The sequence below is a fragment of the Tenebrio molitor genome, chromosome 2, assembly GCF_963966145.1.
Source record: "Tenebrio molitor chromosome 2, icTenMoli1.1, whole genome shotgun sequence".
Taxonomy (NCBI): domain Eukaryota; kingdom Metazoa; phylum Arthropoda; class Insecta; order Coleoptera; family Tenebrionidae; genus Tenebrio; species Tenebrio molitor.
In genome coordinates, this window is record NC_091047.1 from 17,391,268 (window position 1) to 17,677,879 (window position 286,612).

The 286,612-nt window shown below is 34.7% G+C and overlaps 13 protein-coding genes and 2 long non-coding RNA genes across 34 annotated transcripts; 6 read left to right on the plus strand and 9 right to left on the minus strand.

Annotated features, from left to right (window-relative positions):
* Positions 1 to 333: 333 nt before the first annotated feature.
* Positions 334 to 33,519, minus strand: LOC138123978 (photoreceptor-specific nuclear receptor-like). 2 transcript variants are annotated; one of them, XM_069038863.1, is made up of 8 exons: positions 33,021 to 33,519; positions 24,070 to 24,334; positions 14,917 to 15,020; positions 8,527 to 8,647; positions 8,084 to 8,211; positions 1,810 to 2,042; positions 1,529 to 1,760; positions 334 to 1,475 (listed from the first exon to the last, which is right to left on the minus strand). In XM_069038863.1, the coding sequence occupies exons 1-8, from the start codon at positions 33,106 to 33,108 to the stop codon at positions 1,237 to 1,239; spliced, it is 1,410 nt and encodes a 469-aa protein (XP_068894964.1). In that variant the 5' UTR covers positions 33,109 to 33,519; the 3' UTR covers positions 334 to 1,236. The 2 variants fall into 2 exon arrangements, with proteins under 2 accessions (XP_068894964.1, XP_068894963.1); XM_069038862.1 differs by having other exon boundaries at positions 8,527 to 8,659.
* Positions 30,461 to 31,275, minus strand: LOC138124680 (uncharacterized). Its single transcript, XR_011157240.1, has 2 exons — positions 30,954 to 31,275; positions 30,461 to 30,902 (listed from the first exon to the last, which is right to left on the minus strand). It is a non-coding gene; the product is annotated as an uncharacterized lncRNA (long non-coding RNA).
* A 29,274-nt stretch (positions 33,520 to 62,793) lies between the features above and the next one.
* cert (ceramide transfer protein) lies at positions 62,794 to 72,129 on the plus strand. Of its 5 annotated transcripts, XM_069037856.1 has the most exons (9): positions 62,795 to 63,193; positions 63,298 to 63,414; positions 69,163 to 69,406; positions 69,467 to 69,699; positions 70,980 to 71,150; positions 71,199 to 71,430; positions 71,481 to 71,683; positions 71,739 to 71,871; positions 71,926 to 72,129. In XM_069037856.1, the coding sequence occupies exons 1-9, from the start codon at positions 62,987 to 62,989 to the stop codon at positions 72,051 to 72,053; spliced, it is 1,668 nt and encodes a 555-aa protein (XP_068893957.1). In that variant the 5' UTR covers positions 62,795 to 62,986; the 3' UTR covers positions 72,054 to 72,129. The 5 variants fall into 5 exon arrangements, with proteins under 5 accessions (XP_068893956.1, XP_068893957.1, XP_068893958.1 ...); XM_069037855.1 differs by having other exon boundaries at positions 62,794 to 63,193; positions 69,163 to 69,699; XM_069037857.1 differs by lacking the exons at positions 62,795 to 63,193; positions 63,298 to 63,414; positions 69,163 to 69,406; positions 69,467 to 69,699 and adding an exon at positions 69,763 to 69,847.
* Positions 72,130 to 88,036: 15,907 nt separating this feature from the next.
* LOC138123773 (uncharacterized) lies at positions 88,037 to 88,749 on the plus strand. Its single transcript, XM_069038568.1, has 3 exons — positions 88,037 to 88,197; positions 88,258 to 88,334; positions 88,385 to 88,749. The coding sequence occupies exons 1-3, from the start codon at positions 88,174 to 88,176 to the stop codon at positions 88,500 to 88,502; spliced, it is 219 nt and encodes a 72-aa protein (XP_068894669.1). The 5' UTR covers positions 88,037 to 88,173; the 3' UTR covers positions 88,503 to 88,749.
* Positions 88,750 to 93,824: 5,075 nt separating this feature from the next.
* Positions 93,825 to 103,139, minus strand: Rich (Guanine nucleotide exchange factor subunit Rich). The gene is made up of 18 exons (XM_069039121.1): positions 102,845 to 103,139; positions 102,686 to 102,793; positions 102,483 to 102,635; positions 102,246 to 102,429; positions 102,060 to 102,193; positions 101,919 to 102,010; positions 101,440 to 101,866; positions 101,177 to 101,386; positions 100,010 to 100,370; positions 99,681 to 99,958; positions 99,482 to 99,629; positions 98,767 to 98,876; positions 98,582 to 98,713; positions 98,175 to 98,529; positions 97,569 to 98,120; positions 97,034 to 97,517; positions 96,798 to 96,986; positions 93,825 to 95,252 (listed from the first exon to the last, which is right to left on the minus strand). Exons 1-18 carry the CDS (start codon positions 102,983 to 102,985, stop codon positions 94,892 to 94,894), a joined length of 4,419 nt encoding a protein of 1,472 aa, XP_068895222.1. The 5' UTR covers positions 102,986 to 103,139; the 3' UTR covers positions 93,825 to 94,891.
* A 5,520-nt stretch (positions 103,140 to 108,659) lies between these two features.
* On the plus strand, positions 108,660 to 114,567 carry LOC138124171 (putative ribosome-binding factor A, mitochondrial). Its single transcript, XM_069039122.1, has 7 exons — positions 108,660 to 108,820; positions 109,212 to 109,407; positions 109,463 to 109,631; positions 109,803 to 109,942; positions 113,817 to 113,930; positions 113,982 to 114,128; positions 114,247 to 114,567. Exons 1-7 carry the CDS (start codon positions 108,714 to 108,716, stop codon positions 114,406 to 114,408), a joined length of 1,035 nt encoding a protein of 344 aa, XP_068895223.1. The 5' UTR covers positions 108,660 to 108,713; the 3' UTR covers positions 114,409 to 114,567.
* Positions 114,568 to 115,041: 474 nt separating this feature from the next.
* Positions 115,042 to 136,598, minus strand: Mcr (macroglobulin complement-related). The gene is made up of 17 exons (XM_069039120.1): positions 136,336 to 136,598; positions 122,599 to 123,052; positions 122,197 to 122,546; positions 121,548 to 122,146; positions 121,429 to 121,497; positions 121,150 to 121,374; positions 120,869 to 121,094; positions 120,684 to 120,814; positions 120,385 to 120,636; positions 119,873 to 120,326; positions 119,598 to 119,821; positions 119,306 to 119,542; positions 118,763 to 118,885; positions 118,288 to 118,709; positions 116,453 to 117,520; positions 116,175 to 116,349; positions 115,042 to 116,120 (listed from the first exon to the last, which is right to left on the minus strand). The coding sequence occupies exons 2-17, from the start codon at positions 123,036 to 123,038 to the stop codon at positions 115,818 to 115,820; spliced, it is 5,298 nt and encodes a 1,765-aa protein (XP_068895221.1). The 5' UTR covers positions 123,039 to 123,052; positions 136,336 to 136,598; the 3' UTR covers positions 115,042 to 115,817.
* A 1,200-nt stretch (positions 136,599 to 137,798) lies between these two features.
* Positions 137,799 to 138,670, plus strand: EMC7 (ER membrane protein complex subunit 7). Its single transcript, XM_069039123.1, has one exon. It carries the CDS (start codon positions 137,893 to 137,895, stop codon positions 138,577 to 138,579), a length of 687 nt encoding a protein of 228 aa, XP_068895224.1. The 5' UTR covers positions 137,799 to 137,892; the 3' UTR covers positions 138,580 to 138,670.
* Positions 138,580 to 139,888, minus strand: Ak3 (Adenylate kinase 3). The gene has a single exon (XM_069039124.1). The coding sequence runs from the start codon at positions 139,460 to 139,462 to the stop codon at positions 138,782 to 138,784; it is 681 nt and encodes a 226-aa protein (XP_068895225.1). The 5' UTR covers positions 139,463 to 139,888; the 3' UTR covers positions 138,580 to 138,781.
* A 2,619-nt stretch (positions 139,889 to 142,507) lies between these two features.
* On the plus strand, positions 142,508 to 143,664 carry LOC138123770 (m-AAA protease-interacting protein 1, mitochondrial). 2 transcript variants are annotated; one of them, XM_069038565.1, is made up of 4 exons: positions 142,508 to 142,618; positions 142,674 to 143,034; positions 143,120 to 143,284; positions 143,338 to 143,664. In XM_069038565.1, the coding sequence occupies exons 2-4, from the start codon at positions 142,681 to 142,683 to the stop codon at positions 143,599 to 143,601; spliced, it is 783 nt and encodes a 260-aa protein (XP_068894666.1). In that variant the 5' UTR covers positions 142,508 to 142,618; positions 142,674 to 142,680; the 3' UTR covers positions 143,602 to 143,664. The 2 variants fall into 2 exon arrangements, with proteins under 2 accessions (XP_068894666.1, XP_068894665.1); XM_069038564.1 differs by having other exon boundaries at positions 142,542 to 143,034.
* Positions 143,665 to 149,760: 6,096 nt separating this feature from the next.
* Positions 149,761 to 204,663, plus strand: Crtc (CREB-regulated transcription coactivator). Of its 6 annotated transcripts, none has more exons than XM_069036877.1 (13): positions 149,763 to 150,383; positions 167,535 to 167,678; positions 179,720 to 179,917; positions 179,977 to 180,101; positions 180,161 to 180,317; positions 180,387 to 180,509; positions 180,605 to 180,646; positions 183,082 to 183,198; positions 183,258 to 183,437; positions 196,220 to 196,282; positions 202,026 to 202,254; positions 202,323 to 202,521; positions 202,577 to 204,663. In XM_069036877.1, the coding sequence occupies exons 1-12, from the start codon at positions 150,270 to 150,272 to the stop codon at positions 202,514 to 202,516; spliced, it is 1,686 nt and encodes a 561-aa protein (XP_068892978.1). In that variant the 5' UTR covers positions 149,763 to 150,269; the 3' UTR covers positions 202,517 to 202,521; positions 202,577 to 204,663. The 6 variants fall into 6 exon arrangements, with proteins under 6 accessions (XP_068892980.1, XP_068892978.1, XP_068892982.1 ...); XM_069036878.1 differs by having other exon boundaries at positions 149,765 to 150,383; positions 180,408 to 180,509; XM_069036879.1 differs by lacking the exon at positions 180,605 to 180,646 and having other exon boundaries at positions 149,761 to 150,383.
* On the minus strand, positions 169,721 to 170,496 carry LOC138122626 (uncharacterized). The gene is made up of 3 exons (XR_011156558.1): positions 170,399 to 170,496; positions 170,293 to 170,339; positions 169,721 to 170,244 (listed from the first exon to the last, which is right to left on the minus strand). It is a non-coding gene; the product is annotated as an uncharacterized lncRNA (long non-coding RNA).
* Positions 204,664 to 204,696: 33 nt separating the features above from the next.
* On the minus strand, positions 204,697 to 208,054 carry LOC138122624 (uncharacterized protein DDB_G0283697-like). Of its 3 annotated transcripts, none has more exons than XM_069036874.1 (4): positions 206,821 to 208,054; positions 206,521 to 206,761; positions 206,251 to 206,470; positions 204,697 to 206,199 (listed from the first exon to the last, which is right to left on the minus strand). In XM_069036874.1, exons 1-4 carry the CDS (start codon positions 206,925 to 206,927, stop codon positions 204,758 to 204,760), a joined length of 2,010 nt encoding a protein of 669 aa, XP_068892975.1. In that variant the 5' UTR covers positions 206,928 to 208,054; the 3' UTR covers positions 204,697 to 204,757. The 3 variants fall into 3 exon arrangements, with proteins under 3 accessions (XP_068892975.1, XP_068892976.1, XP_068892977.1); XM_069036875.1 differs by having other exon boundaries at positions 206,254 to 206,470; positions 206,821 to 208,052; XM_069036876.1 differs by lacking the exon at positions 206,821 to 208,054 and having other exon boundaries at positions 206,532 to 206,644.
* Positions 208,055 to 215,785: 7,731 nt separating this feature from the next.
* Positions 215,786 to 241,393, minus strand: LOC138124495 (uncharacterized). Of its 3 annotated transcripts, none has more exons than XM_069039540.1 (5): positions 237,622 to 241,393; positions 237,418 to 237,563; positions 224,268 to 225,223; positions 220,127 to 224,209; positions 215,786 to 220,039 (listed from the first exon to the last, which is right to left on the minus strand). In XM_069039540.1, exons 1-5 carry the CDS (start codon positions 241,249 to 241,251, stop codon positions 216,078 to 216,080), a joined length of 12,777 nt encoding a protein of 4,258 aa, XP_068895641.1. In that variant the 5' UTR covers positions 241,252 to 241,393; the 3' UTR covers positions 215,786 to 216,077. The 3 variants fall into 3 exon arrangements, with proteins under 3 accessions (XP_068895641.1, XP_068895640.1, XP_068895639.1); XM_069039539.1 differs by having other exon boundaries at positions 215,786 to 219,691; positions 219,779 to 224,209; XM_069039538.1 differs by having other exon boundaries at positions 215,786 to 224,209.
* Positions 241,394 to 249,937: 8,544 nt separating this feature from the next.
* Positions 249,938 to 272,472, minus strand: LOC138125116 (phospholipid-transporting ATPase ABCA3-like). 5 transcript variants are annotated; one of them, XM_069040396.1, is made up of 24 exons: positions 272,284 to 272,472; positions 271,787 to 271,870; positions 261,911 to 262,227; positions 261,666 to 261,857; positions 261,342 to 261,610; positions 261,047 to 261,287; positions 260,695 to 260,868; positions 260,448 to 260,644; positions 260,127 to 260,361; positions 259,918 to 260,072; positions 259,713 to 259,862; positions 259,341 to 259,551; positions 259,039 to 259,288; positions 258,928 to 258,983; positions 258,621 to 258,739; positions 258,007 to 258,244; positions 257,655 to 257,954; positions 257,374 to 257,601; positions 256,872 to 257,222; positions 256,086 to 256,570; positions 255,887 to 256,034; positions 251,972 to 252,215; positions 251,736 to 251,913; positions 249,938 to 251,678 (listed from the first exon to the last, which is right to left on the minus strand). In XM_069040396.1, the coding sequence occupies exons 3-24, from the start codon at positions 262,218 to 262,220 to the stop codon at positions 251,514 to 251,516; spliced, it is 4,896 nt and encodes a 1,631-aa protein (XP_068896497.1). In that variant the 5' UTR covers positions 262,221 to 262,227; positions 271,787 to 271,870; positions 272,284 to 272,472; the 3' UTR covers positions 249,938 to 251,513. The 5 variants fall into 5 exon arrangements, with proteins under 5 accessions (XP_068896497.1, XP_068896498.1, XP_068896496.1 ...); XM_069040397.1 differs by lacking the exons at positions 271,787 to 271,870; positions 272,284 to 272,472 and adding an exon at positions 264,031 to 264,050; XM_069040395.1 differs by lacking the exons at positions 271,787 to 271,870; positions 272,284 to 272,472 and adding an exon at positions 263,703 to 264,024.
* Between the last annotated feature and the right edge of the window lie 14,140 nt (positions 272,473 to 286,612).

Here is a 286,612-nt window from a genome sequence, read left to right on the forward strand (position 1 = left end):
GAATTTGATGTAAGTTGAATAGTAAATAACAATTCAGCAAGTAAAATAAATATTCCAGCACTAATTTTACCATTTTAATTATTGGTTTATGTATAAGTAATTTCATTTTTTAAAATGCCAAAGTCTTTGCTGTTTATAAATTTTGAAGCTATTACAAGTTTTTTGAAAAATTTTTTGTTTGGTATTCAATGTAGATTCGCATGACATAAATATTATGCGTAATTTTTAATACACTTTGTAAGTATAACGAATGTTGAGAAAAATAGTGAAAAAAGTTGAAGAATTTTTCTTGTAAAGGATTTTAGTATCCACGCATTAAAAACAAGCTTGGATCAAGATAGTACTTTATTTATATTACATAAATTATAATAATTACGACATCAAAAGATTTCGATGATGAATCAATTTAACATATATAGGTATTTTTTATACGAATACAGGGTCTCCTAGAACTGGCGGACCAAAATAACACGGTGAAATCATTAACTTCTGGCAATAATAGGAAAAATATTTAAAAAAATCCATCCTCATCGGATTTTAAAATAAGAACGTTTTTAATTGACCAATCGCGTGTAGATATAAAATTACCTTAAAAAATTATATTGGTAACTATCGAAACAAATTTGATTGTTGACAAGTCATTAAAAACGCGCAATGTTTACCGCTTTAGAATATTTTGATATGCTTGTCTTATATGGGCAGTGTGATGAGAGTGCCACAGTTGCTCCTCAGGAGCACGCAGTTCGTTTTCCCAATAGGAAACATCCTAGCAGAAATACTATAACCTGAAAAATACTATAACCTAAAAACGTCCGTCATTGCACAAACAATGCGGATAGCCAACAATGCATATGCATCATTTGAAATGCATCCATAGTTACAAATAAAGCAGGAAAACTAATTTATAGGTAACTTAACATCAACAACAGCATTGGTCAGTTTAAATTGCTTCTTTCCTAATCACTATTTAAGATAGATTTTTTTTGAACATTTTTCCTATTATTCCCAGAAGATGATGAATTCACCGTATTATTTTGGTCCGCCAGTTCTGGGAGATCCTGTATATGTAACTTTAAACACACATTATATTCAAGTCATAATTAAATTTTATCAACTGGACCATACGTTTTAGTGCCAAATATCAATAAAAGCTAAAAAATATTTACATTTTACACTATGGTGCACATTTTTCGTTAATATTTTATTACAAAACATTCGTTGCAGAAAAAATTTAACCTAGTTTTTGTACATGTCACATAGAACTTTTTCCATTGGTGTGTTCCCAATAGTCTTCTGGAAAAACACAGCTTCCACTCTGGAGGCTGGAACGATCCGTAGTAGCGGCAACATCAACAGCAATCTTCCAAATCTGGCCACTTGACCGGGAAGTTGAGTCCTGCAGTGTTGCCACAACATCACTTGCGCTTGATCCTGTAAATTTTCAATCTGGCTGGGATCCTTCAAGCCTCTCGTTTCTGCAAAATCTCCATTGCAAAGAACACTTTTTGCAAAAATAAACAACGGTAACCTGATCTAAAGAGAACTATGGCTTTCAGACAAGCAAATTCGGCAGGGTCGACGTGAATGGCCTTAAAACGCATAAGTGTGTCGGCTAGAATCCGAACATCTGTAGCAGAGTGTCCATTTTTTACGTGTTCGTTAATATTGAAGAGTGGACTAGCAGACACGTCTAGAGGCATGCACCACTGAATAGCGTTGAGGAGGAACAGCTCGCTCCAAGCTTCTTCCAACAAAATCACCTTAAACAATTTGTTCTTAATGTTAGTCTCGTTATTTTAGAGTATTTACTTGGTCGCGAAACGGTAGACTAGCGAAACTGGGTAGATTCTTGGCCCATTTGACTGCCATAAACAGTAATCTGGCAGAGGTCTCGTATATGGTTTCGTGCGAAGAGGGGTAAAGTCCTCCTGTCAGTCCAGTGGCTGGTTGAGGCTCTGGTCGTAAAGGACCGCTACTGGATGAAACTCCACATCCTGAATTTGGAGTGTCTTCTTCTTCATTAGTTACGTCTATGCTTTCTTCTGAAAATGTTATGTTATTAGTAGCACACTGAATAATACAGGTTATTATAAAAGATTGTAGTCGAAGCAGGCCATGCCCATGTTATGAAAATTTTGCCGCTTTCATGTGAACTGTCAATTTTTGTCTCTGTCACTGTCATTTTTAGGTGAAAAGTGCGGTGATGAGACTTTTATTATTATTATTTTTTTAACTTAACGATTAAATCCAAAAATGTTGAGTTGTTTTGCAACCAATTCTAAAAATATTGCGTTGTTTTGCACCCAATTCAACTCCTGTGTGTGAACGATGTCTAGGTACTCACTTATTCACATCATTTTGATGTTTTTTATATGGAGCGGCAACTATACATTTTAGATTCAGTTTTTGCGCCTACTTGGACTACAATCATTTATAATAACCCTGTATAAAGAATAGGTACATGTACGTAATAGTTGAGTAGTTTTTGGAAGATAGTATGTACGAGTATAAAGAAGTTTTTGTTCAACCACCTTCAGTGGCTTCTCAAGTTCAGTATTTATAACAAAAAATCTAAAACCATAAATTTATAAACTAATATGTTGCTTTTATACAGTGTGGAACAAAATTATTATCATCTAGTTAGTTTTGGAATTTTTGCACATGTAAATTTTCCTGCACCGCTCTGCTCTTTTTGTACTTCTGTCAATAAATGTCATCAATCAAATTGACAATTACCTATTAGTTATTACAATTTATGGAATTGAATTAATAAACGACTAAAATGCATACCATGCAAGAAAACACTTTCATTATTAAGGCATATTTCCGATCTCATCTCTTCACAATAAATCACATTTGGAATTTTGATATATATTTTGAGGTTGGGATACTGCCTTCCTGTTTTTCGTAGAACAGCACATCGTGTTTTTACAACGGTAATGCAAAGGTAACTAGATGAAGATCATTTTGTTCCACACTGTAGTTTTTGAGTACAAAATAAATTAATTTGAAAATGTGACAGAATAAATTCTATCAATAAGAAATAGACATAAAAGGTGTTTCTGAAATACACATTCAAAAGAATTCTAAGCTGTTAGGGGTTCCAAACGATTCAGCAAATCGTTTTTTAACTACTTTTTAACTAACATTTCCACTATTATTCACGCCTTTGATACATTGTTTCGTTATTTTAACGTAAGTACAATAATTAATTATTTCATTATTGTTGCTAAGCAACCAGGGCTACATCATTAATTACCTTTTTCGTTGACCGTTTGTTAATTTCAATATTAATGAATTATTTTATCTAAAAAAGGCTGTAAACATGTATTAATAGACGTCATTAATACATTCTTTTTCATTAAGTATGTAACTGTTTTTGTGATTTTGACGTTTTGATGATATTTTGATATAAATAGGCAAATTTATTATACGTTTTTTTCGTAAAGATCTCGAGTTTAAAGGCCGATTTATAATACGTATCAAAATTGAATCCTATTGAATCAAATGTATTCATTTATATCGCGCGTTCAAATGAAATCCTGGGCTGAGTAGGCGTTGGAAAAATTAAACCGCTTAGAACAGTGTAAACTTTGAATTTCCCGTCGTTTGACACGAATGACATTTTTTTATGCTTAATCGGAACATAATTTGTTTTCAGCAAAAGGTGCCCTTATACGGGGACATTTTTTTAACTCTGAACATAGTTCATACTTATTCCCTATGTTCAATTTTAAAAAGGTTTAAAGGTTTAGCATTTGAAACCTTAGGCCCTTGGTGCAAAGAAGCCATCGATTTCATTAATGTCATCGGAAACCGACTTATCGCGGAATCAGGCGATTCAAAATCAAAGAAATTCCTTTTCGAGAGGATTTCCCTTGCCATTCAACGTGGAAACGCTGCAAGCATTCGGGGCACTTTTCCAGATTCCGCAATATTATCGGAAATTTTTGTATTATAAAACAAAAATGTTTATGTAATTATGTTATTCAATTTTTTCATTATTAAATTTTAAAAAACATAGATCAATGCATTGTGAGTTGCTATGCAACCAACTTTACCGAACACCAGATATTTTGAAATAATGTTAAAAATTGTTCCGATTGATGGAATTGGTCTATCATGTGTTGCATTGGAAATGTCACGCACATTTCTAATGCTCTGATTGGCATAAAATAACTGCATTATGTGTATTATTATAGAAAAAAAGAACGATTTTTTGGCTCTGAATTTTAGGTTAGCTGTCAACATGCTCGAATTAATCTACGCTTTAAAAACGCACAACAATTGACGGTTTCCAACACTTTCCCAGCCCAGGATTTGATTTGAACGCGCGATAGATCCGTTAACGTAACATAAATCCGTATCCGTTTACATATGAATCGGCCAATTTCAATTATTATGTTATCTACGATGAAAGGTACGGAATTTTAATATTTTTCCATAGAAACGGTTACGTGTAGGTATGCTGTCAATAAATTCAATAGGTCAGTTCCATATCCCCACCCCTATCAGCTATTAGGATAAACAAACCGGCAAGGTTATGTTGTAAACCTGTGTCTGAACAATACCGGCCTGATAACAGACGAGATTTCTGGACTTACAGTTATAAAATGATCAGAACACAGCAACACAGCACAGCCAACAACTCCACAAAACGAAGGCACTACACATGAGAACAAATTTTTAGTTGACAAGTGCACAACTCCATATCTCTGGTGTACTATGGCGGACAAAAAATTTTGAACGACTTGTTATTCCTTTGACATATAAATGTAAAACTGGCTTTATGGTCAACTAACCTCATTTTTTATTTTTGCCTTTCTTGTCATGTCACCAGTGACAGATTAGTCAATCATAGATTAACACAAAAATTTTGGTGTGCCTATGTCGGCTTACGAATGGTAAACGTGGATGAATCTTAATGGTTTCGTCTTTGCCGTCGAAATTGCGAAAGTCGCTGCAGCCCCTAAGCTATCGAGTGGTGTAGAACGTAGATACGTATCTTGTTCTTAGAGGTTTAGCATCAACACAAAATCAGGAATGTCTTCATCATAGATGAAATTCAAAGTAGAGATCAATCCACAATACTAACAAATTATAATATTTATTTATTAAACTTAAAATTAAAAGTTTAAAATAAAAAAACTTTACAAATAAAACTGAAGAAGTCAATATTTGATTATTGGTCCATTTTGTTGTACAACCAAGAGCAATCTATTCCTCATGGACAGGCACAGATTTCGGTGATAGTTCGGGGGTGCCTCGTTCTGTTCCACGGAAGACACCCGCCTTCTTCCAGAACCTGGACGCCGAACCACCGTCCCAGTGTGTTGCCACTTCCGCATAATGGCATGGATAGTGCCCTTCGATAACCCTAAATTCGTCGAAATTTGCCCATACGACATACCCCTCTGGTGAAGGGTTACTATTTTGGCTTTAGTAAATTCAGATACGGCTGGCATTGTATCACTAAATTATTATTATAAACTTGATAGACGTTTACTTCAAACCGTCAATTTTTAGATTTAATTTATAAACGTCATAATAACAGTAAAGGGCAGCTTACAATGACATTTTTTGATATGCCAAAATTTGATCGTTCAAAATTTTTTGTCTGCCATAGTACACACACTAATTACATTTTTTGACATTACAATTTTTTCGAATATACTTTTTATTCAGCGAAGCCCCATAGAAACTTTAAAACTTTGGCACTTCCCTATTAGAACTCACAACAAAACTGGTTTGTTTATCCTAATAGCTGAGAACTGTGGTGGGGATATGGAAGTCAGCTATTTAAAAAAATTATTGAAAAGATGGAAAATATGAAGGAAATTCTAATCGTACAGTGTGTTGAAAGGTTCAAAGCACTGTACGATAGGTAAGTCTTTCAAAGACTTTGAGGACGGTGTAAAAAAGGAAATGATTTAGAGTAGCTGATTTATCCGTGTTTTTGTAACTCGTTTTTTTCGTGGTTTCTTCCTTTTTCCTTTATTATGACCTATCTCGTGTAAGACCACAGCACAAGCAGCAGCTTCTAAAACCTCGTCTTCACAAAACATATTTGACAATTGTTTGACACTTAAAAAGTAAACAATCATAATCACGTTTTGTTATGAACTATAAATTGAATTTTAAAAGTTATGTTGTGCTTATGATTTTTGCTATGTTATGCAATAATGTACTATGGTGGAAAATAAATTTAGGCCGGCAAATTTCTGACATTTCAAAAAAGTCAATGCAAGCGACCATTTATTGTCATTATGACTGATGTGTCAGTTTGTCAAACTGAAGGTTTTCAAGCTGTTTGGGGTTTCCTTCGCCCTTTTCGTAACTTACAGATCATGACCCACTAGCATAACTGATTTGTAGTAGCACTTCTCTCTGGTGCATGCTTCTTTTCCCAATTTTAATTTTGATTATTGCTGTCACGATGACAAGAATGACAAAAATCGAAAATGGGGTTAGTTGAAAATAATGCCAGCTTCACATTTTGATGTCAAGCCAATGACAGGCCGGCCTAAATTTATTGTCCGCCATAGTAACTACTATGTTGGCCGTCATTGTCTGTCAATTAAAAAAAAAAATTGTAATCCGTACTTTATTGTCATTGCAAATTTGATCACAATCCTTCAGTATTGTTATAGCATTGGCTAGTAAAAAACAAATAGTCAACAGTTATTTGTATCACAAGGCTAGAAAATGCTATTTTGCAAGTGCAAGCACGGTTTGTGGAGCAGAGGCACCAGCCGAGGCGGCACTAGTGCGAGCACTTGCAAAACATTTTCTAGCCTTGTAATACACAAAATTTTTCGGCCGACAATTTATTTAAAACAAAATATAATAATTTTTGTTAAAAAATTACCGAATGGGGAATTTATTTTTCTTTCATAGGCAACATAAAGGATTCAAGAAGCGACAGTCACGACCAAAGTCAATCAATTCCTTAAATATTCAAAATCGTCGTCGTCCTCTCTGTTATTACTAAGACGTCGCTTGATACTATCGCGGCCAAAATACTTTGGTCGTCAATGTGACATAAATGACATTCAACTGTAAAGCAAACTTTAGGATGTTTAACCTTATTTTTTACTACTGTCAAATAATTTTAATCCATCAGTGTCATACGGGTGGGGTAAATCCCAGCTGCGGAGGCAGGGTTCAAAAGCAAAAGATCAACATGGTCGCGGTTTAGACAACCTTCAGAAGCAAGTAAGACGATTCTCTTTTATCAAAAACTGAAGGTGCCATATTTATGACAAGAATAATTTGAAATTGTCATGTTTCATGTATATTGACATTAATACTTGATTTACATTTAAAGTGTCAAAAAATGACAACCAAAGTATTTTGGCCGCGATAGTACCCCCTCGGCCTCTACTGCTATACACAATGTATAGCTTGCGATAAAGGATACAAACTGGCCCGACATCAATATTTTACACTTAAAAAATTGTAATTTTGTGCTGCCAACCTAATATCTGTCATTAAAAATTCCTGTTTCGATTTTCTTGCCTAGGCAGGGAAATGCTAGTTTCCAGACGATTTAGACGAATGAAACATCAGTGTTTCTAGACGGAGGCCGAAAAAAATCTTTTTTAATATTTAAAATAAACGAGATCAAAGCTACACCTTTTAAGCCCCCATATCTTCAAATCTAAAAGATATAGAATTATTTTTCTCATCATTTTCTAACATGAATTGACATTGCCCCACTAAGTTGTTCAACGAATTTTGGGGCACCCAGTATATGCGCACCGCAATTCGTTCCCCTACGCTGTGACATAATTTAAAATAGCCGACTTTGAATTTATTTAAATTCAATTTATTAATTTAGGGTTTCCTCTTAGTTAAATGGGTTTTCACCCTTGCTATTCTCAACGCATGTTTGAAGTAGGATCGTTTTAAAACTCGCTCTCTCTCTTATAGATTGCCGAATGTCCCTAAAGAATAATTAGTAATGTGACGTCAGCAACGTTAATCCTGTACAGATTTCGCTTTTCAGTTTTAACTATACCTGACAAATTTATTCGCGCAAATGCTTCAAAAATACGTACGTAAATAAATATGTTTTTCTTACCGTCGTTGTCACTATTTTCTTTCGTGGGGGTGGGTTCTCTGTTGGGTAAACTCGGTGGCGGAACTGAAGGTAGCAGATTGTGCGAATATCGTGCGGACGTTAGAGCCATGGTTAGGGGTACAGGTGGCCTGAAATACATTTTTTATTAGTAGGTATTCTTTTGATACTATTAATAGGGGTAAGCTAAAAATGAATATAATACGGTATTTCGCATTTAGTGTGTCACAATACACCGATCAAAAGATTATATATTTTAAAGGACAAATCGAGCTGAAACTTGTTAGCTTTTGTAGCTTTAACGTATGATAGAAGATTGCGCACTCACAACAACATACCGTCACATCAAAAGCTTTGAACGATTAGTGCTCACAACGGTGTATCATTTTGTAGTTCACTGATCGCACTTCGTCTAATTTATGTAAAACACCACTCAAAAAACTCACCCGAAAACTCCAACCGCAACTGCAGCTTCTCTCAAAGCGCGTTCTTGTTCGGCGCTCATGTCTCGCAATGTCTCCGGTCTGATCGTTGCCGTGTTCCTTGGTTGCCTTTCATTTTGAACGGCTAAAATTATAACTTTTTAAGAGGAGTTATCAAATCTTGGCTTGACAAACTGTGAAAATTGTATTGGCGGCTTGCGGTTACGATAAAAACCCACCACCAGAAGTCTTTCGTAATTGTCGCTGGGGGGTGCCTATTTGCGTGCCAAATTACCCCTTTCTGGGGCGCCTTGCTCGAACACGTGCCCTAATCCAAGCATGCTAAATGTGTGTGACGTAATTGAGCGTTATATTTAAATGAAGAGAACTTTAATGCCTGTAATGTCCTCGCAAAATTAAAACTAAATAAAAGTATAAGTGCTCGATATTCGGTATTCGTACATGAAATATAGCTTCTCTAAGTTATGTGATATTTTATTATACGTCAAATTAATTGTGTTATAAGTTATAACAATCCTCTTGTAATAATTTGACAAACCATAAAATTAGTAATGTAGGTACCTAAATTTAAATAATTGCAGAGTGTAGCTACAGGGTTTTTATAAATGCTCAAACAATAAGAACAAAAATGTGCTACTAGTGAAGAGAAAATATAAACCAGATTGAGAAGACTATCATAGTCTCGTACTCAGATTTCCCTCAATGGACAAATACGCATCTCCGGGAATAATACAGCTCTGCCATAAAAATGTCTTCCCAACCTTGGTATATAATTACTATTAAGTATTTTGTTACATTATAGCATGAGTCATTATTGAATTTTTAAATACAAGGTGATAATGAGCCAAACGAAATTTGTGATGCAGCCAACATTACATTTGCACCGATTATGTGGATTAAAAAAAAATGTATTTTCATTTTATAGAACATAGTCAACATACCCGATATTACATTTGTCAATTTTAATCAAAATCATTATGTGGAATAGTCAATAAAAACGCAAACTAAAAAACTATGGGGACATGTATTGTTAGTTGCATCACAAATTTTGTTAGACTCAATATTACTTGTGAATCACTTGTGACAAATGTAATGTCGGGTATGTTGACTATGTTTTATAAAATGAAAATACATTTTTTTAAATCTACATAGTCGGTGCAAATGTAATGTTGGCTGCATCACAAATTTCGTTAGGCTCATTATTATCTACTGGTGAATCACCTTGTACCTATCTATTTAGGGAAGTTATTGAAAATTAAAAATGATTTTATTAGGTTGACATTTACATGAAGTAAATATGGCGATTGCACGACCGCGAACTGTCAGCTATTGATAACGTCAAATACTAAAAAATTAAAAGAAATAAATTAGAAGAAATATTTTATATTTTACAAAATCATTAATAAAAGAAATACTTAGATCTAAACAATTAACAATAGAAGATTTGCAAAACAAATACCAGTAAAGTGAAAAAAAACAAGTGAATTCAACAAGAGAAAAAAGAAAAGAAATGATTTTGCGGATACTAGTCGATGTCAAACTTCCATGTTGTTAACTGCTCCTTGAGTTTCAAATAAGTATGTCAAGAATGATTCTAACAATCTATATACATAAATAAAAATGAAATGCCGTTCGTTGGTGAGCGCATCACTTGAGAACGGCTGGACCGATTTGGATATTTTTTTATGTTCGTAATAGTCTGAGTAAAGTTTTTAGGTAAAGAAAAATTGGTAAAGTTGCCCGGAAAATTGGAAAATTCGGGAACACCTGAAAGTGCCTTTTTCTATGGGATTTTTGTGATGGATATGTGTACTTATTTTTTTTTTGTTCGTTATGATATTGTAAAAGTTTTCAGGAAAAAAAAATTGAAGACAAAGTAAAGTCGGAAAATTCGAACAAACTGCAAAATTATAATTTTTGCATGCACTCTCGATCATAACTGACGATAGGAACGACACATGGATTCTTTGTTTTTGGTCGATGTGCTCTCTGGATGGAAATAACTCAATTGAATGTTTTCAATTGGAAAAAAATCTGGAAGTTTTAGAGTAAAATCTGGAAAAACGCATTTCAGCCTAAATTAAAATAAATGGCTTGTAAACGCAAACGTAGCAAATATAGTTCAATTATTTCGTCAAATTGTAATTTGATGTTAAATATGTATATTTAAAGGTTTAGCCTTTGAAACTTTAGGCCCTTGGTACAAAGAAGCCATCGATTTCATTAATGTCATCGGAAACCGACTTATTGCGGAATCAGCAGACTCAAAATCAAAGAATTTCCTTTTCGAGAAGATTTCTCTTGCTATTCAACGTCGAAACGCTGCAAGCATTTGGGGCACTTTTCCAGATTTCGCATTATTATCGGAAATGTTTGCATTGTAAATCAAAAATGTTAAGTAATTATGTTATCAAATAAAATTAAATTTGTTTTTACTTTTGTGTTGTTTCGCGATCTGTCCAACAAATGTAGTTGTTTTATTTCTATTCCAATTTATTTCGCTAGGTGCACAATAGTTACTATTGTACAACTAGTTATGAAAGTCATACTTTTTTTTCACAAATTTGCAGATTGATTAACGAGGGCGTAGCCCGAGTTAATCAAGCAAATAAGTGAAAAAAAGAGACTTTCATAACGTGTTGTACACACCATTTTTTTGCATATCGATGTAAGTTGAGAAATTTGGTCTAAAAGGATTTTTGAAAAATTACAAAAAAAAAAAAAATAGGTATGCTTTGACAATCATCTCCTACACCAGAATGGATTACATGTGTGTAATAATGGATGTTATACACTTGACGTGTAACGGATAAAATGTGCAGGTGAATAACGACATCGTTTTGGATTTAGCACAGCACTCACAGCAGACGGCATTAAGAGAGAATGTATGCTTTATCACGTTGTAATTTCCGAATAAACGAAGCCAATAACAGAATATAAAGCAGGCCGTGGGCAAGCACACGTCTCATCCGACGCTAAGCGACGCCCAGTGCCTCAAACAGTGTCTAGATTTGCATTTCGTCCTTTGTCGCTGTAACTCTACCAATTATGCTTTGGCTATGAAGGGCTAAAACATCCCAACTTTGAAATTCTTTCTTTCTAACTTGACGCGAAGGAAAGAGACGCCAGAAGCGAACGTTGTGTAGGAAATCTTCTCACTAAGAACGACCTGCTGTTAACTGTTTTATTTTGCGTCTTTGTGTCGACCACACGGTGTGGAAATTATTTTTAAGGGTTTTACTCCGCTACAAAGCTTTGTCAAATTTGAATGAGTAATAACCGGAGGAGTTTGCAAGTTGTTTGCTAAGGTCTTTGTAGTTTAAATGATGGTAACTTTTTCGATGTTCCTTTTGCTGCAAAATAATATTACGCTGATATCCTTTCCAGTTAACTTAAGATAAAAGACATTCAGAAGTTAATTGTCTGGTCACCAGAGGGACAAAATTTTCCAAAAAATATGTTCATGTAACTTTTGTTTCATATTTTTAAATTCACTAGATTTAAATATGTGCAGCGGATATTTGAGGTTAAGGTTGGTAATGAAAAACAAACTAAACACTTTAAATTTTGAAATAGTTATTTACATAAGAGCATTATTTGAGGCAGGAGTGACGAAGAAGCGAGTGCTTCATTTGCGCGAATATGCCGAATACGTCTTCGGGCATCGAAATTTGTACAACATTTTTGAAACGAACATTATGTCTGATTTGTCGTGTAAATAACTATTTCAGAATGTTCAAAAGCGAATGCTTTTTGGATGATTTTATAACACTAGTGCGCGAAATTTGCGTTCACGGTTAACTGTTGCGGTCACGAAATGTCACTTTGAAGCTAGTGAGTTCAAAATAGTAATTTTCCTATTTTGCGTTCATAACAGAGCTGTTACGATACCAAACACAGTATCGTAACAGCTGAAAGTGGTTCTATAATAGCGATAATACAATTACTGTTATCATATTGGTACTGCCAAACTCCTCTGCCAGAATCCTCTAAAGTCTAAAGGATTCTGGCAGCGTCAACCAATACGCGCGAATATCCCGTCGACAAATGTTTCATTTGTTTTTTGCCAACCATCATAAAATTCCTCAGAATTTAAAAATTCTTACTTTTAATTTAAAAATTTTAAATGTGCGTGCGACAAAGTGGTGTCTTATAAAACTTGTATAATAATAGTAAATAAAAAACTCGTTTCGTAAGGCGTTTATTCCATTCGTCCTTTATAAAACTCGCACTTCGCGACTCGTTTTATAAAATTGGACTCATGAAATAAACACTTCCTTATGAAACTCGTTTTTTAATATACTATTATACCGGTTTAATAGGCTGTTTGTTAGAGCACGACGAGCGCAGCGAGGAGTGCTATAAAGCAAAAAGTGCGACAAAATGGCTTATAAAAGGAGTGTAATATAACATTTTTTTATTTCGCCCCTATTTTAAATTCTAAATTAAAAAAAAGTTCAAAACATAATGCTAGGAAAATTATATTTGGCAAATATAAAGAGTTGGTACTGGTAACTAGACGAACAAGTCAAGTTTTGAATTTAAAATGTCAAATAAGCATTATCAGTCACTGCCTACATTAAAAATTGAAGTAAATGTTCCTGAAACCGGTAGGTATCGAAAAGAACTCCTTTTCGAAACCCGTTTGAGTATTATAATGACTGTGTTAAAGGTGCAAAATAGAAAAAATTCATTACAATGAATTTTTTATATTAATTTATTATAAATTATTGTATTTCACGTAAATGTTGAGTACTGCGAGTATGATTTTGATGAAATTTTATATTATCTATATCCATCTATGTATATCATATCTATATTATCTGTATATCAATCAACTAAATGTACCACAATAAGAAAATAAAAGTACAAGAGCATCAATATTAAAAATGATCAGACTATAATTATCAGAAAGATTTTCCTACGTCTAATTTTTGAACGCGACGTTGCCAACAACTGATTAAATTTAGAATATGTATTGGGTGATTCTAAATGATTGTGGAGAAGTATGGCAAGTATGTACGAAAATTTATGTGGCAACTGTGTGGGTGGGGTAGAGTTGACATTTGTATGACATTTCATAAGCGTGCATTTGATTTTTTTTATACCATTGCACCTTGATTATTTCTCAAGACTATTGAGAACTAGTTACTTTGAAAATATCTGTTAATCTTGTTACCAGATCATCATAGCTCAAATCATTCCTATCTTGCTTCATGTGTTTATAGCATTTCAAGATGCTGCACTTTCTTGAAACACAACTTTCGGCATCGTGTTGAAGAAAAATTTTACTTGATACCTGACAGTTGATGACATTTTATATTGTCAATTTTACTATACTGTGTGAAATGTGTCAAAGAATCATGGCCAACCCTCATGCGTTTAGAAAATTAATACATAGATGTTTCAATCGGTTTTAAAAAATGAAGGCTTATTATTAGTTGTATTTAGAACGTATCGATATTCAATATGTGGCAAATGCAGTTCAGTATCAACAATATCTGTCGTAATCAGGCGCTGTCTGTCAATGTCATTATGTAAACAGGCTTGTCGTAAAAGCAGTTAGCTCAGTTGCGACCCGCGCTATTACCGAGGGTGGAAGAGCAAAGCAGGCGTTGGCTGTAACAAACAGCTATAGCCGGGATTTAGAAGACGCTGATTAATGGGATTCAAAGCTGGTTAATTCCCACCAAACGCTCTGCCAAAACTCCCGGGAAGCAACATTAGACGGTGACGGCAAACTGCCCCCGTCTGCCGACTCTACCACCGTCTCGACGCAGGAGGGCAAAATCGCATGCGTATTACACTGCTGTAATTTACAATCTTGAATAGATGGCTATGAAACGGTCATGGAGTCCTGCGATTTGCTGGAAAGGAATTGTTTTTGATGCTCTTCTCAGTGCCTGCTGGATTAGTCGCGACCATCAATCTCGAGTTTAAGCACGCTTTCTAACTAAAAGCGTAAAACTTTTACGTCTCGCTTTTTTATTTATCAAAAGGAAAATGAATTTGTCTTGAAGTTGCTGGATTAAAACGTTTTGGGGACACACGTTTATGATCATAATCCGAGTACAAATCTTAAAGAATTGCTTTGACCGACCATCTCATTTGTCTATTCGGTGGTGCATGTCAAACTTTTGCGATAAATTCCCTTGCCTTTTCAGTATTCAGGAAGCACAAGTGTTGAAGAACTTCGCAGTTTCGGTAATGTTCATCGAGAGCTTTCTCACTTCTCCCAGGACTCGCCTTCCTAACTTTCATCCTTTACCCCACACCATCAAGACCCTCCCACTCTCTCGCTCTCGCACTCTTGATAATTTAATAATACTTTGGAAATTTAGATCGTTCGTATCCAACACAACCTATTTGCGACGCTGAATATTTTCAACTTACCATCTTTGTTCATTCCCATGGCCAAGCATTTTTTTAGACGACAAGCCTGACACTGATTTCTGTGTGCTTTGTCCACTATGCACCTTCCGGTTCCCGCCTGACACCTAAAAAACATCTTTTGTATTTACAGACAGTTACAGAAAAAAAGATGACGGATCATTTCATTAAAAAAATAATAAATTTCACCTCTCGACAATTGCTCTCAACGACAAATAATGGGGAGTTATTGCCCTGTCTACGCTAAAATAAAGATAACGCTAAACCTAGGTAAAACCCGCTAAATTATATTATCGCAGCACTAAAATCATAACGAGACACGATATTTCAAACAAAATAACGTATGAATTTTAGGTACCTAATTTCTAATCCAGCGAACTTATTAAATATGTATCGCGTGTTTTCTTTTAATTTCACCTCGTATTAGGCGTTGAAGAGTCGATTGTGAACGCATCACTCGTGTAAAACGTAAGATTTAAACGATCCGTAACCTGTATAGTGCGTTCACAATCGACTCTTCAACGCCTACTATGAGGTGAAATTAAAAAAAAACACCCGATACCTACGAAGAAGCCGTTGATCATTTGCAATTACGTGCTGTGTCATTTTTTGACGTTTAAAATAATTTTGTGGTAAAGTTGTGTCAATTTGCGTTATGTCAATTTTCTTATGTCACCAAAGTAGCGTCAATTACCAATAAAGGATAAACTAAACTGTGATAACTTCCAAATTGACTCAACGCTAAATTTCAAATATCGTATTAGGTCACATGACTTTTATCGTTTACGTTATTTTAGCGTAGAAAGTGTCCTAATACCTTATAGCGGTACCTTATTTTCTATAATTGCCATTAATAAAAAATACAATTTAAATCAAGGTACATAATTTAAAAAAAATGAAATTTATAATTATTATCAAAAAGACATCAAAAATAGAAAGAAAGAAAGAGAAATGATATTAATTCTGAATTCTACAAAAGACAAAAATGCAAGCGTCATATCGTATTGAAATGTAAAATTATCAAATGACTATGCTAAAAGTACTAAATGTTGACTCGCGTTTAAACACTTATACAATAAATAGCTATTTTTCAGTCCTCGATGCTTAATCCAGTAATGGAAGCACGAGTACACAAGGGATATTTCGTTTGATTAAATTTACCTTATGAGGCGAAATGTGTTCCAAAATTCGCTGAACAACTCAATGCCACGTTATTAAATACTAGAGGACTAAGAGAAAAATATTTGTAAAAAGCTATCTCCCTTAGTTTCGAAACTATAAAGCCCAAAAGTTACACTTTCAACTTCATTTTTTGTGATTACTGGAAAATATTTTGACAATTTGTTTTTCGTAGACTAGTGAAATAACAATTTTGATGGATTATAATCCTGTTTACAACATTTATTGTATCATTTGCAGCATTTCCAAGAAATGACTGGGTCGATTTTACTTTAAAAGCCATGTGGCAACATTGCCTTTGAATTCACCAATAAATTATTTCAAACTTACAAACGAATCCAAATTAAAATTGCTTACTATGTACATACAACTAGACCAAAAGAGACAAAATCTCTTGTACCAAGAGACTTGATCTAGGAGCCAGTGAGATCCCCCGATCTCAATCCTTTAGATTTTTTTTTTCCGTGCAATCATATCAAATTTGTAATCATCAACACAATCACCGTTTTCTTCATTAGTCATTACTCATTACCAATTCAAAAATTGGTTTCTCTCATAAATATTCTGCTCTCGAATGAAAATTATTGTTTAAATAAATTTCACGTAAACGTCAAAATTGACAGGTGACAGTTTATAAGTTAAGCCGTACTTTCGCAGAACTTTCTTTTTCATAGGCGCCCCTTATCTATTTTTTGTTGATCATATTTAAATATTTATATTGTTAGAAGAGTTCAGCTTAGACAAAATATTTTGAACATTAACACTAATGTTTGTGTTTTATTTATTTAAAAGTGCTTACACTTCTGTATCATTAGTTATCCTTACTGACTTCGCTATTGAAATAATTTTGCTTAATGGTTCTTTAGTTTAGTTATAAAAAAAAAGGTGGAATTATTTGGTTGATGTTCTTTTATCTCAGCTTAACAATGTAAACCGTTGTGTTGTTTTGGCACATTCTGTATAAATAAGAACTGGCATAATAAAGCAACTAGGACAGTGGAGAACAATAAATTTTGGCCATCAATGTCATTCTTCAGCACAATGGAAAGTGTTCCAGTGTGAAACGGGCATAACCTATAACATATGCCACGACATTAATTGTCATTATGTTCTCTTAATCAAATTTTATTGATGAAATGAAACGTAAGGTATATTGGAACAAAATCAATCAATTAATAAAATAATAATTATTACTTGATTAAAATATGATAAATAAGTAAAATATTGAGCCATGATATATTGTGTTTATATGTATTATTGATATTTCGTTGACAATGGACATAATCAAACAGGGAAATTCAAATTTATTTGTGACGACACCACGAAATTTTCAAACGACATTGACGACCAAAATTTATTGCTGGTGACTGCACCTCTTTAAAAAAAAATAATTCTAAATAAATTAACTCGAGGTATCCAGCGTTTTCATTTGAAATATCAAATGTTACTTGTCAATGATGCGGCTTTCAGTGTCAAGCCATCAACAACCGGAAGTTACTCCAGTTGTAGATACCATTTAACAATAAAATTTAGTATTACCAACTCAAACAGTCCTTTTTGAGTTTTTGATCACCTTGTAAAATAAATCAGTTATAGTCAGGTGATTCCACTTATTGGTTGAAATCTTATTTTGTTGTCATTCGAATAAAATTTCTTTGAGAAATAAAAGAGACAAACTAAGAAAGTAATTATTATTTATGTCAGGTGCATCTGCGAATCGCCGGAAATAATCGTAGGAGTTAAAAGAAAATGAAGGAACACACGTCAAAATGTTCGTCGTAACAATCGAAGTGCGTAAAGTGGCTTTTCTGTATCGCCTATCGATCGGAGGAGCAAGCGAACACGATTTCTGTAACCAGATTAGAGCACAAAGGCCGCAGCACGAGACCGATCCAGTGGACGGATTACAGGTTCCCTAATTGATTGCGGTTCACACTCGTCCACTCCATCGGGAGTCCCCTACATCCTGCTCAACTTCAATCATAATGAAATACGCGTTATGTTGTCGTGTCATGTATTGAAACTCATTTACTCAATGCGGTATGCCATAACGGGATTTTTAAAGGATTTATTATTGAAGTGAGATAAACGCCTGAGTGTTTCACATTTTCAGCGAACAGAATTTGAAAAAATTCCAAACAATATTAAAAAACAATGTACCGATATCGTCGATTAATACCTTGGAATTATAATTTGCGCGCTTTCGTTCCTCGGACTGGCAAGATTATGATGTAATTTTTTCTGAAAAATATAAAACGTGCGGCTGAACGGTGCGGAAGGAACGATTTCAATTATTCCGAGACAAACCCGGGTTTCCGCAAGCACATTCCAATTAAAACTTTCAAGAACTGTCGAGTCAAATGCACACCAGTAGCCATAAAAATGTTGTAAAATTGCAGGAGAGCGCAAGTGTAGGACGGTGTCGGATCTCATTAAGGCCGATGGAAAACAGTAAAATCCAAATCCCGCGCATGAAACTAGTAACGAGCGAAGTTCGAAATGTTCCATCGTCCGTGTGTAATGCCTCCAAACATCCAGAAGCGGCCTCCATCCTATATAAAACGACGGGACATGTGTTTTAGTGGAATCATTTTATATACAGCACAGCTCATCCCGTGCCGTTGCACCGTCCCCGGGGACAGCGCGTTCGGAATCATCTGGCGAACCGGGATTCGCCGTCAACTAAACTATTGGAAAGCTATTGGGAACAGGGACGGATTTAGTCTACTTAAGCATGCTCCGCTTAGTATCAAACTGATACTCCGCCCGACAGACAAAACGAGGTTATGGCAAAATACCTGCAAACAGAATAATTAATATTGGCTTACTACCGATCGGCGTTGGATTTTATCGTTGATCGTGAGGTTTTCTAAATCAGCTCCTTCTTTGCCTATACGATTTTGTTGACTTTAGCGTAGCGCGAATTTACAATGAAAATGAAATAACGGGTATCTAGATAAACATTTTATTTCATACTGTCCGGTAGATGCTCGATTGCATCATCAATTTGAGTCCGGTAGGTGAGTTATAACAGTATCAGAGCCGGAAAGTGTCACTTAGCAACACCTACCGGACTGTTTTCTTTTTATACATCAAATCTGACATTGAAAAGTAAAAAAGTCAAAAAATATTCGATCTAAAAAAACAATAGCAACGGCCGTTGACACAGGAAAAAAGGTGATGCTATTTTCACAATATAATGTGATTTTTTAATTTTTGAAATAAAATAATGATGCACAAGAGACTTCCAATATGAAATAAAATACGTTACGATATACATCCGGTAGTACTTGTAACAGGTACTCGTTTAGACATTCTTGACTCGGCTCCTAACGTCGCCTCGTCCATAATGTCTAACTCGTACTGTTACAAGTAACCTACCGGACTTATAACGTAAATTACTATTACAAACGCATGTTCAGCTGAATATATCATATTTAGCTAAGAAACAAACCAATACAACGGCAGAAGGTAAAATAGCTTTCTGTTGTAATTGCCTTTCGATTATGTAGTTGAATAAACCATTTTGTAATATTAAATATCAATTAATTCAAAAAATAGTTATTTTTTGTTCGAGACTGTCAGAATTTGAGAATTTTCTCCTGTGTGAACGGATTTTCATAAATTTGACAACTTGTCAAAACGAAACGTCAAGCTAATTTTAAAGATTTTTAGCGATTTGGAGCCTTTAAGGGGCTCGTCGAACAAAAAAATGTTGTATTCAACTCGTTCTTGTACAATTTGGGCTTTTTTTGGCACTCGTGTACTTTTAAAACTCTCGTTTCACTCGAGTTTTAAACTGGTCCACTCATACCAAAAAAACCCAAAATTACACACGAACTCGTTAAATAAATAACTATTATGTTATAAGGACGAAAAAGAAAATATTTCGGACGATTTGCTGGAAATTGCTGGACGAGGCAAAGCCGAAATATTGTTTTCGTCAATGTATCATACATTATCTTTTAGTCGATTGCAATAAAAATACTCGTACAAATTTTCATTTCGTTGTCAGAGGGATAATAATAATTTTGAAAAAATGCGGGCTGTTAAAAACTTCCTTAACAACCCTGAGTGTTGCCAGGATGTTATTGACAACTTAACTACTGTTGCCGATTGTTGAACATTATTTATTGCTTAACAACATAGCGGACGAAAAAAAATGCTTTGACGAAAAGATGACATTTTCGTCCAGATATTCAAACCAAAAAATACTGCTTTATGGTACAATCGACTAAAAAAACTGTTTTTTGATAAGAATGGAGTCCGGTTTCTGAACCGGCCCAATAACTAACTGTCCGGTTAAATCAAGCGTTGCTACAGAAACGCTAAAAAGTAACCAATCGCATTACATCATTTTTGTATTTATCGGTGAGTTAACTAACTGGCCCAATAAAATTGTTTCCAGAAACCGGGCCTTAATCACAATCAGTTAAACCTGAAAATATTGACAGCTACAAGATTTCGTAAACTATACCTACTCCATTTCTTAGTGTAACCGTACTGTTGGTCTTTAGTATACTATTCCGGACACGGAATCTTGGCCACCACTGACATTTGACTGACAAATATGTGTGAACTGTCACAAGAAAAATTTCAAAGTGATTTTTAATAATTGTCATTTATTAATGACACTAATGATTGGTTTACATCTTTTTTTTTTTTTAAATGTCTAAAAAATGTTGGCCAAGATTCCGTGTCCAGAATAGTACCATATTGTTTAAATAACAATTTAATGTGTTAAATGAGCTATTGGAAGAAATTACAAGTGCTACAATAATACCGATTAAACATCATGTATTGATTCACATTATACATTTGAAACTAAGAAATCAAATTTCAGTTATGTGCTACGTGTATACTTTTGTCATTTATCAATAAAATTTCAATCAGTTGAACAGATGAAATTTGTTTGGAGTGATTTGCTTTTAATTATTTGTGACATTTTTTAATTCTAAATTACATTATCTAAAAGCCCCTCGTTTTTAGGCAACCAAGTAATCTCATCAATTTACTTTTAATAGTATAGGTACATCAGAATTACAGGTAGCAAATTTTCACAGCACAGTGCGATATCAGAAACCTTGTACTTATACAGACTGATCACAAAAAAAAAACGCCCCAGCTTATATCTTTCCTATTTGATATCCGATTTCAACGAGCGGTACATCAAATTATAGGGTTCAAAAAGTACTATAAACTGGATATAAAATGTTGCCCTTAGCAACCCGATTTTGCAAGGGTGAAGGGTCAACTTTATTTTTTTAAATAGCAACATATACTTTTTTTGGTAGTGTTAGATTTATTATGTTTTTCTTAGTTCAAAAAATAACACACCTGTATATTTAAATCATCTTCTAACATAAGAATTAATTAAAAATCAACTACAAATTAGTAGGAATAAGTAGAACTTTATTCGTAATAGGCCATGAATTACTTAAGACATTCTTGTAGACATGGAAACACAAACAAATAACAGTTTATTTTGGAAATAAACTTTATTTGTCGTGAGTTTTGTTTAATTTTTTTCACCAATTTTATGTTGTGAAATAAAATGAATAATAACGAAATTATGGATATGTTCGAGCATATTTCGAATATAATAGAAATTACTGCATGCAGAGAAACGCCACCTGAAATCCTTCTGAATGCCACCCGAAGTGTGATACGGAGATGTCAACAATGTCTCGAACAAAATGCTGCTCAATTTGAACAGTTCCGTAGAAACATTTTTATTGTATTTTTATTGTTTGCATTAATGAATAAATATTGTTTCCATGGCTACTAGAATGTCTTCATAAGTAATTCATGGTCTGTTATGAATAAAATTCTACTTATTTCTAATGAATTATAAATATACAGGATGTGCTATATTTTTGAACTCAGAAAAACATAGTGAATATAACTGTACCAAAAAAATTATATGTTGCCATTTAAAAAAATAAAGTTGACCCTTCACCTTTCCAAAATAGGCTCGCTAAGGGCAACATTTTATATCCAGTTTATACGAGTAGTACTTTTTGAACCCTTTAATTTGATGTACGCTCGTTGAAATCGAATATCAAATAGCAAAGATATAAGCTGAGGCGTTTTTTGTGAGCAGTCTGTGTAATATCCAAGAACAATTTATTAATTTTTTAATACCGTGAAACGTGGTAACGGGTGTTTTTTTAAATTTGGCGTCGAAGTTCGCGTTGAAGAGGCGATTCTGAATGCACTACACGGGTTACGGATCACGGATCAGCTGTTTAAATCTTACGTTTTTACACAGGTGGTGCGTTCTCAATCGACTCTCCAACGCCAACTTCGATGTCAGATTTAAAAAAAAACAACCTTTACATTGTATGTACATACTGGGTGCCCCAAAATTCGCGGAACAGCTTAAAATATCAGGTAAAAATGTTTTAAAAATCAATCTTCTTTTTGTAGAAGATATGGACCTATTCGTTATACTAAATGTGGCAACATTTAAAAACATTCCATGTATCCCAATAGTCTGCAAATATTTCATTTTTGTCGTATCCATGGAAATGAGAGAGAAAAATCAAAGCCTTGTTGCCATACGTTATTTGAGGTAAAGCGGCCATAAAATTACTACCTACATACTTAGAAATGCTGGAAATAATGAAGAAAATAATTGCAAACCTGATCACAATAGTTCACAATTATTATGCCCCTGGCTAGTAAAAGACAAATAGTCAAAATCTTTTTTAATATTTAAAATAAACGAGATCAAAGCTGCACATTTTGAGCCCCCATATCTTCAAATCTAAAAGATATAGATTTTTTTTATTATTTTGCTCATAATTTCCTAACATGAGTTGACGTTGCCGCATTGAGTTGTTCCGCGAATTTTGGGGCACCCAGTATATCATTTTTTATGAGTTTTTAATACCTCTAAATAATAAACAACAGTGGACCGTATCACGATACCCTTATTAAATTTAATCATGACTCTAATTACCTTGGTGACGAATTCATCTGCTTCTCGCAGGTTATAAATCATAATTGAATAAATCTACATCGTTTTATGTTTACTTTAATCATGATTTTAGTTAACGGCAACTTTAATAACGGCGTCGTGATACGGCCCAATAAGAATTTTAACATTACGTTTTACGCCAAATATCAAATAAGAGATGTGATGTTGACCATAACTCAAACGACAGAAAATGTTTATTGTCATCACTCATCAGCATCACATTTATAAATTTTTCTCTAGGCTTGTTAGATTTTATCAAGTCCACCCCTGTGTTTTATAGAATCTCATGAACTATAGCTCAGAGCGGCCTGACGAGTGAATGCTGCGGAAGCAGATGGGAAAAATGGCAAAGCTTGTACTTTCTCTTGAAGGGATTTAGAAAAATATTTCCCATTTGCTAGCTGGCGCTGCTGTCACAGGTTCCACTTTCTATCCTTGTTCGTTTTCGATTGCATTCACTTAAATCAAAGAAACCGACGAACGAAATAAAAGGAATGAGGGCTATTAAACTGGAGATATACTGTTACGGAGACGTTTCACAAAAAGATTAATGTGAAGTAAAGTGCAATAAAAAAACCACCGTAAAAATTTCTCCCATTTCATTCTTTACTTGCAATCGAAATGAAATAGATTATGAAAGAGCAAATAGAAGGAGAGCCTTTCGACACAAACTTCGCCAGTGAGAGCACTTGAAAAAATTTAACGAATAATGTAATTTTGTGGCTTTTCTTTCAATTTATTTCGGAATCTCTGAGAAATTTCGTATCATGAACACAAACGAAAGAAATGAAACGTTTGCACTTTACACAGGACAACAACGTTCACCCTCTTCCCCTGAAATTGATATGAAAGCGGCCGGAGAAGTAACTTTAATTGAATTTTGAGAGGAGATTTATATTTACGATTCTTTAGTAATACTTCATGACTGCTGGTTTGGAAAATTTGCAATCGCGACAACTCTACTTTTAAATCAAACGTAAGGAAATTACTCTGACCTGTATATCAGTTTCCTTCTGACGGATCGCTTGAAGAAGCCCGAGCACCCGTTGCAGGCCAGTATGCCGTAATGCTTTCCTGAACTGGTGTCTCCGCAGACGACACAGATCAGACCAGGTGTTCCTTTTTTTGTGGGGACACTCCATGGGGGCGGCGGGGTCCTCGACGCTTGCACTAGAGTTTGCGAGTTCGGCAAGCAGAGGGCCAAGGGGTGGTCTCCTTCGGAGCTGTAGCAATCTACGCTTCCAGGAGATGTCCTCAGGTCTGTCGATCAAAAACAATTTTCAGCCAAGTTGCTTTCGCTCTTCAAGTGTAAGTGGTCCCCGCTGTATTGTGCGTTGAGAGGATCGCCTTTATGAAATCAGTTACACTCAAATTGATATTATGGCATTAATCAAGTGTACTTGATTATCATTTGAATGGGACAAGTTGGAACCCATATGTCAAAGTTTGAACACCCCAATATTTACGCACGCGCCCCTCAGCTGTATCATTATAATTACTCTACAATTACCCATCTATTTATTAACAAGTATTGAAGCCTTACAAAGATTTTTCAACTTTAAAAATATTATTAAAAATTAGAATCAAGTGACGAGCTGATGTTGACATTTACTGAACACAAAACCTCACTTTGACCACCATTCTAGTTGAATTATTAATTTAATGTAGTGCTGAGAAAAACCTGCCACCCATCCCACTTCACTTATTATTTCTGCAAGAAATATTGACAAACAGAAAAGGGTCTAAATCTCCGCAGTGCGTAATAGATTTTTAATTTGCTTGACCACATGGTATGATGTTAACGATTGGAGGTCCCTTGGCTTTACAGTAGCTTCGTGAATTTCACCCTACCCTAGCCCAACTTTCTATCATAATGCCACCACTTTATCCCCGTATAATACAAATTAATACTCTGGCATTAAATAGAAACACTCTGTAATCCCACGGCAGTTTCACGTCCTTGTCTTTTTCATGATAGTCAATATCTGATTCGCTTTTTCTTTGTGAGCTATCAATTTTATAATAGAAGGGCTTGATATGTAAGGCAAAAATATTTTGTAGCACTTTACATATGGCACGAATCTTACTGTGTTGCGCAGGGGATGGTTGCGTTGTTATGTAAATAAGGGTTTATTCGTGAATTCTATGAAAAGACTTGTATTAGGTGTACTTACATTTAACTTTTTATGTACAATTTGAAAAGGATATACCGTTTTATCCAATATTCAATAGTAATATCGTCTTTTACTACTTAGTTTTAGTTAAGTAAACTGGGCTATAACTAACCTGTTTGTTATAACCCACGTTGCCATTAGCACCGTGGGTTATTAACATCCATATCCCATGATGAAATAAAATTTCATAAAACAGTTGTCATGCTTATGTTAAAATACACACTAGATTCATCAATCATCATCATAACCGAACACGGGAGCAGATTTTCATTAATAATGTTATTATCTAAAAATTTAGGAGAATTGGATAAAACGCTGTATGGCATACGTGGGTTATTAGGTATTACCTACTCGAGGTAATAACCTACTCGGGTAAGTCCTCGTAGGTTACAAATACGAAATACCTCTCGTGGGTAATATCTAAAATAACCCACTTATGCCATAAATAACTATTACATTAATAAACAACTATTCTAGCAAATTTGAAATTGTAAATTGTAGGTACCTAACATATATTTTATTTTTTTCCGTTTTGAAATACATAGGACTGAAGGAGCAAAATTATAATAAAGACATGAAAATACTGGAAAATACTTTTGTATTGATATACAGGGACAGAAAAATGCTGCCCGAAATTCTGTTTCCGCAACTTTAAAAAAACGGGAACTGTCGGAAAAAAGACACATTTTTACACTTTTTTTATAGTGTGAAAACTCTTTACGACAGATAGGTTAGAATTATAGTCAAAATTTGTAAAAATTATTTAATAGGTTTTGTCAAGTAGACAGATAATTGACAAATGGACGAAACCAAATTTATTTATTTATTTATTTATTTCATTTCCCGTTTTTTTTATAACCAACTGCAAGGAAATAAGTAAATAAAGTACCTACCTATACATACCGGGTGATCAAAAAGGACTGTTTGAGTTGGCGATACAATTAAGAGCATTTTGTTATTCGGCTGTTTGCAATACTGTAACCGGATACGTCTTTTGACAGATATTTGCCGTGAAATCAACAACGACAAAATTGCAGATTATGTATACAGGGTCTATCAGAACTGGCGGACCAAAATAATACGGTGAAATCATCATCTTCTGGGAATAATAGAAAAAATATTATAAAAAAATCCATCCTCATTGGATTTTAAAATAACAACGTTTTTAATTGACCAATCGCGTGTAGATATAAAATTATCTTAAAATAATATATTAAAAGACAAGTTTCATAAGACCAGTCTTGAAGCACGAATTCAAGATTAAAAAACGAGTGCGTAGCCATGAGTTATTTTAAAGAATGAGTGCTTCAAGGTCTTATGAAACGCGTTTTTATACTATTTTTTGTAATTTGCCCTTTTTAAGCCGTTTTTAAACAAAAATGTTTACTTTCCTCGATTTAAGGATTTTTGTGGCGGTTGCTAATGCCTTAATTTTAAAAGTGAAAATTTGATCAAGTCTTCAAAGTCGCCTTTTGTTTTATCCAAATTCTTCTGTCACAAAACACGAATATGGAAGATGATCTTTCATGTACGCCCGCTGAAATACGTGAAATTGCCAAAAATACGGTCGCGAATTTGTTGCCTGATAAATCCTGATAAATAATTCTTTGCACATTTTGTAATTTAAACTGACACGCATGACGGATCAAGCTTTGCCAACCTAAAAATTTTCGTAAAATGTTCCGTGAAATAATGGTTATAAAGACATCCCAGATGATGACGTCGCGTTCGTTAATATGTCTATTAGAGAATCAAAATGGAGGCAAATTACAAAAAATTATTATATTATTATATTAGTAACTATCGAAACAAATTTGATTGTTGCAAAGACATAATAATTGAATATTATGTCATAATAAATTATTTCTGACAATTACTAAAGTCATTAAAAACGCTTAATGTTTATTTCTTCAGAATATTTTGATATGCTTGTCTTATATGGACAGTGTGATGAGAGTGCCACAGTTGCTGCTCAGGAGTAGGTACGCAGTTCGTTTTCCCAATAGGGAACATCCTGGCAGAAATACTATAACCTAAAAACGTCCGTCATTGCACAAACAATGCGGATACCCAACAATGCATATGCATCATTTGAAATGCATCCATAGTTACAAATAAAGCAGGAAAACTAATTTATAGGTAACTTAACATCAACAACAGGATTGGTCAGTTTAAATTGATTCTTTCCTAATTACCATTGAAGATAGATTTTTTTGAACATTTTTCCTATTATTCCCAGAAGATGATGAATTCACCGTATTACGAGTTCTGATAGACCCTGTATATAGAAATCAACGGTATAAAGAAACAACTTGAACTGTCAACTGTCAGAGTGAAGTTGTCAACAACTGGAAGTTACTCCTGTTATACCATTTAAGAGTAAAAATCAGTACTGCCAACTCAAACAGTCTTTATAATATTTTATAAGAGGATCTTCAATAACAAATCAAAATTCCTATATAAAGTAGATTTTATTAATATGCATCCACTTGATAACATGTACTCTCGTGTCAAAAATGGATTACTCCCTAGAATTCGAACTTTTAGGGAAATAACGTTTTTCATGTTGTGTGTAACTAGAATTTTCAAAAGTTATTTTGAATGCCTAAGGTTGGTTACTTTGAATTGAGAGTTTAAATCCAAATAAATATGCCGCTAGTAACCAAAATTGATTGTGAAACGAAAAATCATCTATCACTAGCGAGAAATTACTCATTTGCAACTGTTACAATTAATTTGCTGCCTTACATTTTTGGGATATCTTTTGTTTGTCACCAGAAACCACATAGCCTCCAACCTAACCAAATTTATGGCAACCTAGTAACGAATATCCCTAAATCCTAGGGAGTAATCCATTTTTGACACGAGAGAAAGGCTAAACTCTGTCCACTCATAGATTGCTTGACATAAATGTTACTAAAAATGTTCGCTCTACGCTACAACAAATAGATTCCGCGCGAAATTTAAAAAATGGAAAGAGCAGGTTTACACGTGATGTTTTATTATTATTCTGCATGTTTGCATTTAGGAAAGACGAAAGAAAACTTCAGTATAGTAGGAGTAATATATTGGGTTTTATTAATACAGGGTATTTCACGAGTGATAATGTGCCCGACGGAATTAAAAATGTAAGGCACAATTCATTTTCTAATTTCCGAAAAAAGCTGGCTACTGAAATTAAAATATCCAGCTTTTTTCGGAAATGGCTAAACACAAACAAAAGATTTATTTAATGCATGAACAAAAATTACCTCTGAATCATTTTCGATGTTTGTAATGTCACTTAAAGTGTTCATTATGCTAGATTCTTGAGGCACGCACTCACTTCACAAATTCAAAAAAATCAACAAAAATCGCAACGGAACAGATCAAAACAGCAGCACGATCAAAACTAATAACTTTTAAAACCAGAGGAACGCAAAACATAGCTCTAAAGATGAAAAATCGCAAATCTAAATGCTTAAACCACTTGACAGCACTGACAGTTTCAAATTTGGAATGTCATATAATTTATTTTTCGCGTGGGTTTTATAAGAACCAATGAGAATCAGTGGCGCGAATATTTCAAGGTATTACCAACACAATCTACGATACTTTGATAATATTTTAATGTTATGGTTTGGGAATTTTGTTATCTAAGGATATTTAAAAAAGTGCAATCTATCAGTGGACGGAGTCTAGCAACATTATTTCTACTATCTAGGTACTTTGTTTTATATGGTTGGTAGTTTTGATCGAAATTTGTTTGAGAATAATTGTAATCACACTGATGTGCTTTAATTAAGTATAATTGCGTTTAATGTAAAAATGATCATATGATCTAAATTTAACATTTTTGATATCTTACACATTTTGACAGCGTTTTAACCCATTCCACTATGGCAACGTTGTTTTGGAATTTCTAGTAGTGACAGCGGATTTATATTGTCGGTTTCAAATCAATCAAAATTCAAATCAAACGTAAATACGCCTAAATGTGTCCCTCTTTTTGATTTGTTTTTGCGTTTTTTAAAAAGATAAATCTTTCAGAAGTTATGTAAGGTGACTCGTTTTTGTTGGGACTACGAGTATATCGTGAATTATTTACAAAAAAATCAAAGGATATGGACAGGCTAATAAAACATATTTTTAATTTTAATTTAAATACGCGCCAAATATGCTGCAGCCCAACGACATTCGTTTTCACTGTCATGGCCCACTTGATAGAAAGACTTTTGGATCGCTTTTGAATTTGCAATGTCTTATCGAGCCTTACCGAGTTTCGTGAATGACCCCCTAAGATGCTATATCCCATGTTCTACAATACAAAAATCTATGATCAAGGCTGTAAAAAATAAAAACATCGAAAACGTGTCTCAGGGACAATGGCACGGTCAAATGTTAGTGACTCATTCATAAACGAAAATCATTTTTGATCTTACTAAAACTGTTGAAACACATGCATATCTCTGTTAGCTACTTCATGACAGTTTATGTTGGATTACTCAAATTGACTCATAAGTTTTCAATTTTTTTGTTTTTCAGTCTTCACAGTCGTTTTTGACCATACATTTTTTGACACCTAGACACCTGTATTTTTTTAACATCCTGTTTAAATTTAACAACCTGTTAAAATATTTATAGCCGTTTGCACCAGTTTCGGTTAAATGTCTAGGTTAGATAACCACCGTTAAATTTAACCATCGTGTTAACCAGAACTTGCATTGCACCGTTCAACTTATAACAAACTGTTAGGTAATCGGGAGATACGTTTGGCAACGTCTCAAAAATAAACAAAATCATGATTTTTGAATTTGTCATTTTATTATGTCACATGAATAGTGCTTGTGTTGTGCAAATAAATTGTGCGAAATAGATTCAAAATAAGCCAACAAAAAGATGAAAAGAAGAGGGCACGGGCTTCTAACTTTTCACCGGATGAAAAAGTCGCACTGCTGAACCTGATAAAAAAATATTCTCACATTATTGAGAACAAGAAAACAGACGCGGTGACGTGACGTGACGTGAAAGAAATTGGAACAATTCAATTAGCAATTTTACAAAGATCCGAGCGGTTACAAATAAAAATGATTGAAGAAACTGAACGAAAATTGACAATTCAAAGCAGAAGAGAAGAAGAACTACATCAATTTGAAATTAGAAAACAAGAGTTAGATTTGGCGATAATGGAAGCCCAATTGGAATTATTATTAGAAAAAACTAAAAACAAATAAAAACATTCATTAATTTTAATATACGTTAGTTCAAAATATAAAATTAAAAAATCACTATTTTGTTTACAAATTTGCAAAATTAAACATTTCTCTGGTTCGATAATGAACTGGAGCTTCTACTCCTTCAACAGCTGCTTTGTTTATTTGAACCTCCAGATCTTGGTCATTTATTTCTTCAGGTGCTGGAGGTGCATCGATGTCATTTGCTTCTAGACAAATATTGTACAAAACGCTTGTTACAACTATAATTATTAGCTCCTTATTAATTTGTAGTCTACAGCCATATGCTAATATCGGAAATCTTCGTTTTAACACTCCAAAACATCTTTCCACTACATTACGAGTTCGAATATGGCTTTCGTTATATAGCTGTTCTGCAGGAGTTCTTGAGCGTAGCAGTGGTGTTAATAAAAAATTAGTGTTAGCGTATCGTTGTAGCACCTACAACGAGACAAATTACATCAAAGAAATAACATGAATCGACGTCACAACGCCACATCATCTAACTATCGAAATAATTATTTCTTTCGTAAATTTGTCGAGGAATTCCATTTTCCAAAAACTCTAGTACGTCGAGATCATCGTCTTCTTCATGAATATCAAGATTTATCATTTCTGAGAGATCCATAATTCCAATCGATGACACAAGGATCACGCAATCATGTAACCGACACTTTAACCGCTACTCAGAGCACTGGTTAATTTTCGCTGGTTAGGATGGGCACTAACCACTGGTTAGTAAGTGGTGCAATGACAGTGGTGTTTAAAGTAGTCGTTATCTGTCGTTTAAAATTTAACCGCTACTGGTGCAAGCGGCCATAAATAAAGTCTATTCAAAAAACATCTGGACTGTCAAAATCAAAATTGGAGTTGTTAGGTTGGTTAAATCACTAGTTATTTTCATGTTGTCCGGTCGGTATCTATGAATTTTTGATTTTTCAAACTAATCATTTGTTTAAATTGACGACATTGTTAAATAAATTGCAAAATTATTTAAGTATATTTTGTAAAAAGGTCAAAATGGAAAATTCAAAATGAACTATGGTGGCGCGAGAGAAAAGGGCCATAACAAATTATTATATTATAAAGCCATACCTTCAACATAAAAAGGTTCCTGATTTGAACCCAACTATGGAGAAACAGCATTTTGCATTGTGAAAATGAAAACCTAATTAAAGCTGATTGGTTAACTATGTGGGTATTAGAGATGTTCCACCCAATATATCCCTAGCGGAATCTGACTCAGACAGGTATGGGAAGCGATTTTCAATTTTGGTTATTGTTTAGTTTTCACCTGTTTTCAGTTTGTCTGTTTGTCTTTGAGTTATGTATTTATAAACTTGATTAAATTGCTCCAGTTCTTTTAGTTGCTGCATTTCGTTTCAAGTGTTCAAAACATTTTTAGTTCAATGATTGAAAAGGAAAACATAACCTAAATATATTTTGTAACTAGATTTTCACGTGGGTACACTCTAGTGAAAAATTTTTACACCCAAGTACAATCAAAACAAGCATTTTATTTAAAATTTAATTTTGACAGTCCAGGAGTTTTTTGAATTTACCTACTATTCGTTTCTCTGATTGATCATTGCCATGGTTACGAATTTTTAGTGTGTGTTAAAATTAACATGTAAATTAATAAAATATTTTTTGATGTGTGACAGCAACAGACGAAGTCATATTTCGTAGGTGTTATTTGTACTTGTTTATCGGCATAACGTAAACAAAAATTGGCATTGCAATTAATACAGTGAATAATTAAAAAGTTGAAATAAAATACATATTTCAAAATTTAACAACCACGGAGCGTCGAGTATAAATTGGTTGCCTAGCAGATACTCTCAATGAATTGATCTGTGCTTTCTAAAACTGAACATAGGGAATAACTAGGTATGTATGTTCAGAGTTTAAAAAATGTCCCGGTATTAATGTAACAAAAACATTTTTTGGAAATACATACATGTATGTAGTCGTAATTAGACTAAATATTATTACAGAAATAAATCAAATGTAGTATTTTTAAATTTGAACATGAAAAGCATTTTTAAACGTCATATTATTACCTAATATTTTTACTTAAATTAAGAATAGCACCAAATGTTTTATAAAATATAGATTATCAATTTTTGTATTTATTTATGAATTCTGTGGAATCGGTACATAACATAAACTTGAGAAAAATATACAATTATGAAGAGATTTATTTTATTAAATTGTAATCACACGTATTGCATGACTACCAGAAATCATAACCGCGAGAAGAAAGTTATTTGTTGACGTTTAATGTGAACATGTGCAGCGTGATGCAAATTACAACGAAATGTCTGCCAAGAACAAAAATTAAAATGAACGTCAACTGAAATGAATTGTATAGAAGTCTTGAAACTTTAGATACCACACTTAAAGATATCAATCGAAGACTGACTCGATTAGAAATTTTCTTGTTCGCACGGTGCTCTTGTGATTTCCCTCCCGTATCGGCGCCTCCGCCATACGTTCCAAGACAACACATCAACATTTAAATTAGATATGTGCATGCAAAGTTATTCGATACGTTACCATTCGGATGATGCGAGTGATGTTCCGGTGAACAAGACTGATGCAAAGACGGCAGAATCGAAGCAGCCTGTGATACGGAACAATCCATGGCTGCCGTCGACTAGTGTGAAGTAGTAGTTTTCACAGTTCTTAGTCAATTTTCAGTTATTTACTCTCGAACGCACAATATGAAAGATATACTAAAACGTCTCTACATACTTTCAAAGCGCACCACGTAAGTTTATTAAGGATTTAATATACCAAGCTTCGCGCAATTTAACATTTTAGAGATCGAGGGTCAAGATCAGTAAACTTTGATCAAATCTCCATAACAAACAGAGTACGTGAATAGTGTTTTAGTGAAATCGACTGTTGTCACAGTAACTTTCTCGTAATTGTCACAATTTAATTAACATTTTTTAACTTGTTACACTTTTTTGGATGAACCCCCAAGTGCAATTTCATTGCTCACTTGATGTTTGTTTGTGTCGATGGTGGATGGAAGTGAGCGATGTTACGATGTTAAGGGGTAACATGTATTAGGTGTTGTATCATCCATGGGCGGGATCAGAGCTCGCTACCCTGTGTTTAACTTCTGTCGCAGCACGCGGCTGCGCCCTATTCCCCCCTCGACATCAATTCCTTTAACCACCAAAGCGAATCTCGGTGATCTGTTTTTTGTCACTGTAAGGTCAATACTAACAACAAACAAGATTTAAATGTTGTTTTAGATCGTCTTGAGCAACGTTGAAACCGATCTTAATAAAGACCAATCTTTTTGGCGACAGTAATATCGAAATAATTTAATTAATTGTCTGACATCATCACAAAAAATGTTATGTCTGGAAATGTCATAATTATCTGATTGGAGCCTAAGATATTTGACGAGCTGGTAAGGTCTAGGAGGGGTTGATTTGTGAACCGTGGTGGTTGGCAGAGCGACACAGCTATTGGTTGAACCGCGTTAATCCCATTGGTCTGACGTGCTCTTTACTCGCATTGGCGCCCCTCCATGCTATGCCAAATGACCTCTGCCCTGAACTCCAGGGACTCAAACTTTTCTGCCTACTCCTTTTCGGTCGCTCTTGGTAAGCGTTGTTCACCTTGTGCTTATTTTATTTAAATTGAGAGCTTTGTCTGGAGTCTGGACCGATGGAGGTAAATTAGTATTTTTACGGGTGCTCCAGGTTGAGATTAAAAACTATATAAAACATACCATAACTAAATCTGATAATAATATAGAACAAAATACTAACTGTCTCTCGGTTGATACATAATTAAGAACGCTCTACCGACATCGACGAGTTAGATAGTTTCAAGTTTACAGGCTTAATGGCACTTGTCAGAGCAAGTAAATTTATCTTCACTTTTAAAATGGCAAAGAGGTAGGTATGCTACGATTTGTATTTAAAAACGTATGTAATGCAATGAAATTTGAAGGATATCTATGAAGTTTATTACGATCTGTTCTCCAGATAAAAAATAATATTGGCTGCTATTTTCTAATACTGTCTGCTTTATGTAGGTACGGTCGATGGACAAATAAAACTGGGACACATAAAATTTAGTCTATGTAAATCAGACTATTAAATTGTCAATAAATTTGTCAGGGTCTATACAGGGTCTTTCAGAACTGGCGGACCAAAATAATACGGTGAAATCATCATCTTCGGGGAATAATAGGAAATAGTAGTTTATTTGACGAGTTTGTGTCTAAATTGGGCCTTTTTTGGCACGCGTGGGCCATTTTACAACGCGAGTGAAACGAACGTTTTTAATTGACCAATCGCGTGTAGATATAAAATTACCTTAAAAAATTATATTACTAACTATCGAAACAAATTTGATTGTTGCAAAGACATAATAATTGAATATTATGTCATGATAAATTATTTCTGACAATTACAAAAGTCTTTAAAAACGCTTAATGTTTACTTCTTCAGAATATTTTGATATGCTTGTCTTATATGGACAGTGTGATGAGAGTGCCACAGTTGCTGCTCAGGAGTACGCAGTTCGTTTTTCCAATTGGGAACATCCTAGCAGAAATATGTACTACAACCTGAAAAATACTAGGTATAACCTAAAAACGTCCGTCATTGCACAAACAATGCAGATACCCAACAATGCATATGCATCATTTGAAATGCATCCATAGTTACAAATAAAGCAGGAAAACTAATTTACAGGTAACTTAACATCAACAATAGGATTGGTCAGTTTAAATTGCTTCTTTCCTAATTATTATTTAAGATAGATTTTTTTGAACATTTTTCCTATTATTCCCAGAAGATGTATTATTTTGGTCCGTCAATTCTGATAGACCCTGTAAAGGGTGTTTTTTTTAAATTTGGCGTCGCAGTTGGCGTTGGAGAGTCGATTGAGAACGCACCACTCGTGTAAAAGCGTGAAATTTAAACAGCTGATCCGTGATCTGTTATCCGTATAGTGCATTCACAATCGACTCTTCAACGCCTACTTCGACGCCAAATTTAAAAAAACACCCGTTATAATATGTCATGCCAAAGTTAACCTATTTGTGATAAAGCAGTAATTAAACGATGCAAATTTGAAAATTTTGACTTATGTTATTGTCATTTTTGTCCCAGTTTTATTTGTCCATCGACTGTACATATGTATTACGATCATTAAATTTTAGGACGTCATTTTTCTGTCACAAAAAAAATACTCTAAATTATGCTTTATTGAAATTGTCGCATGAATCATGTAATTGTTGTCAAATTTGTCTACAATTTCTCAATATGCCATCCGTTTAAAATATTAAGTTTTTAATTTTTATTTATTTATTCAACACCTGTTTATTATGAAGTCATAATAATGTCGATTTTGAATATATTACACACTAGTGGATTTATGAACCCATAATTAAACTGTTTTTATAAAATTAAACAGTTCAGAGAGAATTGAACATCAAAAAATGTAATACTTACTTAAAATTAGAACAACTCTTTTTTTGGTGTTAAAGAAGTAACCCAACAGCACGTCTTCGCTTACCCGAGAAATGTCATTTTCTTGTTTCCAGTTATGGGTTAGGCAGACTCAAGTCTCGCTTACATGAGTTTAGCGGTCCAAAATTGTCTCTGTACTGTCTGACAGCTGCTGTTTTTCGTTTGTTTCAATTATATGGGTAGGTACTAATGTTCAAATTTGAATGTAGGTAAGCATTAAATAGGACTTGTCTATCGCAAGATGAATTTTTTTTTATGACTTTGTTGACGAAGTAGGAGAAGAAGAAATTCCAAATGTATTGTAATTTCAATTTGGTTGTAGGTCGTAAAATTTTATTGGATATTATGAGCGATTAACGGGCACAATGGTTGGGTTTGAAAAGGTTGGAAAGCGGCGCGTGCCGTTTGCCGTACAATGCAAATATACCAAATGTATAGTCCTACAGAAACTCTAGTGGAATTCGGCTTTAGTTGTAAATATAACAACAACAACCGAAGAATAAGATTTTATTATCAAGTAATAAATGTTGTCATAAATACAACTACCACTACCTGTAACATCCCTGCCTGAAGCTAACATTGCAAACCCCAAACTGACAACCCTCATTAGCATTTATCAGTAGGATTATTGCTGCAGCATAAAATTCTATTTTTCAAGTGACAAGCATAAATTTACAACCAAAGCCGAATTCCACTAGAGTTTCTGTAGGACTATACAATACAACCCTGCTTAAAATATTACCTGCTAGTGATAAACTAGGATTTATAAGCCCCGCAAGATCTTTAACTTAAAGTACCATAAAATTTTACGACCTACAACCAAATTGAAACTAGTATACGTCAACAACGTATTTTCTACTTTCCCTCCACCACCCGGCGGCACGGCAAGTAATATATTGTATATTGGAATTATTGGCCCACAATTTTGTCAATTGCTGGGCCGTGCATACTGTGGTACTCTCTGGTTGGCAATTGCACTGGGTGGTAATCCTTTCCCAATCACTATTTTTTCGTTCCACCGGAACTGCATCTGTTTTCTTATTTTCTATTGTCTCTCCCATATCGCGTATGAGAAGCCACCAGAATGTTCTCCTTTAAACCATACGCGGTTTCTATTTTGCAAGAGAATTCAAAACAAGCTGTCACAAGGTGTATGGTATAACCATGGCAACCCGACTCAAATAAAACTGAAGTAAGACTCAAGTCTAACTTTTACGAGTTTCGCTGAAGTATTCACTATAGTACGGCTCTAGACTTGAGCAAAACTCAGGACTCGAGTACAACTTATCCAAGTTCGACTTAAGTTGCCGACTATAAATACCGGCCTTAAATCCTCTCGGAAGTTGCTATGAGGATGACTCGGCTAACGCCTCGTCACCTCGCAACGTCCTCGCTATTATAATAGATATTCTCGTTACATGTACAGTTGCGGTATTAAAATTTCGGGCACTATTGTCAATGTCATGATATAAACTCTAAAAGAACCTTTACGTTAATAACCTTATTTTTTACTCTTGTCATGTTTTTGTCTTTTTGGCATTCAAAAATTGTCATTTGTGGCATAATAACGGGTAGGCAACATATCAAAGCGATTATTTAATGTCAGTCATGATGACAGTAGAAGGTGCTTTACAGAGATTTTGTTGAAGTGACAGAAAAATAGTGCCCGAAATTTTAATTCTGCAACTGTACATATTATATTAATAGCTATTATTTTCCAGAAAATTAAACAAATAATTCGCTGTTCTAGTTCTACAGGGTTATTCTAAATGATTGTAGTCGAAGTAAGCGTGAAAACTGAATGTAAAATTTATGGTTGCCGCTCCACATAAAAAAAAAACATCAAAATGCAAAACAACTCAATCTTTCTGGATTCACCGCACTTTTCACCTAAAAAATGATAGTGACAGCGACAAAATTGACAGTTCACATGAAAGCGGCAAAAATGTAATACCATGGGCATAGCCTACTTCGACTACAATCATTTAGAAGAACCCTGTAGTACTTTTTTGAAACTCTTTGAACCCGTTTCAGATACGAATAAACTTTTTATATGTATGTATCATTTAATTTAGTAGTTATAGTCTTAAATGTATTAAAAACATTGTAAACAAGAACTTCGTCTGAAATGTACAAATCTGTTCATCCTCATCAAATAACGTAACGCATAAACAATAACTATCCAGTTCGGATAATATTATCAACCCAATGGGCAAATGTAATTGGAGATGTAAGCGATAGGAGTAATAATAATTAATGCGACATCGTTACCTACCCTAACTACATTTCAAGTATATGCATCCGAATTTCCCTTAATGTGACAAAGCAAACGTATTATGTGGTGTAATATTTTTATATTCTCTGCTTTATGCGAATGTGTTCAAATGCATCAGACCGAGTGATCATATTTATTCGGTTGTTGAATTTTATTTTGTTTTATGCGGTTGTGGTTTCATTAAATTGTTTTTGAAATTTTTTATTAATAAATATAACAAAATTATAGTGAAATTAATTCAATTTACCTTATTTTGTAACAAACATAAAATATCTCAAAATATTTTGTGCAAAATCATTTTTTCAGAGCATCAAAATTTTAAAATAATGTAACATTTTAAAATCAAATTTACAAATGTCGATAAAAATTCTTGGTAGTTGTCCATTTTTGATCTAAGAAAACAGTCCACAAATTTAAGGCTACTGCGTTATTGGCTATTTTTTCGTTAATTATTAAATATTTATTTTGACTACATTCTGCTTGATAAATGCAGGTTGATATCAAAAGAAAAATGTTCTGCACGTGACTGATAATAGTCAAATCAAAGTAAGTTATAAAGAACAATGGTCCGTCATCTGCAAACTTCACCACCTGGTGTGAAGATGGAAGAATTTAATAACAACGTCAGGCAGTCTGTCTCTTCGTTGATTTAATTCCGCACAATGCAAACAACAGAGATGACTTACTGGCAGCAGTATTTTACGGATGTGCAACGTGGTGTGTTTTATTATCGTGTAAGGGGCGGTGCTGTCTGTTGACATAGTCTGTGAACACGAGTCTCATACATATTGTTTGATTATTTTGTTTTGACGTATGTCATAAACATGTATGTGAAGACGTAATCGACCGTAACGATTTCTCTGCAGTAATCACGACTGTCTTAACCGCTGTGTCCTTTATTAAATGTAATTTAATATACAGATAATCCTTAAAAGTGAGCAACTTTAAACTCACCAGCTCGAACAGTGTGCCCCCTTCCTTGTCAATTATTGACTAGTGCCAGAACAAGCCTAGAATGTAAATTAGGGGAACTTCACATCGAATCAAAGCAACAAGCCGAGAATCTGCCACTTCGTTCGCCTTTGTTCAAACACCTTCACACTTCCGCCAACGAAGCTGTTCATTTTGATTTCAATTGACTTATTATTATGGGATAATTGGGTGGGATTTTATGCTCACAAGTTAATTTCCATTAGATAAATTTCATTCTGAAGTAATTTTTGAGCAAAGATTAGTCAAGGTTCAGTCAATCTTCCATTCTTCCCAGTTAACATTGGATAACCCAAAATTTAGAAGGCATCAAATAAAACGTTCAAGGTTATAGAGAGAAATTGTATTTTATAACGGTGTCCAATTTTCTTTTTTGCATCGAAGAGTAGCACTAATGGCTTTAGATGTTTTAATTAATTCGGTCTGCAATACAAAAACTATATCGGCTTGTTTTCTTTATTTCCACTCTGAAAGAAAATTCTATCGAATGTATAAATTGGCAAATGAGTTACTGGTAGAATCGCAGAATTGAATGTGATAGTAATGGGTGACAATCTCTTTACGCCTGATCCAATTTGTGCCTGATTTTATTTGACCCGGTAATTCAATCACGAACTCAGCAAGCATTCACTCCTGCACTTCTTTCGACCGAACCGACGTACCAACCACCTACTACAACCCCACAGACTTAAAATTCCAGAGGTGTTTCTTTCTCTACTCTATAAACTGATAAATAAAACCGTCTTAGATAATAATTCGTATTTAATTCAGATTACCATATATTCGCGTGCATTTCATTCGCGTATAAAATCAATAGAGACTCAATTTGTTTCCACTAAATTTAAGTTGAGTTATAGCATGTAAAATTATTATTATAATAAACATTAAATCAATTGTACTAAATTGAAAGTTTTCTATAGAGTGTGGGTATAGCTTGTCTAATATTTGACGTTTCAATTTTACTCGTAGGGTGCTAACTTAAAAACAAAGCACCAATGGATGTTGTAATTGGAAACGTATTGTGGATTGCATTTTCAATTCCGCCGGGCTCATTATCACTCGTGAAATACCCTGTATATTGTGAAAAATAATAAACAATGAAAACTGTGAAGTGACAAGTACGAGTTGTCAAATATCAAATTTATAAATCGAGAAGAGGCGGGAAATCTATACGTACAGTCGGGAGCAATAAATTTTGGTCGTCAAGGTCATTCTTTGACGCAATCCAAAATGCTCCATTGTAAAACAGTCGTAAATATCATAACCTATCATCATGTTGTTTGACATTAATTGTCATTTTTTTGACACTGTTGACAAAATTATTTTGGCAATTTTTACTTTTCCTTCGACGGAAATTAAAATTATTTTTACACATTTACTATAATCCATTTTTTAATTATAGTCCGATGGATCAATTAATAAGCAGAGCAATTGTTATATTGCTATCTCTTTTCAAAATAATGTACAACAAGCTATTGGATTCTTGTACTACGTATTTGATTAAGTCCGTCCCACTATGCATCTCGCTTTGGCATGTGCGATTAGAGCAAGACGCGAGTTGTACATTTATTTCATTAGCGACGTCAAATTTTTAGGTTGTGATCATTTCGTTTAATTTTGCTTGAAATTTCCGCCATATGATGCCAAGGAAAAGCTACGCAACTCTTTCTTGAACAGCAGCCACTGGCAGAAGTGGACCATTATTGTTTCGTTCCCGTCTAAAATACATTAACAAATTTCTTATTAGCGTGTAAGGGCATTGACCTTACGTGGCATTGCCGAAACAAAATCTAGGAAGCAAGAAAGACAGTCCAAATCTGGTTGTTTAGTGTTGTTTTCAACAACTTTTAATATATTTTACCTATTATCGAATAAATAGTTATCAAAAGAGTTCTGAAAAGAACTGTTTTTTGAAAAACAAACTGAAAACGGAGGAATGAATTTGCAGAAAAATCATGAAAGCACGAAAGAACACAACTCAAACTCTCAAAAATTGAAATTTGTAATGATATTTGTCCCAAGATGCCAATATAAATTTTCAAATATTGGTAGCACCATGCACTGCTGTCAAATGTCGAAAGCAGACGCAGGTCATGTCGACTTCTTGATTCGGACTATAATAAAAAAATGCACTACAAATAATTTTACTTTCTTACGAATATTAAAATAATATATCTGGCAATGCGGTGGCAACAAAATGTCGAACAGGCACTGACAAAAGAAAAATATTCAGGGTGCAATAGCTTCTTAGTTATGAATTTTTCAAATTCACCAATAGTGTTCGAGCAGTTTTCACCTTTACGAAAAAACTAAGTTCTTTCCCTCAGTTACTAAGTAACGTCTAATATGTACATATGAATCGTATGAATAATAAAAATTACTATCTACTAGAATTATGTTGCTAAGTAATTTAAAGTGTTCGTTGAATTTATCTGAAATTCAAATTAACAGCGATCTTCTGATTGGTCAGCTTTAATTGTTAATTACAAAAGATCTACTACACTCTGACCATTTTTTTAACGCTATTGCTTTCATTTATCACCAACGAATGCGCACTCTAAATCTGATTCGCGAGTTCTGGGACAGCCTGTATATTTTTTAAACCGACTATGAAAAAGAATCTTACTACCTACTTAACAAAACAGTACAAAATTGAACACCACTTTTATGCAAATCGGCGTAGTAATCCTGGAGATATTCACACGAGAAACTTACAAATTTCTCTTTTTATTGGTTTCGGTATCTATTAGTTCTTGTACCGACTACCCGACTTGCTGATACTAAAATATCATGTTATACCGGGAGGGGCATCGGTTACACACAGGCGAGAAATAGCCACTTCTAATTAAATAAAATTGTCGAAATTTTTCACACTTACCTGGATATTGGTAAGGCACATTTCATTCCATTCCATCAAAACCGGTTTGGTATTTAGGACTACAGGGGTACACAAACATACAAAGAAACATACATTACACCCAAACACATTAGAAACCACTCCTGTTTCGGTAATCGGTTAATAAAAAATTAGTCAATATTTTTTTATAGATTGTATGTAGTAGCATTATCTTGACAAACTAACAATCCGATGGGTGAGAAGGCATAAGGCCTACGTGCTGAGTAAGACATAAGCAGCAAGTTTGTCGAACATTCTAATTTAAAAACCCATCGGAAGCTCTCGTTGTTATATTTTTAATAAAGTAAATTTGTATTTTTATATCGTATGTTCAATAGCGGAAATAAACCCATATTAGAATTCATCTTCACGAGCGGCGTGTGCAATTTGATAGAGTCGTATTTGGACACCTCCGGATGAGATGAATGGGGTGGCCTATCAAAATGCACATAGAAATGAGCCGGGGCAGGCGTCGATGGCGCAATGCATCACTGTGGTGTAACCGTAATGTTAATCAAAGATAGTGCGGATCTGTGTCCGCTGACCCTATCGGTCGACGACGCCTCACTATGCCGATTGTCGACTTCATTATACAAAAACGGTTCTATAGCCGTCGCAACTTTCCCGATAAATTTACATAATGCACGTTAGCAGCTAACAAGTTTAAGTGACGAATGAAATTTGCTTCGTTCACCTAGGGGTGAAGTTTTAATTGCAAAAAAAATACACTCATAAATAGACACAAACATTATTGTAGCTATATTCCGAAAAAATATTGTTTTTGGAAGTAAACAACAAAGCAAAATCACCACAAAACCAATATACGTCTTCGTTCTCTCGTTTATCCTAAATCAATCATCACGTTTTCCCCCGTCGTCCATATAACCGTCTTCCAAATCTGGGCAATCACAAAATGGTTCTACACGATAAATACAATACAACCTCGTAACTCAAATTATACCATTTGCTGCTAAGCAATCACTTGTCCTAAATCGTTTCTGATGGCTTCCGAAGGGGGAGAAGGTTAAGCCCTGATTGCTAACGACCCCCTGCATCACTTTACGATCTGATTACGTCGAAAACCGACATATATTGCGATGTATTCCTTAAATTTGGTATGGTGTCGATAAGTGGCATTACACACCTGAGACTCAAATCTCATCAAAACTGTATCATTGTTATGATCATAATCAGACGGTTGAGAAGAAAATACAAATTCTTGATAAATTCGAATTAATTCTATGTATAAAGAGATAATAATAATAATAATAATAATATACTTTATTAGCATGTGCTATTCAAATACAAAAATAAAATCAAATTCTACAATACAGAAGGAAAAAATATATAATAAATAGGTAAATAGATATCCCGAAAATAAAAAAAAGTATTATATAATCACTTAATAAAATCGTGTAGCACAATTACGGATTTCCTATCAGATTCTGAATCAGTTCTTTTTTAAAACTATTTACATTTGTGTACACTCTTTGATGGGCCAAGGTATAGTATTTTTACGCCGAATAGAAATATTGTCTAAAATTATAAATCACACCAACAAAGAAACAGATCTTAACACCCAACGGGCAAAAATGACGGTTTCTTACTTGTAGGTGTAAGTACCTGTAAGTAGATTGTAAACTGTTTCTTTGTTAGTGTGATTTATGATTTTAGTCAATATTTCTATCAGGGGTAAAAATACTATAACATGTTAAATGTTGATAATCCCCTATAAAACAAAGTATTGAACTTCCTATTTGTTTTGCAGATGTCAATTTTAAACATACTGTTATCTCGTCCACTATACCTGTGCAAGTTACTGTTATATGTTATAATAATGATTTTTAGTTCAGGAAAGTCAAACCAAAATGACATTTGCTCACATTTTTTAACAAACAAAATGTGCGATATTGAAATAGAGTGTACCCTCCCCAGAATTGCGGGAATCCGCACACAAATTAACACTCAATCTCTTACCTAAGAAAAGCAAATTACGATATCAGAAAAACGTACAGAAATTTTCGCGATTGGTGCGATAGTAGCGCCACCACAGGTCAGTTATGGATTTCATTACTAACCGCTTACGACTCATTACTGACTCCTCTTTTCATCATTACTGACCGGTTGATGTGTACACGAGTAATCTCTCACTTTCTAGCCTTTAAGAGGTTAAAAAAGCTGTACGTTACTAACCGATTGTGAATAAAAGTATTATTCTAAACATTCAAAATTATGGCCCCAATATCGTATTTTAACAGAGTAAAAATTATTTTGCTGATAGAGACGGATGTGTCAGACTCAAAAGCTAGGGTGGCAACCCAGTTGGGATTTCCAAAAAGTTGATAAGACCTTGACAAGTCAAGACAAATAGAATTTATTAGAGATTATGCCCGTATTTTTAGTGTGCCTGCATGTGTCAGAAAAAGTTGGGGTTATGAAAAAAAACTGTTGACAGTGGTTTTGGTCGTAGTTCATCTTGTTTTTTATTCTCATTTTATTATTTTACTCAAATGGTATGATATGGTAGCTACCACCTTTTTGCATATAATAATTATTTTGTGTTAGGTAAATAAACTCAACAGTTCAATGTCCAATTTTGGCGGGAGGTTGGGCCAACCCAAAAAAATGAAACTTATTCTAGGGATTTCTTTTTTCTGTTTTTTCTAATTCAACAGGTGGTGGATTTTTGATTTTGAAACAGATAATACCTACTAATCACTAATCAGTAAAAATTCTTCATGTACTCGTATATCTGGTCTATTAAAACAATTATTTTAAATTCTAAACGCTGTTGAAAAATCAAAAAAACATTCTGGTGCAAATGACTTATCTGTCACTGTGATAACTGATGATAAGTAATAGGAAATGTCATGAAAAATGTGTGTTATTTGCACTACAATGGTTTTTGATTTTTTTAACAGCGTTTAGTTTGATAATCCTTCTGGTGCAAGGGATTTGACTAAGAAAAGCACAATGATTTTGTTAGGTAGGTACTAACAATATAAACAAATCAAGAATTATAATATTCTGTGTGAAATAGATTTATTTGAAACAAAAAAGTGACCATATTAGCAAAGTACACGTTTCAAAACTGCACCAATAATGAGAGATAAAAAATTGAGGAGAAAAACGAACGGCAAAGCACGAATGTCTGCAACAGATATGTGGGCAACCGACGTCAGAGGCGTCCGCGTCCCTAGCAATCACAGTAATGTCGAAACCATGTCGCATCGCCCGCCAACTGTTTTAATCCCCTACCGAGAACCACCGCCGCCCTGCCGCCACACCACCTCTGTTGCCACAAAAACAGATTTCTCTGATTAAACTTTACAAAATGGATGCCCCCTAGACGGTCCTAAAAAATCTCTGAAATACTTAAATTTACTAACGTGATAAACTGATAAACGCGATGAGAGTTTTTGTCCTTGTCCGAACATTTGCGGCAATATGTTTCACTTTTCACTTTTTATCTGATGTAAACAAACTTAAGTAAATTATAAAAATTTAAATAACATTATTACATTAGAATTACCTACAATATCCAACAAAATAAACAAAACCTAAAAGCAACAACAATAAGGCGAACTTTACTATAAGGTATTACATTAATTTATGTCTACACAGACAGTTATGGCCGTTTGCACCGACCGACGTTCCTTATTTTTAAATTAAGCTTAAAAACAATTGTTGCTACGATTTTAATAATTGTAACCAAGGTTTTAAGCTCTTCTTAATTTTAAACTACGACGGTGAAAACGGCTATTAGTGAGTCAGTCGCTCCTGCGATATTTTTGATTAGTAGGTACAGTTGGTTGCGAAAAAAATGGGAAAAGAAAATTTTCCTAATGTAAATTTGGTTTTGTCCATTTCAATCAATTGTCTGCTTGAGAATACCTATCAAATAATTCTTAAAAATGTCATTGAATTTTCACCATAATTCTAACCTAACAATCATTTTGCGCACTTAATACAAAAATAACTATTTCTGTACTAGTGATCCAAATAACTATAGCTGTCATTTTGTGGCATTTCAAAAAAAAAATGTAATCCATACTTTATTGTCATATAAGGATATATTCACGAGTTAAGAAAATACCTACCGCGTAAAAATACGATATCGTAAAATTTTGTAAAGGTACGATAATTAAACGAATCTAATTGGCTGGGCACGATACGAAGCGTTCGTATTTTTACGCACTACTTTTTGGTGCGTATAATCACCTCGTATTTGAGTATTCACATTTGAGATTAAATCCGAACGTCCAACGTGCGTCCTGCGTCGAACTAACCTCTATAACTAAAATTTTTGTTTAGTGTTTATGTCTTTGATTTGCCCCAAAATTCGGGGAACAACATAGCAGTACGTTTTTAAGTAGTCATTAAAATATTAGGTAAAAATGTAAAAAAAAATCTATCTTCTTTTTTTGTGGAAGATATGGACCTATACGTTACAGTAAAATGTGGCAACATTTAGTTCGCCTTTGAAACCTTAGGCCCTTGGTGCAAAGAAGCCATCGATTTCATTAATGTCATCGGGACCCGACTTATTGCGGAATCAGACGATTCAAAATCAAAGAAATTCCTTTTTGAGAGGATTTCCCTTGCCATTCAATGTGGAAACGCTGCAAGCACTTTTCCAGATTCCGCATTATTATCGGAAATTTTTGTATTGTAAAACAAAAATGTTATATATGTACAGTCGTTGACCAAAATAAAATAGGACAAAGTGTTACCTTAGACAGTTTCACAATTCAAAGATTTGTGTAGTGTAACTGAGACGTATGTGTCTCAGATTACAAATTGATTTGACTTGACAATTGATTTACAAAAAGTTAGGTTGTGTTTTTTCACTTGTCACTGTCACTATGTTCAATTGAATGATTGTGAGTTTTTGAAATATTGTCGAATGATGACACTTATCAAAATTGTTTTTTTATTTTTGACACTTTTGTTTCCTAAGAGATGGATTTCGCAAAAATATCGAATTACACAATCGAAATTTACTTTGTCCTATTTTATTTTGGTCAACGACTGTACTTAAGTTGATTCATAATATTATTTTTTCAGATTTAAAAACATCCTATGTACAGTTAATTTCAAAATTATAGAGTACACCTCAAAAATCAAGAAGTCGATTTATTACAGTTTTTTCCACATGTAAAGGTGCCTTTTTGAAATTTGAACGTCATATTTTTTATACAGGTTAGATAAGTTTGACAACATAAAACGTCGCTGACGTTTTAGACCACCATAATAATAATATTGTCTGTTTTATCCTTTACACGGTGTTCCTCGCGATGTTATAATACTGGGCTACCCTTCGGATCGACCACCCTTGTTCTAATTTGGAAAGAATGAGCACTTTCGCGTTTTCAGTTAGATTAGGCATTTTGTTTATCAAAATTGACATTGATCATTGACAAAAAATGTAAGTGCATTTTACACTGTAGAAAATTAGGTGTACTCTATAATTTTCAAATTAACTGTACTCATATGTGTCTCAATCATCTCAATAGTCCGCAAATATTTCATTTTTGTTGTATCCATGGAAATACGAAATAAAAATCAAAGCCATATTGCCATACGTTATTTGAGGTAAAACAGACAAAATTACAATTTGGAAATGCTGGAAATAATGAAAAAAATAATTGTAAACCTAATCGCAATCATTCAGAATGATTATGCCACTGGCTAGTAAAAGACAAATAGTCAAAATCTTTGTTAATATTTAAAATAAACGAGATCAAAGCTGCACCTTTTGAGCCCCCATATCTTCAAATCTAAGAGATATAGAATTTTTAAATTATTTTTCTCATTATTTTCTAACATGAGTTGACATTGCCCCATTTAGTTGTTCTGCGAATTTTGGGGCACCCAGCATAAGCTTTCAACTTCTAGGACAGCATTTTTTAATTATCAAAGATATTAATATATCTTTTACACTGCTCTTCTTGCTCATATTTAAAATTTTTAAAATAGCCTCAGGACAGTCAACAGCAACACACAAAAACACACCACAAATCCCTCATAGTAGCGTAGGTTTCAGGTAAAGACAGCGTTCACAAGTTTCGAAATTTGTATAATGTAATTTTTTTGTGTAATTTTTCGCACTTACGAAAGCAATTCGTGAATACCCTTATGATTACCGTCTTGATTATTATTATTGGTATTTTTTGGGTGGTAAATTTCAAAATGATAATTCATTTTCTACTACACAGAACGTTTACCTCAGGTTACCTATGTACGACTGCTCTAATGTTGTTCATTCATGTAGGATTTTTGGAATATCTGAGCTTTAATAGTATCTTGTATAACAAGTGTTGAACCTACTATACAAATTATTCAGTTCTACCAACCTTGCAAATACAGCAAATGACTTTAGCAAATATAATTCGGCAGAGCACTCTACCTGCGGACAAAATAATTATGCCGTTGCGCGAAAAGGTAGACATCGTTAATCATCGGCTTGTGTGCAAAATAAAAACACACAGCGACACAGCTGTCAGCCAGTCAGATTTCTCAAATTTTGTATTTCTTAATGGTAAGCCGTTCGTTCGTCTTTGTGTTGAAATTGTTTGCAATTTTAAATGTTCACTAAGGGAAAACTGTGTGATAAAAGCGATACTGTCAAGTTCAAAAATGTATTACATAGATATGGGTTTCAACAAACAATTTACAAACCAACAAGGAGTTCTCAAAGCTTAATTGATAATATCCTTATAAATTTTGAAATGCAAGAAAGCGAAGCGGTTAGCTTTTTTGTAGAATTTTCAGATCATGATGCAATTTTATTAAACATACCTCATAATAACTATGAGAATAAAAAGCAATCTAATAAACAAAAACTCAGGAGATCATTCACACACGAGGAACAACTTAAGTTTTGTTCTCTTCTTGAAAACCACGACTGGGTATCAGTATACAACTCGAGCGGAGTTGAACAGAAGTACTCAAAATTTATAGAAACAACTACATCATTTCTACAGACAGCCTTTCCACTCAAACCATACAAAAAGAACAACACGAAAAACTGGGTTACCCCTGAAATTATTAATATGTCAGGGGAGTTAAAAAATATACACTGGTTATATAAAAACACCGGGGACGATAATGTTAGATTATATTACAACAATTTGGCCAAAGCTTATCGACATACTTTAAAAAAAGCTAAGCATGAATACACCGAAAATCGGTTGGCACATACCGATAACTTCGTTAAAACATCTTGGGATATTATAAACAATAACACTAGCTCGGGTAGACAAAGAAAAACTAATTTAACAGCAATAACCACCAATGGCAGGGTCATTGAAGACACAAAAGTAATAGCAAATATGTTGAATGAAACCTTCACTAAAGTCACATACACATCAGAGAGGGCAGGAATAAATATAAATTCAAATAACATGACTAAAAAAACCTTAAAAACAATATTTCTGAATCCGGTAGATGACCAAGAAGTAGTGAATCTAATATTGTCAGTCGCAACTAAAAAATCACACGGTACTGATGGAATACCATGTTTCATAATTTATAATAGCGCACATTTAATAGTCAAACCACTAGCCCACATAATAAACTGTTCCTTTGAAGAAGGGATTTATCCATCTCAGTTAAAGGTTGCAAGGGTCGTACCTATTTATAAAAACGGAGACCAGTCAGACTTAAATAACTACCGACCAATTTCACTTTTATCTGTATTTGCGAAGGTACTTGACAAAGCTATGTACGAAAGACTGATACAGTTTATAAATAAACATAATTTACTATCAGATAGTCACCATGGTTTTGTGAAAGGTAAAAATACCACTAGCGCTCTGGTCGAGTCAATGAGCTTCATCGCGGAAGCATTGGATAAGGGAATCAAACCGGTGGGGATCTTCTTTGACTTGTCTAAGGCGTTCGACACTGTAAATAAGGCATTACTTTTAAGAAAGCTTGACATACATGGTATATCAGGACTAGCATTAAAATGGTTTGAGTCGTTTTTGTCGGATAGGAGACAATATGTAGACCTGGAGACGGAGAGTGGAAGCGTACAATCCCAAACTCTGACTCTACAAAACGGAGTACCGCAAGGGGGAATTTTATCGCCTTAATATTTAGTAATGATTTACATTCAAATATAACATCAGTTATCCCAAACGAACAAAGTTTCAGACTATGTCAATATGCAGATGACACAACCATCTTAATAAAAAACAACAAACAAAGATTACACTCAACGTGTCATACTGCAGCAGACGCCATGTCGAATTGGTGTGACAGGAATGGTCTGAAACTGAATGCATCGAAATCGACAGTACTGCAATTTTCTAATATTCATTCAAAATTTGATGAGTGCTCCCTACTAGTTAAATGTTCAAAAAAGTCAATACCCGTGAAGAATGTCATTAAGTTTTTAGGAATACAAGTAGACGATAAATTAATATGGGATAAACACGTGCAATTTATAATAAAAAAACTTAACTCAGCACATTTCGCACTATTGAATTTAAGAAAGAGTGTGGGATTAAAACTATTAATACAATATTATCACGCATGCATTAAAACACATTTAGAATATGGGATTATACTATGGGGTCGCGGTAGAGATGTGACCAGTGTGTTAATCTTACAAAAAAAGATTATACGTCTGATAAAGAATGCACCTTATGACGCGCATTGCCGGCCTCTCTTCAAAGAGTTACATCTGATGACAGTCGTCTCTATGTATATCTTCGGAGTGTGCCTCTTCACTTACGATAACAAAGAACATTTTTTAACAAATGGAGGTAATAGTTCTGGCCCACACACGCGGAATCAAAATGAACTATGCATACCGAAACACTCATCTACTCTGTTTGAGAGAAATCTTTATTATTCATCGATCAAAATATATAATAAATTACCAAATGAAATAAAATTAATAAATAACCGGAATATATTTAAAAAAAAGTTAAAAGCCATTCTCGTTGAGTACCCATATTACAGTGTTGATGAGTACCTCCATAGCGGTGCCTTTATTGTAAATACGTGTTAGTGATAATAAATGTTTGTGATGTCATTTACGCATATATGTATGTACTTGTACTCACATTGTGCCAATATTGTTATATATACATCTATTTAATTTATGACGATGCTATTACATCATGAATGTACTGAAAGCATGAATAAAGTTATTATTATTATTATTAATGTGCCATATTGCATAGTGGTCGTTGGAAAACAGTTTAAATTGATTGGCAGAATAAAAATATGCATGTCAAAATGACAAGAATCTAAAGTGGGGTTACGGTTCCAAAAGGTTTATTTATATTGAGCGATCAAATTAATTTGTAATCGAGTCATCCATGGATTTGAATCGATAAGTCTTTTGCGATTGATATGTTGAGATCTAACATGTGTTTCAAGTTGTGTTTATTGGAGCGTGGAGTTCAAGTAACGACATACGATTGCGGATTCATGGATAACTCGATTACAAATTAATTTGATCGTTCTTTATTTTTTTGTTCGACACTGTCAGAATTTGAGAATTTTCTCCTGTGTGAACGGATTTTGATTAATGTCACAACTTGTCAAAACGAAACGTCAAAGCAAATTTTAAAGATTTTAAGAGATTTGAAGCCTTTAAGGGGCTCGTCGAACAAAAAAACGTTGTATTCAACTCATTCGTGTGTAAATTGGGCCTTTTTTGGCATGAGTAGGCCAGTTTAAAACGCGAGTAAAACGTTAAATAAACTATCGCGCCTTCAAATAAATATATACAGTGAGCGGCAAAAGTATGGAATAAATTCCTTAAAAATTAAACAAAATTTTTTTCAAAAAAATCTTTGGACAGGTCAATTTTAGTTTATAAAAATACATGTTTTAGTACTAAAGAAAATTCCAAGCAGTCATTTGTTTTCGAGTTATGACGTCATCGATAGTTTTTTTAAATAGAAACCCCCTATTTTTTTTCTTGATTCTGATAGCCCTTTTAATTGTCTAAATGACAGTATACAAATTTTGTTATCTTACTAAGGAAATTTTTGAGAAAAAAATAATAAAGTTGGAAAAAATAAATTTTATAACAAACAAAAACAAGTCAAAAAATCAAGTAGGTAAATCAAACAGTTAAATGTTACTGTCAATTTCATTCGTATGTTATTTGTTTTACAAAACGTTTTCGAAAATGACTCATTTAACAGAAACACAACGTATAGAAATTTTAATTTTGATTGGGTGCTGGGACAAAACTAGATAAAACTAAAACAGGGGGAATTTCTTCATAAACTTGCTTATTGTCAACAAGCTGAGGGATGGCAATTCGAACATTTAATTCCATCATTTTAAGTACCGAGCGATCATTTAAAAAATAAATCGAGTTTGCTTTGGAGCCTATGCTATAGCATGGGTTGCCATAGGTAACACGCCGACTCGATTTATTTTTTAATTGATCGCACCGTACTTACTAACACAGTTTTTGACTTGTTTTTGTTCGTTATAAAATTTATTTTTTCCAACTTTATTATTTTTTTTCTCAAAAATTTCCTTATGTAAGGTAACAAAATTTTTATACTGGCGTTTAGACAATTAAAAGGGCTATCAGAATCAAGAAAAAAAAATAGGGGGTTTCCATTAAAAAAAATATCAATGACGTCATAACTTGAAAACAAATGACTGCTTGGAATTTTATTTTGTATTAAAATATGTATTTTTATAAACTAAAATTGACCTGTCGAAAGATGTTTTTGAAAAAAATTTTGTTTAATTTTTAATGAATTTATTCCATACTTTTGCCGCTCACTGTATATAGAGTAGGCGTAGGAGACATTCTAATTCTTTTAACAGTGTAAAGTAATTTTTGTAGGTAACCAATTATTCTCCGGAGTTGCATAGTATGCATAGTAAGCTTTTTCTCAATTTCATATTGTCATATTCCGTGGAGGGAGAATAGGGAGAATGCACTACAAAAATTAAAAATATTTTCTAACCTAATTTTATTTCGTTAAAATGTCAAGCGTTTCTTGTGTCATTTTCTACGATGGAAAAATGTTGCAAACAATTGAATTTCCATAGGTTGCTCTAAATACATATAAATTTATTCGAAGGCCCGTTACTATTAGGTGAATATCAAGATATAGTCACATATTATATCCCAAGTGCAAAATTTTTTATCGGAAATTTTTTTGCTAATGAACGAAAACATCCATAAATGAGGTCAGAAGACCAATTATTATCAAATAAGAGCACCAGACGAAGTCGAGGGCTTTTATTTGATAATAATTGGTCTTCTGACCGAATAATTTATGGATGTTTGAGTTCATTAGCAAAAAATTTTCCGATATTAAAATTTTGCACGAGGGGTATACGGCTGATTATTTCCTGAATAGAATGAAAACAAACGCATTATTTCCAATCCTTTTTAGTCAAAATAATTTATTAAAAAAAAAAAAATCAGGTATATTATACCGACATTTTTTTATCCGATTATTGCACAGTGTGCATTTTAGAGAAATTTTATCGGGTTATTTTTTGTTTTCTCGTTTTGATTGGTCAATATTTGTCACGTAGTTGGTTGCTAGACCCATGAAGCAAATAATCACCGCTATAATTTTTTGACCGCCATAGTACCAAACCCCACTTACGGAACAATTATTGCTTCACTTATGCGACACTTTGCGATATGACGCTTTTTTATATTTTACATATATTATGACGATCGCGATACAATGCATGCATCTATGAGCGAAAAAACACAATTATTCAGTTTAGTGCTGCTACGACAAACGTCTGAAACTTTAAACTTTTATATTTATCATACCGTAGTAACGAGGTCCACCTTTATACCTAATTGTTCATAAAAATTTGACAAAGCTTAATTTTCAGTACATACAGTAGGTACAGTCGATGGACAAATAAAACTGGGACAAAAATGACAATCACATAAGTCAAAATTTACAAATTTGCATCGTTTAATTACGGCTTTATCACAAATAGGTTAACTTTGGTGTGACATATTATATAGCCACTGACAAATATATTGACAATTCAATGGTCTGATTTACATAGATTCAATTTTAAGTGTCCCAGTTTTATTTGTCCACCGACCGTACATATGAGTCAATTGTGGCTTATTTCTGAAATGGTCTTTGATGCAACCAAAAATATTAATTCTAGCATTCACTAGATCGCTAATTTAAAAAAATTAAAACATTAATCATTAATCCACAATTTTGCTAAAATTTGGTTATGAACTACAGGCTTATTATACAGAGTAGCTACAAAAATTAGAGTCACTTTTCTTCATATTGCCAAGAGATGTCGCTGTTTTTACAAAAAATCATGGCCTACTAAATCTGCACTGCGCTGCGCAATTCAGATTTAGTAGGCCATAAAAAAATTTGAGGATCGAAAATAGTTATTTAATAAACTAGTTTGTTAATGAAGGCGATTAATAATCGAAACTGTTTAAAGCACGAACGAGTGTAGCGAGTGAGTGGCTTTAATAGTTGAGATTATTAATCGTCCATTAACAAAAGAGTTGATTACAAAATTTTTTCGTTGACCGCAAACTTTTTTTTTTTGGTGACAAATTTTGAAATTAAAGCCAAATCAAAACCAATTTCATCTTTTTCCATAAAGATGAGACCTTATAAATACCTTCATTCTTTTTTTGTCCTCAGGGTAGGCCATTTTTAAATTTTTCAACACTTTCTATTCACTTTTCCACAAAGAGTGTCAGAAGACGTCAACTCCATTCACATTCAATTTCACGTAAAAATCACGGTTGCTACGGAAACCTAGTTACCTTTGAAAAATATGACATGCGAATTATAACCAAAAATGTCGGTTTTTGAAAAAGGGAATTCGTAATTGTCCAGTTATGGAGCTATAAAATATAGAAAACCCTGCTGCACTACCTGCTGCAGTGTTAGTAAGTGAAAACAATGCATGTTCGAGATTGTTTATACATCAAAATTTAATCAAAACGTCAAAATCGCAAACATCGTTGATTAATGAAAAATAGTGTATTAATGAGGTCCATTAATACACTATAATTTAGACAAAAGAATTCATTAATATTGAAATTAACAAGCGGTCAACGGAAAAATATATTATTAAATGGCAACATCGAATTCAATATTTCGGACAATTATCACTATTTTTAACAATTGTCAATATCACTGTCAATTTAAAATTATGAATTTCAATATTGAGCAGCGAATAAGTATCATAAACTGGTATTATCCTATTAGAGAAGGTCGCTCTGGTAGAACAGCAGCTGCAAGAGTGCAGATTAGCCTACAACATATGCTAATCGGCTACAACCAACAATTAGCTACATTTTTTGAAAGCATGGTTACGTAAAAAAAAAACAATGTTGTCAGCTATTCCATTTCATTTTTTTTTGTAGTTCCATCAATTGAAAAGTGAATCCAATTTTCGTAGCCAGTCTGTAATATTAGAATAATTTTTAAAATGTGTTTTGAAAATGCCTTCATTGTCAATGGTTGTCAATTGATTCAAAGCATTCTGTATTATAAATTAAAATGTTTTTTAAATAACGTCTAACGTTGTGAAAAAGAAACTTAAGCAGGATTTATAGTTCCGTATACATACAGCATAACATAGTCACAAATCATAAACATAACATAACTTTTAAAATTCAATTTATAGTTCACGACAAAACGTGATACGATTGTTGACTTTAAATGTCAAACTAATTATCAAATATGTTTTGTGAAGACGAGGTTTTAGAAGCTGCTGCCTGTGCTGTAGTCTTACACGAGATAGGTCGTAATAAAGAAAAAAGGAAGAAACCACGAAAGAAACGCGTTACAAAAACACAGATAAACAAGCTACTCCAAATCATTTCCTTCTTCACACTGTCCTCAAAGTCTTTGGAAGACTTATCCTACAGTGGCTTGAACCTTTTAACACACTGTACGATTAGAATTTCCTTCATATTTTCCACCTTCTCAATAATGTTTTTAAATTCAATTAATTGACAGCGTACCTACACCTAACCGTTTCTATGGAAAAAAATTTAAAATTCCGTAACTTTTATGATACATAACATAATAATTGAAATTGGCCAATTCATATGTAAACGGATACGGACTTATGTTATGTTAACGGATCTATAAATGAGTACATTTGATTCAATAGGATTCAATTTTCATATGTTATGCTATACGTACAAGTTACGGAACTATAAATCGGCCTTTAATTTTTGTTCATAACATAACATTAAAAGTTAACGTTACCTTTAACATTACGTTAAAGCTGTGACGTGATTGTGGAAGAGGCTTCAGTCTGTATACGCCTTGTGGAGGTTTTGTTTCTACCGTGCGATCAACAATTATTTAGATCAAAGAATGCGTTGGAAATATAAACGTATGTCCGAATCTAGATAACCAGATGCTCTGGATGCACGGAAGCATTTTAGGTTGTTTCAATTTACATAAGTAAATTTTTACCGAAACTCGGCCAAATAGGCAGGCAACAGCATCCAAATAAAAACAGCAATGTGTCCATTCTCCGTTATTGAAATAGTTATTTGTGTATCAAGGCCAAAAAATGCATCTTTTTCGTCCGAGTCTCGGTTTTCTAGTCGAAGTAATAGTGACAGTTGTTTGTTGTTTGACGTTTATTAGCTGAGTTAGCAAAGATACGAAAAATCTGACACTGTCAAAGTCATAGCCGCCCTTATCTAAGTAATTATTGATCGCACGGTATTTTGTCACTAAACTTTAAATAATTAATAACCAAATAATTTTTCTGTTTTAGTTATTCAAATTATCACGAAACTAAGAAGTGTTGAACAAAGTTAAGTAGGTATCGTGCGTAATGTCTCTGACCTGACCTGACCTGACCTGACATTTCGATGAAAATGGGGTGGGGCCCCATCTTGCTAGAACCACATACGTTGTTGTCTTGTTCGTGTATTCAAACTCTTCCAACAATAAGGATCTCATTTTGTAAAAAATGTAAATAAAAAAAAAGTTTGCGATTTGGATATCTTTGTAGATACAGATCCGCAGCGACCATGGCATTTTTACAGTTGTTTGCGAAAAAAACGGGAAAAGAAAATTTTCCTAATGTAAATTTGGTTCTGTTCCTTTGTCAATTAACTGGGCACTTGACAATACCTATCGAATAAATTTTAGAAATGTCGACAATAGCAACGTATCTTATAGAGTCATAAAATACGCTCACACATATTATTCAAGTAATATTTTATTCATCATTTTTACAGTAATCATCACAAAAGTGAAAAGTACAATTATTGAATTGGAACTGCCACATTAGCTTCGTGCTCTTGTTCCTAACATCTTCTTCTTTAACTTCTGCTGTTTCATCCAATGCAAGTGCCCGGTCATCGAAACTAGCAATCTTTACATTTTCTTCAAATGATTCTTGCCGTAGTGTGAATTAACTTTTAATGAAGTTCTACACACTTACCCCATATCAAGAAAAGCCAAAATGACATTTTCCGTTACCTCCGTTCCGGCCTTGAAACGAAACATACACCTTTTCGTATGCACTTTTAGACTTCATTGGTAACAAATTGCCCCTTTTTTCTTATTTCTTCTGGAACATTTTGGCACATTTCAACGATGAAAATTGTTTTTTTCCAAATTTGTTGATAGGTATTATTACCATAGTACCCACGGCAACCTCCGCATTTTGTGTATTGTGACGCGCCTCGAATAATTTCTGAATTTATTAAAATTTCTGATAAGATGTTAGTGTTAGAAAAAATCTGGAAGACAACGCGTGTTATATAGTTTAAAAATCTCGATCTATTAAATCCTTGCTCCCTGCGGTCGCTCTGATTTAAACTACGATCTCGATTTTTAAATCGTCTATAAAACACTTGTTGTCTTAATAGCTAATATGTTGCCTATAGTTCATTTTTTAATGCCGTTGAAAAAGTCATGCAGTCCAATATACAGTTACCAATTTTGCCTAGATACCTTAGATTCATTTATAATTGATATGGATCCACGATGCCGCTAAAAATTCTGCTTGTCAAAATCTCCGTCAGTATGACAAGGTTTCGACCAGTGCAACAATAAATGCGGGGTGCCATTTGAAAAAAATGAGTTTTTGACACTTTAAATTTGTTATTGAGTTACTTAGCAGATGCGGCAAACATTCAGAAATCAAACAGCGTCAATTATTTTAATTTATGTGGAACGATTAAGGAAGGTACGAATTTTCGAAGGGACCCCTGCAATTCGGAATTCTGGTAAAAAAAAAGCGCCACTGATAAAAACGATGGCAGATAAGTAAAAACGACCTGTGTAGATTTGATTCACAATTTAGCATAGAATCCAAAAATGAAATCAAACTGGGTAGGTTCCATTTAAAAAACATAACTTTAGTGTTTTTATAATATTGGGACATCCTATATATATATATACAGGTCTCCCAGAACTGGCGGACCAAAATAATACGGTGAATTCATCATCTTCTGGGAATAATAGGAAAAATGTTAAAAAAAATCTATCTTAAATAGTGATTAGGAAAGGAGCAATTTAAACTGACCAATCCTGTTGTTGTTGTTAAGTTACCTATTAATTAGTTTTCCTGCTTTATTTGTGACTATGGATACATTTCAAATGATGCATATGCATTGTTGGGTATCCGCATTGTTTGTGCAATGACGGACGTTTTTAGGTTATAGTATTTTTCAGGTTATAGTATTTCTGCTAGGATGTTCCCTAATGGGAAAACGAACTGCGTACTCCTGAGGAGCAACTGTGGCACTCTCATCACACTGTCCATATAAGACAAGCATATCAAAATATTCTGAAGCGGTAAACATTACGCGTTTTTAATGACTTGTCAGAATTGTCAGAAATAATTTATTATGACATAATATTCAATTGTAATGTCTTTGCAACAATCAAATTTGTTTCGATAGTTACCAATATAATTTTTTAAGGTAATTTTATATCTACACGCGATTGGTTAATTAAAAACGTTCTTATTTTAAAATCCAATGAGGATGGATTTTTTAAATATTTTTCCTATTATTTCCAGAAGATAATGATTTCACCGTGTTTTTGGTCCGCCAGTTCTGGGAGACCCTGTATATATATATATCGCAATATTTTCCGAATATGCAGTAGAAAAAAAGAAAAAGTTGATATCTTTAATAACAAACAAGTTATGGAGCTTTTTCGCAACTCTGGGACACCTGTATGATGAGTCAGTTTCTTAAATAAAAAAAAATTGTCGATTACTGCCATTTTTAAATTTTTATAATGGAGACTTTTGTGAGGGATGTCCGAACCATACAAAAGTTTAAAATTATTGTTCATGTTTTTGAATCAAGTTATGAAGGGAAAACGTATATGGCTGCATTTAAAATTTGTTAGGGTCGGAAAGTTATGTGAATCAGTCTGTATAATTGTATTAATATACAGGTTGCGATTATGTATGAACCCGGCTCCGTCTTGTTAAAACGGTTGAAGCTAGAACCCTGAAATTTTAAGCAGACTTAGGACTCATTGAACGCTACTTTTCAAATGTTTTAGGGTATTTTTTTATCCATAAGTTTTCAAAATATAAATCCGACATGATTTTTTTTAAATGGGAACATGGGCTAAATGGGCATCCTTAAAAAGCTTATTTTTTTTAGAATTAAATAATATAATTTGATTGATTTCGTCGATAGAATCTTAGAAAAAAAATTTTTTAATAAATTTGAAACATACCTATTGTTCAAATATTAATTGAAACATTTCATTAAATATTCGTTGTTTCGTTTAGTTTTGTCATCTTAGTTCACTGAAAGCATTTATTGCAAGGTGTGAGAAACGATATCAAATTTTAAGAGCACAAAACTTAGAAAACAATTAGGTACTGTATACCTAATTGAATGCTAAAATTTCAAGTATCAAACTTATGTACACAACTAGGTATGTACAATCGCGGGCAAAGAATACTAGTACAGGTAGTTACAGTATGTTACTATAGACACTTCCAAAACTCAATCAAAATTTGAGTTTTGGAAGTGTCTACACGAACATGCCGTACAGTTCGAGACACGGAATTTCGGGCATCACTGTCAATATACTGTCAAAAAATGTAAAATAGGCTTCACATTCAATTTTACCGTTTGCGACGATTTTGATTGACATGCAATTGACGTGAACAGAAAATAAATTTCATAATTTGACTTTTGAATGTCACGTTGACAATAAAGAGTTATTTACATCGCAATTTTTTGAAGTGCTCCCAATAGTACTCACTTATTTACAAAATTTTAATATTTTAATCAGATATTTCAATGAGAAATGAAATAATCGAATTGCGACATTCTCTCGTGCCATAGGTTTGGTTTTCTCTAATTTTTGACAGATTTTAAATGCTGCTCATTTACGTGTTTTCATTTTGTTTTAATTAAGTTTTAATTTTTTTCTAAGATTCTGTCGAACAAATCACTGAACCTATTATATCATTTAATTCTAAAAAAAAATATCTTTTTAATGATGCCCCATTTAACCCATGTTCCTATTAAAAAAAAAAATCAAGTTGACTTTGTATTTTGAAAACTTATGGATATTTTTCTTTGTTTTTAATTTGATAAGTAGCTTTTAATGAGTCCTAAGTGCATTTAAAATTTCAGGGTTCTATCTTAAACCATTTTAGCAGGACGGAGCCGTTTACATACATAATCGCTCGCAACCCTATACAGGGCAAGTCACATAAGGCTTATTTCTGAATTTATTGTGTACGCAACCAAAAATACTAATGATGCTGACCACTTGATACCGTTTATAATGTGATTTAATTTAGTAATCAACGTAGGTAAGTAATTTGGCTAAAAATGTCAAAATGAAAGTTGATGAATTTAATTTTTGATTTCATTAATCAGAACATGATAACGTCATTTTGACATTTTTAGCCAAATTACATACCTACGTTGATTCCTAAATTAAATCTCATTATAAATGGTATCAAGTGGTCAGCGTCAATAGTATTTTTGGTTGCGTACAAAATAAATTCAAAAATAAGTCTTATGTGACTTGGCCTGTATAAATAACACTACCCGACATTTTTGAATTTTTTTTTTATAACTGCAGTGTAAACACCTAATCTGGGGTAATTAGGGTCTGTCGATTCTATAAACGTCAACAGATTTATTCTAGCACGTCTAGATTCCGAGTTAGGAATAACATGTAACAACCCATATCAAGGCGGTCTCTATTTTAACAGGCCAGGACACTGGCTGTGTTGCCAAATTTCTTAGTGGGCCATTCCATAGCATCCTGAGTTCCAAAAATATTGGCACTTCCATAGAAAGGTGGTTCATTCAAAAATAATTTTGACAAGACAATTAATTGTGCAACTAATTTCAGTAATTGAAAAATAAACATGCCACACAAATGTTGCGTTCTCGTAGATACTAATTGCAAGTCAAATTATGCTTCAAGTAAGTCTTCCTACGTTAGCGTTTTCAAATTCCCATCGAAGATTAGAATGGATGCGGATTTTGGAACTAGAAAACTGGCGCGTGAGGTCTTTGTTGCTCGTTCCATTAGGTCTAAAATCCATTTTAAATTATAAACCTGTATTGATGGTAGGATCCATACACCCGAGTGGGTAGCTTTTGCAGTTCTTATTTATTTTCAACAATTCATACTGCCCCTTTATTGGTCTTTAATGGTCTCTGTGTACGACTTTAGAAAAAAAATCTTGTCCCGAGCTGTACAGTATACAGGTGGCATGTGTTAGAATTTGCACTCGAGCTCATGTAATCAAGGTGAACTAAAAGGACTTCTATCTTCATTTTGGATAGGATACTTGTTCCGAATACAGGACTATGAAATTTTACTAACAATAGCTATCTTATAAAACAGGATACACATAATTACCTAGACTTGGTCACCTGATATACTTTGACTGAAGTAAAGTTGCAATACGAGAATTAGAAAAATCTTTCAGTGATGATTAACTGACAGCTAACAATGACAAAATAGTGAGTGACAGTGAGTGATCACAAAACTTCAAAACTAGTAACTTTTTTTAAAGGTTGGCGAAGCAACGTTGTCAGACGTTAGTGGGCCATTCCACAGACCACTTTCTGAAGTCAGTGTCACGGCCTGTTAAAATAGAGACCGCCTTGCCCATATGCATTAATGTTATTTTTATTAAAACAGTAAAAAAACTTAAAAACCAATGATAATTGTATTGCAAATTGTTAACAGACTAAGAACGATTAAGTACCCGTACAATCCAATACAAAACAAAATTTGTTTTTTCTTTTATGCGGGCTATCATCTTCCTTTTGAAGAACCTAACAAAAATCACCCATCATAGCGGGATAGCATAACCCCTGGTACATATGCCAAACACAACTTAAGCCTACTTAATTTTGCACCTTCTAGTACTCTTCATGCTTGTAAGAGAAATTAATTTACAATGAATATATTATTATACACGAGTACATAGTTCATAGGTGTCTAGTTCGCAAACGTGACGTGATGGAATATGGAAATCGGGTGTCATATAGTTCTAATAAATGAAAGGTATAAGAAATTCTCATAGTTGGGTCAGTTAGAAAAATCATGTCGGGTAGTGTAATTAATCAATCTGAAACCTTTACGTGATACGCAACCAGTAATACATCTTCATCTTTGTTTCCATTCAAATTTCCCGCCTTATCACGACAGTAATTTTGTCATTGCGCGCTCGTCACTTTGCCGTTGACGCATTATGGTGTGATAAAAACAAATTGATAAACTCGCGGTATAAGTTTCATATGCGTGTGTTGTGTTTGACGATATATTGTTAGGGATTCACTCAGCCCCACACGAAATGACCTGAACTCACGTCGTCGTTTAAATTTCAATCGACGTTCATCGAATTTAGCATGGCCGACGGTCACAGCAGTGAAGATTCAGACAACGAGAATCAAGAGGAATTGGCAGGTGTGTTGAGTAAATGGACTAATTATATACACGGATGGCAAGATCGCTATATTGTTTTGAAAAGTGGAACGTTGTCTTATTATAAGAGCGAACAGGAAAGCGGGTATGGATGTAGAGGAGCTTTATCGCTTGCCAAAGCTGTTATCAAAGTATGTTTTCTTTTTTATTTTCATTATAATACAATTGTTGTGATAGTCACACTCGATTAACACCGTCCGCACCCATTTCGTATCAAATGCGCCGTTTGTTTCAGCCACATGAGTTTGACGAGTGTAGGTTTGACGTATCTGTCAATGATTGTGTCTGGTACCTGCGAGCTGATTCCGTCGAGAGCAAGCAAATCTGGGTTGATGCGCTAGAATCTTACAAGGTACTGATAACAATTCATGAGTATTACATGTTTAAGCCTGACAGAATAATCCATTGTTGAAAAGAAGAACCCAACTATTTGACAATGTTGCCTTGAGTATAGGTGACTAATATATTTTTTTTTAATTATTGACTTCAAACATGATGAATTACAACTGTTTACTGTTTACAACTTCAGATGAGTCCAGTGTTTTGTCCAAAGTATAAAGTTGTTCACAGAAGTTGCAATTTTATTAAAAAAAAAATGGAGGTGTCAATATCTTAACAATAGCAATTGAGGTTCTTTTTAAATTGGTACTATGAAATTTACCACTTCTACTACATTACTAATACATGTCCTTGCTTAGTTATTACTTGGTGGCAAGTGTAAGATCAATAAAGTTGACTGTTTTAAAGATTTACTATGAATAACATGTGGTGGAAATTTTACCACTAAAAGTAACTGACCGATAATAATTCTAATAGTATTTATTTTGCACTCCATGTGATTTTTCTTTACATTTAGCACATTGCGCTAGTACTATTTTTTAGATATCCGTGAATCAAGTTCAATTGAATTCTTTAATTGTTCTTCAACAATATCCTGCCCTTAACCATGGGCCTTTCACCACTACAAAAAATTTCAAATGGATTTTGTACGACACACTCGTTAACACTTCTTCTCTTCAAAATTGATTACCATTTCCAGACGTTTACGCGATGTTGTGGCCGACTTTAAACTCGTAAAAATAGATTTGTTGCATACGTTCATTTCTACTTAAAATGTTCAATATCCAGGCGTGTAAATCATTTGTGTCAAAACGAAAAAAGGGGCGTATGCAGCGTCAAGTAGTGCAAATACACGTGTACTAATTCTAAGCTTGCATATGATAAAAATAAACACTATTTGCCAGACAGCGCAACAATAATTGAGCCGATCAAATGGCATACTGGCTCTTCAAAATAGAAAGTGAAGAAAATTGTTGATTTTTTAAGTAGGTACATATTTTTTTGTACGTATGAGTATACTATGTATTTCCACTGGTAGAATCGAATTTTTAAAATTAAGTTACGTAACAAGACGCAACAAAAAGTACCAAAACAAATAAATTACATCTGAAACAAGAATACATTATTATATTGGTACTCGTAAAATGTGTTGGCGGGCATGTATTCCTACACTGGACATACGTCGTTGACAACTGCATGCGTCAAGTTCAATTTTTACTTGACAAGTCTTTGATTGTATTTATGAAATGGTGTTTTGTGTTCAATAAAAAACTCTAATGAACGTTTCAATCAATGGCGTACGTCGTACATCATGATGCTCAGGTATTAAATACAGTTAAGTAAAATGTTTATAAAAAAATGTTTTTGTAAGCAAGCTCTAGCTTCAGCGTTTTTGGACAGATTTTTTAGAAAGAAGTTATACTACGGTATAGTAATATGTACATACATAATAGCGGTGATAAATATTATCTAATAAATAACGAAAATATACTTTTTGTTGGATTGTCGTAAGTTACTGCATTCAATTAATATTAATAAAATTTAAAGTAATACCTATCGTTTTGTTTTTGATTACATAGTCATAGTTTATTGTCTTAATATACCAGAGACTTACCTAGAGATTTAGCTAATGGAAATACACACTGTAGACATTTCTTCCTTATTTTAGAAACGAAAGTATGGTATTCTCTCAGTAGGGAATAAAAAGAAAAACGTCAAATTTAACTTAACTTGGAATATGATTTTTGTGTCGACTGGCTTAAAAAATAATCAAAATTTTATTTGCCGTTTTTTTTGCGTTTCGTTCCGTTATTCACTTTTTGAATAAATCATATTCCGCCTCATACTATCGCGGCCAAAATACTTTGGTCGTCACTTTTTGACACTTCAAATGTAAATAAAGTATTAATGTCAATATACATGACAATTTCAAATTATTCTTGTCAAAAATATGGCATCTTCAGTTTTTGATAAATATAGAATCGTCTTACTTGCTTCTGAAGGTTGTCTAAACAGCGACCATGTTGATCTTTTGCTTTTGAACCCTGCCTCCGCAGTTGGGATTTACCCCACCCGTATGACACTGATGGATTAAAATAATTTTGACAACAGTAAAAAATAAGGTTAAACATCCTAAAGCTTGCTTTACAATTGAATATCATTTATGTCACATTGACGACCAAAGTATTTTGGCCGCGATAGTACTTCCACCTAGATTTTTTTTTGGTAATAAGCCAGTATTGGGAAACGATTTTTTCTAATAGCTGCCGAAATCCATTTTTAAAGAATTCGTGAAAACGAAACTCAACCAGCGAAGATAAACTGTTCATAAAACGCAACCTTGGTAATGACAAGTGTGCTTACTCGGAGACTTTTAACATGGGAAAGTTTAAATTGAATTTTAGTTTTTTTTTTAAATAAACAAAAAAGGTAGAAAACATACGGGGTGATGAAGGACTGTTTGAATTGATAATAGTGAATTTTATTTTTAAATAGTACAACTAGAGTAACTTGTGGTTGTTGACGGCTGCATCATTGACAACTAATACTTGATATTTCAAATTAAATTAAACATTCATAGTAAGGTTTTATCACTCCCTGTTTTTAAAGCGTTTCTGGGGCTATTCATGTTTCGATTTATTAGAGCTTCCAGAAGCGTCTAGTTCGGGATGGTATTATGTACACATGCTTTCAAAACTTTCGCCTACACATTCAAAATCAAGTAACGACGATTTTGCAAAATTTAAGCAGTGTGAACGGGTAATTTTGAACTTAGGTTAAAGCTGACATTGACAGCAATTTAAAAAATTATGATCTATCTTCTACTCACGATCCCTTCTTGTTCCCACCCACCTCTTCTTTATTTATTAGTTGTAGAACAGTGCTTTTATTTAGCCCATTATGAGTAGCAACACTTCTTATGGACCACTCCTCTTCTAATTTGGGAAGCATCAAAACTTTGCCTTGCTCTGTCAGTTGAGCCATTTTGACTTTTCAAAAGTTTAAATGTCAGAGTTGATTAATTACAACCCTGATTTAATACAGCGAAAAATAGGTGAAGTTTTGAAAGCAAGTGTACTTAAATTGAAATTGAAGAATGATGAAAATGTTTAACCACATTTTCGGTTTATTTACTTATAATGGGCCGTATCACGACAACCGTATTAAATTTAATCATCACTCTAATTACCTTGGTGACGAGTTCATCTCTTTCTGGCAGGTTTCTGCATAAATCTATATCGTTTTTGTTTACTTTAATCACGAATTTAGTTAACGGCAACTCTGATAACGGTGTCGTGATACGGCCCATTATGGTTTACATATTGTGATCCATTTCAATTTCACCTAGTATATTTAAAAAAAATCTCATCAAAGTTAGTTTTGCCACATTTTGTAGTCGTAAAAGTACGTCGTGACTTCCATCTTATGAATTTTGAGATTAGAAACATCTGAGAAGGTAACAAGTGAACAATTAAAGGAACTGTTGAAAATGTTATCCTTCCTATCACAGGCACAAAACCACTTCTTTCGTTATCGAAAACATTTTCTAAAAAAAAAACTCACTACTAACAGAGACATTTGTTATTAATCCAAAGGCGACTTTGATAAGAAATTTTTTAGTCATACACTACATACCGGGTGTAGAATTGGTTTACGAGACATAGGATTTTACATCTAAAAATAAAGAGTTTCAATTATTGGCTCCCCTAATAATGTTATCCCAAAATAGTTAGAGAGAAAGTTAGAGTGAATTAAAAATACTATCTAATTCCACTCTTTGTTTTTTTCTAACATCTTGTGGTACTGAAAGAAAAGCAAAAAAGGAGTTAACACAAAAATACTAAAAAGTAGCACTAGCCATGAAATTTGACTTTTAAAATACTATGTATTTGTCGGATGGTTTCTCTATTATTTAATTGTCTTTTAATTTGCCCTTCAAATGAAGTACAGGACTACAGGATGAATGAAAAGGTATCTTCCATTAAATGCTCAAACTTCTCTACAATTCTTCCAATTGTTTCTGTGGCAGGAATTGATCGGTCTGAGAAACCTGAAGCAAATGTTGCTTGGAAGTGGCTTAAAAACGATCCTCCATAATAACATTTAAAGAAATAAATACAATTTCATGCTCAGTAGTACTTTTTACTGTTTTGTGTCAACTTTTTTCTTGCCTTTCTTTCAGTACCACAAGATGTTATAAAAAAAGTAAGACTAAAATTAGACAGCAATTTTAATTCTCTCCAACTTTCATTTTAACTATTTTACCGTAAAATTATTAGGGGAGCCAATAATTGAAACTCTTTATTTTTACATGTAAAATCCTATGTCTCGTAAACCAATTTTACACCCGGTATGTACTTCGAATACTGTGAGCAAGAAAATGAAAAATAATAGTTATTTATTTAACGAGTTCGTGTGTAATTTTGGCTTTTTTTGGCATGAGTGGATCAGTTTAAAACTCGAGTGAAACGAGAGTTTTAAAGGTCCACGAGTGCCAAAAAAAAGCCCAAATTACACAAGAACGAGTTGAATACAACGTTTTTTTGGTCGACGAGCCCCTTAAAGGCTCCAAATCGCTAAAAATCTTTCAAATTAGCTTGACGTGTCGTTTTGACAAGTTGTCAAATTTATCAAAATCCGTTCACACAGGAGAAAATTCTCAAATTCTGACAGTGTCGAACAAAAAAGAATATTTTGTACCAAGTTGTGAAATGAATTGACCTAGCAACAGAATATACGAATTATGAAAAAAACATGACCAAAATTGGAACAAAAATCAAATAATTATTATAATCATCAAATTAATATTCATACACTTTATTTTTAATTAACATTTTCAGAATAAATTATATTGTCAGTGTTGGATCCGCTGTTAGTCTTAAAATGTTTGTAGTGCAGTGAAATGTATTTTAAAAGTACCTTTTTTTTCGGTAGCAGATCTACTGAAGGGATAAAGTAAAGGGTTAATCTACGTTTACCAACACCGATACTCTGCCTTTCATATTCTTTTAAACTAAATGCACACACAAGTATACGAATTTTAAAATATGCAAAAAGCAAAGTCAATCAGTGTGGTATCTGAGCGGTGCAATCATCAGTTACCATCGGGTTGAACGAAAAAGGAGAATAGCTATTGTAAAGTGATTTTTGAAGTTGCGTCATAGATATTTCATTAGCATGAATTTGAATTTCACGTAGATAATTGTTTAAAACTCTTTCAACAACTTTTAAATTTAGCAGAAGCTATTGCAAGATTGTGTAACTCGACCATTAATAATAGCCCGCCAATTTGTAAAGAATTTGTGAACACATTTTACCTTGCGCAGAACGCTTTCGTACATACAGGGTATTTCACGAGTGATAATAATGAGCCCGACGGAATTAAAAATGCAACCCACAATACATTTTCAAAAAAAGCCAGATAATTTAATTTCAGTAGCCAGCTTTTTTCGGAAATGTAGTGTGGGTTGCCTTTTCAATTCCGTCGGGCTCATTATCACTCGTGAAATACCCTGTATATATTTCGTGATATGTTTAGCATGTTTGCAATAAAAATTAAGGATCAAGGTTCTTTTGATTGTCAAGTAATTTTTTCCTACGCATGTATTGTTTTTACCTTGCTTCTCCTAATGACCGTTATTAAAAGCAAAGTATGCAACAAATGGGTATTCAATTGGGTTTTAAAACACTGGCGCTATAAGCAAAAACCGTCGATAACATCTTCGTTTCATCTTCACTCGCTTTGTTTTCTTCGAAACAGTTGGAGTCTGGCTATGGTACAGGCTCTGAGAACAGCTTAAAACGGCATGGGTCCACCGTCAGCCTTCAATCGAACACGTACAGCACAGCTTCCGGGAGCAGCTTCAAACGGTCATCTCGCAACTTGCGCGAAAAACTCGCCGAATTGGAGACGTTTAAGGACATACTGTGCCGCCAAATTGAAACTCTCCAAGAATATTTCGACTACTGTGTGGACAATGAAGCACAAACTGCACCAAATAAAGGTAGTACACCTTCCGATAATAAACGCGTGCTGCATCGTAATAATCGTTTGAAATTTTCAGAAAAGCTACCTGTCATCGATTTTAAAGGCGAAGCGATAACATTTAAAACAACAACGGCCGCCGTTTTGGACACGTTGGAGCACTGCGCCGACTTGGTGGCACAAAGAGAAGAGTCATGGCGTAATCGACTGGACAGGGAAATCGACCGAAGAAAACGAGGGGAAAATCTTGCGAAAAGCTACTTCGCGCAAATACAGAAGACGAGAGCTGTGCATCCAGGTCCAGATCTAGAGGTAAAATCTAGACAGCTCGCGTGAGTTTTTCCGGTAACGATGTCGACAGTGTAGTCTGACGTTAGTTGAGTAGACGTAGAATCGATTAAAAATTATGATGATTCGTGGATACATAAAACATTTCTTCAAGAAAATTCACATGCAAAATGTAAAGGGTTCGTTTTTACGCGTCTGTGGTTGTCGTTGTGAAATTTGTTGTTTACGCTCGACTAGTCATTTGACTAATCAAAATCGAACACGTCTACGTTTGCAATTCGTGTTAGCGAAACATGCCGGTCGCACCAGGTTCCACCGTCGTCTCGCTCATCTTGTCCGAGCCGCAGAAAGCGTAGCAAACACTTCAAAACGGGTAACAACGCCACGCGCACCGCAACGTAAAAATTGAAAAGTGCGATACACTTTCCAAGTTTAAAGGGAATCGATGATGAAACTATCACACCATTTGATGAATAATAATGATTAGTCATACAAAAATAGACGTGCTTTGTATGTAGTATAATGTAGGAGGGAATACAGTTCTAATTCGACTCTTGCGAAAAGTGTAGTTTTATGTGTGGCGTCTGATTCGAAAGAAAAATGAAGGACGTTATTTTCAAATTGTGTAAACACAAAGGCGTGAGTGTTTTTTTTTTTAAGCATCAATATCCCACGAGTGATGAAGTTGTACCACATGCGTTAGTCCACTCAAATTATCATAATAAAATTTGGAAACAATAGCGTAATTGTTCCAAAATTTTATCGATCTTTTCCAAATAAAGTTTAAACTGTTTTAATTAAGAAAGTCGCATGTAAATGTAAACTCACCGGTCGAAATCGTAAATAATTTATTCCTGCTAAAATGATAAATACGGTGGGTATTTAATGTCGAACTACAACTAACATTCTTGAGAGTTCTGCGCTTGCACTTGCGTTAATGAAACATAATTTATAGTCAATTTGTGTATTGGCTAATAATATTTTGATAGGGCTTATCATCCGCTTGTAAATTTCAGGGTAATTATGCAATAATGAAGTAAAAATTGTTGTAGCAGTTTTAGAAATTTTAGAGATTAGTCGTCGGTTTTTTGTGCTGCATACGGGTTCAGATTAAATCGTAGTGATATTCCCATATTGTTGGGCGGTTATCTGTCTTGACCCAAGAATTTAATCGAAGGTTCAGTTTGATAGAGACGTTTTCGAGTTGTTTTATCGCCTCCGCAATGTCGCAAAAAAGTTTAAAAAACGACGTCGAGGTGTTGTAGTTTTTCCGTGAGAATTTAACATGACAACTGGCGTTGCAGGAAGGCCCCCACAGCGTTCTGGCCGATGATGAGTTCTACGACGCCGTGGAGTCCGGTCTAGACAAGATGGAAGAGGAACAGGAGCTGAGAGAGCGTCTGAAGTGCGGTCAGGCGATTCCGATCACGCCGCCTCCGACGTCGCCCGCCAACTCGCATCGCTTATGGCCAGAAGTAGAAGACATCGAGCGAGTCGGCGAGTTTTAATTGGGGATTTTTCAGATCGACCGAGTGGTGAAGCAGGAGGTGTCCATGGCCAGCCTGGGTGTGGGCGAGTGCGGCTCCGGGTGGCAGCTGTTCGCCGAAGACGGCGAGATGAGGATGTTCAGAAGGGAGGAGGAAATGGACGGCATGGTCGTCGACCCGCTGAAGGCGGTGCACGTTGTCAAGGGCATCACGGGGCACGAGGTCTGCCATTACTTCTTCAATCCACAGTATCGCTACGACTGGGAAAGTAAGTCGGAGGAGGTGCGGTCGCGAGTTGTGAACGAGACGATTTTGCAGCCACTTTGGAGCACATGATCGTGCTGGAGACAGTCTCCGAAGACACCTTGATATTCCACCAGACGCACAAGAGGATATGGCCCGCGAGCCAGAGGGACGTAGTGTTCTGGTCTCACACACGGAGACTACCGAACGACCAGGACAGAGACGGGCCCGACATCTGGACCGTGGTGAACAATTCCACAGAGCACCCTGACCATCCCGTGAGTAGCGTCGGTGAGGTACAGTTACCACTATTAACGTTGATGGATCACGCAGGCCAACGCCGGTAAGTGCGTACGGATATTCTTGACGGTGTGTCTCTTGTGTCAAACTCGAGTGGACCCGCCGAAAGACGGAGCGCCGGTCTCCAGAGACGACATCACCTGTAAGATAACATACTGTTCCGTGGGTGAGTACAAAATGGTGGTTTCTGATGGGCCTGCGTGATGCGTACATGTTTCAGTGAATCCCGGCGGGTGGGCGCCGGCGTCAGTTCTTCGAGCCGTCTACAAAAGAGAATATCCAAAATTTCTGAAAAGATTTACTGCTTACGTTAAAAACCAAACAAAGGATAAGCCTATCATGTACTAATCATAAGAATCTTTTTTTATGGTTTACATTGTTAATTTTATTTATATTTCTTATATATTAAATGTTATATTCTGTTTTTGCTTTTGTTTTTATCTCTTGCTACACGAAGTTAATGTATTTACTCCTAAAACCGTCCCAGATAATCACCACGAATAGTTGCTTGTTAAATGATTTTTGTTTTTATGTGAGTTGTAATATTTCGTGCATGTCGATGACGTTTTCAATATAACACTGTAATTTTAAGTATTAAAGACTGCTTAAAATGTTAAGACAAGTTGCCTTGATAGTGTGAAAAATAAGTCTGTATATTTTGAATTTTCTGCTATTACTGTAAATAAAATTGTACTGATTGTTTATTTAGCCCTTCATATGTCATATAAATGTTCTTCTATTTTTAAGAAGGTATAAGAATATTCAGATTTATAAATGTTACTTTACAGAATGTGTTTTAATTGCGCGACGAAATTTTCCAGGCTGAAACGCTTGTTTATTAAACTTTAACAACGCGTTTGTCAAATTGAGTTATTTTAACCCAATATTAGTACCTACAAAGCCATAAACGACAACATACAAATATTTGTTCTGACATTACTATGTTTATTAAATGTTAATGTTTGTTACCCAACTAATAAACGAAGGCCGTAAAAATCACATTGCTTAGACAAAATGTGTCTTTTTTTTGTCTACAGTGTTCGCAAGTTGTACCTGCCCACAACTTTCAAAATAAACTCACAATCTTGGTGATCGCACTTGTGTTATAACACAGGGTGCTTAAAAATCGCGAAACGTCAGTCTGCACGATTCAGGGACACCTCTGACCATGGGGAAAATGTTTTAAAAATTCTATTGTGATTCTTTAAAAAGCGTCGACCGCGCCGATATTACGATCAGCGCAGACGACGCTTTAAAATTTTTTGTTCGACACTGTCAGAATTTTCTCCTGCGTGAACGGATTTTGATAAATGTCACAACTTGTCAAAACGAAACGTCAAGCTAATTTTAAAGATTTTAAGCGATTTGGAGCCTTTAAGGGGCTCGTCGAACAAAAAAACGTATTCAACTCGTTCGTGTGTAAATTGGGCCTTTTTTGGCATGAGTGGGCCAGTTTAAAACGCGAGTGAAACGAGCGCCCGATTTTGTGAAAAAAAAATGTCTCAATGTTTGTCAGATTTGTTCAACGCTTAAGTCGCAATCAAAATATTCTCGATGTCCGGAAGTGAGGTCATCGTTATTGCCTGCAAAATCGCGCTTGTGTTAGTGTTAAAATTGTGAAGCGTAATCTTCGATCTTGTCTACATTTGCTGCTGTTTGTCAGATTTGTTCAACACTTAACTTTCCGTTGAAAATAAATTAGTGAAATCAATAAAAAATCGCGAACAAGATATTCCCGATGTCCGGATGGCCGCAGAGGTCATCGTTATTCCCTGCAAAGTCGCGCTTGTGTTGGTGTTCAAATTCTGAAGCATCATCTTCGATCTCGTCTACTGTCGCGAGCAAAAAATTCTGGTCGTCAATGTCATTTCAAAATTTTGTTAGATTGTCATAAATTAATAGTTATTTATGTGACGAGCTTAGTAAATTAATCTTTGCGGGCGCGCTGGCACGAGTGACCTAAGGAACGAGTCTCCATAAACAAACAAATTTAACTGTCAATTGTTGCAATTACATACGTTAATAATGCATTTTGATCCGTTTAGAAAGTTATTTTCATATCGCTCCTAGGATGGAATCAGTAGAGAACCGCACTTGCAGCGTTAGTAATTCCGTGGTTATATTTTCTTGCATTTCAAGAAAATCGCCTTCAAAGTTTTCATCGGACATTAAAGCCATTCTTTCTTTTCTTTTTTTTTGCAACCAATTTCACAAAACTTCTGACGGTATTTTTGTTGTTTATCTCAACACCATGACGACGTAGGTATAATTGCCCCACCGCCTTTCATTACAAAATTTTTATAAACATAAATAACAATTAAAAAACGAAATTTAAAGGCGGAAGGTGGAAATAAAAGTTTGTATGCAACTCGCTTAGCAATTAATCTTTACTGGGCTAACTGACTTATGGAGACTCGTTCCTTACGTCACTCGTCCCACAAGTGCTAGCGTGCCCGTAAAGATTACACTAGTTTACAAAATTTCACTTTTTGTCTGTTGCCGCAAAATTAATGGCTGAATATGAAAGCTCTTTAGACTCTTTTTTTTATATCTGCCGTCAGAATCTTATCAACAAGGGCGTAGCAAAGGGGGGGGCCAGGTGGGCCCGGCCCACCCCAGAATCCTTCTGGCCCACCCCAGAATAAAAGTAAAACACATTAAAAACAAGTTACATCTGCAATATCTATCTATCATCTGTCTGTGGTTTAAAATCTGGCCCACCCCAGCAAAAAATCATTGCTACGCCCTTGCTTATCAACAGCTCTAGTTTATGTGATTTGTTCGAATATTACTTCACATAATGTTTCGGTATATTTTGATCACTGATCACTGTGTACGCCTATTAACGGAAGTGCAGTTGGAATGAGTTCTTCAAGAAGGTTTTGCTTCAACGATCCGCAACATTTCTGCTACATACAGCATGTCCCAAAAATGGCGTACTAACGATTTACTACCGTATCCAGGATGTTTAAATGTACACGAAAAAAATATGAAAAAATTTTTTCAGACAAAAAAATTAATTATTATTATTTTTATTATTAACGGTAATACAATGTAAACCAAGATGTTATCGTACATCATTACCTTGCAATGTTACCGTAGTGGATTTAAAATATTTTTTTCGATTTCCAAAGCTTCTAAATTCACTATTGTGCAGAATTAGATATTGGTAGTGAGTAATCTTGTACTTTGTGATAATATGTACGATTAGCTGTCATGACAATTTAATACATATATATTTCAAAATAATTTTCCTGTTAAGTGCCACTTTCAAGGACCGCCAAATCAGCAATTAAGTCCAATAGAATTTTTTAAACATTTTTCTGACGTTTACGGTAGTCTCTTCTACACCGTAGTGCACCGTTAGTACGCCATTTTTGGGACACCTGTATGTGACTAGTATACTTTGGAAAATCTAGGAAAATAATTTCTAATTTTGTCATAAGTGCCCACTTTTTGTACTTTGCCATGCCTTTGGATAAAAATAACAAGTCGTGGGCTCCTAATCGTGTATGTAAATCGTGTGTCGAATACTTAAGACTGTGGAACAGAGGTAAAAGAAGTACCTTTAAATTTGGAATTCCAGCAATATGGCGAGAACCCAAAAATCATATAGATGACTGTCGCCATATCGCCATAAATGGGAATATCCAAGTGCTCCTACGTCTGTAAAGCTTCCCACACAACATTCAGATGATGTTTCAGTTCCGTCGATTCCTTTCACTGCTGAGCAAATTTTACAAACTTCAGTAGATGACGATTTTTCAGAAACAAGATCAGAAAACGATTCTAAATTTGACTACTCACCTCAACGATTTTCACAAAACGAGCTCGATGATTGTTAGGACTGTAACTCCTCTGTTTTGTGTTGGGTTGTTGCGACAGAATTGGACTGTTAGGACTATAACCCCTTTCTTTTGTGTTGGGTTTGTTGCGACAGAATTGAACGTTTTGTGCTAGACGTCTTTATTCTTGTCTTGTTGCGAGAGAAAAAAATACTATACTTTTGTTGAACGCTTTATTTGTCTCTTACTGGTTTCTAATCTAAATCTTCTATCTAAGTCTAAGTCTTTACTATTTACAAATTTTACATCTTATATACTACCTAGTTCTACGAAAAATGAGGGTGGGGGTGTAAGCACCCGTCCAGACCTTCGTGGGAACAGTTGGATGTAACAGAAATGCAACAAGAGATTTGAACCTCTCAAAACAAGTCTGAATCGTTAGCTTCACGATTGAAAGAGAAAAATCTGCTTGCATTAACAAAAGTATGGGTTATTTGTAACTCAAAAATTAGAGCTGATAGAAAAAAACTAGACGCATTTTCGGCAACAGCAGACAAAAATTACTCGGAAACGGCAAAAAATCTGAGGCAACAGATACTGTGTAAACTAGTGTTAATTTACTAAGCGCGTCACATAATAGTATATTAAGTACAGTAGGCGTGAAAACTGAATGTAAAATTGAAGCATTGGGTGGAAAAACAGCGTTAAGCTATTAACGCTGTTTTTTGTATTATTGGTAGAAACGATTGTTAAGGTATCTAGGATACCGTAGTGAAAATCTCAATTTTATCTAACGCAAGGTTAAGAAATTGTAACTGAAAAAATAACAATGGGCCGTATCAGCGGTGAACATGCTTATGAATGCATCTCTTTCCCACTGGTTATATCTGCATAAAGTTATATCGTTTTATACCTTAATCGCAACTTTAATGAAAGACAACTTCAAAAACGTTCTCGTAATACGGCCGCCCACCTGTATAACGCTGTTTTTCCTTGAAAACACTGAAATTGTCAAATTGTTCTGAATATATTTTTCTAGAGTATTTTCCCAATAATTCGTAGAATAACCTAAAAATAATTTTTTTGTTGACATCCATGGTTCGGTTATGTAAAATCACCTACTTTATCGCATTTTCTTGCATGATTTTAAATTTGGTGGAAAAACAGCGTTCTCATTATTTTTTTAAATGGGCTGTAGAAAAATCTGTTTTATAGTATTACTTTTTTTCTTGAAGGAAAACAATAGAGACTCAGTGAAATAATAATCCTCACAAGCCACAGCACCATAACTCATATAATTTTGTCATTTGCAGCATTCAAATTATTTCAAATTGATTTATCTCGGAATGATGTTTTCTGGATAACGCTGTTTTCCCACCCAATGCTTCAATTTATGGTTGCCGCTCCTAAAAAAAATCATCAAAATGATGTGTTAAATTGGGTGCAAAAAAACTCAATATTTTTAAAATTGATTGTAAAACAACTCAATATTTGTGGATTCAATCGTTAATTTAACAAAAATAAATAAAATCCTCATCAGCGCACTTTTCACCTAACAAATGACAGTGACAGCGACACAACTGACAGTTCACATGAAAGCGGCAAAAACGTAATAACATGGGCATGGCCTACTTCGACTACAATCATTTAGAATAACCCTGTATAAAGAACGGTAATGACAATGTACGGATCGAAAACAATTGTTTGCAGGAGGAGCGCAGCGACTCCAAATATTGTCTGAGATCGGTAGGTAGGTACATTGTCATTAACGTTCGTGATGCTTATGAGATTTTTTGCGCGATTGAATATTTATTACAAAACATTCCTAACTACATATAATACAATGCGATACGACGCCTTTCACATCGTGTTGCCATAATGTCGATTTTTGTATCGCGTTTCTAAGGCAAGGTTTTTGTGTGCAAATATCGCCAGTCGTGTTGAAAAAGAAGCAGTAAAATGAGTGATCTTAGTGATTCCGAAAACTGTAGAAGAAACTTGGAATGTGGGATGCGTTCATCAGGGTTCAGCCCTGATTTCTGGGAAATCCAGAGAACGCTAGGACTAGAAGTCACTCGTTTCCTCGAAGTTCAGCTACCTTGAAGATTGTGTCGAAAACAAAATTCAATTTACAAGAAAAATTCCTCATGGCGTCACAACTAGGGAATTTTCGAAACCAACGACCTCAATGTGTAATCAAGAAGACAAGGAAAATCCGGGATATGAAAATTTTGACAATGCCAATGTCGCGGCAAGTTTGCTAATGCTATTTCATTGCAGCGCCAAGGAAAACCGACTACAAGAGCTTTATGAGTTTCCAGAAAGTGCCCCCACAACTTGTTTTCAACTTCTGTCTACATAAAAATTATTATAATAATCGATTAATTTTGAATAAACTTTACTTACCGTTCTAGAACACCAAAAATTACTTACCGTCCAGTTTATCGTTAGCAACGAGTAAACAGAGCTTACCGTCTTGGAAACAGACGTGGTAAACAAGCAAATAGGGTACAATCGTGCAACAATAACTATTACAACCTATCCTAAACCCATTACAAATTAATGAAGAAGCTAAAGTTCCAATTTTTCGTTCCCAAAGATAGTATTTATTCTCTCTTCTACTTGCTAACGGTGCAAACGTCAAGTTAAAACTTCAAATATTAAATAAATATCATTCGGCAGAGCACTCTAGCTGCGGACAAAATAATTATGCCGTTGCGCGGAAAGGTAGACATCGTTAATCATCGGCCTGTGTGCAAAATAAAAACACACAGCGACACAGCTGTCGGCCAATCAGATTTCTCAAATTTTTCATTTCACACGGGTAGGCCGTTCGTTCGTCTTCGTGTTGAAATTGTGCCATATTGCATAGTGGTCATCGGAAATAGTATATTTGTGTTCTGTGTAGTATATTATACACCAAGGTGAAGAAGTTCATGATTATAGCCAGAGCGCCAAGATTAGAACCCGAGGCGTGCCGAGGGTTCTAAGGCGCGAAGGCTATAAGGGACTTCTTCACCGTGGTTTATATACTATTTTTTTCACTACTAGATACGTGAAAACCCTTTCTGATAATAATTATTAATCAAATTATTTTGTCTGATGCGACGATCCGAGTTCTCATTTTTCAATGGTTGCTATGAAAATCGCCTACGTTAACCAATGAAATCAACGAAAATCTTTCGTTGCTAAGTGACGGCTGTTATTATTAACCTAGGCCCTAGGGAAGGAAATTCTACTTCTGGGGTCGGTTCGAGAGTCAATAATGACGCCTTCTGAGACTAGTAGTGAAAAAAAATCTTTAATCTACTTTGCTTAAACCACGCGCCTACGGCTTGTGGCTCAATTCTGCAAACTCGTGTGAAATCTTTCATTTTCAACACTTGTTATACAGGTTATTCTAAATGATTGTAGTCGAAGTAGGCCATGCCCATGTTATTACATTTTTGCCGCTTTCATGTGAACTGTCAGTTTTGTCGCTGTCACTGTCATTTTTTAGGTGAAAAGTGCTCTGATGAGATTTTTATTTATTTTTGTTAAATTAACGATTGAATCCAGAAAAATTGAGATGTTTTGCACCCAATTTAACTCCCGTGCGTACTCACTTATTCACATCATTTTGATGTTTTTTTGATGTGGAGCGGCAACCATAAATTTTACATTGAGTTTTCACGCCTACTTCGACTACAATCATTTAGAATAACCCTGTACATACAATACACATATACAATATACATACAAGGTTATTCTAAATTATTGTAGTCGAAGTAGGCGTGAAAACTGAATGTAAAATTTATGGTTGCCGTTCCACATAAAAAAAACATCAAAATGATGTGAATAAGTGAGTACACACCGTTCACACACGGGAGTTAAATTGGGTGCAAAACAACTCAATATTGCTGGATTAAATCGTTAATTTAACAAAAATAAATAAAAAATCTCATTACCGCACTTTTCACCTAAAAAATGACAGCGACAGCGACAACACTGACAGTTCACATGAAAGCGGCAAAAACGTAATAACATGGGCATGGCCTACTTCGACTACAATTATTTAGAATAACCCTGTACTATTATATATTTATACAGGTGTCCCAGAACTCGCGGATCAAATTGAAACTGTATATTCCTTGATGGTAATGAGGGTAAAAAACGTTTAGAAAAATATTTTTACCTTCCCTCAATTGCCAAGCAACGTATAATTCGATGAATAATAAAATTATTTTCAATATTTATCTGGTCGACTTGTCGGAACAGACGTCAAAAGTGACAGCTACTTCAAAAAAAATTGAAATTTGGAAAGCATAATCTTCAATTTCTGATATACCGGGTGTAGAATTGGTTTACGAGACATAGGATTTTGCATGTAAAAATAAAGAGTTTCAATTATTGGCTCCCCTAATAATGTTACGGCAAAATAGTTAAAATGAAAGTTGGAGATAATTAAAATTACTGTCTAATTTTAGTTTTACTTTTTTTCTAACATCTTGTGGTACTGAAAGAAAGGCAAGAAAAAAGTTGACACAAAACAGTAAAATGTACTACTAAGCATGAAATTGTATCTCTTTCTTTAAATGTTATTATGGAGGATCTTTTTTAAGTAACTTCCAAGCAGCATTTGCTTCAGGTTTCCCAGACCAATCAATTCCTGCCACAGAAACAATTGGAAGAATTGTAGAGAATTTTGAGCATTTAATGGAAGATACCTTTTCATGCATCCTGTAGTCCTGTACGACTTCGTTTGAAGGGCAAATTAAAAGACAATTAAATAATAGAGAAACCATCCGACAAATACATAGTATTTTAAAAGTCAAATTTCATGGCTAGTGCTACTTCTTAGTATTTTTGTGTTAACTCCTTTCTTGCTTTTCTTTCAGTACCACAAGATGTTAGAAAAAAACAGAGAGTGGAATTAGACAGTATTTTTAATTCTCTCTAAGTTTCATTTTATCTATTTTGGCATAAAATTATTAGGGGAGCCAATAATTGAAACTCTTTATTTTTACATGTAAAATCCTATGTCTCGTAAACGAATTCTACACCCGGTAGGTACTATGGCGGACAATAAATTTAGGCCGGCAAATTTCTGACATTTCAAAAAAGTCAATGCAAGCGACCATTTATTGTCATTATGACTGATGTGTCAGTTTGTCAAACTGAAGGTTTTCAAGCTGTTTGGTGTTTCCTTCACCCTTACAGATCCTGCCGCACTAGCATAACTGATTTGTAGTAGCACTTCTCCCTGGTGCACGCTTCTTTTCCCAATTTTAATTTTGATTATCGCTGTCACGATGACAAGAATGACAAAAATCGAAAATGGGGTTAGTTGAACATAATGCCGGCTTCACATTTTGATGTCAAGGCAATGACAGGCCGGCCTAAATTTATTGTCCGCCATAGTACGAAATGGCCGAATCATTTTTTATAAAATATAATAAATGTGAAATTTGACTTTGATAGCGTTTTACAATCAAAGTAATAAACCAATCCGGACTTTTTTCTTACGATCTCACCCACAGGACAATGTTGATTTTGACTATACAAAAGTTGGTACTATTGGGGACAAAATACTTTGGTCGTCATTCTTCTGTCACTTCAAAACAAATTAATGTAAACCAAGCATTAACGTCAAGTCAATAGTGATGACAATTTCAAATTATTGACATTTCTCTTGTCAAAAATATGGCACCTTCCACCATTCAAAAATTTAGAATCATCTCCCTTGTTTCTGGGGGATTGTCCATGGGCCAAATTGCCTTGTGAAAACCTTTTCAATTTTTCCTCCTAGGAATATCTCCTTCAGTTGTCCATTTTTCGGTATTTAACATTTTGCAATGATGAGTTTGACAGTGACAGTGGTTGACAGCAAGGAGTATAGAATAATAGGGAGGGGACATAAGCTAGCTTATGGGCGCAGTAAATTGAAGCGGTGAGGGACAAGGAAACGGGCGCAATTTTATGCAACCCGTGAGGTACGCCCCAGTTAACACTACTTGAGATGTTGGGAATTAACAATAAAACTGCAGGAAAATAAAACACTGTAATTTTTTTTGCATCACAAATGTATTCAGAGTATGAGAAACTAGAAAACCACATTAAATATCACAACGCAACTGATTTGATTTACTTTCTTGGGGCGTACTAATAGCAGACATGCGCATTAAGGCGGCTTCACTCGGCCGGCCGTATGTCCCCTCCCTATATTATGGAGGTGGGATAAGTAGATACGTAAATCAGGATAATAACTGAAAAAATCGACATTTAACATCTACGAACAAAGTGGTAGCTTATGGGAGTATTTTAAAATGACGGAAATTATTAAACGGTGGTAAAGTTTGATTTACAAGGGTCTTCAATACCATACAAATCCAGGACCGTACCGCCAGTTATGATTTACAGCTGGTTGTTTACGGTAAGCGACCATTGTCAATCAGGAATTATGTCTCATCGATGGTCGTCGTCATAAATTACTCACATTTTGGTACCAAATTTCGTATCCCACCTCCACCCGGCGGCACGGCAATTTTGCCGGTGTACATACACTATTACGGATATTACTATCAAGTAATAGTGCAGTGCTTATCAACATAATTACCGGCGTCTCGCCTCCGCATTTTGACTTTGTTGTGTATTATGTTCTGTGTCAATGTTAAGGAATTTCCTCACGATATGACATGAGTATAATAATATACCATTTTGAATTTCAACCACCAATGTGTTCTCTAATTCCAAAATTTTTAAATTTTTAAAAAGAGATTGCGGTACTATTCCTGTTGCTGAAATTATAAATGGTAAAATCGAATTTTTTTCTAAACACCAAAGATTTCTCATAGCAACGGAGAGCTCTAAATATTTATTAATTTTTGTATTATATGTCTGTGTTATATTGTGTGAATTTGGAACAGCTATATCTAAAAGATATGCTTGCTTTTGTTGTTTATTTAAAATAATAATGTCTGGTCTGTTATGCTGAATATGAATGTCAGTTAAAACTGTACGATTAAAATATAATTTGTAATTGTCATTTTCCAAACAACTTTCTGGTTTATAAATGTAATGTGGTTTTGTATCCTTTAATAAGTTGAATTTAACTGCTAAATTATATGTCAGCATTTACTGTGAATAAGGTAGGTAGGCTAAAAGTAAAAGCGCTTTGTACTCGTACGTTTTTCCGAGACAACTCAGTGTCAATGTCAAGTTTCTTTCGTGGTAACTGGTAAAGTGCGTCTATCGATATTTTAAAACAACCTTTTGCTTCCTTCAGTGGTTTATTGCCCGCTAACAAAGATTGTCGTAAAAGTGGTGAGTAACCGATCCTCAATAATCCGCAGGTAAAGTGCGTCTATCGATATTTTGAAACGACTTTTCAAACACTAGTTAACATTTTGGGTCGTTTATGATGGTCTCATTACTAGGGGATTATTTACCTACCCTGTAACAAAAACTCTCGATGGTACCTGCGGATTATTGAGAATGGGTTACTCACCACTTTTACGACAATCTTTGTTAGCCGGCAATAAACCACTAAAGGAAGCAAAAGGTCGTTTTAAAATATCCATATAGTGTATTCATTTTAAATGTTGGGTTTTGTAATAAAACTTGCCTGCTTTGACACTTGTCCGAAACTCAGTGAATCTAAAACTGTGTTCAATATATTCGGGTCCAAAATTAAAGAATGGTGGGATCGAGATCAACTCTTAGAAGACCAAGTGAAACCATTAACATTTGTTGCCAATACTGGTGAATCATCTAGTGAATTTGATTCAGATGACGATTAATTTTTTATTTGTTTGCGTATTTTATTATTTATTTTTTACTTACTTTAAAAGATACATGTAATGGATACTTTACTAATTACTCTTATTTCTTTATTAAGTAATCTTATTTGTCAAATACATTATTTAAAATCAACAATCTCTTTACTGATCACAAAACGTGTTTTAATTTTTTTTTTACTTGTGGATATTTTAACGTCTCTTTCTTTTGCTCGCCGATAAGATGGTGAAAGTACGACGTGGTACCAGTTTTATATGAACAGAGCGATTCCTACTTTACGGTACCGATACAATGAAAATTTGCCGCTTTCGTAATTTATGGTGTTTTGTGTTTACAACTTTATCCAACGTTTAAAATGAATGCCCTATAGACGCACTTTACGATCGAGAGTTTTTGTTACAGGGTAGGTAAATAATCCCCTAGTAATGAGACCATCATAAACGACCCAAAATGTTAACTAGTGTTGAAAAAGTCGTTTCAAAATATCGATAGACGCAGTTTAATCGTCTTCGTTGTAGCTTTTTTACCATTTCACTTTCGTTTGCTCTACATTAGCGTCGACCATGGGCCGGAATGGGATGAAAATGTAGGTATTTGTGATTAAATAAAAATAACCTAAAAAATGTATATTAATTTAGATGTCACCTTCGTGTCAAATTTAAAAAAAAAAACTGAAACCAACTGGGCCGTATGATTTCCATTTCATTAAAGTTAAAGAACGTCGTTAAATTGTTTTGTCTCTGTCTAACATAGTGCTTGGCATATACTCTCACTTTGTCTAATCAATTATTTAGCTAATGAAAGGCTTAACAAATGGGAAATCATACGGCCCACTAAGTTTAAATTTTTTTTAAATATGTAAATACAGGCTGTCCCAGAACTGGCGTACATCCCGATAACCACGTGCTTCGCTCTTTCTGCTGAGAAAGATTTCACTAGAATTTTTTTGTTTAACCTTATAGTTTTCAAACTACAGCAACTTTAAGTTAGCCAATCACAACAGAAAGATTACAGATAAATCTACCGTAAGCTGTTGTTTCCTAGGAAACGCTGGATTGAATTAATATTTGTCTACGATGATTGGTTAAATTAAAATCGTTGTAACTTAAAAACAAAAGGATGTAAACATTTTTTTTTTTGCAGAATCCATTTCGGAATAAATATTTACATTTGCAGTTACCGCTATGTACGTCAGTTCTGGGACACTCTGTATAAATGATCCACGAAGGCGATGAAAATGTATAACTGGTTGCGTTTCAATGTTTGAAAGGCTCATTATTACTCATGAATAACCGCTACGCGTCGTGCTCTTAAACTCGTCGCGCGTGCTTTAAAGGCTTCCTTATAAACTTGTAACATAATATACTATTTTCATGATACCATACTGTTAACCTGCTATAACAGTACTCTCTCCTCAATTGATATGTGTGTCAGATCAGCCACGGTCGTTATTCCATATTCCAAATACAGGGTGACTGACGAAAAACCTTTGAGGCTGTATCTTATACTCCTACTTATTCTTTGCCCGATTTGAATAAATGTCACATCAAACTAAATAGTTCGAAAAACACTTCATTATTATCCTATTCGATATTTTTTTCGACATCTATTTTTTGACAGACGATAGCCAACTTTTTTTTTTCAAATTACACTATATATTTTTTTTTTTGTTCGATAATGTCAGAATTTGAGAAATTTCTTTTGTGTGAGCGGATTTTGATAAATGTCACAACTTGTCAAAACGAAACGTCAAGCTAATTTTAAAGATTTTAGGCGATTTGGAGCCTTTAAGGGGGTAGGTAGTCGAGCAAAAAAAACGTTGTATTCAACTCGTTCTTGTGTAAATTGGGCCTTTTTTGGCACTCGTTAAATAAACTACATACTATCGTGTGTTCCACAAAAAACTCACTCGCAGCAAGCCATGACAAAAGTGAAGTATGTCTTAGTACCAGATGTGAAATGAACTACTAAAGTAAATTTATAGGTTATCTGTCACTCACAATATGATGAAAATTTGTAAGTAACAAATGAACTACTTCCAGTGATCCTAAAATCGACATGACCAGTCTATCTATCTCTATAGTCATGGCTTACTGCGAGTGAGTTTTTATTGGAACACACGATATTATTCGTTCTTGTAAAGAATCTTCTTCTGAATTAAAAGAAAAAACAAAAAATGTATTTCAATTGAAAAAAATTGAAAATCAAAAATCAAGTAATCAAATTTGTAAACAACACAAAATCTATACTAATTGCTCAAAATTTCCTCAATGCTGTTGCAGACACTGTCGATACATCTATAGTTGACTCAAGTTGCAAAAAACCACTTGTCATTTGCAACAGCATTTTTTCAATATTTGTGAACCAATTAAAGGCACAAAGAGACCAGAAAATCATAGTTTGGATTGAATATTTTCCATATAAATACAGTTTTAAAGTAATTTCAAATGACTAATGCCATAAAAGTGCTGTTGCAGAGGCAAAGTGGTTTTTTGCAACTTGAGTGAACTTTAGAAATGCCCACCTTTGCATTCTGTAAAAAATTTCGGGGTTTTTCCTGACATACTCGCACTATCCTCTTTCTTAACTCTTTTTGGGTACTTGGTTAGGTCAAATAAACATTGTCTCGAAAGTTTCGAATGAATATAAAGAAATCCAATCGATTCAAATCTGGGGATCTAGCGGGCCATCGAATAGCTCCATGAGCACCCATTCATCGTTCACCAAAATAATTTAAATGATTTAAAAATACAAAATTCATGCGTGCATTATGTGGTATGGCGCCGTCCTGATGAAACACGACTCTATTCAACACTGCTAATGGTATCTCACCCAGAAAGTTGCTTATTTCGTTTGATAATAAATAATATGATATTAGTCCATTCTATCTCCAAAAATGCCACACCACACGTTAACACTAAATCGTCTTTGGAAATTTTCTTCCACAGCAACAAATGTTTCGACAAATGAATATTCAGAGCTTACTTAAAATCATTTCGAGCATTTAGAACAAACTTCTCTCTTGTTTATTTTGGTCACTTGATTTTTAAATTTTGTACATTTACTCCTTAATTTCTTGACTCTTGTTTAACGAGTGGGTATAGTTCTTTACATTTTTATATTCAGAAGACAAATCTCTACAATACTGAATAAAAAAAAAATGTACAGTACTATTTGAAAAAAACAAGCTGATGTTCATCTGTCAAAAACTGGACGCATGATTTTTTTTTATTTAGTTGGTATTGAAGTGTTTTCAAAATAATTTCATTTGATGTGTCATTTATTCAAATCGGATAAAAAATAAGCAAGATACAGCATCAAAGGTTTTTCGTCAGTCACCTGTATATTCCGTTGGCATGATATTACGCAATTAAGCCACAGATCACTCGTAAATTGTATTAGTGATGAAAGACAAACAAAATTTACAAATCCTCAAATATTAAATGTTCATGGTATTATGAAAAGTACTGAACGCCACACGGCCGATACGCAAATAACAGACTGGGCTGATTATAAAATCTCGGCTGTCGCCTCGATTTTACAATATACAACCGCGTCTGTTATTTTTGCTTCATGTCGGCCTTATGACGTTATAGTATATAACGGTATTAGGCCGATAGGCCGATATGGGTTATATAACAGACGAGGTTGAGATTTTATAATCAACGGAGTCTGTTATATCCATATCGGCCGTATGTTGTTTTATAGTTTTCTTTATACCAATAATACTTAACATTTAACGATGATTTATTTGTAAGACTGACATTTCTCTTTACTTCAAAAATTAAATTTAGTTGTCATTTGTGCCGTAACCGTAGCAACGGCAGCAAAAATAACGGCCTCGGTCTGATAATTTTGAATAACGGCCTAGACTGTGTCATATCAATCAAGCATTGAGTACTGATAAATCCTAATAACAGTATGGTATAAAGAAAATAACTATATCGGGCCAGTTAGTTAACTCTCCGATAAATACAAAAATCATATAACGTGATTGGTTACTTTCTAGCGTTTCTATAGCAACGCTTGATTTAACCGGCCAGAAACCGGGCATAAGTCACATAAGGCTTATTTCTGAATTTATTTTGTACGCAACCAAAAATACTAATGACGCTGACCACCTGATATGGTTTATAATGTGATTTAATTTAGTAATCAACGTAGGTATGTAATTTGGCTAAAAATGTCAAAATGACGTTATCTTGTTCTGATTAATGAAATCAAAAATTAAATTCATCAACTGCCCTCTTCCGACCTGTGGACGGTGCACAGCCAATAGCTACGCAAACCGAGGACACAATTAATGTACCGACTTTGCATCTATAATATGTATTTTATTTTATCTATGATTGCCGAGTTCACAAAGCTCACCGAGTCCGTGAAATAACATTGAAATAATCGACGAGGGCGGCTTTGTAGAGATGGAAGGAACATTCACCCTACAGCCCAGAGTTGGCACGGAGTGATTATTATCTCTTTCCTAAATTAACAAAACACTTGAGGGGACGCCGTTTTTCTTCGGATGAATACCTGAAAGCTGAAAGAAGCAGTAGAGACTTTTTTGAGGACTTTTTTTATGCATAACCTTATTGGAAAAACGGAATAAATGTGTAACCGTTAATGGATCATATGTTGAAAAATAAAATTCTTCTTTTCTTCCAATTCTTTTCCTTCATAGCTAGCTAGATAATATAAAAATCTCCCCTCGTACCTTCAAAGTGATAGTAACATGCTCAGTCGTGTTAAAGTTGAACATTATGTTAGGAAAGTCTTTTGCTTTATTCAAGGTGGGGCGACATAAGTCTACGGATATACTTTCACCTTCATTTCGTTAGCCAAGTTTCACTCTTTAGTATCAGTTATTTGTACATCCTTAATAGAATAAAAGTTTTCAAAATAAATTTACCATGAATAAATATATTTGTGTGTTGGTGAGTTCTCCTGTAATGTAAGCGAATCTAGTATAATTAAGTAATATAAATGATTTTAAGATCATCCTTATCGGAGTGTTTGCAACCGTTTCTTTGGCAATTCAACCACGAGCTCCAAACTTTCAATACTTCGAAAGGTAAAAGTGAATTTAAAAATTAAAACTGTATTTGACAAGACGTTCTTTAGGCCGAAGTATCGATATCCATACTACGATGAAAATGGAGTTGGGCGCTTGTTGTATGGTTATGGAGATGATAAACTTTATCAGTATAAAACATTTACACCCCTAGAAGGAATTCATTGACAGAAATGTGAATGCAATATGTAATGATTAGTTGTTACTCTAACATTTTCAGCAAAATATTTAATTATATAAAATATATACCTAAGTAAGTATTTTATACAACTAGATTTTACAATCTTTTCTCAAAATTGTATGCATAATTAAAATGTTAAAATAACAACAATAGGTTTACGACACTAGTCAAATAATTTTCATTTTCTTGTTTTTTTTTAGTTTTTATTATTAAAAAATAAAGCATAATTTTCCATTTTTTTCATTTATTAATCCATGTATAGTTGTAAAAAGTGTGAATTATTGATCGTAATTGTCAGTACACTGTTTTTCTTTTGGTTTTCCTCTTTTGTCAATTGTATTTCACTATTTCTCAAAACTATTTCATATTTACGTCACTTTCACATTTAATAGAGATAGAAAATAGTTTTGAGAAATAATGAAATACAATTGAATACAAAAGAGGAAAACCAAAAGGAAAACACTGTATTTACCTATTTTGTTGTTCTACCGGGAACAATAGGTACTTCCTATTTACAAAGATCAAAATGTCATTTGTACTCCCAAGGGATTAATAATTACTGAAATTCCAAAGGAGCAAAATAAAAATAAACAAACCAAACAAACTCTCTAATCAACACAGTAAATATCAAATAGCACCACTTAGCAGTAATATTTTTCTTAACTTTATGAATACCTATAGTACCTACCTAATACTTCCGTGGCCTTTTCAGGGGCCTCATCTGTATCAAAAGTTTATACCTAATTTACTGATTTTCTCTGAGTAGGTACTTTGGTATTATTACATTTAAAATGGCGAACATTCTATGAGCCTTGTTGACGGTTCGTGGCAAAATCACAACGTTTTATTTCTTTCTAAATATTTATTTTGATTTCAAATTCGGAAGTGCAAAAGTAGCGTAGAAATTAAGGGATTAAAGTAAAGTGCACCATTTGAATTCTTGGCTGAGCGTATGTAAGTGTAAACTGCCATTTACGACAACCTCAGCAAACAGATAAGTAGGTATAAAATTGTCTTTGTGAAAGCACTAAAGTGAAAGTTACATATTGTTATATTATGTTAATATCTTAAACGGGTATGTCATTCATAATTATGCTATTAAACATGCAAACCAAGTAGTAAACCTATCTAATATGCGGATGAACAAAAAAAAAAAAAACAATTTGATAAAGATGATATTCGAAAATACATCTTACAAATTGTTTGTTACCTGTTCAAAAAAGTACCGTTTCTGTGACAGTCTTCAATGAAGTAATTTATCGTTGACATTTTTTATTTTAGACTGCATGCAATAATAATTATTGTATATCTAGATGTTTATAATGAAATAAGAAAATTAGTTTCTCTTAAATTATCATAATTACAACATTAAGGTCGCCACAAAGTATTGCCATTCATGACCACGCTTGCAATCAACATAACAATTGTACATAAGTGTACATAAAATAGAATTCGGAACATGGAGTGAACAAAGACAATCATTACCAGATGTAATTGTGTATTACGCGACACGACTTACAAAACAAGCGCGCGAAAATAAATTTGACCACAGAAACTCATAAGCACAGTTTAATAATAATTGCAATCTATTAATGAATGTAGGTAGGTACCTACTAATAATTCTTATATTAATTACTTGACATATTTCTTTGTAGAATATTTCAACACAAAAGTTTTTATATTCTGACGTTCTTGCTCTTGAGCAAATGCCAACTTCCTCATCGCTGAAAATTCAATTAAAAAATCATTGACTTGACTGCTTGCTAATTTATTAAATCAAAATAGTGACGCTTGAAAATAAAACCGTTTTGTGATTAGTGCTCTCCTAGTGGATACCGCCTCACGCCTTACCACAAACCGATTCATAGTTTGTGTAATACATAACAGACTTATTTATCCTAGGCAAAATAGGTGACTACTTAACATTAGGACTTTTTCATTGAGTACAGTTTACTCAGAATATTCCTGATTGGCTGACAATAATGTATACCTATTTAATTTTTAATAATTAGATATGTTATAAACTGAGGTTTCTGATTGACCACGTAATGGTGCTTCATCAATTCAGGGATCAATCAAAATCTTTAGGTTACAAATAAAAACTGTAACAGTTGATTTTATGAGTTTTGTAGTTTTGTTGTTTTAATTAATTAAAGTAAGTTACAAAGGTCAGGAAATTTTGCATACATTTCCAAATAAAAAGAAAATTTAATGTTGTTTGCAGTTTAGTTTTCAATGGATGTTGACCAATTTTTGTTCGATTTAATAGACGATCATGAAGAAGCTCGTAGCCACCAATTTTAAACAGATATTAGAATTACATATGTCAGACTGTTGAATAAGCTGGAAACTAACTGTGAGATTATAAAAATTAAATTCTAGATTCAACAAATCAAGACACATTAGTTTCATAGTGTAATTTTATCATCAATTGATAATTACGAATTATCATCAACTGATTATTATTATCAATTACAAATAATTACAAATAGTTTATTTATAGTTCCTTTTCATTTGTCACGATTATTTTTAGTTATACAGGATGTTCCAAAACTATCGGCAAAAAATGTTACCGAGCAATTTCCCATATCAGTATTAAAGCTAAATCATAATCAAACATTTTTTATGCGTCTGTATGTTTTTATAAAGGTTTGAATTACTAAAAAAGTGGCAACATTGTACAGAAGATGTTCTGAATATGATAATAATAAGCAGTAAAACAGCAGTAAATCAGTAATCACAGCCACCACTTTAGTATAGTTATAGTCTACAGCCTCTACGGTCTACAGTTATTGCAATGATCTGCAAATTGTAAGGTAAATCGAAGTTGCCAAATGTAAATTTAAAAAAATAAATAAATGAAATGAGCGTTTAGAACCAACTGAGCCGTATGATTTCCCATTCGTTAAGCCTTTCATTAGCTAAATAATTGATTAGACAAAGTGAGAGTATATGCCAAGTACTATGTTAGACAAAGACAAAACAATTTAACGACGTTCTTTAACTTTAATGAAAGGAAAATCATACGGCCCAGTGTGTTTAATTTTTTTTTAAATAAATATAGATGATCCACGAAGGCGATGAAAATGTATAACTGGTTGCGTTTCAATGTTTGTAAGGCCCATTATTACTCGCGAATAACCCTGTATAAACATTCACCAAACGCCTGACATACGACATACCTACCATCAAACTATTGTGAAACAAAAGAACGTCGGTTTGGTCCACCATATGGTTCTCCACGATAGACTAGCCACAGTGAAATTCATTACAGAGTTGTGGCAACGCAGAAAAAAAATTGCACAATCAATAATTAGGTACTTAAGAAAGGTGACCAAAAATATTAACACCAGATCAGATATTGATACCTATATTATTTTTATACCTAATTAGGATCCGGATGGATTTCAAAAAAGATTTGTTGCGGTGGATCACCACTTCCCTCACCTTTTCAAAAATTTTGTGTACCTAACGATTTCAGCGAGAAAAGTTACGTTTTTTGGGATTTGGTAGGTGCTCTTGATTGAGCATTTAGCGCATGAATAGAGTGAACCAAAGCAAAAAGAAGGGGAAAATTGAGGTCACAACGCCGGTTTCAAAATATTGCCAGATCTAACCATTGCCACATCAGTGATCAATGTTTGCTCACGAAAAAGAACACTTTCCTGATTTCCGGAGCATGAACGGAACCAAAGCACTTCAGCGTCATCATGTACAATACTCTACTGTCTTAAAACAGCGTTGAGAAATAACATTGTTTAACTGTTCCAAGTCTTTTGCTTCTACATCGATAAACACGTAGAATAAAGGTGACATTTACTTAATTTATGAATTGCAGTGGCATGGCGGGTCTTTGCGTAAATTTGTCCTTGTAGATTTCTAAGTCGTAAGTAAAGGTGCAACACCCGTATTTCGAAACGTCGCCGTTAATAAACCAATTTTGAATCATTTTGCTGTGGCTGTAAATTCTTAAAAATGATCTTGTCCATGTGATTTATAGGTATGTGCGTCAATTAATTTTTTGTTTCGCACGAAATTATTAAAGTAAGTAATTATACAGATACATACGAGTACCTACCTACCTATTTTAAACAAACGACAGAGAATTGTCTGGTTAAAAAAATATACATAATATCATTAATATTGTTACTTGCAGATATAGATACGGCAAGTTATTTTTAATAAATCTCTGAATTGGATCATGCTGCATAAGCAATTATTTCGCAAATGCTGTATATCATTTTTTTTTGTTTTTTGTGCAATACCACTTTAGTATGACGTGAAAGTTCGCACAACCTACTAGAATAATATAAAAAATACTTGTACGTACCTACCTGATTGACATAAATTCTCTGCATATTTCTCAGTTTCAAAAAATTGATAATCGAATTAGGTTTTTCAAAACTTAGGCTACATTTGTAACATGGGAAGGAATAATAAATGTTTATTTTATTATTATAGGTAAGTACTCTTATTATTATATTTATTTAATCTGGCAATCCTAAAATCACTGATATATTTTTTTAAACATAATTTTTGATATTTATGTTCCTAGTCATGTCTAAGTCTTACATCACTTCGAGAATAACAATTGGTTAATATCTTTAAACAACTTCCATTTTTACGAACTGAAGCTTAACGGGGTGTGCTAATCAAGTGTTCACAATATTCATATTGTGGTGAATAAGAGACAGAAAGAGAGCCAGAACGGCCAGAACTATGCATTGATCTTTCACAGAAATTCCAGTACGTTTTCAGGTCAGCACATTAATTTGTTATTAAGTTATATTGGCAAATAAAGGTACCTATTTGTGCAATAATTACTGCACATTACTCAAGTTTCCACTTCTTCTGTTGATACAAAATACACACCACATGCACTTTCTCTCTCCGTTTTGTGCGGAACGTTGTCACAGTGCAACTGAATAGCTGAGTGTTTGAAAATGTGTACTTTATCCTTCAAGGTAACTTTTTTCTGTCAATTAAAAATGGGACATTTTTCTATTACATTTTAGATAGTGCTGTTGCTCGGCTTGATTTCTTCAAGTGTGTGTACAGTAAAAGTAGTTAAAGACTTGATACAATTCAACTTAGCCGGTCATCCAGTGCTGCACAAAGAGTCTACATGGGACTTCGATCCAGAAGTGGGCGCCAGACGGTCTCGACAGTACCAGGAAATTAACGGTAGATTAGGAGAGAAGGCTATCGAACGTTTAGGATTGGGAATTGACGGTTACGATAAAGAACGATTGATACAACAGCGGATAAGGGATGAAGGTCACTTAAACGGTGTAGATGAATACAGTAGATGAATAAAATTGTCATTAATTTATTAGTTATCTTTAGTATGTTACAAAACAAAATTATTACTTGAAAAATAATATTTTATATAAATAAATATACAACAGTAGTGGAGTATTATAATTAGATGACAGTCTAAACATTTCTTAATACTAACCACTGTATCAAAATTGACCAACATTATTAGAATTACGAACAGATTAAAACCTACAACATTTATTTTTAACACCGTATCACCCATACTGATCGTTCAAAATAACTATAGTGTAAAGTCACTTATTGCTGAAAAAAATTATACGTTGTTTTATACAGTGTGGAAACTTTAACTGGAATAGGCGGTTTTTGTAAAAAAAATCCCGAAACAGATGGATTTTTGTTTTTTTTTTGCCCACATTTTGGCGCATATGGTTTGTGCACACCTCCTCCCGGAAGTGCACAACCACCCCTATTTTTTTTTTTTCAAATGTAAGGGTGTTTGCAAACTTCCGGGAGCAGATATGCAAAAACCATATGCGCCAAAATGCGGGCAAGGAAAAATAAAAATCGACCTGTTTCAGGATTTTTTACAAAAATTACCTATGTCCAAGTTATGAATTTTATTCCAGTTAAAGTTTTCACACTGTATGTGGATGAGTTAATATCATACATAATTTAATTAGCGTTGTAAATAGTACATTTAAACGGCAGATTACGCGTCTCATTTTTCGAATATAAAATTTAACATGGAATGCGACGTACCGTTACCTTTCTAGAAATGCGAGGCACAACACAATTGAACATTTCTTACTTACGCTCTAACCGTGTCCGGCAACATTACGATAAAGATCAATAAACAAAGAACATATTGTCACTGCAAAATGCATATAAAATTTTAAAAAATCCAAAGTACCTATCACTTCACTAAGTGTAAGACGGATTAGTCCTGTCGCTTGGGTAGTTCCGTGTCCTGGTCGACACCGTTCGGAATTTGAATTCCCCAATGATCCTACATTTTATTTGGTAGCAGTAAGTACAGCCAAAAATTTACGTCGATATATTGCACTTTCAACGATAAATTTCTACGCAAACCGTTTTATTAAGAGATGACGCAGCCGTTACTTTCTTGTACTGCAGCATCAATTATGACTTCATTATCTTTTCCTTCTTTCACGTTACTCGTCTTCGTCTTAATTTCGTTGAGCCTGTCGTTTGCGTTGTGATTACTGGGTACGTTCATATTTTTTTTCTCTTTGATGGATCCACACTGACTGGAATTGTCGTAATTCGAGCTGGTTTTACGAGATCGGGTCGGAATCGGTGATGAAATTTTATTGAGCGATGCTGACACTGCCTGTTGGTGCTCTATGATCTTTTGATGCTGAATTTTTGTTTCGAGTATTTTTGATAGGACGGATATCTGATTTTGTATTGCCAACATGAACGCCTTATAGCCCAAACTAAAAAAAATATGAAAATATTACGTCTTATGTAAAAGTTTTTTTTTTAAATACAGGCTCATTATAAATGTGTTTAACATGGTAGTGGGCTATGACTTATGCAGTGCGTTCTTAAGGTTCGGAATAAATTCGATAAAACTGTAAGTATTAATTTCGAGAAAAGTCCTCGAAGAGGTCAACTTTGTTTTTAAAAAGTGCATATTCTTCAGTACCTACTGTACTTATATTGACAGCTTTTAATCTCCTAATAATGACGTCATCAATTTTTTCTTCTCTTTTGATAGACCTTCGTACTAGCTAAACGATGAATGAAAAAAATTGATACCTTATACAGAGTGTCCCCAAAAAAGAAGACGAGTCCATAACTCCGTTATTTATCGGAAGATTTTAACTATCTGTACACCAAATTAAATGGTTGTTAATAGGCTATAAAATGGCCTAATAAATTCAAGTATAGCTTGAAGGGCTTCAAGGGTAAACTGTCAAAAAAACATTTTTTTCAAATGGGATTACATATTTTTTTTAGTAATTCTAATAGAGATTTTTATTCTGAAAACAACAATGTATCACAAGTATACATTTAAATACCAAAAATTCACAAAAAAAATATGTAAAAAACACTACTATCGTCTATGTTCCATTTTGCGCTAAACATTGGCGGCATATCAGCGCAATCCCACATGTTATTATTTGTTATTTGTTTTTCCAGCTACCTTAATTTAGTTATTACACTGTAACGCAATGCATTTTGATAGCTTTTCGCTTGGTGCTCGTTATTTGTTTCAAAAGTTAGTGTTATTTTTTTTATGTGAAGTTATACTTGTGATACATTGTTGTCTTCAGAATTAAAATATCAATCAGAATTACTAAAAAAAAGTATGTAATCCCATTTGAAAAAAAATATTTTGGCAGTTTAGTGTTGAAGTCCTTGGAGCTATACGTCAATTTATTAAGCCGTTTTGTAGCCTATTAGCAACCATTTAATTTGGTGTATAGATAATTAAAATCCTCCGATAAATAAGGGAGCTACCGACTCGTCTTTTTTTTTTGGGACACCTGTATAACAATTTTTTTGAGAAAATGACGTATTTTACTTCAAAAATTCGATTTAATTTTTTATGTAAATTTTTTCTATGGGTTTAGTTACAATCGAAGATTTATTTTAATAGACGCGCCAATTTAGAAGATTTGCGGCAGAGAATAAGCCCTGACATTATTGAGCGCAGTGTACAAAGTGTCGGTGAGTGCCAAATCGTTGCCGGGGGGCAATTGCAATATTTACGTTAAATTTTATTGTCAACCTTAGATGTTTGTTTTTGTTTAATGTCAATTAAAATTTTTACAATTACATTTTCGTGTAACTTTCTACTAAAAAGTAAAAACGACTCATTAAGTGATAAATAAAAAAAGAAATGTTGCAATCAATTAATAAATGTACTTTTGTACAGAAGAACCGTGGTGGGTCCTCTGCTCCCTCTATTTCTGGGAATTATTTGGAAATAACAATGTTTCGACGAACGTACGAAATAACAATTATTATTTTACCATTCTGTAGTTGTCCAATATTGCAAAAGTAGTAGACCCTGCCGAAGTCTAGATATGGCTTCAATCGATTGATCTGGAGATTTTGCTGCGTTGACTGTCCTCAAAACAGCCATTGCGTCCCTCAGCAATACAGAAATTATTAAAGACCATTCCAGGCAACTTGCTTCCATGAATAATTGCAATAAATATCTGTAACTTGTCATTAACAAGTGAAAGAACAAAGAGTAAATTCAAACCTGAGCTGAATTTCCGATCGATGAGAACCTTTGTTATCTGTATTCGACAACTGTTCTAATATCTGAGATGACGGTACTTCCCAATTATCATTGGTCGCATTTCCCATTACGTCATCGCCCCACACAGAACTGACCGTACTCATCATACTCTCGTCAATTCCTCGCTCGGCTTCCACCGTCTTATCCCCCAAGTTGTACACATCATTTTTGCAGTACATAAAAGTAGACTCTGTGGGAAGGTCACATTTGTCATCTATTTTGTTACCGGGACTCTCTACGTCGCTTTGTGACAATTCACCGAGTTCAGTTTCAGCTATCTGGCTCGACGTATCCAATGTATTTATCGGTGTAATTAGACCAGTACAAGGCAAGCCTTGGAAACTCATGTAGCCACTGTCCCCCACCCTGCTCGAAGTAGTCTGGTAATTGATATCAATTTTCAACAACTTTAATCTATCTTCGAAATTCGGCTGGCAACTGTCGACTAAAATAACAATATAAATACGAACAAGTTCGTAAAACCAAATCAGTTTACCTGAAACGATATTCTGGAGGGGAAACGTGGCGGGAGAGGGATACGGCCATAAAAATTCGTCGTGTAGTTGTTTTAAAGCCTGAACGAAATTATCTATTCTAGCGGCTCGATCTCGCTCTTTTCCCAACCAGGCCACCAAATGAAAATCCAAATGCGCCGCGAAATAGCCCAAGTCAGTTAAGCGACGCATGGAAAGTAACCTCCTTGCATGCTTTTGTAAAATGACGTCGATGAAAAATTCTTCGGCGGTATTACTAGATGATCCTCGATTTTCGTGTTTGTTCAAACCGACCGTGCTCGGTACGGATTTTTTTCGATTAGTTTTTGGCGATTCCGCGTGACTGTTACTGAGAGTGTTGGTGGCGCTGCCTCTGCTGTCGACCATTTTCGGTGATATCGTTGTACTGTAACTTCGAACTCTCGGTCCTTGAACGTTTCCGAGTATTAAAGAAAGGTCTTCGGCGTTAGGACTGACAGGTGGAGTTTGTTGAGACAATCCCAGTTTAGGGGGTAAAATAAATGAAGTACGCGGAGATTCAACATCATTTGGATCTGTAAGAACTGGGTGTTATAGTGAAACAGTTGTCAACTGGCGGGTTAAATTACCAATTGCTCTGAGGAATCGGACTAGGTCTTTGGCTAGTTCCCATTTTGACTGTTCTAGAGCGGTGTTTAGCAACAACGTCGCGTACTGTCTGCTGACAGAGGAAGTTTCTAAATTTTGTAAAATAATGAGGTAGGAAGCGGCTGTGTCCAGTTGTCGTTTAGTCATACACTCCTGGAAGAGATCTTTTGGTTTGCCGGCTGCTGAAAACAAATACGGCCACAAGGCAATTTCAGTCTTTCTAGCACATTGCACTACTGTTTGTAAGTATACAGGAAATTCCATAATAAACTCTATTACACTCGGCAGCTGCGCATCTGGAATTGGTTCTTTACTAGTAGCCTCTTCCTCCAAAACCTACGACAAATTGGTTACGACTAAACCATCTAAAAAAATAATTGTAACGTACCTCGTGCAACAACAACTCCAACGAATGTGGAAAATATGGCAAACTCATACAACTTCGGGCTATTTCCCAAGCGTGATAACCAAGATTTCTTCTAATTAATTGACGTAATATTTGATGAAGGTACACTTGACTCTGTACAATTTTATTTCTTATATAAAAATTGTGAAACTTATTGCAAAACTTACAGTACGTTGCAATACACTAAATGGTAGCGAAAACGGTGAATTGGAATCAGACGTATAGAGGACAGTGTCATTTTCGGCTCCCAAAATGATTGCATCTTCGAAAAGTATTGCTAAAATAAAACACTATCACTCACTGTCAAGTGTCAATACTAAAATATTTTTTTCTGGTGAAAATCATCATTATATGCGGCGGACTAACATCAATAAAGCATGCACAATGAAAACACAGGGTGTCAGCAACAATTTCTCAACATTATAGTTTTAGTTTTGACGCCATTTTTAAATTGTGGATCGTTTTCTCATTGCGCGCCTGTTCACAATTTTATCGAATTATTGGAGTGATAGAAGAAACGAATACTTTTTACAGAATAATAAAGCTAAAAAATTCTCATCAAAGTCGCCTTTGAACTTAAAATGCATGACTTAGCGATAGCAGAATGTGTCCTTAGAAAATGTTTACAACACATGAAGAAACAAATGGTTTTATGCTTATGTCAGAAAGGACATTCTACTTTAGGTTTGTAGATTTAAAATAAACGTTAATTTTCTTTGTCAATGTTTCCAACTTCAAAATTAACGGACGCAAACCTCGCAATCATGTTACGGCGTACTTTTCGACTACAAAGCGTGGCAAAGCTATCTTGCATAAAACTTTTTTTAGACGTATGTCAGTACACTACAACTTCTTATAATTCAAGCTGATAAGTTTATTTACCTAACGGATATATTTTAAGATGAAACGGTAACATGATTCTCTTTGACATGAAAGTGTGTGTCTTATCACCATCTTTTGGGTACAAAGGTAACCAAACTCTCATACCATGCGCCCCACAAAATAGCCACAGCGCTTCAGTTAGATGTGCCTGTAAATATCATCTTTAAATTTGATAATGTTTAATGAAAGGTAGACTCACTTTTTCAGTTTTTCTTGTACTCGGCACCCAAACATTTTCAACACAACTAGCAAGAACAGTGGGCATAGAGCACGTGTACCGTTCTCCACTCTGAACCTCCCTTTGAACCATAAGTAGCCTTCCGCTGACGTTTAAAACTATATTTTCAGAATTGTTGTGTTGTCCACGTCCAGTTTCTGTTCGCAGTGACGTTAAAGTCACAGAAACAATACAAGCGGGGTGGACGGCTAACGCAGAAATGTCTATGACTTGTACTTTATACACCTCTATACTTCCCGCTGCAAGTACAACACTGATAGAACAAAACAATCAAAGGTTAAGACATTTACCTGTGTGATTCTGTTTCAGCACCCAAATCGACACTTGCCCGTCAGAACCGAAAAGAATGAGTTGATCTTGGAGTATGTTCATCAGGAGCACGGGGGATGAAACTGTGACTATTTTTGCAAACTTATTATCTAATTTAGAATCTCTGGGGTAAAAACGAAGTTCATCAGAATTTTCAATGATGCTGTAGCATCCCATAACGATATAATCTCGCCACCACAACAGGCCTCCAGCCACGATAAAATCTTTTTCTTGAGTTTCGTTTCCAAACAACTTCCATCTTCTAGTCTGCATCGAATAATGGGCAAGGCCCGTTCGTCCAGCGATTGCCATATTTTGCCCCTCCGAGTCTATGGCTGAATACTAAAAAGGTGATCTACTCTTAAGTTTTTCTTTAAATGTATTATTTCTGTAAGTTTGATTTGTTTTGTTACCAATCACGCTACTAAATACATCGTGTGACTCAAGTAGTGCTAGAGGTAAAGTCAAAACGAAACATGACATCACGTGGTTTGCGCAGAAGACAAATGTAGATCAGTTGAATCCAGTTTACGTATGACAGTGGCGGAGTCAAAAATTAAAAAAAAAACATTTTTCTTTTTGTTTACGCTATTCAGGGTGTTAAGGGAATGTTCTGAAGATGAAGGTAGTTTTCATTATTCTATTAGCGGTTCTACAACAAAAGTAGATGACCTCGGTGTAGGATTTCTATCATCAGATGAAGAAAATTAAGTTTTGGTTAAGTTTTTGTCCCTAAGCTGATGATTGTATGATACGCCCCTGCCAGCGGTAAATTGGAGGGCGCCCTATCATGTTTCGTTGACTTTACCTCTACCGTCTATCAAGACTCCTTTATAACATCAAAGAGTGCTTTGAAAATTTAGCCGAGTGATAAACCATTAACTTTCTGTCATTAAGGTTCTCAGTTCAGTTCTTTGTAAATTTTGTTTTCGGTTAGTTTTGAAAAAACTCTCTTTTGTAATACCTCACAAAATGAAAAACAAACATCTTTAATCACAAATTGGAAGTTAAACTTGACAACTACATAATACCTGGCTACAACATACGGGAAATAAATCAAATTTGTGACAAAGCACTCTTGATCAGATTTTCATTTAGACACCCTATTGATTTTGTACAATTTGCACAGCAGTATTTTATTAACTCACCCTGATGGGCCAATTTGTGGCAGAATACGTTGACGGAAGTGGTATTACAAGCCACTGCCTTCCTTCAGCTAAAGTCGAACTTACTGAGATGGACTCTCCAAAAACACTTTCATCTTTAACAGATCGTTCAGTGAACATTTTAATCAAAGTATCTGCAGAATTTATGTACAACTTGTCTTCTCCTTGTAAATATAGATGGCTCTGGTGACTCTAGATAAGAATACTTCTCAGCACAAACGTGAGGACATTATTTCAATACTAACCATACAAGGGTTTATTGTTAACGCACTTTTCATGAAATCCAGCTGAATTAGACTAGTACTGTGGGCAACATTTTCATTCAACTCGTCATTTTTAAGTGAACTTAATGTTTCATTGTGGACCATCCACAGTTGGTATCCTTCAGTGGCAAACTGCATTGACGTAATTTGTAATGGATTACATCTTTGCAGGTCCATGTTTAAACCATAGTCCCAACCAAGAGAACACATCAGAAGTGATCCAAACGTGGACCACATTGCGATACCACCTTTTGACCAAGCAGCAACCAATGCACAACCATCTGGGGTCCACAATATTTGTCCAACTGCACCTGGATCACCAGGATAGTCTTTGCTACTCAAGATACAGTTGTGGGAAATTTCAAGTCCACCCGTACTTTCATCTACGTAGTAAACGACACACTCAGAACTAAAATTTTGTATAATTATGTTTCACATAAAATACTAGTTTATCAATTTACTTTGCTCTTCCAAATGTTATTAACCTGTACTTATGATTCATTACTGTACATACAGCATCTTCAATACCTTGAGCCCAGATTCCTTGGACTTGCTAAAATGTAAGAAAGTTATAACCATTTATTTAGTAGATACATACGTACATTTGGATCAAATTTTAATGATGATGCTGTTAAAAATGCTGCTCGGCCATCATTTAACACTATTGAAAAACCACCAACTAGTGGAGAATATTCAATGTCAACTATGTACGTATTTTCTTCAACAATTGGAATAGCTAAATTTAAAAGTTGACAAAATTTCTTCTACTGATATTTATTAAAATTTACCTTTTGACACTTGCTGATTGATACAAAATGGTATCCTCTTCAAATCTAAATTATAATCTCGATGTTGAGTTCCATCCCAACGGTACCTTAAAACGTGACCTTGACTTGTAGATATCATAAACTCTGACATTGTTATACACACAATTCCTGTTATTTGTCCATCCCATACAAAAACTTCCTCACTCTAAAATGACAAAGATAAAATTTATTTTATGTTTATCTAATTACTGTTATCACCAGAGTTATAGAAAGTGGTGGTATGACTTCTTTAATAAACAACTCAGCACTATCCCTTCGCAAATTAACATGAGGACTATCCGTATGTATGTACAGTCCCTTATTGTCGGATCTTACTCCAAGTTTAAATAACAGCAAATGTCCCTCTGATGTCTACAACATTTTGATAAAGTGGCATTAAAAAAATAAATGTAAAGACATACTGCCACAACAATCATGCTAGAGTCAGGTTTCCATTCGGCTAAAATATTTATTCCAAATTTTTCCAAGGACTGTGCGGTTCGACGATGAAAGACTATGGGTAAGCATGGCTAGAAAAGAACTTTTGTAGCACTTGCTTCTGGCGTATATTGCATCTTTACTTTACAGAACCATATTGCTAGAGAATCATCTGTTAATATTGCAAAAAGAATCCTGTCCCTGTTACAAGTTATTTGCTTGATACTACGTTGTCCCAGTTCCGAGATTTTGATAACCTTTGGCCAACCGATTGGGAAATACATTTTCAACAATTTTTTATTTCAACAATTCACTAACATATTACAAAATAATTATATCCATTTTATAAATAAAACACAATATTTGACATTTAACGTAACGTCCATGTTGTTATAGAAAGTTTTTGTCATTCTGTCAATTGTTTACACGACCCAAAAAAATATATAGGTGGCGCTGCAGTCCCTCTTGTGTCACAGTAGATTTACTCATTCAGTAGGGACACGGAGCTGTTTCGGTTATCGCCAAATTCGAGTACGCATGTCTTCGCAGCGGCGGTCCTTTACAAGATGCTCGTAGCGTGGCGCTGCTGTTTTTGGCGCCTTCACGCCCTGATTTCTACATTACAACGGGTGTTTTTTAAAATTTGGCGTCGAAGTTAGTCGATTGTGAATGCGCTATACGGATCACGGATCAGCTGTTTAAATCTTACGCCTTTACATGAGTGGTGCGGACTCAACCGCCTCTCCAACAACTTCGACGCCAAATTAAAAAAAAAAAACACCATCAGTACTGGAACCATGTATCTTGATAGAAAGAAAATTTCTTTCCGTTTCTTAAGTTCCTTTCTATTTGCCGCAAACCAACCATGTAGAACCGATGGTGAAAACGGACGCATAGAAATAGAAAAATCTCCGTAGCGCACTTTTGCATCTTTCCAATTGTCCATCTTTGTCGTTCACCAACTCAATGCATATGGCGTTTTCTCTCAGAACTCAAGTCTGGCTGAGTGCAATGAATGAAATTGCCGCGAACGATGGTGTTGCCATCTATGGCATTTTCTAGCAAGGACCGCCAAAACCGCCATGTTATTAAAAAATCTGGCTGACGAAACTTCAAAGGTGCCGACCCTAGCTGTCCCTACTGAATGAGTAAATCTACTGTGCTTGTGTCTTGTCTTTTCTTTCTTGTCTTGCTCTTGTCGTTTGAAGGCTAAAGCTACGGTTTCTTACTAGAGAAGTACGCGGCGCACAACTCACGGTAAGTCGAGCGTTGCGCACAACCGCGTAAATCCAATCAGTTGATACTGATGGAAGCTTTTTTTTAGAAAAAGTTCAGCTGAACGCATTGTTGGCGTATGACGTATGAGTTGGGTGGTGTACGTCGTAATCAGTTTCGACTTGATAAAATCAGAGTCAGCGTCGAAAGAGTTAACAGTTTATTTTGAACAACAACAAAGGTAGAGTTACGAGTATAATCGGTACATGTTACCACTTTGATGGTCGAAACGGCAAGAGAGAATCTTGTCTTACATTAGTTACATTTTAAGAGGAAAGTGAAAGCGGCGCTTTCTCCTTGTGCGCACTTAGAAGTTAAAAGTCCCTAACTCCAGTGTTTACAAGTTCAAATTGTGGCGCCAACGTCCACTTCTTAACACCCCCCCTCAATTTGAATTTCCCTAGGATGTTTACATGTTAAGGTTGTCAAATTCCTAACCTAACAATTTTTACTATTTACAGATTTACAAATTATTCAGACCTAACACCTATTTCAGCACGAAGTTTATCAAATTGGTTCATTCCCAAAGGTTTAGTGAGGATGTCGGCTTTCTGATCTTCAGATTGTATGTAGCGTACATCAATCTTCTTTTCTTGATACAAATCCCTCAGGAAGTTGTACTTAACGTCCACGTGTTTCAGCCGTTGGTGTTCCCACTTTCGTAGTGTATGGATGCAGGACTGATTGTCTTCATAAATCACAACTGGCTCTTGTATATCGATGCTCAAATCCTTTGCAAGATTTATTAGCCACAAAAGTTCTGTGGTGGCCGTTGCAAGTGCCACATACTCCGCCTCGGTAGAGGACAAGGCGACGGTAGTCTGTTTTTTTGTTGCCCAACAGACTGTAGCCCCAAAAACTTCAATGAGAAAGCCCGAGGTGGATCTTCGATCAGTCCCTCCAGCCCAGTCTGAGTCAGCATACAAGACCAAGTAAATTTCGTTTCCATTCGTCTTTTGGACATAAAGACACTTATCATTTTTCGATCTTTCGAACATTAATTTCTCCATGAAAGTATCAAAACGTGAATTCCATGCTCGAGGCGCTTGCTTCAATCCATAGAGTGACTTCTTCAGTTTACATACCAGGTTTGAGGCAGCATTTAACCCTGGAGGGGGTTTCATATAGATTTCTTCGCCTATGTGTCCATGTAGAAATGCATTCTTCACGTCTAGCTGCTCGGCAACTAGACCTTTATGGTTTATGACCGACAGCAACGTTTTGACGGTGGTTAGACGAGCAACTGGCGCGTATGTCTCGCCGTAGTCAATGCCTGGTCGTTGGGAGCAGCCTTTTACGACCAGCCTTGCCTTGTATTTATCAAGATTTCCAGTCTCATCTCTCTTGATTTTGAACACCCATTTGCAGTCGATGGCTTTCTTGCCCTTCGGTAATTCTTCAAGTGTCCACGTTTCATTTTCTCTTAGCGCCGTCATTTCTTCATTCATTGCTCGCTGCCAATCCTCTTCATCAGGTCTTCCCTCTAACTCTTGATACGTCACCGGTACATTTTCGACACATGCACCTAGAGCAATCATAGAGATGTCGTAGTCTTCTAACTGCTTAGGAGGCCTTCTCTCACGATTGCTGCGTCGACACTCGTTGGCTTTTTCTTCGGTTTCAGTGTTGCTTTCAACCCTGTCCTTTTCATCTGTCTCTTCTTCTGCTTGCTCTTCTTCGACTTGCTCACTTCTATAGAACGAAGGTTCCTTGATTGCAAATTTGGTTTCATCAAAAACGATGTCTCTTCCACAGATAATCCTTTTTTCCTGTGGACACCAGAGCCGGTAGCCATTTGGACAGTACCCAACCATGTAACAGGTCTTCGTTCTTGAATCTAACTTGCTTTTCAAAATTTCATTTGGCAGTCGAAGATAAGCCACACAGCCAAAAATCTTCAGTTTGTTTAGATTTGGTTTCTCACCATACCATAGTTCTGCAGGAACTTGGTCTTTTAGGGATGAAGTGGGTGAGCGATTCACTAAATATGCAGCTGTCAGAATAGCTTCGGTCCACAAACACTTCTCCAATTTCGAACCGAGTAGCATACATCTCGCTCTTTCCATCAGCGTGCGGTTCATTCTCTCTGCAACCCCATTCTGTTGTGGGGTGTACCTGATGGTCAGTTCGTGCTGTATTCCCCTACTTTTTAGGTATTTTGTCATGTCATTTGAAAGATATTCTCGCCCATTATCACATCTGAGCCTACTTATTCTCCTCTCAAAGTGGCTGTTTACCATTGCTTCATATTGTTTAAAGTACTTGAAGACTTCTGACTTTGTTTCAAGTAAGTAAACTACAACAAAATGAGTGTAATCGTCAATGAAGGTTAGAATATACTGTTTCTCATTATATGCTTCATTCTGAATGGGCCCCATTAAATCGCTATGGACAAGTTGTAGTGGTCTCTGAGCTCTGGTTCTTAATTGGACATGTGGTAACTTCGTTTGTTTCCCTTCTACACACACCGGACAAATGCATGAATTTTTCGGTAGGTTTACTTCCATTCCATCAACCAGATCTTTCACCTTTTCGAGGCCAGTTCTCCCAATGTGTCCTAATCTTTTGTGCCACAGTTCTGCTGTGTCTGTTGTGCTCGATGCCACAGCAGCACACTCAACATCGGGCAGCTTGAAGGCTAGCTCATACAGTTTCTCTTTACGATGGGCTACTGCAACCAGTTCATCATTCTTGAAAATGTTTCCGTTCCCATTTTCAAATATAATCTTCAGCCCGTTCATCTCAAGTCTCCGCACTGAGAGTAAATTGAACTCCAGGTTTGGAACTACAAGCACATTTTTGATTGTGATACGCTTTGTTTGCTCACCTATAACAGTTTCGACGGGAATGTCTCCCATTTCTTTGGCAGTCAGAAATGTGCCTGATTTCGCGCTTCTGATTTGGATGGGTTTCTCGAGTGGCCTTACGTTCTTCAGGGAATTGCTGCTCTTCGCCAGATGCTCCGTACAGCCGGAGTCTAGGTACCACGAACTGTCTGCTTCTCCTTGTGCGAACCCGGCGAAGCACAGTTCTGTGTTGACTTCACAGATCTTTGCCTCTGTCTTTGATTTTGGCTTTCTGCACTCTGATTTTTTGTGTCCAATGATCCCACAGTTAAAGCATTTTAATTTGGACCTTCCATCAAACTTCTTGTTTCGGGTAGGTGCCACAAATGCTGATGAAGTAGAGGCTTCCTTCCCCTTTTCTTGGCGTGACCCTAACCTTTTCGACTCTTCGTCCAGTAGTCTATTCTTGACAAAGCTGATTGTCAGTTCTTCTGAGGCCAACGTCTCTATTGCAGTCACTACTGTATCATATTCCGGTGGCATTGTCAGTAGCAAGTGACACACAACGTCGCTCTGTTCAAGGCTTGCCCCAGCCGATTTAAGTTCGCGAATTGTTCCGTCAAACTTGAGAAAGTGTGTGTTCATTGAGTCTGTTCCTACGTTGAACTTCATTGTCAGCAGCTTCTTCCGCAGAAGCACCTGCGAAGCCATGCTCTTCCTCTCAAATGTGGTTTGTAGTGTGGACCACATTTCATACGCCGTCTCCGCATCTTTCACATATTCCAGATGACTGTCTGCAATTCTCTGTATTATCTGGGACTTGCACTTTTTGTCGTTTTTCCGAAGCTCTACCAAACGATCTCTCTTTTCCTTTTTCACTTGTTCCGTATCTCCTTCTTGAATTACAACCTTGGCGGAATACAGCTCCGTCACTAGTTCAAGAAGATCTTTTTCGTCCAGCAGCGCTTCCATCCGAAACTTCCAGTTGCTGAAGTTTGTTCCGTCGAACAAAGGGACCCGGTTTTTGTCGTCTGCCATTTTGTCCTCGTTACAAGGGCCAAAACCAAAACGTAGAATTTTTCGTTCTTCAGCGGAGGAAGGCTTCTTCAAATAAATTGTTTCTTTTTGTTACGCTGGGCCCATAACCTGATAAAATCAGAGTCAGCGTCGAAAGAGTTAACAGTTTATTTTGAACAACAACAAAGGTAGAGTTACGAGTATAATCGGTACATGTTACCACTTTGATGGTCGAAACGGCAAGAGAGAATCTTGTCTTACATTAGTTACATTTTAAGAGGAAAGTGAAAGCGGCGCTTTCTCCTTGTGCGCACTTAGAAGTTAAAAGTCCCTAACTCCAGTGTTTACAAGTTCAAATTGTGGCGCCAACGTCCACTTCTTAACACGACTTGATTTGGACGCAGTCGTTGACTTGAGCGCACTGTGAGTTGTGCGTCGCATACTTTTCTAAGAAACCGTAGCTTAAATCCAATTAGTTGATACTGATGGAAGCGTTTTCTTAGAAAAAGTTCAGCTGAACGCATTCAACGCATTGTTGGCGTATGAGTTGAGTGGTGTACGTCGTAAGTCGTAATCAGTTTCGATTTGATTTGGACGCAGTCGTTGACTTGAGCGCACTGTGAGTTGTGCGCGGCGTACTTCTCTAAGGCCCGGTTGCATAAAGCGATGTCAAGTCGTTGTTAAAGTTAACATAATGTCAAGCGATCTGATTGGAGGATATTTAACATTTTATTTGAATCAGCCAATCAAATGGGTGGATTTCCGACTTGACGCGTTGTTAGCTGACACGATGTTAACTAAGCTTTATACAACCGGGCCTAAGAAACCGTAGCTTAAGGCGAAGCGAGCTTAAAATGACATAACCTCAATGTAAGTTTATGTTTTTAGACGGTTTTTAGTTTAAATAAAAACAAACAAAGAATTTATAATAAGAATGTGGAAAATCACCTTGATCAGTGTTTATAATTTTCACACTGCGTCGTCTTTTAATGCGAATGCTGGAAAAGTAATGAAGAAACTAATGGGACAAACATGGAAAAAGTACTTAGCAGATGCTTAATCGATGAAGTAGTAATTTTGGGCAGAGTTTATCGCACAGTTTTGTGGCTTCATGTAAATTTAAAAACTAAAGCATTAAAAGTAGATTACATTTATTTAAGTTATGTAAATTGTAGAATTATTTTTTTATTGTTCTCTTAACAGCAATCAATAAGAGAAAAAGAAAGTGATAGGTTAAAAACAAATTTGCAAAAAAATATTACATCAACAAGTTAATGTAGGTACAATTTGGAAGAGATGGTATTTACTTTTTGCATATCTTGAAAGCATTTACATAAACACATATCCTCAGTATTGAAACACATATTTGATTACAACTGTGAAATAAATTCTGGTCAATCTTTATTTATTTTTAAGTAATAATAATTCGTAGAAAGAAGATTTTTTCTGAGTATAACGCATTTCCAAATCCAGAAATGTTCAGTAAAGGAAGCCAAGAAGGCAGATATTCAGGCAGTGCGCGACGAGTATCTGTATTGAATAAATTATTCATGAAACATATCACAGACTTGCTGAGCACAGGGGAATATTCCTCAGAATTTTCTGGCTATGGAATCGAAATCAACCGAGTAAAAAATGTAAATGACCTTGCTTTCACCCATAATAATTTTATTTTTCAATTAGGTACAAATTTCACCTGACTACATGGCCCTGAATGTTTTTTGGGTAGCAAGAAATGCACAAAATGATGAAATAGTGGAAAAACTGTTAAAGAAAAATGCAGGTTTTTTAAGACATGAACTTTCAAGTTTAAGGGTAATGGGAGTTGTCCCAATAATCCAATTTGTTAAAGGTTAAAACATATACACATTCTTTTTTACACTAAAAAGGAAAAATGATATCAGTTTTGTAAAGCTATTTATTTTTATTATTGTATATTCTCCATAATTTGCCTTCAATAGTCTGAATTTTATTAATACACACTTAGTGAGCATTTCAATGAATGGTTAATACATGTTTGCAGATAAACATTTTTCAAAAATTGTAGAAGTTGAGTCTAGATTGGCCAAAGCTGATTTTGGAGAAGATCATATTCCCACTGAAATGGCAACTAAACTGAAAAGCCAAATGGAATTGTTTGCACCATTGCCTTCTGCTGTTAAGGTATTTAATAGATATTTTAAATAATTAATGTTGCCGTCTTGCCGTGTGAACAAAAATGTATTGTATTTAGATCAAATAAGCCACGACCTTCTAAATAGTCGAGACGCAAACGCTCTCTCCGGCCTGTTCATTTGAGCAAAATACCATTATGCACTTGTAAGCCGTTTGGCGCTAGAGAACGGGGGATTTGAGTTCGGAACAACGCGATTTGAAACTTGGCTTTCTGTCATTGTGTTGTCACTTTGTCGGATAAAGGCATTTTAATCGAAATTTTCGGTTAGTTAAGCATATTAATTGCATAGATAATCGTTCCTAATATACATATTCTTAAATACAACGAAATTTATGGAGATGTGAGTATGAATTTAATTATTTCACGGAATTCAGTAAGTACTTGCTATAATACCCACAACATTGGAAGTAGATGAAGGAAAAGAATATGAAGATTTAAGCAGGCAAAGGAGTGTTTGCGGTGACTGAGAATGTTTCAGTCGGGATCGGTACATTAGCAGCACTATTGGAAAGGCTTGCCTACAACATTATGTTAGTAAAGAATATTTTTCAAATACATTTTAAATTATTGCAAGTCCATTACTGATTAAAAGATTTTTGAAATCCCTACCTGGGCAAATATTTAAACTTTCTGAAGCCAATTCATTAAATGTTTTTGTCTTTTTATAATCCTTACACGCAGTGGCGTAGATAGCTTTTTGCTTTGGGGGGGGTCCACCTACTTTTGTATTAGGTAGGTACTGTCGCGAGCAATAAATTTTGGTCGTCAATGTCATTTCAAAACTTGGTTAGATTGTCACAAATTTAAAAAATTCCCCTGTCTATTATGTCCATGTCAACAAAGTTTTACAATGGAGCATTTTCGATTGCGTCGAAGAATGACCTTGACAACCAAAATTTATTACTCGCGACTGTACCTATAAAAATTTGGTTTTCAATGTAGTTTGCTACTTATAACACTAGAATATGAAATTATCACAATACGACTTGAAGGATACTCGTCATGTTAAAAAATACCAAAAAAAACTCAAAGAACAATTTTAGATACTGGTAGCATTGCTGCAATTTAAATTTAATGATGCTGTGCCTAACCTCAAATAAATAATTAATTACAAAAAAGTTACTAAAAAAGGTCGCTATAAAATGCACACTAACGAAACTCTTGTTGCACACTGCAACTAGTCACCTTACATTATGTAAATTTTCGAAGGTCAGTTGCAAAAAACCACTTGTCATTTGCAACAGCATTTTTTTCATATTTCTGAACCAAATAAAGGCACAAAGAGATCAGAAAATCATAGTTTCGGTTGAATATTTTAAATATAAGTACAGTTTTAAAGTTATTTCCAATGACTAATGCCATAAAAGTGCTGTTGCAAATGCAAAGTGTTTTTTTGCAACTTGTGTCAACTTTACATATAATTCATTTTTTCTTTAAAACCATTGTCAAAGTGTTGACATGTTGGTATGAACCACTAGTTTTCCTCCACCAAAGTGCCTGACATGTGGACCTATCAAAATGAATTTCCTGCGATGGCTGAGTATTCTTCTATTGCCAACTAGTAAAACTGACAACAATGCACTAGACATTGACGCTATTTATAACCCCAAACTTAGAAAAATATAACCTAATTCAACAGACAGCTTTACTACCAAATTAAATGCAAAATTTCCATGGGCTCCCATTATGCCAAAACAACATGAATGCATTTTTTGTAGTCGATTTTTTAATTTTTAAATTGTGATTTTTTTTCAACACTGATGACTTTATGTACAGTCGCGAGCAATAAATTTTGGTCGTCAAGGTCATTCTTTGACGCAATTGAAAATGCTCCATTGTAAAAGAGTCGTAAATATCATAACCTATCATCACGTTGTATGACATTAATTGTCATTTTTTCCTCAATTTTTTGACACTTTGTTGACGTGGGCATAATCAGGCAAGGAAATTTTTTAAATTAGTGACAATCTAACCAAATTTTGAAATGACATTGACGACCAAAATTTATTGCTCGCGACAGTATATACTGAAAAAGTATTATTATTCAGTTGTAAAAAAATATGGATCAGCTCTGGGGGGGGTCCGGACCCCCTGGACCCCCCCCTTATCTACGCCACTGCTTACACGTCTCCAAATAGCATTTTACATGTCATCTTTTTGACATTTAACGTTTCGCGCCAATTTTGGCGCCGGCAAAGTAGCGCCAAACGGCGAACACCGAAAACTGGCAAATGAGCAGGCCGGAGCACGGCCTCCTTGATTTATAAGAGACTCGTCTCTTATCCGGCCTGTCGCATTCGATAAATGTCTGTTTTTGAAAATTCCCCGTATAGTATGTCCATCTAGCGATTTTACTGTGACCCATATATTAGTATATGCAACTAAAAATACGTATAAATAATGACATTTTGTATAATAAATTGTCAATTTGAAAAACTAAGTGCAGTCGAAACTTTAAAAAATGCCACAAACAAAGAAAAAATGTTGTATTAGTTCACGACATAAAGTTAACATTTCTTATCATAATCTACTCAATGATATCACTTTAAATGCAGCATAGAAGATAGGACTGAGAGATCATACTGGTAATATCATGAGTAGTAAAATGTTACCAAGATTCCAAAATTTAAGGATCAATGTAAATATTTCAGTCACCTTGCAAGATAGTTCTCTGGAAAAACTAGAAAAACTGTCTTCCTTTACTTATTTGCCAAGAACCAATTTTCAAATTGAGACGGCGGCAACAGCTTTTTTATGAAAATAACGGAGGCAGTCCATGGATGTGATTATTGTTTGTCACATTTACAACATTCAAATTCGAAAAAGAAAATCCCATTACTGGAATTAATTTATTACTAAGATAGAGGAAGGCTAAGTTACCCCAATGATCAATTTGTGGGTGTAACATAGTTTGGGAATGAGAAATTGGAATTTTAGCTTCTTCACTTGCAATGGGTTTTGGGAAGGTTAAACATTATAGATAATAATGATGATTTACGGCTATGAGCAGTTCATTCCAGGAGGGACAAACAATCTGCATTTTGCCGATATTCGGCATCCCTTTTTAGTAACTAACAGGTAGATAAACTTACACTATCGTAAATCTTCATTATTATAATCTTTACAATCTACCCATTGCAAGTGAAGAAGCTAAAATTCCAATTTCTCGTTCGCAAATTATACAATTTACAATAATTTCAATAATAGTAGAAATTCTACCAAGCATTCCAAAGGAAAATATAAATTTTGTTTTGAAGAATATCTTGGCCTCAATCTTTCGGGAAATACACTAATTCATTGTCCTGTTCATGGTAAAATGTGAGTGAGACACTTATTTAAAAATTAGAACTTCCTGTCATTGTAAATTTTTGTAACTTGCACTCAGACAAATAAAAAAAAATTATAAAAAAGAAAATTGTTGAAATTAAATTTACCGTTCATAAAAAATCTTTTTGATTTGAGACTTTGAAAAGGTGTCAGATGTATGTGTGCGTTAAAACTGTTGAAAAATGTTGAAAACACGTCTATAAAACAATAATTTCCTGCAAGGCAGGCAACCAGTACAACACATAAGCCCCGTATTGTGGCGCACCCTATAAAACAAAAATAATGCCTAGAACTACGAATGCGGCAGGCCGGATAAGAGACGAGTCTCTTATGAATCTAGGAGGCCGTGGGCCGGAGAGAGTCAAGCGTCAAGCGTCTCGACCATTTAGAAGGTCGTGAAATAAGCCTTTGAGATTTTGAACGTATTCTATATCCAAATCCAGACGCTCTGGAATGCATGGAAATATTTTTGGTTGCATATATGTTTCAATTTAAATTTGGAAATTTTTGCAAATTTTTCAAAATATTTTGTAGGAAAAAATAAAAGTATTGGATGGAGAAACATTAGATGAAGTGGTTTACGAGGATGAACCACCTCATATGCCACAAAATGTTTTGGGATTGGATCATTCAAACATATTGAATAGGGTATTAAAGTTTAATATTTTATTGAAGAAATGTAATGTAACAATATTTTAGATAAAAAAAAATATGAAGAAATCTGAAGCAATACATAGATGTAGCAAAGAACCTCAACTAATTCAAACACTGAATGAAAGCCCAGTTGAATTTCCAAGTAGTAAAGAAGAAAGAGAAGCGTTTAAGAATTTTTTAGAAAAAAGAGAGGTGAGTTACATGGAGAATGATAATAATTAATTACACATTCACATTATACCTAAAAGCTTTTGATCCTAAAAAAATTGCAAAACGAAACAAGTTCAATTTGTTTCTCTAATCATTTTAGTTCTTGAGGAATAAGGCGAGAAAATTGGAAAAAAATTATGTACCGGACATAGAATATCTAAAAGAGGAGATGGCACAACGTCAAGCCGACTATTTCGAAAACATGGAATTGTACGAGGATAGAGAGTGTTATGCTGAAGATGACGAAAAGATTGATAATTAAAACAGTGACGCCGAGAAAACAGTAAAAATTAAAATATATGTAACGTAATACGTTACAATTTTAATTAAAATTGAGAAGTGAACGCTGAAAACCAGAAATAATGTATATCAAGAAAAAAGCTGAAACATGTAATAATAATAAAAAATTTAAAATTCTGAATTTAGGTAACACATTGGTAGTTGAAATTCAAAAAGGTATATTATTATACTCATGTCATAGCGTGAGAAAGTTCCTTAACATTGACACAAAACATAATAAAACACAAGAAAGTCAAAATGTGGAGGCGAGACGCCGGTAATTATGTTGATTAGCACTGCACTATTACTTGATAGTAATATCCGTAATAGTGTATATACTCCGGCAAAATTGCCGTGTCGCCGGGTGGTGGAGGGTTAAGGTATGTAAAAAAGGTAGTCCCTGGCAGTAAAAGTTTTCCCTATATAATAAAATTTCCATATCGCTAGTCAAGTTATTGTCCACATTGCTTCTAAACACAGATGAAATACATATTTGATGAAGTAAATTACTTCTTTGATGGTTTCTCTTTACGGTTGTATCCGCCACGAACAAACTTCTTCGTTACTTCATCAGGTGTCAACATAACATAAACACCATCTAGATCACACACTGGGATTATCAAAAGAAAATTGTTTTTATTCAAGTCAACATGTGTACAAATATTTTAATCTCTACCTACAACTAGTCCTATGGAAATACTTTTTGTTTCAGAAACTAAGAAATCAACCTAATAAGATATTTACATCTGTAAGTTCTTGTACATAATAGAAGTATAAAAAGTATTTCATTACACTTACTCATTAAATCTGAACTTTCAACTACATCAACAATGTTCGGGAGTTGACGAAATAACTTATTTCAAAATGTATAATACAAAAAAAAATCAAAAATATAACAAGTAATATTTATATATGTATATAAAAAAACTAGAAGATTAAAAATATATTAATTATTTTGTTTTATAATCTAACACTAACTACGTCAGTGCAATTGGACGGTTTAATATGAGACTAACGAGCACCTCAGCTCCGTCAGAATTTTTGACTCTTGAAATAGTTGCTCATTTTGAGTATTTAAGATATGCTCTTAGTAAGTAGAAAAATATACAGACTGTCATAAGTAACTCTCGATATTTTCATTTTTGTTTTTAAAAATCTTAGCCATTTCAGTGGTTTTCGCTGCGCACAGTACCAAAAATGACTAAAATTAATGAACACAACTTGAAGATAATACTCCTTTCTCGATTCATAAAATCTAGAACTTATATTAAATTTACATAAACGATTCATGTAATATATCATATTATTAGGCACACTTTCAACAACAATACCCCTGCAGCATTAATATAAATCCAGATTTTAAGATAACATGCATGTGAAATGCTTCGAGCATTAAATTATGTTAAATTGTACTTGGAAGTATCTAAGTGTTAAGATTAGGTTTGCAAAAATCAACGTGAATATAGAAATCGACGTTTTGGACGTGGAATTGTAAATCCAACAGTATGGACACTGACTGCTTCCGCAGACGTGACATATATCCAAAACGTACGTAGATAAGGCATCGAATATTGTTTCGTTGAATCGTTCTGGTGCATAATAATCGTAGACTCTGACCGGCAAATAACGAGACATATTTGCGACGGGGTACCAACGCTCTATGGTGAAATCGATACAGGTGTCTTCATTGTCGAGCTAAAATTATAAAACATGTTTCACGAGGTCTTGTCAAAAACAAAAACTACTCACGTATTCGAAATAAAATAACACTTTTCTCTCCATAAACCGGGCTCTTTGCAAATTTTTCACTCGTCTGGACTGCGTGTAAGCGTCCAAATCTTGCTGTTGGATGATGTAACCTGTCGGAATTGTGACATCCAGCACCGCCAGTCCTGATCTGGCAGATTCATTTAAGTGCGTCCATCTAATTAGATAAACAAAATCACAATATGTTTTTAAATCTACCTTTAACAATTTCATGTTCCTTCTTCCTTGGTAAAGAAAAAGGAGAGGAGAATTATTCTTACCTCTGGCAACTGAAGAAGGTAATGTGGGACATATTTCTTCCGAAATAATGCGGTTTGATCCAGAGGTCAAAAGCAGGAACCGGGGGTTTAGTCTGGAACCTCGCTATATCCACATTATACTGGACGTGCATTTGCAAAATGGCATAACCCGTCCCTTTGGCTTGGACTTTGACGGTGCCCCACGCATTGGGAATGTCGATGTGTTGCAATTTCGCCCTGTTCTTGTCGTTAACGTGAAGAACTGCACTTTTGCCGGGCAACGAAGTTGCTTCTACTGTCACGGTTAGGCTTGAAATGTCGCGAATTCGTTGCGCCGAAGTGTACTCAATTAGAGCTTTCAGTGCGTTCGCCGTGTCGGAAGTGGAAGCCCATCCGCCGTCGGTTAAGCGCTGAGTGTTCAACCAGCGAACGATGTCGTTCATGAAAATTTCCTGTCGAGCTACGTACACCATCAGCGCGTACGAGGTGGCCTCGATGTTTTCCGAATCGTACTCGTATGGCAGTCTGGGTAACAAGAAAGGTTTTTGATTTTCGATTTTATACGGTGGTTGAGGAATCGATTGTCGCCCCCAATAGAGTAAACCGCCTTCTTCTCGCCGCCGCCTCGACAATTCCAAATAGGCGGTTTCGGCGAAGGCCGCTTTGCTTTTCATCAAAGCGTACGCCACGATTGCGACGTCGAACGCTTGGCCTTTCTCCTTGATCAGATCCATGTTGCGTTCTAACCACCGCACCGCGTTCATCTGCGCGATCGCCACTTTCGAACTCAAACCGCTCGTCAGGTCCTTCACTGAGTCTAACATGATGAGGACGTGCGCCGTCAGTGTTATGTTCCGGTGGCGGATGTGGTCGTTTTCAAAGTTAAGTGAAGAGTTGTACTTTCGGTCTGGCAACCAAGTAGTTTCGTAAAAAGCGCCGTATTCATTTTGGTGTTTCAACACCCATTCAACTGCTTTTGCGATCACCGAGGGGTCGATATAGATGTAGTTTTCCCATTCGTAAAAACTAGCTTCTTGGAATATTTTCGCGCAATATGCCGTTAACCACACCGACGACGCAGACTGGTTCCTGAAAGTACAATATAAACACATTATTGTATTTAAACGTAAAAGTACAATTTTGTTCAGCAAAAGCAATAAACCTCCAGTCAAATTATAGATATAATACAAGCGCAAGAAAAATAAGAAATACAATATATTTTACTGTTCATTACTATTTTTGTGCAAATAGTACTGGTGCGATACAAAACCTTATGGAAAGAGGTTTTTAATACTATTTTTATCTATTTTGCATTTTTGTCTTAAAATAAAAATTCTGTTAATCGATTGGGGAAATTTGGATTGTTTAGTATGGGGGTTGGTATTGACATTTGTAACTTGTCAAGTTCACAAATAATTAGGGAAAACGAAATAAGTTGTATTCAAGTATTTAGTCAATAATTTATTTCCCAAAGAAATTGTTCGTTTCATCCAGAACCTAGTAAGGAAGCCACCCCGCAAAATCACAGTCGTTATCCTTCAAATCGTAAACATTTTTTTTTTTTTTTTATTTGTCAAGTTATTTTAAATCACCCGTTTTTCTGCAGTGCTACACCACACAAGTCGTGAGACAATTTGTAAATTTTGAAATACGGTATAAATAAAGTTGTTTCAAATTTGACAGTACAGTGTCAATATGTAATGTTTTCAACGTTTCCAAATAAAATGTTCCATATGAAACCCAATCATTCAGCACTGTTTACTGAACAAAATAGAATTAATTAAACTGCTCTATTGACACCCTTTTTCAAATAGCCTTAAATATTCACAACCAAAGGCTTACATACGGTCACTTACCAATCGCTCCTAAACAAACTAAAGGAACCATCAGGTTGCATGAACGACAGCTGCCTCTGGTACCCAATATTCATGTAATAAAATGCCAGCTTTTCCAGAGTTTTGTTTCGTTGTTGCGTGTATCGCATGTACAACGTCGTGTACATGTTTGCCGCGAAAGAAAACATATTTTGTTCGGCCGAGTCCATTGGCAAATGTAAAATAGAAGTTGCGTTTACTGGCATCGTTGGAAATATTGGACCGACCACATCGCCCACCACCGATATTCTGGCTTTATTGGATCCGTACACGTAATACCTATCGTATTCGTACGGAATTATGGGTGTCTCCGTAATGTTAACGTGCATGTATTGGAAGGCGTAGGCACGGTTACTCAAGTCGAGCAACATAGATTGATGCCTATGTTGCGGCAATCCATCAGCCTACAAACAGAACAAGTTAATGCATTGGAAAAATAGTCAACAACGAAATTCACCTCCACGTGTAATTTTCTCGTAATCTGATCTTTACCGATCAAGGTAGATGCGTAAACAGTAACGTCCATATCTCCCAGTCTCGTTGGAACGATTGGTATGTAAACAACCGCGGCATCTTGTGGCTACAATTTGATTTGTTAATAATACAACCACGGCTTCCTAGATTAATAAGAGTCGAAGCCTCTAATACGGCTGGTCGAGTTCCTTGAACTGTCTGTTCCTTCAAAAGCCAAAAGTATAGTAGCGCCCTCTACCAAAAAACGAATATTTTTTTAATTAAATGAATGAAAAATCGTATTAATGTTTTTTTTTCTATCAATAATCTACTTTTTGAAGTAGTGTATGTAACATACAAATTACGATTCTTTTTAAAATGAGATTTGTACGCGGTTAAGCAGCCAAATACACAAATGTATAGTGGCGCCCTCTCAGGAACAGAAAAAATGCTTGCAACTGATGAACTCGACCAGCCGTATTAGAGGCTTCGACTCTTATTAATCTAGGAAGCCGTGAATACAACATTAGTAAACAAATAATTATACCTTGATGTAAATGAAAAACTGATGTTCACCAAATGACGTGCGAGGGTTGTACGACCTGACGACGCCATCTTCTTCGACGTGTACAAATTTGTAATCGGGCGAACCGAGCAGAACTACCGTGGCTTCCATTGCGTCCATCATGTAATTAAAAACTGACACCCGAATTCCTACTTGTTCTCCCTGCATGCAGGTGTTAGGCATTTCCACGTTGATAAAGAACGGAAGGATGCCAATATACTGGAAAAAGAAGGTTTCTTGTTTGTTTTGGTAAAGATATAACACAATAACGTACTTCGATGGATTTGCTCAGCATACCGAACCCGAGCGACGGACTCATCGAAAATGCCGACACCATCCAATGCACAGGTCTTGCGGGTACAGGGATGTTGAAAATGTAACGACCGTGGGGTCCGATGTTGACGTCTTTCCACACCCACACATTCTCGTACTGTCTTTGAATTCGATTGAACCTGTACTTTCTGAACAACGCTAATTCGGTACCGTTGTCGTAATTGCCTGAAATAGTCGAGCTCTAGAACAACATCGGGGAATAAATCCTAATCTTACATCCTGCTTCGTCGGTGCCGTCGCTGCAATCTCTGATGTAATCGCATCGTTTCGCCATTCTGTAACAGGCTCCGCTCAAACACTCCGCAAAACCGAGCGTCGCATTGCAACGCGAGAAACGCCTCGGCAGCTCGAAATTACTAAAAACGACCAGCCCGGCAAATTCAAACGTTTTGTTGGCGTCGATTCCGTACGTCGACGACGGGAAGAAGGCGACCTCGTCTGGATTGCCCTCGTGCGAAAACCAGGCGTGGTGGTGCGTTCCATTGGTATTTTCGTCGAACGTGGCCATCTTCTTGAGCACTTTCGCGTACGTCAACTCGTTTCCGGCCTGCATCGTGTAAAAAGCACGGTCGATTCCGGAGAGTCCCACGTACGAACCAGGTTCTCCATAAATTGCAACTTCGACTTTGTGGCCAGTTCTTGCTTTCTTGTTGTTGATTAACACTTCGAACTACAATTTCGATGTGAAAAAGATGCACAAACAGCAATTCAAAAAGTTAATTGGTCACCTTATTTCGACTAATTCCGTTGACAGGGAACGTCAAACTGTCAACGGTGACCTCTCCGTACAGTCCCAAGTGCCATACGACAATCGTAGCGACTGGTGCCATCTCGGCACTAAGAGGTACTGCCATGGTACTGATGTAATCGCTCATGTCTTGATCGCTAGTAACCAAAACAATTCCTTTCGCGACTATCATGTAACTAAACTTGCGAATGAAAAAGTTACTTTTGATGTGGAAGATCATGTTATTTCCAACCTAAAAAATCAAAATTAGTTACGTCAATTGAATTTTGGGAAACATACCTGAGGATTTAAAGTACTTGTGAATACTTTTATATGGTGATCGTCTGGACTGTGATGTGACAACAACAGTAATTCTGTCTCCGCATGTTGGCCTAGACCATCGCGGAACCTCGCCTGAATCCGAATGGAACCTACAAATTTGTCAACTTGAACGTCACTAAATGTTCATCGTAAACAAAACTCACCTCCTGTGTTTGCATTTTCAAACGGTCTATTTCCGTCGACTCCCAATTCGCTTTTCATGTCAAACTTGTATTCCCAAACGCCGGGTGTTTCGTGCATCATGTACAACTGACGACTTGGAAGATCCCGTCTTCCATTTGGACTCTCAATGTAAGCGAACACCTCCATCACACCATTTGTCAATCTTTCATGTGGTAAAGATGAACCGTCATGAAAAGATGCAGCGATCTAAGACAAAACAAATAATAGAACCGAAACAATTTAAAATCATAAAAATAATTACGTATGTTGTGACCGGCATTCCGGGTTTATACACTTGAGGGGAGCCTCCAATAAACGACAACTGTATAGAAGAATTAAAGATTCGGGCAGTTGAATACCCTTCGATGACTTCATCTAAAAATCTTTCGCCCACCGTCGCGACGACCACCACTTCCATCCCTTCCAGGGTAGGCGCGTAATGCAACAACTCCCTAATCGGGTATTTAAACGCGTAAACTCCATAAAACTGAAAATATTTAGTTGCTGTAATTGGTTCTTGTTGCTTTTAAACAATACTCACAAATTTCAGATTCGGAACTGGCTCGTAGGAATTTTCGGGAATATTGAACCAAAACGGTAACTTTTCGTCCTACAAAAACCCAATCAAACACACTCCCTCAATTTTTTTTAAATACTCACAAAATTGAAATATTTTTCTACGATCGGTCTATTATAATCCGAAGTGGTGTCATAATCCGAGTACTGGTTGTCATATTCGTTGTAGTTATGTTGGTTATAGTTAGGTTGGTTGTACTGTCTATCATTGTATCTGTTGTAAAATCTATTGTTGGTGTTAAACCTGTTGCGAATTCTGTTCTTGTTCTTATGTTGAACTCTCTTCGGATCAATTGGTTTTATGGGCCGAATGATAGCTTTAAGTGTGAGATTACCCCTGACGGGGGCGCCACTCGTATAATTCGCCATAACCACACCGTGAATGTACTCGTGGGTGTTCAAGAAGAAGGCTGGCATGGTCACGTTAACTTCGAATCGCGTCTGATAATACTCCTCGACCAGGAACGAAGACTCTTCGATTTGATTTTGTGCAATCACCCTAACTTTCCACTCCCCAAAAACTGGTTGGTCAGACAGCTGATAATCCAGACTGACCGTCCCTAGATTGGACTGTTTCGACAGCCACCGCTTCATGATGTGACCGTTGGGGTCTAGCATGTAAACGTCGACGGCTTCATTGAACGCTTTCAGTTCTGTGTTGATCGGGATTGTTCGGAAACGTACTGAAAACAATACTTAAATGATTTAAACTGATATTGAGGTGAAGACGTACTTTTTTCGCCTTGCATGTACACGGGTTTATCGAGCTGGATGAAGATTGTCATCGACCTTTGCGAAAATATCAGGTTGGTTTCGTTTACAAAGTAGACACCTCCGAGCACGTCGTCGTATAATCCTTCCACCCTCAGTTTGTAATCGCCGTAGACGCTAGTCGATGGTACCCTCATTAGGAGCGTTTCTGGGACACCCTTTTTGACTTTTTTGTGGTCCGCTGACATTTCCACACCATCTCGCGTTATGGAAGCTCGAACTGTGAGAGGTTCGTCTTCTTGTAAAATAGTCACCGCTACTCGGTACAGGTGACCGGGACGAACTACTTTTGACGCCACTATAAAGTACGTCCTAAAAGGCAAACGAATGAATTTGTTGAACATATATTTTTTAATCCACTAACCCTTCTCGAATGATAGATCCGCTGGCGTCAATTTCATTTCTACCAGTGCCGAAACCGAAGGGATTTTGTTTCCACGGGGTGTTAGGAGTACCTCCGCGACCCCCGAATTGATCTGGTTTGCCATACTGATCATAAAGACCCGTCTGAGGATCGAATTGTCCAGGATAAGGATTGTACTGTCCGCTGTTGGGATCATATTGATCAGGTCGATTGTTTACGTTATCACGTCCGAATTGATCATTTCCGTAGCGATCTCCGTATGTGGGGTCTTGGGTGTACGGACCGTTATTTACATCGTAACTATTCGGGGTAATTGTACTGTAAGGATTATTTATGTCGTATTGCAAATTTGGATTATTGTTATTGATGTTGATGTCTTGAGCGGTCGCACAAGAGGCGATCGCAAAAATCCAACTCCATATCCTTAATTTGAACCTCATCACAAATTGGTTTCCTGCAAGCATCCGTGTTAAGTTCAAAACAATCGAGGTTATGGTTTGTAGTTTCTCATGTAGACCATGAAATTGATTTTGATTTAATTTATCGAGGGGTGTTGAATAAAATTTGGAACGTTTTTCGATTTAACGGAATAAATTGTTGAACGAGAACAGCATAATTATGTAAACCGAAAAGAAACAGGCTGCGACGGGACGTTGGGGATTGAAAAAGCAGTGTGTTAAAGGTAGGGAACGTTTTACCAGAATACAGGAAAACGCATTAAAGACATCCGTCTTATAAACAAATCTGTAACATGATTCCATCAAGTGAAAAAATGTTAAAATCAACCAAAAATAGGGAATACGTGGTAGGTTCAACGTGCATCTGCTTTACCAGTTATATACAAATGCCAGCATTATTAGGCACGTGCATGCAGAATGCTAGTTTATACAAGAAGAAACCCCCAACCCCGAATAATGCATGAAATAAACCAAACTCATTTATCTTATACATATTATAAAGAAGTTTATGCCGCACCCTGATTTAATTGACAAGTTATAAGTACAGGGTTATTATAAATGATTGTAGTTGAAGCAGGCCGTGCGGATGTTATGAAATTTTTGCCGCTTTCATGTGAACTGTGAATTTTTGGCGTTATCACTGTCATTTTTTAGGTGAAAAGTGCGATGATGAGAATTTTATTTATTTATTTTTTAATTAACGATTGAATCCAAAAATATTGAGTTGTTTTGCAACCAATTCTAAAAATATTGAGTTGTTTTGCATCCAATTTAACTCCTGTGTGTGAACGGTGTGTACTCACTTTTTCACATCATTTTGATGTTTTTTATATGGAGCGGCAACCATAAATTTTACATTCAGTTTTTACGCCTATTTGGACTACAATTATTTATAACAATGCTGTACATAGAACATAAAGTCAAAGAAACTATAGTCATAAAAAAATTGAATATGATAAGTTTTTGTACCAAAACGACTTTTTCTTTGTTTTTGTAGGGACAAAAGTAAAACACTTGGTTTTATTCATTTTTAACGAGTTACCACAGCTATGTGCCTTAAAATGTGTATGTCTTCGTAGTATTTACGCTAAATGAAGATGCCTAAAGGTAAAAGTTTGTCTGTAGATATGCGAAAATTAATAATTGATAAGTTTCGATCTGGAGAGCGACAAAGTGATGTTGCAAAGCAATTAAATCTGAATCGGTCAGTTATTTCAAAAACAATTTCTGTGTACAATCAAAGAAGAAGTTTAGTTAATGTTCCAAAATCCGGAAGACCTCGAAAAACCGCCAGAATCACTGACAGAAAAATAGGAATGTTGTCAAGGCAGAATCCATTTTGGGATGCAGTAAAAATAAAAAGGAAAATTCCAAATGTAAGTTTGTCAGTGAGGTCTATTGACGTCGACTTAATGAAATTGGACTTTATGGAAGAAAACCAGCACAGAAACCGTTCATTTGTTTTTCTGTTAAAAATCGAAGAGCCCAGTCAAGTTTGCAAAAGAACATTTGAATTAGACGCCGCGCCAATAGAAAAACATCCTATTCTCTGACAAAACTAAATTTAGCTTGTACAGTTCTGATGGCATACACTGGATAAGACGTCCAAAGAACGAAAGATTCAATTCTAAGTAAAGAAGAGGTACCGTTAAACATGGAGGTGGAGATGAAAATTTTGCTTATGGGGTAGGCTCATTACATCTCATAGAGCGTATAATGAACAGATTTGTTTATTTCCACATTTTGCAAGAACAAATGCTTCCGTTTACACAGGACAATATGCCCCTTCGATGGATATTTCAGCAGAACAATGACCCGAAATACACATGAAATATCGTAAAGGAGTGGTTTTTAGCAGAAAAAGTGAACCTAATGAAATAGCCGACCCAGAGTCCCGATTTAAACCCTATAGAGAACCTATGGGACCACCTTGATCAGGCAATTCGGAAAGAAAATGGAGGAAGATTTGAATCCAGAGAAGATTTGTTGGTGGCAGCACAAATAGCCTGGAACAACATAACGTCAGAGTATAGGTATAGACAAATTGATTTGTTCTATGCCTAGAAAATGTGCTGAAGTAATAAAACATAATGGCTATTCTACTTGTTTTTCAAATGTTTCTTTACTTTTGGCCGCTACTGTATGTATTTGTCTCTAATACGCAACTTACACCTGTAAAATTTACACTATAGGGAACGGATGGATACTTGGATAGTAACGACGTCGGGTATAAAGGAAATGTATTGTTGGCAAAACTATCTCCTAATAGTTTCTGCTTTATATGGTTAGCAGTTTTACAAGTTGTGCGTTATACAAGTGATTCTGAAATAAGTTTGGAAAAAAAAATCGGTAATTGGTGATGAATAAGTAAGTCATACACAAAAAAAATTCTTATAAAAGCTTTTTGTTTTTGAGATGCACTGATTGAAAATTTGGTCAAAATTGCTAGTACGCTGCTGAGTTAAAGGTGATTACCTGATTATCTTGGTAGTTTAGTAACAATAATAATCAAAGGTGCCTGTCAGTCACAAACGCAACCTTACTCCTCTTACGACTCTATTATGGACTTGATGTAACAATGATTGCTAATGAAGTGAACAAATTCGGACAAATTTTCCCTAGTCATAGCCGTTGGAAATACAAGGATATAGGGTAATTTCCATCCTTTTGATTTCACCTCCAAAAGTCATTTAGGCAGAATTATTTTGTGTCAAGGATATTCCACATTTTTTTTCCAAACTTATTCCAGAATCACCCTGTATATAAGTACTTCAAAGGAAAGGGATGTAAGGCGCGAAGGCTATAAGGGACTTATACAACGTGATCAAGAATGACTGAGTCTGTTGGTAACAATGAAAATTTGAATGATTTTGGTACCACTGTAATCTAAACACATTTCCGGTTGTCAGCTTTGACAGAGTTGACAGGCGAATTTGACGTTTACCATCAAAGGGTCATTTTTATATTAGCATAAACATACCCGACATAACCTAATTTTTTTTTAATGTCGTGTCAAGTTAAAACATCCGGTCAGTGCCAATTACGAAACAGAAAAACACCAGTATTTTTCAGTTGTTTCTTTGCCAACAGACTCAGTCATTGTTGATCACGCTGTAGTATATATGTATATACCGTGGTTTATACATATACATACAATGTTTTTCACTACTAGATACGTTAAAACCCTTTCTAATAATAATTATGTATTAATTAAATTATTTTGTCCGATGCGACGATCCGAGTTCTCATTTTTCAACGGTTGCTATGAAAATTGAAAATCGTCTGTCTACGTTAACCAATGAAATCAACGAAAATCTTTCATTGCTAGGTGACGGCTGTTCATTATTAACCACTGGTTCAGTTCGAGAGTCAATAATGACGCCTTCTAAGGCTAGCAGTGAAAAATAGTATATTATATACCAAGGTGGAGAAGTTCATGATTATAGCCAGAGCGCCAATATTAGAGCCCGGGGCGCGCCGAGGGTTGTAAGGCGCGAAGGCTATAAGGGACTTCTCCACCGTGGTTTATATACTATTTTTTTCACTACTAGATACGTTAAAACCCTTTCTGATAATAATTATTAATCAAATTATTTTGTCGGATGCGACGGGTCCGAGTTGTCATTTCTTGACAGTTGGTATGAAAATCGTCTGCGTTAACCAATGAAATAGACGACAATCTTTCGTTGCTAGGTGACGGTTGTTCCATTATTTACCACTGGTTAATAATGAAAAATTATTTACCTGTCACTGAGCCAACGTAGAAAAACGAAACTTCTCAGTGTTCTATGACAACCGACAACGCTAGACTTTATTACTAGTAGTGAAAAAAAATATTTTCTGCGACCAAAAAATGTTGGACACTAATGTCATCGTGCTGTCATACACTCTAAAACGACCCTTATGTATTAATAACCTCAATTTTGATTGTGTCAATTTTGAAAATGTGAATGTCAGATTTACCGAGAAAATATTCAAAAAGTTGCAAAAATCAGACAAATGGAATAGAACAAGGTTTTAATTAATAAAAAATATAAAACAAATACCCAAATGTACTCGCATATTAAAAAAATTATATTTTAAACCGGTGTCAAATTGACAACAATTTCATCTTTCATGTGACAGTTTCAATAAAGCATGATTTAGAGTAATTTTTTAATGTGACAGAAGTTTGATGTCCAAAATTTTATGATCGTAATAGTACGTAAAGAGCGATCAAATTAATTAGTAATCGAGTTATCCATGAATCCGAAACCGTATGTCGTTACTTGAACTCCATGCTCCAATAATCACAGCGCGAAACACAGGTTAGATAGATCTCGACATATCAATCGTAAAAGACATACGGATTCAAATCCATGGATGACTCGATTACAAATTAATTTTATCGCTCGATATTATTATAATACAAATAGCTAAGTTTCTTTTTCACCTGAAATTATAATTTCATTAGTAAGTATTTTTAATAAAACTTATAATCAATCATTGTATTTTCGATTAATTTATATTACGTCATTCGTCTAATCTGAAGACAATTTATCGGCTAGTTCGTGGTTCTTAAACATCCAACCAAAATAAACTGCCCTCTCATTTTTTTAAAGTATATTCTAAATATACTGTGTTTAAAATAAACTGGCGTACAAGCTCATCGGCGTTGGATAAATTAATGAAAGGAGCTTCACGGAAGCTTAAAAATAGAAATAAAATCTTTCATGTTTGCAACTTGGGGAGCTTCATTTCAATTTTTTTTTTTTTACCAGTACCGGAAAAAGAAATATATTTTTTCTATTTTGCACCTACCGGGACATTTTTTTAACATTGAACATAGTCCGTACTTATTCCCTACGTTCAGTTTTAAAAAACACAGGTCAATGCATGTATGTAATCACGTAACCAAGGTAACGAAAATACGTACTTGACAGTTTAACAAAATGGTCAAGTTGTTTGAAGAAGAAATACACATAATGCAGTTATTCTATGCCAATCAGAGCATTAGAAATGTGCGTGACATTTCCAATGATTGACCAATTCCAATCGGAACAATTTTTAACATTATTTCAAAATCTCTGGTGTTCGGTATAGTTGGTTGCATAGCAACTCACAATGCATTGATCTGTTTTTTTAAAATTGAACATAGGGAATAAGTATGGACTATGTTCAGAGTTAAAAAAAATGTCCCGGTATAGTTATGTATGTAGTATTGGGAGCACGGAATTTCGGGCAGACTTGAAATATGACTGATATAAAATGTGAAATAGAGTTTAGGTGCTGGACGTATTAATAACCTCATTTTGATATCTACTATTGTCTCATATCATTTTGCAAATTGCATTCGTCATTTCTGAAAAGCTGCAAGTGCTTAGATGTGATTTTCTGAAAACTAAACCGTCTTTTTTATTAAACTTTGGAAATCAATAACTAAAATGTAAAATAATTGTGCATAATTGTGACAGTTTATTTTGAAGTTCCTTTAAAATTAATTATTATGACAATAAAGCTTACACTACATTGGGTTTTTTTAAATGACATGTAAATTGCTGCCCGAAATTCCATGCTCGCAATAGTATTGTCGCGAGCAAAAAAATCTTGTCAAAATCATGGTTTGACGCAATCGAAAATGCTCCATTGTAAAATGGTCGTAAATATCATAACCTAAATATCATGTTGTATGACATTAATTGTCATTTTTTTAATAACAATTCAAATTTTTGAAGTGAAAACTTCTTTAGGCGCGCCACATACATTTTATTCCCGGGCATTGAATTAGTTTCATGCGACACGGTAAAATCGTTCGCAGCACAAGCAAAAATCGTTCGCAAGCTCAGCGACAATCATCCGCAGCACGACACGGCAAGCTAAAATCAAGGGAGTCAAGTTTTTTAGCGGAGCGAGCGAAAAACAATCAATTTAACGACGTTCTTTAACTTTAATGAAATGGAAATCATACGGCCCAGTTGGTTTCAGTTTTTTTTTTTTTAATTTGACACGAAGGTGACATCTAAATTAATGTAAATTTTTTATGTTATTTTTATTTAATCACAAATACCTACATTTTCATCCCATTCCGGCCCATGGTCGACGCTAATGTAGAGCAAACGAAAGTGAAATGGTAAAAAAGCTACAACGAAGACGATTAAAGTGCGTCTATCGATATTTTGAAACGACTTTTTAAAGACTAGTTAACATTTTGGGTCGTTTATGATGGTCTCATTACTAAGGGATTATTTACTGTAGCAGACACAATATTCGGACACCCAATGAACCCAAACCAAGTGCCCATAATTAGACCCACAATAGAAAGGGTCGGTTGGTGGTAAATCAATGGGAGATTGCAAACACGCTTAAGAATTTCTTACGATGGACCGTATTATGAAATTCCAGGGGCAGTACAGTGTCTTTAAAAAAACGTTTTACGACTGATGAAATTGCAAAAAAATATGGTTACACAATTTTACGCCTTCCTCCGTATCATTGCATCTTCAGTGATATTTAATTTTCCAAAATTTGGGCATGAGATATTACAATTTTTAAGAAAAGGTATCGACCAAATAACCCCACAAAATTGAAAAAATTACTGTGGGCCATCTGCGTTGTGTTGAATAGAAACTACATCCGCTGGGTTTTCCCTAATTAGGATTTTTTCAAGTACGGTCCGTGCCGCAAACTTTCAAGCGAACCCTCACAGTTTGGTGATTTATGGCTGTGGTTACTGCTTACTGTTAACATAATTGTGGGTACTTTGCTTAGGTTTATTGGGTGTCCGAATATTGTGTCTGCTACAGTACCTACCCTGTAACAAAAACTCTGGATGGTTCAAGACTTGTACCTGCGGATTATTGAGGATCGGTTACTCACCACTTTTACAACAATCTTTGTTAGCTGGCAATAAACCACTGAAGAAATCTAAAGGTCGTTTTAAAATATCGATAGACGCACTTTATATTATATAAATATATATACAAGATATTTCACGAGTGATAATGAGCCTGACATAATTTAAAATGCAACCCACACTATATTTTCGAAAAAAGCTGGCTACTAAAATACGGCTTTTTTTGAAAATGTATTGTGGGTTGAATTTATTATTCCGTCAGGCTCATTATCACTCGTGAAATACTCTGTATAGTTTTATATAATATAAACGATAAAGACACGACAAATATTGTTCTATTGAAAAATACAGATTTTTGATGTTTATTTAAAAACAGCATTGGATTTAAATAATGTTAATTATTTATGCCTTGCCCCTTATTCTTATTCCTCCAAGTACTATCATCCATAATGATATATTTTTTATAGAATAGATACATATTACTTAAAATCAGTAACGAGCATCATAGAAGTTTTCACTTCTGTCGTGAGGTCTTAAGCACACATTCTTTTTTTTTGACACTTTGTGGACATGGGCATAATCAGGCAGGGATTTTTTTTTCATTTGTGACAATCTAACCAAATTTTGAAATGACATTGACGACCAGAATTTTTTGCTCGCGACAGTACATACTTATAATTGATTTCATATAAATGTTCATCAAGTGAGCTGTGCATTTGTAAAAGCACCTTTAATTTAGTTGCATTACAAAAGTCACATTTATAAAGGTCATCTCTATTCTCAAAGCAAATATCTAAGGGCACCTTTTGCTGAAAACAAACATGTTCAATTATGTCCCGATTAAACATACACAAATGTCATTCTTGTCAAACAGCGGGGAAATTCAAACTTTACACTGTTCTAAACGGTCTAATTTTTCCAACGCCTACTCAGCCCAGGATTTCATTTGAACGCGCGATACCATTGCACATTGATTTAACAATTTTCAAAATGGCGCGACTATGAACTGTCAAAGAAACGTCAACTCTCTCCTACCTACAGAGTTGCCACATAAATTTTCGTACATAGTTGCCATACTTATCCACAATCATTTTGAATCACCCAATATTTGAAAAGGCTTCCGAACGATGACAGAACCGATATGAACCTACTTACAATATATACATTTTAACGCTCCTTTAAAAATTACAGAACAGCTCCCATTGGTGGACAAAACATTTCGTCCACAACTGTCATTTTACTCACGTATGCTGTAAAACAGCCTTTAGGAACGAATAACCTCACTTCACATGTTGACATGTACGACTGCTTTAATTTTGTTCATTCATGTTGGATTTTTGGAATAATCTGAGCTTTAAACAGTTTAAATTGATTGTCAGCATAACAAATGCATGTCAAAATGACAAGAATCGAAAGTGGGGTTACGCCGGTTACGGTTCCTAAAGGTTTATTTACACTTTACATGAATGTCAAGATAGTGACGGCTAAAATTTTTTGGCCGCCATAGTAATAGGGATCAAGATTGCTTTGTGAATTGTCTTTTGGGTTGCATTTTTACCTGGTCAGGCTCGTCATCTTATTATCGCGGCCAAAATACATTGGTCGTCAATGTGACATTAATGATATTCAATTGTAAAGCAAGCTTTAGGATGGTTAACCTTATTTTTTACTGTTGTCAAAATCAATGTAATCAGTCAGTGTCATACGGGTGGGGTAAATCCCAGCTGCGAAAGCAGGGTTCAGATGCAATAACAACAACAACCCTTCAGAAGCAAGTAAGACAATTCTACAGGGTGTTTTCGAAGTTGAGGCGTTCCTTGTAACACGAGGTACTATACATTATTCTTAAGAATTTTAGCCTAAATCTTCTTAGTAAAATGTTTGTATTAACGGAGATAATTGATTGTATATTTTTATTGTTTTCTAAAATTTTGAGTCCGGTCCTGTCTATTTCTTCACCGTACTAGATTAATAACTGACGTGGCCCAAAATGGTGTATTTCTGGAAATTGCTCTGCGTACTCTCTGGACGCCGCAGCTGCATTCTGATAACGTGATAACATTGCCCATACATTAGCAGCGTATCTGTGAGCTCATTATTTTCGTAATGATAATGCCATTCCGATTAATTAGATGACATTTTTTGATTAACGTCCATGCTCATTTGATTTTTTTTTGTCATTTCTAATTTCTAACAAATCAGCGCAAATTTGAGCAGGACCGGTTACAAAAATTTCAAAAAAATTAACTTATTGTATCTTCACTGCCGTACACATTTTACCAAGGTGATTTTGGCTATAACTCTTTAGAACAAAGCATACTATCACATGTTAAAAGGAACACCTCAACTTCGAAAACACCCTGTATATTTATCAAAAACTGAAGGTGCCATATTTTTGACAAGAATAATTTGGAATTGTCATGTACATTGACCTCTATTGGCGGTCTCTATTTTAACAGGCCGTGACACTGACTTCAGAAAGTGGTCTGTGGAATGGCCCACTAACGTCTGGCAACGTTGCTTCGCCAACCTTTAAAAAAGTTACTAGTTTTGAAGTTTTGTGATCACTCCGTAGAGGGGATCACTCACTATTTTGTCATTGTCAGCTGTCAGTCAATCATCACTGAAAGATTTTTCTAATTCTTGTATTGCAATTTTACTTCAGTCAAAGTATATCAGGTGTCCAAGTCAAGGTAATTATGTGTATCCTGTTTCATAAGATAGGTATTGTTAGTAAAATTTCATTGAGTCCTGTATTCTGAACAAGTATCCTATCCAAAATCAAGATAGAAGTCCTTTTAGTTCACCGTGATTGCATTAGCTCCAGTGAAAATTCCAACGCATGCCACCTGTACACTGTACAGCTCAACACAAGATTTTTTTCTAAAGTCGTACACAGAGATTTCAACGTCATTCAAAATTTCCAAAGGTATATTGTCTTCAAAACATCATGTGCCGAAAGTGGTTTTGCAGTCGCAATGAGACGCTTCCTCTCGGTACCGGTCATATCCGTAAGTTTAAAATGATTTTCACAGACCACACTAGTCTTGCTAACGAGCCAGATTTCTAGTTCCAAAATCCGCATCCATGGGAATTTGAAAACGCTAACGTAGGAAGACTAACTTGAAGCATAATTTGACTTGCAATTGGGTATGCAACATTTGTATGGCATCTTTATTTTTTCAGTTACTGAAATTAATTGCACAATGAATTGTCTTGACAAAATGATTTTTGAATGAATTGAATTTGGCAACACAGCCAGTGTCCTGGCCTATTAAAATAGAAACCGCCTTGCCCTAATACTTGATTTACATTTTAAGTGTCAAAAAGTGACGACCAATGTATTTTGACCGCGATAGTACGTGAATAATCTTGTATAGTCGTTTTCAACGACATCCGTGCTGTCAGTGTCATTTTTAATATGTTAGTGCAGATTGTACACATTAATCCATAATCAATATTCAGCGTACAGTTGGCTTCAAAAAAAACGGGAAATGAAATTTGACCTAATGTGAATTGGAAATTTAATTTGTCAGTTTATGTCAATTTGTGCCTGTTTGAGAGTAGTATTTCTGACACATAAGTGCAGTTTTTTAACCTAAATTCTAAAAGGCCGTTTCAAACTATAAAAATTTAATAAAATCTGACAGAACTTTTTCTGACAGTTCCCGTTTTTTTTGAAGCCAACCGTATAAGCAAATCCTAGTTAAAAAATGTTAAACAAGAAATTCAGGTTATGGTAAAAGAAAATTTATATTTCGTGAAACATCAACAATAAATAATAAAATTCAGTCTTCAACATGGTGTAAAAGACTACATATTTTCTTTGATTTGTTGGAAATGATAGATAATAATTTGAATTTGTCAATTTGCCGCGTCAAGGTAAATTGCCAAATTAGGAAATTCAAAATTACTAAACTGAAACAGCAAATGATGCCAACATACTGTCATATTGACAGCACGGATGTCATTGAAAACGACTATATAAATACACTGACCGGCACAAAAAACGACTCATTATGATTTCTTTAATAAATGATCTTGAAATTATATTTGTGCTTATTTTTCTTTACATTAGTTAAATTGGGATATTTTCAATGATCGGGAGTGCTATAGTCACCATGGCAACCGAATTGTTTTGTTTAAATAAATTATTAGAAAATTTGCGCTACTTCCATGTTGTGTTTTTGTCGGTTGATTTATGTGTTAAAAGATTTAATTTGACAACACGAGATACCAATTCAAAATGCTGTTCAAATTTTGTCAATTTTTCATAACATAAAATTTTTTCTAAAAAATTACTTTTGTTTTCATTAAAATTTTATTTGCAGTGTTTAATGTTGTTGGAAATATGCAAACTCCCATCAAGTTGTATGTTTCAAGTTACCTGAGTAACTACAGTTTGTTATGACATTAATAGAAAAGTTGTATTAAACATAAAAGCTAGAAATAAAGATCTGTTTTGAATCCACAAATACGTTTTCAAACACTGCATAGACTCTACAAATGTTTTGTTTGTCGAATATTCTTTGGCAAAGAATAACTTAAATAACACATAAAATATCAAAAAAAATTCTAAGACAATGAATTACTTAATTATATTAATTAAATTCAAAGTGAGTCGTTTTTTGTGCCTGTCAGTGTATATCATAAAATGATAATGATATATAGTGAAATTTTTTTAATAAACAATTGTCAGTGTCAAAATGAAATAAAAAACCAACTGTACCACCCTAAAATTTGGACATATGGACCAGCTGTATAACAATTTGACACCAATCATGGTTAAGGTTATGTTCACTTCAGTTCCCGTACCTTTCTTCCGTGAATTCATTTTCAAAACAAATTTAATGAGAAATCAGGACAAACCTTTTCGAATTTGAAATAAACTCTCGCTCGTTAGGGCACAGGCTCAGTTACATAAAAAAATGTTGACACTCAATGTGACCAATCGTATTATCATGAAAATCACAGTTTGGCTCATACCAACAAGACAACGTTTTGACAATTGTTTATTAAAAAAATTCAACTATAGGTACTTAGATCTTATTTGCAATGCTGTTTTCACGATTACTTAAGTATTATTAGTGAGAGTGTGCTAGTCAAGGGGCGTTGCAACGTGCGAAAGAAATCTACTGGGGTAACCGTTGACCATACAGCACTGGTACAGCTGTTCACTTGTCTACAACATATCCCCCGAACGCGTGCTGAATTATAATTCAAGAATACAAATTCAGTTTAGTACCAACTGTACTTTCGACCCCCAATTGTAGCCTAATGTAGGTATTGGGGTAAAAATACAAAATTACTATTCAAACATATGAGAACTTGGATTTTAATTGGAAGACGCCAATTAATATTATTAAAAATTAATTTACCGGCTAATAGGACTGGAAGGCATTACCAAATGAAAATGTAAATGTAAATGAGTTGGACATGTTTTCGATAAGAGATTTGGCACGTTTAACTTGTAATGATTATTTATGTATGTATTTATTTGTTATGTTTAATTTGAACTTTTGGGTTTTTTACACACTAAAATTTTACTACAGACTCGATAAATATTAACACGCACCGAAATTATTTTCTTGTTTATGTCAACAAAATAAACAAACTTAAAATAACTAAACATAAGTGTTATCATTTAAAATCCTATAATACATATAAATTTTCAAATAATTCAAATCAAATATGTAATTCCAACCATTTGGTGCGCTATCTGAAGCTTTAATCTGCGCTCAGATCGACGTTTGTTTCTCCCCTACTGCAGTACAACACCCCTCAAATTAACCCTCGTGCAGCTTTTGTCGCAAATACTTCCTTTTAATGCAATAATCAAAGAATGTATAATTAAATTTGAAATCTGAAGTAGGTACTTCAGGCGCGGATCCAAACACATTTTCTTTAATTTCCCCCATATATCTGGTTTAGTTTTTTCTTAATTTAACAATTTATGCATCGCATAAAGATACATCAAATAAAAAATATTAAATAAAACAGTGTCTATATTTTGGTATAGCAAAATTATTTCTGACACATTGAACTCACAATCCATACTATTCACAATACACACCGTGTTTAGGTGCATTTGTTTTGATCAAAATTATCGATGTAATGAAGAATGTTGCGATGAATGAAAATGTTCTGTTCATTTTAATGCTTGCAAAAATAACGTGGATGTTGTCAAAATTACTTTTCTTGAGATATGAAATGTAAAGTAAATGACAAATTAAAAGTGAGTCACGACAATCATCACTTGTTTCTAGCAGGTACACACCCAAGAGAAGTGACAAATGAGCAATTTCAATAATAAATCGTACAATTCAGCCGACCATAAAATAGAGATTTTAAAAAGAAAATCCCCACAACAAGTAGATAAATAACTCTGCTCCAGAGGTGAATCGGCAAGTTTGCGTTATTTAATGGTTAACGCCCAATATTTCTTACCTGAAATATATCTAATGTTGACCAATTCCCGCGTTCGTTATTCGAAAATATAATCTCTATTTACAATACACACTGATAACGCATACATCACACACTGTTATCTAATCAGTTGCAACCGTGATCCACAATCTTTGAGGTATTTTCATTATTAACATTTCCTATCCTACTTTCGAAGAATACACAGGTTATATTATTGGTGGATTGACAACACACCTCCACCAAAGCACACCAAATTTTAACTGAATTTATCTGGTCAACAACATCAGAAAGCGCATGCGCGGCTCACTATAGCAAACGACCGACAATTAGAAAATATCTATGAAGAAATGTGATTGTGATTCCAAAGTTGTTATTCTCAGAAAAATAAGAATATCAGTTTTATTTGAATTTCAAAATTTCATAGACCCGATTCATATTCGCTTGGCATCTCTCATTATTTTTATTTTTATTTAAATTTAAAAATTGCGCTATCGACCAACCAAAATAACTAAATGACAGTAAAATTCCCCAGAAAACACATTATTTTGTTACTTGTATGTTGTATACTTGGGGTGCGTTCAGAAATGTGCTGTGGGAATAGGTAATGGTAAGGTAATGGTACACCCAAGGATTATGACGTCATTGCCGAGATGTGCCGCGGCAACATCACATTTGTGAACGGTTTGTTGCAATTTTCTGGTACTTACTGTAGGTAGGAATGGGAGTTGTTCTATTCTATGGTTTGTGGTTATGTACAATTGTACATTCGTATAAAATAAAATGTGGACATTGCCAATTGCGTTAGCTGCAGACTTTATTTTAAATTTAGCATCTGAAAGCGAAGAAGAAAGTAGTAATGATGATGAAGAAATAATAGCAACATTAGCAACTGTCATTGTGAGAAAAAAAACTATCGATGATGTCATAACTCGGAAACAAATGACTGCTTGGAATTTTATTTTGTATTAAAATATGTATTTTTATAAACTAAAATTGACCTGTCCAAAGATTTTTTTGAAAAAAATTTTGTTTCATTTTTAATGAATTTATTCCATACTTTTGCCGTTCACTGTATAAGCCTTTTAAAACAAATATAAACTGAAGAAAATTATATAAATCAAATAAACTTTTTAAAACAAATACATATTACATTATTTTACTCCGTTCAACCTATATTATTTTATTAAATTATAAAAATATAGGTAAAGGTAAAAAAATCACCAAATTGGTAATACATAGTCGCATAGTCCTTAGCGACTTAGCCTGCCCCAGCTTATTATTGAGGCGCCAAAATGACGGTGAATTGACAGTTTATTAATACTATTGCGCATGTGCGGCAATTCTTCCCACACTCATGGAGCATGGTAACTTGGGAACACCGTCAGGCAATCACCCAAACAATTCTGAACGCATGACAGATGACCATGTCTGCATTACCGGCAATTTACGAACGGCGCATGGCGACCTAGGTGCACCTGGGTACGATTTCTGAACGCACCCTTGTAGAACATTGACAATTGACATCTGTGCGATCTGTGCTGAGTTGACTTTGGTGTTGTAAATAAGATCCAGGAAGAAATGTATTTAAAGTTAAGTTTCTTTTTTGTATTGCTTTACACTGACTGTCGCTGTACGTTGGGTCAGACCGGTTTGGAAGAAGACAGTGATTCAGGACGATATGTCATAGAAGGTAGAATTTTCCCTCTGTCGGACTACCAAACTAGTCAAATAAATTGGCAAGCCAACACGAGAATCCACATCAACGGAGGGGAATTAATCGGTTTTGTTAAAAAAGACGGATCGTTTATAGTCCACAATGTTCCATCAGGTTCATACATCATCGAGGTGCTTAACCCTGAATATACATTTGAACCTGTCCGAGTGGAAATCAATTTGAAAGGCAAATACCGGGTTCGCAAAGTTAACCACATTCAGACGTCGCTCGTTATACAAGTGCCTTATCCACTTCGGATGAAAGCTCTAGCCAAAACAAGATATTTTCAAATGAGGGAACAGTGGAGAATAACAGATTTTATTTTCAATCCGATGGTATTGATGATGGTTTTGCCATTGTTGTTAGTCATGGTGTTGCCAAAGATGATGAATGATCCAGAAACAAAGAAGGAAATGGAGCAGATCCAAAGCTTGACAAAATTTGAGTTGCCAGAAATGTCGGACATGGTTTCAAATTATTTGGCTGGATCATCACAACCTGCCAATGCTCAACAAAATAAAAAAACTCAAAAGGCAAAGAAAAGACAGTAATGTGTAACATCTAGTTTAGCTGTTATGTATTTAATTGTCTCATCTCTACATTGTGTATTTGTTACTTATATAAATATAAAAATATCTGTTATTTGTTTTTTAATTATTTATAATAAATAAGTTTTATTATTTTATCAACAAACCATTTTTGCAAGAGACATTAGCACTAATTAAATAACACATTAAACATAAAAATAAATTTCTAAATCTTTGACTCTTGTTGAGTAATATTAAGAGGGATGTACGTGGCAAGACAGTCTAAAACCTGCGGCCAAATTTCGTTTGAAGTCCTCCCGTGAAATTCTTGTAAGACACCCATCTCTTTATAATACTCAATAACAGGTCTTGTCATTTTCTCATATTGTTCAAGTCGTTTTCTTACCACTTCTGGCTGGTCATCGACTCTCTGAATCAAATCTTCTCCAGTAACGTCATCTTTTCCTGGTACTTTAGGAACATTGAAATCTGTATTGTACACTCTTCCACTAGGCAAATGAATCCACCTGCCTTTAATTCTTTCAACTATCACATCAAAGGGTACAACCAGGTTCAGTACAACATCCATCTTTTCTACTGACCATAGATTTTTTGCTTGGGTAACAGTCCTTGGAAACCCATCAAGCAACCATGGCTTATTTCCCACTTTCTTGATTTCTTCTGTGATAAATTTTATCATCAAGTTATCAGGAACTAGCTGTCCTGACTGAAGATACTTTTCGGCCTCTGTGCCAACAGCAGTCTTATTTTTAATGTTCAGTCTTAATTGATCACCACTTGAGAGATGTTCCAAATTGAAATTTTTTACAATGCGGGATGAAATCGTACCTTTGCCTGATGCTGGAGCACCCAAAATTACAGATCTGAACATTCTTGTGGCCATCATAGAAATACTGAACTTTGATAAATACAACCTTTGGACTAGATTTAATTCACAAATATCTACTGTTTCTAGTGTTTCTACTGTAGTACTGTTCTACGTGTTTGCGCTACATGCCCACTGTAGGTACACTATTAACATTTACTAACTTACAACGCATTTCTACCAAAATTTGAGCAATTTTTTTTTATTAACACTCCATTTATTGGTTAGAAGCAGATATCTAACAATTGATCGATTAGATTATTAAATCGTTTGTTAAAATAAAATTATATTCTACATACTTGTTATGCGTAATACATACATAAATAAAACAAATCCTTGGTGTTTCTTCAACCAGAAGTGTGAATGTACAATTGTATCAAATAAATCAAATAAAATTGTATGAATTGTACCAAATATTAATCAAAATAAAAAGTATAGTTTATATCCGAAATATATACAGTGACGTCACGCCTGGATCAAGAAGACGACATATGGACGATATAGGACATACCGTTCGTCCGTATTTGACAGCAAGGCATAATTTCTGCCAAATTAAATTTAAATTAAAGTATTTTCTAGTGTTGGGCATAATCGATAAATGTATTTCAATAATCGAATGAATCGAAATAATCGCTTTGAATAATCCAAATATCATTCAATTTTCCAATAATTATGATGATGCGCATGAGCAGTTTTGCATTTATCTTACGCCGTCCCGAGTCAGACAGACGTCAATAATTCTATGTTACTCAGATCGACGGTTTAGAGTGAGATGCATAGAGCGACATCTTAATAGCGAACGTAGCAGAGGCAACGAACTTGTTTGATATGTGTTGAAAAGAGATAGCTACATACACGTAGTTCGTATTATAAACTGATACAACTGCATATAGTTTGAGAATAAACTATAGCAGAATAGGTAGGTCTACAGATAGGTACAGTCGCGAGCATTAAATATTGGTCGTCCATGTCATTCTCATTCTCAGCACAGAACACCTGTTTGAGAACACCTTAATTGGTGAGCGGTCTATTGTGAAATTGTGATATCTTATTTCCTGTGTTTAATGTTTTGTTTGTCGGAGATTCTTTGGCAAAGAATAACTTAAATACAGAGTGGCTACGAAAATTGGATTCACTTTTCTTCATTTTGCCAAAAGATGTCGCTGTTTTCACAAAAAATTTAAGCGTGAAAAAAATAAATGGTAACAATTTTGTGCAATTGTCACTATTTTTAAGCAATAATTGTCAATGTCACTGTCATGAATTTCAATATTGAGCAACGAATAAACATTATAATGGTATTATCCTTCTAAAGAAGGTCGTTCTGGTAGAACAGCAGTTCTAAGAGTACAGGATTATTGGCTACCTACAACCACCCTACAACCAACATTTAGCCAAATTTAGCTACGTAAAAAAAACAAATGTGGAAAAGCGAATCCAATTTTCGTAGCCACTCTGTAACACTTATCAATACAACATGATACTAAGACAATGAATTAGTTAAAATTCAAAGTGAGTTGTTTTTTTGTGTCTGTCAGTGTATTTAGCAATTATTTATCTCGTCGACTAATCGTGTATTCTAAATACAGGGCAAGTCACATAAGGACATAAGGCTTATTTCTGAACTTATTTTGTACGCAACACGGTTTCCTAGATTAATAAGAGTCGAAGCTTCTAATACGGCTGGTCGAGTTCATCAGTTGCAAACATTTTTACTGTTCGACTTCGACTCTTATTAATCTAGGAAGCCGTGGTACGCAACCAAAAATACTAATGACGCTGACCACTTGATGTCGTTTATAATGTGATTTAATTTAGTAATCAACGTAGGTATGTATGTAACTTGGCTAAAAATGTCAAAATGACATTATCCTGTTCTGATTAATGAAATCAAAAATTAAATTCATCAACTGTCAACTCGCCGTTTCATGTTTTGTAGTGAATTTGACAATCACTCTGAAAATCCAAAGCAAGGTGTGAACGATGTTGTCAATCTACTTTTAAAGTCATAGCCTGCTTTAATTATAAATTTAATTGATCTCACGGTACTTTTACTCCCTGAAACATAAAAACATTTGAAAGACCTTTTTCTTATATCAGAATAATTATTGCTTTTACGTTTGTAGCTAATAAATAATGAAATATCTGTATAAAATCATCACTCTAAAATTCGCAGTGGAAGATTTCAAACATAAATTTGAAAATATTAGGGCGAACACGTCTGCGACTGCGACTTTGCGCAGTTCAACCAGAGAATACAGTTCAAGTGTCGAAAAACTGTTCTGTTGATCTGGTATCTTTTCTTTAGTCTGTGATTCTGATTAACTGGTTCCTGGTTGAGTGTGGTTGAGTGGTTGTTGGTTGGCCATCTGGGGTGCGTTCAGAAATCGTACCCAGGTGCACCTAGGTCGCCATGCGCCGTTCGTAAATTGCCGGTAATGCAGACATGGTCATCTGTCATGCGTTCAGAATTGTTTGGGTGATTGCCTGACGGTGTTCCCAAGTTACCATGCTCCATGAGTGTGGGAAGAATTGCCGCACATGCGCAATAATAATAATAAACTGTCAATTCACCGTCATTTTGGCGCCTCAATAATAAGCAATAATAATTTGCTGATTATATAAGTTGAACGGAGTAAAATAATGTAATATGTATTTGTTTTAAAAAGTTTATTTGATTTATATAATTTTCTTCAGTTTATATTTGTTTTAAAAGGCTTATACAGTGACCGGCAAAAGTATGGAATAAATTCATTAAAAATGAAACAAAATTTTTTCAAAAAAATCTTTGGACAGGTCAATTTTAGTTTTTAAAAATACATATTTTAATACAAAATAAAATTCCAAGCAGTTATTTGTTTCCGAGTTATGACATCATCGATAGTTTTTTTAAATGGAAACCCCCAATAGAACAACTCCCACTCCTACCAGTACCACAAAATTGCAACAAACCGTTCACAAATGTGATGTTGCCGCGGCACATCTCGGCAATGACGTCATAATCCTTGGGTGTACCGTGGGTGTACCATTACCTTACCATTACCTATTCCCACAGCACATTTCCGAACGCACCCCTATATCCGATATATCTGTTGTTGGTATCTGTGTTGTTGGTGTTGTGGTTGGTGTTCGAAAATTAATCCGTCGTCGTCAGCCCTCGTCTCGTTAATAATTTTTGTTTGGCTTTGAAGAATGTTCGAATTTTTGTTAAGATGATAAATTACATTTTCAGACGTCACATGCAGGGCTCTTACATGCACAATGATTTCTTTATCCGTCCAACGAGAACGTTAATTAAGTTCACACCAATTTGTCAATGTTCCATGTTGAAATTAGGATTTCCGAAGATAACCTCAAAATGTGACGATCTTGTATCCAAGTCGACGAAAAGAGATGTTTGTCGCTATTTTTCATCAGATGGAGGTCCTCCATCTAATAAATTACCTCCTCTAATGGATTTTCCGAAGATCACTTGGCCGTCGTTGATGAAGTCGATAAGAAATTTCATCCTTGCTACGTTTATTATAAAACCCTATTTTGATCGTGATTTTAATTTGCCAGATTTTGTGGCTGGATCAAAAAAGGCAGTGGAGGTTTGTAATGTTTGAATGGTATGCTTTAATGAATATTGTTTCTGGACATATTCACAAATTAATACAGTAATGTTGTTGTTTCAAGGTTGTCTCAAAACTGATTGCAGAAGGTGATGTTAAGTCGTTAGATGGTTTAGTAACAAAAGATGTACAGCCATCATTACAAAGAGCAACATCTCTTATGTCCTTATCTCAAAGAGAACAAATTGCAGTGAATGTTGAAGATATATATTTTAGTTTTCCGTATCAAGTAAAATCAATAATAATCACATTAACAATGAACACTAAGTTGTGTATTTTTAGGTAGGAATTATGTTTAATGAAGATAATGACCAAAAACGATTTGTTGAAATAACAATGGTGTTTCATGCATTGAGAGGATTATCTTTGATGAAGGCTCGTGGAGAAGAACCACCTTTGAACATGGGAATGCTGCCTGAATATCAAAATCGTATTTCAATTTGTAATTACCGTTTTATTAGAGAGTTTACCAAAGGTGTAGAAAGTGACTGGACTGTTAATTTATTAAATCATTTTAAACCAATTGATGATGAAGTACAAGAATAAATATGCAAAGAAAGAATTTGTACTGTTATTTTAATAATCAATAAAGTGATGAATGTTTTATAAGTTTTTTTTGTCGTTTTCACATTAAAAAAATTAAAAAAAATTTGTTACACAGTCTAGGACTGGTTTACAAATCTATTATGAGGGGCATGATGACCAACTCAGTAGACCGGGACCAATGGCTTAACGTGACTTCCGAATCACGAGACAGAATATAGCCTTTTTTTTTAATTTCGCCCTGGGGCGGAACCCGCGACCCTCGCGTCCCTGAGCCGAAACGGACTCCCTTAGGCTATATAATGACTTTATTAAAGAGAGAAAAAAGAAAGAAGCATACAAGACAATATACAGGGTGGAACAAAAGTATCAAATATTGGCTGTAACTTTTTAATTTGACAATTTATGAAAAAATGTTTAATATAAAAGTTGATTGGTGTATTATCCTGTATCATCTGGTCTTTCTAGGTTGTTCCTATCTTCTTTTGTTTCGCTGCTATGGCAACCAACTTTGGTTTTTTAAATAGCACCCATACATTTTTTGTGTGATTTTCAAACAAGCGTATCTTTCTGTATTCATAAATACAGTTTTGCCATTATGGGGAAAAAGAATAAAATTTAAAAAAAAAACAAAGGTGATAAAATTAACTTACTAAGTAATAAAATGCAATATCAAGAATGCCATGGAAATTTGACAATTTTTGTTGAACGTCATGCATGATAATAAACCAAACAATTTTTATATTTAATTTGAAAAATTATGAAAAAATGTTTAATATAAAAATTGTTTGGTTTATTATCATGCATGACGTTCAACAAAAATTGTCAAATTTCCATGGCATTCTTGATATTGCATTTTAAAAGCAAACACGGATAGATGATACTAAAAGATGTTCTCCACACGCAGCACAGTGGGAAAAATTACAAAAAAGCTGGCCAAAAGTCGAAAGAATCAAAATAATTTATTGAAAATTGAGAAATAGGGGTTTTCGAGATCGCTGATTACAAATTTGTTATTAGTTTTTCCAAAAACAAAATGGCGGATCCAGAATGGCCATTCGAAACATTACCAAGTTTACCTATCCATTTTAACGAAATTTAGTAATGGGGTTGTTTTTAGGTCACTGATTACAAATTTGGTATTAGTTTTTCAAAAAAAAAAAAAAAAATGGCGGATCCAAAATGGTGATTATAATATAACGTTCAGAGTTTCAGTTAAGCTTGGTTTAATGAGCCTGAAAAATTACAATCTCGTGAGATAAACAGCTTTGTTGCCGTCCACAACCGTAACAAAGAAATTTTAATTATGAAAAAAATACATGATCAAATTCATCTGTAAACATTTTCGCTTTCTGCACTTCATCACCATTTCCGAAGAAAAATTAAAAAAAAAAGAAAAAGCGCAGGTGGGCGCAGCTAATTTTTGTATAATATTGTACAGGAAGGTTTAATAAACAATATAGGAATGATAAGAGGCATATGTGGAATTTTTTTTGTATGTCACTTTTAATTCAAGATTTTTGAATGAGATTTGCGAAAAATACAGCTATATTCATCATTACATTAATAATTACAGGTTTGCAATTAATAAATATTTTGTGGTAGGTACATTGCATTCTACATTCCTTGGGAAAGAGGATCCATTTTGTTGCACTTTATTTATTAACGCAATTTCTGACGAAATAAGAAGCGAAACAATTAACAGCACGTTTGACGCAGAGAAACACGGAGCATTTATTCGTTTAAATGCTCACTTTTTAAGCGATGCCACGAAGGTGTAAAGGACAACTGTGACTTATTAATCGGTTTATTTTATGTCAGAGGTCCTCTACGAATAATTTATGTGCGAAAAAGTCCCTAATTCAGACTTCAATTTTTCGACTTTTGGCCAGCTTTTTGTTATTATTTCCCACTGTGCGCAGCCACCCGAGTTCATTTATTTTTGTAGAAATGTGATCGAATTTTCTGTAACCTGGATTTGGTTTTCTGATCTAAGCAAGAATAAGCAGTAGTTAAGATGTAAGAGCACAAGGGACTCGCAGAGCTTTTTTCTCATTTTAAAGTTTAAAATATGATAGATAGAATAAAGCAACTTTAGGGCCATATAACATTTTTTTACAACAAAATTGTTGTGGGTTTGAAGAATCTTGTTCGTTATTTTACTGTCAATTCGAAAAAAACTTGTGTAGCCTAAACTTTATTGTCACTATGACTGACACTGAAAATTTTTGTGACAGAAGTTCTGTCACGCACATAAAAAATCAAAATACCACATGTCATCCATGTCAAAAATTCCAATGTGGGGTTAGAAATATATAAAACCTGTCTTACAGCTAATGTCAGTTGAATAACAACGACTGACGAAATTCCGTGGCCCTGACTGTACATGTACAGGCTGTTTCCTAAAAAACGCCGCAAGCCGTAGCTCCGTTATTTATTGTCCGATTTTAATATTATAAAAAAAACAAGACAATGGTTATACAAACACTACAAAACGGCTTAATTTTTTTTATTTTTTTCAACTTAATTGTTATGTCAATTAATTAATTTTAGCGAATATATCAATATATGTGTTGGGATTTTCTAATAAGGCCGACTGTTTTGATTTAAAAGCTAAAACTGTTTATTCAAACGTGAACGTGTTGTTTTACAATCTACAAGTTTCAAGTTAGTGTCTATGGCGTATACCAGGTTTTTCCTTAGTTACATCTACTCGTTGGTTTTTGGTACCAACCTAAACAAAATAAAAGTACTGTTATTAAATAATTATAAAATGAGAAATACATCAACAATATGTATGTATCAATATTAAGTTTTGAATTATTATCTTCAACGCAGACTACCCACCATCTAATCTGTGATTCAACGGTTTTTGAAATATTCTCTATTTGCTACGTTATACGTGAGTAGCAAATGTTCAAATAAATTTGAGATCAAGCAGGTCGTAATTTTCTCTCATTTAAAAAAAAGACCTCGACACGTCGATTTTTAGTTGACAGATCCTTCGAAGGTACAGACCTAGGGTACGTGAAACAATTGCGATGGAGAGTTTAGTATTTTTCGCTGCGTTATGTTTTTGAACTAGAATTTAATTTGGTGTATAAATAATGAAAATCCTCCCATAAATAAAGGAGTTATGGACTCGTCTTCTTTTTTGAGGACAAATTGTATACAGGGTGTTTTCGAAGTTGAGGTGTTCCTTGTAACACGAAATACTATACATTATTCTTAAGAATTTTAGCCTAAATCTTCTTAGTAAAATGTTTGTATTAACGGAGATAATTGATTGTATATTTTTATTGTTTTCTAAAATTTAGAGTCCGGTCCTGTCTATTTCTCCGCTGTACTAGATTAATAATTGACGTGGCCCAGGATGGTGTCTTTCTGGAAATCACTCTGCGTACTCTCTGGACGCCGCAGCTGCATTCTGATAACGTGATAACGTTGCCCATACATACAGCAACATATCTGTGATCTCATTATTTTCGTAATGATAAAGCCATTCCGACTAATTAGATGACAACTCTGACAGTATTTTTGATTAACGTCCATGCTCATTTGATTTTTTTTTTGTCAATTCTAATTTCTAACAAATCAGCGCAAATTTGAGCAGGACCGGTTTCAAAATTTTCAAAAAAATTAACTTATTGTATCTTCATTGCCGTACACATTTTACTAAGGTGACTTTGGCTAAAACTCTTTAGAACAACGCATACTATCACATGTTAAAAGGAACACCTCAACTTCGAAAACACCCTGTATAAAAGATTCAATTAATCTAGCAGAGATACGTATTTTTTTAGCAGTTTTCCGTTTCATCCAAAATTCTTATGTTAGACAAGGATATTTTACTGCCTTGGGGTATTTATAATTGATTTCATATAAATGTTCATCAAGTGAGCTGTGCATTTGTAAAAGCACCTTTAATTTAGTTACATTTATGAAGGTCATGTCCAATAAATCTTTACTTGGTAAAAATACAAAGACAAAAACAAATAAGAATTACTTTAATTTAATAAGTAAAAAGACGTAACATTGCTTTTGAAATCAGCAATGTTAAAATGGACAAAAACTAAAAAATTAGTCAAATCGGGTTCGCGCAGAGCAAGCAACTTTGAAAGTTAAAGTCACTAGCTTTAGCTTTACTACCAACAGAAAATCAAATTTTCATGGCTTGCTTAGATGCACATTTATATGAAATTGAGATGGACTTTACTTTAGGTCGGTATGTAGCTATAGCTGTAAAAAATACAAAAATGAATATCAGTATATTTGACCTATAGTATATTCATTTTTGTAATGACGAACCAGAGTTACTAAATTTACCTAGTATTTTTTATCTTCTGAACACACCTTTTTACCGTGAATTTGGGCTTTTAAAAAGTTAGGTTTTGGGTCACTCCACTTGCTTCTACAATTTTGTACTTTTCCATTACGTTTCCATTATCTCCATGAATAGTTTCTGTTATTTTGTTGAAGGCTTTTAAAATGTGCTGCTTCGTCTGCTTACTTATTGAGGCTCTAATCCTCTACTCCATTTTGGAAATTCATTAATTATGGCAGCGACAATAATATGACAATTTAAATTTTTGCCAACTGTCTAATTTTTATTTAGGTATTTTGTAAAAAAAATCAACAAAAACGAAGTTCCAGCTAATATCTGTTCACGTTGGAATGAACATCAGTGGTGCAAATGATCTGACCTGTTACTATGACAACTCATATGAAAATTAATGCCAAATGTGTGCGATTTGCACCACTGATGTTCAATCCAACGTGAACAGCGTCGTCTGCGCTGATCGTAATAACAAGTCGTGCCAATCGCTCAAAACTCTGCGTCCGGAAAAAAGTCAAAATATCGGTAGATGTCACCACCTCGCGCGTTATGGGAAACTGTAATAGTATTACAGAAATTACAGAAGGAAAAATTTATTCAAATTGTCAAAATTTAAATGTCTAGCTGTTTCTAGCGAATACAAATTGATATCACAAAATGATTTGCATTATTGTCATTGAAGTTCTTATTGTATTTGTTATTTTGACAATCAATGACAATTGATACTTATTCGAGTTTCAAACCCTTTTTATGTCTAGCTGTTTCTCGCGAACACAAATTAATATTACAAAATGATTTGCACCGATTATGATTGAAGTTCTTATTGTATTTATTGTTATTTTGATAATCAATGACGAATTAATGGTTGACATTTATTCTAGTTGTAAACCTTTCGTAGTTATTACAGTTTCCATTCATTCGCGATCCAACTGATCCAAGTGCCTCTGGTGGCCATTTCACATCGAATGGCACGACTTGTTATTATCGGCGCGGACGACGGTGAACAGGATACAGGCACATTCTATTTTTTTTTTTTAATGCTCTAGCAACTTTATTTCTTGTCCGATTTCAATAAGTGATATAGCAAATGAAAAGGCGTTTAGGGGACTATGAACTGCCATATAATATTTATTTTTTAGAGAAGCAGTTTAAGTGGAGTGATATTTTAAATTGTGACATATTTTATACATATTTTATTCTCACTTGATCACCGTCTTGATTATGATTGGTATTTTTTGGGTGGTAAATTTCAAAACTCGAAATTATTTTATCATTTTCTACTACACAGACGTTTACCTCTGGTTATCAGGTTATCTATGTACGTCTTGTCAAAATGACAATCGAAAGTGAGGTCACGGTTCCTAAAGGTTTATTTACACTTTACATGAATGTCAAGCTAGTGACGGCTAAAATTTTTTGGCCGCCACAGTACATTGTCTACACGAACTTTCTTTATTTTTTATTTAAGAAGTTCGTGATTGTCTGAATTTTTAAAATTTTTGACGAATAATGTCAAAAAGCGTTTACTTTTCGGAAGCTTTTGTGTTGGAAATATTTCGAAACGGCATTTTTTCAACAGAAATAAAGAACAGCTTAATTGTAGGTACATATCGCAATAAAGTTGATCAAATTTTGAAGTTTATTAAAAATACATGTTATAAAATCTGCATAATATCTAAAAATATTTGCCCTCATGTCTGAAAATTATAGGCAACAAATTTACACAAATTACATGATGTTTGTATGATTTATAATTGGCTGCCTATGTTGCAAACAAATTTATTTTAAAGTTACTTTCCTAATTCCCTTCTTATCACTTTTATTTCACAATTTGCTCATTCATCTACAGTGATATAAAATGTTGTTTTTAGAATCATAGAAATATTTTTGCTTCGATAGATAATTGAAAAAAATAGATGCTCGTTTTGACGAAACAGAAAAATTCTTTCGTATATAAGATCGGAATCCTCGTGTAGAATTTGGTCGTTTGAAACATCTTCGATTAGCGATTAGCCATTCTCCAATCTCCACTGATGAATGATCTATGGATATGGACCGTTTAGTCATGGAGGATTGTCGTGGGTATTGTACGTTTTCGAGTGAGATTAAGTGAACGAAACATGCCAACATAAGTTTGTCGTGGCGAACTCGTTAAAATCCAAGTTTCGATGGGATAATCCAGTGCGATTTGGCATGACAGACTTGTGGACGAAATTTCAACGACATCGACAAGTCGAAAAAAGCGTTAACAAAGATATCGACTGAACGCGACCCTGAACATCGCGTCTTGTCGCGAGCAGAGCCGCGCAGTGTAGTGAGCAAATGTTTAGCAATCATGGCGAATCCAAGGAAGTTTAGTGAAAAAATAGCCCTTCATACTCATCGACAAGCCGAGGAAACGGCCCGATTTGAGCAGATCATGAGAGAAGTGTCAGATGCGACGGCCAGGGTACGTACTAGCCATTTATAACCTCTTCGAGGAGTGTGTTTTTGTTTCGTAGTAAACGACGTAAACAATAAAACCTGTGTGCCGCAGTGATAATACGCTGTGCCCCCTTGAGGTGAGTGCAGCGAACAGTTGGGGGCGATCTGGATAAAACCGCAGAATATCATAAGGCGCCAACAATCGATAACTAGAAACATAGACTAGAAATTCAATTTTTGACAGAACAAAACACCAACAACAAATGTGACTTGTACAATGAACGAACGTCTCGATTGGGGATTGGGTAACAAAATATTTTCAAACATAGGTTAACTCTGAAATCAATGTTTACGATTTTTCTTTTACTCCGCCTAATCGAAGTGTGTTCTGATAACAGTGTTGCTGTAAACAGCTAATTACACAAATGCACCAAGTGTGATTTATTGCTTCTAATTATTATCGATGTTAATTAAAATTTCGTCGAAAATGTTACAATATTCGGTCCCGAATTTGAATAGGCTAGGAAGGCTTTTTTATTGAATTTTTTCATACTTACTGACATCACCACTTTGAACGGTGGTGTAGTTCAATGAGTGATACATCAATTAATGCAAAAAATTGTAGGTATCGCCTTTTATGGATAATGTTGACCTTGCCATCAATCATAGTTTGCAAATTTAGGGGTAAATTAACAACCATGTTTGAAGTGATTGTTTTTCATCAAATTAATGACCACAGTCAATAATGTTTGGGCTGAAAGCGATAACGCTAAACTGTAAAGATGGCATTAAAACGTGACTTGAAGCAGAGGAATGATCCTGAGGGAAAAAGAATTTTTGAAAATTTTCCTAGTGGAGTGAGAAAATTACTTTTGTACTAGGTACTCTTTAAATTTGTTAGTTATACATATTAATAGTAGTTTATTTAATGAGTTTGTGCGTAAATTGGGCTTTTTTTGTCACTCGTGGGCCTTTAAAACGCGAGTGAAACGAGCGTTTTAAAATGACTCACTCGTGCTAAAAAAGGCACACACACGAACGAGTTGAATACAACGTTTTTTTTGTTCGACGAGCCCCTTAAATGCTCCAAATCGCTTAAAATCTTTAAAATTAGTTTGACGTTTCGTTTTGACAAGTTGTGACATTTATCAAAATCCGTTCACACCAAGGAGAAAATTCTCAAATCCTGACAGTCGAACAAAAGAATAGTTTTATTACTGGAAAATTTGAAATACGAAAATAATGACAATAGCAATAGAAAAAAAGAGTGCGCGACTTGAAACGAAATATTTAACTAATATTGGGCATATGATTGCAAAAGCATAAATAACAACGTCGACACTTGATGTTTGTAAAACATAATAAAATTGCAACAATTTGACAGCTAATCTGTGTAGGGTACATATAATATGAAAAATGCCAATTTTGGAAATTATTTTTAATAATACTCCCCGTCCATGTAAAAAGTGACGTTGACGCAGTTGCCTTTTAATACCTTTCTACTTTGTAGAGTTGGCAGTTTTGATCTAAATTTGACGCAGTCACAACACAAGCGTCGAACTTCCTGTAAGTTTGAGAGCTGCTGTAATTACATTTACATGCTTCAAGAGGGTATTCTAGACTAGTAATTTGAAAACAATTTTTTTTCTAATGGCTTTTGAATAGTGTTTCGAAAACGTGTCTCTAAAACCATATCCGGAAATTCCCAAAATTGACGAAGTTAAAGAGTTTTTAAAAAGAATTCTACGAAAAACTTTAAACGTATTTTTTTCGAACTATGTTTTTTAAAATGGGTGTCATAATATCGGGTGTTCATTTAAATTTATCCTCAAAGTAGGCGTTGAGAAGTCGATTATGAACGTACCACGGATTCACATCACGGATCAGCTGTTTAAATTTAACCTCACTCTTTGCCCTGTTTGTGTTTTTACTCTGCAAACTGACGAGTGGTGCATTTACAATCGACTTTTCAAGGCCAACTTTGAGGATAAATTTAAAAGGATACCCGATATTTCGAGATCTACTTAACCGATTGGCTTCAGACTTGGTGTACCAGAATTAGTCAAAGTTTCCTCTTTTCTAATTTTTTGGCCATCTAAAGATGAAATAAAAACGGAAAAAATCAATATCTAATTTTCCAAATCTACAATTTTATATTTTTTTCATTTTGGACACTTATCCTTTTATTTTAACTTACTCGTTTTTTTTTGCGATGAACAGAACTGCTGAAATGATGGCAGCCATTTGGAAAAAAATTCGCTTATAATAAGCTAGCTTCATTGTAATTTATTTTTTTGTTCGACGCTGTCAGAATTTGAAAATTTTCTCTTGTGTGAACGGATTTTGATAAATGTCACAATTTGTCAAAATGAAACGTCAAGCTAATTTTAAAGATTTTAAGCGATTTGGATCCTTTAAGGGGCTCGTCGAACAAAAAAATGTTGTATTCAACTTGTTCGTGTGTAAATTGGGCTTTTTTGGCATGAGTGGGCCAGTTTAAAACGCGAGTGAAACGAGCCCAATTTACACAGGAACTCGTTAAATAAACTAAGTACATACTATTGTTTGAAAGATTGCGTATATTATGTCACAGCATTAGGTAATAAAGTTGTACATAAAGGACCCGTAATAAAAAGTTGTATAATTTAAAAAAAATACCAAACAGCATAAAATATTTTGTTGTAGATTTTAATTAGGTGTAGTTGTTTTTCATATAAAAAATATTTCTCATTTCGTTTTTACACATTTCATTTGACGTTTTTGATATTTGACACACTTTAACAGCATTGTAACTTCAGACACAACTTACACCATACAATTTAAAAAATGTTACACAAGGAAGTGGACGGATAGGAATGGCCGCAGGTATTGTTACGTACACACAGAAGAGAGTAGTGTTATGTGCATTTTAAATCCTTGAAGAGAAATTAATTTGATTACATCTTTTAGTCGCATTGCAAAATACACCATCGGCCACAATATTGCGACACCGACAAATAACAATAAAATCAAATTCTATTTGTGTATTTTTTTGGAAATGCGTAAACGATTGAAATTTTAGAAATTTTCACGAGCAATGTTTATCCGAGCTATAACCCACAATTATTGGTCTTTCGTATTGGTAATCGTGGGGTCTTGGTGTGTGTACTGATTTACCCACCATGTTCGGCATGTGTTGCATTGGGGATAGGTCAGGATAACGCGCGGGCCACGGAAGATGCCTAATGTTACTTTTAACAACGTGGGCTCGGGCACTATCTTGCTGGAATAAGGCTTTTGGGATAGTCTAGACTTGTGGACGCATCGGTTTAGATTCAAATTTTCTCCAGTTCGAAGACGAGATCAGTCGTTGTAGCTGATGGCACTCCAAACAATTATTCTTTTGCTAGGACCCGATCGTTGTGATTTGACCTCGACGACCTCCATTCCAAATCCTGCGGACGTTCACGGCACTGTTCAAGTCGCACTCAACAGGTTAGAGGAGGTCGTACACGTTCTAAATCAAAAATTGTCCAAACGGCGTCTTCCTTTCGTGGTTTAGCACTGCGGCCACGAAGACTGATTTGAAGAAGACGCCGGTCTTCTCGTGTGCCAGTTGCGCACGTAATTTGTGTTTTTTCCTGTCATTACTTCTGCATACTTAATCCAGTGAAAATACCTCACAAGCTGAGTATGCCGCCGCTCTAAAATTCGCTCACTTTTTCAAAATAAACGTTGCTCGTCATAATGCCATCTTCACGTTTGTAAAAAAAGGTTTTAACTCGAGTGACAGATCTAATCGCACTCAACCAGATAAGGCTGTGCAAAAAATATCTGCATTATCACGTAAAGCGCTATCATTCGTCAAAATAATGTTTAATTTAGTTGAAATTATAAATGTCTGTATATAGGGTGCGTCCTAAAAAACGCTGCAACGTTCCGTAATTTATACCTCGATTTAAACAAACAATAAACAAATAAACAATATCGATTAATTTTTTTTCAAAAAGTTTTTCAAAGTCAGGATAGTCAACTTTGTTTTTTCAAATATTTAGCTTGGTATATTTTTTTATTCCGATTTTGAAAGAGATTATTTTTCTGAATCAACGATATGCCACATGTTAGAATGCAATTAACAGAAACCGCAAAAATTAATAAATAAAATAGCTTTATTGGAAATTTTTTCTTTGAAAAAAATAAGGTATACTATGGAAAACAATTCTAAACGCAATATTTATTACACGTTGTCATATTATTTTTTTTTTAACCTTAAAAAAGTATTGTTATTTCGTTTAAGATTCTTTTCCATAGTAGGTGTACATACCTGATTTTTTTCAATTATAATACGGGGTGATCAAGAAGGACTGTTTAAGTTGGTAACACACTCGTAACACACTCGTATTTTAAATCGTATAACAAGAGTAACTTCCGGTTGCTGGTTGCTGGTGGCTCCTTTTTTTTCCGGAAAATTTTGAACATATTAGACTCAAAGTTTGTTGCTTTAGGCATTTACACATTTGAAAAAACAAAATTGACTGTCATCTGACCTTGAATGACTTTTTGAAAAAAAAAATCTATGTTGTGCTAATAGTACTATGGCGGACAATTCGAATATCAGAAATTTTTACTGTGTAAATCAGATCGTCTTAACAACCTATTTGATTGGTAACTAAGAAAATGAAATGGACGGAGCAGATAAAATGTTACGTTGTCCTTAGTATAGTAATAATCTAAGTGTGATTTTTTTTTATTCATTCATCCAAGGCATACATGATTTTTCAAAACTAAAATTATGTCAGAAATTAGTCTTTAACCAAGCAGGGCTGAACCCCAGAAAATGAAAATTTAAATCTAGAATTTTTTATCTTTTACAAGAGTCGTTTCACCTATCCGGTGACACACTGTATATTAATTACCTGCAATTTTTTCGACCGACGATGTATTTAACGATAAGTTGATACGTTAAAGTTGAACAAAATAGACGTGTGTGTATTTTTTGAAGTTTAATTTGAATTTTCGCTCAATCGTGTTGTTATAGCTACTTACAAGTGTTGTTGACACAATCTGAAAGTTGAACTTAATTAACAAGTCATTAATGACATTAATGTCTTCAAAATATTCCTGTCAAAAAATTACTTCGAAGCCATTTTTTTCGTATAAGCGATTGTGCGAAAAACGTTATGGGATATACGGTTAGTAAGTGCCATAACAGAATCTTGGAAGTCGATTCTGTTATAATGCACTTCCTAACCTTATATCCCACTATACTATAATGGCGTCATCATTTAGTAAATGGCGTATGTGTAAATACACTGAAATCAGCAGATAAAGCTGCTGTCAGTACTAATAAATCTTTGCAATAGGTGAGACCATGCAGGTCAGGGTATTTTAATGTCGCCGTTTTTGTATATCGCTTATCTTATAAGACAATTCCTGATCTTGGATTGTTTTTTGATAATGTTGAAACAGTTCTGTTCATGATGAATTACTGCCTCATGTTAATTTTTTTATTGTAATCCAAAAGTCCCTAAATAAAAAAACCATTGCTTTGAAAGTTAACTTGAATTTGCGTTAATAGTTTTTTAATTAAGGGTTTTTTTTTACAAAACCTACGTGTTGATGTTTTGAATGTAGTTTTTTATTGTACATTTGAAAATGTAAAAATATCCCTACATTTTCGTTAATAGTACTTTATTTAATGAGTTCTTGTGTAAATTGGGTTTTTTTGGAACGAGTGGGCCATTTTAAAACGCGAGTGAAACGAATACAACGTTTTTTTGTTCGACGAGCCCTTTAAAGGCTCCAAATCGCTTAAAATCTTTCCATTCCATAATTTTAAGTACATACTTAGTAACACAGTTTTTGACTTGTTTTTGTTCGTTATAAAATTTAATTTTTCCAATTTATTTTTTTTTCTCAAAAATTTCCGTATGTAAGATAACAAAAATTTTATACTGTCGTTTAGACAATTAAAAAATAGGGATTTTGCCATAAAAAAATATCGATGACGTCATCACTCGAAAACAAATTTGGAATTTTATTTGGTATTAAAATATGTATTTTTACAAACTAAAATTGACTCGTATAGTTATTTATGTGACGCGCTTAGTAAATTAATCTTTACGGGCGCGCTGGCACTTGTGGGACGAGTGACGTAAGGAACGAGTCTCCATAAACCAGTAAGCCCAGTAAAGATTAATTGCTAAGCGAGTTGCATACAAACTTTTATTTCCACCTTCAGCCTTTAAATTTCGTTTTTAATTGTTATTTATGTTTATAAAAATTTTGTAATGAAAGGTGGTGGGGCAATTATACCTACGTCGTCATGGTGTTGAGATAAACAACAAAAATACTGTCAGAAGGTTTGTGAAATTTGTTGTAAAAAGAAAGAAAAGAAAGAATGGTTTTAAAGCCCAATGAAAACTTTGAAGGAATTACCAACGCTGCAAGTGCGGTTCTCTACTGATTCGATCCCAGGAGCGATATGAAAATGACTTTCGAAACGGATGAAAATGCATAATCAACGTATGTAATTGCAACAATTGACAGTTAAATTTGTTTGTGTTTATAATAAACTTTTTCAAAAATTATTTAATTAGTTTTGATTAATTATTTTTTTGATGAGCCTTGTAAAGTTTTTACAGGTCTCTTCTACGTGCCTGTTAAATATTACAGGGCTCTGCCTGTAACTACCCATTTACTTAGTTACTACAAATGCCTATAAAGTGTCATTTACTTAGAAGGTGGAGATAAAAAGATTTTTTTGAAAAAGGTCTTGTTTAATTTTTAATGAATTTACATACATACTTTTGCCGCTCACTGTATATCATTCAGAGTAGAAGCTGTTTTTGTACTTCGCCCAGTTGTCGACCTCAACTGCGTTTCGGTCTTCAATCTCTGGGCTTAGCACAAAAAGAGACACTTCTACTCTTAATGATACCGAGCGATTCTTTAAAAAATAAATCGAGTTTGCTTTGGAGCCTATGCTATAGCATGGGTTGCCATAGGTAACACGCCGACTCGATTTATTTTTTAATTGATCGCACCGTATAATATACTATTGTTAAAGACATTTTGTTATAAAGTTCATATTTACGGAAATAAACCGCCCATTCCATACTTTTGACTAACTCTGTATAATGGTGAACCACAGAAAATGCAACAGGCGTGTTATGTGACACTTGATCACAATTTTTCGAAAAACGGCCGTACAGGTCAGGAAGGTCAGTAAGGTCAGTAAGGGAGACGTGTACTATGGCTGTTTACGATTAACGTATATCAAAAGACGTTCCATTTCAAAGCTCGATGAATTTACTTTGCAGCAGTGTTTTTATTATTTTTGGATTCCAAGCAAATAGTTCCCGAGAAAAAGCAGTTTAAAGAAACCGTAGTCGATTTTTTTCATATTTTGTAGTCCATACTGAAGTATGAACTCTGAAAAAATTAGCTGGTGAGATGCATATTTGGAATTTAAATAACAGATCCATCTTTTATTAATACAAATCTGAAAAAAAGAAATGAATGTTTTTGTATATAGGTACATATTTTTTTGCTGTTTGTACCAGTTGTGATTTTACTCTAAAGTGAATAAAATTATCAATTTTTCAGAAACATTGGACATACAAAGTTGTCCGTGCTGGTTGAAACGGTGCAACTGAGATAGATATGCCCTGAGTTATCTCACTATTTTGAACCAGCTGTTCCTTAGCACCATGTTGTCGTTTGGCTTCGAAGCAGCAGACTTTAATATGTCATTGTCAGACCACTGTCGAGGTTATAATGTTTGGATTTTGCATGTGCGAAAATTTTATAAAATAAAATAATTATTTTTCAAGAAAAATACGCTCGTAAATTAACCTTTTCCCGAGCCGGGAAGAAATAACCGTACTCGAATGAATGATTAAAACTGGTTATAATATATTACCTGTCACAATAAATTTAATCGTGTAATTTATTCAAATTTATGCATAATTTAATCATTAAATTTGCGACCTCAAAAACGAACTGCAAAATTAAGTAAAGATTGCTCGTACCAGGAAAACACCGATTTGATGTTGGTTTTAGGCCTTCAAGTTAAACATAATAAACAGAATTTCCAATCCGCTTTCGATTTCCAAATTCTGATTAAGCGATAATAAAATTTTAATCTCAGCGATCTACAAGTGTAAATAGTAATTAGAACGTATTATACAGGGTGTTATGGAAGTCCACGTAATAAATTTAATTACCAGTAGGACTCGTTAAAATAATAGTTATTTACACAATTAGTGGGATAAAAGCAATATTACACGAGTTTCCTGTAATATGCTTTAGCCCACGTATTATGTACAAAATTTCATCTAAGACGGCCCCGAATTAAAAAAAAAGGTAAATCTTATTTATTTCCACCAGTTTCATTACATCACTCAGTTGAATAATAACTTACTTATCCCACTGAGTGGAGTAATGAAATGCGTCCGGTAATGAAGTTCCTTATTCCACTCAAATGAGTGGGATAAGTGTCATTTATCCCACGGGATTAGATAAACATTTTTATCCAATTTTGCCTTATAAAGTCATGTTTAAATACTTAGATAAATTATATTACATACATTATAGGTACTGGGAAGCAATTGTCCATAACTGTATCATCCATTTTCTAGATTTTCATTTTCTACACACTGATACGCCGTAAAGACCTAATTTTATTAGGAGTAATATTGGATAAAATTATTGACTGTCACACCGATTTTTTCTCCTGTCAATAAACCCATGGCAACAAAAAATCATACTCGACTCGACAATCATAGGTGATTAGTGACACAAGCTTCGGACTTGATTTAAAAAAAAAATACACTCAAATTGGAGAGGTTTATTAGTGTAAAATTGGATAAACAGTTGTATTATACTCGCGGGCTAAATGAATGTTTAACTTGCGATGTTAACGCGCTTGTGGCTTCGCTGCTCGTGCTGTTAAACGCATCGCTCGTTAAAGATTGATTTAGCCCGCTTGTATAATAAAATACATAACTATTTTCATTTATCATTTTTTCCGCAAAATTTTCAAAACAGAGTTAAAATTAAATATGATTTGAACCCTAAAATTCATATCCGCTCATGTGTTTACACATCCATTGATAACGAAGCACGAAAAAAGAATTACTCGATAAAATCCTTGAATGAAAAACAATAGAAACTGTTAGTATTAAAACAGCGATTCTTTCTTCAAAAAACTAATAAAGCTTTTTTTGGCCTCCTCAACTATAAATGACATGTTTACACATTTTGAACAGCTAGGGTATCTTGATTTTTACACACTAATTAAACTATCTGTCATTTTACATTTTGTTATGTTATTTGTTTTTCATGTTATGACGTCATCTACTTTTTTTTTAAATTTAAAACCTATATTTTTTATTGATTTTGGTAGTACATACTTTTTATTCCGTTTCCAATCGTACAAAATTTTCAACAGTAATCACATAAGTGATGGTAATTTTTTGATAATTTTAAGTAGATGCACGAATCTTTGTTGCTATAGAAATCTCACGAGTGGACGAAGTGCACGAGTGGGATTTCTTAATAGCACAACAATTAGTAAGATTGAAAACAAATTTCGGGAACATGGCGTTGTAAAGAATCCAAAAACTGAACCTCCGGCGACATTAAATGAAGATGCACAACTTGCTGCTAGAAATTGAAAACAATCCACATTCAACTAGTAGAAGCATTGCTTTGGACCACAATATAAGCCACACTTTAGTTCAAAAATTCCACCCACATAAGCTGCAATTGGTAATTGGTACATGAGTTGACAGAAGATGACTTTGATCGTAGGCAAGAATTTTGTGAACAAATGATGGAAATTTGCCTTCGCGATCCAATGTTTTCCCAACGTGTTTTATTTTCGGATGAAGCAACATTTTGTTTAAATGGAACGGTCAATAGACAGAATTATAGAAATTGGACTAGGGAAAATCCCCATTGAATTTAGGAAATTCATACCCAATATCCTCAGAAAGTTAATGTTTGGGTAGGAATTATTGATGACAGATTTCTAGGTCCATTCTTTTTTGCAAACAGTTTGACTGGGGATAGATACCTTCAATTTTTACAGTTGGAATTGATGCCTGCATTAGTTCCATTATTCTCCAATGCAAATAACCATGACCCACCAAATAACACCATTTGGTCACAACAAGATGGCGCTCCGCCTCATTACGCAATTAATGTGCGACGTTACGTTACTTGGATCAAGTTCTTCCAGGAAGATGGATATGTAGAAGAGATCCGATGGAATGGCCGGCTAGGTCTCCTCCATTAGACTTCTTTTTGCGGGGGTACTTAAAAAGTAAAGTGTACAACAATCGACCCAATAATTTAGAAGATCTCAAGCAAGTAATTTCAACATGAGATTAGGTTAATATCACCTCAAATTATCCAGAATGTTAGAAATGAATTTTATAACCGTCTTGGCTATTGTCAGATGGTACAGGATCGTCACTTTGAACATTTAGCGTAAATGTAATTTAAAAATTTAGTTATTTTTATATTAAGTGCGCAGTGTTTTTTGTTGGCGCATTAGAATGAGTTTTTGGTGGAGACCGTCAGGCCGAGACTTCAAACTCATTCGAATGCGCCAACAAAACAATTATCTTGCACAGGAAATACAAACACTATTTTTTCTACAGCCGCTTTTTAAAACTTTGCTAATAAAATTCATACTTACTACAAAACGATCAGACATTCAAGTTGCCCGCTTGCGCTGGTCACTTGGTTACGAATTTTTGTAAAATTTTCTTTGGATGTTTTAACTTTTTTTTTTCACTGTTTTTACGATGAAAATAGTTTAAAACGCCAGTGAAATGAGCGTTTTAAAGGCCCACGAGTACCAAAAAAGCCCAATTGACACACGAACGAGTTAAATACAATGTTTTTTTATTCGACGAGCCCCTTAAAGGCTCCAAATCGCTTAAAATCTTTTAAATTAGCTTAACGTTTCGTTTTGACAAGTGGTGACATTTATCAAAATTCGTTCACACAGGAGAAAATTCTCAAATTCTTAGTGTCGGACAAAAAAAAAATTAAAGCATCCAAGGAAACTTTTTGACAACTATTTTTGATCTATCAAAAAATTATATACTTTGTGACTTGATAACAATGCATAAATGTCGCGTTTTTTTTGACGATTGTAGAAAAATGTTATTTTTGTGCTTATTTTTGTGTTGGATGTTAAGTATTGTTAGAGTTTTTTTCTGGTTAATCAATTTAGTTTCTTTTTATTACAATGTTTGCCTCACGAAGTCATCGTTATTACCAACTTTGAGTTGAGCAGATAATAATGCATTTCTAGTTCGATTTTTCAATTATTTTTATAATTTCAAAATAAAAACGAATGTGCCGTTAATAACTTTCCGTCAAACTTAGGTGGCTACATTCATTTTCCCAATTTAAGGAATTTTTAATACATATTTGAACTTTAACACTGTTTTTCTCGATGTTTTTGAAATATACCATATTGAAAATTTTATACGGTTGGAGACTGAATAAAAAGTATGTACTACCAAAATCAATAATAAAAAATATAGGTTGTTATTAAAAAAAAAAAGTGGATGACGTGATAACATGAAAAACAAATGACATAAGAAACTGAAAATACATAGGCTGAAAATATTTGCTCTTGGAGATTTTTTCCAAAAAAGTATTTATAATTTCAACGGAATTACTGAATTAAGCGTTTCTTAATTTCCACACTGTATATTGCAAAAAAGATCTCACCGTCGTAACTTTTATTAACAGCCGTATACTTCCTCCCATTTTTATGTCAAAAAACGATCGCTTCAAGGTTGGTGTTTAAGTGGATTCTTTTTATTACCTAATATGAATTAATTGTTTTCTGAATAATTAGTTCCTAATGTATAAAGTGTAATAGTCTTTATTCTATTTTAGTCAATAATCGTCTTTATACGCCCCCAGTTAGGGAATAAATTGGACTTTATGGCACAGATCTGTCAAAAATCTACCAAGCAACGGTTGGTTTAATTATTCAAACAATGGTGTCAATCATTATTGTATTAAAGAAAATCATACATTGTATACACAGTAACCCTAACAACATCAAAATAGCTAACTAAATTTGCATGGACACAACTTTTAGTTGATTTCCTTTAAGGAATACTAAATATTTGTTTGAATCTTTTAGAAATTATAAAATAGCTGTTCCAAATTCACATAACATAACACAGACATATAACACAAAAATTAATAAATATTTAGAGCTCTCCGTTGCTATGAGAAATCTTTGGTGTTTAGAAAAAAATTCAATTTTACCACTTACAATTTCAGCAACGGGAATAGTACCGCAATCTCTTTTTAAAAATCTAAAACTTCTGGATTTAGGTAACACATTGGTAGTTGAATTTCAAAAAGCTATATTATTATACTCATGTCATATCGTGAGGAAGTTCCTTAACATTGACACAGAACATAATAAAACACAACAAAGTCAAAATGTGGAGGAGAGACGCCGGTAATTATGTTGATTAGCACTGCACTATTACTTGATAGTAATATCCGTAATAGTGCCGTGCCGCCGGGTGGTGGAGGGTTAAGAAATAGAATTAAAATGTTGTATGTACCACGGGCATAATTGTCGATTATGCTCTTAATACATAAATAACTATTTTGCGAATCAAAACCGCACACTAGCGTGGACGATTAGTTTCCGTTGTGCAGCCACTTCAAGATAAATATTATTAAATTTAAATATTATTAAAATTTTGGAACACGAGTATAATTATACAGTATATGGATCTGTTACAGTCAAAAGTCGATTTTTGTTGTACCTACTATTTTTTTTTTATTTTTTTTTTCCGAGGATGTCAAATAAATTTTACGATTTATTGCTAATGTACTCTCGTGTCAAAAATAAATTACTCCCTATAATTCGAACTTTTAGGGAAAAACGTTTTTCATGTTGTGTGTAACTAGAATTTTCACAAGTTATTTTGAATGCCTAAGGTTGGTTACTTTGAATTGAGAGATTAAATCCAAATAAATATGCCGCCAGTAACCAAAATTGATTGTGAAACGAAAAATCATCTATCACTTAGAGAGAAATTAGTCATTTGCAACTGTTACAATTAATTTGCTGCTTTACATTTTTGGTATATCTTTTGTTTGTCACCAGAAACCACATAGAACGCTCTTGTGGGTATTTCGTCAAATTTAAACCTATGCCTTAAAGCGGCATTAACAACCTGGCAACGATATTAAAATATGAAGGTTTTTTATGACCTCTAACTCAAAAAGTCCTAAAACCGTCATTCAACAATTCAATAAATTTGGTTAACGGCCGAGGTTAGTAGTGACATTAACTTTCTTTTTTGAGTTCTTTTGCGGGGTATTTGAAATAGCGGAACAAAAAGTACTGGAATTAAGTTCCAATTAATAGAACAGCAATATTTTATAAAGAAATAGCAATACATACACTTGATTTCAAAAAAATAGCGTACACCTAATATTTCCCCATGTAATGTTAGCTTTGTTTTCATGGTTACATTAAAGTGACAAAAGCCCGAATCATCACTAAACTAGAAGGAAGGTAGCGTGTTGCCTAGAAACAGTTTATAGCCGGGCATTTACATTAGGAAAATATTACAAAAATCGCTCTCAGCACTTGTACGCTATTTTTTTGAAATCAAGTGTACATGTCGCATAAATGGCAGCCAGAAAACGCGAATACGAGAAATTATTTGTTGTTTCATATAAAAATGTGTACCACTGTAGTTCAAGTCACATCGAAATGTCTACCGGGAATCTACCGAAAAAAATAAATTAGCGTCAAAAGTAAGTTGTAAAGGCTACAGATTCACGTACTATCGCAGCCATCCAAAAGTGAACGTTTTTTTTTTATAGTTTGATTTTTACTTTAAATCATAGGCGTCCTAAAATGTCAAAGCTTGACACTAGCGATAAAAAAATTATTGAAACAATTTTTTTTAAATGCCACATCACCCACATCTCACTCCGATGCAGACAGCTAGGGCTATTGCAAAGCTAAAAGAAAATTGGTCGTTGGCTGCTGTGGCAAGAGAATTACATTGCAGTAAGACTTGCATCTTCAATATAAAGAGGGGTTGGCAAGAAAACAGGCTTGAGAGGCCAATGCGAATAGGTGTTGGAAAGGTTTCTTTAGTAAAGTTTACTTTCATTTTAATAATGTATTAATTACTTCTCAGTCTCATTTTTATTATTACAACTTTTTATTGTTAAAATAGTAACGCCTGCTGCACGAACGCCAATGAATATAGCCTGATTTAATCTAACGAAAAATACGGAAATTTTCGCAAGCTATCGTTCACTTTTGGATGGCCGCCATTGTACGTGTTTAAAATATCAAGTATGTATATCAAATTTTCAAATGACATGCCCCTAAACATTAGTTAGTCGGAGAATACGGTTTCATCTCCAAGGCTGACTTGATTATAAATTTTCTCGATTTGTTGTTCATTTGTTTATTTCAAATACACTAGACACTAGAGAATACAAACAAAGGTTCTAATTGGTACAAAACAATAATAAAAAATAAAATAGGTCACATGACATTTAGAGTAACTAAAATAATAATTAGTGTAAAACTGTAGATTCAGTCTGCAACTCATTTTGCACTAATAAATGCGTTGCCTAATATTGTTATAAATTTAATTTAAAAATGTTTTAATTCCTTTATAATGTTCACATTAAGTTGAATCTTTGCATAAGTCATCTCCAACAAAATAATTTTTAATAATTACTTTATTTTACACATTAAATTACTTTGTTGGGATAATAATGTTCAAACATCCTGCCTCACACTTGAGAAACGTCAGAATGATCAGAAGTATGAAGTGTGGCACCAATATTTTAATCGATTTTGTTACTTTTTGAAAACTACCATTAGTCTCAAAAAATGTAATCCGGTGCGGGGATGTGCACGTTACGAACAAATGAACCTATTTAAAAAAAGTGGTTTCCATGATGCCGGCGAGTGAAAGCTTAGTTTAACATATGTTCTTTGGGTTATTATAAATGAAGACGGTAAATACCGTATTTCTAATAATAATAACGTAGGATTTTTTTTAAATCTAATGTGGTTACAACCAAATACACCCACCTTCAAATATTGAAATGTAATAAAAAGTAAAAATAATGTAAGAAGTCCCTTGTCAGATTTGACAGTGGCTAATATTTCTGTAAGTACACTTAAAACAAAAAATTTAATTTCATAGTAAATTATGTTTTTTTTTGCACATTAAATAATGTCTATGTTGAACATATACTTTTTAAAAGTTTCTTAGCTTTTCGACATTCTGCAAAAATGAAAATTTAGAGTTTGAATTGTTCAAATGAATGACGTCTTAAACGTAAATTTATTGTTTTGAATGTACTTTCAAAATTTTTGCTCATTACCATAGAAAGTAAAAACATTCATTAGTTCATATTTTTGCCGCGGGACTTCTTACATTATTTTTATTATAATAGTGGGTGATTCAAAATAATTGTGGATAAGTTTCGCAACTATGTACGAAAAATTATGTCGCAATTGTTTGGGTAGGATAGAGTTGACATTTCTTTGACAGTTGATTGTCGCGCAATTTTGAAAATTGTCAAATCAATGTGCAATGGTATAAAAAAAATCAAATGCACCCTTATGAAATGTGATACAAATGTCAACTCTACCCCACCCACACAGTTGCCACATAAATGTTCGTACATAGTTGCCATATTTATGTACAGTCATTTGGAATTTATAAAAAGTGCGATTTATGGGTCTGTCACAATAGTGTTAATGTTAGTGGTAATGTTATAATGTTAGTGGAGATGGCAATGGTTATGGTAGTAGTCCAGTGTTCACAATAATGTTAACGGAATGTTACTCTTACAGCTGTCAACGTGGTGTGAACTGTCACTGCGCCTGCGCGTGCGTGAAATTCTCGATAGTGAGTGGTAGATGTTAACGAAGATGTTAAAGTTTGTCTAAACATAAGTGAATTTTATGGTTTTAACATCTAAAGTTCTTTATGAGGGATTTTAGGGTTGTTCACGACAAATTCATCACAACAGAATATTTAGCTACCCTGTCCTAAATTTTGCAACGCGTGCCTGTCTTTGTTAAAAGAAAAGCTGCAGATTTGGTTATTCCCACTTTTACAACATCCCTCATAAAGTACTTTAGTTGTTAAAACCGTAAAATTCACTTATGTTTAGACAAACTTTAAAGAACCAGACATTTTCTGGATCTCTTAACATCGTTTCTAACGTTAACATCACCATCACCATTATTGTGAACGGTTGAACGTTTCACCAATGTTCTGAAGATTAACATTCTGGCTAACAATAACATTAACATTACCATTAACACTATTGTGACAGATACATTAGGGTAGACCTTTTCAGCCCGCAACGTGTGCATGGTAGAGATCCAATAGTATATTGTATATCAAGAGTTGAAAATGAAAGATTTCACAGGAGTTTGCAGAATTGAGCCACAAGCCGTAGGCGCGTGCGTGGCTTAAGCAAACGAGTGTGAAATCGAATTTTCAACACGTGGTATACACGATATTTTTCCGACGACCACAAAAAAAAAACGCTAATATTCGGCATCCGTTCAAACTTCAAATATTATTCGACAGAGCTGCGGACCAAATAATTATGCCGTTGCGCGGAGATAGACATCGTTAATCATCGGCCCGTGTACAATATAAAAACACACAGCTGTCGGCCAATCAGATTTCTCAAATTTTTCATTGTACACGGTTAGGCTGTTCGTTCGTGTTCGTGTTGAAATCGTTTGCAATTTTAAATTTTCACTAAGGAAAAACCGTGTGAAATGTGCCATATTTCACAGTGGTCGTCTGAAAAAGTAGATTGATTGCAAATGTAAAATGTTGCTACGTACTTTTTTTTGTCGATACAAGTGAAAAAAACTACTGTTTTTGGAGCAATTCTCAAAGTATTTTTTATCACGTTTTCCGTAAATCGGCAAAAAATGCATTTCTTGTTTTTTGGGGAGGGATGGAAGAAATTGAGTTAAATGGTACAACTCTCTTATATTTCTTCCTGCACATTTTTATTTTCAATCATTCAAACGTTTTACGCATGTTTGAGAGCAATAAGTTAGAACTTGACATTTTTTGTTACCTTCAATTGTTGGTTGTCATATCTGAGATGCTTTCAGGTGGTGCCTGATCGAAGCTCGTCTAAAAACACACTTCGTATCAACAGTCAGACATTGGGCACATTTCGAGGGGGTTCTCTCCCCAATGTGTCCGCGGGTGTTCCCACGGTCAAGTCCACTTCTCATAATACAGAATCAGCAAAGGTGATCTTTCACCCTAGTTGTTTCAGTGTTGTAGTTTTTATGTTATGCACTTTTCCGTATTATTTTTAACATTTAATGATTACTATTAGATTGAATGTTAGCTTAAAGTTAAAAGAATGTGCTTTTTGCATGTAACTATTGCTTGTCGAAGGGATGCACGGGAATATGACATTACGAAATATCATTTAAGAGATATTGAAGTCTTAAATTTTAAAATTGCGTAAAGCATCTCGGTGGCACGTTGTTGTGTGCCTAGCACGTAGACTCGAGAAAATATGTTTTAATTTTTTTTCATTTCACAATTATTGTGTGTTATGTCGAGGGTTCAAAATTTTTTTAGTAAAGCAGGCCGTGGTTTTCTTTATCTTTTTAGTCGGTGTGCTTTGACATTTCATTCAAATACATAACTCACCTTGATCACTTCAATATTATTTGACCTTTTGCAAAACAGAAATGCAGTATTAAATAACAAATCATTTGTTAGAAAAGGTGTTGAATTTGAACCCCTCTCCTCCCTCTTTTCCAAACATGTTGCTATTTTGCCTCTCAGCCAATTGGAAACATTTTTGGCATCTGTGGACTAATTTTTTTTTCTCATTAATACGTTATTCTTTTTTTGAATTGAAAATATGGACTTTTAGAGACATGGCCATATAAAGAAGTCACACGAAAAAAGATTCCTTCATGAAAGATTTCTGTTCTAAAGTAAAAACCGTCGTGTCCCACAAAGAAAAACAGAAACATTCTAGATGCTTAGTTATAAAGAGCACTGTTTGTCGTTTGTGATTTGATAGTTAATGAGGCTATTCCATACGTTAACGGAAACAAAGATATCAAGCACCACGCATTTTGACCGTAATTTTTTTGAACGCTTTTGAATATTTGCAACTCTGTTTTGTTTTTAAATCTTTGTGGATGTAAAGGGTCTTTTTTGGGAGAGTCGATTGAGAACGCACCACTCGTGTAAAAGCGTAAGATTTAAACAGCTGATCCGTGATCCGTTACCCGTATAGTGCATTCACTATCGACTCTTCAACGCTAACTTCGACGCCAAATTTTGTAATAAGCGTTTATACAGGTGTTCCCAAAAAAAGGCGAATCCATAGCTCCCTTATTTATCGGAGGATTTTAATTATCTATACACCAAATTAACTGATTGCGAATAGGCTACAAAATGACCAAATAAAATCACGTATAGCCCTAAGGGCTTCAAGGCTACACTGTAAAAATGCTTTGAGTTTGAGCATAGACAGAATAAAATTCTATCAGAATTACTAAAAAAAGGAAAAGGACCAACTTAAAGTATCATCCTTACACAGGGTCATTATAAATTATTGTAGTCGAAGCAAGCCATGCCCATGTCACGAAATTTTTGCCGCTCTATACAAACATAACTGTAATGTGGTGTGAACTGTCACAATAGTGTCAATCGTGTGAATGGTGTGTATATAACGGGGTGGCGATGACATCTGGTAACATTGTTAGTAGTAGCTGCAGAACAAATAAAATTCCCCAATAGAAATTGATAGCTTTCGTATTTGGTTAGGTTGATTTCAATTAAGGTTACATTAGGGGCTATTCTGTAAGAGGTCCGATAAAAATAACGCTGCTTTAAAATTTTAAGGGTGCCTTAAAACGAAAATGCTATTTTGTATCTCGTAGGTGCGTTAAAATTTTAAAGCAAGTGCGTTAAATCTGACTTTTAAGGGGAAAATTTTATCGGCTAGGCCAGACCAACCCTTAAAATTAAAAAAGCGGTAAACGAATAACGTTTTAACTCGTTTATTACTTATATTTAGATTTGTGGAAAAATTTATGGTATCTGTGGGCACTTTGGCATTTAATGGTTTAATTTATTTGGGAATTGTCGAACAGCATGAACGTGAACGTGATCGTTTACGAAGGTAAAACAGGTCAATTGTTTTAACTGCATAGAATGATTAAAATAACAATTATTTAGAAATGAAGCATGGATGATGCATCGACAACTGAGGGGCACTAGTAACCCATTAAGTCTGCCAAATTGCCAAATTTAAAATTATTTAAACTAAACAAACGATGTTGCTTGGATTTAGTTGAAAATTAAATTATCTACATGTTCATCTTACATACTTTAATTTTATTTAAAATGACAAAAAAACATCAAATTTTTAACCGTAGTGCAGCACATTTTGGCCTCTTCCTCCTCAATTTTGTTGCCAACTCCAAAACTGATTGGGCCAATTTAATATTTGCGTTGGCCAACGACACCAGGTACTTCTCGTGCTGCTTTTGAAGTCATCTAACGTCTTAAAACATTTTAAATTACATAAATTTTTTTAAAGGATAACTCATTACCTCCCGCCATTGTTTAACAGTTTTCCGAGCCGCTTCCATATTATTTAACAATGCAGCCACTTCTTTTCACTTTTCCTCAAATCACTCTAACTCAATAGCATTTTCCGTCCGCCCTTCTAATTGAAATCGTTGGTTTTCTAGGAGGCACACGAGGAGCTCCTTTTGCTTTTTTGTTGTTCTTGGACCTCGAGACATTTATGTTGTTTTTTCCTTAAACGCTGGAAACAAACTAAAATCAAATCAAATCGGCACGTTTTGACTGTAAAAACTGTTTTACATTTTACTGCCCAGGCCTAGAGAAATTTTCTCAGATGCGACAGATGTCTGCAAAACACATTTCATATTTCATAACAAAATTCTTCAGATGATTTGTAAATACTTACGTATTTGTTAATCACATTCTATTAAATGATCACATTTTCATTAACAGTTGAAGTATAACTTAACCTCACATGTGAATTTCCAGTCTGGTTTTTGCAAAACAAACGTGCGCATTATATCTACTGCCGGATGAAATGTGGTGTGTTCACATTTCACAACTGATTTAACATACATGCCTTAAAGCTTGGTATTTTACCGGTCTCCGTTAAATTCAAGTTACAGAATAGAAATTTATGCATTTAACGCTCCGATAAAATCGAGTATTTTAACGCTGCGGTAAATTTATCGGATCTCTTACAGAATAGCCCCTATTGTGTGACGGAAACGCTAACATCGTTGCCAGCTTGAACGTATTTCGAATTGAATCATAATTTGAGTATGAATGCCTCTGAAATTCGAACTTGAATATTTATATATACAAATGTGCAAGGTTTATTAAAGCTATATGTATAGGTCGGGCATCGTATACAAAGCCAAAAAAAAATAAATAAATGTAAATATCAACCAAAAAGTCAAATTCTGATTTTCATACTGACCTACCCAGATTCACTTCCTATAATTATTTACGAAATTAGTGGAAAAAATACCAATTAGATTTTGAATTAAACGCAGTTTTACATTTCAACTTTCAAAATCATTTTTATTTATGACCTGCTACTTGTGCTGTCGTAAATTTAGGTGACAATGGGAACTGTCATTTTTATGGCAAAGCTGTAAGTAAGAGGCTCAAAACGGCCGGCTATTAGTGAATGATCCTTTTGTTAGCAAATTATACCATTTTGCTATAAATCACGCGTCTGGTTTGCCTTTAAAAAAAAGCGAATTATTTAGCCAACCAAGTCAAAATTTGTAATTGTGCCACCATGGTTTGATGCGTTAGCAGGTACAAATTCATTTAGTGTAAAAACAGGTAGGTAGGTAGGTAAATTAACAGTTAATATCAGAAAATTTCTGTACCGGGTGGGGCATCGTATACGCGCACGCCAGAAATCGCGACTTCTAATTAAATAAAATTGGCGAAATTTTATATACCTGACTAATTATTGATAAGGTATATTTGAGAATTTTTTAATTTTTTTTTTGTTAATAAATAAGGCCGTAACAGTTTTATTAGTTTTCTGAAATTAACTGTTAATTTACCTATAAAGTTTTTACACTAAATGAACCTGTATCTTCTAGCGCATCAAACCCTGGTGGCACAATTACAAATTTTGACTTGGTTACCTAAATAATTCGCTTTTTTATTTAAACGTAAACCAGACGGATGATTTACGGCACAATGGTATAATTTCCCAACAAAGGTATAGCCGACCGTTTTAAACCTTTTTGCCATAAAATTGACAGTTTCCATTGTCACCTAAATTTACGACAGCACAAGTAGCAGGTCATAAATAAAAATGATTTTGAAAGTTGAAATGTAAAACTGCGTTTAATTCAAAATCTACTTGGTATTTCTTTCCGTAGATTTCGTAAATAATTATAGGAAGTGAATCTGGGTAGGTTAGTACAAAAATCAGAATTTGACTTTTTGGTTGAAATTTACATTTAAATTTTTTTTGGCTTTGTTTGTAAGTGAAAAATTATCAAAAAATTATGAAATGTACCATACCAATAGCCAGGTAAGTCTGAAAAATTTCGACAATTTTATTTAGTTAGAAGTCGCGAATTCTCGCGTGCGCGTATACGATGCCCCACCCGGTATACCATAGGTACTAATCAAAAACTGTATAGATCCGTTTTCTATCCATAATTTTTTAATCAAATTAAATTAGACAACATTGTTCAAATTTGAATGTCGGAACAATCATGTTATATTTCTGATCGGAAAAAATTGAGTCAGTTTATCCAACATGATAAAAATAAATCACAGCCACCTCTTATCCATATTCATCGTGAATCGATTATATTCACTTACCTATTCACATAATTTTGATCATTTTCATATGGAGCGGCAACCATAAATTTTACATTCAGTTTTTAACTTGGACCACAATAATTTATAATGACCCTGTATAATAGAGCAAATACAAAAAATAAATTGTTGTGTGCGTTATACAGGGTGATCCAAATTTTTTTTAAAATGCTCTAGCAACTTTATTTCTTGTCCGATTTCAATAAGCGATATATCAAATGAAAAGGCGTTTAAGGGACTATGAACTCCCATATAAAATTTATTTTTTAAAGAAGCAGTTTAAGTGGGGTGATATTTAACTTTCTTATTTTAAATTGTGACATATGTTTTTTATTACTTATTTTTAAAGTCACTATTTTTCTAAACATTGCTGTATAAAAATATTATTTGTTTTTTGAAATGTTATGAAGAAATAAAAATGAAAAGCGAATAAAATCAAGTTGCTTTCTACAGCATTTGTTACGCAAAGAATTTGACAAGTTGTTAAAATTGTATTTCCTCGTAATCGTGAGTAAAAATGAATACCTTTGAAGAAATGACCGACATGCTACAAGCGTATTTTGAGTGTGAAAAAAGTGCACAGGCCGCTGAATTATCAAATTCTTTGTGTAACAAATGCTCTAGCTGACAGGTCTCACAAAGCAACTTGATTTTAATCGCTTTTTCATTAAAATGTCATTTTTATTTCTGAATTTTTTTTCAAAAAACAAATGATATTTTTGTACAGCAATGTTGAGAAAAATAGTGACTTTAAAAATAAGTAATGAAAAACATATGTCACTATTTAAAATAAGAAAGTTAAATATCACCCCACTTAAACTGCTTCTTTAAAAAATAAATATTATATGCCAGTTCATGGTCCCTTAAACGCCTTTTCATTTGATATATCGCTTGTTAAAATCGGACAAGAAATAAAGTTGCTAGAGCATTTAAAAAAAAAATTGGATCACCCTGTATAAAAACTTCATTTTTTGGACTAAATTGTAATTGCGAATCTATTGATCTGTTGGGCAAATATAGAAATTTTAACCTGTTTGTACGAAGGTTGCTAGCGAGAAATATGAACAAAATGACTAGTCCAAACAATTAAGTAAAGTGTCAGCGACTGTAGTGAATTATGTTTTTTCCAATGTAGATCAATAACCACTTTTTTTCTTCTAGTTTTTGTTGTGTTGTGGAATCACACACACGGTACGCTTGTAATGCTGATGAAAACAAAATTATGGGTGCAAAATTAAGAATAAAATTGTTAATTACTTTAAGTATACCAGTGGAACGGCCCGTGCTTACGCACTAAAAGCAATAAAATATTTAAATGTCGTTCTCTATTTGCTGCCCTTTGTCGCTAAATTATCCATTATTGTAATATTTTTCTTATGAAGTTAATGACAGGTTTTACTGTCAAAAGGGACGTGTCATAGCAACACAGTTTCGTGGGTACCGCCATATTGTTACACGAAACGGACACCTATTTGCATTATAGTATTAAAGATTAAATAATCTTAATCTTTATCCATTAAAGGCGTCTTCATAACAACGGCCAAATGCGATACACATGTACAGAGTGTCTTTAAAAGAACATTATATCAAGAGTCCTGTGGAACTCGAATATACAGGTGTCCCCAAAAAAGAAGACGAGTCCATAACTCCCTTATTTATAGGAGGATTTTAACTATTTATACACCAAATTAAATGGTTGTGAATAGGCTACAAAAGGGCCTAATAAATTCATGTACATATATCCCCAAGGGCTTTAATGGTAAACTGGCAAATAGTTATTTAAACATTAAGGGAGGTAACTAATATTTACCTGTCGAGGACAAGTTTGCCCCCGAGCGATAGCGAGGGGTAGCAATAGAGTCCGAGACTGGTTAAATTAGTTACCTCCCGAATTGTTTATAATATTTTTTCCACTCTCAAAGTTATTTTGAACTGCATACTTTCTTTTTGATGAAATTATTTTAAATATTTGAATAAAATATTAGTATGTCTGTTGCCGGTTGCTACGACTTTCATCACACAAAACGTCAATATTAAAAGCGTCGTGTCAAAAGTTTGTAAAATGAATTTGAACAAAATTAAAAGAGAAATGGAAGTTGCTGAGGCTGCAAACGCTTCATGTTCCTTCCCCCTGCCACAGAAATCGAATAAACGTTACCATAAGGCATATTAGTGTTTTGTTTGGTTTAATTTTTGTCACTTATTTCCCCGAGGGAGGTAAGTGGTTACTTACATCCCGTCGTTAATAGCAACCAACGGTAGGTCAAAAAAGTTGTACCTACATCCACCAAATCAATGTCATAACAACGTACTTACCATGTAGAGAGTGGAAAAATATTTTTTTTCAAATCCGAACATATACTTTTTTTAGACATTCTGATAGAGATTTTTATTCTGAAAACAACAATGTATCACAATTATACAGTAAGCGGCAAAAGTATGGAATAAATTCCTTAAAAATTAAACAAATTTTTTTCAAACAAATCTTTGGACAGGTCAATTTTAGTTTATAAAAATACATGTTTTAGTACTAAAGAAAATTCCAAGCAGTCATTAGTTTTCGAGTGATGACGTCATCGATACTTTTTTTTAAATGGAAACCCCCTATTTTTTTTTTCTTGATTCTGATAGCTCTTTTAATTGTCTAAATGACAGTATAAAAATTTTGTTATCTTAAGGCTGTATGACACGATGCTAAATTTTGTAGAAAATTTGTTAGATAATGAGAGAGGACCAATGAACGATCAGGATCTGACAAAGACAGACTATGATCCTGATCGAGGGTCTCTCTCATTTTCTAACAAATTTTCTACAAAATTTAGCATCGTGTCAAACAAGTTTTACATGAGGAAATTTTTGAGAAAAAAAAAATAAATTTGGAAAAAATAAATTTTATAACGAACAAAAACAAGTCAAAAAATCAAGAAGGTACGAGTAAATTAAACAGTCAAGTGTTACTGTAATTTCATTCGTATGTGTTTATTGTTTTACAAAAGGACTCATTTAATAGAAACACAACTTATAGAAATTTATTTTGATTGGGTGCGGGTATAAAACTAAAACAGGGGGAATTTCTTCATAGACTTGCTTATTGTCAACAAGCTGGGGAATGGCAATTCGAACATTTAATTCTATAATTTTAAGTACAGTGTGGAATAAAATGATTTACATCTAGTTACCTTTGGAATTTTTGCACATGAAAATTTTCCTGTACCGCTCTACTTTTTTTTTTCGAAGTGTTGACAATTGTTCATTTGTTACAATTTACTAAATGAATTAAGAAACGTTGGTGGCCACTTTCAACACTAGCTGTGATTTTCTTTTGTTAGCTCCTTTTTAATTTCAATCTCAATTTAGCATTCATATCATCCCTTCGCAATAAATCACATTTGGAATTTGGATATATATTTTGAGGTTAGGCTTTCTTTTTTTTTTTGTAGAGCGGCATTTCGTATTTTTTCAAGGGTAATGCAAAGGTAACTAGATGTAAATCATTTTATTCCACACTGTACTTACTAACACAGTTTTTGACTTGTTTTTGTTCGTCATTTTTTCAAACTTTTTTTTTCTCAAAAATTTCCTTATGTAAGATAACAAAATTTTTATACTGGAGTTTAGACAATTAAAAGGGCTATCAAAATCAAGAAAAAAAAATAGGGGGTTTCCATTTAAAAAAAAACATCGATGATGTCATAACTCTAAAACAAATGACTGCTTGAAATTTTATTTCATATTAAAATATGTATTTTTATAAACTAAAATTGACCTGTCCAAAAAAAATTTTGAAAAAAAAAATTGTTTTAATTTTTAATGAATTTATTCCATACTTTTGCCGCTCACTGTACACTTCCATAACAAAAATAAAAAAAAAGTTATAAAATAGTATATTATGTTATGAGGAGCAAAAATGAAGTTTTATGTGGTGAGGCTGGTAGATTGGCTGCCGAAGGCAGTGAGGCAGACAAAACCAGCCAAAGCACATAAAACCATTTTTGCTCCGAATAACATATACTATTTTTTCTTCAAACCTTCATAACAAATTATTTAAGACATGTTAAGAAACCAGGTAGGAATTTCAAATGATTAGCTAGTTTACTTTACAGCCGTTCATCAGCGGAGATAATAACTTCACGGACGCTCCTCAGCGGAGATAATAACTTCACGGACGCTGGTCAGCTCGTTAAATGCCATGACAATGAAGTGACACTTTAGCATTATCAATGCAGCATTCATTGCAATGTCATATTTTACGGACGTTTGAAGAAAAATTACTATCGTCTATGCGCTCCATTTTGCGCTAAACATTGGCGGCATCTTTGCGCAATCCCTATGTTAATTATTTGAAATTTGTTTTTCCAGCTAACTTGATTTGGTTATTACACTGTAACGCAATGCATTTTGATAGCTTCTCGCTTTGTGCTCGTCATTTGTTTCAAAAGTTAGTGTTATTTTTTTTCTGCGAGGTTATACCGAGCGATCCAAAAGTGAGCCATGACATTATAATTACACGATGAAATAAAAAAATGTGAAATTAAAAATATCAGAGGATACGGACATTTTATAAAACATGATATATATACAGGGTGTATTTTTAAACTGTGCCGAAATTTTACCTACGAGGTTGTAGGACAACGTAGAAAACTAAAAGCAATTTTAAAAAATTGTAGCTAAAAATAAATGTCATTTTATTTTTTGACAGAATTTTTTAGATATTTTTTCCGAGTTCTACGTGAAGCCAGTAGCTCGTGGTTAAAATATCTGTACAGCTTTCAATAACACCCTGTATATGACAAAATCAAACCCTGAAAACGTCGGTCAATTTGACAGGACTTATTTTGGAGTAAGTCAAAAAAATTACAAAACAAACAAAAAAGTGCATTTTAAAATATTTTCATAAATTCTGTCTGACATAACTGACAACCACTACCATAATAATGACATAGCTCAACATTTTTGCCGGTTTTACATTGTGTATGTCGTTTGAATTCTTGAAAAGGTTTCTTGATCGTCATGATGTTTCATTACATGATTTTTCCTTGCTGCGCATAGTAATTTTCATTTCGATGATCAAGCTCTTTTCTGCAGTTTCCGTATTCAAATTTATGCCATTTATTTTGATCCAAATACGAAATTTTAAAATGAACGAACAGATTATGAATTTTTCTCCAATTCACTAATTTTATCAATAGTGATGTAAGTTTGTTGTACGCTACATTCTTTTCTTTGTTTTCTATCAAACCGTGTTGACAGCAGAATGAATTTGTTCATGCACCATTAATTGCTTATGCATATAAGCAATAATTTATTATCCGTTCACCTGACATCAGCACTATCAGTGTCATTTTTTATCCAAGTTGGTTGAATGTACATCAAAATTTCGATTTCCCTTTTGAGTGTAACATTAAATCGAGTGATAAATAAATTACTAGTGTCAAATAGAAAGAAGTTGGGTTATACACTGGTGTTTCAAATTATTTTTTCTATTTTGCACAACAAAGCTGTTAACGGATTCATTTTGAATGTGTTAATAAACCATTAATACATCCGAAACCTAGAAACTTTTTTCAGCTGCTAACAAACGTTGCCGGGAGCAAATTTACTGTGGTATTCTCTGCTATTTGCAGTATTCCTAGATAATTCACCTTAATTGCAATTTCACTTGCGAAAAATGACTTACTATTCCGGTCAAAAATAACTGGGACAGCACGTTACTGTAGACACTTCCAAACATATTGAGTTTGAATGAATTTGGAAGTGTCTACAGTAACACACTTACACACTGTCCCAGTTATTTTTGACCGCAATAGTATGTTTAGTCTAGATTCAAATTTAAAATTTTACTTTAAATATCAACTGAAATAAAAGTGTCACCAACTGTCACAAAATTCCCTAAATTACCAAAATTTGTCTCCCAGATTTAAATGCTTGTTAATATGCGATCTTTTAACGTATTCGATACGGAATAGTCCCTAATAAACATCAAAACTCTGTATTTTTCAATAGAAACTGCCAATACGTCCGCTTTTAGAGGTAAACAGACTGGCAAAATTTGTGAGGTTAGGTTTCGATGTTTCAGTTTTATTTTCTTGACGATGGTTTATTACTTTGAACAGAACACAAGTTTTCATAGCAATACCCTGTATTATGATAATTTGTCCATTTTCCTCTTCACATTTTGCTACACAAATTTTTCCAATAGATGAATTGTTGAAGCCATATAATTGAGAATTACGTATTAAATCCTACATCCATCTGTAAACTTACAATATTTGTCGTGTCTTTATCTTTTACATATAACTATATTATATACAGCTACTCCTGCAGCTCTGCACTGAGGTCTGTCAGATCACAACACAATGAACACTGAAAATTGAAAGGTGACAAGTGACGCATAGTTGATTGTTTTTCGCTCGCTCCGCTAAAAAACTCGACTCCCTTGATTTTAGCTTACCGTGTCGTGCTGCGGACGATTTTAGCTTGTGCTGCGTACGATTTTACCGTGTCGCATGAAACTAATTCACTGTCCGGGAATAAAATGTATGTGGCGCGCCTAAAGAAGTTTTCACTTCAAAAATATAGGGGGGTCTTTACAAAGATATATGGGTCTGAAGGTTCAAACTTTTCATCATGTTTTCTTCAAACAAAAAATATAAATGGTTGACATTCATTTTGAAATATGGTGAGGATGATTTGTAAAATATTAAAATATAAATGAAAAGACATTTCTTGAAAAAACAGCTTTTTTTTAATTTTATTAATTTAATGTGATGTATTAATCAAAGTATGTCTTTTGCTACATTTATCGTAAATGTGTGCACGTAACGGACGATAATCTAAAAAACAATGCGATCGAAAACAAATGTTGTGTGGTTCTTAAAGGCTTACTTAAAATGGTCGAGACAATATTTAAATAACTTTTTATTGTATAACATTAATTAGCATTTGTTACCTGCACACATCCCTGTATATGCCTAGATCTTTGAATTAGACTTTTGAATTTGTGTAACGGAGGCTTTTAGGAAAAGTAAATATGTATTTATTCTCAAAGAATAAGTTAAATTTTGTGTTGTGACTAACAGGGTAAGTTTCACTAATTGTAAAACTGCAATAGTGTGAAGCTTGTTACGTTAGTTGGCTTAACTGTAGTTCTTTGCAATGATGTTCGTGTATGTTAGTATTGGTGGTGATGACACAATGAAATGTCATCAACCACAAACCCAATCTGCCGCCAGATTTTGGATAGAATAATAAATAATGACATCACGCAACAAATGTCTATCAAGAACGTTAGACTTTGGAGGATAAATTTTATTTGGTTTTAATATAATATTTTCTACAATGATTGTTGTTGTTGTTCAGAATTGTACGTTTGTATTTTATGTCGTTTCTAATCAATTCAATGATGTAACAGGACGAGACATCAAACGCTAACGTGGTAAACTATCGACCTGGAAGTAGGGCACGCTCTCAAGGGGGCCCGATCCGAAGACCTCACGACCGAAGACTAGATACATCGCCTTATTCCAGTAATACATTTTTAAGTCCACCACATGACACAAGTTGGAGGCGTACGCACAGCGATTCGGCTTTACATCAAAGCGCCATGCAGGTATGCGTTTTTAAAAACATAATTATCTAGAAGTTGACAGGAAAATGCAAACGTTTTAGGATATGAACTCGGAACGAAATGAAAATTGTAGTAATAGGTGGATGATGCCAAATATAAATGGTCCAGAACGAAACGACGGACGACCGAGGTCCAGCTGCGAAGTTCCTCGCGTACCTGGTATACAGTAAGACACGTTATGTTGATTTCGATGGTGTTGTTCTTGAATGAGTTGTTTTATTCTAGCATATATCCATCGGCACACGTACCGGGAGCGATTCAAATACCGATCAGTGGTAATAACACGGGGTCTTTACCGGATTTAACTAATGTGAATTTTTCATCGCCCATCCGCGTACCTCTAGATCAAGATTTAGACCAAGGAAGTTCTCCGTATAGTTCTGTAAGCATCTTAGGTGACAACAGCCCAAATCCTCTTGTTCATCCTGTAGTCAAGACTAATTTTAGTTAGTATTCACCGGCTTATTTTCAGAGTCCTGTAAATACAAGTCCAGCTACATTATCTCCCACAAGCATACCTCAAGGAGTACGACAAGGTCCTTTTCATTTCGCACCCGTATCACACGCACACTCGGTATGTCGTATGATGTTGGTCGTGCTTCTTTTTTTTTATTGCATGTATTTTTGTGGTGATTTTATGTTTGCATGGTTTTTGTAATTTTGTTACAGAATCATTTATCCGTTCCTAGGTATCCGAATCACCCACGAGAGGTAGGTGCTATAGGATTTTGTTTGTATTTGTTGCGCTAAGAATCTTTTCGATGACAGATTTGCCATTTTTAATTGTGAAATAGTGTAGTATTGGGCACCGCTTGCTCTCTTGAACGAAGTATTACGATCCTCTTTAGATCAATTGACCTGTCGTTTTGTAGTTAAGTTTTATTATATTTTTTCTTGTTTCTAGTACAATTTGAAAAAACATCTTTCAAATCTATTTAATCAGAAACATCTTAAAACAATACAAAAAGTCAGTACTATTAGGCATTCACGATGTTTTTGGGACCGAGTTGGCTATGATTTTTTCTTTTCATGTTGGACTAACTGATTCCCTGATGCAACTGGTGCAATTTTTTTTTGTCAGTGTCTGTTCGACATTTTGTTGCCACCGCATTGCCAGATTTATTATTTTAATATTCGTAAGAAAGTACAATATACAGGCTGTCTTTAATACAAACGGCCCACGCTATAACTTTGCTATTGATGACCCAAATGAAAAAAATTATACAGCAAACCAAATGGCTCTAAAAACACTACAAACCAGAGTAAGCATATAATTTTTATCCCATCTATGGGCAATGGACAACTTTTATTTTTCAAATGGTAACCTATATTTTTTTTTATTGATTCTGTTAGTTTTTTTTTCTGATTGTAATGGCATTAAAAAACTATACCCATTAATAACAAAATTTCCGAGAAAAAAAAAGAAAATATGTTGCATCAAAATTAGATTTATTGTAATCTTAATGAAAAAATCAAGTTAACCGACCTCCATTATTCATTGATTTTCATGGATTATAATTAAATTTAATGAATTAAAATAAATAAAATTTGCAACATGAAACGTGCGTAAAATTAATATATTTAAGTGAAGTCCAGCACACTACCAACAAATTTTCATTTATGAAATAAGGATAAATCTAATTTTGATGCAACATAATTAGTTTTGCTTTTTTTCTCAGAAATTTTGTTATCAAAGGTATAGTTTTTATGCCATTACAATAAGAAAAGAACTCTTAACAGAATCAAAAAAATATAGGTTACCATTTGAAAAATAAAAGTTGCCCATTGTCCATAAATGGGTAGATGGTATAAAAATTATATACACACTCAGGTTTGTAGTGTTGTTAGAGCCATTTCGTTTCCGTTGTAATTTTTTTCATTTGGGTCATCAATAGCTAATTTATAGCCTGGGCCGTTTTTTTGTAAGACATACTGTATAAATGATGTATTAAGTTTTTAAAAAATAATTTTAATTTCCGTCAAAGGAATGGTCAAAATTGCCAAAATAATTTTATTACGACAAAAAATTTCCATTAAACGATGCTACTTCCAATTTAAAAAGGACAAATCAGATGTAAGAGATCTGGCAACAATGTATCTATTCAGAAAATATAACCTTAAACTGAAAACAACCTAACCAAACACAAAAAGTGTCAATTTCCTTTGGGGAATTTTTATCACCGATGTACTGCCAACAAAATCACTAGCTATATGGTCATAGCCAACTCGGTCAAAAGTTAGGTTCCGTTTTGTCGCTGGAAAAGTTAGGGCAAACTTTTTTCGCTGTCATAATGACAAAAACACCGCTGCTTATGGGATTTTTAGTGTATGAATTAAATTGTCGCCTTAATTAACTCGGAACACCGTTTGCAAAATGAGAAACAACGTAAATTGTAAACCAGCAAAGTGCGAGTTGTCAAATGTCAAACTTACAAATCTTCAAGGAGCGGCAGATCTTACGTTTGCAATTTTGATATAAATCATAATCATAACCAACTACAACATTCGAAATATTTATATTGTACCAGTACCAGTAACCAGTGATAACAACATTATGAGACATAATTACTTAAGTCAAACAAACTGAATAAGTTAGTTGCATTTAAATGTTAGTTTAATTTTGAAACCTTCATTAAAATGAAAAAGTATTACTTTCTTAGTTGCAAGTGTTTATTGGGATAATGTGCTTCAACAAACATTTTTTTGACTTACATTCTATTGGGTAAACACTTTTCAACCTAACATTTTAATTGTAACGAATAACTAATATCAGTGGTTCCAGCTTTCTACCTAAATAAAATAATTTGTTAATAATTCATGTACAAATTGATTTCAATTAATGTTTAATTGTAATTGTCCAAGTTTATCGTTAAAAAAGAGGACGTAGGTATTTATTACTGAATCATCGTATATATACCTAGGTTGGTATCTTAAGGTTTGACATCTCCCGCACAAGTTTTGTAGATAAAACACCGAAGCAAGGTAAATAAACTTCATAACACTAAGTACATGACTTAAATGTTTTATTGTTCAGTGGTAGGATTTTTTAACGTTTTATAATAACGTATGAGTGCGTTAATGAAAGTCGATTAGCGCTCCTGTTTACATCGTTGAGAAATTTAATATATTGATTCTGAAATTTTCAGAACGTACCGATAGACAGTAAAAATATAACCGGCTTAGTGGACGGATCAGACTTTACACAGTTAACCAGTCTCCAAGGGATATATCAACAGTGCCCCCCGACTTCACCTTCCCCAACGGTAAAAATATTCGGGTTGGATTCAGTGGAACCAGAATTTAACATCGGCGTAATTTTTAGTTACCACAAGCGTCCGGTTACAGAAGTCCGAGGCCCAGTCCACAGTCGTCGCCAAGTTTAGGTGGACGCCATTCAGCCCCTTGCAGTCCCGGAGCTCCCAGTCCGCTGCCCAGCGATTACAACATATTCAATCAACACCAAGCGAATCAATTTCAGCAACACTTTGAACAGTTGTCAATGGTGAGTAAGAAAACGTTCAACGTTTTCATTCATCATCGATGTTATGTATTTTATTTTCATAATAACAAACAGGACGTTACAAACACAGTACTGATATAATGTTAAATGGTTTGAATAAGTAAAGTTTAATCTTGTTTTCAATTAGTTCGACAGAGTACTATTAATCCCTTAATATTTATGTTTATTGTGTTCGAGTAATTCTAATGTATTATTATATTGTTATGTGCTAACAGGGAGTGGTAAGTCATGTTTGTTATGCGATGTCACAATCATAATATGAACATCATGATGTTTCATACACTTCATTCGATGTAAGCAATTATTACAATAGAGCTCATCTCTAGATAATATTAGATTAGGCTTTTCAGAATGTGCGGAGATTTTATGTCTGTTGTGCTGTTTAATAGAAACTTAGAAACACACAGAATAGTACAGGAAATAATAAAGTTAAAAAAAGGAACTGTTTTAAGATTAAAGATACCTGTTGTGTACGTACGTAACGGAGATTTTAACAAGAATTACGTTTATTTTTTTTACTCAGATCACACTAAAATTGGATGAAGAGTATTTTATTTCTCACAATTTGCAGATTCCTTAATTGATTCTTTCTACAACTCTCTTCTATGCGTCGCGCAACATTAATTTGATTCATAAATAAATACAGAAAACTAGTCGTATGTTGAAAGAGTTCAAGAATTAAAGCATAAGTAAAATTAATTCAAACACATAATCACTTGTGTATTCTAAAAATGTTAAATATATAACATGCGATCAAAAAACTTAATGATCACAGTCGTCTGATTTTAATTATCAAAAAGAAAAATAAAGCACATTGCCCGCAAAAGTGGTTTATTTTATATTGGCAATAGTTTTTCGATTATAAAAATATCTTTCATAATTAAATCTAAATGAACTTGCTCGATTACAAACTGTATGCCAGAATTAAAAAAGAATTCCACGAATTATTTTCTAATACACGCTAGGATTTTGTTTAGGAACTGACTCGATGGGACTATTGAGGGGCATGCCGCATGAAAGTAGGCAGCTAGTAGATTTAAAAAATGAATTTATGGATATAAAAATATCAGATAATTATGACCACTATTTCTAAAATTAGCAAATACATACATACTCTGTTATCGTGTGATTGCCATGCATGAACTGCTTCCATGTGGTAACGTAGATGACAATTTCTGGAATATATTTTTTTTAACGAAATGTAGAACACGGAAAATCTTTGTATTTTCACCAGAACGCGTTGAAGTTCGAATATGTTTCAGTAGAGGATTTTTAATGATGCAACTACATAAAAGTAATTTGTTAAATTTATTTGGAATCTTCTTCGAGGCTGAATATTGAGCAAATGAGCATAAATGTGCCGATTTTGGCGTTCCTGCGATTTTGCACTTGGTTAAAATGTACCCACCCAAACTATCTGAAAGGATAATGAGATAAAGAATAACGATATAACGTTCGAAATATATTTTATCTACGGCTGCTTGAATAAGACCGTATAACCACATTCATTTATAATCATTTGAGTTGCGTAATGTAGGTTATTACGGCACTGGTTTCATTACGTAACGCATTTTTATTTAGAAGCAAACAGACAATAGTATATTTCAAACCAAGGTAAGAAAGTGGTTTCTTGCAGACCGCAGGCAAAGATTATAAACCGAGTCGTAGACGAGGTTTGTAAGTGCCTAAGGTCTGCAAGAACACTTTCTTAACAAGGTTTGAATACAATTTTTTTCCCTACCGGCACAACTTTGTTGAAAAAAGTCAAAAAAGATGGTTATATTCGTGATTAAAACGAAAATTTTGAGAATTGAATAGTAGGCTGTGTTATTTGTTTAATTAACTTGTCATCGCATTTGAAGATTTGAGGTTTGTTCGAAAATTTGATATAAACAGGGTAAAGTAATCTACCTACCTAGCTTATCTGTTTATTTTCCAGATTATATGATTGACCTACCAACTTACTTCATTGAATTGGCTTTCATTTATCAATAACTTATTTCACTTTTGACACTTTTGACATTTGTATTTTGGTACAGTTTTACCAAGGCGATCTACATTTACCAGGCCATGACACTGACCAAAGACAGTGTGCTATGGAATGGCCTACCACAGTCTGACAACATTGCTTCACCAACATTTAGTGAAAAAAATCGAAATCCACTAAACCTGTCATTGTATTTACATTTGTCAAATATGAGTGATCTAATTTTACGACAGTTCAAAAATGCGTAATCGCATTGTAACATAGTTTAAAACCACCTTAGGGACAGACAAACAACGGTGCTCATTACTGATAAAATTTCGGATGCTCTGCTGTGTTCCGGACTATTGAAACTGTTTGGTTATAAACTAACGCGAGGTGGGCATTTCCAACTTAAATATAACAATTTGTTCTCCCCATTGCCTAAATCCCATCCGAGATCCCATCCCATTTCTTGTAACTTGCTTCCCAGTCTCATTTCAATATTCGTTTTTAAAACCAAAAGATTTTCTCCAGTGATTGTGTCGTCATTACTAATTTTGATTATTTCTTTTCAAAGTGTAATTTCTTCGTAATTAAAAGTTATTGGAACCGCGTTTGGCACAAGTCGCTTCATTTTGTCCCCATTGATAAATAACTGTTCCGCTAAAATCTTTGGCACAAGCATGGCTACTTTTGCGAATTCTTCACTCTTCGATTTTTAAATTTTAAAATCTCTTTCCAAATTGGCTTCGTTTCCTCATTTGATGGAAACTTAATTAAAAGTATTTAGCTACCTACGTAATTCAAAGAAGAAGACGCATAATTTGAGTTGCAATTTGGTACGCAACACTTAAATGACATTTTTAATTCAGTTTGACGAATTTGACCAAGGACTTGTCAAAATTTATTTTAAATGTCGAATTCGTTTCAAAATTTTTGGAACACCGTAGGTCATGGAATGGCCTACCAGGGAATGTGGCAACACAGCCAGTGTCCAGGCCTGTAACTTAAGACCGCCTTGGTTTTACCATAAACATTTCATGATTAACTTTCTTACCTTAGCGAGAAAGTTGAATTTTCTCACCTCAAATGAGGTATCCACAGCCTACATTTCTAACCGGTAGGGAGAAAAATTTATTGAAAGACAACAATATAAATGAAAAGCTACTTATAAATACATATTAATCACACAATTCTTGCATTTTGTTCGCCCAGTTGCCGACATCGACTTCGTTCCGGTTTTCAATCTCTGGGCTTGGCACAAAAAGACTCACTTCTACTTTTAATGATATCATCTACTATTCTTTTCTTTGTTGCTTCCACAAGAGACCACTTTGTAATACACGTTATACTAGAAAAACGACGCAAACTGCAGTGACGCCTCCAGATACGCTCGTCTCTTGCACTCCAGGTTGTTTTCGAAACAGGATCACACACGTTTCCGTTCCAGGTCCTGGTACTTTTCTCACTAGACGTCGGGATTACCCCAATGTACATTTTTCGAAGTCACTTCACTTCCGAGAGCCACGATACGACGTAAACGAAACGGTTCTCATTTATGAAAAATTAAAAACGCGTTGTTTACAAACAGATTTAGCTGGTTGTCCTGGTATTGAGCAAATTGTTTCAATCTTGTTGCTTTGATTTTGAATGAAAATGATTGAAACTGACATTTAACGATTGTCAAAATATATTTTTGTAAACGTCAAATTTGACGTTTCTTGCAAAAATTGATTTTTTTTTATTAATTTATTTGCAGCCGTAGATAAAATGTTGTATATAACACGTGGGCTAATAGCAGCTATTTACAATCGAGTGTGGGAAGTTACATTTTGCAGCGCGAAGTTTAATTTGAAACACGACGCGCAGCGGAGTGTTTCATAAACTGAGCGTTGCAAAATGTTTTAAGGCCCATACACAATGGCGTTAACGTTACGTCGATGTTAAAACGTTAATGTTAACGTTAGATCTAGAAATTCAAAATTACATGTATTTCATTGTGGACCGTTCACAATGACGTTATGATGAAAATTAATGTTGCATGATATTGTTAGCGTTAACGTTAGTTCTAGAAATGTTCTGGCTTCTTAACGTTACATTCTAACAGTAGCGAACGGAAATAATTTATACAAAGTACTGAAATACATGTAATTAGATCTAACGTTAACATTAACGTTTTAACATCGACGTAACGTTAACGCCATTGTGAAAGGGCTGACACACACAAGCTAAAGTCCATTCAAAAATCAAAAAACCACCAACGTCGCATTTTCCTCGATAATTACTATTGGCAACGCTGTCTAGTGTAAAATTTGGTGAGAATTGTAATTTTTAGGGTAAGTGTCAAATTACTCAAATTTATCGAGGGTTCGTGTGAATTCTGTTCTGGGCGTGTTTACGTAAAAATAATAAGAACTAATAAATAAATGAAACCTGCTGAGCAATAATAAAACAATTTGAACAAAATTCAAAGCAATTGAATTTTATTTTGAATCAAATAAATTTTATAATTTATAGTTACCAACATAGTATGAGAAAAAACTACCTAGAGTTTTTTAAATTTTACCAACCTAAAGCAACAGGTGGTGGTTTTTTGATTTTTGAATGGACTTTATGTATAATGCTTTTTGACCGACGTTTTTTAATTTAAAATGTTAAAAACAATTAATACTTTTCGAATTTTAATGGAACGCACCCAAGAATTGTCAATTGTAAGGTAGAACCGACAGATGGCGCTGCTATTTTCATTTCTTTTACATTTTATTTTCTAAAACTAATTGAATTCAAGATGTATACATATTCTTCTCCTGAAACTCAGCTTCATTAACTTAAAATGGTGTATTTCTTCTACGTTTCTAAAGGTTAAAAACAAAGATTATTTACTTTGCCGCATAGTATGTCGGAAAAATTCACCGTCGCACAGTCGCTGTAAAAACAAAGTTTCATGTGACGCGAACAGTGCGTATTTGCAAAGTTTCCATCACAGGAGGCCAAAAAGCAGATTACAGTAACTCGTGTGCTTACAGATGAACTCGGGCTAACGCCCTCGTCATCTGCAATCTTCACACTCGAGTCCTGTAAAAATTTGTTACCCAGTCTAGGACTGGTTCACGATACACTTACAACGGTATGCCAGCGCGCATCCGAACGTCCTGTCTGACGTCATATGCGAGGCAAGAGCCCATGAGTTCTTTTAACTGGTTATTGCATTGATGGAAAACACCTACTTCTAATTGATTTAAAATTCTCAAAAAATTCAGGAATGATTATGTATCGCTGTAGAACATTTTGTAAAAATTTCAAATTTTTTACTGAAACAGGTAAATATTTCGGTTTAATTCAATAACAGCTAGGTAAATACATTAATTTACACAATTTTTCACTGAGAGTCCTTTCAAACATGTAGGAAAAATTTAGTGTCATTAAGATCATGAAAACATTACCGGTTTTTGAAATAAATGGAATTTGATGTTAAAGTGCAGAATTCTGCCATGATTTATTATTAAATTGGGCGATCCACAAAAGAGGTTGATATGGACTGTTTATGGTACCTTTTATGTAGTAATATATATATGCCCTTTATGGACTTAAGAATTACTAGAAAAGTTCCTAACTGTATTCGTAGTAAATCTCGGTAATTTTTCGCTGTTAAAATTGGAATAATTCAAAAAGTAATAATTTACTTTTAATAAAATTTAGGTAATTATATTTGTGCTTATTTTTTTTTTATAATACATAGTTAAATTGGGATATTTTCAATGATGGGGAGTGCTATGGTCACCATGGCAACCGAATTGTTTTGTTTAAATAAATTATTGAAAAGTTTGCGCTACTTCCATGTTGTGTTTTTGTCGGTTGTTTTACCTGTTAAAATTTTTAATTTGACAATACGAGATACTAACTCAAAATACTGTTAAAATTTTGACAATTTTTTATAACGTACATTTTTTTTTTCTAAAAAATAACATAATTTTTCATTAAAATCTTATTTCCTATGTTTAATGTTTTGTTTGTCGGATATTCTTTGGCAAAGAATAATTTAAATAGCACCTACCAATACAACATGATACCAAAAAAAAATTCAAAGACAAATAACAACAATAACAAATTCAAAGTGAGTCGCGAGGTGAGTCGTTTTTTGTGCCGGTGAGTGTATTTATAATAGTACATACATAATATCATAATTTTTTTATAGTGATATAATAATATATGTAATATAACAATATATTTAATATGTATAAAAGTCTATTAATCTTATTTTTACTACCAATTTTCATGAAATACAATGATACCAGCCATAAGCTCCTTTATAAGTGCCTCGCACATGACGTCATGCGCAGTGCTGGCCAGTTCTCGCACAGCTACTTGTCATACCGTTGTAAGTGTATCGTGGGACTGGTTTACAAATCTATGAGGGGCATGATGACCAACTCAATAGACCGGGACCAATGGCTTAACGTGACTTCCGAATCACGAGACAGAATATAGCCTTTTTTTTTTAATTTTAATTTTTTAATTTCGCCCTGGGTCGGAATCGAACCCGCGACCCTCGCGTCCCAGAGCCGAAACGGACTCCCTTAGGCTATGTTCTGCCTTTTGCTTTTATCCCACTAATTATATAAATAACTATTATTATGATCAGATTAATTTATCGTCAAAACCAATACCGTACAACAATGGCATCAGGAAAATTTTTAACGATCGCATGTTACATATTTACCAGCTTTTTTCATTTTAGACAGCCTTCTAAATAATTACAAATTGTAGGTATACTGGGTGCCCCAAAATTCGCGGAACAATTCAACGGGGCAATGTCAACTCATGTTACAAAATAATGAGAAAAATAATTAAAAAAATGCTATACCTCTTAAATTTGAAGATATGTGGGCTCAAAGGGTGCAGCTTTGATCTCATTTATTTTAAATATTATAAAAGATTTTGACTATTTATCTTTTACTAGCCAGTGGCATAATAAATTCTGAATGATTGTGATCAGGTTTGCAATTATTTTTTTCATTACTTCCAGCATTTCCAAATAGTACGGTTGACTTAAAAAAAAAACGGGTACTGTCAGATTTCATTAAATTTTTATAGTTTGAAACGGCCTTTTAGAATTTAGGTTAAAAAATGGCACTTATGTGTCAGAAATACTACTGTCAAATTGACAAATTAAATTTCCAATTCACATTAGGTGAAATTTCATTTCCCGTTTTTTTGAAGCCAACTGTAATTTTATGTCCGTTTTACCTCAAATAACGTACGGCAACATGGCTTTCATTTTTCTCTCTGATTTCCATGGATACAACAAAAATGAAATATTTGCAGACTATTGGGATACATAGAATGTTTTTAAATGTTGCCACATTTAGTGTAACAGATAGGTCCATATCTTCGACAAAAAAGAAGATTGATTTTTTTAAACATTTTTACTTGATATTTTAATGACTACTTAACGTACTGCTAAGTTGTTCCGCGAATTTTGGGGCACCCAGTATAACCATGTGAAAGTTATCTAAAATCTGACACTCACGCCATTGTAAAAATATGAAGCTTGTTGCCCAACGAATAGTTTTATGAACTATTTACATTGAATATATTTGAAAATATTTATTATTGATACCCACCAAATCAGTGTGAAACTGAAATTTTATGATTCAAATTTTTATTATTTAAATACAATTCAAACAATAGCAGAAGTTTAGCGAAGATTTTTTATTGTAGAAAGGGTGACAACTAAAAAATTCGAACGAAAAATAGTATATCGGGTCCGTTGATGTATCAACGCAGTGACCAAACGATAGGTCAAAAAAGTTGTACCTACATCCACCAAATCAATGTCATAACAACGTACTTACCATGTAGAGAGTGGAAAAACTATTTTTTGCACGATTCAACGATTTTAATAGAAAAAAGCCGAAAATTTGTAAATTACATATTAATAACTGTCCAGCTAAATTTAAGTGTCATGTTGACAATTAAAAATAATTTTTCCGGCCTCCGGAAAACTGATTTTCCATTCATCTAATCGTCTGGAAAATAGCATTTCCCTGCCTAGGCAAGAAAATCGAAAGACGAATTTTTACTGAAAGATTTTAGGTTGGCAGAACAAAATGTCAGTGTCATGTGGAATTTTTGTACAATTTTTAAAATGTGAAATACATATTAATGTCGGGCAAATTTGTATCCTTTGTCGGAGGTTGTATAGTCTTTCTAACTCAGGTTGAGCCAGCAATAAAAATAAACTACGTACCCTTATTACCGCAAGTGCCATCATCCTCTTAGCTTTTAAATGAAGATAGATTTATACCGAAAACAACCCTGGCATGTTCCGCCCGGTGTACCTGTAAACTATCGAGAAAGACCAAGAAAAACATCGGTCATTTAAACCATAAATTCATCTTCATTGTAAAGCTAAGAGGAGGTGGTACTTGCAGTAATGAGGGTACGCAGTTTATTTTTATTGCTGGCTCAACGTGAGTTAGAAAGACTATACCGGGTGAGATGAGTTTTATCGTCAGCACGATTAACCCTATTAAAAAAATATTAAAAATTAAGAAACTTTAGGGTTACATTCCCTTGATATAAGACTTCAAATGTGTGTAATCAATTTTCACTTATCACTTAATTCAGAGCCATAAAATTAAAAAAATCGATTTTGAGCAAAAAAAAATTTTTTTTCGTACACGCTCATAATTCACAATTAATTCAAAGAACACATTTACGAAATTCGCATCAAAAGAAAATTATTCGTTTTTGAATTATTCCAATTTTAACATTAAGAGCGAAAAATGACCAAGATTTACAACTGCAGTGTCATAAATAAATATCTCATTGTTGGGAACATCTGTTGACCACTTTTCGAGTAATTCTTAAGTCCCTAAAGGGTATCATAAATAACCTACGTCAACTTCTTTTGTGGAACTGACCGCCCAATTTAATAATAAATCATAGCTAAATTTTAGGCTTTAATATCAAATTACATTTATTTCAAAAACCGGTGATGTTTTCATGATTTCAATGACACCAAATTTTTCCTGAATGTTTGAAAGGACTCTCAGTGAAAAATTATGTAAATTAATGTATCAGTTATTGAATTAAAATAAAATCTTTACCTGTTTTATTAAAAATTTTGAAATTTTTACAGACTGTTCTAGAGTGATACGCAATCATTCCTGAATTTTTTGAAAATTTTAAATTGATTAGAAGTGGATGTTTTTTCCCACTGACGATAAAACTCATCTCACCCGGTACATTGTGTACAGCAGTAGAGGCCGAGGGGGGTATCAAGCGATCGGTTAGGAATAGGAGAAAGGACGACGACGGTTTTTAATATTTGAGGTATTGGTTAACTTTTGTCGTGACAGTCGCTTGTTGGATCCTTTATGTTGCCAATGAAAGAAAAATAAATTCCCTATCTGGTAATATTTTAACAAAAATGATTATATTTTGCTTTAAATAAATTGTCGGCCGAAAAAGTTTTGTCTATTACACGGCTTTAGAAAATGTTTTGCAGGTGCTCGCACCTCGGCTGACGCCTCTGCTTTACAAACCGTGCTTGCACTTGCCAAATGGCATTTTCTAGCCTTGTGATACAAATAACTATTGAAATTTTCGACATTTTTCAATTAAATTCAAAATCAAATTGTTGGGTCGTGAAAAAAACAGTATAAGCACCTCGGGAGGGCATGATTGTTACCCTCGGTGCTCTGTAAGACCCTCGGGCTTCGCCATCGGTCTCCAAACTGGACCTCGGATAAAAAAGAAAATGAATATGTATCATAAAAGGTTGAGTTGTCTATGCTTTTTTTTTCTCGAGGGAAAAAAAGTTGAATAAAAGCTTGAGTTAGCTATGTTTTTTGTCCAAAGGAAAAAAAGAGCCACTTTACTCCATACAATCAGGGAGTTAAGTTGCTCATTATATAGAGGTCGTGCAAAAAAATAATTATATCACGAAATCTATGAACGTTGGATATAATGCCATCCAGGACTTTATCGTACATCTACATTTGTTGTGCACATTATTTTCATCTAGCGCTAATAATTTAACCACGAGGCGCATTTAAAGTGTAAAATAATAAAAGATTACGACACGCTCATCTTTCTTGCCTAGCAAACCGTCATCATTCTAAAGAGCTATACAAGCGCTTAATTTTAGGCACTAACAAGATCCTTTTCAATTAATGGTTATAATGAATAGTCTCCTGTCTTTATCTTTAATTGTGTTCATAGGCAATTTGAACTTCACTTGAATACATTTTGTTATGGAATTTTATATTTTGAAATTGACAGTGTTTTTTCAATTTGAATGTTAATTTTTTTTCTACTCCCTTCTCTAAAGTGTCGCATTTTGCACTGACAAAGGAAACGTCATTGCAGTGAAATAATTCTTTTTTATTATGCCTGAATCATAATCCCTGTTTTTGACACTAAAATGTGTGGGGAAAATAGTATATTAAAGAACAAGTTTTATAAAGGTTGATTTGGCGCACGAGTCCCAAGTGTAGAAAACGACCCGTTTTGTATGGGACGAGTACGCCAATGCCCTTATAAAAGGAGTTTTTTGTTATTTTTTAGAATTTGCACCCTTGTTTTAATTTTTAATTAAAAAAATTAAATCTTTAAATTCTAGGGAATTTTGTATTAATTGGTAATTCAAGGTAACTGATGCAACTACATCTGCAACAGATGTTAAAAAGTAGAGTTTGAACATTAATATTGGAAGTTTTTTGTTGTAAGTGACAATAATACACTGAAATATTGATAACAATTTTCTTAGAGATCTATTAAACCATGAGTGCTTTAATAGATAGCCATAAACGACCCCAAATACAATAATAGACCTATTAGAGACGCAAATTTTAAAAACACATTTATGCACACAATACATACAATTGAACATTTCTATATCGATAATTAATGACATAGATTACTTCGGAAAAGGTATTTCAATTTACTTTTTTGTTATAATTTTCAGATTGTAGTGCAGGTATAATAAAAAATAGCGTATGATACACGTTTATAAAGGGCCATTTAAAGCACTTGCGACGTTAAAAGTACTCCGCTACGCGTCGTGCTCTGAAACTCGTCGCGTGTGCTTTAAAGGCTTCCTTATAAACTTGTATTATCATAATATAATATTTTTTTTGTTCGACACTATCAGAATTTGAGTATTTTCTCCTGTGTGAACGGATTTTGATAAATGTCACAACTTGTCAATACGAAACGTCAAGCTAATTTTAAAGACTTTAAGCGATTTGAAGCCTTTAAGGGGCTCGTCGAACAAAAAAAACGTTGTATTCAACTCGTTCGTCTGTAAATTGGGCTCTTTTTGGCACTCGAACTCGTCAATAAACTACTATTTTTTTCTTTAAATTTCCCTTTTGTGTTCATTTGAATTAATTTCTCGTGGACCCAGTCGACACAAAGACAAGTACATATTCACTTCTATTCTCACTTCCTCTACTTTTTCATTTATCTATTCATAATAAAGGTGAAAAGGTAGATCTGAAGTTTCCTGTTACTTCAGATGACTCTACTCTTACATGATTCTTAATAATCGTCTACTGTTAAGCTGTTAGTTGTCAACTACTTCTACACTTTTATTCAATTTCAACCTTGGAAGTTTTATCATTGAAGATAATAGGAGTATTTCACTCTTTCAATTTTTAATATGTATTACTATTTTTAAGGTGATTTATTGAGTTTTTGACAAAATACAGGCTTTCGAGCCCGATGTCCATGAAATTGATGATTTCCGGGTGATTCGCACTCCTCGATGTCCGTGAAACTAAACTGAAACAGCTTCAGACTTGCTCCGCGGTGTTAACGAAACGTCAGTACCTACCTGCACATAGACCCCCAAATCATTAACTTTATAAATCCCTAGTGGAATTACCAGTCAAATTGCTATTAACATTTTTAGAAAATATTTTTTTTAACATACAGGTGTTTCTGAAATAGGTGCATTAAAAGGAACAACTTTTCTCTCTGCCATTTTGGCGAAAAACGTTGCGTAATAGCTTAAAAAAATAGGAAAGATTTTCCTAAAACCGTTCATATCTCCAAAACTAAGCTACCTAAAAACGTGAAACAACCAGATTCTTACGAAGTGGATTTTTTGCTATACGGGTAGATTTATTTGAATTTCGATTTCGGCGTTAAAACACGTTTTCTGGATGAAAATGGATGTTTTTTTCATATTAGCGCTGATCTCAATTAGCCATTGCAGTATTTAGTGGCGTAGGACTATTTTAGTGAAAAATCTCTCCAATTTTTTTTTTGGAATTAAACATCGTTTTTCGGCAAAATGGTAGATAGAAAAGTTGTTCCTTTTGACGAGTTCTATTACCAGTTAAAATTAATGCACCTATTTCAGAAACACCCTGTATACGGGGTCATTATGAATGTTTGTACCATCGTAGGTGGCTGTGCGCTATGCTTTAGGTGCGCCGCTACGCCCACTAGTTGTTACAAACATTTATAATGACCCCGTATTTATGTATGTGAAATATTCTGTTAGCACATCAACAATTACGTATACATTCTTATGTTTTGGATGTGATACCACATATTGATCAGTTAGTAAAAGATTCAATCGCAAAATAAGTACGTAGTCAACCCATATAATCACCACAAATAACAAATGAATGTGTTACTAGTACCATGTGAACATTTTACCGAATAACACAAAAAAGTTGCATCACTAATTTACTAACAAAGGTATAAATGCCACAGCTGCTTGGCATGTAATGTTGCTTCGTAAAAATATTTGCAAAAATAATAATACGCATGTTGTTAGGATTGGGCGCAGCTGGTGGCTAGCCTATTGGAGTCAGGCTGCACCTGGAGCGCACAGTTGCAGGTGACTAACATTAATGCCGAGATTTTTTTCGGTTGTTTGGTTATCTTACTGACATTTTCTGCTCGATGTGGCTTTTTTATCAAAAAGAGTACGTCTCAAAAATGATGCGAAGCTCATGTTTTGGGATGTGGAATGTTCTTTTAGTTGAACGGTCTTGTATCCAACTCGAAAGTGAGGACATTGCAACGTAAAATCTTACAACTATTAACTAAAGTTGTGAACGAGAGAAAACCGTACCAAAAAACTTTTACATCTGTAGCTCGTTTGTCGCTTGTTTCTCCGCCAAAAGTTTTAGGTACGGTTCATGCACCGGCTTTAGTTAATAGAGAGTTTTCGCGTTACGTTCCGTTAAAATAACCGCCAGCAATTACCGTAACCGCTTATTCAAACAACGGGCGGTAATGAATCGGTTACGTTATTGTCTAGCAACCCCGGCGTTAGCGTACACGGTTATATGAAAAACGTAACACGAAAACTCTCTTATATTTCTTAACGCTAAAAAAACAGTCCTAACAGTGTTGGATGGGGATCACTTTACGAAGCTAGTTTTATTATGCTTAGGTTGCGTTATGTACTTATTTTTATTAGAAGGTTTATACAATGTTTCATTAAACAGCTCAACTTTTTTCGCATGATGCTTAAATATTTATTTTTGGTTAAATAGTATCAATCATCTACATTAAAAAAGATAATTTACATTCTGGTATCTCTGAAATGTTCTCCAAAACTTAAAAAACCCAAATCTAAACATGAAAAGTGCTACAACTCACATTTTGTTTCTAAGAGGTTTCTTCTCCAATTTTCTAAAGAGGGAATAAAATTCATCCGGTAATTTTATTGTAATTAGAAGTCAAGAGGTTATAACAGTAAAGAACGGGTCGGAAGAAGAGTGAAGGGGTGTAATTTCAAAATTGCATATAAACATGTTTTTTTTTTTGTCTTTAAAATACTTTTGTAGTATAATTGAATCAAGATGAAGACATACATTGGTATGCACAAGATTTTATTATATATAATGAGATTCAAAATGATTGTGGATAAATAGGGAAACTATGTACGAAAATTTATGTGACAACTGTGTGGGTGGGGTGAAGTTGACATTTGTATGACATTTTATAAGCGTGCATTTGATTTTTTTTATACCATTGCACATTGATTTGACAATTTTCAAAATTGTGCGACTATGAACTGTTAAAGAAATGTCAACTCTATCCTACCCACACAGTTGTCACATAAATTTTCGTACACAGTTGCCATACTTATCCACAATCATTTTGAATATAACTCGTTAATTTTGCCGAAACAACTACTTCAATTAAATGACGTTTTTTGTTTGACACTGTCAGAATTTGAGAAATTTCTCTTGTGTGAGCGGATTTTGATAAATGTCACAACTTGTCAGAACGAAACGTCAAGCTAATTTTAAAGATTTTAAGCGATTTGGACCCTTTAAGAGGCTCGTCGAACAAAAAAAAAAAACGATTCAACTCGTTCTTGTCTAAAATAAAGCCTTTTTTCGCACTCGTGGGCCTACTATGTATTATTATGACATGATCAAAAAAATGCCATCAAAGTTACCTATGTATAAAAACAAAAGTCAGTGCTTGAGCAAATGTTGTGTGTGAAATGGTATTACTGTCAATTAGTATTTAATCAAATACTTAATAGGAACATTGTATGTTCTAAAATTTTCACAAGATTTTTTTTACTTTGAACAATGCTTAAATCCTATTTTATGACGGGAAAGTGACAGTTTTCTAATAATAGTTACATATTTACATATAAAATACATGTTTATTTTTCGTAAGTAACTTTGATGGCTTTTTTTTATTATGTAGTATTTAATAAATATATACAGGGGGGGGGCAATAAATTTTGATCGTCAATGTCATTTTTTTGGTACAACGGAAGTTGTGAAACGGGCATAATCTATAACATGTTGTATAACTTTAATTGTCATTGGGACGTATTCTGTAACTGCAATGCTAAATTTTAAAGGCAGTTAAATTAAGGTGTCATAGCAATGACCAATCAGTGCTTGAAATTTTAACTTTTAAAGGACGCTAACATTTTAACGCTTCTTTAAAAATTACAGAGTAGCTCCCATTATGTTCGCTTCATCAAATTTAATTGACGAAATGAAACGTAAAGTATGTTGAAAGAAAGTTATAATGAGTGATTCAAAATGGTTGTGGATAAATGCACGAAAATTTATATGGCAACTGTGTGGGTGGAGTAGACTTGACATTTCATGTGCGTGCATTTGTTTTTTTTTACCATTGCAAATTGACTTTACAATTTTCAAAATTGCGCGCCTATGAACTGTCAACTCTATCCTACCTACAGAGTTGTCACATAAATTTTCGTACATAGTTGTCATATTTATCCACAACCATTTTGAATCACCCAATACGGGTTATTCACGAGAGATTTCCGAAAATTTCGTTATATGCAACCCAAAATACAAGAAACGCCTAAAACTTGATATATTGTTTAATTCGAAATAAGTTAGCAATCCAAGTAGCTTGGCGAATAAGATTAATCATGAATGACACTTTCTCTTTATTGAGGTTATGAGCAAAAGTTAATATCACCTGCTGTACCGGGTGGGGCATCGTATACGCGCACGCGAGAAATCGCGACTTCTAATTAAATAAAACTGGCCAAATTTTATATACCTGACTAATTATTGATAAGGTTTATTTGAGAATTTTTAAAAAAATTTTTGTTAATAAATAAGGCCGTAACAGTTTTATTAGTTTTTTGAAATTAACTGTTAATTTACCTATAAAGTTTTTACACTAAATGAATCTGTATCTGCTAGCCCATCAAACCCTGGTGGCACAATTACAAATTTTGACTTGGTTAGCTAAATAATTCGCTTTTTTATTTAAACGTAAACCAGACGGGTGATTTACGGCACAATGGTATAATTTCCCAACAAAGGTATAGCCGACCGTTTTAAACCTTTTTGCCATAAAATTGACAGTTTCCATTGTCACCTAAATTTACGATAGCACAAGTAGCAGGTCATAAATAAAAATGATTTTGAAAATTGAAATGTAAAACTGCGTTTAATTCAAAATCTAATTGGTATTTTTTTCCGTAGATTTCGTAAATAATTATAGGAAGTGAATCTGGGTAGGTTAGTATAAAAATCAGAATTTGACTTTTTGGTTGAAATTTACATTTTATTTTTTTTTGGCTGTTTGTAAGTGAAAAATTATCAAAAAATATGAAATGTACCTTACCAATAGCCGGGTAAGTCTGAAAAATTTCGACAATTTTATTTAATTAGAAGTCGCGATTTCTCGCGTGCGCGTATACGATGCCCCACCCGGTATTATAAACCGGCCTGTTTAAAAGTGTAATTTGAGTGATCCCCGCAGATCGCTAGTGTACTTTTTAGGGATATTATTCATCTTAAGTTTTTGTCACCGCGAGTTTTTCTCTGTCAAATAACATTCGAATTTAAAATCAAAAATACAGTTGTATTCAGTATTGTTTTAGAAAGAAAATATAAACTTCTAAAATCATGTCTAAACATATTTTCCCGCATTTTTATTCTTTAGAAGCGCCCGTACTGTGGCGCCCTCATCGACGAAAATTGGCTCTTTCTCGGAAACATTTCCGCAATGCTTTTTTAATGAAATGAACAGGTCTGTTATTATACAGCAGGTCGTGGTTAATATTAATGGGAAAACTGACATGACAGACAATAAGGGCCAGCAATTAATAAATTTAGGAAGCTAGAAACCATTGTAAATTGTAGTTTCGGTTGCATAACTTGCATATAACGAAATTTTCAGCGAAAGTTCTCGTGACTAACCCTGTATAATTAATGAATTTATCCTTAGGACCAGTTTACAGAAGCGAAATTAAATCAATCATAATCAAATGCGAGATTAACTGAACACGTGATCAGATTGAACCAATCGAACTCCCGGATTCATGAGTTAATCGCGCATTAAAATTTAATTCGAATTAAATATTAAATTCTCTTTCTATAAACTGACCCTAAGTTTATTTAAAATTGACCACGATTTTGAACAATTTAAAAACTTGGTAATTCAGCGTATTATGTCAATGTTTTGTTGACATTAGATGAAATCAAGTGGTGAAAAATTTTAATTTGTGACATCTCGAAATTTCAAAGTAACATTTAGTATATCAGTTTGGAGTACAGCAACTTTAGGATTGTGTGTATCGGATTTAAAAAATATCAGAACATCACCATGGATGTGTCTTTGTCTTTATGTGGAAGTTGTTTTTTCTTTTCTTTTTGTGTTCAGTAAGCAGTATTAGGTGTTGCTAGGAAGCGTACACGCGACAAAGGTTGTACAACACTTTTTTGAACTTTACGAAATCACGTACAAGTTCACACACTACAAATTCTGTACACCTTTTTGAACACAACTGTACTGTGTAACTTAATTGCGATTATAGAAGAAAAGGTATACAGTCGCGGACAAAAAAAAGTAGGACAAGTCTTATTAAGAAATTTAACCAAAGTTGAGTTGAGTAAACCGGGGTTACTATAATAAATAAATAAATATTTTCATAGTAACCATAGAAAGGGCCAGCAAATTTACATTAGTGAAAAAACATTGTCCTACTTTTTTTTATCCGCGACTGTAGGTACATATAAGATATGTAGCCAAGTTTGGAGTATTTTTGGAGATATTAGAATATATGAAACAATTGGTAAATACATGCTGTCATGATTATTATTACCATTACTGTTACTATTACGTTGTTAGCATGACCTTTTAAATAATAATCAGACAACTGGTTTTTAGAAGAAATTTGTATTTTTTTTTCTATCGACAGTTAGGTATCGAGCATAAGAATAAAAAGGAGCTTTTGTCATATTTAATTTATGACTGGTTCAAGTTTTTTCCAAGTTGCATAAAAGTTTGGTAAAAAATTGCACGTTTGGAGAATCGTCGATTATGTCTTTGTTACCTAACTGTTTAAAATATGCATCACCAAAAGTAAATGTAGTAGATGTAATATGGACATTTTTTGTACCAGGTGACTTTTAATGATCGAGACAAATTTAGTATAATTGTCATCGTGATGTCATACATTCTAAAACGACCCTTATGTATTAATTCATTTTGATTTTTGTGTCAAATTTGAAAATGTTAATGTCAGATTTGCCGACAAAACATTCAAATAAGTCAGACACAAGGAATTAAAGGAGGTTTTAATTAATAAAAAATTTAAAATAAATAAATAAGAATTAAAAACTTAATATTTTAAACGGGTGCATAATTGTGACAGTTTATTTTGAAGTTCAGTCAAAATTAATTATGATATTTATGACAATAAAGCTTAGACTACATTGAGTTTTTTTTAAATGACATAAATTGCTGCCCGAAATTCCATGCTCTCAATAGTACTTATGTATTTTAATTATGAAATTTCTTTGCGTTTGCCAGTAATAACTCGTAAATTAACAGAAGAAATGGATAAAAAGGTGGTGGTTATTCGGTTTTGGCACGAATAATAGTCAATAGGTTAAGATTTTTGCAAATAATATATCGTGATAATGACAGTTTGATTTATTTTCACTTTTGAACTGCCACGTTTGAATTTAACAGTCAAGTGTAGTAACATAAAATCGTAAATTTGTTGCCAACCGAACAAAAATAATTTCAATCATTAAAAGTTACCCGGTATAAATTATGTACCCGTCAGTGGATTCTCATTTGAACAAACATAATTTTTATGTTGTCAGTTGGATCCGCCTGTCAGTAGTGTGTCATATGTAGAGCAACCATCCGGACAGTTAACACAAACGAATACCCACACTGTGCCCGAAGTATCAACAGTTGGTAGTATAGAATTGACGTCAGATCCAGGATATTACAGCACATCACCTTCGCAACTCGTTTACCCCACAGCACCGCCAAGTTTACATACTACACCAAATACTCCGACCAGCATCCCAGACATAATATTAACAGGTACGGTTCAAGTAAAGTGCGAACGTGAACGTTAGTGGGTTTTTTTTTGACACTCGATCTATTTTCAGATTTTTCATCGGCAACTGACGAAATATCGAGACAAGACTTGAGCAAACAATTCGAAAACGAATTTTTTTCAGAGGAGTCGCTGCGGGAAAGTTTGGAACCGTTAAATTTCGACGAACTTCAAATGTTAACCGATCCTAGTATGAATCTTATACCAGACGGAGTAGAAGATGGTTTCAGATTGCATCGTTCATAACAGTGGTATAAGCACACGTTAACTTTGTGAAAAGCAGCGTCATAGCAGTTTTCGTTTCAGGAATTCACTGCCAAATATTTAATAGGTTCTTATTGTCAAATGACATTGTAAGAGCATTTCAAATAATTCAAGAATTCTTAAATTATATTATCTGAAATATGAACCTTTAAGTGTGATCGTTAGATTTAGTGACTTCCCAGAGGCGTGGCCAAGATTATATGCTGAAGGTGCGACATACAACGTTGTTTTGAATACAGATTTTTTTCAAACGAGTTCCATCAAGATTTCAAAAGAATCGCAGTTTTTTGATATTATTAACTTGCAATTACAATGATTTGGAAAATATAGGAACATTTTATGAAAGACTGAAAAACAGTTCGAGACTGTTATAAACGAATTTTGGAACATTAACATTTTCTTTAATAGAAATTTGATTTATTTTTTCGCGTATTGAACTTCTAGGTGTAGATATTAGGCAAATTTTATAAGCGGAAACCTCAGCAATGTTTTTTTACACATCTAAAACAAATTGTCGCTAGAATTAGATCCATAGGTGTTTGTACAAATATGGGTTAACTTAGTTTTTTAATTATTCGTATTTTTTGTTTGTTTTTTTATTTTTTATTTAAAAAGCTGATTTCTGATGATACATATTTATTTCTTTGAACTGTAGAGAAATCATCAGTGTTTTATATTGTAAATAATGGGTAGCCAATTATGTCTAAGCTTCTTTTTCAATTGTTAATTTGAATTAATTAATTAATTAATTAGTGCAATACGAAGTTTTAAGTCATTTTACGTTGTGTTGAAGTACTTCAAATTTTATATTTACGTTGCGTAATACTTAAATTCTAAAATAAATTCGTGTAAAGTTAGAAGTAAATGATAAACCTTATCAGATACAGTGTATTTTTTCTTTGATAATTGGATTGGACTGCATAGATTAGCATAGAAACGCACAAGTTAATGTACGGGGAAATCATATTTTTATATTGTCCACGCAATTTACTTAAATTCCGTAATTTTACAAATTTAGTCATAATACAATGTGAGTCATTAATGTTACGACAGAATTAATATTTTACAAATGAAGCCCTTTAACTGGACAATGTAAGAATTCAGCTGTTAGGAAGTAAATCCATATGTCATACTACTTTAAACTTCATGGATGGCTCTCTTTTTCATCTCCCTTAAATATAATAACAATGGTTTACACAGACCAAAGTAATTTTAACGAATCTCAACTTACTGCAATGTTCTAAAGCAAATAAATATGTCTGCGGGATTCAATTGTTTCTAACGTCTCTAGAATAGTATTCGTAAAGGTGTGTAGTAGACTGTCGGTGCTATTTTATTAGCCACAGATTTGGACTGTTGAATTTTGACGAGTTGATTTAAAAATTTGGCTGACAAATACTTTTTACGTTAGCAATTTAACAAAAACATATCAAAATTATGAAAATAGACATAGAGATTCTCCATTTCTAAAGAGTGTCGAAATCGTTTTATATGTATACGCGTACAACATATATTTCTTTAGAGTGTGCAACATTACGCGAAAGTCATTGTGTTCAGAGTCAATTATGAATGTTGAAAACAAATTCGCTACATTTTACGCTGAGTAACGATTACGGAGCTATTTGTTGGTCAAATTTACAACTTTTTCATTGCTCAAATGAGAAGGTTTTATTAATTGTCTTTTGCTTTAAGATGGGTTGAGGAATGCTGACTACGGTTCTATAGGATTCATAAAAGACAATTTTTTTATTCGTTTAATTTATGTAGTCAGGAAGTGTGAAGATCAAATCTTGTACGTGGACCTAAGTCATATTTTATAGAATGCTAAGGATTTTTTCGATGTAGCACGTTATCATTTCTGTGTATATATTTTTTAGATACTTGCTACATTTCATTTTGTAATGCTACATCGATCAAATCTTGTATAATGTAAGTGGAAATAACCAGTTCATTATTTACCTGTATCTCATCTTTTGTACATACTTGCATTATACATTGAAATATCCATTAAATTTATAAATTTTATTTAGGTTAAATCTTATTATTCAGACAAAAAACGTCAATTGTTGCATGCTTCGTTGTTATTTTTTTAAATTTTAAAAATAAATATATTTCATGATTTATAAACACACGCTAGTTTTTGTTCGCAATACAAAAAACTGTATTAAGTAAGGTATATATTTTCTCTCAATAACAAATATAGGTATAATGTCGAGCGCAATCTTACTTTCGCCTCACACGTTTGTATCTTGACAGTTCACCGTCGTAACTCTTTGGAAGTGCCCCAAAAAGATCCAGGTCGGACATGTCGCTCAACTGCTGCGGCCTGTTGGCCATGACTTGGTTGTCGTTGATTCTCCTTCTAGATCTTAGACGCCTCATTTTTAACGGTGTGAATCGATCGTGTATAAATTTTTCCCGAAAATCCCCATTTTCATCAGCGCTTTGTCTTTTCAGTCTGTCGTTATCGTAATAATAATTATTGTAAAAGTAATTATCGTACAGATCTAAATTACGCGATAGAGAATTGGATCGTTTGTTTCGATCGTACAACGCTTCGTCTAAGCTATCAGCGTCGCGATCTAAATTTTCATATTCTTCATTTGTACTGTGAGCTTGTCGCTTCAAAATGGTGCCGACATCAAAGTCATCATCTCCTAGCAATTCTCCACCTTCGTCGCCCTCTTCGCTGCGTGCTTTGTAATTTTTCTGGTTTCGGTTGACATCTGCGGGATGTTCGCTTCGCTTTTTCACGCGATTGCCGAGTGACAGGTTGGTTGCTCTTTTAGTTCTAACACTTGGAGCTTTTCTGTTGGAAGCTTTTCCGGTTGCACGTCTTTTGCGAATTAGAGGTTTTTGATCGCCGTCCAGGTTCACCACCGGATTGAGTTCGTCAGTTTCTTCGTTTATTAAGTTTTCCACCGCCTGACGTTTCTTTCTTTGGGTGTCGTCGTCGTCATCGTCGTTTTGACTTTTCTTCAAGGCTTCAATTTCCCTTTTTACTTCCTCTTTTAGCGAATTGATTTTGGTCTGAATCTGACGTTCTACTCGTTTTTCGTAATCGCTATCTTCGTCTTCGAAAGATTTTTTTTCAGATTCTTTGTTCACGTCTCGAATGCTAATTTCGGAGCTAGAAGCTAGCGGCGATTTGTTGCCGCTAATCATCAAGTCTCCCGAATCTTTCAGATTTTCTACTAAATCTGAACTATCTTGGTTCGCCGCCGATGGCATTTCCTCCTTTTGTCTTTTCTTTCTTCTTTTCGAGTCATCGGCGGATTCTCTCTTATTTAACCCGGCACGATTAAAAACGTCGGTTTTTACTTCATTCCTCTTGTCATCTGAAGTTAAAAAATTGTGTTCCGGAACTGCTCTGCTGATCGCATCACCACTGTCACTGTTGATGCACGCATCGTCCCTTTTAGTTCTTTCGTTGTCGGCTTTCGCTTCACTTTCTAACAACGATTCGTTCTCGTCGTCTCCTTGTTCAACCCCTACCTCACGTTTTTCTCCGTGGGCTTCTTCATCTTCGATCAAACCCATATCGTCTAAAATATTTTTAAGTTCTTCTTCGATTTGTTCCGTGTTGTGAGGATTGGAAGACCTCAACCGACGAATTGTGGCCTTCAAATCTCGAACGTTTTCGTCCGTGAGAGCATCATAATTTCCTAGTGAAATATTTTAATTTAATTCACATCTTGGTAAACATTATGACATACTACTTTTTTTATCCAATTTATTGACGATTTTGAAGTTTGTGAGAATGGAAGGATAAATCTCATCAAGTTGAGCCGGATCCAGACTCATTCCGTTGATCTCCCGTTTGTCCACGTCCGTAATTGAAGGTAAATTGTACGAAAGATCTTCTATTTGATTAGTGTTAATACCATACAGACCATCTTCCTTGACCGGTATAAATCTGTAGGACCGTTGATAAGGCTAAAAAATATCCGTGTAATTGTAAAATATACACAAAATTTAAATGTTACTTGTAATATACCGATGGGCTTGTCATCTTTATATACCACCCCAACTTGTCTTTTTTGCAACGAGCCACTTGCGAGATCGTTAATTTCGTCAGATATGGATCTTTTTTCATTGTATTCGGAAAGCCTGTTAGAAAATTTTTCAGAACCTTCAAATCTCGAACGAGGTCTGTAGTAGTCAGAAAAAGTACTCGGATTGTTTTTGTCGAAATCAGACCCTTCATTACTATCTATACAGCGTAATCTACAAGCAAGAAAGTAAAGGGTTCATCAGAATACAAGACAAAAAGTTTTCGAACTTACTTGTTATCATCACTAAAACTTTTCTCATCATCGAAGGGTTTTGCCAGTGTTATTATGCTAATTGAACACAAAATAATCGCCCCCAAACTGACATAAATTGTTTGCATAATATGGTCTTACTAATATAAAAATAAATGCGACTTTATGTCACATTGATGTAAAACAATCAAACATGTCATAAAGATAAAAATTAGATGTGAAATTAAGCAACTTGTTAAAAAAAAAATCTTGCACTAGAACATCTCTCAAGTCCAAACTGCATTAGCTATAATGCGGCCGTCCGTGACTTTTTTGTCGGAAATTTTGTGCTCCACAAAATAGGTTTTATATAATTTTGAAAACTTTCACAATTTTTATAAACCGTCCGAATAATTTCCATTTCCCTCCGATGCAAATAGATAATAGGGTCTAATGAATCGATTTGTACCGTTCATTTATCGGGTGGGTCAAAAAAGACTGACACCAAAGAAGGTACAAAATTTAGGGTAATCATGGAACATGAAGGTTTTTGTTTTTGGGCTTTCGTTAACGTGCACGAGCTTTTGAAAGTTACAACTAAACTATACCGGTAAACGTAAAACTAAATAATCCTGGTATTGATGTGGCAACATTATTATGTATCAACTTTAAAAGGTGCCATCAACAGATATTAAAAATTCCCCTTTCACGAATACATTTGAAATCCATTTCTTCATCAGTGTTGATGAAATTTGGTGTGGGGGAGTAGTTTTCAAACGCGGCAAATTGCTAACATGCGAATAGAGTATCATAGCAACGAAAAAAAAAACACCTTTATAAAATAAATACCTATGTTAATTAAATTGTGACAGTTTTCAAATTATTTTCAAAATGAGTTTTACTGCAGATGAATATTGTAATAGGTAAGTATGTATTCAGAAAATAGCGCGACTTTTAGCTCCACGGACATACGCGATGCGTTTTCCTAACGGAAGGCATCCCAGTGTGAATGTTATTAGGCGTTTTGACCAACGACTGAGACTGAGAGAAAAAAAAATGTAACCATGACAACTACAGAGTGGCTACTAAAATTGGAGTCACTTTTCTTCATATTGCCAAGAGATGTCGCTTTTTTACAAAAAATTTGAGGATCGAAAAATATATTTAATTAAATGGCAACATCGAATTCAATATTTCATTCAATTGTTACTATTTTTAACAATCGTCAATGTAACTGTCAGTTTATAATTATGAATATCATAAAGTGGTATTATCCTGCTAGAGAAGGTCGCTCTTGTAGAATAGCAGCTGTAAAGTCGGCCTTATACCAAGGCAACAATGCCGGTCATTAGTAAAAAATGTTGAAGGCAACATGTTGCCAATTGTTGCCTTGGTGTAAGGCCGCCTTTAGAGTGCAGGATCATTAGCGTGCAACATATCCCAATCGGCTACAACCATATATCTATTAACTACTATATGGGTAACGTCGTATCTTTACTTTGCTCGAGAGTGAAGCAAACATTGCCATGGGTGGGAGCAGTATAGAAACATTTTCTCAACTACTTTGTTAAGAGCAAGTATAATGTGCGCATGGCAGGAATTTAAATATAGGATGTTGCTGCTGCGCGCTGCGGAAAAACAGCTCCATCCTCCACCAATCAGTTGCTCCAGAAAACGAACCTGCGCATAAGTGGACTGCGTTTTGTATCTCGAGATCTTTGCTTCACTCTCATATCCACGTTACCTATATAGTAGTTAATAGATATAATATGGCTACAACCAACATTTAGGTACTGTCGCGAGCAAAAAAACTGGTCGTCAAAATCATGTTTTGACGCAATGGAAAATGCTCCATTGTAAAACGATCGTAAATACCGGCACGTTCATAGTTATTTATGGTATAAGTGGGTTATTTAAGATATTACCCACGAGAGGTATTTGTAACCTACGAGGGCTTGCCCGAGTAGGTTATTACCTCGAGTGGGTAGTACTTAATAACCCACGTATGCCATACAACGTTTTATCCAATATTCCAAAATTTTTAGATAATGACATTATTGATGAAATTCTGCTCCCGATGGGTTATGAACGTTAATAACCCACGGTGCTAATGGCAACGTGGGTTATGTATGTTATAACCCACGGTGCAAATGGCAACGTGGGTTAAAACAACAGACTAGTTATAGCCCAGTTTACTCAATTAAAACTAACTAGTAAAACACGATATTACTATTGAATGTTGGATAAAGTAAATTTATCTGGCCAGTAGTTGCTATGATTTAGAATATGCTATTGGTAGATCCATGGTAATTATCGTTCAAATAAAGTTACTTGAAGGTGAATAAACCGGGCCTTATTGACATTAATTATTGAATTTGGAAAATGATAATTGATAACTCTTGGATTCAAGGTACTTTACCGATAAAACTAGGAGGACTTGGTTTTAGAGATGTAAACAAACTATGCTATCCGGCATTTCTTGGATCTTGGAAATCTTCTAATCAATTATCCTCAATTATACTTCCAAAATCAATTTCACAACTAAGTAAATGATCAAGCTAATGAAGAAGCAATTTTAAATTGGAGTTTAATTACTACAGTTCATTTTTTAAGGCTCCAGTGGAGTAAAATAAAATTCCAGTTTCGAGGAAAGTGGGTTGTATACTCTGTAAATTTTGACGGGTGTCAATCAATTTGCCGGGGGTCCTTCGAGCAGAAGTTATGGTCATAAAATGCATGCATTTTCTGTCAGGTAGAAATGCCGACACAGGCCACGGCCGACAAACCCGTTCCCGTTATCCCATAAACCATTATTTCGGAATACCGACACTAGAAATACGGTAAAAGAAATTTTGTATTCAGAAAAATCATCCATTTGAAGTTCTGCGACAAAACAAAGCGAAAAATTGGAGCACATTATCGGGTTGAATGTTAAAAGTTGTGCCATGTTTATTGATAAATATAAATCATTTTTAGCAAAGAGATGGATTAATAAATTCGGATGCAATTCTTGAAATAAAGTACCCATTTCCCTCACGTGAAGTAACAATTGAAGAAGGTATCAAAAATAAGATTAATGATTTATTTAACAATGGATCATGAAAACCATATGAAATTAAAAACATTGCATCCGTATTATTAAACGTTGTTGACGTTGAGTTAACAATCTCAATGTCAAATAATTTAATTTTTTGGCTCTGTAATTATGTTTTGTAAATAGTGACATGCAGCTAACCAACATAATGCAATTTAGCAATGTTCAATTCAACGTGAACGGTGTTTACCTGCATGTCACTATTTACAAAACATAATTACAGAGCCAAAAAATAAAATTATTTGACCTTTAAATTGTCAACTCAACGTGAACAACATATACATATTAGGTACAAGGACCACAAATATCTCTCCACAAATGTTTTAAAAACTGGAAGAGTACGTCTACCTCAATGGAAGCTGCAATTATTTTAGATGGGTTCAAACAATCACTCGATATGCATAAATTAGGGTTTAAAAATTTAATAGGGGATGGTGACAGTAGTGTATATAAAAAAATTCGAAACGGTAGACCATACGGACCAAGTACATAAAATTGAATGTCGTAATCACATATTACGAAATTTCTGCAATAAAATCCGGGAAATTGCAAAAACTTCTCGTTCTGACATCACAATACGAAATTTTTTGAAAGCTAATTACATGAAATTTAGAACTTCTATTGTTTGCGCCATCAGATTTAGAAAAAACGAACATACCTCTTTTGAACAAAAAACCGAAAATCTAACAAATGACATTTTAAACGCACCAGCACATATTTTTGGCGATCATTCGAAGTGTGCCCCCTATTTTTGTAAAAACGTTGGTCAGGTTACAAATGTAGTAGAATATTCTGAATTTTTAAATAGTTCTTTGTTTATATCATTTATTCAGGCTCTAAAAAGAGTTGCCACCTTGTCGTCTAGCCTTTTATACGACGTTGACAATAACTCCGTTGAATCTTACAATTCTATAGTAAATAAATTTGTTGGGGGAAAAATAATTAACTTTTCACTCCGCGGTTCTTACCGCGGAAGATGTTTTGCGGCAGCCATAAGTTTTAATAACAAAAAAACATTTGTGTATAAAATAGTGGAGAAGGTTTTAGGTTGTAATGATGTTGGTATTTACACCAAAAAATTTTCGGACCATTCATTGTAAAATAGACAAACTCAATAGGCAGATAATAAAAGAAGGAAAATTAAAAAATTGAGTGCAGATTCAGATTACGGTGCTTGTTATAGTGGATTGGGTGATGAGGAAATGATGGATATGCCAGAGGCTACATATCAGAAAATAAAACAAGATTTTTTAAATGAGTTGACTTTGTGTGATGTTGCATCAATTCCAATTTTAACAATGGGGCAACGCAATAATGACGAGTGGGAGAGACTAAGAAATAATAGGTTAACCGCTAGTAATTTTGGAAGAATAATAAATATGAAACTTACCACGGACACTGCAAATACGATAATAGTTATTTATTTAACGAGTTCGTGTGTAATTTTGGCTTTTTTTGGCATGAGTGGACCAGTTTAAAACTCGAGTGAAACGAGAGTTTTAAAGGTCCACGAGTGCCAAAAAAAGCCCAAATTACACAAGAACGAGTTGAATACAACGTTTTTTTGTTCGACGAGCCCCTTAAAGGCTCCAAATCGCTTAAAACCTTTAAAATTAGCTTGACGTTTCGTTTTGACAAGTTGTCAAATTTATCAAAATCCGTTCACACAGGAGAAAATTCTCAAATTCTGACAGTGTCGAACAAAAAAAGATATTTTATGTCGCGTCGGAAAATCAAAATTTAAAAAATTGCCTGAATCACTGCAATGGGGTATTGACAACGAAGAGAAAGCAAAACAAAAATTTGAAGAAATAACGGGTTTAAATGTTAGTTCGTGCGGTTTATTTGTAGACACCGAGAAAAAATTTTTGGGAGCATCACCAGATGGATTGGTTGATTTGGATTCAATTGTTGAAATCAAATGTCCATTTGCTGCTCGAAACACCGACATCAAAACGGCAATAGAAAAAAAAATTATTAAATATTTAGAAATTGATCCCAGGGATGATGATAAAATATTATTAAAAGAAAATGACAATTATATGTACCAGGTTCAAGGTCAACTGCATATTACCAATCGCCAAAAATGTTATTTTATTGTATATACACAATGTGACTTAAAATATTGTATTATTGAAAAAGATGACTGTAAATACTGGTACTATTGGGAGCATGGAATTTCGGGCAGCAATTTAAATGTCATTTAAAAAAACCCAATGTAGTCTAAGCTTTATTGTCATAAATGTCATAATTAATTTTGACTGGACTTCAAAATAAACTGTCACAAATATTATGCACAATTATTTTACATTTTGGCTATTGATTTCCAAAATTTAATAAAACACTGTTCAGTTTTCGGAAAATCACATCTAAGCACCTGCAACTTTTCAGGATTGATGAATGCAATTTGTGAAAATGATATGTGACAATAGTGGATATTAAAATGAGGTTATTAATACGTCTAGCACCTAAAGCCTATTTCACATTTTATTCAGTCAAATTTCAAGTCTGCCCGAAATTCCGTGCTCGCAATAGTACGCTTTTAGATAATCAATCTTTCAGAATTTCAATTTGTTTACGGCTTGGTATTCCAATGTGTGTTCCTCACCAATGTAGTCGATGGACAAATAAAACTGGGACAAAAATGACAATCACATAAGTCAAAATTTACAAATTTGCATCGTTTAATTACGGCTTTATCACAAATAGGTTAACTTTGGTATGACATATTATATAGACACTGATAGATATATTGACATTGACAATTCAATGGTCTGATTTACACTGGCGGCCATTAATTTGGAAACACCGGCCTAATCTAGTTTACTGGATATTTCTAATATTTGATAGTGTAAGCGTTATGTCATGAACTCATGTCACTCATGTCATCGTTGAGCGCATTCAACAGACTGTCGCAGCCGAAATTGATATGTCAATAACATTGTCAAAGTGACAAACAATTTACAATAGAAAAATCTTGGTGTTTCCAAATTAATGGCCGCCACTGTACATAAGTAGATTAAATTTTAAGTGTCCCAGTTTTATTTGTCTACCGACCGTACATTGGCGAAATTGTTGATAAATTAGGCCATCATGGTCTATCATGCTACAGAAGTGCTGGAAGAAGAACACGTAATGAAATGATCAACGACCTTGTTAAATGAGCTCTAACATTTGGCGAAATTCCTTCGATTCGAGAACCAAATATAGAGAAGATAACAAAAGACCAGACGGTATAACTTAATTCCTTGGTTATGCGGCAAACCTCTTTTATGGGATGTAACATGCACCGATACACTGGCTCAATCTTATATTCGATTATCCTCAAAAAAGGCAGGAGAAGCCGCTCGTCTACAGGAAAATGTAAAGAAATCAAAATACCTAACTATGGGGACTAATAATTATTACTATTTTGTACCTATCGCTATTGAAACTATAGGTCCTTGGGGTGATAATGCAAAAAAAAATTAATGAAATTGGTGAAAAAATACACAAAATTACAAATGAATCAAGAGCAACTTCTTATTTGATCCAAAGAATAAGTATTGCAGTACAACGGGGTAATGCAGCGTCAATCCTTGGAACAATACAAGATCCAAATAATTAGAAATTAGAAGAAATATGTATAAAAATAACATTAATTATTTAATTTTTTGACACTTTGTTGACGTGAGTATAATCAGGCAGGGAATAGTTATTTAATAAACTGGTTTGTTAATGAAGGCGATTAATAATCGAAACTGTTTAAAGCACGAACGAGTGTAACGAGTGAGTGCCTTTAATAGTTGAGAAAAAAGGTCGGCTTTTGAAAAAGTCAATTCGTAATTGTGCAATTATGGAGCTATAAAATATAGAAAACCCTGCTGCAGTGTTGGTAAGTGCAAACAATGCATGTTCGAGGTGTTTATACATCAAAATATCATCAAAACGTCAAAATCGCAAAAATCGTTGATTAATGAAAAATAGTGTATTAATGAGGTCCATTAATATATACACTATATTTTAGACAAAATAATTCATTAATATTGAAATTAACAAGCGGTCAACGGAATTTTTTTTTAATTTGTGACAATCTAATCAACTTTTGAAATGACATTGACCACCAGAATATTTTGCTCGGACAGTACATTTTTTGAAAGCATAGTTACGTAAAAAAAAACAATGTTGCCCCAGCAATTCCATTTCATCTTTTGGGTAAATGTGGAAAAGTGAATCCAATTTTCGTAGCCAGTCTGTACATACGGTGTTTTTAGTCATAGTTACCTACTGCGTTGCTGCCATTTTCATTTTCATTTTGATTTTCTTGATCTTGGTATAACTATAAACTTAATATTTTGTCATTGCTCATATTGACAAATTGTAGATAAATCTGACAATTTCATCCTTCATGTGTGACAATTTCAATGAAGCATGATTTAGAGTAATTTTTTTTATATGACAGAAAAATTTAATGAAGGCAATAGTATTAAAAAGTGGGTCCGAAAAAGAGTTACTTCTCGTCCGCATGGGAGTACGTAAAATTACCTAAAAAAGTCTTTTGAGTCCTAGTAAATTGTAACGACGAAATAAAACGCCTGAAACCTGAGTAAAATTAATTTAAAACCAATTCCAACGCACAGCGTTGTCGGTCGCAATTTTAGGATAGGATAGAATACAGGTGTTCTGTGGTGTGCAGAATGGTTTTTAATTCTGGGAGATCCCGTAAGAGTTTTCAAGAGTCATAGGTTAGACAACTTTGTTAGCAAGTCGGAGTAGTACGGGTGGTATAATGCGTACGGCACAGTGAAAACCACCCCCACCCTAGAGAGGAACAGGAAAAGTCACTGACGCAGTGACGCCAAGCCAATCAAAATTTTCAATATACTTATTCAACAACTTGAGTATTCCCCTCGAGAAAAAAACGTGATCCCGAGTGCATGCCAAATATGCGAATATTTTTACGAGTGCAGGAGGATGGCTTGCACGAGGGATATATCGAGGGCTATTGCCCTCAGAAAATTTCAACCAATCGTACATATTAAAGAAATCAACTAGCAACAGACGAATATCAGCGAGCATTCATGCACCATGCAAATTGCAAATACCCGGGTATTTGCACATGTGCTTAGAATGAATATTTTTGACATTTTCAAAACATTCGGGCTTTTAATTATCAAAATGCAGTTATTGATTTAAGTTACAATTAAATAAATAAATAGTTATAGTTAAGTAGAAAACTCGATTTTTTGATCGTAATTCATCCAAAAAAATTTGTTTTTATTTCTACGTGAAATTTCTACTATGTATACGTGTTTTTGTATTTTTTTCAAAAATTAATACTGTGCATTTTCTGAGTTTTGTGCGTTACTTTATCATAATCCTGTGTTATTAACTCCTCGGAATCGGCAATATCCAGTAAAATATGTAGGTACAGTCCTAAAGTGTTATGTTTCCATATAAAGGTATTTTTTAAAATTTGGCGTCGAAGTCGGGGTTGGAGAGTCGATTGAGAACGCACCGCTCGTCTAAAAGCGTAAGATTAAACACCTTATCCGTATAGTGCATTCACAATCGATACTTCAATGCCTACTTCGAGGATAAATTTAAAAAAACACCCGTTACTCATACGTAGGACAAGTGTACCTAACCAACTGTTTAATTAAAAAGAAACTCGTAATGTAATAAAAATAATAATTTATTTAATTCCTTTGAAACTCTTTCACCAAACAGATAAGTCGCCTTATCTACAGGTGTTTCGTACAAATGTATTTGAGATGCTCCAGAGAATCACTTCACTATGCAAGTGAAGAGAATTTGGAGCCAAAAACATTGCTAAGATCACTACAAAATTTAAAACAAAACATTGCACTACCTCGAAAGTTCATGCTGAAAATGTGTGAGAAGGTGAAGTTGCAAATAAATAAAAATAAGGTGTTAATAAACTATTAATTTTATTGGGTTTTATACTTTTACAAGCTTGCATAAGCTATTGGTATAAAAATATAGGTATGTATGTATACAGGCAAGTATCGATTAACTGAAATTGATAAATCCCAAGCTAAATATAAAACCCAGACCGAAGCTGTTGCATACTTTTTTAATTTCAACCCCTACCTCTATAAAAATAATAAAATTATAATTAATAACAATAACTCTCTATATCACAATGTTAGAATGTTAATCTTCAACAGTCTACAAATCATGACTTAAACTCGACAGGATGGCTTTACTTGTTTGACACTGGGGCATAGAATTTGTGAGATTTTGTATCTCTCGTGTGCTTGAACGGACCTTTCGGTATATCGATCAGAACAGCGGGACACGGTCCGACGTTCCGCGGCAGATATTCCTTCTTGTAAGAAGTAACAACCGTGGAGCTGGTGTCGCCCAAGCTGATGTTCGAAATGTTGGATCTTCTTGTGACCCTCTCGACCCTCTGAACGTTCTGCTGCTTCGTGAACTCACCGTAAGACCTAGCCTCGGACTGGCCGTAGAAATGCCCACCCACCGACAAATTATCCTTCCTCACGATTTTCTGCGGTCTTTCCACCACCTGATAGGTGGTCGAGGATTGTTGACCCCGACGATTGACCATATTGTTTTCTTGAGTGGATCGGTGGATCGAGCTCAAACTTCTTCTGTCGCTGTTTTGGCTGATGTGGCCTTGATCGTGAAGGTTGCAAATGGATTTTCTCATGTCCAAAGCTGCAGAACTTGTTGCGTGCAGAGCTTCGGTGGAGGTGTGCAACCCCTTGCGGTGCAAAATTTGATTACTAATTTCTTCCGACGATGTCATCACGTTTTTGCGGTGGTGGGTTGCTTGAGTAACGTGCTTTTCCACGTGCTGCTTGTTGACAACGTGTTGCTGGTTGACGTGTTGCTGGTTGACAACGTTTTGCTGGTTTGATATGTTACTAATATTTCTCGTGTCACTGGTGCTTACTTGGTTGTGCACATTCTTCACGGCATGACGATTTTCGATATGTTGATTTGTTTGATGTATCTGCGAGTGTGATGATTTTCGAATTTCACCAGAGTTAACTGCTGACGTTTGTATATCTTGCAACTGCTTTGCTTGTTCTTGATTAATTTTTTGTTCACCAACGGTTTTCGTGGTGGTTGTTTTCGTCGTGGTAACAACAGTACCGTCAGCCAAAGTTTTACTATCGGTTGCAACATTAACTGTTCTGTTCCTGTCCGTTTTAACATTTCTGTTATCAACAACTTCTTTCCGGTCAACTCTTCTTGTGAACGTGTTGCTTTGATTCGTGGTTTGCATGACAGTCGTGTCATTACCGAGTGTGATGTGAGACTCGATGTGGCGTCGTCTGTTGATGGCCGCATGCCCGGTTGGACTGATCTCGGGAGTCTGTCTTTTGGGAGTTCTGTCGAACGTCTCTTTTGTTGTAGTCAAGTATTCTGTTTTACCACTTCCGATATGAAGGGAATCCTCATGTTTCTTAATTTCCGCTCTTTCTCCACGCACCACAACGTATTCTGATTTTTGCATCGTCACGTCTTGGAAGTCCCCAGTTATTCTTAAATTGTCTTGGGGTTTCTTTACTGGAGCTCGTTCGCCACGTGTTGGTCTAAAATCGTTCTTGGGAGTACCCATAAATTCTCCTTCAGGTTTCAAATTATCGGGATGTCTCACAACAGGTGCACGGTCTCCTGGTTCATATTTAGACTTGGTTGGAGTCTCAAATGTACCTTCTGGTCTTAAGTTGTCTTGTGGTATCTTCATGGACGGTCTATCGCCCGGAGAATATTTTGGTTTTTCTGGTCGATCGAATTCACCTTCTGGGTATAAGTTATCACCGTGTCGAACAGGTGTACGTCTTTCGCCTGGTTCCACTTTCGTGGAAGTGCGTTTTTCAAATTCACCTTCGGGTTTGAGATTGTCTTGTGGCTTCTTCGGAGTGGGTCGATCTCCTGGTTTGTAAACTGGTTTTTGTGGACGATCAAAATCGCCTTCTGGTCTCAAATTGTCATGGTGTCTTATCGGAGTACGTCTTTCTCCTGGTCCAACGTGCGTCGACGTGGGACGGTCAAAACTACCTTCTGGCTTCAAATTATCCTTCGGTTTCTTCGGTGTCGGTCGCTCAGCAGGTTGGAACTGCGACCGCTGAGGTCGTTCAAAATCTCCTTCTGGATGCAGATTATCCTCGTGACGAATAGGAGTACGGCGTTCGCCTGTAATAAATCCTGGTGTTGTCGGTTTTTCAAATTCGCCTTCTGGTTTAAGATTGTCTTGGGGTTTCTTTGGTGTCGGTCTTTCTCCAGGAAGATATGTTGGCCTTTCTGGACGCACGAAATCACCTTCTGGATAAAGATTATCACCGTGTCTTATTGGTGTGCGTCGTTCTCCTGGACCCAACTTGGTTGGAGTTGGTCTTTCGAAATCACCTTCCAATCTTAAATTGTCCTCGTGACGAATAACTTCTGTTTTCTCTATGACACGAGTATTAAATTCATCACGTTTTCTGTACTCGTTGAACTGTCCTTCCATTTTCAAATTATCTTTCCTGGTAATAATTTCTGCGCGTTCACCTCTAACAACAGAGTACTCATCGCTTGTTCTACTGTCCCTAAATTCGCCCTCCGTTTTTAAATTGTCTTCGTGAATAACAGTTTCGTATCTGTCTCCTCTAACAACTTTGAAATCATCTCTGGTGCGAACATCTGTAAATTCACCTTCAACACGTAAATTATCTTCGCGTTTTACTACGGCGACTCGGTCTACTAATGAAGTTTGAAGATAATCGTCTCTCCGTTGCATATTCCATTCTCCTTCCAAATGCAAATTATCTTTATGTCTGATAATGTCCACTCTTTCTCCTTTAACGACGTTGTAATCATCTTTTCTGACAATAGTAAGTTCTCCTTCTGGTTTAAGATTATCATCGTGTTTAATAGGTCTTCGCAGCTCACAAGGAGCAACTTCTTTTAGTTCAGGTCTTTCGAATTCACCCTCAGGTTTGAGATTATCTTCTGGTTTTTTCGGCTTTGGTCTTTCAGTTGTCCTATATTCTGGTTTGCTAGGACGATCAAACTCACCTTCAGGTCGAAGGTTATCGTCGTGTTTGATTGGTGATCTACGTTCAGCTGGTCCTACTTTGGTTGGAGTAGGTCTTTCAAAGTCGCCTTCGGGATGAAGATTATCTTCGGGACGTATTTGCCTAGGACGTTCTCCCGGTCGGTATTTGGGTTTGTCTGGACGATCAAACTCACCTTCAGGTCGAAGGTTATCGTCGTGTTTGATTGGTGATCTACGTTCAGCCGGTCCTACTTTGGTTGGCGTACGTCTTTCAAAATCGCCTTCAGGACGAAGATTATCTTCGGGACGTACTTGTTTAGGACGTTCTCCTGGTCGGTATTCTGGCTTTTCAGGGCGCTCAAACACACCTTCAGGTCGAAGATTATCATCGTGTTTAATTGGTGACCTACGCTCAGCTGGTCCGACTTTGGTTGGAGAAGGTCTTTCAAAATCGCCTTCGGGACGAAGATTATCTTCTGGACGAATTTGTTTAGGACGATCTGCCGGTCGGTATTCAGGTTTGTCCGGACGATCAAACTCACCTTCAGGGCGAAGGTTGTCGTCATGTTTAATCGGTGTTCTACGTTCAGCCGGTCCAACCCTGGTTGCAGAAGGTCTTTCAAAGTCGCCTTCGGGACGAAGATTATCTTCCGGACGTTTCTGTTTTGGACGTTCTGCTGGTTGAAATTTGGGTTTCTCTGGACGCTCAAAGTCACCTTCTGGTCGAAGATTATCACCGGGTTTAATTGGTGTTCTACGTTCAGCTGGTCCCACCTTGGTTGGACTAGGTCTTTCAAAATCGCCTTCAGGACGAAGATTATCTTCGGGACGTATTTGTTTAGGACGATCTGCCGGTCGGTACTCAGGTTTGTCTGGACGATCAAAATCACCTTCAGGGCGAAGATTATCATCGTGTTTGATTGGTGTTCTACGTTCAGCTGGTCCCACTCTGGTTGGAGAAGGTCTTTCAAAGTCGCCTTCGGGATGAAGATTATCTTCGGGACGTATTTGTTTAGGGCGTTCTCCCGGTTGGTATTTGGGTTTGTCCGGACGATCAAAATCACCTTCAGGGCGAAGATTATCACCGGGTTTAATTGGTGTTCTACGTTCAGCTGGTCCCACCTTGGTTGGACTAGGTCTTTCAAAATCGCCTTCAGGACGAAGATTATCTTCGGGACGTATTTGTTTAGGACGATCTGCCGGTCGGTACTCAGGTTTGTCCGGACGATCAAACTCACCTTCAGGGCGAAGATTATCATCGTGTTTGATTGGTGTTCTACGTTCAGCTGGTCCCACTCTGGTTGGAGAAGGTCTTTCAAAGTCGCCTTCGGGATGAAGATTATCTTCGGGACGTATTTGTTTAGGGCGTTCTCCCGGTTGGTATTTGGGTTTGTCCGGACGATCAAAATCACCTTCAGGGCGAAGATTATCACCGGGTTTAATCGGTGTTCTGCGTTCAGCTGGTCCCACCTTAGTTTGGGTGGGTCTTTCGAAATTGCCTTCAGGACGAAGATTATCTTCGGGACGTATTTGTTTAGGGCGTTCTCCCGGTCGATATTCGGGTTTGTCTGGACGATCAAAATCACCTTCAGGACGCAAATTATCGTCGTGTTTGATTGGTGTTCTGCGCTCAGCAGGTCCGACCCTGGTTGGAGTAGGTCTCTCAAAGTCGCCTTCAGGACGAAGATTGTCTTCGGGACGTTTCTGTTTTGGTCGTTCTCCTGGTCGATATTCGGGTTTCTCGGGGCGCTCAAAGTCACCTTCAGGTCGAAGATTATCGTCATGTTTGATAGGTGTTCTACGCTCAGCTGGCCCGACTTTGGTTGGTGTAGGTCTTTCAAAATCGCCTTCAGGACGAAGATTATCTTCGGGACGTTTCTGCTTCGGACGTTCTGCTGGTTGAAATTTGGGTTTCTCTGGGCGTTCAAAGTCACCTTCAGGGTGCAGATTATCACCAGGTTTGATTGGTGTTCTACGTTCAGCTGGTCCCACCTTGGTCGGTGTAGGCCTTTCAAAATCACCTTCAGGACGAAGATTATCTTCGGGACGTATTTGTTTAGGACGATCTGCCGGTCTGTATTCTGGTTTGTCTGGACGATCAAAATCTCCTTCAGGACGAAGATTATCATCGTGTTTGATTGGTGATCTGCGTTCAGCTGGCCCTATTTTGGTTGGAGTAGGTCTTTCAAAATCGCCTTCGGGACGAAGATTATCTTCGGGACGTATTTGTTTAGGGCGTTCTCCTGGTCGGTATTTTGGTTTGTCCGGACGATCAAACTCACCTTCTGGCCGGAGATTATCATCATGTTTGATTGGTGTTCTGCGTTCAGCAGGTCCCATCTTTGTTGGGGTGGGCCTTTCAAAATCACCTTCAGGACGAAGATTATCCTCGGGACGTACTTGTTTCGGACGATCTGCCGGCCGATATTCAGGTTTATCTGGACGATCAAAGCTGCCTTCAGGTCGAAGATTATCATCGTGTTTAATTGGGGTTCTACGTTCAGCTGGTCCTACTTTGGTGGGTGTAGGTCTTTCAAAATCGCCTTCAGGACGAAGATTATCTTCAGGACGTATTTGTTTAGGACGTTCTCCCGGTCGGTATTTGGGCTTGTCTGGACGATCAAACTCACCTTCGGGACGAAGATTGTCACCAGGTTTGATTGGTGTTCTACGTTCAGCTGGTCCCACCTTGGTCGGTGTAGGTCTTTCAAAATCGCCTTCAGGATAAAGGTTATCTTCGGGACGTTTTTGTTTCGGACGTTCTGCTGGTCGATATTGTGGTTTCTCCGGTCGCTCAAAGTCACCTTCAGGTCGAAGATTATCATCGTGTTTAATTGGTGATCTGCGTTCAGTTGGTCCTACTTTGGTGGGTGCAGGTCTTTCAAAGTCGCCTTCAGGACGAAGATTATCTTCAGGACGAATTTGTTTAGGACGTTCTCCCGGTCGGTACTTGGGTTTGTCTGGACGATCAAACTCACCTTCAGGGCGAAGATTATCATCGTGTTTAATTGGGGTTCTGCGTTCAGCTGGTCCCACCCTGGTTGGAGTAGGTCTTTCGAAATCGCCTTCAGGACGAAGATTATCTTCAGGACGAATTTGTTTAGGACGTTCTCCCGGTCGGTATTTGGGTTTGTCTGGACGATCAAACTCACCTTCGGGGCGAAGATTGTCGTCGTGTTTGATTGGTGTTCTTCGTTCAGCGGGTCCCACCTTGGTTTGGGTGGGTCTCTGAAAATCACCTTCAGGACGAAGATTATCTTCGGGACGTTTTTGTTTTGGGCGTTCTCCCGGTTGATATTCGGGTTTCTCCGGACGTTCAAAGTCACCTTCAGGGCGAAGATTGTCACCAGGTTTGATTGGTGTTCTACGTTCAGCTGGTCCTATTTTAGTTGGTGTGGGTCTTTCAAAATCGCCTTCGGGACGAAGATTATCCTCGGGACGTTTCTGTTTTGGACGTTCTGCAGGTCGATATTGTGGTTTCTCCGGCCGCTCAAAGTCACCTTCAGGTCGAAGATTATCATCGTGTTTAATCGGTGATCTGCGTTCAGTTGGTCCTACTTTGGTGGGTGTAGGTCTTTCAAAGTCACCTTCAGGACGAAGATTATCTTCAGGACGTATTTGTTTAGGACGTTCCCCCGGTCGGTACTTGGGTTTGTCTGGACGATCAAATTCACCTTCAGGGCGAAGATTGTCATCGTGTTTGATTGGTGTCCTACGTTCAGTTGGTCCTACTTTGGTGGGTGTAGGTCTTTCAAACTCGCCTTCAGGACGGAGATTATCTTCAGGACGTTTCTGCTTTGGACGTTCTGCAGGTCGATATTGTGGTTTTTCCGGCCTCTCAAAGTCACCTTCAGGTCGAAGGTTATCATCGTGTTTAATCGGTGATCTGCGTTCAGTTGGTCCTACTTTGGTGGGTGTAGGTCTTTCGAAGTCGCCTTCAGGACGAAGATTATCTTCAGGACGTATTTGTTTAGGACGTTCCCCCGGTCGGTACTTGGGTTTGTCTGGACGATCAAATTCACCTTCAGGGCGAAGATTGTCATCGTGTTTGATTGGTGTCCTGCGTTCAGTTGGTCCTACTTTGGTGGGTGTAGGTCTTTCAAAGTCGCCTTCAGGACGGAGATTATCTTCAGGGCGTTTCTGCTTTGGACGTTCTGCCGGTCGATATTGTGGTTTCTCCGGCCGCTCAAAGTCACCTTCAGGTCGAAGATTATCATCGGGTTTAATTGGTGTCCTGCGTTCAGTTGGTCCTACTTTGGTAGGTGTGGGCCTTTCGAAGTCACCTTCGGGACGAAGATTATCTTCGGGACGTTTCTGTTTTGGACGTTCACCTTGCCTATACTCAGGTTTTTCTGGACGTTCAAAATCACCTTCAGGACGAAGATTATCTTCGGGACGTTTTTGTTTTGGACGTTCTGCAGGTCGATATTCGGGTTTCTCCGGACGTTCAAAGTCACCTTCAGGTCGAAGATTATCATCATGTTTTATTGGTGTCCTGCGTTCACTTGGTCCTACTTTGTTCGGTGTAGGCCGTTCAAAATCGCCTTCAGGACGGAGATTATCTTCGGGCCGCTTTTGTTTCGGACGTTCACCTGGCCTATACTCAGGTTTTTCTGGACGTTCAAAATCACCTTCAGGACGAAGATTATCTTCTGGTCGCTTTTGTTTTGGCCTTTCTCCTGGTTTATACTGAGGTTTTTCAGGTCGTTCGAATTCACCCTCCGGTTTCAAATTATCTTCCGGTCTCTTCTGTTTGGGTCTTTCTGTCGGAGTAAACTTCTCGAAAGTCCGTTTTTCAAATTCTCCTTCAGGACGAAGATTATCTTGAGGTTTTTTTGGAACCGGTCGTTCAGCAAGTTTAGGAACGTAGTCTTCCTTCGATTTGGGTGTACCTTCAAAGGGTCCTTCCGGTCTAAGATTGTCTTTGTGAACAATCACGGTCTGGCGAACATCTGTATTATCTAACTGTTTGTAAACCTCTTGGCTAGTTGTAATAGTTTCTGTGTTTTGCGTAGAATAGAATTTGTCTACATCATCTTTTGTCCAAGTTCTTCTTCGTCTTTGCTCAGTTTGTGGTGTTTTCTCTGTGTAATCTAACGTATTCGAGGTGTCAAATGTCATTTTACCTTCGACAGTGAGGTTATCTTCACGTTTCTTTACAAGTGTTGTGCGTTCAGTGACGGTGCTGTAATCAATAAATTCTGATTTGTTTGTAGTATCTGTGATAAATTCTCCTTCAATTTTAGTCCAAGTATTACGCCTAATGGGACTAGCTCTAGGCACTAACTCGCCATTAAAGTCAACTTTACTGGTAGTTTCATCTGAAAATTAAAAGAAAATGTTATTTATGCTTACAACTTGCCATGACAATTTGCGTACCTATAAATTCGCCTCCAACTATGATGTTGTCTTCATGACGTTTGATATCAGCGCGCTCTCCACGAATCACACGATAGTCTTCAATAATTGTCCTAGTACCAGTGAACTCGCCTTCAGGCTTTAAATTATCTTGAGGTCTTTTTGCGACCGGTCGTTCTCCTGGTGAGTATTTTTTAGGTTCAGGTCTTTCAAAATCCCCTTCCGGTTGAAGATTGTCTCGAGGTCTTGTCGGTTTTTGTCTTTCGGCAGGTTTCCATTCTTCCGGTTCAGGAATCTCAAAATCCCCTTCCGGTTTTAAATTGTCTTTTGGTTTTTTCACCGGTTCTCGATCTCCCGGAGACCATTTTTCCGGAGTGCGTTTCGTGAAGTCTCCTTCCGGTTTGAGATTATCTTGAGGCTTTTTCACCGGGGCTCTATCACCTGGTCTCCACTGGTCAGTTTCACGCTTCGGAAATTCTCCTTCTGGTCTAAGATTGTCTTGCGGTTTCTTAACTGGGGCTCTATCGCCCGGTCTCCACTCCGCCGGTTTGCGTTTATCAAACTCACCTTCCGGCTTCAGATTATCTTCCGGTTTTTTGATCGGTGCTCGTTCACCAGGTGCCCACGGTTCTGGTTTTCTCTTTTCAAATTGTCCTTCCGGTCGAAGATTGTCTTGTGGTTTTTTAACAGGAGCGCGGTCACCGGGCTTCCACTGCTCGGGGTGCCTCTTTTCAAACTCGCCTTCAGGTTTCAAGTTATCTTGGGGTTTCTTCACCGGGGCTCTTTCGCCTGGTGACCATGTTTGGGGTTGTCGTTTCTCAAATTCACCCTCTGGTTTTAGGTTATCTTTAGGTATAATGATCGGAGCTCGATCACCTCTAATTGCATTGTATTCATCTTTAGGTTGCCCTAGGAAAGGTCCTTCCAAATGTAGATGATCATTGTATTTTTCCGAATTGTGAGGACATGTATGACGCCTGCAATTAAAAAATTAAAAATTTACAAACTTGATCTAGTGGTTCATTTAACGAGTTCGTGGTAAATTGGGCTCTTTATGATGACATGAGTGGGCCAGTTTAAAACGCGAGTGAAATTAGCGTTTTAAAGGCTCACGAGTCACGAGTGCCATAAAGAGTCCAATTTACACACGAACGAGTTGACTACAACGTTTTTTGTTCGACGAGCCCCTTAAAGGCTCCAAATCACTTAAAAATCTTTAAAATTAGCTTGACGATTCGTTTTAACAAGTTGTGACATTTATCAAAATCCGTTCACACAGGAGAAAATTCGCAAATTCTGACAGTCTTGAACAAAAAAACTATATACAAATCAAAATAACATTAAAAATAGGCATCAGTTTCGTTAAGATACATTTTTATCGTAAGCGTCCAAGTTTAGAAAACGCAGAACGAACCTACTTCAAATACTGAGCTAGTAAAGTTACTTTTACTGAGCTACTGATATTTTAATTGTGCAAATTGTAATACAGTGCGAGACACGGAATTTCGGACATTACTGTCAATATACTGTCAAAAAATGTAAAATAGGCTTTACATTATTAACCTCAATGACTGACATTCGACTGACGTGGAATAGTTTTATTGAGAATTACAATTACAGAAAGTGTTGAAAGTGTTCTATCCCAGCTTCAATCTTCAATGAAACTGTTAACCCTGCGTTGCATATTTTCAAATGCGTTTTCCAACATCTCAACGGTTATAGCGTTGCATGCATTAGAAATTGCCTAGAAATAATTTAAATTATAAATTTAGATGATTCAAAAACCACTGACAGTATCTTACTCGCGTAGGAAAATCTCTTGGGAGCAGCTCTTGAACGACGGTAATTTCATAGGAATGAAGATTTTTTATGTTATGTTATGTTGAAAAAATTATTTTTAGAATTTGCGTCTCTAATGAGTCTATTATTATTGTATTCAATTTGAAGTCGTTTATGGCTATCTATTAAAGCACTCGTGGTTTAATAGATCTCTAAGAAAATTTTTATCAATATTTCAGTGTATTATTGTCATTTACACCAAAAAACTTCCAATATTAATGTTCCATCCGTTACCTTGAATTCAATTAATACAAAATTCCCTAGAATTTGAATAGGTATTTAATTTTTTTATTTAAAAATTAAAACAAGGGTGCAAATTCTAAAAAATAACATAAAAAACTCGTTTTATAAGGGCATTGGCGCCCTTGTCCCATACAAAACTCCCCTATGGCTCGTTTTCTATACTTGGGACTCGTGCGCCAAATCAACCCTTATAAAACTCGTTCTTTAATATACTGTTTCAGAATGCTCAAAAAGGTGAATGCTATTTTGAGCACTAGTGCGCCAAATCTACGTTCGCGGTTAGAATAACTGTTGTGATCGCGAAATGTAATTTTGAAGGTAGCGAGTTCAAAAAATATAATACAAGATACAATATAATAAGAGTCGTGTGGTAAAATGCCTTATAAAACGATTTTTAAAATTTTGTTTTGTTTTGCATCTTTTAAGCCTTAAAATATAGAGAACTGTGTTAGATTTAGTTCGATTTAGGAAATTTTGTTTGTGGAGTGGGATGCTTGGTAGTGATATTGACATTATTTTGTAATTTGGAAATTTCGTAAGCTTAAAAATTATAGAAAACGAAAGAAGTTGTATGTTGTATGCAACTTGAGCGAAGCAGCCGAGAGGAACTATTATAATTTATTTCCTAAAAAGTCATGGGAAGTTAACGAGAAAGAATTTGCAAATTTAAAACTTAGTGTAAACAAAATATGTATACCTAGTAGTTTCAAGTTTGATAGTACAGTGTCGGTCAATGATTAACGCTGCCTTTCTTTCTTCCAAAATAAAATTCCATGTTGAAATCAAAGCCCTTGTGGAAAACGCAGCAGATTTTTTAAATTAAAATTATAATAAGTGATGTAAAAAAAAATCGATAGGTACAAACGGTTAATTAAGAGGCATTTCTTATTATTCAATTTCAGTTTAATCTTCGGATGAAATGAAAATCTTGAATCACTTCTTAAAATAAACATTTTTTGTTTTAATCAATAGAAAGCTGTTTATACTCCGCACACTGATACAGCGTAATCAACAATGACTGAGTCTGTTGGCAATGAAACAACAGAAAAATATTGATGTTTTTTCGTCTCGTAATTGGCACTGACCGGTGGTTCTAACTTGACACGACATTAAAAAAAAGGTTATTTTATCCTATTACAAAAATGAAACTTTGATGGTAAATTTCAAATTTGCTTGTCAACACAAGCTGACAATCGGAAATGCGTTTCGATTACAATGGTACCAAAATCATTCAAATTTTCATTGTTACTGAATTCTCCATCTCAGTTGTTTCACATTATTTAGGAAACCATTGGAGATTAATTCCCGCCAGTAGTATCTAATCCTACGCCTATGATGTTGTTTACAGAGTTACAGCTCTCAATCTGAATGAAGTTTCAGTACAAGTGTTTTCAATTATTGTTATAAATTGTTGTTGAAATTAGTGATTCTTCGAGTATGAATGATATAACAAATGTTTTGCATAATTTTGGGCGCGATTTTACTTTTTACTGCGTAGACACTTGTCTCTGTGTCTGTCAAAAAACGTGCAATTTATCAGTGTACGGAGTTTACCGTTTTAGAAAACGTTACTTAAAAGAAAGTTAGATATTTTTAGTCAAATTTGTAATATTGTTTAAAACTTTAAACCCAATTGGCAAAAGTATTTAATAATAGTACATTCTTCAACGAGCGTATAATGATGGATTGATGGCTATTATATTGAAGAGGATGAAAATTCCAACACGAACCATAGGCGAGTGGTGGAATCGTCCGAGTGAATAATAGCCATTATACGCGAGTTGAAGGCGTTCTCCACGACTACGAGTATACCAAGAAAAAACAATTTTTGAAAATTGAATTTTGTTGAACAGTTGCTACGCGATGTGCGACTTATTGTTTACAAACGCATCCGATTGACGATCTGCCCGTGATAGAATGAAAATACGAGGGATGCGATTGGCCGACAGCCGTAGGTTTCAGTATATTCTATCATTCTTTCATTGAATATTCAACAAGAATGCATTCATTCTTTAAAAGTCGTGGAGAAAACATTTTTCTGAACTATTCAAAATTAACACCGTGGCACAGAAACCTTTGCTGTCAGAAAGCTCAGCCAAGTTTTTCTCTTGTTCTTTCTGTTATAAAGCCGTCGATACTTTCCGAACAAGCTGAAACTGTTTCAATTGTTCAACGTCTAGCATATTTTTTTTAAATAAAAAGACTAATTTAATTTACTTTTCTCTTAAATTTAAGTAATTTGCTTACATGTAATTAGCACATTTCTAATTTTAGCCATAGCGAAAGGCGATACATTTTGTATACAGACAGTGGTTTCTTAGCACGTATTGATTATCTGTATTTAAACTGGTCAGTAGGTATAAATATTCGATGTGATCTTTTTGTAATAATTATTTTACTCTAGCTGATGTGTGAAGAAACTCAAACAACAATAAGAATCTAGTAAATCATTGCATAATATTGTATTAAAAAAAAAATCTTACCGTTTGATTCCATTCACTAATTTACGAAGTGTACTTTTCAGTATTAAATTCATATATAATAATACATCCGATCATGTGTTCTCTTTTATGCAATTCAATCTGAACTTTACATCAAATAGTTGCCGTCATGCATTCTAAACAAAATGCGATGTTCTGTTCCCGCAACATTATAATAGTCGGAAATTCTGTTTGTATAAATTTGAGCACTACATGTAAGTTTAATTTACGAGTAGATCAATAAGTCATAAAATCGATACAAGATCAAAAATGGCTCATTTATTGTTAAGTGTAATTTACACAATTTGCTTCTTTTGTTGCTTAAAAAATCACTTTATACAACCAACATTGATGTATTGTGTGTGTCTAATCGATACTAATTTTGAAACAACTCTTCCGGCACGAATTGATATGTTAGAAAAAGCAAAAGAGTATTCATTTTCGTGTAATTCATAAACGACCGACGACACAAAAGACGTCCGACCTCGCGACGCAAAGCGTCACCACTAAAACACCGTTCCGAAGGTTGACACTGTACCCCAGAAAGCGACGGCGACGTCGGAGTATATGGGTCGCAAACAAATGGCGGAATTTCCGTTGTACTTGCTCGGTCAGTGATCTATTGGTATTGCACCTCAAAACAAAAACGCTGCATTTTTTCTATGTCAAGTACATTTTTTAATCGACAAGTATTAAATCTCGTCAGCCGCAACCGCTGTCACGTTATGAAAATAATTCGTATTCATCGCGCAGCGCAGGTGACACGATAAAATGATGTCAACATATAAAGGAATGTCTAAGTTGTGGTGTTGGATTGATAAGAAGATGCAATATGTTGGCCTTTTCTTTTGAACAGTTTTTCCAGGCAAAATACTATGGTACAATAATGCAAAAAGTGATAGTTACCCCAAAAAATATAATAAGTAGTACATATTATTAAAAAAGTTATGACACAATTTCTGATTTGTTTGATCAATAGAATTTCGAACCTCCTGATGCTAAAAATAAACTCAATAAAAGCGTTACTCGTTTGATTATGAAAATATGTCATAACTTACACCTCACACGGAACGTTGAGTAAAGTACACAGATTTGTTGAATTTTAGTCATTAGTGCACGCCACGAACGGTCTAAAAAACAAATAATTCCTGATCATGAACTAAATACATATTTTCTATATACTTTCGGTGGTCCACAACAAACTAGAAACTATGTACCTGTGTATTTCTTATCGGAATAAATTTTAGTTCTTTAATTTGTTTGACCTCCATTTAAACCTTAACGCCAGTAATTGTTTTGTACAATATTCGAAATTAAAAGACATTCATTTAATCATCCTTTCAACTCTCAAACTAATTCTGAACACATTTGACAATAAAATCAATCATTAACGCAACGTTGCGTTGTCCTTGTAGTTATTCAACGCGTCTTTATTGGTTTAAAGAATAAGAAATCTCTCAATTTTTATTTAAGTTAATACCACTTCTTCCAAACATCTACGCTAGTTTTTCTCTTTTAGGAGATAAGCTACACCTATTTGTTGGAACTGTGTTAGTATGGGTGTAAGATGCAGAACAAAGTATTTTATTACTTACATACAAGGAGTTAAGTGAGTCACTTTAGTGGGAGTGATTGAGAGTGGGTTGGACGTTCAGTAGGCAGATGTTAGAAAGTCTCTGGAGAATTAAATTTATTTCACCACGCTAAAATTTCGATGAACAATATACCTACGTTTCAGATGCTGTACAGTTATTTTAACAAATTAGACATTTTGTACTTTACAGCCTGGCGAAAAGGACATTATGGTGGTATTCAGCACATCGCACCGCTCTTTTGAAATTAGAATACCTAACTGCTGAAAACCCATTTACAAATATGCAAAATATGCAACAAAAAAAAATGCAAATCTAACTTTAAAAAATGCGTGCAACTTGTGCATAATACGTTTTTTCGCAAAAGGGTTTACAACACTCGATGCACTTGTGTGTGTAAACGTCCCACCTGTAAGAAAAGTAGTGCTTAATGCACATATATGTATTGCGTAAGTATGTACTACGACTGTCGAGCATGGTTATGGGAAAATGCATCTGGTACGTGTTCGAGGAAAAACGAGTAGAGATATTTTATTATGTTGCATGTGAAGGATACATTTTTATTAATCTTCACTAATTATGCACGCTTGCCTTCAGTGATTATGTTCAATTATAACTACTGTCATGGAATAGTCATCGTCATGCAAGTTTTACAAATAATGAATCTATGAAGGTATTTTAAAAATTGTTTGTATTGTGAAATTATCTCTAGAAAAACTATACCTTTTTAGAATATTAATTCAACTTCATGTCGAATGGGTAAATATTAAACTTAGAATATTAACGCTTAAAATCCAAGATGATTTAGTTACTTTTGTAAATTTTTGGGACCCTAACTGACTACAAAAGTAAAAGTTTACGTCTGAATTCAATAAATGTAAAATTTTTTTTTACATAAATGACAATGAAAACACTAAATAATATTTTAAAGAGTATTGTGAATGTTACATGCATCAAACACATAATCTATTTTTAATAAAATCAATTCTTACATGTATTTAAATATATTATTCATATTATTGACATTATTTTTGCTGCTTCAAGCGAACAAGTTATTAGTTTTATTTTTTAGAATTGTAGAGAACTGTGAATGCAATTTGGGAGTATATTTAACATAGTTTGGATAAAAAAGTAAATTGCTATATAATTGCACACTACTGGGTCACCTTAATTTTAGAAAATGCATTAGGCGACCTTTGAAAAAAGTGAATTGTGTTTGTATCATTTATTCCTTTCGATAAAATCGTAATAGACCTACATCCTGTACAAAATGAATCGCACATTCTGTGAATGTTAATTACTCAAATAACCGGAAGTTAAAATATCTGTAGAGATTTAAAGTAGGTTTGTAAAACGTAAATCCTATTGTTAAATAAAAACCAAAAATTGACAATGATTTAATATTTTCACCAAATACATTTCGACGCTGGTTGGTTGCTAAGTAGGTAACCAACTTAATAAGATTTAATTAGAAATACATATGAGTCGTTACTTTTGAATCAAAATTTTCTTTTAGAGTGTAGGATAGAATTTTTCGAATTTGCTAATATTCCATGTGGTGCATTATAATAATTCAAGAATAATTTGCATGGCAAGGGAGGTAGTATTATTTCCTCCTTTCTCTCCAAACGAGGAAATGGCATTTTCTACGTTTTTATATTTAGAAAATTTATACATATTTAAATTAAATTTTCTCAAAATTAGATTATTAGAGTAAGTGGAGTAAGCACACTTGCCGTTGCCAAGGTTGCGTTTTATAGACAGTTTATTCATCTCTGGTTGTAATCTCTCTTCTACGAATATTTCAAAAATGGTATCTAATTCTGACGAAATCGTTTTCGAAGTGGTTAAAGGGATACAACTAGATTTATTATCAAAAAAATCTAGGGAGAAATATGAGATTGAATATGATTTAATAAAAAAAATTATGACGGAAAAAATGCCAAGAAAGTAAGGAATATGTACGTCATTATTTTTCAAGGAAGTGTTTAGGAATTGTATTTATACTGGGTGCCCCAAAATTCGCGGAACAGCTTAACACTACATACGTTGTTAAGTAGTAATCAAAACATCAAGTAAAAATGTTTAAAAAATTAATGTCCTTTTTTGTAGAAAATATGGACCTATTCGTTGCACTAAATGTGACAACATTTAAAAACATTCATTCTATGTATCCCAATAGTCTGGAAATATTTCATTTTTGGTGTATCCATGGAAATGAGAGAGAAAAATCAAAGCCATGTTGCCGTACGTTATTTGAGGTAAAACGAACATAAAATTACTACTTGGAAATGCTGGAAATAATGAAGAAAATATCTGCAAACCTGATCACAATCGTTCAGAATTATTATGCCACTGGCTAGTAAAAGACAATTAGTCAAAACATTTTTTAATATTAAAAATAAATGAGATCAAAGCTGCAGCTTTTGAGCCCCCATATCTTCAAATCTAAGAGGTATAGAATTTTTTTATTATTTTTCAAATTATTTTCTAACATGAGTTGACATTGCCCCATTGAGTTATTCCGCGAATTTTGGGGCACCCAGTAGTTATTTGTTGTATCAAGGCCCAAAAAGTGCATCTTTTTCGTCCGAGTCTGAGTTTTCTAGTCGAGGGACAGCCGAGACTTGAAAACAGGCAAGGACAAAAGGTACTTTTTGGCCGAGGTGGACACAACGTTTTTCGTGTTCGTTTAGGCAAAAATTTTGAAAAACAAGAATTAATTGTAAATTTAGAGGTTATCTTTGACGGATGTCAAGTTAGGTATATAAACTGAAAAATGTATGTATTTAGTTATATACCACTTTTCACGTCAGGTATCTCGGGAATCGAATACGAAAAAGTGTTTTTCCGCTATTTCATTCTATGAATATGAATAAGGTTTTGTGACTCGCTGTTTTTACAGCGTTTTTGCCGCTATTCATGTTTCGATTTATTAGAGCTTTCAGAAGCATCTCGTTCGGGATGGAATTAAATTGGACTTTATGAATTTTAAATGTTTAACCACATATTAGTTTATTCACTTATTGAAGATACTATGGTTCAAATATTATGATCCATTTTAATTTCACCCTAATATTATTCAACGAACGTGTAATGATACTTGTTCCCCACGAGTGCGAAATAGCATTACAGGCGAGTAGAATATGATACCTTTTTCACAACGTACAAACTATGCGCTAGATCACAGCAATTTTGTACATAGTCTATACCGCCATTTGTGGTTGCGATTTTGCGATTGTTCACAACCCTAGAAGTAACGAGCCACTCTATTCACGACAGTGGATAATGAACACCATTACTTAACAGTAAACGCATGAATAATGAATGCATTATTTAATAGGAACAGAAAGATTTTTAATATTGGGCCAAGTCCATGAAATCACTATATGCTCGTATTTCTGGGCCGACTTTATCCACAATCATTTTGAATCACCCAATACATACGCAGTGATCATAAAACACGAATGTTTGTCGTTAAGTAAAATTTTTCCTTACGTAATTATTTGTTTATTCAACGTCTGTACTTCATATGTACACAACTGTTAAAATGTTTGAGTTTTCAGCTTTTAGTCACGAAGACTGTTTGTCAGGATTCAAGTGAATTATGTAAAATTCCTTTGTTCATTTTTAATGGTTTTAATTCGCCATCATCACTGTTAACTTAAAATCTTGTCCAAATCAAGAAAACGGACGTGAGATCGACCAAGGCTTGAAATGAAATCACGAAGGCGTATCTAATTGGCCTAGGTTGCCTCTTGTTTAAGGTTAAACAAAAACTTTATTTGGGTTCAACCTAACCCACGTATAAACTGCACGAGTACATATGGGCAACACCAAAAAAATATGCAATTGGGGAAAAGTGACAGAAAATTGTCATTGACGATCAGATTAGATACTATGAAATCAGTAAAACATGTCTCAGACCGCTTTTTATTCAATTAATAAATAAGTTTTTTTTTCGCGACAGGTAGAGGTAAAGGACCTTATTTGTGAAAAATTATAGGAATTGAATTATATTTTGACGAAGAAGGTCCTACTACCGAAAAAATAACACGTTTAAATTAATTTGCTTTTCGAAAATTGTTCAATCCTTTTTTTTAACTAAATAAAATTGTTAAAATTTTGTTGTATGAGTGAGATTCATTCCAAAATGTTAACATTTATTGCGTAAATGCAAAGCGGTCTTTATTTAACTAGAGACCGCCTTGGTAAATGTACACAGCTTCTATAAAAAAAAAAACTGTATCTTAAGTGGATCACAGCAAATGGCTTTTCGATGTAACATTAATAAATACCAGATATCAGTTCATTTTTTTATATTTTGGTTAAATTTAAAACGTACTCGTACCATTTCTACTTTCTAACTACATATTTACGTAACTCCTAAACAAATGTTTTAAAATTGATTTTCTTTTCTTGCAATGGTTTGTTTTTTTTACACGTTCTTGAAGACAATAATTATTTGCAACACCCGATTGCCTCAGAATCTATTAGAAATGTCGACAGTTTTGGACAGTGTTAATTTCACAGAACATTTCGGAATGACCAAACGATTCAAATCTTGTAACAGATGCACGTCCTGGAAACCAGTATTTTTTTTTATTGCTACATAAGTGCATGAAACTCGTTACGTCACCAGACAGCATTTATTCATTATATAAACGAAAAGTGCCGGCAAAGAAATATAACTCATTTGGTAGGTTGGAAGTAGGCCATTGAAACAGACATCCACTATCTCCGTGTGGCCTTCTAGAGCACAATATAACCTTAATCCATTCCGTACATGGGTACGTAAGAGAGCATACTTTATGTGGACGGTGTCTGATGACGAGGCGCGTGGTCATCGCCATATACAGAATGTTGATTCGCCGAACGGTATTCAATTTATTCATATTTACCATTTCAAGTCAAGGAATGGTGATAATGTGGACTTAACAACTCGTTACTTGATACCAGACCGGCATGCGAAAACATGCTTTGTATAAATAAATTAATAACTGTGCCATTAGACACTTTCAAATGCAAACCGAAAATGACCATACACCGTTGACATTTTGACAAACACTTTTTGTATATTTTGTCGATGACAGCACGAGTGCAACATTATTCATGGAAACATTTTATTCGTTTCAAATTCACGGTGAACCAGTGATACAGTTTTTACGATATGTTAATTGATTAATAAATCGTTTGTGTTGAAGAATAGTTCCACTGCATAAAATGGCGTCATTCTCTTGTTAGCACAATTGGTTCTTCAATTGGTATCACTAATCAGGAACTGACCAAATTAACCTTAACCCCAAGATTGCAATGCACAATTGTTACAAAAAAATTATCGAAGTCGAGCATATTTGAGGTCTTACAAATTAAAAAACTTTACAAATCACTCTTTGTTATTTGTTTGATGACCGTGTTACCTGTTACAGTCTGTCCTTTCTGAACTTGGTTTGTTCAATACCGCCTTAAAAATAATGACTGCAATAATTCATTCAGTGCCCACGATTTTCGAAACAGTAAATGTAAAAATGTTTTTTTAGAAGTTCATCCAACGCGATTTTGAGTTGGTGGATTGCTTCTCTCCAACACCCACATTGTTTTTGTCTTGATAAACTTGATGTATTAAAAAAAAACAATTTTCAGTTCAACGTATACCTACATATGTATGTATATGTACATACATATGTTCAAACTAGACTGATAATATTGTTTACGCCAAAAGCTTCGAATATTTTTGTGTTGTAAATTGTACATTTTGTTTGTGAATAAAATAGAAAACGCTGACGGTTTTTAGCAAATTAAATTTAAAAAAAAAACACCTGTTTGATGTTAAAAAAAATGTGCAAGAGAAGATTTAAGTCTTGAAAATAATATTGTATGTATTTAGTAGTGTTATATTAAAAAACGAATAATGTGGAATAAATTTTACAACCCACACGTATTCTTGTCAAACAGGTTTATTCCGAACGCCGACTTAATTTAGTAAATATTCTAATCGATGATGTCATCTCTTTGAAGGTGATTTGTTGCTGCTATTTTGTGTAGAAATGCTATTACCTGTGTGATTGTTACTGTCGATACGGTTTAGAAGCGTCGGAATATTGTCTTTAACATTTGTACAAATAAATAAACGGTTTGTTTTTAGACATGACTATACAACTAAGCATTAAATTATTGGTAATTGCAAGTGGAAAACTATTTTCCTTGAATAACTAAATAAATTTGCGTTGAAAATCGTATTCGTGTCGACTACTGTTCCGTTTTTATTTTAAATTGCTGTATAGAATTTATTTAAATTTTAAACTTTTCGTTTTTTTTTTCAATGAATAGATTTGTCCTATCCGGGAATTTCCAAAATTGCCTACGAAACGTAACCACTGTTCAAATAAATTTATAGTGAAGCAGGCCGTGGTTTTCTCTCTACTTTTCAACGTAGGCCGTCTCTTTATAATTTATTATTTTTTACTTTTTCCCTAACTCTTTCAACGGTTTCACGAAATATTTGACAGCTGGTCATTTGACCACACACTTTTTTGAGCACACGTTAGAAAACGAAACAATCCACAATCAAACTTCAAACAATGCCATTTCTTCAATTTTTAAATTATTGTTCTATTTTTGGTAACCACATTTTTTAAAATGATATAATTTTTCAAAATCTACCAAAAAATTCCTTTTTTAACTCGCGAAATATAAAAAACGAAACATTTAATCAGACACAAGGTTAGTGCATAACATGCAATTGTCAGAAATATGTATTATAAAACTGGATCAATGACATAGAATATAAATTTTATGGAAAAGATGATGCAAATCTATTTTTAACCGTCTTTATCACATTAATATAACAGCCAACACAAGCAAGTGCTACGAATTTGATAAGTGGCGTTTCGATAATTTATGTGTTTACTTTTTTGGTACATACTCTTTTATCAATAAATAAAATAAATCGTCAATACCAAACGTAACTGTTTAAAATAATACATTAATCAAAAATAAATTCAAATTACAACTTACCCGCACGTACACAATTCACAGATGCACTGTTCTTTCTGGGGAATTTTGAAAGGCGTCGGTTTCGGTGTTTCTTTGATCGTTTTAACAATGTTGATCACTTTATTGTCGCTGAATCGTTCGATATTGGTTATGTTTTCGACTTCTTCCTACAAAAATAATTTAATTTAAAAAAAAAACAAAATTTAAGTAATCATAAATACTTACAATTGACTTTACGTCTACAATATTTTCTTGGATAAATGTCTTGTTCACTCGATCGCTAACTTCTTTTACAGAGACATCTCTAAAATCCGACTTGACGTCGACAATATTTTCTTCGATAAACGTCTTGTTGACCTGGTCTTTTACAGAAACGTCTCTAAAATCCTTTTTTTCTACGGCGGAAATATTCTCTACTATGGTTTTTTTATCGACAAAATCTTCTCTTATATCTTCTATATTAATTGTGCTCGTTACATCAGATACATCTACATATGTTGAAGTTGTTGGTTTTCGGGTTGGCTTATCGTCAGGCGTTCGATTGGGATGCAATCCAGGAAAATCCTTTCTTCTGGGTTTCGTCCGATCATCTTCTTTTGGTCCTTTCACAGTGACGTCTTTGTAAAAATCGGTAATAGTTTTTCTGTCATCGACCAAAGTAGAATCAGTCACAAATTTACTTTTCGAATCGGAGATCACAGTTTCTGTTGTGGTATTCAGATCCGGAAACTTCGGGAATTGTGTTACAGATTTCCCAACTGGTCCGGAATCGAAAGTGGTGTAATTTTCTGTAATTTGTTTGCTGGTGGAACTGCTAAAATCCTTCACAACGTTAACTTCAGAATGTTCTGACTTGAGAAGTTCGTACGATTCAACGACAGTTTGACTGTCAACAAAATCTTTCAAGTTCGTAGATACATTGGTTGTTAACTCGGAAAAATTCGTACCATCAAGTTTTCTGCCCCCAGGTCTTTGATTTCTGTCCAAAGGGGTATCAGGTTGTCTGTCCCCGGGTCTTTGCGGGGTATCAGGTTGTCTGCCTCCAGGTCTGTGATAGCTATCTGAAGGGGTATCAGGTTTTCCGCCACCAGGTCTTTGATTTCTGTCTAAAGGGGTATCAGGTTTTCCGCCCCCAGGTCTTTGATTTCTGTCCAAAGGGGTACCAGGTTTTCCGCCCCCAGGTCTTTGATTTCTGTCCAAAGGGGTATCAGGTTGTCTGTCTCCAGGTCTTTGCTTTCTGTCCAAAGGGGTATCAGGTTTTCCGTCTCCAGGTTTTTGATTTCTGTCCAAAGGGGTATCAGGTTGTCTGCCCCCAGGTCTTTGGTTTCTGTTCAAAGGGGTATCAGATTGTCTGCCCCCAGGTTTTTGATTTCTGTCTGGGGTCACATTTTCGACTGTGGAAGAAACGACTGAAAAATCTCTGACAGTGGTGGCATCATCGCTTGTAAACTGATTAATATTTTCATTTATCTCAGTCGACAGAAAATCTTGCACGTTCTCGGTGAATTTTCCTCTCGAGTCTGGTCCAGTTCTTCGCACAGATGGTTTATCGTCAGGACCAGTTTTCTTCGACGTCTGAGGACGTTTCTCTCCAGGTTCGTTTCTCGCAGGCGTAATGGGAGTTTCGTAAGTGAATTTACCATTCCATCCAGTTTTGCCATAGTTGCGATCGTTCGAATAAATGACGTCAGTCGTGTCTATTGTGTTATCTTTTATTACTCTTCCTTTTGTGCCAATTGTGTTTTGAATTGCCCTGTCATCGTACACGTTTTTCACCGTGGTCCTGGAGGAATCGATTCCGTGGCCGTAAAAATCTTTCGAATTGCTAGAAAAAGTTTTATCAGTCTTGCTAATTTTGGAAGAATCGACTCCTCGCCCGTAAAAATCCTTCGAATCGCTGGTATAAGTCGTGTCAGTCCCGGTAGTCGCGGAAGAATCCACTCCTTGGCCGTGAAAATCTTTCGAATCGGTGGAGTAAGTTGTGTCAGTCTTTCGAATTTTGGAAGAATCGACTCCTCGCCCGTAAAAATCCTTCGAATCGCTGGTATAAGTCGTGTCAGTCCCGGTAGTCGCGGAAGAATCCACTCCTTGGCCGTGAAAATCTTTCGAATCGGTGGAGTAAGTTGTGTCAGTCTTTCGAATTTTGGAAGAATCGACTCCTCGCCCGTAAAAATCCTTCGAATCGCTGGAATAATTCGCGTCAATCCTGGTGGTCGTTGAAGAATCCACTCCTCGACCGTAAAAATCTTTCGAATCGGTGGAGTAAGTCGCGTTGGCTCTGCTAGTCGTGGAAGAATCGACTCCTTGGCCGTGGACATTTTTCAAATCACTGTGATTTTGGCCACGAGTTTTGTCAGCCCTGTAAGTCGCGTATTTGGCATCTCCGGTTACAACATTGTCCTCATACTTCTCCGAAGTAAACTTGCTCACGTCGGTGGTGTCAACCGCATCCTTTCTTGTCGTAAAAGTGGACCTTACGCTATCTCTATTGGCTGAGTCATACCTTTGTTTTTGCGAATCTGTTAAATCGGTCGTTCTAGTGAACGCGGTGTCACCGCTCGTTGCATAAATATTTTTGACACTTTTTGAATCTACCGCATCAGTCACACTTTCTTCGACTATACTTGAACCGGGAGCAGCTTGTTTGTCTGTGCCTGTAACAGTCTTAACAACATTACCTTTGGAATCGTAGTAAGTTGTAGTCGTGGTGGTGGTCACGCCTTCTACATCTTTTCTGCCGGATTTCTTAACACTTCCAGTAGTTCTTGTTTCACTCTGACCCACAACATTTCGACTGTCTGTAGTAGATCGCCTGCTTGTGCTTTTATTTGTTTTGTCCGACTTCTCCAAAACGAAAGAACCATCCCAATTTGTATCAGTCCTGGCTTTATTTTCAATACCATCGTACTTCTGATCTGTCGTTTTTCCGTGGACCGCTTGAACACTTGAAGACTGCAAATTTCCCACTTGATGTATCTCTCTCGTTGCTTCCGAAGTCTTGGTCTGCGGTTGCGACAATTCTGGTATTGCGGTGTCATATTTCGTACTGCTCTCTTTCGTTCCTTGCTTGTAGTGTATTTCTGGTACTATATTGGTACCACTTTTCGTCGATAAATGTTCGTCGTTGGATGCAGATGTGGAAGCGGCTGTTTCGTGATGCTTCTTGTCGACTATTCGCTCTTTTCCATCAACTATTTCAATCACGTAGCTGCTCGAAGAACTCTTGGCAAATGACGATTTTTTCTCTTGAGAACTAGATGTCGAGGAGTGTTCTACGACCTTCCCGTGATCCTGAGCTACAGTTTGATTTCTTTTGACAGGCTGTTCATAAACAAACTTGCCGTTCCATCCCGAATCGTTCATGTTGTAGGTCAATTTGAGTTCTTCTCGTGGCTCAGTAACTGTGTAAGTGGAACCAGATTCTTGCGATATATTCGACATGGATCGGTTCAGTGTTGAACTGATTTGACTGATCGCGGCGTTAGAAGAATGTTTAGATGTCGAGTCTTGTGCAATAAAGTGTCTGTATTCGGTACTGGTGGCTCCTGAATCGCTGTAAGTTGTGATTTTTTCGCCACCCCCGGCCGGCAGAGTTTCGGTCACGGTGTAACTGACGATGTTGGCATCGATGGGTAAATGGGAAATATCTGCGATTTGCAGACTAGACGCCGAGGATGTTTTCGACAAATTTCCCGCATCTTGCGACAAAGTTTTCGTAGTGCTGGACGAACCTACCACTTTTGAAGTTTTCGACGACTTCATGGTGCTGGAGGTGCTGGCCACGGAAGTCGAACTGGTCGAATTTGAAACGGTGTTCTTCTTTTTCGTTTTCGTCGTCGTCTTGTTCACCGTCATCGTAAGGCACTTGTTCACTACAAATTACAATAACTACTGCGACGCTTTATAAAAACTAAAAGTAATAAATAATAACACAAAAAAAATAAGTCGGTGTGTTCGATACGTGCGAACGCGTCCGCGCTCTTTTTGAAAGTGAAGAGCGTGTAAATTTCCAGCGAGAATCAGGTTCTCCAACACGCTACGTCACACGGCTCCCACGTGAGTTAACAGTTAAAGACTTATATGGATAATCTGCAAAATCTGGCTTGCTTTCTACTGATTCATGTTGAATCTTTCTCCGGCTTATGTAAGGTATTTACCTGACAAACTAAACTTATCCAGTGAAGAAGACAAATAAAAACACTGGGCTTATCAGTTATCACACTGTCTACACGTTCTTATGAAAAAAATAAAGTTTCAATCAAAACGTCACTCTTAAAAATTATACTGACAAATTACTTGGACATTGCGAAGGTATTTTCTAAGTAATAATAGCATTAAAATATTCATTAAACAAGTTATGTCGTTTAACTTTTAATACTAAAGAAATTGACTACATCTAATATATAAAATTCTCGTGTCACAGTTTTAGTTATCATACTCCTCCGAAACGGCTTGACCGATTTTGATGAAATTTTATACGTATATTCAGTAGGTCTGAGAATAGGTTGTTATCTATTTTTTATATCCCTAAGTGATAAGGGTGGTCCACCCCAAATTTTTATTTTTTATTTTTTGGACAAAATTGTTTATTTATATTGTTTTATGATGTGGCATTAAAAAATAAATACAACCCTGAATTTTCACCCTTCTACCATCAACCCCTATTTTTTAATAGCGATATTAGTAATTCAATAATTTTAAACCCCGGTCAATAACTTGATCGTTCAGTTAATTCAGTGATTTCATATAACCTCAAAAGTACTCGACATGTGTCACGAGCTCACACCAATGATTTTTATTGTGTTACACATTGTTGGATTTGTCTCCGCGCCGATTAGCAGAATAAAAAACATCGAATAACTAACGAAAAAAAATTTATGAAGAAAATTAATTTTGAAAGGTTATCTCATCTGTCATTGTGCGCGCATTGACAATTTGAACTTAATTGAGATTTAACGTCAGCTGAGTTTTGACACCAAGTGTGATCAATGGTGATCAACACGTATTACTCTTACCTACTTTTGCATTGTACAGGGTGCGACAACATAACTTCCTTTTTTGAAATGCGCACCATTCAGACTGTAATGGGGCGGGAGTGGTCTCATTCGGAAGCCGTGGTCCCGTGGTTTTAAAGATTTGTTCCCTATCTCTGTCAGCTGCCATCATGCGTTGGAAGCATGGAGGTAGTATTAACAGGAGGGAGCACTATTTGAAAAAAGCGGAAATGCCGCGTAAATGCGCACTGCCATAAAGTGGTACTAAATGCAGAGCGCACCATGTGGAAAGATCCCAGCAGAGGGCCAGCAGTGTCACTAACGCTTGCGCGTAGTTTAAGTGCTTATTCACAATGGACATAAGCTTGATATAAGGCATAAGAAATTCATGATACATGCAGTGGATATACTATTAATTTTTACGTAACTTATGAGAAGTGACCTCAATATCTCTGCCTCAGTGAACATTATTGGTGTGTACAAAAAGGCATGAAGAATCATATTCCAGTTATATGGACACAAATTATTTTCTAATTGCCCAAATTTACAAATTATTCTTAGATATCTCTTATGTATTTCTTATGTTCTTATTGTGAATAAGCGCTGAGAAGAGTCATAAAGTGGTACCAGAGAGTGGCCGACTGATATCGCATCTAAAGCATTGACGGTATAGGGCTATAGGGAATGCTCGGTTGGAAGAGTGGAGATGGAGACCCTGCGTTTGCCGTCGAGGTCTACTTTTCAAACTGATATTCTGTGATCGCAACCCTTCCGAAATCGCTTCAATGTTGGGTCGTGTCCCGAACCAGAAATCAATTGTTACATGGGTCACTACGTTCAAACAAACCGGGAGTGCGACAAGACGAAGAACTGGAGTTTCACTTCAATAAGGGGCAATTTGTGGTAGAGAACTCGCTCGCCAGATTTGGCCCCTTGCGATTTTGTTTATGGGTTTTTTTGAAATCCCGCGTTTATATCAACCATCTAAGGACCCTACAAGACCTGAAGGCCAACATCCGTGCAGAAATTGCACATCACGTGACGTGAATATGAATGAATAATCTCCGCCGGAGGGCGTAGTGCTTAGCATTAAATTAAGGTACAGTTGGTTGCAAAAAAAAACGGGAACTGTTAGAATAAAATTGACACATTTTTACAATTTTTTCATAGTGTGAAACCTTCTTACGAGACATAGGTTAGAATTAGAGTCAAAATTCAGAAATTATTTGATAGGTATTGTCGAGTAGGCAATTAATTGACAAATGGACAAAACCAAATTTACATTAGAAAAATTTTCGTTTCCCGTTTTTTTTTTTTTGTAACCAACTGTATTAAATTTGTGTATGCATTAAATCATTAAATTTCAATTCATTTTATCTTAATAAAAAAACTTAATTTAATTCACCTAATAAGTTAACACATTTATTGATTCAGAGGCGGTACGAAGTTCGCCGGGTCAGCTAGTATTTTTATATACTACATTTATATAAAGAGAGATCAAATGAATTTGTAATCGAGTTATCCATGAATCGAAAATCGTATGTCGTTACTTGAACTGTACGCTCCAATAAACACACCTTGAAACACAGGTTAGACCTCGACATATCAATCGCAAAAGACATACGGATTCAAATCCATGGATGACTCGATTACAAATTAATTTGATCTCTCGATACTTTGGTCATCATTTTTCTGTCACTTCAAAATTAATAGTTTATTTAACGAGTTCGTGTGTAAATTGGGCTTTTTTGGCATGAGTGGGCCAGTTTAAAACGCGAGTGAAATGAGCATTTTAAAGGCCCACGAGTGCCAAAAAAGGCCCAATTTACACAAGAACGAGTTGAATACAACGTTTTTTTGTTCAACGAGCCCCTTAAAGGCTCCAAATAACCTAAAATCTTTAAAATTAGCTTGACGTTTCGTTTTGAGAAGTTGTGACATTTAACAAAACCCGCTCACACAGGAGAAATTTCTCAAATTCTGACAGTGTCGAACAAAAAAAATATTTACATATATGTATTTAAACGAAATAATTATTTTACAAACAAATTACATACCTACACAATTTATTTAATTGTTGATAACTGTACTGAGAGCATTTTCACACTTGTGTCCTTGAACTTAATTAACATCTGTACTGTGTGCCCCAAAATTCGCGGAACAACCAAGCAGTACGTTGTTAAGCAGTCATTAAAATATCAGGTAATAGTTATTTACATAATTAGTGGGATAAAAGCAATATTACAGTGTGAAGATTGCAGATGACGAGGGCGTCAGCCCGAGTTCATCTGTAATCACACGAGTTTCCTGTAATATGCTTTAGCCCACGTGTTATGTACAAAATTTTATCTAAGACCGCCCCAAATTAAAAAAATAAATCTTATCTATTGATTTTCGCCAGTGAAATAAATGAATTTCATTACTGCACTCAGTGGGATAAGAATTTATTTATCCCACTGAGTGAGGTAATAAAACTAATTTATCCCACTGAGTGCGGTAATGAAACTCACTAATTTTTCTATGTTGTGAGTAGGACAAACTTGTAGAGATGTAAAATATGATTAGTGACTGAACTGACTTGTCATAATACCATAATATGTAGTTATATTTGTGTATCAAGGTCAAAAAGTGCATCTTTTTCGTCCGAGTCTGGGTTTTCCAGTCACGGCGCAACCGAGACTTGAAAATAGGCGAGGACAAAAGACACTTTTTGGCCGAGGTGCACATAACATTTTTTAGGGGACCGCACGAACTACAAAGCAAAAGACATCATTGGAAATTTTTCAAATTTATTTTGTATCTACTTTTTTCAAATAAATACATTTTTTGATCGACACTGTCAGAATTTGAGAATTTTCTCCTGTGTGAACGGATTTTGATAAATATTACAACTCGTCAAAACGAAACGTCAAGCTAATTTTACAGCTTTTAAGCGATTTGGAGCCTTTAAGGGGCTCGTCGAACAGAAAAAAACCGTTGTATTCAACCCGTTCGTGTGTAAATTTAGAGACGAACTCGTTAAATAAACTACATACTATTATTAATACATATTAACAAATTGTTTATAGTATTTTTATCAGCTTGCCAACAAAACGAGAAATTTACTATTTGCAATACAATTAGGTACTTATTTACATAATTTATGGTGACAGGATCATCTGCCATGTCCGGCGGCGTATTAAACATTTATTCATCACTTTCGCTGTTGCTATCGATTATATGAACGTTCATTTTCTTATTATGCAAGGAAACAAGGAAACCGGCATTGGTGTACATTTTATAAAATATGTATGATATACAAGGGTGTATTTTTAAAATGTGCCGAAATTTTACCTACGAGGTTGTGGGACAACGTAGAAGACTAAAAGCAATTAAAAAAATTATACCAAATGTAATTCGGCGAGACAATTTAATGAATGAGCAATACAAATTTAATTTTTTTATTTGGTATTAAAGGTATTAGATGCATAGCAACTAAAGGTATAAGTTACCTGAGTGTTGTTGCCGGATAAAAGTTAGGGCAAGTTTTTGTTCTCAGTATTATTAATTTTATGTTCTAAAATCAAATGATGTGGTAGTGTCAATAATCGTAAAATATAGCTGAAATTAACAAAAAATTTATAAGAAATATGTTTGATCTAGGACACAGACTCGAATTTATAATAAATTCCGATGTAAGCGGTAATAATTTTGGTAATTGTTCACTTTAACTACTTCTGGAATTTTCGCGTTTTTTCTGGCTAGACAGCCTCAGGGCGTCCTCCTAGATCGTGTCCCACCATTCAAACCTTGTGCAAATGCCTTTTTTTTTCTCTTGTTATGTTTCAAGGTCGCGCCAAGTCTTAGTAACGGGTGACTATTAAAATTTTCACTTAGGGTTGACTATGGATCATTCTTTGTTTTCCGTTGCACCTTAGACACTGACAAGTTTTTCTCTTAATTTGGTTATGTTTCAATTGTACTGACTGACATTTGTTGTTCGTTCTTGCGTGTGTCTAAAGTAACAGAAAAAATAAAAACTCGTTCAAAGCCAACTCCAAGTGAAAATTTTAATAGTCACCCGTTATAACTAAAGGGTAAGGAAAATTTTCATTTGCAGCCAGAAAAAACGCGAAAATTCCAGAAGTAGTTAAAGTGAACAATTACCATAATTTTAAATTAGGATTCAATTTTCTTATAACTAACATTCGGCTAATCAATACTTTACTGTAAACAAATTAATAAATTTGCAGAATACCCGCTTTATTTCACCACGAGCCGTTCCTGGCCAGAGCGCCAAGATTACATTCCGAGACGCGAAGGTTGTAAGGGACTTCTCTACCGTGGTTTAGATACTATTTTTTTCACTACTAGACACGTTAAAACCCTTTCTGATAATAATTATTAATAATAGTATTTTATTTGTTCCCTACTTGTAAACATCAGTTTATGAAGTCACTGTATTCACCTTGAAAATGTCTCTTAACTGGCTAGCATGTAAATTATATGTACCTACTGCTCGCCTTCGGCTCTCCAGTCATATCCTTCTGTCGCCAGTAAAAACCCTTTTTACCATGCTAGTAATGTTAAATACTATAAGATTACTATAGCATTTATAGGCATTTATGGTAACCACGACCTGCTGTATTATAACCGGCCTGTTCAAAAGTGTAATTTGAGTGATCCCCGCAGAGCGCTAGTGTACGGGCGCTTTTTGGGGATATTATTCATCTTAAGTTTTTGTCACCGAGTTTTTCTCGTTCAAATGACATTCGAATTTAAAATCAAAAATACAATTGTATTCGGTACCTATTGTTTTAGAAAGAAAATACGAACTTACTGTACTCAATCTTAACTCTAACATCATGTCTAAACATATTTTTCCGCATTTTTATTCTTTAGAAGCGCCCGTACTGTGGCGTCCTCATCGGCAAAAATTAGCTCTTTCTCGGAAACATTTTCGCAATGCTTTTTTAATGAAATGAACAGGTCGGTTATTATACAGCAGGTCGTGGCTTTTTTAATGAAATGAACAGGCCGGTTATTTATACAGCAGGTTGTGATGGGTAATTACAGGCAGAGCCCTGTAATATTTAACAGGCACGTAGAAGAGACCTGTAAAGACTTTACAAGGCTCATCAAAAAATAAATAATGAAAACTAATTAAATGATTTTTTTTTAAAGTTTATTACAAACACAAATAAATTTAACTATCAATTGTTGCTATTACATACGTTAATAATGCATTTTGATCCGTTTCGAAAGTCATTTTCATATCGCTCCTGGGATCGAATCAGTAGAGAACCGCACTTGCAGCGTTGGTAATTCCGTGGTTATTTTCTTGCATTTCAAGAAAATCGCCTTCAAAGTCTTCATCGGGCATTAAAGTCATTCTTTCAGTTCTTTCTTTTTGTAACAAATTTCACAAAACTTCTGACAGTATTTTTGTTGTTTATCTCAACACCATGACGACGTAGGTATAATTGCCCCGCCGCCTTTCATTACAAAATTTTTATAAACATAAATAACAATTAAAAAAACGAAATTTAAAGACTGAAGGTGGAAATAAAAGTTTGTATGCAACTCGCTTACTGGCTTATGGAGACTCGTTCCATACGTCACTCGTTCAACAAGTGCCAGCGCGCCCGTAAAGATTAATTTACTAAGCTCGTCACATAAATAACTATTACTGGCGACAGAAGGACATGACTGGAGAGCCGAAGGCGAGCCAGTTACCTTCTGGAGCCAGTAAAACCCATTACCGTGCGTGTATTGTTGAATATTTTATTTGTTCTAATATTTGAAAAAAAAATTGTATGAGCTTTACACGTATTGCTTTGGAAACGCACGACACTGATTTATATGAGTGCTTATGTGCTTATGCACGGGCTAGCCAGTTAGGAGACATTTTCAAGACGAATACAGTGACTTGTAAAACTGACGTTTACAAGTGCGGAACAAATAATAGTATATTACATACCGAGGAGGAAAGTGTTCCATTCCTGTCGAGAGAACAATAGTTTACCGAGAGGCTTGCGCTCGAGGTGAACTAGTTCTCGAGACACAGGAATGGACTTTCGCCAAGTTTTGTACACTATTTTATTCACAATCAATCATGTAATAAAACAAGCAACATAATAATAAAAAAAATATATATATATATAAACCAACCTCCGTAATATTATCGTTTATTTCGGCAAAATATTAAAACTTAGTAGGCGCGCACGATTGAGATTGTATTAAATTTTAATTCACAAAAGTCAAACCAAATTGACATTTGCTCACATTTTTTAACAAACAAAATGTGCTATAGTAAAATAAAGTGTACCTTCCCCAGAATTGCGGGAATCCGCACACAAATTAACACTCAATCTCTGACCTGAGAAAAGCAAAAATGACCCACTTCACGAATGGATAACTACTAAATGTGTACCTATTGTTTGCTCCAACTTGAGAGATAGGATACTTTTTATCCAGATAAATGACCCTCAATATTTTTTTGGTTCGACACTGTCAGAATTTGAGAATTTTCTCCTATGTGAACGGATTTTGATAAATGTGAAAACTTGTCAAAACGAAACGTCAAGTTAATTTTAAAGATTTTAAGCGATTTGGAGCCTTTACGGGAGTCGTCGAACAAAAAAACGTTGTATTCAACTCGTTCTTATGTAAATTGGACTTTTTTTGGCACAGGTGGGCCTTTAAAATGCTCGTTTCACTCATACCAAAAAAAGCCCAATTTACACACGAACTCGTTAAATAAATAACTATTTATTGCGAATTTAAGGATTTTTTACAGCACAAAGGGTCGTAATTCATTTATGACCCGGTAGGTGGCAAAACAACGTTTGTCGGGTCAGCTAATTGATTTATAAAATACTAATCTAATATTCTGCCAAATTTCACTTGAAAATTCCTACTAAAAAGCTTATTTAACAGACTCTGAATTTTTTAGCATGTAAATCCCTATGGTCAACGTTAAAAAAAAGGCACCGTATCTACATTAAATGTTTCAAGTACATACCTGTAACATTTAAAATTTATCTAGTATTTGGGAATACGTAGGAGGATTGGGGCAATTATTTTGCTTTCTAAGAAAAATTGTGGAATTCCCTATTCATTTTTGCCTAGTTTATTTACACATCTCATACTTCAAAATTTTACTTTCGCTCATCAACATAAATCGGACTTTACTGAAACGCAATTGCCAACACACCCCAACACACTGACTTGTCTGACCAAGCATTAACTACGTACAATGCGTCGTGGTAAAAAAAACGATCACAACGCGAAAAATAATCAGATTTTTGTATTTGGTCGTTCAGCACCTTCCACAACGCGTTGTGACTGTTTTTTTTCGCTCACTAAGTGGTTTCGATGTTTGGGCGTAACAAATCTACGTGGAGCAAATAAAACCAATAAGCGTCATAAGAGGTAGTTAAATTAAGATAAAATAATACGAGCTATCTGTCTTCTGTTTGTTTCTTTCGAAACTATAATTTCAAAGTTGATTAACTTATTTTAAATTTGAATCTCTACAAGGCAAGGAAACAAAATAGATGATAAAATACGTAAAATACATTTTTATTTAAGCAAATAAAAATACTTTAACATGTGGGATAATAAGCCTAAAAGTGTGTTTTCTTGTGGTAATTATAAGTTTGCTTAATAATGCTTAATACACCAGTTAACCTATAAGGTAATAAATAAAAGTAATTGTTACCAATTCCAATTCAATTTCTAAAAAAAGAATAAAAATTCAAACTTTTTTTTAATCAAAATCACATTGTTTTATCACAGACTGAAATATAATTATCCCGGGTGATTTTTAAATTTCACATCTAGACGGCCAGATGTCAAATCCATTATTAGTTATTAGATGTTGGGCGATTCAAAATGATTATGGATAAGTATGGCAACTATGTACGAAAATTTATGTGGCAACTGTGTGGGTGGGGTAGGGTTGACAACTGTATGACATTTCATATTTTTCTTTACCATTGTACACTGAATTGACAATTTTCAAAACTGCGCGACCATGAATTGTCAAAAAAATGTCAACTCTATCCTACCCACACAGTTGCCACATAAATTTTCGTACATAGTTCGCATACTTATCCACGATCATTTTGAATCACCCAATACTATCCTGCGTTCATTTAAATTTATCCTCAAAGTTGGCGTTGGAGAGTCCATTGAGAACACACCACTCGTGTAAAAGCGTAGATTTAAACAGCTGATCTGTGATTGGACATCATTTTTCTGTCACTTCAAAAAATTGCGATGTAAATCACTCTTTATTGTCAACGTGACATTCAAAAGTCAAATTCTGAAATTTATTTTCTGTTCACGTCAATCAACATCGTCGCAAACGGTAAAATTGAGGTTAATAATGTAAAGCGTATTTTACATTTTTTGATGGTATGACAGTGATGCCCGAAATTCAGTGTCTCGAACTGTACGTTCACAATCGAGTCTTCAACGATCAACGCCTACTGTGGGGATAAATTTAAATGAACGGACGATATAATGGATGAAATAATGATGTGAAATTTAAAAGATTACTCCGTATGTTTATTTGGTTTTCATTTGTTATCAATACAACTGCTCGATTCTCAACCATAGAACTAAAAGTTTCTACCGTTGATTACAGCATTTCCTTACTAAGTACAGTTACGGCCACGGAATTTCGTCAGTTATTTTACTGTTAATTCGAAAAAACTTGTGCACCCTAAGCTTTATTGTCATTACGGCTGACATTCAAAATTTTTGTGACAGAAATTCTGTCACGCATAATAAAAATCAAAATGCCACCAGTAACATCCATGTCAAACATCCAATGTGGGGTTAGAAATATATAAAACCTAGTTTACAGCTAATGTCACTTGAATGACAACGACTGACGAAATTCCGTGGCCGTGACTGTACTAAATATTTGTAAGACAAATAGATGTGCAGGACAACATAGCTTAAGCACTGGTTAAAAACAATTTTCCATTTGTTAGGAAAATTTTAAAAGCTTAAGTACCTATAAAATATACAAAAATATGTTTACTCTAATTTATTTTACCACCATTTAACTCAATTATTATCAAATGCAGTTGCATTATTGTATACCTGTACATATTTTTACTCATAGGTAAGTTAGACTTCTTTTTTTTCTGCAACAGATAAGAATATATCCTCTAAGGATATTTCGCTAATTATGTAATCTTCAATATTTGTATGATTACTCTTTAGTTCTTCCAATACACCAAATATTTCACTCAAACGTTTCTCAGTATTCTTCACTTGGAATTCTAAAGACTCCTAAAAAATAATTACATATAAGCAAATTCGTTTTACTAACACAATAGTTTCATTTACCGCATATTCTTCTTGAAGAACGGCATCTAACTTCAAGTTTAAGAAATTTTTTATTACAGCTGTATCACCAGCACCGCTGTTCATCTTAATTATCAGTTTATACCCATTTTGATACTTGGATTTTAGAGAGAGCAGATTTCCTTGATCTTTTATTTCTCCATTTTTCATAATTGCGACTCTGTAAATACGAAATAAAAACACCAAAATCAGCTGTGAGTTTTTAAAGAGCCACTTACTCGTCGCACAAATTTTCACATTCTTCCATACTATGTGAACAAAGCAAAAATGACGTTTCCTGGTTATTCTTAAAATATGAAAATATGTTCCAAAATTTACGGCGGCTGGCTGGATCAACCCCGCTGGTCGGTTCGTCCAGTAAAATGACACTCGGTGATCCCAGAAACGCCAAACAACAGTTAAGCTTTCTCTTGTTTCCGCCGCTATATTCCAAGCATGGTTTGTCTGCGTACTTATTTAAATCTAAAATATTTTTTATATGGTACTCATTTAAAACTGTAATTTAATATTATGGGTTAATCAAGAAGGACTGTTTGAGTTGCCAATACAATTAAGAACACTTTTTTATTCGGCTATTTGCAATACTGCAACCGGATATGTTTTGTTGGTTTATTTGACAGATACAGTCGAATGCAAAAAAAATAGACAAGAAGTTTTCGGCTGCTTGGTCCAGTCTTCCAGTTTTTCGATTTTGGTTGCAAGCTGACTACGACTGTATTCTTGGTTGCCTACCCGAATGCAAAAAAAATGTGAGAAATTTTCGGTATTAGAAAAGCCACATTTATATACAATAACATTTTGAGGAAAAACAATTGTAAAAAACTGTTTGTGTCTACTTTTTTTTGCATTCGACCTCAGTGTCAAGCCGTCAACAACCAGAAGTTATTCCGGTTGTACCATTAAAAAAAAATGTGTATTACCAACTCAAACAGTCCTTCTTGATCACCCCGTAGTGTGATAAGAAACGGTAAAAGGTGGCTATGAAAAACAAAACTTTTGAGAATGTGGGGATTATCTTCAACAACGCTAACAGCTATGATGGTGTAAGCCGTTTGACACGAGACTTATTTCAGTACTCAACAAATGCTTTATTTTGCCCTACAGGCTTTCTGATTCCGAGTTACAAAATAACTTAACATAAATAAACTTAAACAGTTCCAAAATTTCTAAACCAATTAATATTTATCCCCCATCCCTCTCCTCTATCCTTTCCCTCCTCTTCCATATCTCTTTCATCCATCTTATCTCCCTTTCGTCTTCGTTCAGTATTTCTCCCCGTTCCTTTCACTTCCTCTCTCATTTCACCATATCCATTCCACATGTGTTCGATCGTCTCTCTCTCCTCGTAGCATAATACTGCACCTTCTTTCTCTCCTTCCGTCCAATACCTGTTCTCTCTTTCTTCGTTCCCACATCTGAATCTCGCCATCATTTTTCTCTCCCCAGGTACCCCGGAACATTCTCTGTTATGCATCTCTCATACTCCCTGTTGTACCTGGATTCTCTGATTGTCTCCCTTCTCTCTTGCTTGTCCGTGCTTTGTCCCTCTCGCTCAGCTCCACACTCATCCGTCTTCCTTCTGCTCTCATTCTTTCTACTTCTACGCTGGCATACCCGTTCTTCCTGAAGTATTTTCTCTCTCTCTCTCTTTCTCAGACAGTATCCTGCACTCTTTCCTTTCGCCCATTCTGTCCTAGAACTTTGCTGCTCTCTTTCCCGCTTTCACTCTCAGCCTGCTCCTCTTGCAACCTTCCCTCACATGTACCCAAGTGTTTCTCTGTCCACTCCTTGCACCCATCTCAAATATTTCTCTTGCACTCTCTCCACCTCCTCCTGTTCCTTCCATCCCCAGATCTCTGCTCCGTACATCAGTACGCTCTCTAGCATGCTCTCGAACATCATCATTTTCCTCCCGAACTCACCTCCCCACTTTCTCTCTCCTATTCCCCAAACGCATCCAACTACCTTGTTCGCCTTCCTCACTATCTCTCTCACTAGCGCCTTGTCCGTGGCTCTCTCGTTGAAGGTGTAGCCCAAGTACCTAAACTCGCTCACACTTTCTGTCTTGCTTCCTCGCCCACTTCCACTCGTTCTCCTCATTCTTCTTCTTTCTATTGTTCAACACTATCATTTTCGTCTTCTCAACATTCACTTCCAGCTTTTTCTTCCTCACATACTTTCCCAGGTTCTGGAAACATTTCTTTCATCTCTCTCTCACTCTTTGCCACTATCACCATGTCGTCCGCAAACGCCAAGCTCCAAACAATTTAAAAGATTTACGGCAAAGAATTCGCGCTGAAGTGGAACAAATAAACCCTGATATTATTGAGCGCAGTGTACGAAGTGTCGATAAGTGCCAAATGGTTGGCGGGGGACACTTTCAATATTTGCGTTAAATTTTATTGTTAAGTAACCTTAGATATTTCGTTGAGGTCAATAAAAAAATTTACATTAAGAATTAAATTAAATTTTTGAAGTAAAATTTGTCATTTTCTAAAAACATTGTTATGTAAGGTATACCAACTTTTTTTGATTCATCGTATAATTAGTAGGAAGGTCTATAAGAAAGAGAATAAAAAGGTGGGGGTTGCCATTTAAAAAAAATGGCTATGACGTCATTGTGCAATAATGTCACTTAAACAAACTGCACGTCACAGGATGGCATTTTTCGAAATTAAATCTACCTGTCCGAGTGATTTTCTTAAAAAGATCACATAATGCTATTATGAATTTTGTTCCAAACTTTATGTTCACACTGTATATCGTGAACAGCAGGGGACTGAGCTGGCAGCCCTGTCTCACTCCCTTTGTCGTCTCAAACCATTCACCCTCCTTTCCCACCTTCACCTTGCTATTTGTTCTCACGTATATCTCCTCGACCTTCCGCACCAGCCATTCGCTTCCAGTACTAAATTCAGTACAATCGTTGCGCGCCCTGATTCAGTTTAAAATTTAGTACTGAATACAAGGTTGCTGTATGACACGTAGGCCCGGTTGTATAAAGCGATGTCAAGTCGTTGTTAAAGTTAACATACTGTCAAGCGATCTGATTGGAGAATATTTAACATTTTATTTGAATCAGCCAATCAAATGGGCAGATTTCCGACTTGACGCATTGTTAGCTGACACGATGTTAACTAAGCTTTATACAACCGGGCCGTAAGTTCGTAAGTACATGCGCATGCGCTTTCAATGTAAAAAAATCTGTCCAGTGTCAATATTACATAACTTTGCAGCACCGTATTAAGTGAAATATGTATAGGGTGTTTTTTTAAATTTCAACTCAAAATAGGCGTTGAAGAGAGTCGATTGTGAACGCACTACACGGATTACAGATCACGGATCACCTATTAAATCTTACGTTTTTACACGAGTGATGCGTTCACAACGCCTACTTTAATACAAATATGGATTAGCGCAGACGACTATGATATTAATCATGGTAGAAAAAACAGGATCCGAAAAAAAATTGGGCAAGAAATTGGCTAAACAGACGATTAGATGGCAAAGGATTATTATTAAGCCATCTGTCTATAAAAAATGTTTGCGTATGGACAATAATTGGTTTGCATCATTAAAAAAAAAAGATCACTGAAAGGAATCGAACTTTCCACCTCTAGAAAACAGGCACAGCCACACGGCAGCGCTACCTTCAACCATGTCGCTAATGCGCAGGTTTACATCCAAGAAATTAGAACTTGTTCTATTTTCTTGCATCCAAGCTGACTGAATGAGCGCGCGCAGAATTCAGTACTGAAATTAGTCACGTGTCAAACGGCTCTAAGGTTGTGTATGATTAATTCACTCACTATTCTCTTGGTCCCCGTTTCAAAAACAGATTTCTATTTCTATTTTGTGTTCTCGTGTGAAAATCATTTCTTGTACCTTGCGATCGAATAAAATCAGAGTAGGCGAAAATGTTGGTTTGAACCAATCAAAGCATCAAAATAGCACAATCCAGGTAACTCGATTTTTTTTATTCGATCGCACGTTATAGAATTCAAAAGATGAGAGCTTACTCCGTACATTTGCAGAAATTTTGTTTTTTTTATCGCAATTCCTATCTCTTTTTTTTTTGTTGCTCATATTCTAGGTATAATGTTTTAAATACATTGTTTCGTAAAAATGCTTACCAAATTTGTTCAACAAAGCTTTAATGATTTTATCAGCACCTTCGGTAGAATACCCTTTTATATGTGCGAAGACGTACAACAATTCTCTTCCCGTTAGGTAATAATTTAGACAATCCTCTTGTGGACAATAACCGATTTTTTCCGAATACTTAAAAAAATATTATTCTGTTTTCAAAATCACATTTCACGTGTCTCTCACCTCGGCTTTTGAAATCGATGTTGATTTCGATCCTTCGGAAATGGTGATTTGCCCTTTATCAAAAAACAAATATTTCGTCAGCATCCGAAATGTTGTCGATTTTCCTGCACCATTTACTCCTAAGAGCCCAAAGCATTTATTTTTCTCCAAGTGTAGCTTTAAGTTTTTCACTATTTGTTTTCTTCCAAAAGACTTCGTTAAATTTTGAACGCGTAGTGTTTTCGATCCTGTTGGACTTGTTGGTTTCTCATCTTCAGAACTCGAGTTTTCGGCATTTGATGTACGATTGCAATATAACATTATAGTGTCTAGGCTGTACTTCAGATAATGTAACATTTTTTGGTAGAGTTCCGAGTTTAAAAATGACAAGATTATAAAATATAGTGCAAAAGATGATATCGTCATTTCGAAAAGATCCTTTCTTATTCCCAACTTTTCGTTAGAAAAATAATCTTTATAATCCTCACATTTCGCCGATGGTCCTCCTACAAAAACACCAAATATATTATCTTTGTATTAACCATGTCCACCTACTAATATCACAAATTATATGTATTTTTCACGTTTGACGAGCTTTCCTGCTGAAATGCCTTACTTGTGCTATTCGGGGACATCGCAACTACATATTTGGCGATTTTAAAATGAAATAAACTACAAGCAAGCTAAACATTGTTCTTTAAGAGTACATAAAAGTGGAGCGGGTTTCTTTCTAGATTGATCAATCTATTTACTTTTACAATTTTTGTGCCCGCTAGTAGTTTTATAAAAAAATATTCAACTACTCACCACAACATGGATTTGGATCAGTTTCGCAAATATGCTTCTGCTTATTTGGGTCCATGTACTTCCAATTAAAGTTTTCCACGTATTTTCGAGAAAATTTGACGCAGATGTAACTCAGTCCAAACTGAGGGAAGAAAGGTAATAAACAATGTTTTAGGACACTTGCAAGTTTCACGTAGTAGTCATCATAAGAAAATTCCATTACGTTGATAGCAATCGTTGGGGTTAATCCAATAAATATTCCGTACATCAGGAATGATGTGAATCCACCACTTAATGTTTTTCTGTAGCTAAATATGTAAACAAGAGGTAAAGAACCAATGACGTAACACAAGAATATGGCGAAAAAAGTCCCTGCAATAACTGAAATTAGTTTTCGTTGGCCTACAGTTATTCAACTAAGATTCCCAGTAAAGCACATTTAAATGATGAACAAAATTGTCATTTCCGAACAGCTTTGGCCATCTTAGTTCAATAACTGCAAATTCTAAATAAATCGACATACAAATTTCGCTGCTCTTGAAAACCACGGATTCGTAGGCTAACACGTCCATTAAACTTATCGATGCAAACAGTAGTAAAATTATTAAAATGGCGGAAATATAATCATAGAGTATATTTGCGAACCAGTAGACATATATTCTTACTCCTGCGAAAGTCTGAATATGTATAAAATCAGTCGACGTTTCCAAATTCGGGAATATAATGAAATTACTCATGAAGAAAAGCATACCTGCAAATTAACGTTACATTACGCTGAAATAAAACAATAATGTCTTTATTTACTTAGAGGGATCAGAATTAACCAGGTGCTTGTAACATTTATCACCGACAACTCTGAAGGTGAAAATTCTGTATAAAGTGGCTTTAGCGGGGTGTTTCTAATAGTAATTGAAAAACTTTCGTTAAATAAATCCTTTACGATTGCGTTCATTGCGAGGTTGATGGAAATCGGTATACCATGCAACGCGGTTTGCGAATACATGGAATTAATGAAAATTGTACCATCGCTATGATTAAATTCTGTAGCAGCGATCATATGTTGCTTATAAAACGCTATATTATCGATGCCCGCGGCTATTATCCCTGCAATCCAAAAGTTGAGCGTCGTGCGAGCTCATTAAAATCGTAAATCTACCTTGAGCCACATTTTCCACAAGAACGGGGCTTCCCCCTTCGCGAAGTACAGCTTCACTATAGAATTCTCTCAATTTAAGTACCGTCGTTTCTGAAGATTTTTTTCCACCATAATATACTTTTGTTTTGCCGTAGACGTGTAAATTTAGATTTAACTGCGGATCCTCGTTGTTGTTATAAACGTTACCTGCCATGCCCAACCACATGGCCAACAAGAACATCGAAATTGTCACAAAAATCTGAAATTATATTTCACATAACAACTGTTGTCCCTAATTATCTTAGGCGCCCGGTTGTAAAACTTAGTTAACATCGTGTCAGCTAACAACGCGCTAAGTCGGAAATGCGCCCATTTCATTGGCTGATTCAAATCCAATAATAAATATCCCCCAATCAGATTGCTTGACATTATGTTAACTTTAACAACGAACTTGACATCGCTTTATATGTACATACATACAACCGGGCCGTAAACAATGTAGATATGTATTTGAATTTGACTTTAACCTGAATCACAAACATAACTTGCATAACTAAATTTTGGAAAATTTGCACTATGAAGTACAACACGTGGTCAACAATATTATTCTAAACATTTTAGTGAAAAATACTCACCCCCGGAATGTACCAGTAAAATTTCCTTTTCATAAAATAAAATCGTTTTTTCATCAGCGACGTAAAAATATTATATGTACGATGGGAACTTTGCAATTGCGAATTCGTTTTGCCAAAGTCTAAAAAAAAAAATATAAAATACCTATATTATTGATGCATACAATTTTGACACTATGAATTCATTACTGTAAAATGAGTACATGTACACAACTAAAAGCCGTCTCTACACAGTATTTTGTTACGACTGTTAGGAATGACCGATGACCTAAGCTGACGCAAAATTTCTAATGCAATAAAACAAGCTTACCATTCTCGTTCGTTCCATCTACTTCTTCGTTCTTTCCATCGATTTCATCTTTAGCTCTAAAAATATAATACGATTATAAAAATTTGTTTCTAAAGTACTTGTTTATTTTACTTTAAAAATACATCATTAAGTGTTGTTATGTTTAGACCTATCGAAACAATTTTCCATTGGTCTTTATTTTTCTCTAACAATTCAAAAACGCTTTTGTATTTTGGCTTCTCGCTCAGTGGCAACAAATACACAACGGTATCACTATTTTCCCGCAACAACTCTGCTCCCGGCACTTGCTTCTTAATTTCACTTGATATTAAGTCAAGATACTCCTTAGAAGCAAGCATTAAAGACAAGTGGTAGCCAGTATCTTAAAACAAATTCATGAATTTTGTGTATACAAAAAAAAATAATTAAATTACTGTATCTAATTTTCAAGTGCATGGGAGTGTCGTAGCACTGCAAGGAACCGTGAGCCATAATAGCTATGCGATCCCCTAATATGTCCGCTTCTTCCATAAAGTGGGTGCTTATTAAAATGGTTTTGGTCTTTCTGCATTCTAAAAGCAAATTCCAAATTTTCCTACGGGATTCAGGATCCATACCTGATGTAGGTTCATCCAAAATTAGTACCTTAAAATAATTATTTAAAAATCAAACAAGTGAGACTCAGCTCTTCAACAAAAATAGAAATAAAACGCCTTTACAAACTTCATTACAAAACAAATGTACCAATAAAGTCTGTTGTATATTGCTACAACCGATACCTCCAAAAATTCGTTCATGACACTCACTTTAGAATCACCGATCAACGCCATTCCGAGACACAACTTCCGTTTCATTCCTCCCGATAAAGTACAAGCCATACTGCTTGCTTTTTCATCAAGATCAAGCTTCACTAACAAGTCTTCTACTTCGCGATCAATATTGTCTGACCCTTTCAACTGAAAAAAATTAAAAGTAAGTTCACAAATTTGTACTATATACAATATGTCATACCATTGCAAAAAACTTTAAATGTTCGCGAACTGTTAAATCCAGAAACAGCAAATTGTGTTGAGGACACAGTCCTGTGTCTTTCCTGACTTCGTCCGTTTCTTTTTTAATGTCCTTCCCATTTATTATAACAGTACCGTCAGTGGCGTTAATCATACCTTTACAATTGAAACATTAAAATTTACACCTTTTACACAAGATAAATTACGTACCAGTTAAAATTGACATTGTGGTCGTTTTCCCAGCTCCATTATGGCCTAGTAATACCGTTATTTCATATTCATAAATTTTCATGCTCAAATTGTCGACAGCAACAGTATTACTATATTTTTTACGCAATTTATGAATCTGTATACAAACTTTTTTCTGTATTTCAGTTTCTTCGTTTAATAACGAATTTCCTGGTGTAACATCTGACTGTCTAAATATCTTACTGATCCACTGAAACTTATTATAAAAGTAAATACAATAAAACACTAAATATATACAAAGTTAACTGTTTCCACGAGAATTTAAATAATAATTTAACTTACTCTCTTAACATTTGGTAAAAAGAAATTGTACGGTTTCGCAATTCCGTATTCCCCTGGTTTGACGTTTTCAATGTACAAAGTGAGCAACATGAATATTATAGCATCAAAAATCAACATTAGAAGTACGTTTCCCATTGTTATTTCATCTTCTCCACCACTTCCGGATTGAAACATATTGTTCCATTGGATACCAGTTTCTAAATGTTATCAAATAGTTATTACATTATAAAGATTAGTAACAAATTACCTCTCATCTCATACACTGATACTGCAGAATATCCATATTGAAGAGCCATATTAGGGAATAGTGCAAACATAATTTTATATTTCCATTGTAAATTATCATATGAGGTTACTAGCGTTTGTGGTATAAAGTAAGAAAAAATCCAAAATAAAATTCCAACCACAGTTGCTATTGAGGCTACAATAAAAAATATTATTGGCGTTAATATGTACACAATTAGACAATTACACAAAACAATAAGTTTGTTACAAATTTTTGAAAACGAATAATCTAATAAGCACTGTTTAACTCTTCTGTTAAAAGAGCTATTGAACTTTTTAGATTTGTTTTTCTTGTGGGGGATACTTGAACTTACGTTTATTCATAACGGTGGCGATCAAAAAACAGAACGTTATGGCTGCCATACAGTAGAAAAAGAGAAATAGAAATAAGATGACGCCATTTGAGAACTCGATTGGTGGATAAGCAACACCCCAAAAAGGTACCTTCATCAAAATTATTACCACCACAATTGAGAAAAGATTAGTTAGCAGAGCATGGATAAACCACCCCAGCCATAACATCCACGATTTCATTCCAACCATTTTTAAAAATTCCTTAAATAACAACATAATTGATGACCAATCCATAAATTAACGTGTTAATATAACCTTTGTTCCTGAACATTTATCTTCTCCTACACGTTGAAGTACAGCGGGACATAAAAATATGAAACTAAAAATAGTGATTAATGGTAGAAAATATATGAACAATTGGTTCAATCCTGAGTCCAACGTATGTGGTGGATCTGGAAATTGCTGAATGGAAAAAATCATATTTTTGTATTTGTTGTCGTTCTTTGATAGATGTGTTTCTATAAATGCCTGATCTATAGCAATCTGAAGTGCGGCGAAACCCTTAACAACATACTTTGATGCTCCTAGAACAAAGATTTCTTTATTTATATAATAATATAATGACATAGTAAGACATACTAGGGTCGTCTTCAATGATCATAGGCATAAAAAGCTTGTCTGTATTCCACGTAAAGTATTTATCGTACATCCCGATTTCATAATTCAGTCTTATTGAATCATTTCCGATAAAATTAATTGCAGCAATGGCAGCAGTATTATTCTTTCCAAATTGTCGCAAGAGATCCTCCTTTGATGTAAACTCTCTGATTGCTGTTGGTAAAATTTTTAGTTGCTTGAAATCACAAAGTATATAATAAAAATACCTTCGCCTGGTATTTGAAACTTGTCTTGAACTCTTTGTATTATGCTCTCGGTGAAGTCGGTGTATGGAGAGTACCATAAACTTATTTCCCCAACTCCCAAATGAGCAAAAATCTCGTCTATTTCACTTTTTTCGTGATAAGTAGGGTCTCTTATTTCTATTTTATTCAGGCCGCTTATTTTGGATCTGCCGTAAGCAATTAAAGTGAACAACAAAATCGGTATTAAAATTTCTGTCAGCGTTAACAGCCAGTGCCTTTTCCGTATAAGTAAATTTTTCCATAATATTAACTTCAACTCTCGCCACATCATGAATCTCCTAAAATTGATGAATCTTTTAACAAAATAGTATGTTTTAAGTATCATTCTTCACAAGAAAAAATAAACAATTCGGATTAATTATAACACAAATCTAATTTTACATAAGTCAAATGTAAGCTGCATAAAATAAATTTTAGAATGTATGCAAATAAATTACTCATACTTGTCACATTGGGGTGTTGTATATGTCAAATAACATTATTTGCTCCATGGCCCTCCTAAATCGAAAGTGACAGTCTCTTTCAATCTAGGAGGCCATGATTTGCTCCAGTAGGCTTTTAATGTTCAAATTTTAAAGTTGCGTATTTTCAAACGTCATTGTCTAAGTGAATGGTTGTTATGTTATTGATGCAATGGAATTACAAATACAAAAAATTGGGTTGCGCTGTTGAGAACTTTTCTAGTAATTCTTAAGTCCATAAAGTATTGGCAATGATATGGGGGTAATCTAAGAACTTCATGTCTCTGGTCATTTAAAATTTTGTCTATAACATACTGTTTTTGGTCATTTCTTTTGAAAGGTGTTTAACTGATTTTTGGTATAATTTGCTTCAAAATGTATATGGTGATTTATCAACCATTCTTACATTTTTGCCTTTGGGGAAGACGACGTGGGTAGTTTTGCCAATTGCATTAAGTGATATGGTGCATTGTCCATTATCACAACACACTTATATGGTACTACCTATTACGATCATTAAATTTTGGGCATTATTCTTCTGCCACATAAAAAAAATACTCTAAACCATGCTTTATTGAAATTGTCACATGAATGATGAAATTGTTGTCAAATTTGTCAGTATGCCACCCATTTAAAATATTAAGTTTTTAATTTTTATTTATTTATTTTGTCTGATTTTTAAAACTTCTTGAATGTTTTCTCGATAAATCTGACATTCACATTTTCAAAATTGACACAACAATCAAAATTGAGGTTATTTACACATAAGGGTCGTTTTGGAATGTATGACAGCACGATGACACTAGTGTCCAAAATTTATTGATCGCGACCGTACCTAGTTTTGCTAAACCAGAAATCAATTGATTAATAACATAATAATAATAAGTCTGGCAATACTGTACACATTTAGCACGGTGCGCGAAGCGATAAGCAGTTTGGGCGACGTAAACTGGTACAAGATTACCCAATCTACTGTTTCCTCGCTCTCACTTGTTTGTTTTTAAAAACTTCTTTTGTCAATAAACCGTTGCTTCGCATCACATATAACCTAATTTTCGGCGATGTGTCAAATTCACGTCACAACTCCGGTTATATTTATTTTGGTTTTTTTTTTTGGATGACTACAAAAAGATTTATTTTATTATTATTATTATACAACAAATTTAGCCAACAGGGAGGCAAAAAAGTCACCATAGTTTTATTGCCAACTCAAACAGTAATTGTTGCTCATGCAGTATAATTAATTACTGACCTTGTTTAATGAAAACAAAAAATGTTGGAACATTACCTACCTGGGTTCACGCATTTTTTGGCAAGTAGGTATACGTAAAAATGTTTTCCAGTTAGGCAAATATTAAGGACACTAATGCAATGCATTTAATATCTCTAGCAAATTCCACAACAGGTATCATAACGACAGGTATGGAACAAACACGAAAACAATTACTTTGATCTAGTGGTATGTCACAACAAAACACACTTTTACAGATTACCGACAATGCTGTGTACTTGTAGTAAGATAAATATCCAATATTTTGGCAACACAGAAACCAAAATGGTTGTTTTTTGCTCTTATTCGTTGAATTAAATAAATCGGATGACACCACACAAGATACCTACGGAAAACAACTGTCAGATTACTCAGATTGTCACTGTCAAGCACAGACTGTCAAGTGTCACTCCGTCACAGTCTCAGAAGTCAGAACAGAACACTAGGAACTCCATGTCATGATGTTACGAAGCCATAACCAACAGATGCCACCACTTAGATGCCAATAACATGGCCTACTAAATCTGAACTGCGCTTCGCTTTTACGGCCGTAACAAACTAGCTGAATGATTGATTCGGCTAACCTCAAAAAAAATCTACCCTTAACTAGCGCCATCTCTTTAAAGATATTAAACTACAAATCAACTAAATTGCTACAATAATTTAAATTTCCTTGAATTTCATCAAGGTTGAAGTACTAACAGGGGAAAATATTGCGTTGCATGTGGAGAAAATAACAACGGTTATTTTCAAATTCCCAACAACCTCCAAACCAAATCCAAAATTGATAAAATCAAAGATAAAAGCTATTATAAAATTTTGTGGTATAACAGCATAACAGACCAGACATTATTATTTTAAATAAACAACAAAAGCAAACATATCTTCTAGATATACTTAGCTGTTCCAAATTCACACAATATAACAAAGACATATAACACAAAAATTAATAAATATCGCGCGTTCAAATGAAATCCTGGGCTGAGTAGGCGTTGGAAAAATTAAACCGTTTAGAACAGTGTAAAGTTTGAATTTCCCGCCGTTTGACACGAATGACAAATGATTATGTTTAATCGGGACATAACATAACATGTTTGTTTTCAGCAAAGGGTGCCGATAGATATTTGCTTCGAGAATAGGATTCGTTAAGTTACTCTTAGTGATGGATAAATGACCGGTCATTTATTTTTGGTCAAAGTTGACCGGTCCTTGATCGGTCAATTACCAGTCATTATTGGTCAAAAAGTAGGAACTAGTTAATAAACATCACAAAATGATTCTTTCAATGTCAAGGATTATTTTAATACCAAATAATGGTTCTTAATTCCATTTTTTATAAGATTTATTGATCGATAAATTATTGTCCTAAAATTGTGTAAGTGAGGTTAAGTTTGAATTGTTTGAAATTATACTTTGTTTTTTCTTTAACATATTTGCTTGAATTTGAACTTTTTGTTAATTTGAAACGCTTAAAACTTTCAACACAACTGTGTGTGTGTATTTTCAGTTTTTTAGTTTCTTTTAAAATAGTTAAACATTCGTTTAGAATTTAAAAAAGTAGGTAAGTATTTTATGAAAATAAAAATATATTGTATGTCGTGTTAAGAAGACACAAAAACGAATGAAAAACAAAAACCACTTCTTCCTAATAGATAAAAAGCTTAATAATCGTTTTCCACAATGATCTTTATTAAAGTTTTAGATGTTTCATTGTCATAATTTACATATTTATTGTCATAATCCATTTCTTCATTGTCAGCAGCTAAAGTCCATTCATTTTGTATTGAACTTTTCAAGGTCAAATAATTTTATTTTTTGGCTTTGTAATTATGTTTTGTATATAGTGACATGCAGGTAAACACCGTAAACGTTGAATTGAGCATTGCTAAATCACATTATGTTGGTTATATGCATGTCACTATATACCATTCACGATGTTTTGGCATAAGGGGAGGCCATGGAAAAAGTGCATTTAAGTTGGCAGTAAAGCTGTCTGTTGAATCAGGTTATGTTTTTCTAAGTTTGAGGTTATAAACTGCGTCATTGTCTAGTGCATTGTTGTCAGTTTTACTAGTTTACAATAGAACAATACTCACATATTTTTAATCCATTTTAACAAAACAGGAAACTGACTTGAACAGACTACAGAATAGTAGGGACCGGAACCGAAAGAAAAAGTGGTTCCTGTTAATTTATGCACTACTTAGATAACCTATCTATACAGTGTCTTAACCAACCAATTAGTAACTTCTCAATGAATTTTTCATTTTAACCAAAACGTTCCTAGAACTAGATTGTATAAAATTTTGTACCTACTTATTAAGCCTTACGTTATTCGATTCTTTCTGCAAAATATTTACACACCCATCGTCCATGACAAAAAAGAACAAAACTATTCAACTTCCATAATTTCATTAGAAAATTCTGAATCATCATTACCTGCATCAAAATCCCAATCAAATTCCGAGTCAGATTCTCCTAATGAAATTATTAAAGGAAGAACGTTTTCAAATGAAAGATTTCCAATTAATTTTGCCCAATCTTCCGAAATAAGTTCTTCACAATATCTACAAAAATGTTGGCAAATTTCAGGAGTACATTTCAAAATAGACTCAAGCCATAAATTCACAACTCTATCGCGAAGTTATAATAGGTCTTACAAATCTCCTATGCCATTTCAATTGGGTCGTTGTTTCTTCCTTCACTATCCGTGCTACATATTTATCTTGTACTCACCTACGATTCAATTTATACATAAAAAGAACTTGACTTCACTGTAACTTACTGAAAATATGTTCTGCAGTCTAATACAAACACCATCAATACGTATTAATGTCGCTTAATTATGATTACGGTAAATTCGGCAACATGTTACGTTCATCTTGATAGGTCCGCATGTCAGGCATTTTAGTGACAGCAGAAATGACAGAAATCAAACATGTATCCAACGTTAAAAAATGAAATCATAGCCTCCCCTTATGCCAAAACATCGTGAATGGCATATATTTACAAAACATAATTACAGTGCCAAAATTTAAATTATTTGACCTTGAAAAGTTCAATACAAAATGAATGGACTTTACGTAAATGAAATCAGACGACCCAACATAACCTCATCTCATCAGTCAAACAGTCATCATATCCTATAATCTTCAACATTATAAGCGGGAAATTTAAATTTTAAAAATGACTGGTCAAATTCGTCAAGTCATTGACAATTATTGACCGGTCAAATGGGTCATTGACTAAGTCAATTACCGGACCTCACAACACTAGTTACTCTATTTTTAATGTAAAACATTGCAAAGAAAGAAAAAAAGAAACTCTTTTTGGGCTCTAAATTTTAGGTTAGCTGTCAACATGCTCCAAATAATCTACGCTTTAAAAAAGCACAACAATTGACGGTTTCCAACGCCTCCCCAGCTCAGGATTTCATTTGAACGCCCGATATTTAGAACTCTCCGTTGCTATGAGAAATCTTTGGTGTTTAGAAAAAATTTCGATTTTATCACTTATAATTTCAGCAACGGGAATAGTAGTACCTACCGCAATCTCTTTTTAAAAATTTAAAAATTTTGGACTTAGAGAACACATTGGTGGTTGAAATTCAAAAAGTTATATTATTATTCTCATGTCATATCGTGAGGAAATTCCTTAACATTGACACAGAACATAAAACACAAAAAAGTCAAAATGTGGAGGCGAGCGGAGTCGGCCAGTTGGGCCAACCTACCTGCGTCGAGTAATGTCAAGTAAACGGTCAACTTAATCCCATGGGCCTGTTGGGCCAAGTTTGTAGGTAATTAGTTGTTCTCAATAAAAAAAAATTATTCCTAATTTCTTTGAAACTGGTGTAACAAAAATTATATGGGGTATCCTCAAAGATTAACGTACAAAGAAGTGTTTATCGTATCCCACCTCCACCCGGCGGCACGGCAATTTTGCCGGAGTACATACACTATTACGGATATTACTATCAAGTAATAGTGCAGTGCTTATCAACATAATTACCGGCGTCTCGCCTCCGCATTTTGACTTTGTTGTGTATTATGTTCTGTGTCAATGTTAAGGAACTTCCTCACGATGTGACATGAGTATAATAATATACCTTTTTGAATTTCAACTACCAATTTGTTATCTAAATCCAGAATTTTTAAATTTTTAAAAAGAGATTGCGGTACTATTCCCGTTGCTGAAATTACAAGTGGTAAAATCGAAATTTTTTCTAAACACCAAAGATTTCTCATAGCAACCGAGAGCTCTAAATATTTATTAATTTTTGTGTTATATGTCTGTGTTATATTATGTGAATTTGGAACAGTTATATCTAAAAGATATGCTTGCTTTTGTTGTTTATTTAAAATTATAATGTCTGGTCTGTTATGCTTATTATTTATTATTAGGAAATATAGATGTGGTAATTTACATAGATACATAGTACAGTTTATACACTTGGAGCATATTTGTAAGATATACATTTTACAAAATCTAATCTACTCATGCGATTTTCATTTCGCTCTTTTATTTTTTCTAAAACAAAATTTTGCCTTTGTTTCACTTGCGGTCGTAACTTTTTAACAAACTTATTACTCTTATTAGCCGTATTAATTTTTACGTAAGTGCTTATTCACAATGGACATAAGCTTGACATAAGGCATAAGAAATTCATGATACATGCAGTGGATATACTATTAATTTTTACGTAACTTATGAGAATTATTTTCCAATTGCCCAAATTTACAAATTATTCTTAGGTATCTCTCTATCTCTTATGTATTTCTTATGTCTTATGTCCATTGTGAATAAGCACTAAGTGTCGGCTTGAAAATTTAGTAATATTTCCGTAAACTGGTAAATGTTTGGATGAGCCTTGTAAAAGTTGGTACCTACTAAAATACGAATGAAACGATTCACAAGCATTTGTGGTTCTGCTTAACGATGCTGTCTCACTAGCCCATATACGGCAGGAACAAAGCATCTTGGCTGATATAATTTTCTACTAAATAGTTTTGAACTCTATCATCATACACTAATGATTCAACAAGGTCAAATGCAAATGAATCGCCTACTTCACTAGGGTTTAAAAATTGAAGTCCAAAAAAATATTTTCCAATATCTGAATTACTTTTGTACCCGGCAGTTAAACCTAACGATTGAATTTTTGATATTTAGATAATTACAATATGTGATTTTACAATCTTTTGGCTAAGACTGTACGTGAAAGGAAACTGAAGAAAACTAAATTTCAAGGTGAAAATAAATACGATTTCATTGCATTTCTGTTACCGTACAAATAACTGAAAAATGAAGAAATTGTCAAAGAAAAAAACTTCACCGACGACTAATTTTAAAAGGAAGCAAAATTGGAATTACGACCCTGTTTCTTGATTCAGTTCAAGACGATTCAAGACTTGTATTTACCTGCGGATCATTGGTGTTCGGTTTCTTACCACTTTTACGACAACCTTCGTTATAAGGGGACTCACCTTTTCCAATAATTGTCGGTGACAGGGTTCTTAATCCCCTGGCTGGGCATATTTGGCCCAACTCCGACTCTGAGATTAGGGACGGCCCGTAGCGTTGGCCCAACTGGTCTACGCCCGAGGCGAGACGCCGGTAATTATGTTGATAAGCACTGGCACTATTACTTGATAGTATTATCCGTAATAGTGTATGTACTCCGACAAAATTGCCGTGCCGCCGGGTGGTGGAGGGTTAAGTTATATTATAATCGAAAATAATGAGCTCACAGCTATGTTGCTAATGTATGGGCAATGTTATCAATATCATTATCACATTATCAGAATGCAGCTGCGGCGTCCAGAGAGTACGCAGAGCGATTTCCGGAAAGACACCATCCTGGGCCACGTCAGTTATTAATCTAGTAATCTAGCAAATCTACAGCGAAGAAATAGACAGGACCGGACTCAAAATTTTAGAAAATATTAAAAATATACAATCAATTATCTCCGTTAATACAAACATTTTACTAAGAAGATTTAGGCTAAAATTCTTAAGAATAATGTACAGTACCTCGTGTTACAAGGAACGCCTCAACTTCGAAAACACCCTGTGTATAATCATTATTAATAGTATAGTATACTACAGTATTATAGTACACAAAATATTTGATTTGATCATTTGCAAAATTTACTAACAATAAACTTTGACGTTTTTTGGACTAAACATTTCGTTAAAATGCATTTTTCGTCGATTGTATTTCAGCCCCTATGAAATTTACAAGCAAAATATAAATACAAAAAAGTTACCAAATTTTATCCTTTACAACTTTTATTTGATCATTTTTCTCACATAATAATCAACACTTATCGAGTTATTCTGTGGAAACATGTTTTTTGCACGTTTCATTCAAGATGGTGGCTCGCACTCACTGTCCCCAAGGTCGAAAACTTCTATTTTTCATCAGGGTTACTACTCAAACTAAACAACCTTTTGTAAGGCAACGGCCATTTTTATCCCCCACTGACTGGACTAAACGTCTTCCCAGCCCAGGATTTCATTTCAACGCCCTATAGCACAGCCATCTCTACTTACAAGCCGTGAAGTTATTTTTTTTTAATTTCATATAGTAATGTAATGAATAAAGGATGGATAAAAGGGAAACGTATAAAAATAGTAGTTTATTTAACGAATTTGCGTGTAAATTGGACCTTTTTTGGCATGAGTGGGCCAGTTTAAAAAGCGAGTGAAACGCGTTTTAAAGGCCCACGAGTGCCAAAAATGGTCCAAAATAATCACACGAACGAGTTGAATACAACGTTTTTTTGTTCGACTAGCCTCTTAAAGGCTCAAAATTCGCTTAAAATCTTCAAAATTAGCTTGACGTTTCGTTTTAACAAGTTGTGACATTTATCAAAATCCGTTCACACAAGAGAAAATTCTCAAATTCTGACAGTGTCGAACAAAAAACATTATTAAGATTTCAACGATTTTAATACGTAGTACATATTCGCTAATTATTCAAAGTGGTAAGTTTTTTCTTTGTACTACGTTTTTCATGTTGACAAGCATTATTTTTATTTTTACTATAATTGTTTAACACTATACAGGGTGTTTCTGAAATAGGTGCATTAATTTTAACTGGTAATAGAACTCATCAAAAGGAACAACTTTTCTCTCTGCCATTTTGGCGAAAAACGTTGCGTAATGGCTTAAAAAACTAGGAAAGATTTTCCTAAAACCGTTCATATCTCCAAAACTAACCTACCTAAAAACGTGAAACAACCAGATTCTTACGAAGTGGATTTTTTGCTATACGGGTAGATTTATTTGAATTTCGATTTCGGCGTTAAAACACGTTTTCTGGATGAAAATGGATGTTTTTTTCATATTAGCGCTGATCTGAATTAGCCATTGCAGTATTTAGTGGCGTAGGGCTATTTTAGTGAAAAATCTCTCCAATTTTTTTTTGGAATTGAACATCGTTTTTCGGCAAAATGGTAAATAGAAAAGTTGTTCCTTTTGACGAGTTCTATTACCAGTTAAATTTAATGCACCTATTTCAGAAACACCCTGTATTGCTCATAATTAATGCCGCAAGGACGTGTATTTTTTCACATGGTGTTCCACATTCGCATACAACACTAAAATAAATCAACATAAAGGTTATCTGATTTTATACTTTTAATTGCTAACGTGGTTAATACTCGTACTTTTTGATGATTCTTTTTGCTCAAGAATTGTTAAATACTTCTTCAGCACCAATTTATCTCACTGTTTTTGATTCAAACTCGCAAAAACACTATCTAACAAACGTGGACTGATGAAGGAATAGACCCACACGCGACGTTGCCAGATTTCTAACTTCACGGCTTATAAGTAGAGATGGCTGTGCCTATAGTCATGTCAACAAATGTTCATCATGAGCACACTTCGCGCTTTTTTATTATTCCAAATAATTGAGTTATTACTTATTATCAACCGTTAATCAGAAAGATTAATCATTTAGGATAATGTTATTAACTTGAAGGTAAATACCTTATAAATTTTGCAATTGTATTGTGACAGAACATGACGATATAAATAGGAAGTTTACAAGATTATTGTCAGAAAAATACTTAAAAGACAATAGATCATTTCGCTTACCGTATCTAACATCAATTTTACCAGTTAATTACTCAAGTATTTTCTTCTCAAGCCGTTGTAAATATTTTGAACAGATGTACTTGACTGGAACAAAAAAGAAAAAATAAATACAATAATAAAAAATGGCATCAGAGTTAACACACAATATACATTCTAGCTGGCTAGATGTGAAATTTAAAAAAATCATCCGGTACTTGATCATTCAGAATCAGTTACAACACTTTGCTTCCTAACATAAAGCAGGCTGATAAACTAGTAGATAATCTAAACAAATACAAAACATTTTATTTGATTTCAACAATTTTTGAATTTGTCACTGAACCGTATTTTATGCATTCTATAAATTGAAAGATAAAAGAAATCGACTGATAATCCAAGAGATGTTATCCATTATTCAACTTTACTGAAGATATTAAATGACAGAATGAATAATGCAAATTCTTCTAAAAGTCAATTTCAAAAATTATGCGTCTTTTAACAAATTTAATTTTACTTACTTCAATGGACATGAGTCGTAGAAGAACAATTACTTGATGATAATAGCACATTTAATGTTTCACAATCACTAATAATGTATTTAGGTAGGTATATCAAATATCAGGTATAATAACGTAGAACCACAAAGTCAAAACAGGAAAGCAATGACAACCGTTCTGGATTCACTGTCGATTCACATTAAATCTCTATAATTTAAAACAAAATAAACAAGTTATTCGTGGGACCGATAAGAAAAAATCTTATCTGCCGATAATGAACGCATAATATAAGTATTTTATAAAGCTTGTTTGACACGATGCTAAATTTTGTAGAAAATTTGTTAGAAAATGAAAGAGACCCTCGATCAGGACCAATGAACGATCAGGATCATAGTCTGTCTTTGTCAGATCCTGATCGTTCATTGGTCCTCTCTCATTTTCTAACAAATTTTCTACAAAATTTAGCATCGTGTCATACAGCCTTAAGAGGGAATTAATAGAAAATTACTCTTACCAACTAATTTGGAACTATTTCTGACTTGTTACAGTAGTTCTTCCTCTATAGAAGTTAAAGAAGATTTTTATTACATTTTTATTTTATTGTCGTTCTTTTTTTTGGAGATATGATGATATGACGTCTAAAAGATTTTGTTTAGAGAACTATGTATGTAGAGTCCATTCCTTCTTGGATGAATTTAGAAACTTATTCTCTGTAAACGAATATCTTGTCGTCAAGACATGATCTTATAGTTCACCTTGCCCTCCTGCTTAAAACTATTGTCTTCTTTTTTTTTTGGTACTATTGGGGACAAAATAACGAGCGATCAAATTAATTTGTAATCGAGTTATCCATGAATTCGAAGTCGTATGTCGTTACTTGAACTCCACGCTCCAATAAATATAGCTTGAAACACAAGTTAGATCTCAATATATCATCGCAAAAGACATACGAATTCAAATCCATGGATGATTCGATTACAAATTAATTTGATCGCTCTATACTTTGGTCATCGTTTTTCTGTCACTTCAAAAAAAAAATTATGTAAACCAAGCATTAACGTCAAGTCAACATCGATGACAATTTCGAATTATGTACTTTTCTCTTGTCAAAAATGTGGCACCTTCCACCGTTCAAAAATTTAGAATTGTCTCCCTCGCTTCTGAGGGATTGTCCATGAGCCAAATTGCCTTGTGGAAACCTTTTTAAGTTTTCCTCCTTGGAGTGTCTCATTCAGTGTTCCATTTTTTGATATTTAACATTTTGCAACATTTGTTATTTATAACGAAATCGAAAAAAGAAAAGTATGGGGCCCTACAGGAAAGACGTATCTTTCAAATAAAAAAAGGACCTTGTCTTCATCTGTTGTGGTTTTAAAGATATGGATGTTTAAAAACACCGTTTTTCGACCATTTCAAATCAGGTAAACCCCACCCTTAACTGGTGAACACTTCGAAACCACTACGGTCTATTTCAAAATTTAGTGTAAAGTGGAAATTTGAATATTTTGCAGTGTTTTGTAATGTTATAGTAATTTACGTTATAAGTCCGGTAGGTTACTTGTAACAGTACGAGTTAGACATTATGGACGAGGCGACGTTAGGAGCCGAGTCAAGAATGTTTAAACGAGTACTATGCCGGCCAAAAAATTTAGGCCGTCATTGTCTGTCAATTCAAAAAAAAAAAAAAAAAATTGTAATCCGTACTTTATTGTCATCATGATTACCGTCTTGATTATGAACGTTATTTTTTGGGTGGTAAATTTCAAAACTCAAAATTATTTTGTCATTTCTACTACACAGGTTATCTATGTACAATGAGGGACATGGAATCCTGGGCAGTCTGTTATTGTCCTTTCAAAAAGTGTCAATGTAAATGCACCTTTACCGTCATTATAATTGATATTTTCAAAAAAACTGTCAACTTGGTTATGAGTAGCTAAGGTATGGTTTAGAAATTTTGACAACTGAATGACACATCTGCCCAGTTTTTCGTGTGTCCAATAGTACGATTGCTCTAATTTTGTTTATTCATGTCGGATTTTTGGAATATCTGAGCTTCAAACGGTTTAAATTAATTGTCAAAATGACAAGAATCGAAAGTCGGGTTACGATTCCTAAAGGTTTATTTACACTTTACTTGAATGTCAAGAAAGTGACGGCCAAAATTTTTTGGCCGCCATAGTACCTGTTACAAGTACTATCGGATGTATATCGTAATGTATTTTTCATGCCGCCGGCCGGAATTTGGTAAATTACAGATCTCGAAATCGTCCAGAAACACATGCATTGCCGGCCTAGTCCGGCTAAAAGTAGGGATTTTGAGTTGTCATCGGTTTCGGTTGGCATTTGTTATCAGAATTCTATCAAACGTCAATGTTTGTTCTGTGGATGGCTCGTTAAAAATGTTTTTCTATTTATAACAACGTACAAACTACAAAGAAGCAATATTTAACTAAAATTAATTAATTAAAATTACGTTTCGAGCCATTTCTTGAATATGGGTTGGTGTATTTATTACAACAAATGTTTCAGGAAAATGTCAAAAACAAAACAAATTAATTAAATTTAATAAATGTCAGGAAACAAGAGCGATGTTGATTTTAAAATTTAAATGTTTAAATGTAAGTGTTGCCAACACAAAAAAAGTCCCTAATACCAATTATTAAAACAAGTGCTTTAACTTCCATTTAACAAAAATCCGCAGAAGTCGGCACGAAAAATTTTGTGTATCACACGTCCAGAAAATGTTTTGCGAGCATTCGTACTTACAATACTCGTCTATCGACTCGTATTGTAAACGGTACTCATGCTCGCAAACGTGCAGTTTCTGGCCTTGTGATACAAATAACTATTATTTCATACTGGAAGTCTCTTGTGCATCATAATTTTAATTCAAAAATTAAAAAATCACATTATTCTGTGAAAATAGCATCACCTTTTTCCTGTGCCAACGGCCGTTGCTATTGTTTTTTTAGATTGAATATTTTTTGACTTTTTCACTTTTAAATGTCAGATTTGATGGATAAAAATAAAACAGTCCGGTAGGTGTTGCTTAGTGACACTTTCCGGCTCTGATACTGTTATAACTCACCTACCGGACTCAAATTGATGATGCAATCAAACATCTACCGGACAGTATGAAATAAAAAATCAAACATGATTAGAAATTATTTCTAATTGACATTATAAATTTCTACAGGTATCCCACCTAACACTTTTAGGTATTATATCTCTATTATTTATGGACCGATTTTTGTAAAATTTAACAGATAGATAATTTAAATGGTGGAGATTAATCTCGAGTTACTCAAGTACCTCCAGTCTTAAAACTCTTTGAATTAGTGCCGTTTCGTGCGTTCCCACCCAATATTTTTAATCAAAGACATTATATTGGGTGTTTTTTTAAATTTCAACTTGTAGTAGGCCTTGAACAGTCGATTGTGAACGCACCACTCGTGGAAAACGTAAGATTCAAACAGCTGATCCGTGACACAGCCGTGATTCGTAACCAGTAGGTACAGTGCGTTCACAATTGGCACTTCAACGCCTACTATGGGGTGAAAAAAAAAAAAACTCCGGATACATACAGGTGTCCCAAAAATGGCGTACTAACGGTACACTACGGTGTAGAAGAGATTACCGTAAACGCCAGAAAAATGTTAAAAAAATTCTATTGGACTTATTTTTTGATTTGGCGGTCTTTGAATGTGGCACTTAACAGGTCAATTATTTTGAAATATAGGTATGTATGAAATTGTCATGACAGCTACGTCTAATCGTACATATTATCACAAAGTACAAGATCACTCATTATCAATATCTAATCCTGCATAATAGAGAATTTTGAAGTTTTGGAAATCGAAAAAATTATTTTAAATCCTCTACGGTAACATTGCAAGCTAATGATGTATGAATATATCATTGTTTACATTGTATTATCCTTAATAATAACAATAAAAATAATTGATTTTTTTGTTGGAAACATTTTTTCCATATACATTTAAGCATCCTCGATAAGGTAGTAAGTAGTTTGTACGCCATTTTTGGGACACCCTGTATAAAGGGTGTTCATTTAATATTCTGGTAGCATCACCTATGGAAATCTTTTATTTTGAAAAACGGATGTCGCAGCGTTAAAATATGACATAACCTCACTATAAAATAACAGCATGACACGAATTATGATAAAAAAGTACCACAATTACAATTCACGCACAAATTAATAATTAATTTATTAAATGAGGTGCTGGAAATGTCTACCTTCTTCATTTCGTAACAAGGTTCAGTCTGTTGCGTTGCGATAACTGACGTATTGAAGTGTAGGGAGCATTTTGCATTATTTCTCTTGCAGTTTCAATAACTGCAGCAGTGCGTTTTAGCGGCTGGCCTATGGTTTTTCTTCGGTAAACGTCTCTAGTTTCACGAAACAACTTTACACACCTGCTCAGGTTGTCTTCAAAGATTTTCCGGTCAACAATAACATTGAGAAATTCGGCGATAAACTCTTCTAAGCAGTTTTGTAAGGAGTAGATCCATGAACCATTCACTTTTAAACCATTGCGAAAATAATTTTCAATCAAAAACGTTTTCTGCTCTAACGTGAACACCAGCAAACAATAAACCTCTCTGAACGCAAATGTCAAAATATGACAGTTCTACTCTAATTTTACTAACCCGAAGTTCAAACGACGACATGCCTTAACAAAAACAAAATATTTTCATAGCTAATGCTACCAGAATATTAAATGAATACCCGATACCTACCCACATACTCGTATTTATTCTTCGTATTTACGTCAAATAATGTTATCCAAAACTCTTCAAGTTGGGATTGATTTCGTTCACTTGACTATAGATTTAGCATAGAATAATGTACACTTAGCCTTGTAAAGGCTTTATGACAAACTTCTACTTATTTTATACCTACCTATCTGAGTGCATTTAAGTCCAAAATAAATGTGTTTTTCACTTTACACATTAGACGTGAAGAGATTTTATAGTAATTTTTCCTCAGCCAGTAGCTGTTCAGGTACAGATATAAATTGGACCCCTTTAGTACATTGTACCATTGCGGAGGAAGCCCTATAAAGGACGACGCACGAACTGGCACTACCCAATTTCTTGGCGCCCGAAACGGCACTAAAACAGGTAGGAACTAGGGATGGGCGATATACATCGATGTTAGCCGAACATCGATGTTTTGATTTCAATCTTCGATATTTTGACATCGATGGTATTCTTTTTCAAACGTCAATATTTTATCGATGTTCGTAATAAAACATCGAACATCGACAAAAAAAAAAACAAACAGGAATATAGTTTCCAAGAGATGACGGTAACGGCCCTTCTGGGAAGTGCACGTGTATATTTGGCCCTGACTTCGCAGATCGGGATTGGTTGATCGGTTTCCGCTGCGGCGCTGCCATCACATTTACTTTTGCGTTTCATTCTGAGTCTGAGTTGAAAGGGTTGAAAGTGAACAGAACAGAAGTGAAAGACTTCTTGTTGTCAATTTTATTATTTTTGCAATCTATTGATAAAAGTTTTTGGAACCTATAATTTTCGTAATTCTAGTTGGATACCTAGCTACCTAATTTTAATTTTTTGATATTTTAGTTTTGTACTTTAAACAGTGAATAAACATGTTTTTTATCAACTTATTAATGTAATATGTTCAAATGACTATTTTCACCCCAATTTTTAATACCATCGATGTTTTTTGTTCGATGTTTCCTACCCATCGATGGTCGCTACCGATGTCAACACCGATACTGAACATCGATGTTTGTGTTCGATGTCCCATCCCTAGTAGGAACCCAAAAACGCACGAAACGGGAACGCACGAAATGGGAAAAGACGGTTATATTTCTGGTCGTACTTTACGACGAAAATACAGGCATTCCAAATTGGGGCTTGCAACAAAGTAGCCCATGCTCTTTATTGTTAAATGCACTCATCGAAAACAACGGTTCATTAATATCTACTTTTTCCGTTATATTTGACTGGTATGTTTCCTTAACATAAATGAGTGAAGAACAAAGATTCCGACTCTTACGCAAGAGATACCCTCAGAGATACCAAACGATACCAAACCAAATGCCAGTTCATTTCTGAAGTGTCGTAGTTGTGTTACTGTTTTAGTTAATTTTCTTTTTATGGTTCTGATTCCGCCATCATATCAATGTAAACATATTTTTGTAACATTAATAACAACGCAATAGATTGCAACAAATTATGAAAAAATGACACAAAAGATACGCCGATCGCAATGGAACAAAAGTTTTAATGAATACTAATTTACACAATTACCTAAGTGCAACATTTCCTCCTGTCATTTTGTGGAGTGAAACAGGATTTGATGAATGGACGGATTCCAGACATCCTTTATTAATCTGATAATCACAAGTTTATTTTTCTTTATTTGTGGGATCAAGACGATATTCATCAGAACTGTATGGACGGTGATATTATTAACTAAAAAAAGTGAATGCTGCTTTAATAAAAAAGACATAAGACATCGTTCTAATAACGAGAGTAAATTAGATTTCTATATCATGGTCGCATTTTTTGTATTTAATATACGTAGTATAGTCCTCCAAAGTAGCTAAGAGCTCATAAAATTTTAGGGGTGTAATGAGCTAAAAATATTAACTTATTTTAAACCGACTATTGTGGCTACCAGAATACTTTTATTTTTCTGAAAAGAACAACAGTTCCTCTCTCTCTAACGCAAAGGGTCTGCAGCTGTTCACTTGGGCGGTTTGTTAATCCCGTAATAAACCATTTGACGTAAGTTAATATTTTTATAATGGCTCGTTATACCCCTAAAATGTTATGAGGTCTTAGCTATTTTGGAGGACTATAAAATGAGTGTTTTTTTCACACGTCACGTGTGAACACATTCATTTTCCTACTTACGTATATTAAAATATACTATTTTATAATTATTCTGTTGCATATTAACGAATAATAATAATACATTTACGCATTTAAGTTCTTTTATCTTTAATGATTTGTACTGCCAATAATACCTTGTTCGATTGGCTAGAGATAACCTTGTTGTTTTGTTATTTTTTAAAAGATCTAAATCTAGCTGTTGATCAACAATGTTTAGTAGTTAAAATATATAACGAAATTTCATTTCAGTCCGCCGTACCATGATGATGTGTCGGCTTTTTCGAAAACAAAACAATCAATTAAATAGATTTCATCTGTATCACTCGTATTTGTTGTACGTGTTATGTTAGTTGATTACAGGTGGCTAATGATCAGTCCGGATAGACCGCCAGTCTCTAATCCAATTACAGGTACTTGGAGGAATTCATTTGCCGATAAGGGTCAAAAAGGTAGAGACCTGCAAAAATGTGACCGCGTGGAGGAACTCATTTGCGACCGGTATTTTTTGGGTGGTAAATTTCAAAACTCGAAATTATTTTATCATTATCTACTACACAGAACGTTTACCTCAGGTTATCTATGTACGACTGCTCTAATTTTGTTCATTCATGTCGGATTTTTGGAATATCTGAGCTTTAATAGTATTTTATTTCATACTGTCCGGTAGATGCTCGATTGCATCATCAATTTGAGTCCGGTAGGTGAGTTATAATAACCGTATCAGAGCCGGAAAGTGTCACTTAGCAACACCTACCGGACTGTTTTCCTTTTATACATCAAATCTGACATTGAAAAGTGAAAAAGTCAAAAAATATTCGATCTAGAAAAACAATAGCAACGGCCGTTGCCACAGGAAAAAAGGTGATGCTATTTTCACAATATAATGTGATTTTTTAATTTTTGAAATAAAATGATGATGCACAAGAGACTTCCAGTATGAAATAAAATACGATATACATCCGGTAGTACTTGTAACAGGTACTCGTTTAGACATTCTAGACTCGGCTCCTAACGTCGCCTCGTCCATAATGTCTAACTCGTACTGTTACAAGTAACCTACCGGACTTATAACGTAAATTACTATTACAGTAGAGTCGAATAATACTGGCGAGGCAGTAAAGGCCCTAACGGACCTGTATTGTCAAGGCGGTATCTATTTTAAAATAGAGACCGCCTTGGTATTGTACAATAGTTTTTGTAATATCTCTACGATTCGTCCACAATTATCTTTTTGAAATACATTTTTTTCAACGCCATCGAAAAAACCGAATGATTAATAAGTGTGCGGAAGACGTGGTCATGTCAACCGTTGTTTGTGAAAAAAATTTGTCTCAATGTTGTTTGTCAGATTTGTTCAATGCTTAACTTTCCGTTGAAAATAAATGAATGAAATCAATAAAGAATCGCAATCAAGATATTCCCGATGTCCGGAAGTGAGGTCATCGTTATTGCCTGCAAAATCGCACTTGTGTTAGTGTTAAAATTGTGAAGCGTCATCTTCGATCTTGTCTACATGTGGTGCTGTTTGTCAGATTTGTCTTGTAAAGTCTTTGCTACTAGTCCGGAAAATTCAATGCGAGTAAATAAGCACGAAAATGTTGTTTCCAAGACTATTTCCGGAAAAATACTATAAATTGACTGGCAGAATAACAAATAAAATCGAAAGTGGGGTTACCGTTCCTAAAGGTTTATTTACACTTTACGTGAATGTCAACTAGACCGGTAAAATTTTTTGGCTGCCATAGTAAACAAGATTTTATACAATCTAGTTCTAGGAATGTTTTTGTTAAAATCAAAAATTTACTGAGAAGTTACAAGCTGGTTGGTTAAGGTACATACTGTGTAAGTGGACGATCTATGGGGTGCATAAACCAACAGCAGCAGCCACTTCGTCTTTCGGTCCCGGTCCTTACTATTCTGTAGTCTTGTCAAGTCAGTTTCTCGCTTTGTAAAATGGGATTAAAAATGTGTGAGTATTCTTCTGTTGAAAACTAGTAAAACTAACAACAATGACGCTATTTATAACCTCAAACTTATAAAAACATAACAGACAGCTTTAATGCCAATTTTCCACCCTTATGCCAAAGCAACGTGAATGGTGTATATTATGTACGAGTAGGTACTGAATTTTTAATGTCAACATATAAATGCCTTTACTAACTTCTTTTCCACCGAAAATTTTTATTTGTATCATTAACATCAACAAATTTAATCTGTTTGAATATTTTAATATAAATTTAATTGGGGCAATAAATATGCGAGGTCATTATGAATTTCTAATTCGCGTTAGGTATTACATTTCTTTAAATGTCAAAAGAAGAATTTTAGCTTTGTTTTGTGACTGCCAGAGGGTGATTAACAAAACGTGTAAAGATAGATAAATTGAAATAATTCAGTTGGTCTAGCAGTACTTATTAGTAGATACCTAATAGTACAAGACTACAAAAATAAAAAAAATACTTGAACAGGATGAACATATAGAGGGTGATTCTGAAATAAGTTTGGAAAAAAAACCCGGTAATTGGTGATGATGAGAATAAGTCATATACAAAAAAAAATTCTTATAATAGTTATTTTCATATGAGAAGCGCTGTCAGATCACTTTTCAGGTATGAGGCCGAAATTTGAAGCACGAGGCGTCAGCCAAGTGTTGCAAAACAGGCCGAATACCTGAAAACTGACAGCGTACGAATATTGAACTTTTTCGTGTTTGTTTAGGCAAAGTCTTAAAAAACATTAATTTATTGTAAATTTTGAGGTTGTCTTTGACAGATGTCAAGTTAGGTATATAACCGGGAAAGTTTATATATTTAGTATGTACCACTTTCCCGGTTATGTAGCTCGGGAAACGAACACGAAAAAGTTTTTTCGTTTTCGGGATACAAATGATTGAAAATTTGGTCAAAGTATTAAAATGACACATTAAGATTACGCCTTCAGATTATTTATGGAAAATAATTTCATTTAAATGACCGCCGCGGGTCCTGTTAACAAAATTTTGCAGTACATTGTCCATTGTTTGCAGCTTAGCTCTACTCTCTAATAGCTCGATGGATGTGTTCTTTAAGTGCATCAATAGTTTTTGGATCGTAGGAATAACAACAGTCTTTAACATTTCCCCATTAGCTGGTGTGGTACGTTGCGCCATCCTGCTGGAACCAAAGCATGTTCAAGTCCAAATCTAACGCTGGTGCCTGCTTCATTTTCAAAGAAGTAGGGCCAATAATGCCATCACCATCACTCCAAAAACTGCAGTAAACAATCGTTTTTGAGGATACATTGGCTTTTTTTAGGGTTTTGGGAACCCCAAATCCTACAGTTTTGCTTATTGACATAGTCGTCGTCTTTTTCCAATTCATTTAAAACCCACACAGAGAATTGATAACAAAGCGGATGGTCATTTTGCTTCAACTCTTGAGTGAGTTGCACCTTGTAAGCAAATAATCCGATGTCTATGCAATATTCTCCTCAGAGAAATGCGGCTAATATTCAGTTGTTGAGCTCTCTAACGAATTAAGGTCCTTGGATTCTCACGCACACTTTGGCCAACAGCAGCAATTCTTTTCTCTGTGCGCACCGGATCAGCACGCGGATAGCTTTTGTTATCCACAAGCATGCTGGGAAATATTGAAAAATTATTTCCAAGCGTTGCCCAGGCGTAAAACGACCCATTTCTTACAGCCGAGGTTTGATACTAAATAATATGTAGCTGCCAACATCAAGTGCCTCAATATTGTCAATTGTTGAAAAAAAAACGCCTACTTGAAAAAAAAAACAACTAATGGCCCACCCAGTTTTTTTACTTTTAGTTTTCAGTTTTAGAAACGCCAAGCTACAGTACTAATCATGATTAAAAAGTGTCAGTACATGTATAAATAGTATAAACCTACATATTTAAATTTGTTTGTCATAATGTCTAACAGATTATATCGGGTGTTTTTTTAAATTTCACTTCGTAGTAGGCACCACTCGAGTAAAACGTAAGATTTAAACATCTGATCCGTGATCCATAATCTGTATAGTGCGTTCATAATCGACTCTTCAACGCCTACTATGAGGTGAAATTTAAAAAAACACCCGATATACAGAGTGATCACAAAAAAACGCCCCAGCTTATATCTTTCTTATTTGAAATCCGATTTCAACGAGCGGTACATCAAATTAAAGGGTTCAAAATGTACTACGTACGTTGTATGTATATTTAATACCTATACAGGTTTAAAAATTACCCGATTTTCGACATTTCCCACTAACTCAATAAAATACAATAAAATATAATATAATAACTAAAACTAACTAACTAAATAAGACAATAATTCAAAACAATAACAAATTAGCAGATTTCCAAATACAATTATCCCTCCCCACATATTGTCCCTCTTCTCCACTCAACCTTCTTCATCCATTCGATCCCTCTTCCGTCCTCATTCAACATTTCTTCTCTACTTTCGTCTCTCTCTCTCAATTCTACGCATTCATTCAACATATGTTCTATCGTCTCCTTTTTTTCTCCACACATCCTGCACACTCTAATCCTATCCTCATTCCAATATTTATTCTCTCTCTCCTCATTTCCACACCTAAATCTTGCTATTATCACTCTCTCCTTTCTACTCTCTCTTCCTAGGTACTTTGGTAGTTCTTCCGTTATTATTTTTTCATACTTCCCATTGTACCTAGATTCCCTAATTCTCGTTCTTCTTTCCTGCACTTGCACATCTCTGTCTCTCTGCACCAATTCATCTGTCATTGCTCTGCCTCCCTCTCGCATTCTTTCTATCTTCGCTCCTGCATACCCATTTCTTTCGAAATATGCCTCCCTCTCTTTCCATACCCCTTTTCCTATTTCTTTCCTTTTTTCTTTCAGACACTCTTGCAAAATTCTACACTCTCCTCTCTCTATCAACCTCTCCTCAAATCTTATTGCTCTCTTTCCTGCTTCTATTCTTATTCCATCCCTTTTTGTTTCCTCCATCACTATATAGCCCGGTGTCTCTCTATCTACTCCTAGCACCCATTTCAAATATTTTCCTTGCACCCCTTCCAACCCTTCTTGCTCTCTCCATCCCCATATTTCCGCTCCATACATCATCACGCTTTTCACCAGACTATCAAACATCATTATTCTCCTTCTAAAGTCATGTCCAAATTTTCTCTCTCCTATCCCCCATACCGCTCCTATTATCTTATTCGCTTTTTTCACTAACTCTCTCACATGTGCTGCTGCTGTGTTTCTTTCATTCATCACATAACCTAAATACTTAAATTCTTTCACTTCTTCAATTTTATCCTTTTCCCATCTCCACTCATTTATTTTTCTCCTACCACCCCCCTTTCTAAACACCATCATCTAGGATTTCTCTACATTCACCGTCAACTTTTTCCTCCTCATATATTTTTCCATGTTTCCCAACATTTCTTTCATACCTTTCTCCTCTCTCGCTAGCACCACCAAATCATCCGCGTATGCCAAAGACCACACTTTTTCTTTGCCCACCACGACCCCCCCCTGCCTGCCCCTTCCTGAACATCTCCTCTATATCTCCTATAAACGCTGCAAACAGGCTGGGGCTTAGTGGACAACCTTGTCTTACTCCCTTATACGTCTTGAAACATTCACTCACTCTTCCATCCACTCTCACTCTACTTATCGTCTCTTCATATATCTCTTCTATTTTTGTTACCAGATGCTCATTTATCCCTTTCTTTCTCAAGTATTCCCACAGTAAGTCTCTTTCCACATTATCAAAAGCCGCCTTCAGGTCTACAAAAAATGCATATATCTTGCTACCCCTCTTTTTTATCTCATTTCCTATTATATGATTCAAGATATATACGTTGTCCATAGTCCCTCTACCTTTCCTAAATCCCGCCTGCCCGTCTGGAAACGCACCCCGCTCATTCATTTCCTTCATCAGTCTTTCTTCCACAATCATCGCGTATACCTTATATGCCGTATTAAGGAGCGTGATCCCCCTGTAATTGCTGGCTGTATCCTTTTCTCCTTTCTTATATATGGGGCATATTATCCCCTCCTTCCACTCCTGGGGGAAACCCTCTCCCTTCCACACTCCATTCATTATCTCTAACAACCTATCAACTTCCCTTTCAGTTCCATATATCCACGATTCGTTCTGTATACCGTCCCTCCCCGGCGCCTTTTTCCTTTTCAGTTTTCTTAGTTGTTGCTCTAATTCTTCTCTTGTTATCTCTTCTATTTCTCCCACTCTGTGTTGTCTCTTTTCCTTTTCTTGTCTGTTTTCCTCACCACCCAACAGCTCACTGAAGTACTTTCTCCATTCCTCCATAGTAATTCTATCACTCACTATTTCTCCTTTTTTCTTTCTTTCCCTATTTATGTATCTCCACACCTCTTCTTCCGTCTTTATACCTTTCATCTTCATTTCTTCTTCCATCCGTTTCTTTTCCTTCTTCTCTTTGCATACTAATTTGTACCTCTTGCGTGCTCTCTTGTACTCTTCCTTCGTTGCTTTTTCTTTTTTCCAATTTCTTAGTTTCTTTCTTGCTGCTTGCTTCCCTTCCCTGCATTCTTTATCCCACCACTCGTTTTTCCACAGCCCCATCTTCTCTCTTATCTCTATCTCTTTTTTTTCTGTTGCATTTTTTACGTTCTCGCTCAGCTCCCTCACTTTTTCGTTTATTTATCCTTCTTCGTATTTTGCCTCCCTAAGTCTTACTCTATACTTTTCTTTTCCTTCTTCCGTCCAAATATTCTTCACAATTTTTCTTTTAACATCCTTCATACTTCTCTCTTTCTCTCTTCCTTTTGTCCTCACTTCCAATGGCATATGATCCGACTCCACTCTTTCTCCCACCTTAAATTCTTCTATTTTATCCCATGCTTCTTCATTCACCATAACATAATCAATAACTGTCTCCCCTCTCGATCCAATATACGTGTACTCCCCTTTCTCGTCTCCTATGCAGTTTCCATTAAGTACGTCCCATCCTCTTTCTTCTACTAAGCTAACCAGTTCTCTCCCTTCTGCGTTTTCTATTCCATCTTTTGTTGGTCTTCTTTCTATTGTTGCTTGTTGTTCTTCCATCCGCCTTCCTTTTCCCCAAATTCTTGCATTAAAATCCCCCCCAATCACCAGAGTTCCTTCTTCAAAAATTTACTGAGAAGTTACAAGCTGGTTGGTTAAGGTACATACTGTGTAAGTGGACGATCTATGGGGTGCATAAACCAACAGCAGCAGCCACTTCGTCTTTCGGTCCCGGTCCTTACTATTCTGTAGTCTTGTCAAGTCAGTTTCTCGCTTTGTAAAATGGGATTAAAAATGTGTGAGTATTCTTCTGTTGAAAACTAGTAAAACTAACAACAATGACGCTATTTATAACCTCAAACTTATAAAAACATAACAGACAGCTTTAATGCCAATTCTCCACCCTTATGCCAAAGCAACGTGAATGGTGTATATTATGTACGAGT

Bases quoted from the DNA above. Each gene is read 5' to 3' on its own strand.
- LOC138123773 (XM_069038568.1), top strand. From the start codon at position 88,174: ATGAATAAATATATTTGTGTGTTG. The intron at 88,198-88,257 runs GTGAGTTCTCCT...AATGATTTTAAG, and splicing joins ATAAATATATTTGTGTGTTG to ATCATCCTTATCGGAGTGTT. The intron at 88,335-88,384 runs GTAAAAGTGAAT...GACGTTCTTTAG, and splicing joins AACTTTCAATACTTCGAAAG to GCCGAAGTATCGATATCCAT.
- Ak3 (XM_069039124.1), bottom strand. From the start codon at position 139,462: ATGATGGCCACAAGAATGTTCAGATCTGTAATTTTGGGTGCTCCAGCA.
- cert (XM_069037855.1), top strand. From the start codon at position 62,987: ATGGCCGACGGTCACAGCAGTGAAGATTCAGACAACGAGAATCAAGAG. The intron at 63,415-69,162 runs GTACTGATAACA...TCTTCGAAACAG, and splicing joins ATGCGCTAGAATCTTACAAG to TTGGAGTCTGGCTATGGTAC. The intron at 71,151-71,198 runs GTAGAAGACATC...GGGATTTTTCAG, and splicing joins CGCATCGCTTATGGCCAGAA to ATCGACCGAGTGGTGAAGCA.
- LOC138122624 (XM_069036874.1), bottom strand. From the start codon at position 206,927: ATGCAAACAATTTATGTCAGTTTGGGGGCGATTATTTTGTGTTCAATT. The intron at 206,762-206,820 runs GTAAGTTCGAAA...TCTTGCTTGTAG, and splicing joins AGTTTTAGTGATGATAACAA to ATTACGCTGTATAGATAGTA. The intron at 206,471-206,520 runs GTAACATTTAAA...GATATTTTTTAG, and splicing joins AGCCCATCGGTATATTACAA to CCTTATCAACGGTCCTACAG.
- Rich (XM_069039121.1), bottom strand. From the start codon at position 102,985: ATGTATTTCCCAATCGGTTGGCCAAAGGTTATCAAAATCTCGGAACTG. The intron at 101,387-101,439 runs GTTAGTATTGAA...ATTCTTATCTAG, and splicing joins TAACAATAAACCCTTGTATG to AGTCACCAGAGCCATCTATA. The intron at 97,518-97,568 runs GTAAACTGATTT...TTGTTATTTTAG, and splicing joins CCTCCAGAATATCGTTTCAG to TCGACAGTTGCCAGCCGAAT.
- LOC138123770 (XM_069038564.1), top strand. From the start codon at position 142,654: ATGATAAATTACATTTTCAGACGTCACATGCAGGGCTCTTACATGCAC. The intron at 143,035-143,119 runs GTTTGTAATGTT...TGTTGTTTCAAG, and splicing joins GATCAAAAAAGGCAGTGGAG to GTTGTCTCAAAACTGATTGC. The intron at 143,285-143,337 runs GTAAAATCAATA...GTGTATTTTTAG, and splicing joins ATTTTAGTTTTCCGTATCAA to GTAGGAATTATGTTTAATGA.
- LOC138125116 (XM_069040393.1), bottom strand. From the start codon at position 262,887: ATGGACAATGCACCATATCACTTAATGCAATTGGCAAAACTACCCACG. The intron at 257,223-257,373 runs GTATGTCGATTT...CAGTTATTGCAG, and splicing joins TTTCAAGAGCAGCGAAATTT to GGACTTTTTTCGCCATATTC. The intron at 256,571-256,871 runs GTGAGTAGTTGA...GTGTTTTTGTAG, and splicing joins TGATCCAAATCCATGTTGTG to GAGGACCATCGGCGAAATGT.
- LOC138124171 (XM_069039122.1), top strand. From the start codon at position 108,714: ATGTGGAAAATCACCTTGATCAGTGTTTATAATTTTCACACTGCGTCG. The intron at 109,943-113,816 runs GTATTTAATAGA...AATATTTTGTAG, and splicing joins CATTGCCTTCTGCTGTTAAG to GAAAAAATAAAAGTATTGGA. The intron at 113,931-113,981 runs GTATTAAAGTTT...ACAATATTTTAG, and splicing joins ATTCAAACATATTGAATAGG to ATAAAAAAAAATATGAAGAA.
- LOC138124495 (XM_069039538.1), bottom strand. From the start codon at position 241,251: ATGACGGTGAACAAGACGACGACGAAAACGAAAAAGAAGAACACCGTT. The intron at 237,564-237,621 runs GTAAGTATTTAT...TTATTTTTGTAG, and splicing joins TTGTAGACGTAAAGTCAATT to GAAGAAGTCGAAAACATAAC. The intron at 224,210-224,267 runs GTACGCAAATTG...TTTAATTTTCAG, and splicing joins AGTTGGAGGCGAATTTATAG to ATGAAACTACCAGTAAAGTT.
- Mcr (XM_069039120.1), bottom strand. From the start codon at position 123,038: ATGAGGTTCAAATTAAGGATATGGAGTTGGATTTTTGCGATCGCCTCT. The intron at 120,815-120,868 runs GTGAGTTTTGTT...ACAAATTTGTAG, and splicing joins TGAAAATGCAAACACAGGAG to GTTCCATTCGGATTCAGGCG. The intron at 116,350-116,452 runs GTAAGAATAATT...TTATCTAATTAG, and splicing joins ACCTTCTTCAGTTGCCAGAG to ATGGACGCACTTAAATGAAT.
- EMC7 (XM_069039123.1), top strand. From the start codon at position 137,893: ATGTATTTAAAGTTAAGTTTCTTTTTTGTATTGCTTTACACTGACTGT.
- LOC138123978 (XM_069038862.1), bottom strand. From the start codon at position 33,108: ATGGATTGTTCCGTATCACAGGCTGCTTCGATTCTGCCGTCTTTGCAT. The intron at 8,660-14,916 runs GTAAGTTGAAAA...CCTCTTAAAAAG, and splicing joins CATGGGAATGAACAAAGATG to TTATAATTTTAGCCGTTCAA. The intron at 1,761-1,809 runs GTAAATACTCTA...AAATTGTTTAAG, and splicing joins GTCTACCGTTTCGCGACCAA to GTGATTTTGTTGGAAGAAGC.
- Crtc (XM_069036877.1), top strand. From the start codon at position 150,270: ATGGCGAATCCAAGGAAGTTTAGTGAAAAAATAGCCCTTCATACTCAT. The intron at 180,510-180,604 runs GTATGTCGTATG...ATTTTGTTACAG, and splicing joins CCGTATCACACGCACACTCG to AATCATTTATCCGTTCCTAG. The intron at 183,199-183,257 runs GTAAAAATATTC...CGTAATTTTTAG, and splicing joins CGACTTCACCTTCCCCAACG to TTACCACAAGCGTCCGGTTA.